Source organism: Salmo trutta, chromosome 7 (genome assembly GCF_901001165.1).
Source record: "Salmo trutta chromosome 7, fSalTru1.1, whole genome shotgun sequence".
In the NCBI taxonomy this organism is placed as follows: Eukaryota; Metazoa; Chordata; class Actinopteri; order Salmoniformes; family Salmonidae; genus Salmo; species Salmo trutta.
In genome coordinates, this window is record NC_042963.1 from 23,320,075 (window position 1) to 23,608,432 (window position 288,358).

Consider the following 288,358-nt stretch of genomic DNA (forward strand, 5'->3'; position numbering starts at 1 on the left):
GGCCGGCTCGGTCCTCCCCTCCAGCTCCGTGGCTTGACGACTCATTGCGAGCTCACAGAACAGGGCTCCGGGCAGCCGAGTGGAAATGGAGGAAAACTAGCCTCCCTGCGGACCTGGCATCTTTTCACTCCCTCCTCTCCACATTTTCTTCCTCTGTTTCTGCTGCTAAAGCCACTTTCTAGCACTCTAAATTCCAAGCATGTGCCTCTAACCCTAGGAAGCTCTTTGCCACCTTCTCCTCCATCCTGAATCCTCCCCCCCTCCCCCTCCTCCCTATCTGTGGATGACTTTGTCAACCATTTTGAAAAGAAGGTTGACGACATCCGATCCTCGTTTCCTAAGTCAAACGACACCGCTGGTCCTGCTCACATTGCCCTACCCTATGCTTTGACCTCTTTCTCCCCTCTCTCTCCATCTTGCGACTTGTGACGGCCGGCCACCCAACAACCTGCCCGCTTGACCCTATCCCCTCCTCTCTTCTCCAAACCATTTCCGGAGACCTTCTCCCTTACCTCACCTCGCTCATCAACTCATCCTTGACCGCTGGCTACGTCCCTTCCGTCTTCAAGAGAGCGAGAGTTGCACCCCTTCTCAAAAAACCTACACTCGATCCCTCCGATGTCAACAACTACAGACCAGTATCCCTTCTTTCTTTTCTCTCCAAAACTCTTGAGCGTGCCGTCCTTGGCCAGCTCTCTTGCTATCTCTCTCAGAATGACCTTCTTGATCTAAATCAGTCAGGTTTCAAGACTGGTCATTCAACTGAGACTGCTCTTCTCTGTGTCACGGAGGCTCTCCGCACTGCTAAAGCTAACTCTCTCTCCTCTGCTCTCATCCTTCTAGACCTATCTGCTGCCTTTGATACTGTTAACCATCAGATCCTCCTCTCCACCCTCTCCGAGTTGGGCATCTCCGGCTAGGCTCACTCTTGGATTGCGTCCTACCTGACAGGTCGCTCCTACCAGGTGGCGTGGCGAGAATCCGTCTCCGCACCATGTGCTCTCACCACTGGTGTACCCCTGGGCTCAGTTCTAGGCCCTCTCCTATTCTCGCTATACACCAAGTCACTTGGCTCTGTCATATCCTCACATGGTCTCTCCTATCATTTCTATGCAGACGACACACAATTAATCTTCTCCTTTCCCCCTTCTGATAACCAGGTGGCGAATCGCATCTCTGCATGTCTGGCAGACATATCAGTGTGGATGACGGATCACCACCTCAAGCTGAACCTCGGCAAGACGGAGCTGCTCTTCCTCCCGGGGAAGGACTGCCCGTTTCATGATCTCGCCATCACGGTTGACAACTCCATTGTGTCCTCCTCCCAGAGTGCCAAGAGCCTTGGCGTGACCCTGGACAACACCCTGTCGTTCTCCGCTAACATCAAGGCGGTGACCCGATCCTGTAGGTTCCTGCTCTACAACATTCACAGAGTACGACCCTGCCTTACACAGGAAGCGGCGCAGGTCCTAATCCAGGCACTTGTCATCTCCCGTCTGGATTACTGCAACTCGCTGTTGGCGGGGCTCCCTGCCTGTGCCATTAAACCCCTACAACTCATCCAGAACGGCGCAGCCCGTCTGGTGTTCAACCTTCCCAAGTTCTCCGCATACTCCACTGGCTTCCAGTTGAAGCTCGCATCTGCTACAAGACCATGGTGCCTGCCTACGGAGCTGTGAGGGGAACGGCACCTCCGTACCTTCACGCTCTGATCAGTCCCTACACCCAAAGAAGGGCACTGCGTTCATCCACCTCTGGCCTGCTCGCCTCCCTACTTCTGCAGAAGCACAGTTCCCGCTCAGCCCAGTCAAAACTGTTCGCTGCTCTGGCACCCCAATGGTGGAACAAGCTCCCTCACGATGCCAGGACAGCGGAGTCAATCACCACCTTCCGGAGACACCTGAAACCCCACCTCTTTAAGGAATACCTGGGATAGGATAAAGTAATCCTTCTTCCCTCCCCCCTACCCTCCCCCCCAAAAAAGATATAGATGTACTATTGTAAAGTGGTTGTTCCACTGGATATCATAAGGTGAATGCACCAATTTGTAAGTCGCTCTGGATAAGAGCGTCTGCTAAATGACGTAAATTTAAATGTAAATTTATAAATGGTATTCTTCAATAATCAATGGGTATACACATACAAACAACAGCATACAGACAACTAAGGATTCTAGCTTTAAGGAATATCCTAAGACACTGGACAGAGGAACTCTGCCTAGAAGGCCAGCATCCCGGCATTGTCGCTTCACTGTTGACGCTGAGACTGGTGTTTTGCGGGTACTATTTAATGAAGCTGCCAGTTGAGGACTTGTGAGGCATCTGTTTCTTAAACTAGACACTCTAATGTACTTGTCCTCTTGCTCAGTTGTGCACCGGGGCCTCCGACTCCTCTTTCTATTCTGGTTAGAGACAGTTTGCACTGTTCTGTAAAGGGAGTAGTACATGGCGTTGTACGAGATCTTCAGTTTGTTGGCAATTTCTTGCATGGAATAGCCTCCATTTTTCAGAACAAGAATAGACTGACAAGTTTCAGAAGAAACTTCTTTTTTTCTGGCAATTTTGAGCCTGTAATCAAACCCACAAATGCTGATGCTCCAGATACTCAACTAGCCTAAAGAAGGCCAGTTTTATTGCTTCTTTAATTAGCACAACAGTTTTCAGCTGTGCTAACATAATTGCAAAAGGGTTTTCTCATGATCAATTAGCCTTTTAAAATGATACATTTTGATTAGCTAACACAATGTGCCATTGGAACACAGGAGCAATGGTTTCTGATAATGGGCCTCTGTACGCCTATGTAGATATTCCATAAAAAATATGCCGTTTCCAGCTACAATAGTCATTTACAACATTAACAATGTCTACTCTGTATTTCTGATCAATTTCATGTTATTTTAATGGACACATTTTTTGCTTTTCTTTCAAAAACAAGGACATTTCTAAGTGACCCCAAACTTTTGAACGGTAGTGTATCAGGAACTCGAGTCTGATGCTAGCATGTTTTGGACCAATAAATGCACAATTATTTATGTTTCCAGGAAATAGTTACTGACTGGGAATCTGGGATGCACATTTATTTTCAAAGCACTTCATTTTGTGCTCCTCCCTTGGATATGATTCCCTGAAGAAACATTTTAAATTAGCTTATTAAGTTACTTTGAAGTAATTTGTACTGTATGTCTTCGAAACATAGCTGGAATGCAAGTTTGTCTTATTGCGTGGGTATGGAAGAAGTGTGCGTGGGATTTGTTTTGCTACTGAGTGTATCTGCATGGATAGACAGCCCCAAATAGAGCAACTTCAGTGAAAAATGGAATGGAGGCATAAAGAATCTCAAGCACTTGTTCTTAAAAAAACTGATTTGTTTATCACCGCTTTTGCAAAACACAAGGCCTTGGCCAATTTATAGAATAAATAAACTGAAGTAAAACAAATATTTTTCAACTGTATAAACTATTTGGTAATACTTTATATGAACCACCTGCCACCTATCACCCTGTAATACATTAATAGCTTTTCTATAGGCCCTGGAAAATTTCCTGACATGACCCGAACTAAGCATTCATAATGGCCAATCCTAAATCAAACCCTATGGAATTTTTACCATCTTGCTTACATTTATCAAAGCCTCAGATTTCCACAAGTACATAGGGGGTAGGGATTAGGGGTTGGGCAAATATCTAATCTTGGCTCCTTATAACAACCATTTGCAACACATTACACACAGGTGGTTCACAGAGTGTTACCAATCATTTTGCATCTCAAACTGGACATTGGAAAAAACACATAGGGGATATAGTTACAGTTACAGTTTAGTCATTTAGCAGACGCTCTTATCCAGAGCAACTTACAGTAGAGTGCATACATTTTTATTACGTTTTTACATACTGGCCCCCCGTGGGAATCAAAACCACAACTCTGGCATTGCAAGCGCCATGCTCTACCAACTGAGCTACAGTGGGACAAGTACACTTTTTACTGTCAATGTTTTCATAACAGATAAAACACAATGTTAACAAAAAAAATAAACTTGGTCTTGTCCTTTAAACTCCATGATGTTTTTGTTTTTCTATAGTAATCATTGCCCAAGGCTTCTACTTCTACTGTGATGCTCTGCTGTATCATTTTCTCTGCATGGGGACAGCAATGTGTTAAAGTGATGCATGCCTCCTCAGCATTGCTGTGGTTAGCAGCTTTTTAGAGCTGTGGAAATAGCTCTAGTCCCCCAGCAGCCACTCAGTCCCTCTCTATAGTACAGAAAGGCTATAACTGACCCATGTCTTGCATTTAGGGGGGAGGGGCGGCTGCTACTCCAGATGCATCCAGGCCTTCCAGGGGAACACATTGACGATCTGGGGGTGGTTGTGAGGGGCTTTTGCCCAGTTAGGTGTGGCACTTCTCCGTCCATCATAACCAGGCGTCGAGGCCAATCGCTCAATCCTAGCCCAACGCCAAGCTGCTTTCCTCTGCCTGGATACAACAGAGAGAAATTCCAGTGGGTTTGACTCTTGGAGCTTCAACATTCTTATGGAAAGTCCCAGTTATAGGCTACGTCTGCTTCGTATGGTGTTTCTCAAGACGAAATCCTGACAAGTTAATCATCTCCTGAGGGCCTCGTCCTCATCCCTCGCCGATGACATCACTGGTGTCCGGTAAGGACAGGACAATACATTAATAAAATGTTGTTGTTAAAAGAAAATGCAGAGACCCTCTGCTGTCCTGTTGCAAATAAACACACACATACTTACACACAAATCTGTACTGACACAGTTGTTGTTCTTGGTTGTTTCAAGAGAAAGGCTGTTTCCCAATGTGTCTTTCTGTCCATCCTCTTTCCTTGAAGGTCAAAGGGGAGGGACCTTGTATCTTCTCCAATGCAATTTGAGAAGCAGGTAAGCAGGAAAGCAGAGATGATATGGGGAATCACGGAAAGCCAAGAAAGAACCAAAGATGGAATAGGAAAGTTAGCACCTCCCTTTCCATTAGAAAACTGTAGGCAGCCAACTTTTCTCTGCTTTTACAAGAATATCCTCAACTGTACATTTCAATGGTATCTTGTCATTGCAGACTTGCAGTGATTCATATCACAAGGAAAAAGTGTAATAGTGTAGTATTTTGTCGAGACAAGCTTGGGGATTCTTAAAAAGAAAAATCAGCTGAAACAATTATTATTTTTGGCTGTAATAAATTTGATTCACATTTCCTTGTGTGTTTGTGTATTTCTGTTTTTGTGTCACCAAGCTAGCTAGGTCTAGCTGACCTGACCTCCACTACAGCTACCTCTATTTTGACCTCCTCTCTCTCTGCAGCGACTTGAGTCACAGACAGGCATCAGGTGTGGGATTTGAGCTATATGGCACTACTGTAGCATGTACAGTACAAATCCTACATTGATTCGATGTTAGCTACAACAAGCCGATGTCTACTACATAAGTCATTTGGATGAAGTGGTGCGTTTCTTTCAATGTTCCTGATTCACAAATTTAGTCATACTGAATGTGATAACGCCACAGTCCACCTCGATGTGAGGAAGAGAAGAATGTTGGAGGCTAATTTCTGTGAGATTTCTGACAATGAGAATGCTCCTCACAAGATTCCTTAGTGACACTTTATGTAAAGCCTGCCATTATAATGCTATTTAGATTGTTATAAGCATGTATTAGCATTAATAATGTCTTACAGTATGCAGTACAACTTTATTGCCCATTAGTTACAGAGAACAACAGAAATGTGTCTTCTGCTCCATTCTCAACTCCACCACATATACAGTTGAAACAAGCACATGGTCAAGCTGCAGTGCAGCACCCATGGATGGAGAGCATGTTGTGGGGTTAAGGACCATGCTCAAGGGCCCAATGGGAATTTCTTGAGGATGTGAACCCAGCAACCCTCCAGTTGCCAGATCAATTCCTCCCATTTTTCCCGCACTCGACGCAGGATTCCAACCAGCCACCATTCGGCAACAGGTTACTTACCAGGGTCACTTAGTTGGGTTGTTTAAAAAAAATAAAAGCAAGGTTGGGTTGTTGATTCTGAGTTATTGATGCTGGGTTATTGAGATATGACCCAGTAGGTCAGATCTGAAGTCTGGAGGTGTGGCTTAGTAGGGGCATGGCTTTCATATAGTTATTTTTAGCCACCTGTGAGAGCAAATGTCAATCTGGCTGTTCTGTTCTGTTGTATTGTTATCACATGTTAAGGTTGGACACAGACAGCTTTGTAGCTTTAATGAGGCTTGCACACGTGTATGAGTCCCTTAAGACAGGTGTTCTTGTAGTTGGCCACCAGGTTTGCACGCATCTCAGGAGGGATTTTGTCCCACTCCTCTTTGCAGATCTTCTCCAAGTCATTAAGGTTTCGAGGCTGGTGTTTGGCAACTCGAACCTTCAGCTCCCTCCACTGATTTTCTATGGGATTAAGGTCTGGAGACTGGCTAGGCCACTCCAGGAAGCTTAATGTGCTTCTTCTTGAGCCACTCCTTTGTTGCCTTGGCCGTGTGTTTTGGGTCATTGTCATGCTGGAATACCCATCTACGACCCATTTTCAATGCCCTGGCTGAGGGAAGGAGGTTCTCACCCAAGATTTGACGGTACATGGCCCCGTCCATCGTCCCTTTGATGCGATGAAGTTGTCCTATCCCCTTAGCAGAAAAACACCCCCAAACCATAATGTTTCCACCTCCATGTTTGACGGTGGGGATGGTGTTCTTGGGGTCATAGGCAGCATTCCTCCTCCTCCAAACACGGCGAGTTGAGTTGATGTCAAAGAGCTCCATTTTGGTCTCATCTGACCACAACACTTTCCCCCAGTTGTCAGAACAATTCAGATGTTCATTGGCAAACTTCAGACGGGCATGTATATGTGCTTTCTTGAGCAGGGGGACCTTTGCGGGCGCTGCAGGATTTCAGTCCTTCACGGCGTAGTGTGTTGCCAAATGTTTTCTTGGTGACTATGGTCCCAGCTGCCTTGAGATCATTGACAAGATCCTCCCGTGTAGTTCTGGGCTGATTCCTCACCGTTCCCATGATCATTGCAACTCCACGAGGTGAGATCTTGCATGGAGCCCCAGGCCGAGGGAGATTGACAGTTCTTTTGTGTTTCTTCCATTTGCGAACCTTCTCACCAAGCTGCTTGGCGATGGTCTTGTAGCCCATTCCAGCCTTGTGTAGGTCTACAATCTTGTCCCTGACATCCTTGGAGAGCTCTTTGGTCTTGGCCATGGTGGAGAGTTTGGAATCTGATTGATTGATTGCTTCTGTGGACAGGTGTCTTTTATACAGGTAACAAGCTGAGATTAGGAGCACTCCCTTTAAGAGTGTGCTCCTAATCTCAGCTCGTTGCCTGTATAAAAGACACCTGGGAGCCAGAAATCTTTCTGATTGAGAGGGGGTCAAATACTTATTTCCCTCATTAAAATGCAAATCAATTTCTAACATTTTTGACATGCGTTTTTCTGGATTTTTGTTGTTATTCTGTCTCTCACTGTTCAAATAAACCTACCATTAAAATTATAGACTGATCATTTCTTTGTCAGTGGGCAAACGTACAAAATCAACAGGGGATCAAATACTTTTTTCCCTCACTTTATATATATCAACCCAGCATGAAGGTGAATAAAAACTAGGGCTGACCCCATTTCGTCGACTGGTCGTTTGTTTGGTCGAGACGCTGTTGATCGACCAAAATGTCTTTAGTCGAGCAGTAGCTAATGGTGCACCTGTCTGATTTACGCCTGTCTGAGTGGACTAATCCATTGTGGAGGCCCTGGGGATGGCACAGCGCAGCAAGTCTGAGCCTGGCCCTGCACATTCAAATCAACTGTGGTCGTACTTCCTCTAATCACTTGTGTGCCTTATTAATTATGTCATCAATCAGTGAGCTTAAAGCATCAGACAAGCTCAGTGGGTACAGTTGATTTGATTAAAACACATAGGATGTCACTATATATGGAAAAATACACATTTTAAAAATAGCTGATTACTCTCGGTCGACCAAGATGTTTTTTAGTCGGGGACAGCCCTAATAAGAACCCAACTGTGTTTGGGTAATCCCAACAACTCAACATGTTGGGTTATTCACGCAACCCAACTGGCTTGGTCAAAATAACCCTACATGTGTTCTCTCCAATATGTACCCAGCGCTGGGTTACCAAATTATCCAAATTGGGTTGGTTTTAAACCATAATGTTTTAGTGTGCCTGAGCTGTTGTGGATGCTGTGTCTTCGTCACAATTTCTGGTAGGTAGTATAAAGTTTGGTTAAGTGAAAACATAAGGCGTTACCAAAACCTTATACCAATCAAACACTGAGGGAGGAAATTTGTTACCTTCCAATGGCCCCTCTTTTCAATAGCACGCCTCTTATTAATAACCACGCAGGACATGGGTCATCATTCACGACTCTTCGCCACGGGATTCAAGTCCGTCCCGCTCACACTTACCCGTGGATCAGGAGCCAGGCAAGAGTTCCTTCTTGAGACAACAGCCATTTCCTCAGAACACTGAGTCCGCATTCCTGGGATGCAGCCTGACCCCTGTAAACAACATTCCAGCATTGGGAAAAGCCACAGTGCAGCAATGGCCACAGAAAACCATTATCTCACTGACATTACTCAAGTCTCCCTCCCTCTCTGTCATCACATGCTCAGTCTCTCAGAGTCAATGTACTGTAAGTTCTCTATAAACTAACACGGTAAGGGCTGCCATCATTTTTACAGTTTTACATCATACATACTCGAGAAGAACATCCATCTGTGAGTGAGAGCTACTGTATTGTGACGTTAGAAAATTACAGATACACGGACATGCAAGTACACACACACACACACACACACACACACACACACACACACACACACACACACACACACACACACACACACACACACACACACACACACACACACACACACACACACACACACCCTCACTGTGGTCAGACTAGGGCTGTTGCGTTGACCATATTACCGCCACACCAGCGGTCATGAAGGCAGTCAAATTCCACGTGACCGTTTAGTCACGGTAATTAGGCTTCTCCAAGCTTTGATGCTGCCGATGATCATTAGTAGCCTACCGAACTTGCTAACTGCCTGGTACTCATTACTCTATTGTCCCTATCTCTAATCACTCTGACATCAATGCAAATGTAATCGAAAATCTAATCAAACACTTCATGAGAGCCCATTAGCTCATGTTGCGCAACATTTCTATAGGCTATGCAATTGCCCGAGAAGACAGAGTGACAGCCTCTATTAAAAAGAAGAGGGTCCCATCAGCTTTCTACAGGCTAGGCCTACTATATTTATTTCTAAACTCTCCTAATATTAAGCACATTGCTTATCTTTACAACAGGAGCATAGCCTACCTGGTTGGCATGAAAATGAACCACAGGAAAAGCGTCCTCCATTCATTATTTCAGTGCATAGATGACATGTATTTTTCCCCCTGCCCCTGTTTTGAGACAGGTGCATGATAATTGACCATTCTAAATCAAAACAAATTTCACACATATTATTTAGTATATGTAAAGAAAATTAAATCAAGAAAAGTCTGATGGGTGACAATATTAGCCACATAATTATATATTATAGCTTGTGAATGACGCCCAGCATAAGGCAAGAAAGGCCTTACGGGATGCTGACTAGAAGGCCAGCATCCCGGAGTCGCCTCTTCACGGTTGACGTTGAGACGTGTTTTGTGGGTACTATTTAATGAAGCTGCCAGTTCAGGACTTGTGAGGCGCCTGTTTCTCAAACTAGACACTCTAATGTACTTGTCCTCTTGCTCAGTTGTGCACCGGGGCCTCCCACTCCTCTTTCTATTCTGGTTAGTAGTACACAGTGTTGTACAAGACCTTCAGTTTCTTGTCAATTTCTCGCATGGAGTAGCCTTCATTTCTGAGAACAAGAACAGACTGACGAGTTTCAAAAGAAAGTTATTTGTTTCTGGCCATTTTGAGTCTGTAATCGAACCTACAAATGCTGATGCTCCAGATACTCAACTAGTCTACAGAAGGCCATTTATATTGCTTCTTTAATCAGGAGAACAGTTTTCAGCTGTGCTAACATAATTGCAAAAGGGTTTTCTAATGATCAATTAGCCTTTTAAAATGATACATTTTGATTAGCAAACACAACGTACCATTGGAACACAGGAGTAATGGTTTCTAATAATGAGCCTCTGTAAGCCTATGTATATATTCCATTATAAATCTGCCGTTTCCAGCTACAATAGTTATTTACAACATTAACAATGTCTTCACTGTATTTCTGATCAATTTGATGTTATTTTAAATGGACAAAAAAAATCTGCCTTTCTTTCAAAAACAAGGACATTTCAAAGTGACCCCAAACATTTGAACGGTAGTGTATCAACATACATAAACAATGTACAATGTCAACATAAAAAAAGGATATCCAGCACACCAAAATTGGTTCTGTGAAGGTTCCCAGAACATTCGTTAGGTCGCGGAAAATGTACTCACAACACAAATGTTTGTATAAAACATCCGCCTGATGTTGCAAGAACATTCCAAGAACACATTTAATCTGTTCTTCAAAGGTTCCCAAAGTGTTTCTTTAGGTTGTGGGTAGAGTCTGGTGAGAACAATGTGGGGACATAACAAAAACAATTTTCTCAAAACACAAAAAAAGTTGTTTCTTTTAACGAGCAATAAATATATAGTTCCCAGAAGTATTTTTTTCTCAGTTCTTTAAAGGTTCTCACAATGTTTAATTAGGTTGTGGGAACAGTCTGGTGGGAACATTCTGTCGACATGACACGTTTTAGGATTCCTAAAACACTAAAACTGTCCAGTTGTGCTGACATTCAGATAATGTTTGCATCAGGATGCACAATACATTCCTTTGATGTTGCAAGAATGCTGACAGAAGAGCCTTTCTAAATTCTTTAAACATTCCCAGAACATTTAATTAGGTTGTGGGAACAGTATGGGTTCATTACAAGAGATCCCAAAACACAAAATATGCTGTGATGTTGTGATGAAATTCATACAATGTTTATGTCAGGATGCACAGGACTTTCCCTTAATGTTGTAAGAATTAAATAAGTCAATGTATATGATGTTGATGTTCACACAATATACATTTCAAGAATGTTTAGAACATCTTTTACCTAATATTACCACAACATTCTCAGCACGCAATTTGGAATACATGTCCATTATGTTTTCTCTGTAGATTTATTGGCATTTGAGGGCTCTATTATAGATGATATAGAGACAGAAGCCATTTTAACATCATCTGCACATTAATACATTCACAGAACCATTGAAGAGCATTATATTCTTGAAACATACAGTGGGGGAAAAAACTATATGATCCCCTGCTGATTTTGTACGTTTGCCCACTGACAAAGAAAGGATCAGTCTATAATTTTAATGGTAGGTTTATTTGAACAATGAGAGACAGAATAACAACAAAAATATCCAGAAAAAAACACATGTCAAAAATGTTATAAATTGATTTGCATTTTAATGAGGGAAATAAGTATTTGACCCCCTCTCAATCAGAAAAATTTCTGGCTCCCAGGTGTCTTTTACACAGGTAACGAGCTGAGATTAGGAGCACACTCTTAAAGGGAGTGCTCCTAACTGCAGCTTGTTACCTGTAAAAAAGACACCTGTCCACAGAAGCAATCAATCAATCAGATTCCAAACTCTCCACCATGGCCAAGACCAAAGAGCTCTCCAAGGATGTCAGGGACAAGATTGTAGACCTACACAAGGCTGGAATGGGCTACAAGACCATCGCCAAGCAGCTTGGTGAGAAGGTGACGACATTTGGTACGATTATTCGCAAATAGAAGAAACACAAAATAACTGTCAATATCCCTCGGCCTGGGGCTCCATGCAAGATTTCATTTCGTGGAGTTGCAATGATCATGAGAACGGTGAGGAATCAGCCCAGAACTACACGGGAGGATCTTGTCAATCATCTCAAGGCAGCTGGCACCATAGTCACCAAGAAAACAATTGGTAACACACTACGCCATGAAGGACTGCAATCCTGCAGCGCCCGCAAGGTCCCCCTGCTCAAGAATACATATACATGCCCATCTGAAGTTTGCCAATGAACATCTGAATGACTCAGAGGACAACTGGTGAAAGTGTTGTGGTCAGATGAGACCAAAATGGAGCTCTTTGACATCAACTCAACTCGCCGTGCTTGGAGGAGGAATGCTGCCTTTGACCCCAAGAACACCATTTCCACCGTCAAACATGGAGGTGGAAACATTATGCTTTGGGGGTGTTTTTCTGCTAAGGGGATGGGACAACTTCATCGCATCAAAGGGACGATGGACGGGGCCATGTACCGTCAAATCTTGGTTGAGAACCTCCTTCCCTCAGCCAGGGCATTGAAAATGGGTCGTGGATGGGTATTCCAGCATGACAATGACCCAAAACACACGGCCAAGGCAACAAAGGAGTGGCTCAAGAAGAAGCACATTAAGGTCCTGGAGTGGCCTAGCCAGTCTCCAGACCTTAATCCCATAGAAAATCTGTGGAGGGAGCTGAAGGTTTGAGTTGCCAAACGTCAGCCTTGAAACCTTAATGACTTGGAGAAGATCTGCAAAGAGGAGTGGGACAAAATCCCTCCTGAGATGTGTGCAAACCTGGTGGCCAACTACAAGAAACGTCTGACCTCTGTGATTGCCAACAAGGGTTTTGCCACCAAGTACTAAGTCATGTTTTGCAGAGGGGTCAAATACTTATTTCTCTCATTAAAATGCAAATCATTTTATAAAATTTTTTACACAAATTTGTCTGGATTTTTTGTTGTTGTTATTCTGTCTCTCACTGTTCAAATAAACCTACAATTAAAATTATAGACTGATCATTTCTTTGTCAGTGGGCAAACGTACAAAATCAGCAGGGGATCAAATACATTTCCCCCCCACTTTATATTGTATTGTTTTACATATGTTCACAACCGGTACATGTGGGGGTTTGAACCTGCATTGTTTAGCTCCAGAGGTAGATCATTATCCCACTGTTCCACCAGGTGATAGCTGTACACCTGTGTTTTTTTGTTGTTCAGTCAAATATGTTCAATCACGACACAAAAGAGAACAGTTATTAAAATGTTTCCATTCTCTTCATATGCTGTGTACTTGTAACACAGTATTTTATTATATTTTTTCTTCATCAGGTGTTGAAGTGATTTTGAAATTGAAAAGGTTCTGAGTCTGTATTTAAGAAGAATGTGAAAACACACAAATACAAAAAAAATCGCATTTAATAAGACTTTCAACACATGTGATGAAGAAAGAAAATCATAAAATACAATGTTACAAGTACACAGCATATGAAGAGGATTGAAATATTTTATTAACTCAGAAATTGTGTTCTGTGTTCTGATTGACCATATTTTACAGAAGAAAAAAAACAAACAGGGCAAAGACTTCCCTTAGTGGCGAGAGAGTTCATTATCGGGCTGCAGTTCTGAAGGTTATGGGTTTGATCACACATATTCTGTAAGCATGATTCTTTAGAAAAAAAACAAGTGGAATTAAGGCTCAAAGAAACTCGACTAAAAGAGAGGTTGTCTTTATTTCGTCCAGATTTATAAATCCGGTCAGAAATGCAGAATTTAGAAGAACTGTAAAAAATAAAACATTGTGTAAGAATTGACTGCTCAACTTTTTCAAAAACACACCCGATATAATTCCTACTTTGAGATGTTTGATATGGGCCCCCCCTGGCTTATTTTCATGATCAGAAAAGCAGAAGTGATCCTAGATCAGCTCTCATAGTCTTGGATACCTTGTAAATATGGGTCTAGAAGTACGCAGCATAAAACGAGGATTGGTGAAGTGATGGTGAATAACCCAGTTATCAGTTGTTCCCTGGCTTAGTTATATCAAAGAAAGCTGAAAAGGAAGCATGTAATTCCTGATTGACCATATTGCCATGGCTATATACTATAAAAAGACCCCTCAAGAGTGTGAAACACATCCAAAACAAACAGCAAATGCATCCAACTAAAATGGGGGGACTACAGTATGTACAAAAAGTGCTGTAATTTCAACAACCAAGAAATCTAAATACACTCAAATTAAAGCTGACAGTATGCATTTTAACCTCATAGTTATTGTATAATTTACACTTTTGGAGTTTACTGTATATACAGTCGTAGCCAAAAGTTTTGAGAATGACACAAATATACATTTTCACAAAGTCTGCTGCCTCAGTGTCTTTAGATATTTTTGTCAGATGTTACTATGGAATACTGAAGTATAATTACAAGCATTTCATAAGTGTCAAAGGCTTTTATTGACAATTGCATGAAGTTGATGCAAAGAGTCAATATTTGCAGTGTTGACCCTTCATTTTCAAGACCTCTGCAATCCGCCCTGGCATGATGTCAATTAACTTCTGGGCCACATCCTGACTGATGGCAGCCCATTCTTGCATAATCAATGTTTGGAGTTTGTCAGAATTTATGGGTTTTTGTTTGTCCACCCGCCTCTTTAGGATTGACCACAAGTTCTCAATGGGATTAAGGTCTGGGGAGTTTCCTGGCCATGGACTCAAAATATCAATGTTTTGTTCCCCGAGCCACTTAGTTATCACTTTTGCCTTATGGCAAGGTGCTCCATCATGCTGGAAAAGGCATTGTTCATCACCAAACTGTTCCTGGATGGTTGGGAGAAGTTGCTCTAGGAGGATGTGTACCATTCTTTATTCATGGCTGTGTTCTTAGGCAAAATTGTGAGTGAGCCCACTCCCTTGGCTGAGAAGCAACCCCACACATGAATGGTCTCAGGATGCTTTACTGTTGGCATGGCACAGGACTGATGGTAGCACTCACCTTGTCTTCTCCGGACAAGCTTTTTTCTGGATGCCCCAAACAATCGGAAAGGGGATTCATCAGAGAAAATGACTTTACCCCAGTCCTCAGCAGTCCAATCCCTGTACCTTTTGCAGAATATCAGTCTGTCCCTGATGTTTTTCCTGGAGAGAAGTGGCTTCTTTGCTGCCCTTCTTGACACAAGGCCATCCTGCAAAAGTCTTTACCTCACTGTGCGTGCAGATGCACTCACATCTGCCTGCTGCCATTCCTGAGCAAGCTCTGTACTAGTGGTGCCTCGATCCCGCAGCTGAATCAACTTTAGGAGATGGTCCTGGCGCTTGCTGGACTTTCTTGGGCACCCTGAAGCCTTCTTCACAACAATTGAACCACTCTCCTTCAAGTTCTTGATGATTCGTTAAATGGTTGATTTAGGTGCAATCTTACTGGCAGCAATATCCTTGTCTGTGAAGCAATGATGACGGCACGTGTTTCCTTGCATGTAACCATGGTAGACAGAGGAAGAACAATGATTCCAAACACCACCCTCCTTTTGAAGCTTCCAGTCTGTTATTCGAACTCAATAAGCATGACAGAGTGATCTCCAGCCTTGTCCTCGTCAACACTCACACCTGTGTTAACGAGAGAATCACTGACATGATGTCATCTGGTCCTTTTGTGGCAGGGCTGAAATGCAGTAGAAATGTTTTTTGGGGGGATTCAGTTCATTTGCATGGCAAAGAGGGACTTTGTAATTAATTGCAATTCCTCGGATCACTCTTCATAACATTCTGGAGTATATGTAAAATGCCATCACACAAACTGAGGCAGCAGACTTACTGAAAATTAATATTTGTCATTCTCAAAAATTTTGGCCACGACTGTACAGTTGAAGTCGGAGGTTTACATACACTTAGGTTGGAGTCATTAAAACTCGCTTTTCAACCACTCCACAAATGTCTTGTTAACAAACTATAGTTTTGGCAAGTCGGTTTGGACATTTTCTTTGTGCATGACACAAGTCATTTTTCCAACAATTGTTTCCAGACAGATTATTTCACTTGTAATTCACTGTATCACTATTCCAGTGGGTCAGAAGTTTACATACACTAAGTTGACTGTGCCTTTAAACAGCTTGGAAAATTCCAGAAAATTATGTCATGGCTTTAGAAGCTTCTGTTAGGCTAATTGACATAATTTGAGTCAGTTGGAGGTGTACCTGTGGATGCATTTCAAGGCCTACCTTCAAACTCAGGGCCTCTTTGCTTGACATCATGGGAAAATCAAAAGAAATCAGCCAAGACCTCAGAAACAAAATTGTAGCTCTCTACAAGTCTGGTTCATCCTTGGGAGCAATTTCCAAACACCTGAAGGTACCACGTTCATCTGTACAAACAATAGTACGCAAGTGTAAACACCATGGGACCCCGCAGCCGTCATACCGCTCAGGAAGGAGATGCGTTCTGTCTCCTAGAGATGAACGTACTTTGGTGCAAAAAGTGCAAATCAATCCCAAGTGGATCTCATTGGTTGTCGTGAATACACAGCTGATACAATCCAAAATGGTGTGAGATGGTACCTGTGTGAAATAATTGGTCATTTTCTTTGGCCCAATCTCTGGATTGCAAGTATCTGAAGAAATGGGCATTTGGAATATCGAATGTATTTGAAATATATTCAAATGATGCAAAGGTGTCATCTTTATAGAGGTCCTAGACTGATTTCACACCATTTTGTCTCAATATATCAAAAGCTTTGTCTGCAAGGGATGGTGTAAATAGATGGTTACAAACTAATAGGCAGTAGGTAAGAATATCTCTAACATCTTGGTGAACCTTAGGTTATTCCATATCTTCAGAGTTTGTCTGAGCAGATCATTCTTATTGAAGGTAGCAAATGGAGCTGATGGGGAGGAAATACCATAGCTCTTAACGATGTGGCCATATATTATTTGGATTCTATGATTGCCCACTCTGGACTTACAGAGTCAGGAGACTGAATCCAAAACATGATATTATGAATGTTTTGTGACCCAATAATATTTGTGAAAATGAGGGAGCCCCAAATCCCCTAGTTACTTATTTTTTCTTAGTATGTCTTTATGGATTCGTGGCTTTTTATTATGCCATATTAACTCTGAGATCATTATGTCCAGCACCTTAAAAAAAGTTTTAGGCATAGCAATTGGGATACACAGGAATTTCGGTAGGACCTTCATTTTGCTGTAATTTAGTTTTTTTTACTGTATCTTGAGATATTCCCAAATTGAGTTAAATTATTAAGCACTGGCCTCCCGAGTGGCACAGTGGTCTAAGGAACTGCATTGCGTCACTACAGACCCAGGTTCGATCCTGGACTGTATCACCAGCTGTGATCAGGAGTCCCATAAGGCTGTGCACAATTGGCCCGTGGTCGTCCGGGTTAGGGGAGGGTTTGGCCAGGTGGGGCTTTACTTAGCTCATCACGCTCTAGCGACTCCTTGTGGCGGGCTTTGCACCTGCAGACTGACCTCATCGTCAGTTGAACAGTGTTTCCTCCAACACATTGGTGTGGCTGGCTTCCGGGGTTAAGCGGGTGGTGTTAAGAAGCGCGTTTTGGTGGGTCATGTTTCGGAGGATGCATGACTCGATCTTTGCCTCCCATTGGGGAGTTGCAGCGATGAGACAAGATCGAAACTGGGGAGAAAAAAATGCTATAATATTAAGCACCAGAGGAATGGGAGCAACCGGGTCTGAAATGTATAAAAGCAAGTCGTCAGAATATAGAGACACATTCTGTCCTCTCTTTTCACTTCACAATTTTATTTATTTTTTATTTATTTCACCTTTATTTAACCAGGTAGACCAGTTGAGAACAAGTTCTCATTTACAACTGCAACCTGGCCAAGTAAAGCAGTGCAACAAATAAACAACAACACAGAATTACACATGGGATAAACAAAAGTACAGTCAATAACACAACAGAAAAATCTATATACAGTGTATGCAAATGGAGTAAGGAGGTAAGGTAATAAATAGGCCATAGTAGCGAAGTAATTACAATTTAGCAAATTAACACTGTATTGATAGATGTGCAGATGATGATGTGCAAGTAGAAATACTGGTGTGCAAAAGAGCAAAAAAGTAAATAAAAACGATATGGGGATGAGGTAGGTAGTTGAATTGACTATTTACACATGGGCTATGTACAGCTGCAGTGATCGGTAAGCTGCTCAGAATGCTGATGCTTAAAGTTAGTAAGGGAGATATAAGTCGCCAACTTCAGCGATTTTTGCAATTCGTTCCAGTCATTGGCAGCAGAGAACTGGAAGGAAAGGCGGCCAAAGGAGGTGTTGGCTTTGGAGATGACCAGTGAGATATACCTGCTGGAGTGCGTGAGCTGAGAAGGTTGAGCTTTACCTAGCAAAGACTTATAGATGACCTGGAGCCAGTTGGTCTGGCGACGAATATGTAGCGAGGGACAGCCAACGAGAGCATACAGGTCGCAGTGGTGGGTAATATATGGGGCTTTGGTGACAAAACGGATGGCACTGTGATAGACTGCATCCAGTTTGCTGAGTTATATTTGAATATTTGAATTGGCCCAGGGGTTCTATCGCAATGGCAAATAGAGTGGACACCCTTGCCTAGTTCCACGTTTTAGTGAGAAATATTGTGATTTGTGGCCATTGGTTCTTAGTGAAGCACATGGTAAAGCATACAATAATTTTACCCAGGAAATTGAATTGCAGCCAGTCCAAATTTTCCTAAGGTTGCAAATAGGTAATCCCACTCTATTCGATCTAATGCCTTTTCGGCATCTAATGATATTATAACCTCTTTATTTTTTATCCGTCGAGTTTATAGATGATGTTAAATAACCGTCTAAGATTACAGGAGACAGGCGATTTTGTATAAATCTGGTTTGGTCCAATGATGTTATCTGTTAATTGTCTGCAACCATTGGGATAGGACTTCAGCTAAAATCTTTGCTTCCACATTATTGGGTTTTAACAGTAATGAGTTGCATGCTTGGTTCATTGATTGAGGAAGTAATTTGTTTTCAGAAGATTCATAGTAAATGGCATGCAAAATAGGAGTGCGTTGGACATCACATTTTTTGTAGCCATCAGGTCCAGGTGATTAGTTTGCATTGATTTAATTGATTTAAAAAAATGTATCTCTAGAATCAAGAGTGGGTAATGGGAGGTTGTTAAAAATAAAAATTCAGGGTGTGTTAGGGGAGTGTTTCCAATGGATTCTGTTTCATATAAATTAGAAAAGAAGGTTACCAAAAGATGAAGGAAGAGAAAGTAAAAAAAGAGAAAAAATGGCATGTCTGATTTTTGAAGGAAACATTCCCAACATTCCTCCAATACATTGGTGCAGCTGGCTTCTGGTGGGTCATATTAAAAAGCAGTGCGGCTTGGTGGGTCATGTTTTGGAGGACGCATGTCTCGACCTTTGCCTCTCCTGAGTCTGTTGGATAGTTGCAGCGATGACACAAGATCGCAACTACCCACTGTGGAGAAAAATGGAGTAAAAAAAACTTTAAGATCATTGTTAATTAAATGCTAAACGTGTTTTTAAGTTGATGGAACTTAGAATACAGACATTTTGTTACATAAACATATCCTAATCAATATATTTAAGCTGTGACATTCGCTGTAATGGTTACTGAAACATTTTACTTTTTACATGTGGTTGAATGCACTGACTGAAGTCACTCTGGATAAAAGCGTTTGCTAAAAGACCAAAATGTAAATACGAACTGTTACAAAGCACGCTGGGTATTATTATAATGAGCTGGGTATTATTCTAATAAGTTCCGCCCCCAAACAAGACAAACTCTGACCAAACAAACTGACCAAACAAAATTCTTGTTTACATCACTTACTTAAAAAACATCATGAATGTTTAATAATTAAATTTTTTTTATTAGTTGTACTTATTAAATTAATGTCAACAATTACTTAACTAACCTCTGCTTAAACAAATTATAATTTATATGTGAAATTACCCTCAAAAACATTAGTTGCTTGAACTCGAAACCAATCAAATGCTGACAAAACTTAAATATTTTAGTACCTAGTTGTCCTGACAGCTTTTGAGTTAGAACTACTTAAAAAGTGAATGCTCAATAAAGAGTTTGTTATGTGAACATTTTACAATCAAGTTGTTTAAACTTGCTGTGATAAAGTTGCACTTACTTAAAAAGTTAGTGTTTTGTTATCATAACTTTAAAAAACATAGTTGATGTGACTTCTTATTTAGTTTTTTAAAATGTATTTCGTATTTTTATATAACCTTTAAACTAGGCAAGTCAGTTAAGAATAAATTATTCTTTACAATGAAGGTCGACACCAGCCAAACCTGGACGATGCTGGGCCAATTGTATGCCACCCTATGGGACTTCCAATCACGGCCGGTTGTGATACAGCCTGGTTTTAAGTCAGTACCACAAACGTTTTAAGTAATACAGACTTTTTATTGACTTTGAGTTCAACTTACTACTATAGAATATTTAAGGTAAAAATGCCTTGGGGTTTACAGTGTGGAGAGTTGACCTAGTGTTTGAATAAATAACAAATGGTAATTTGGTCAATGGAGACAGGAAATCTCAGGTGTTTTTTTCAGCACACAGTCTCTACATACATTAAATTAAAAAGCCTGAGCACGCACGCAAACTATATCAACAATTCCAAGGTGAAACATTTCACAAAGAGGAAAACATAGCGCCTCTAAATCCCTATCATACAGAACATAAATTAGCCTGCTGTAGAATAAACAGCTTATTGGCTAATACTGCATATCTGGTGGTATGATTTGATGGTATCAAGCACTGTGTAAATGTCAGGAGCTTAACCTTTTACTGTAGTGGGCTATATCAGGGTCACACAGAGTGATTCTTGGTAGTCTTAAGCAAATCTACTTTGAAACAAAAGTATACAGCTCACACACATGGTTATGGGCTTAAAAAAAGACACCTCTACAATTTTTAAAATTTATTTTTCCTTTATTTAACTAGCCAACTCAGTTAAGAACAAACAATTTTTTTCAATGACGGCCTAGGAACAGTGGGTTAACTGCCTTGTTCAGGGGCAGAACGACAGATTTTCACCTTGTCAGCTCGGGGATTTAATCTTGCAACCTTTGCGATTACTAGTCCAACGCTCTAACCACTAGGCTACCTGCCGCCCCAAGTCAGGCTACCTACCATGTCAGATATAGAGTTGAAATGTATTTGAGTTTGCATTCCAATATTACACTTTATATGCATCACAGAAGACTGAAATTTAACAAAACTGTTTGACATAGAAACACTGGATTTCCGTATCAATGTAATTTCATTTATAATGATGAAGTTATTAATAACATTCTACCCATGGGGCCACAGAGGGTGCTTTTGGTCATTGAATGCAGGACAAATTGCTTACCCTGTAAGCAGTCTATGCACAAGGTATGACAGCAATCCATGCTTTGGTTTAATTTCCCTGGCACTGTTTCCACATGCTAACGTTTAAAAAAAAATATTTTAGCATTTTTTACCATCCCATTCAAGTCATGGGACCGATAGTTGCATCATGTAGAATGTGGAAACGGTGCCAGGGAAACTAAACCAAAGGATGGATTGGTGTCATGCCTTGGCCATAGACTGCTTACAGGGTAAGGAAACCAATATGTCAATTTCAAATTTGCCTGTACTATCCCTTTAATGCAGAGCAAAGGGGAAATGATAAGGAAGAGAAACGCCTGGCTTTGTTCTAACTCTGTGGAGGTGTGCCAACATGTCTCGCTTTCCAGTATGCAATTCCAGGGATATTTTGTTCTTTCTCTCCATCTGTAGTTATAAACTTTCCAGGATAAGGAGGACACTAAGCTGGAAGCAGATATTAATGAGCAATTAGATTGCCGCCAGCAGTGTTTTCACCCTGTAAGTTTAGAAATATCTCAACTTAGTATTTAGAACTAAGAAGAATCCTTAAGTTTTGCCATTGAGTTTATGTTGCGAAAAGATCCATTTGGCGCTATTGGAAATATTATTGTAAATCTCTCTGTTCAAAAGTACATAGATCAATGACGAATAATGTCTGTTCAACCGACACTGTTGTAACTTTACTTGGTGGTTCCAGAAATGACCCACTGGGGTGTTTGTCGTTTCTAACAACATCCCAAAGTTTGACTTATCTTCGTCCTCAGCTGGGCTGTCCCTCTAAAGTGGCTGTGTAGACAGCCTTAAGTGTATTTCCAGAGGTTCTCTCTTAAAATAACTGCACAGCCGGGCTACATACCAGTTATTTTGCCCTCCCCTTCCCTCCACCCCTCCTCCCCTTCACTCTTCACTTGTTGGAAGACCACCACCCACCATCCCATTGGTTGGCATACAGTGATGACATGGCCCAGATCAAAAGCCAAATCAACCCCTGTTTCCCATCGGGGCGTCCACCCTGGCAATTTCCCAGCATCGCCCCAGCCTCTGGCCTCCTCCGTGGTCTGGGGACGGGGTTGTGCTAGACTGAGAGCTGTGTTTTCCTTGGCTGTATCTGGCTTTGTAGTCTGACCCAACCCACTGAAGGGCCTCAGACACTCCCACATGCAAACACACACACACACACACACACACACACACACACACACACACACACACACACACACACACACACACACAACAATAATTTTCCAACCTGTTATGTTTGTTCCTTGATTAATAATAAACCAGGGCATAGGTTTAGGTACTTTAATAATGAGATACATTATATATACAAAGTATGTGTACACCCCTTCAAATTTGTGGATTTGGCTATTTCAGCCACACCCGTTGCTGACAGGTGTATAAAATCGAGCACACAGCCATACAATCTCCATAGACAAACATTGGCAGTAGAATGGCCTTACTGAAGAGCTTAGTGACTTTCAACGTGGCACCATCATAGGACAAGTCAGTTCCTCAAATTTCTGCTCTGCTAGAGCTGTAAGTGCTGTTATTGTGAAGTGGAAACGTCTAGGAGTAAAATGGCTCAGCCGCGAAGTGGTAGGCCACACAAGCTCACAGAACGGGACCGCCGAGTGCTGAAGCACGTAGCATGTAAAAATCGTCTGTCCTGGGTTGCAAGACTCACTACCGAGTTCCAAACTGCCTTTGGAAGCAATGTCAGCACAATAACTGTTCATCGGGGGCTTCATGAAATGTGTTCCTAAGATCACCATGCGTAATGCTTAGCGTTGGCTGGAGTGGAGTAAATCTCACCACCACTGGACTCTGGAGCAGTGGAAACCCTTTCTCTGGAGTGATGAATCACGCTTCACCATCTGGCAGTCTGACGGACGAATCTTACCAGGAGAACGCTACCTGCCCGAATGCATAGTGCCAACTGTAAAGTTTGGTGGAGGAGGAATAATGGTCTGGGGCTGTTTTTCATGGTTATTTCCAGTGAAGGGAAATGTTAACGCTACAGCATTCAATTAATTACTTTCTAGATGATTCTGTGCTTCCAACTTTGTGGCAACAGTTTGGGGAAGGCCCTTTCTTGTTTCAGCATGACAATGCCCCGTGCACAAAGCGAGGTACACAATGGTTGGTCGAGATCGGTGTGGGAGAACTGACTGGCCTGCACAGAGCCCTGACCTCAACCCCATCTAACACCTTTGGAATGAATTGGAACGCCGACTGCGAGCCAGACCTAATCATCCAACATCTGTGCCCGACTACACTAATGGTCTTATTGTTTAATGGAAGCAAGTCCCCACAGCAATGTTCCAACATTTTATTGCTTACAGACACTTTTCTTTTGATCTGTGACAATGATGTTCTGCTCTCTCAAAGTCACACTTGCAAGTTAAATTTGCGCTCTTGACTGGCCTGTGCAATGGCGGGACCAGTCCTCTGCTCGCTCGACCATATTTCTTCTCTCTCGACTCAGTGTTTGCTCGCGCAATGATGTTTCATCTTGCTCACGCACACCATCTGAGCAAGCACGCCAGTGTAAAATGGTGCCGGAGAGGATGGCTGACATTTTACATGCTCCTAACCAACTGTGCTATTTTGTTAGTTTTTTTGCATTGTTTGTAACTTATTTTGTACATAATGTTACTGCTACCGTCTCTTCTGACCGAAAATAACTTCTGGACATCAGAACAGCGATTACTCACCTCAAACTGGAAGAAGCTTTTTCGGTATACTGCTTTCTCAGCAACAGGCCCAAATCCCTGTCATTTGCGTGAAGAAAAGACAGAGAAAAAAGGGGCAGAGGTTCGGCTGCCTTCTGAGAATTTGTAGGCGAGCGAGTAAACTCCCACTGCCCTCTGTTCTATTGGCCAACATGCAATCATTGGAAAATAAAATCGATGACCTACGATCAAGATTATCCTACCAATGGGACATTAAAAACTGTAATATCTTATGTTTCATCGAGTCGTGGCTGAACGACAACATGGATAATATAGAGCTGGTGGGTAAGACAAGGGGTGGGGGTGTGTGTCTATTTGTCAATAATAGCTGGTGCGCGATGTCTAATATTAAAGAAGTCTCGAGGTATTGCTCACCTGAGGTAGAGTACGTTATGATAAGCTGTTGAGCTCATCTATATTATTCGTAGCCATCTATTTACCACCACAAACCGATGCTGGCAGTAAGACCGCACTCATAAGCAAACAAAAAAATGCTCATCCAGAATTGATGCTCCTAGTGGCTGGGGACTTTAATGCAGGCAAACTTAAAGCCGTTTAACCTCATTTCTAGCAGCATGTCACGTGCAACCAGAGGAAAAAACTCTAGACAACCTTTACTCCACACACTGTCACTCCTTGATCTGATTCACCTGTCTTTGTGATTGTCTCCACCCACCTCCAGGTGTCACCTGTTTTCCCCCTAAGTCCTTGGGTACTTATTCCTGCGTTCCCTGTTTGTCTGTTGCCAGTTCGTTGTCAAGTCAACCAGCGTGGTTTCCCATGCTCCTGCTTTGTCTTATCTCTGTTTTTGCTAGTCCTCCCGGTTTTGACCCTTGCCTGCCTTGACTCTGAGCCTGCCTGCCTGAACATTCTACCTGCCCTGACCTCGAGCCTGCCTGCCGCTCTGTTTCTCCTGGACTCTGACCTTGTTATGATCTTTTGGCTGTCCATGAACATTCTCTTGCCTGACCCGTGGATTATAATAAATATCAGAGACTCGAACCCTCTGCCTCACGTGTCTGCATCTGGGTCTCGCCCTTCACCTCCATTTGGCAAATCTGACCATAATTCTATCCCCCTGATTCCTGCTTACACGCAAAAACTAAAGCAGGATGTACTAGTGACTTGCTCAATACGGAAGTGGTCAGATGATGCAAATGCTACTCTACAGGACTGTTTTGCTAGCACAGACTGGAATATGTTCCGGGATTCATCCAATGGCATTGAGGAGTACATCACCTCAGTCATCGGCTTCATCAATAAGTGCATCGACGACGTCATCCCCACCGTGACTGTACGTACATATCCCAACCAGAAGCCATGGATTACAGGCAACATCCACATCGAGCTAAAGGCTAGAGCTGACATTCTCAAGGAGCGGGACACAAATCCGGACTCTTATTAGAAATCCCGCTCTCAGACGAACCATCAAACAAGCAAAGCGTCAATACAGGATTAAGATTGAATCCTACTACACCGGCTCTGACGCTTGACGGACGTGGCAGGGCTTTAAAACTATTTTGGACTACAAAAGGAAACCCAGACGCGAGCTGCCCAGCGACGCAAGCCTACCAGACGAGCTAAATGCCTTTTATGCTTGCTTCGACGCAAGCAACACTGAAGCATATACGAAAGCACCAGCTGTTCTGGGCGACTGTGCGATAACACTCTCAGTAGCCGATGTGAGCAAGTCAACATTCACAAAGCCGCGGGGCCAGACGGATTACCAGGATGTGTACTCAAAGCATGCGCGGTCCAACTTGCGCGGTCCACTGTCATTTTCAACCTCTCCCTGACCAAGTCTGTAATACCTAAATGTTTCAAGCCAACCACCATAGTCCCTGTGCCCAAGGAAGTGAAGGTAACCTGCCTAAATGATTACAACCCCATAAGCACTCACGTCGGCAGCCATGAAGTGCTTTGAAAGGCTGATCATGGCTCACATCAAAAGCATCCTCCCGGATACCCTAGACCCACTCCAATTTGCATACCGCCTCAACAGATCCACAGATGACGCAATCTCAATTGCACTCCACACTGATCCTTTCCCCTCTGGACAAAAGGAACACCTACGTGAGAATGCTGTTAATTTACTACAGCTCAGCGTTCAACACCATAGTGCCCACGTAGCTCATCACTAATCTAAGGACCCAGGGACTAAACACCTCCCTCTGCATCTGAATCCTGGACTTCCTGATGGGCTGCCCCCAGGTGGTAAGTGTAGGCAACAACACGTCTACCACACTGATACTCAACACTGGGTCCCCTCAAGGGTGTGTACTTAGTCCCCTCCTGTACTCTCTGTTTACCCATGACTTCGTGGCCAAACACGACTCCAACACCATCATTAAGTTTGCTGATGACACAACAGTGGTAGGCCTGATCACCGACAACGATGAGCCAGCCTATAGGGAGGAGGCCAGAGACCTGGCAGTGTGGTGCCAGGACAACAACCTCTCCCTCAATGTGAGCAAGACTAAGGATCTGATCGTGGACTACAGGAAAAGGCGGGCCGAACAGGCCCCCATTAACATTGCCGAGCTTGTTGAGAGTTTCAAGTTCCTTGGTGTCCACATCACCAACGAACTATCATGATCCAAACACACCAAGACAGTTGTGAAGAGGGCACGACAACACCTTTACCCCCTCAGGAGATTTGTCATGGGTCCCCAGATGCTCAAAAAGTTCTACAGCTGCACCATCGAGAGCATCCTGACCGGTTGCATCACCGCCTGGTATGGCAACTGCTTGGCATCTGACCGTAAGGTGCTACAGAGGGTAGTGCATACGGCCCAGTACGTCACTGTGGCCAAGCTTCCTGCCATCAAGGACATATATACTAGGCGGTGTCAGAGGAAAGCCCCAAAAAATTGTCTTTCACCCAAGTCATAGCCTGTTTTCTCTTCTACCGCACGGCACATCTAGGACCAAAAAGCTCCTTAACAGCTTCTACCCCCAAGCCATAGGACTGCTGAACAATTAATCAAATGGCCACCCCACCCGTCCATTTGTTTTGTACACTGCTGCTACTCGCTGTTTATTATTTATGCATAGTCACTTCACCCCTACCTACATGTACAAATTACTTTGACTAACCTGTACCCCCGCACATTGTCTCGGTACCGGTACTCCCTGTATGTAGCCTCATTATTGTTATTTTATTTTGTTACTTTTTATAATTTTTTACTTTAGGTTATTTGGTAAATATTTTCTTAACTCTTTCTTGAACTGCACTGTTGGTTAAGGACTTGTAGGTAAGCATTTCACGGTAAGGTCTACACTTGTTGTATTCGGCGTATGTGACAAATAAAGTTTGATTTGATCTCGCGCCCTTTCGACTTTTGAATCGTATTTGACTCCATAACCACTGGGCACACCACATCAGTCAATGTGGATAATTGGGTAATATTTGGTTGAGATGTTGATCAATGAAATTACAACCTATATTCACCTTCTCAAAAAGAAAGCCAAAACTTAGTTGAATTTCACTTTGCTTTCAACCATCTAAAAGCCTGACCAAATTCCAATGGAAAAACAATATCTGATTTTAGTTTTTCACCCAAATGTCTATCACTGTGTTTTCAATCATTTAAAAGCACAGAAAAGTTCAAATGGGAATACAATGTCAGTTATTTTGTTCAGTTATACAAATGACTGTGTTATTACTGTGCTCCATCGAATAGCAGAACCAAATGACTTGGATTGCAGTTGAGTTTACGTTAAAAGTACATGTTGTAAGTGATCAATGCCATTCAACTATTACAGCAATTGTGAAGACCACTGACCTGCGACGACCTATGCATGCTATGTTGAACATGCACGCTTTATGACTACATAAGAAGAAATGTATAGTTACAGTAACCTGCGGCCATGGATGTGTTACTCATTTTGTACATTAATTTGTAAAATAGCCTTAAATTTAGGCTATATACGGTATTACAAAAGTAACATTGAATTATATTTGGTTGACAACGCAACGAAATATGAACATTTATGCCTCTATTCAATCCATATTGCAGAAGTTCAGCGTTACATCGTGATTGAAAGGCAATGTTCCTGGGTTAGTGGAGACAGCATTCACGGTAAATGCTGCATACAGTATGTCGGCTCAATCGGAAATTATCTTTACATTTCTATCACGCAATCTGTAAAGCTTCAGCAATACAGATTGAATAGAACCCTTAAAGGAGATGTACTGTACAGTACGTACTGCTTGGATAGTTCCATCTGTGCCACTGACTTCGTCTGGCTTTAATTCCAGTTTGTCTACAAATGAATCATTTATATTTTGGATTCACGTCTCCATCTCGATTATTATGTATTTTTAGTTACATTCTGGGTTGAATTGAAACTATAGCTGTTGATGACTTTGCAAATGCTATACAAGCCTAAATAGCATCAATGATGATAAATAAGTGATAAAGCATGGTCACATTTAATTTGCTCTGTTACACTTACCCTTTGGAATGCCCTCAATAGCAACAGTGAATTGATTTAGTTTTTAAGTGGAGATCTCTCCACAATCATTCTCAGGATAGCATTGGTAATAGTCAGTGACAAATACACTATCAAAGCAGAGTTTGTTTAAAACCCTGGGTGGGAGACCAAAGGGTAGCTGTAGATAGATCAATTCTCCAGTAGGAGGTGCTGCCCAGCCTATTGATTTTTTTCTGAAGTGGATATAACTTTGAAGATCTGACGTTGTTTTAAAGGTACAAATTCAATATTTTTTATACAAGGTTTGTCTATGTTGAAATTTGGTTATCATGGTAACATAATCCTGTGGTTAAATTTCACCCTAATGTAACTTTCTTCAAATCCAGTGTAAATTCACACATAAATTCCACATCACAATACATTGACAAATTACGTTGAAACAACGTTGATTCAACCAGTTTGTGCCCAGTTGGTATAATCCTTTATTTTCTCCATCTTTTCAGAGTGACTACCAATCTGACACCATTTTATATTTGTTCATTATCAATGACAAACCTTGGCGTAGGTTTAACTATTTTGAATAACAAGATACTTCAGCCAACAATAGTACAGTGTATAGCCTCTCCCAACAACCGAGAAACACTCTTTTCACGCCACTTCGATACAGCTACTACCGGAAGTGACTTTTTCATAGAGGGTTAGTAGAACTGATGCAGCAGGTTAGGAGAATGAACGTAGCAAGTTAGGAGAATTAGGTTAAAGTTGGGAAAAGGGTTAGCGCTCTCCTAACCTGCTACAGAAATGACCTCCGGTCGTAGCTGTATCGAAGTGGTGTGAATAGTGTCCCTCCCCAACAACCACTGCTTGGGTAGTGCATTGCCTCATTAACTTATAATTATTTTGTCATTTAGCAGACACTCTTATCCAGAGCGACTTACTTGCTAAAGGGCACATTGTTATTCCCTGTATACTTATACAGTTGAAGTCGGAAGTTTACATTACATTTAAACTGAGTTTTCACAATTCCTGACATTTAATCCTAGTAAAAATTCCTGATCTTTAGGTCAGTTAGGATCACCACTTTATTTTAAGAATGTGAAATGTCAGAATAATAGTTGAGAGAATGATTTATTCCAGCTTTTATTTCTTTCATCACATTCCCAGTGGGTCAGAAGTTGCTTACATACACTCAATTAGTATTTGGTAGCATTGCCTTTAAATTGTTTAACTTGGGTCAAACGTTTCGGGTAGCCTTCCACAAGCTTCCCACAATAAGTTGGGTGAATTTTGGCCCATTCCTCCTGACAGAGCTGGTGTAACTGAGTCAGGTTTGTAGGCCTCCTTGCTCGCACACGCTTTTTCAGTTCTGCCCACACATTTTCTATAGGATTGAGGTCAGGGCTTTGTGATGGCCACTCCAATACCTTGACTTTGTTGTCCTTATTAAGCCATTTTGCCACAACTTTGGAAGTATGCTTGGGGTCACTGTACATTTGGAAGACACATTTTTGACCAAGCTTTAACTTCCTGACTGATGTCTTGAGATGTTGCTTCAATACATACACCTAATTTTCCTGCCTCATGATGCCATCTATTTTGTGAAGTGCACCAGTTCCTCCTGCAGCAAAGCACCCCCACAACATGATGCTGCTACCCCCATGCCTCACGGTTGGGATGGTGTTCTTCGGCTTGCAAGCCTCCCCCTTTTCCTCCAAACATAAAGATGGTCATTATGGCCAAACAGATCTATTTTTGTTTCATCAGAGCAGAAGACATTTCTCCAAAAAGTACGATCTTTGTCCCCAACTGCAGTTGCAAACCGCAGTCTGGCTTTTTTATGGCGGTTTTGGAGCAGTGACTTCTTGCTTGTTGAGCGGCCTTTCAGGGTATGTCAATATAGGACTCGTTTTACTGTGGATATAGATACTTTTGTACCTGTTTTCCTCCAGCATCTTCACAAGGTCTTTTGCTGTTGTTCTGGGATTGATTTGCACTTTTCGCACCAAAGTACGTTCATCTCTAGGAGACAGAACGCGTCTCCTTCCTGAGCGGTATGACGGCTGCGTGGTCCCATGGTATACTTGCGTACTATTGTTTGTACAAATGAATGTGGTACCTTCAGGCATTTGCAAATTGCTCTCAAGGATGAACCAGACTTGTGGAGGTCTTGGCTGATTTCTTTTGATTGTCCCATGATGTCAAGCAAAGAGGCACTGAGTTTGAAGGTAGGCCTTGAAATACATCCACAGGTACACCTCCAATTGACTCAAATTATGTCAATTAGCCTATCAGAAGCTTCTAAAGCCATGACATCATTTTCTGGAATTTTCCCAACTGTTTAAAGGCACAGTCAACTTAGTGTATGTAACCTTCTGACTGACTTGAATTGTGATACAGTGAATTATAAGTGAAATAATCTGTCTGTAAACGATTGTTGGAAAAATTCCTTTTGTCATGCACAAAGTAGATGTCCTAACCGACTTGGCAAAACTATAGTTTGTTATTAACAAGACATTATTGGAGTGGTTGAAAAATGAATTTTAATAACTCCAACCTAAGTGTATGCAAATTTCCGACTTCAACTGTAGCCATGTTATTTTTACTCGTTAATGTTATTTGTTTATTCACTGTGTTACTATTTCTATGTTTTATTTTATATCTTTATCTTTAACTCTGCATTGTTGGAAAAGGACCCAGAGGTAAGCATTTCACTGTTCATGACAAATACATTTTTATTTTATTTAATTGATTTGGATTGTTTTGAGGTGGATGTAAATGGGGTCACCACGTAAGCCCACAGTTTCACACAATGAAACACAGAGACTGATGCTTCAGAAGTTTCATCAAGCAATAGGGACCCGCACTGATTAGGACTAATATTGAAAGTAAATAGAGGATGACAAGAAGCCATTTTAAAGTTTTGTGGCCCTTCTAATGCTGCACTTCTTCTGTCACCACCAAGCACCAGTAAATTACACTGTCTCCCGGTCAGGAAGCTGAGCTTGCGTAAAAGGTAATTGCATGGTTCAAAAACACACGTCCGTACAGGCTTGCTTACAGTGAGTCAGGAACAGCTGTACGGGGTTCACTCGCACACATGCATCCACAGACTGTTTGTGTACAGTGAATCACAGGGCAACTGACACTATTAATCCTTTCTATTTATCCTTTCAATACATTTGCAAAAAAATATATAAAAACATATCATTATGGGGTTTTGTGTGTAGCTGGGTGAGAAAAAAAAAATATTTAATCCATTTTGAATTCAGACTGTAACACAACAAAATGTGGAATAAGTCAAGAGGAATGAATACTTTCTGAAGGCACTGTAAGTCAGTGGACTCCTGAAAAATGTAATGACTCTGGACTGTTGTGATAGTGTGCAGATATATCAAGGGCATGAGAGTGTATTTTCATTTACAGTGGTGAACTGTAATGTGCTTATTCCATGGGTACATATTAATTAATCGACTTTGTTACTCCTCTTGCTTCTGAATTATCAATATTTAAATCTTTTTATGTACTCTATATTTATTTACTTTATATCAAGTTTTCAAGAGGGTTTATATTGTGACCTTGCTCATATTGGAGTTGTGTACGGAACAATAGCAAGGGGCAACTCCCAGTCTATGGGCCAAATGCCCCCTCCCCTTCCGAAAATCTGGTGTAGCTGAATTGTGATTCGTCCAAATAACCAGTGGTACAGTGCCTTCAGAAAGTTTTCAACCCCTTTGACTTTTTCCACATTTTGTTGCATTACAAAGTGGAATTAAAATGGCTTTAATTGTAATTTCTTTGTCAACGATCTACACAAAACTCTGTAATGTCAAAGTGGAAAATAAAGTCTAACATTTTTCAATACCTGTTAGAAACACCTTTGGCAGCAATTACAGCTGTGAGACTTTTTGGGTAAATCACTAAGAGCTTTGCACACCTGGGGCCCAGGTGTGCATATACCCCAAAATGTGCATGCTCCAATTTTCCTGCAAAAGTTGGCATTTTACAGAAACAGCATAGCAGACTGCTAAAGATTAAAACATTCTGACAACACAGTAAATATACCGGTAGCTTATGTAAAATAGTTGACAGTATAAGTAGGCTATTGACTCAAGACATTTCAGCTTTTCATTTTTTATAAATTTGTAAACGTTTGGAAAAACACAAGTTAACTTTGACATTATGGGATAATGTGTGTAGATTAGTGACCATTTTACATTTAGGGTGTAATACAATACAATGTGGAAACAGGGGGGTTGAGTACCTTCTGAAGGCACTGTATAAGAAAGTTTATACTTAGAACAATGTGGCAGAACCTGTTTTCAAACAATGTACAAGGGTGCATTTGGCTGTTTGCAAGAACGATCTTTGCCATTGTAATCTTTGGAAGTTGCGTAAATCATACCCGCTCATCAACTCAACTCACTTCACACAACTCCACTCACTTCACACAACTCCACTCACTTCACACAACTCCACTCACTTCACATAACTCCACTAACTATTCTGTTCCTGCGGACATCCAACTGACGTGAAATAACAGATTATGCACACAGGTAAATAGAGAGAAAGGAAGGTGGAGAGAGAGAGAGAGTAGAGAGGAAGAGAGGAGGGAGAGTGTTTACTAATCCACACAGTAGATTTTAAAATGAACTTCAAATTAAATTATTTAGTTGTATCTTTTTCATTTTAAATTTCTGTAGACCACATTCTTGTTCATTGAAACCCCTACAAATGTGTGAAAATAATGATCTACTGATGCATCAACACAAGCAGTCAATACTGTTCAATGTACAATGATTAAAGCAATGCATGCCCAGAACACTTTATTAAAAACCCAAGTATTGTAGATCTCGAAATCATCTTGCCTTCCAGATTAAGACTGTATTGGAATCTAGAGGGGATTGCAACTATATCAAATAGTGTGTTTGTTCTTCATAGCTATGACTGCACCTAGAAGTCTCCTGTCTGAAGAGCAGTTCCTATGCTGTATCTGTCTGGATGTGTTCAATGATGTGTTCACAATATATAGTGTTGAACTGTGGGGGATGCAGCAGTATGCAGTGGATGTGATTCTAGACACAATACAAAACAGCCTTATCTCATCCTGTCTGAAGATGGAAAACAATTGAGACTTGGAGATACAAAACAGAGTGTCCATGACAACCCCCCGAAAGCATTCCACAGGGATGCTGGCCCATGTTGACTCTAATGCTTCCCAGAGTTTTGTGTACTTGTCTGGATGTCCTTTGTTTGGTGGGAAATTCTTTTTACACACGGGAAACTGTTGAGAGTCAAAAATCCAGCGGCATTGCAGTTCTTGACACAAACCAGTGCGCCTGGCAACTACTACCATACCCCATTCAAAGGCACTTACATTTTTTGTCTGGTCTATTCACCCTCTGAATGGCACACATACACAATCCATGTCTCAATTGCCTCAAGGCTTAAAAATCCTTCTTTAATCTGTCTCCTCCCCTTCAACTACTCTGATTTAACAAGTGACATCAATAAAGGATTATAGCTTTCACCTGGATTCACCTGGTCAGTCTGTCATGGAAAGAGCTGGTGTTCTTAATGTATGTATACTCAGTGTAAGTATGGAGGTCTTGGTTACACCTCTGTCCTCTATTAATCAGAAGCCCCAGAAGGTGAGGGTGTTTGTGGATTATGAGATGAGTCAGGTCTCTTTCTATGATGTGGAGGCCAGGTTTCATATCAACTCTATCACTGGCTACACCTTCACCGAGAAACTCTATTCTTCAGTCCAGACACTTATGAGAATGGTACAAACCCAGCCCCATTGATCATCACTCCTGTCAGTAAAACAGACTCAAACTTTTGTTGACACATTGAAAGGGTCAATATCTTTATCAAGTTTTATTTTGGTAATTTTCTCATCTGAAGTAGTTGAACCATGTTTTTTTGTCTCTTACACACTTTTACTGCTATTCAATGATCTGTCTGAACATTTCCTGAAAAAGAGGGGGAAATAAATGACTACATGAATGAAAAGAAGACAGAGGCATGTTATCCTTCAGAGTCAGTAAAACACACATGCACTCACACACACACAAACCTGGATAACCTTGACTATCGAGGTTATTGTACTATGTATACATAAGCCATGTACTTAAGAAACAATTGTGTTTAGATGCTGTCAGCACACTTCTAAGCAAAGTAAACAGTCACATCCTTAGTACTTAAGCTGTCTGAGAAAGACTTCAGTGAAGAACCCCAGAGTCAACAACACTGGGCTTTCAATGATATTAGAGGTTAATGACTGAACTCAATAGTCCTAAACCAACTTGACATCACACAGGTTGGAAACGATACTAGGACACTGGAACCTGCTGAGTCTGCAAACTTTTGCCAGTGGTCCATGGTTAATGAAATCTGATGCAATCTGTTTACTTCTTGTTCCTGAGAAAAATTTGCCTCAAAGTCTCGACAGATGTGGATGGTCCAACCTGTTTTGTGAGTGGCAGAATCTAGATTAATTTAAAAGTACTGAAATAACCTGCTGCGCCAAAGACGTTGATTGCCAAGTTATATCAAGGGTTGAAAAATAACCGACATGGAAAAAATGGAGAACCATTGGTCACAGATATGTGAAAATGTTCAAACCTCAAGTCAAATGGATTATACATTTGCAGCTGTCACAAAATGCTTATATAGAACCCAGGCTAAAACCTCAAAGAGCAAGCAATGCAGATGTAGAAGCATGTGGCTAGGAAAAACTCCCTAGAAAGGCAGGAACCTAAGAAGAAACCTAGAGAGGAACCAGGCTCTGAGGGGTGGGTTATAAGACTACAGTGCATTTGGAAAGAATTCAGACCCCTTGACTTTTGCCACATTTTGTTACATCACAGCCTTATTCTGAAATGGATTCAATAGTTTTTTCCTCTCATCAATTTACACACAATACCCCATAATGACAAAGAAAAAACAGGTTTTTAGAAATGTTTGCTAAAATAAACTGAAATATTACATTTACATAAATATTCAGACCCTTTACTCAATAATTTGTTGAAGCACCTTTAGCAGCGATTACAGCCTCGACTCTTCTTGGTTATGACTCTACAAGTTTGGCACAACTGTATTTGGGGAGTTTCTCCCATTCTTCTCTGCAGATCCACTCAAGCTCTGTCAGGTTTACTGGGGAGCGTCGCTGCACAGCTACATTCAGATCTCTCCAGAGATATTCGATCGGGTTCAAGTCCGGGCTCTGGCTGGGCCACTCAAGGACATTCAGAGAGTCGTCCTGAAGCCACTCCTATGTTGTCTTGGCTGTGTAATTAGGGTTGTTGTCCTGTTGGAAGGTGAACCTTCGCCCCACTCTGAGGTCTTTAGCGCTCTGGAGCAGGTTCTCATCAAGGATCTCTCTGTACTTTGCTCCGTTCATCTTTCCCTCGATCCTGCCTAGTCTCCCAGTCTCCACAGCATGATGGTTCCACCATTATGCTTCACCGTAGAGATGGTGCCAGGTTTCCTCCAGACGTGACATTTGGCATTCAGGCCAAAGAGTTCAATCTTGGTTTCATCAGACCAGAGAATCTTGTTTTTCATGGCCTGAGAGTCTTCAGGTGCATTTTGTCAAACTCCAAGAGGGCTGTCATGTGCCTTTTTATGAGGAGTGGATTTAGTCTGGCTACTCTACCGTAAAGGCCTGATTGGTGGGGTGCTGCAGAGATGGTTGTCCTTCTGGAAGGTTCTCCCATCTCCACAGAGGAACTCTGGAACTCTGTCAGAATGACCAAGGCCCTTCTCTCCCGATTGCTCAGTATGGCCTGGGGGCCAGCACTAGAAAGAGTCTTGGTGGTTCCAAACTTCTTCCATTTAAGAATGATGGAGGCCACAGTGTTATCGGAGACCTTCAATGGTACAGAAACGTTTTGGTACCCTTCCCCAGATCTGTGTCTCTACACAATCCTGTCTCAGAACTCTACGGACAATTCCTTCGACCTCATGGCTTGGTTTTTGCTCTGACATATATAGACAGGTGTGTGCTTTTCCAAATCATGTCCAATCAATTTAATTTACCACAGCTGTACTGCAATCAAGTTGTGGAAACATCTCTAGGATGGTCAATGCAAACAGGATGCACCTGAGCTCAATTTCAAGTCTGATATGAAAGGGTCTGAATACTTATGTAAATAAGGTATTTCTGGGGGTTTTTGTTATACATTTGCTAACATTTCTAAAAACCTGTTTTCGCTTTGTCATTATGGGTATTGTGTGTAGATTGGTGAGTCAATGTTGTTATTTAATCAATTTTAGAATAAGTCTGTAAGGTAGCACAATGTGGAAAAAGTCAAGGGGTCTGAATACTTTCTGAATGCACTGTAGATGGCCATTAGAGCAGATCGTTTTTCAAGATGTTCAAATGTTCATTGATGACCAGCAGTGTCCAAAAATAAAAGAGAGAGAAAGAGAGAGTGATGGGAGGCAGGAGAATAACACCAGATTGGACAAACTGACCCTAGCCCTCGGCACATAGACTATTGCAACATAGATACTGGAGACTGAGACGGGGGGGGGGGGGGGGGTCGGCAGACGCCATGGCCCCTTCCGACGATACCCCAGAACTGGGCCAACCAGGCAGGATTTAACCCCAACATCTTTGCCAAAGCACAGACCCCACACCACTAGAGGGAAATCAACAGACCACCAACTTACTACCCTGAGACAAGGCTGAATATAGCCCACAAAGATCTCCCCCATCGCACCAGCCTGAGGAGGCGCAAAACCGGACAGGAAGATCACGTCAGTGACTCAACCCACTCAAGTCAAGTATAGCAAAAAAAGCCTGGCACAAGGTGATGCACCCCTCCAAGGGACGGCATGGGAGACACCAGTAAACCTGTGACTCAGCCCCCATAATAGGGTCAGAGCCAGAGAATCCCAGTGGAGAGAGGGGAGCCGGCTAGGCAGAGACAGCATAAGAGCACCAGCTGTTCCGGATGACTGTGTGATCTTGCTCTCTATAGCCGATGTGAGTAAGATCTTCAAACAGGTTAATATTCGGGGCCAGATGGAATACCAGGACTCGTACTCAGAGCATGCGCTGACCAGCTGGCAAGTGTCTTCCCTGATATTTTCAACATATCCCTGACCCGGTCTGTAATACCAACTTGTTTCAATCAGACCACCATTGTCCCCCTGCCCAGGAACACCTAAATGACTATCGCCCCGTAGCACTCACATCTATTGCCATTAAATGCTTTGAAAGGCTGGTCATGGTTCACAACAACACCATCATCTCAGACACCTTGGACCAAATCACATACCGCCCAACAGATCCACAGATGACGCAAGCTCTATTGCACTCCACACTGCCCTCACCCACCTGGACAAAAGGAATACCTACTGTATGTAAGAATGCTGTTCATTGACTACAGCTCAGCATTCAACACCATAGTCCCCTCCAAGCTTATCACCAAGCTCAGGACCCTGGGACTGAACGCCGCTCTCTGCAACTGGAACCTGGACTTCCTGACGGGCCGACACCAGATGGTGAGGCCAGGCAACAACACAAATACCACGCTGACCATCAACACGGTGGCACCTCAGGAGTGTTTGCTTAGTCCCCTCCTGTACTTCTTGTTCACTCACGACTACGTGGCTGCGCACAACTCCAACACCATCATCAAGTTTGCTGACGGGACGACTGTGAGGCAGCCTATAGGGAGGAGATCAGAGACTTGGCAGTGTGGTACCAGGACAACAACCTCTTCCTCAATGTCAGCAAGACAAAGGAGCTGAACATGGACTACAGGAAACAGAGGGGAGAGCACACCCCATTCACATCAATGAGGCTGAGGCTGTAGTGGAGTGAGTCGAGCGCTTCAAATTCCTCGGTGTCCACTTCACTAAGGAATAAACATGGTCAACACACACCCACACAGTTGTGAAGATGGCACGAAAGCGCCTCTTCCCCCTCAGGGGGCTGAATAGATTTGGTATGGGCCCTCAGATCCTCAAAAAGTTCTACAGCTGCACCATTGATAGCATCTTGACTGGCTTGGTATTGCAACTGCAAGGCGCACAGGGGGTGTTGAGTACTGCCCAGTAGATCACTGGTGCCGAGCTCCCTGTCATGCAGGACCTCTATACCAGGTGGTCAAAAAATTGTCAAAGACTCCAGCCACCGAAGCCATAGGCTGTTCTCTCTGCTACCACATGGCAAGCGGTACCAGTGCACCACGTCTGGAACCAACAGGACCCTGAATAGCTTCTAGCCCCAAGCCATAAGACTGCTAAACAAGGCTGCTACATAGCTAATAAAATGGTTACCCAAACTTCCTGCATTGATCTTTTAATTTTTTATTTGTTTTATCTAACACTTGCACTGACTCTATGCACACACACTGGACTCTACCCACACACTCACACATACTTCATCTGACACCCCAACACACACACTAAACACACCCACATTACATGGACACACATACTTCCACTGACACTTCAACACACACATTCACACAAACACTCACTAAATACACTCACACACACATTACATGCGCACAAATACATAATGACAACCCCACCCACCACACACACACACACTCTTACACACCACATACGCTGCTGCTACCGCTCCACATACGCTGCTGCTACAGCTTAGTCTATTATCTATCCTGTTGCCTAGTCACTTTACCCCTACCTATATGTACATAGCTACCTCAATTACCTTGTACCCCTGCTCACTGACTAGGTACTGGTACTCCCTGTATATCCTGTTGGGGCAAAGGGGCAGTATTTTCACGGCCGGATAAAAAACGTACCCGATTTAAACTGGTTACTACTCTTGCCCAGAAATGAGAATATGCATATAATTAGTAGATTTGGATAGAAAACACTCTGAGGTTTCTAAAACTGTTTGAATGGTGTCTGTGAGTATAACAGAACTCATATGGGAGGCCAAAACCTGAGAAGATTCAATACAGGAAGTGCCCTGTCTGACAATTTGTTGTCCTTCTGTTGCATCTCTATCGAAAATACAGCATCTGTGCTGTAACATGACACTTTCTAAGGCTTCCATTGGCTCTCTAAAGCCACCAGAAAGTGGAATGGGGTGTCTGCTGTCTCTGGGCAAAGAACAGCAGCAGAGTTTGTAAGTGCTCAGCCTGGGGACAGTGAGACTGAGATGCGCATACACGAGACTTCTCAATTTTTTTTCTTTCAGCCTTTGAATGAATACAACATTGCCCGGTTGGAATATTATCGCTATTTTACGAGAAAAATAGCATAACAATTGATTTTAAACAGCGTTTGACATGCTTCTAAGTACGGTAATGGAATAATTTGAATTTTTTTGTCACGAAATGCGCTCACCCTTCGGATAGTGACCTGAACGCACGAACAAAACGGCGGTATTTGGATATAACTATGGATTATTTGGAACCAAAACAATATTTGTTGTTGAAGTAGAAGTCCTGGGAGTGCATTCTGATGAAGAACAGCAAAGGTAATCCAATTTTTCTAATAGTAATTCTGAGTTTAGTGAGCCCCAAACTTGGTGGGTGTCAAATTAGCTAGCCGTGATGGCCGAGCTATGTACTCAGAATATTGCAAAATGTGATTTCGCCGAAAAGCTATTTTAAAATCTGACATTTGCGTTTGCATAAAGGAGTTCTGTATCTATAATTCTTAAAATAATTGTTATGTATTTTGTCAACGTTTATCATGAGTAATTTAATAAATTCACCGGAAGTTTTCGGAGGGTATGCTAGTTCTGAACATCACATGCTAATGTAAAAAGCTGGTTTTTGATATATGAACTTGATCGAACAAAACATGCATGTATTGTATAACATAATGTCCTAGGAGTGTCATCTGATGAAGATCATCAAAGGTTAGTGCTGCATTTAGCTGTGGTTTTGGTTTTTGTGACATATATGCTTGCTTTGAAAATGCTGTGTGATTATTTTTGGCAGGGTACTCCCCTGACATAATCTAATGTTTTGCTTTCGCTGTAAAGCCTTTTTGAAATCGGACAATGTGGTTAGATTAACGAGAGTCTTGTCTTTAAAATGGTGTAAAATAGTCATATGTTTGAGAAATTGAAGTTATAGCATTTTTGAGGTATTTGTATTTCGCGCCACGCGATTCCACTGGCTGTTGACTAGGGTGGGACGCAAACGTCCCACCTAGCCCATAGAAGATAAAGCCTTGTGATTGTTATTTGTTATTCACTGTGTATTTAGTACTCGTGTCACTATTTATTTTGTAATTTTATATTTTGTATTTTTATCTTTAATTCTGCAGCCTACCTCAGTACAACTTGTCTTGTAAACACGATAGCATTTCAAAAGAACATTTTACATTTACATTTTAGTCATTTAGCAGACGCTCTTATCCAGAGCGACTTACATTTCATACATTTTTTTTTTGTACTGGCCCCCCATGGGAATCGAACCCACAACCCTGGCGTTGCAAACACCATGCGTTGCAAACACCATGCTCTACCAACTGAGCTACAGGGAAGAAGGCTCTACCAACTGAGCTACAGGGTGAGAAGGCAAATAATAAGTAGGAAAACATTTTGTCATCATTGTGATGTCAGATTGACTTTAGATGCAGTAGAACTTTAGTCAGCTAACTAAGATTGAGGGGACCACCGTATTTTAGCTACCTAACTGTCACGGCTGTCGAAAGGATCGGACCAAAGTGCAGCGTGGTTGTAGTTCCACATTATATTAAATCCGTGAAACTTTGCAAAACATAAATAACTGAATTTACAAAACAACAAACCATGACGCAGAGAGAAACAAACACTACTCAAAATATAAATCACCCACAAAACCCAGGAAGAAAAACCCTTACTTAAATATGATCTCCAATCAGAGGTAACGAGGACCAGCTGCCTCCAATTGGAGATCAACCCCCAAAAAACAACATAGAAATACAAAAAACTAGAACTTAAACATAGAAATAGAAAACATAGAAAAACACAAAACACCCCCTGTCAAGCCCTGACCTACTCTACCATAGAAAATCACATCTTACTATGGTCAGGACGTGACACTAACATTAGCATTGCTAGTTATTTTCAACAAACGTTGCTAGGAACAGTAATGGCAAAATTTGCCTTTGCTCTACAGCAAATTTGACGACATCAATATATGGTAAAGTTGTTTCCTATTAATTATTTTCCCACTTTAGCAAAGTCCTCGTATTTCCATGCCACTTTAAATTACTGTAATTTAGACGAAACAGTCGCATTAGCCTCTGAGGTGCAACCCATGTCTAGGGCACGAACAAATATTGGAAATGTCATTGAAATTCTTACACAGGGACACTCTAAGTCAATCTTAAACAAATCATTATTTATTTGTCAGCGCTCTGGAGAGGTTCCAACTAACTCAATAAACCATAGTACACATGCTAATCAGGAGCTTTGCCTGGGCAGTCCCAGCAGTTTTGTTATATAAGGCTATACAGAGACAAGTTATACTTGCATGATTTAGTATAATTCATTTATCATTACCGTTTCATTCATGTGACAGACCAATACTGGTTCATAACATGTGACAGACCAATATCTCATGAGGCTTCTTCTCTCTAAGCTAAAACCTTGAAACTGAGATATCTTTCATTCGTTCTCAAAACATGGTCTGGGCGTACTGCCAAATTGCAGCTACTGATTGTGAGGATTTGTACAGTCAACCACTTGCATGAACACAGAAATTGGTTTATAGAACAGCACATGAATAGAACACAGAAAGTTGATATAACAAAAGCACAAACATTAAAATTCCGTAACAGATTCGACAGTGTACTAACAGGCAACAACCAACTAAAAACAACCCAGAGCCATAGCAAAACATGTCACAGTTGACTGCATAATGTAACAGCGTCACTAGCATGAATCTAATCCAATCTGGAGCCAGTCAGTCGACATCTGTAAAGCATAGAATTACAGTACCAGTCAAAAGATTGGACACACCTACTCATTCAAGGGTTTTTCTTTATTTGGACTATTTTCTACATTGTAGAATAATAATGAAGACATCAAACTATGAAATAACACATATGGAATCAGGCAGTAACCAAAAAGTGTTAAACAAATTAAAATATATTTTGTATTTGAGATTCTTCAAAGTAGCCACCCTTTGCCTTGATGACAGCATTGCACACTCTTGGCATTCTCTCACCAGCTTCACCTGAAATGCTTTTCCAACAGTCTTGAAGGAATTCCCACATATGCTGAGCACTTGTTGGCTGCTTTTACTTCACTCTGCAGTACAACTCAACCCAAACCATCTCAACTGGGTTGAGGTTGGATGATTGTGGAGGCCAGGTAATCTGAAGCAGCACTCCATCACTCTCCTTCTTGGTCAAATAGCCATTACACAGCCTGGAGGTGTGTTGGGTCATTGTCCTGTTGAAAAACAAATGATAGCCCAGCTAAGTGCAGACCAGATGGCATGGCATATCACTGCAGACTGCTGTGGTAACCATGCTGAATTCTAAATAAATCCCTGGCAGTGTCAACAGCAAAGCACCCCCACACCATCCCACCTCCTCCTCCATGCATCACAGTGGGAACCACACATGCATCTCACAAAGACATGGAGGTTGGAACCAAAAATCTCAAATTTGGACTCATCAGACCAAAATTGAAGACCTCCACCAGTCTGGTTCATCCTTGGGAGCAATTTCCAAACGCCTGAAGGTACCACGTTCATCTGTTCAAACAATAGTATGCAAGTATAAACACCATGGGACCACGCAGCCATCATACCACTCAGGAAGGAGCTGCGTTCTGTCTCCTAGAGATGAACGCACTTTGGTGCGAAAAGTGCATATCAATCCCAGAACAGCAGCAAAGGACCTTGTGAAGATGCTGGAGGAAACAGGTACAAAAGTATCATTATATACACAGTAAAACAAGTCCTATATCGATATAACCTGAAAGGCCGCTCAGCAAGGAAGAAGCCACTGCTCCAAAACCGCCATAAAAAAGCCAGACTACGGTTTGCAACTGAACTTGGGGACAAAGATCGTACTTTTTGGAGAAATGTCCTCTGGTCTGATGAAACAAAAATAGAACTGTTTGGCCATAATGACCATCTTTATGTTTGGAGGAAAAAGGGGGAGGCTTGCAAGCCGAAGAACACCATTCCAACCGTGAAGCACAGGGGTGGCAGCATCATGTTGTGGGGGTGCTTTCCTGCAGGAGGGACTGGTGCATTTCACAAAATAGATGGCATCATGAGGCAGGAAAATGATGTGGATATATTGAAGCAACATCTCAAGACATCAGTCAGGAAGTTAAAGCTTGGTCGCAAATGGTTCTTCCAATTAGACAATGACCCCAAGCATACTTCCAAAGTTGCGGCAAAATGGCTTAAGGACAACAAAGTCAAGGTATTGGAGTGTCCATCACAAAGCCCTGACCCCAATCCAATAGAAAATGTGTGGGCAGAAGCTTGTGCGAGCAAGGAGGCCTACAAACCTGACTCAGTTAAACCAGCTCTGTCAGGAGGAATGGGCCAAAATTCACCCAACTTATTGTGGGAAGCTTGTGGAAGGCTACCCGAAACGTTTGACCCATGTTAAACAATTTAAAGGCAATGCTACCAAATAGTAATTGCGTGTATGTAAACTTCTGACCCACTGGGAATGTGATGAAAGAAATAAAAGCTGAAATAAATCATTCTTTCTACTATTAGTCTGACATTTCACATTCTTAAAATAAAAGTGGTGATCCTAACTGAACTAAGATTAATTAAATGTCAGGAATTGTGAAGAACTGAGTTTAAATGAAATAGATCAGGGTTTGACAGTCCCCCCACCCCCTTCTAGGGGCCCCACTTGGCATCCTACCCTGGGACATACCTGGTTGATTGGGGTGTCGACGGCAGTCCAGGATATTCCTGGCAGGGGTCCGGTGTCTTGAAAGGAGTGGCCTGGGCTCTCTTTCAGGTACGGCGACAGTGACGGATGAACATCTGTGCAGATGGTAGGCTGACCTCTTGCTCCGGAAAGAGTGGGGGCTGATATCCCAGGGAATACTCAAAAGGCGAGAGACCAGTAGCAGAACAGGGAAGGGTGTTGCGGGCATATTCCACCCACACGAGTTGCTGGCTCCAGGTGGTGGGATTGGTGGAGACGAGGCAACGAAGAGTCGTCTCCAGGTCCTGATTAGCTCACTCCGACTGGCCATTAGAATGGGGATGAAAATCAGAGGACAGGCTGGCTGACAACCCAATGAGGGTGCAGGACGCCTTCCAGAACCGGGATGAGAACAGTAATCGGAGACCATGTCGACCGGCAGTCCATGGATCCAGAAGACATGCTGCATCATGAGCTAGGCCGTCTCCTTAGCTGAGGGCAACTTAGGAAGGGGGATAAAATGGGTGGCTTTGGAAAACCTATCCACCACCATAAGGATGGTGGTGTTGTCATCTGACGGAGGGAAACCCATGATGAAGTCCAAGGATATATGGGATCAGGGGCGATGAGGAACATGGAGTGGTTGAAGGAGGCCAGCCGGTGCTTGCCGCAGAGTCTTGTTCTGCACACACAAAGTGCAGGCGGCAACGAACGCAGAGACGTCAGGAACCATGGTGGGCCACCAAAAATTATGTTGGATGAAAGCCAAGGTCCGATGGGAGCCAGGATGACAGGTGAGTCTTGAGGAATATGCCCATTCCAGGACTGGAGCAAATCAAATCAAACTTTATTTGTCAAATGCGCCGAATACAACAAATGTAGACCTTACCGTGAAATGCTTACTTACAGGCCGTTAACCAACAGTGCAGTTCAAGAAGAGTTATGAAAATATTACCAAATAGACTAAAGTAAAAAATAATAATAAAAAGTAACACAATAAGGATAACAAGAGTCAGTGTGCGGGGGTACAGGTTATTTGAGGTAATTTGTACATGTAGGTAGGTGTCAAGTAACTATGCATAGATAATAAACAACGAGTAGCAGCAGGTCAATGTAAATAGTCCGGTGGCGATTTTATTAATTGTTCAGCAGTCTAATGGCTTGGGGGTAGAAGCTGTTGAGGAGCCTTTTGGTCCTAGATTTGGCGCTCCGGTACCGTTTGCCATGCGGTAGCGGAGAAAACAGTCTATAGGTGACTTGAGTCTCTGACAATTTGATGGGCTTTCCTCTGACACCACCTGATATAGAGGTCCTGGATGGCTCCAGTGATGTACTGGGCCATACGCACTACCCTATGTAGCGCCTTGCAGTCAGATGCTGATCAATTGCCATACCAGGCAAAAATACAACCAGTCAGGATGCTCTCGATGGTGCAGCTGTAAAAGCGTTTGAGGATCTGGGGACCCATGACAAATCTTTTCAGTCTCCTGAGGGGGAAAAGTGTTTGTCGTACCCTCTTCATGAATGTCTTGGTATGTTTGGACCATGATACTTCATTGGTGATGTGGACACCAAGGAACTTTAAACTCTCGACCAGCTCCACTACAGCCCCGTCAATGTTAATGTGGGCCTGTTCGGCCCGCCTTTTCCTGTAATCCATGATCAACTCCTTTGTCTTGATCATGTGAGGGAGAGGTCTCTGACCTCCCTGTAGGCCAACTCATTGTTGTCGGTAATCAGGCCTACCAGTGTTGTGTCGTGAGGAAACTTAATGATGGTTTTGTTGTCGTGTTTGGCCATGCAATCGTGGGTGAACGGAGTACAGGAGGGGACTAAGTACACACCCCTGAGCGGACCCAGTGTTGAGGATCAGCATGGCAGATGTGTTGTTGCCTACTCTTGCCACCTGGGGATGGCCCGTCAGGAAGTCCAGAATCCAGTTGCAGAGGGAGGTGTTGAGTCCCAGAGTCCTTAGCTTAGTGATGAGCCTTGTGGGTACTATGGTGTTGAACACTGAGCTGTAGTCAATGAACAGCATTCTCACATAGGTGTTCCTTTTGTCCAGGTGGAAAAGGGCAGTATGGAGTGCGATTGAGATTGCGCCATCTGTTGATCTGTTGGGGCGGTAAGCGAATTGGAGTGGGTCTAGGGTGTCTGGGAGGATGCTGTTGATGTGAGCCATGACCAGCCTCTCAAAGCATTTCATGGCTACCGACGTGAGTGCTACGGGGCGGTAATCATTTAGGCAGGTTACCGTCGCTTCCTTGGGAACAGGAGCTATGGTGGTCTGCTTGAAACTGTAGGTATTAAAGACTCGGTTAGGGAGAGGTTGGTCCGTGAAGACACTTGACAGTTGGTCCGCGCATGCTTTGAGTACACGTACTGGTATCCGTCTGGCCCAGCGGCTTTGTGAATGTTGACCTGTTTAAAGGTGTTGTTCACATCGGCTACCGAGAACGTTATCACACAGTCATCCAGAACAGCTGGTGCTCTCGTGCATACTTCAGTGTTGCTTGCCTCGAAGCGAGCATAAAAGGCCTTTAGCTCGTTTGGTAGACTTGCGTCACTGGGCAGCTCGCATCTGGGTTTCCCTTTGTAGTCCGTAATAGTTTTCAAGCCCCGCCACATCCGAGGAGCGTCAGAGTCGGTGTAGTAGGATTTAATCTTAATCCTGTATTGACGCTTTGCTTGTTTGATGGTTCATCTGAGGGCATAGCAGGATTTCTTATAAGCGTCTGGATTAGTCTCCCGCTCCTAGAAAGCGGCACCTCTAGCTCGATGCGGATGTTGCCTGGAATCCATGGCTTCTGGTTGGGATATGTACATATGGTCACTGTGGGGACGACGTCGTCGATGCATTTATTAATGAAGCCAATGACTGAGGTGGTGTACTCCTCAATGCCACTGGATGAATCTCGGAACACATTGCAGTCTGTGCTAGCAAAACAGTCCTGTAGTGTAGCATCTGCGTCATCTGACAACTTCCGTATTGAGCGAGTCACTGGTACTTCCTGCTTTAGTTTTTGCTTGTAAGCCGGAATCAGGAGGATAGAATTATGGTCAGATTTCCCAAATTGAGGGCGGGGGAGAGATATGTATACATCTCTGTGTGTAGAGTGAAGGTGGTCTACGATTTTTTTCCCTCTGGTTGCACATGTGACATGCTGGTAAATATTTGGTAAAACTGATTTAAGTTTGACTGCATTAAAGTCCCCGGCCACTAGGAGCGCCGCTTATGGTTGAGCATTTTCCTCTTTGCTTATGGCCTTATAGAGTTAGTTGAGAGCGGTCTTAGTGCCAGCTTCATTCTGTGGTGGTAAATAGACGGCTACGAATAATATAGATGAGAACTATCTTGGTAGATAGTGTGGTCTCCAACTTATCATAAGGTACTCTACCTCAGGCGAGCAATACCTCAAGACTTATTTAATGTTAGACATCCCGCACCAGCTGTTATTGACAAATAGACACACACCCCCACCCCTCGTCTTACCAGACGTAGCTTCTCTGTTTTTCCGGTGCATGGAAAATCCCACCAGCTCTATATTATCCGTATCATCCTTCAGCTACGTCTCGGTGAAACATAAGATATTACAGTTTTTAATGTCCCGTTGGTAGTATAATCTTAAATCGTAGGTTATCAAATGTATTTTCCAATGATTGCACGTTAGCAAGAAGAATGGATGGCAGTGGGGGTTTACTTGCCCACCTACGGATTCTCAGAAGGCAGCCCCTTTTCCTCCATCTTTTCTTCAAGCAAATTACGGGGATCTGGGCCTGTTCCAGTGAAAGCAGTACATCCTTCTCGTCGGACTCATAAGGGATGCAGCTTCTGGTCCTGGGCAGAACGCTTGGACAGGACAGCCACCACTCCGATGTCTGACGCATCGACCTCCACCACGAACTGACGGGACCAGGTACTTGTAGTGCCCGCTAGCCATGTTTAAGGCTGTCTTCCAATAAGCCTCTCTCCCGGACAACAGAGAATCGAACACCTTACGTACCTCCGCCACAACCTCCTCTAGACTGAGGAAAACGGTAGTATGTTACTCCAACACCACCGTAGCCCAGACGAGGGCCCTCCCGGACATCAGCATTATCAAATACGCTATCTTCGAGCGGTCCGAGGGGAACGAAGAAGGTTACAGCTCAAAGATGGGGGAGCACTGGGAGAGAAACGACAGGTTCCAGAATCTCCTACGTAGCGCTCTGGAGGAGGTAAGCAAGGTTCTCAGGACACTGGGGTAGGCTGGGAATAAGCACCGTTGGTGGCGGGGTTGCCGTGAGTCTGGGGGATTACTGTTGAGGCTTGCTGCTTAGTTGTGAATCTGTGGAATTGCTCCAGCAATGTATTGAACGCATGGTCATGGTGTTCTGCCAGAGTATGGAGTCCCTCCATAAGGCATTGCAGTAACTCCTTGTGTCGTCCAATGGTGCCTCCTTGGGAGGAGACAGCGTTGCGGAGCTGGTCCGAGTCTGTTGGGTCAGTCATGGCCAGTTCATACTATCTCGGCTCAGGATAAGACCCAGATGCAGACACAGGAGGCGGATAGTACAAATCTCACAGTTTATTACAGTACAAGGGGCAGGCAATATGTAGGTCAAGGTAGGCAAAGAATCGTAATCCAAATCAGAGTCAGGCAGGTACAGGACGGCAGGCAGGATCAGGACAGGCAGAAAGCTCAGAACTGGGAAGACTAGAAAAAGCAAAAACTAGAGCACAGGGAACACGCTGGTAGGACTTGACGGGACAAGACGAACTGGCAACAGACAAACAGAAAACACAGGTATAAATACCCATGAGGTAATGGGAGACACCTGGTGGTGTTTTTTAAACCATACCGTTCAGACGCTACAGACAGAAGTTGGCACATTGGCGGTCTAGACTTCAAACAAAGAACACCATTGAGTTTGTGAGTCTCATCTTTCCATAGAAGGGTCATATTAGTTTGTAGCCCAAACCGTTCGGACGCTACATACATTATTGTGAGATTTTCAGGATGTTTCCTGGTTTGACAAACACCGCTGCTCTGCGAACTTCCACGGCAGACGCGGAAGTCCGACATTGGTGGATGCGGTGGATCAACCCGGTCTCATAGCATTTCTTATTATTCTGTACGTAAATACATTTACATTACATTTACATTTAAGTCATTTAGCAGACGCTCTTATCCAGAGCGACATTTAGTATGATATGTTATGTTTCGTATTGTATGTATACATTGTTGGATGCTATGTATGATATGTTACAATTCGTATTATACAGTATGTTGTGATTCTCAAAACGTATGATACGTTACGAATTCCAATTTGTTGTGGCAAACGTTAGCTAGGTGGCTAGGTAGCTAATGCTAACGCTGGCTAACGTTTGCTAGTCTAGGGGTTAGGTTTAAGGTTAGGAGTTAGTTTAAGGGGTTAAGGGAAGGGTTAGCTAAAAGGGTTAAGTTTAGGGGTAGTGTTGGGGGAAGGGTTAGCTAACATACTAAGTAGTTGCAAAGTAGCTAAAAAGTAGTGTTGTTGAAAGTTGCTAATTAGCTAAAATTTTCCGTGATGAGGTTAGAAGACACAACCTTTGGGTTAATAGATGTTGACGTTATATGTCCACCTATCCACCATGACCTACCACCCTCCTTTCGTTTTTGCTTTAAGTAACCTTCTGTTTTATGTAACCACGGAGTTGTGGACTCAAGTCACATGACCTGGACCCATATCTGGCTCAGTCACAAATTTGATGGCTTGAGACTCGACTTCATAGAAAATAAAATAACTTGAGACTTGACTTGGACTTTGAACCTCAAGACTCGGGACTCGACTTTGATGACTTGAACTTATCTTGCCAGGTTTTGTCACTCATTTTGTGGCACAGAGTCTACAGGGATTATTCTACACTCAGCCAGATACAGTAGCGGCAGCATCGCCCTTGCAGAAAAACCAGCAACAGGTTGGCTAGTGAAACGCACACTGGGAACTTTGATTGGACAAGTAAACTGTCTATCAACACAGATCGGGTGGTGAGCTAGCGAACAGATTGCTGATTTGCTGTACAGCTATAGGTACGGGTGCAGCGCAAACGTCAAATTATAGGAAAAGGGGATTGCCATAATAAATAGCTCCAAAAATGGTTTGACGATCAGGAATATGAACTGTTAACTTTGCAATCTCAGCAGCAATTGGGCAACAATTACTAATATAGGCCTACTGGTATTTTGGTATGTAACAATTACTTGAATATGATAATTTACTTACGAAGCTTGCATTTGGAATATGTTTCAAATTAGTTATTACTTTGGCGAAGACGCACCAAAGGCGTAGTGGCGAGTGTTTTTTTTTTTGTATCTTGTTGAAATGTTTGCTCTTGCTTTCACATGTTTAAATGCATAGGCCCTATGTGGTAAATCTATATTCCATCTAATACTACAATAATTGTTAGCGTTTCATCATTCCATCCCCGTACCATTTATTGCAACACATACATTTATTTTTCATGTTTGATAGGTCTATGATACATTCTTATTTAGCCAACCATGTCTTACCCTCTGAGTGGGCGCAGTGTTTATTGTGCACATGAACGTTCACAAGACTCTTGAGGTAGAAGTTCTGTTTATTTAATTCAATGTATGCTTTCCTTTGTTTTCCAGTGTTATGTCGGAGTTCCGTCTGTGTCCTATGTCTCTCATTCTGGTTGTGCATATTAGGAGCGTGTGCGCCTCAGTGCGCATAGAAATAGGCTACGTAGCCTACGCTCACGCTTTGGAGTAGGAGAATAGGAGAAAATGATTGTTCCATGTATGCATGGTGTTGACATATTATTAATAATGTAACAATGGATGTGGAAATTGTCTTTTAAATTGTATAAAAGGTTTATTGGTTATAATTGCCAATTGGCTAATTATTTGGTCCTGGGGGCCAAGTACTTATGTTATGTAGGCCTACCTGTTTGAGCTCCTGTTAGACAGATTCGATTTGGCTGGTACAGCCCTCTACCGCTACCTTGCCCTCTAGTTTAAACAGATGGATTTTGACGGGGATTTTAAATTATTATGCTAATTACATTTCCACGGGTGCGCAGACATTGTTTCTCCGGGGAGATAAGGCTATGCTTGGTTTTTGATCAAATAAACTAAATGGGGGAAACCAATAATTTTTTTATGTTTCTAAATACGAAAGGGCACATCTGTCCTTCCATCATGGATAGATAACTCTCATAATCCATGTCATAATCAACTTCGTTAGCGTTAAGACCTGATTTTTGTGGGTCTTAAATCTTCCCATTAGCGCTGCACAGTGGTGTAGTGCTTTTTGTTTAGCCGAGGAAGCACCAAAAAAAAAAAGTAAATTACATACTTTCCTCAATCAAAGTTTCTACCGACAGGTGTAGCCAATTGAATAGCCTATCTGTAACAGCTTGTCTGTGGTGGAAAGAAGCGCAGGAAGCAGCGAACACGGTGTGGTACTTTTAATCAACCACAACGTACAAAATTAAAGGACTCCCAACAACAGGGAAAATTACAGCAAAACAAGCACAGTCGAACAAACTATCGTCGACTCACAGAAAGACAATCCCGCACAATAGGAAGCGGGCCAGCTGAACTAAATAGCCCTCCTAATGACTAACTCAGGGCAGGTGAGAAAACATAAAAAAAGGGAAAAACAAAAAAGGGAATCGGTGGCAGCTAATAGGCCGGTGACGACGACCGCCGAGCGCCACCCGAGCAGGAGGGGGCGCCACCGTCGGTAGGACTCGTGACAGTACCCCCCCCCTGACGCGCGGCTCCTGCAGCGCGCCGACACCGGCCTCGAGGCCGACCCGGAGGACGAGGCGCAGGGCGATCCGGACGGAGGCGGTGGAACTCCTTCAACATGGATGGGTCCAAGACGTCCTCCGTCGGTACCCAGCACCTCTCCTCCGGACCGTACCCCTCCCAGTCCACGAGGTACTGCAGGCCCCCCGCCCGGCGTCTCGAGTCCAGAATGGCCCTTACGCTGTACGCCGGGGACCCCCCGATGTCCAGGGGGGGTGGAGGGACCTCCGGCACCTCATCTTCTTGTAGGGGACCAGCTACCACCGGCCTGAGGAGAGACACATGAAACGAGGGGTTAATACGGTAATAGGAAGGGAGTTGCAACCGATAACACACCTCGTTTATCCTCCTCAGGACTTTGAAGGGCCCCACAAACTGCGGCCCCAGCTTCCGGCAGGGCACGCGGAGGGACAGGTTCCGGGTCGAGAGCCAGACCCTGTCACCCGGTGCGAACACCGGCGCCTCACTGCGGTGGCGGTCAGCACTCCTCTTCTGCCTGGCACTGGCCTCCTTCAGTGAGTCCTGTACTGCTCTCCAGGTCTCCTTGGAGTGCTGAACCCAGTCCTCCACCGCAGGAGCCTCGGTCTGGCTCTGGTGCCATGGGGCCAGGACCGGCTGGTACCCTAACACACACTGGAAGGGTGACATGTTAGTAGAGGAGTGGCGAAGTGAGTTCTGGGCTAACTCTGCCCAGGGAATATACCTCGCCCACTCCCCTGGCCGGTCCCGGCAATACGACCTCAGGAACCTGCCCACCTCCTGGTTCACCCTCTCCGCCTGCCCATTGCTCTCGGGGTGATAACTGGAGGTTAAACTGACCGAGACCCCCAGCCGCTCCATAAACGCCTTCCAGACCCTGGATGTGAACTGGGAACCCCGATCAGAGACAATATCCTCCGGCACCCCGTACTGCCGGAAGACGTGGGTAAATAGGGCCTCCGCAGTCTGCAGGGCCGTAGGGAGACCGGGCAAAGGGAGGAGACGGCAGGACTTAGAAAACCGATCCACAACCACCAGGATCGCAGTGTTCCCCTGAGAGGAGGGAAGATCTGTCAGGAAGTCAATAGACAGGTGCGACCATGGTCGTTGCGGAACGGGGAGGGGCTGTAACTTCCCTCTCGGTAAATGCCTAGGAGCCTTACTCTGGGCACACACCGAACAGGAAGAGACATATGACCTCACGTCCTTAGCCAAGGTGGGCCACCAATACTTCCCCCTTAGGCTCCGCACTGTCCTCTCTACACCAGGATGACCCGCCGCAGGTAGCGTGTGCGCCCACCGAATCAACCGATCGCGAACATCGAGCGGCACATACATGCGCCCCTCGGGCACCTGCGTCGGCGCAGGTTCCAACACCAGTGCCCGCTCGATGTCCGCGTCCACCTCCCACACCACTGGTGCCACCAGCCTTGACGCTGGAATGATGGGAGTCGGATCGATGGGTCGGTCATCCGTGTCATACAGACGGGACAGCGCGTCGGCTTTAGTATTTAGGGAACCCGGTCTATATGAGATGGTAAACCTAAACCGGGCGAAGAACATGGCCCACCTTGCCTGACGTGGATTCAGTCTCCTCGCTGCCCGGATGTATTCCAGGTTTCGGTGGTCGGTCCAGATGAGAAAGGGGTGCTTAGCCCCCTCAAGCCAGTGTCGCCACACCCTCAAGGCTTTGACTACCGCTAGCAACTCCCTGTCCCCCACATCGTAATTACGCTCCGCCGAACTGAGCTTCCCTGAGAAGAAAGCACAGGGGCGAAGTTTCGGTGGCGCACCCGAGCGCTGTGATAGCACGGCACCCACCCCAGCCTCGGATGCGTCCACCTCTACTACGAACGCTAAAGACGGGTCCGGGTGCGCCAACACGGGCGCGTCGGTGAACAGTGTCTTCAACTTCTTGAAGGCTCTGTCCGCCTCCGTCGACCACCTCAAACGCGCCGGCCCCCCCTTCAGCAGTGAGGTAATGGGAGCCGCTACCTGGCCAAAACCCCGGATAAACCTCCGGTAGTAGTTGGCAAAGCCCAAGAACCGCTGCACTTCCTTCACCGTGGTTGGAGTCGGCCAATTACGCACGGCCTTAACGCGGTCACACTCCATCACCACCCCCGTGGTGGAAATGCGATAACCCAGAAAGGAGACGGCTCGTTTGAAAAACTCACACTTCTCTGCCTTAACGTATAGGTCATGCTCCAGCAGTCTACCAAGCACCTTGCGCACCAGGGACACATGCGCGGAGCGGGTGGCAGAATATATCAGAATGTCATCGATATAAACAATCACGCCCTGCCCGTGCAGGTCCCTGAGAATCTCGTCAACAAAGGATTGAAAGACGGCTGGAGCATTTTTCAACCCATACGGCATGACGAGGTACTCATAATGGCCTGATGTGGTACTAAAGGCGGTTTTCCACTCGTCTCCCTTCTTGATACGCACCAGATTATACGCGCTCCTGAGATCCAATTTTGTGAAGAGCTGTGCTCCGTGAAATGATTCCACCGCCGTAGCGATAAGAGGTAGTGGGTAACTAAACCCCACCGTGATCGCGTTTAGACCTCTATAATCAATGCACGGACGCAGACCTCCCTCCTTTTTCTTCACAAAAAAGAAACTCGAGGAAGCGGGTGAGATGGAGGGCCGAATGTACCCCTGTCCCAAGGATTCCGTGACGTATGTCTCCATAGCCACCGTCTCCTCTTGTGACAAGGGGTACACGTGACTCCTGGGAAGCGCAGCGTTAACCTGGAGATCTATCGCACAATCCCCTTGTCGATGAGGTGGTAATTTAGTCGCTCTCTTTTTACAAAAAGCGATCGCCAAATCGGCGTATTCAGGGGGAATGCGCACGGTGGACACCTGGTCTGGACTCTCCACCGACGTGGCACCTATGGAAACTCCTAGACACCTCCCTGAACACTCCTCCGACCACCCCTGGAGAACCCCCTGTTTCCATGAAATGAGGGGATTGTGACCAGCCAGCCAGGGGACCCCCAGCACCACCGGAAACGCAGGTGAATCAATAAGGAAAAAGTTAATGCTTTCCTTATGACTCCCCAGCGTTACCATGTCCAGCGGCACCGTAGACTCCCTGACTAGCCCTGACCCTAATGGTCGGCTATCTAAGGAGTGCACGGGGAAGGGGGAATCTATCGGCACCCGTGGAATACCCAGCTTAATGGCAAGTCCACGGTCCATAAAGTTCCCAGCTGCGCCTGAATCGACTAGCGCCCTATGCTGGGAAGAGGGAAAAAAGTTAGAAAATAAAACAGGCAAAAACACATGACCAACAGGGGGTTCTGGGCGAGTCTGGTGCTGACTCACCTGAGGTGACCGAGAAGTGTTCTGCCTGCCTTCTCGACTCCCAGACTGGCTCCTCCAGCACCGGTCGGCCGTGTGTCCTCTCCGACCACAGCTGGTGCAGGAGAAGCCACCTCCTCCGGTGCCCCTTGACACGGCCCCCCCCACCTCCATAGGGGTAGGGGCGGGAGTGCCCGGGGGTGGAACGGGCAGGACCCTCTCCGAACGCCCGCGGGCAGCCAGCAAATTGTCCAACCGTATGGACATTTCAATCAGTTCGTCCAGGGACAGATTGGTGTCCCTACAGGCCAGCTCCCTGCGGACGTCCGCCCGGAGACTACACCTGTAGGGGTCCTGTCATTCCACCCCGCTCCAGCAGCCAAGGTCCTAAACTCCAGCGCGAAGTCTTGAGCGCTCCTCGTCTCCTGCCTGAGGTGGAACAGCCGTTCACCCGCCGCTCTACCTTCGGGGGGGTGGTCGAAAACAGCCCGAAAGCGGCGGGTGAACTCTGGGTAGTGGTCCCTCGCCGAGTCCGGAGCGTTCCAGACCGCGTTAGCCCACTCCAGAGCTCGGCCCGTCAGGCAGGAAACGAGGGCACTCACGCTCTCTTCTCCTGTAGGAGCAGGCCTGACGGTGGCCAGGTACAGCTCTAACTGGAGAAGAAACCCCTTGCACCCAGCCGCCGTCCCGTCGTACTCCCTCGGGAGTGCCAGGCGAAGCGCGCCAGCGCCAGACGTCGTAGGAGGAGGAGATGGTTGTATCGGGGGGGGGTGTAGGTGGAGAGAGGATACCACTCCTCTCCCATCGGTCCATCCTCTCCATCACCTGGTCCATGGCGGATCCGATGCGATGCAGGACCGAAGTATTATGAAGGACACGCTCCTCCATCGAGGGTAGTGGAGTGCTCGCTGCTCCCGCTGATTCCATGCTTAGTGGTGCGGGATTCTGTAACGGCTTGTCTGTGGTGGAAAGAAGCGCAGGAAGCAGCGAACACGGTGTGGTACTTTTAATCAACCACAACGTACAAAATTAAAGGACTCCCAACAACAGGGAAAATTACAGCAAAACAAGCACAGTCGAACAAACTATCGTCGACTCACAGAAAGACAATCCCGCACAATAGGAAGCGGGCCAGCTGAACTAAATAGCCCTCCTAATGACTAACTCAGGGCAGGTGAGAAAACATAAAAAAAGGGAAAAACAAAAAAGGGAATCGGTGGCAGCTAATAGGCCGGTGACGACGACCGCCGAGCGCCACCCGAGCAGGAGGGGGCGCCACCGTCGGTAGGACTCGTGACACTATCCTTATAGAATATGCATAAAAAACATCCTTCGATTGCAATGTCTGCCTATGCCCACACATATCTCAGGAACATTTTATATTTTGAATTCCCTCAAACACAACGTTAGGCACAGGCTCCTAATTTCTAAATAGGCCATCATCACTGTCAATCGTGAATGATAATTCTTCACATTTTACCAGTGAAACGTCCAAACTTAATCTCCATGCAAATCATTTGATTGATCTCAATCCGTTTCATGGGAATATGCATTGAGATCTTCTTGTGAGTTAGAGAAGATGGTGTTAACTATTAGCCTTTCTTGTATTTTTTTTCAATCAAAGTGTATATATCTTGCCTAGTGGCAAGGTCTGTTGAGTTCTTGCGCAATATATTTTTTGGGGGAGTATTCTGCTTCAGCTACTATCCTAAAATCTCATTAGAATATAATGTATGGAAAAAAGAAAGGAAAAAGTCCTACCAGACTTGATAAATATCTATGGTCAGTTGAACGTTGTTTCCTCTGATGCATTGATGCGGTAAAATGCTATATATATATATATATATCACAGACACACAGATGAAGTCGGAAGTTTACATACACCTTAGCCAAATGCATTTCAACTCAGTTTTTCACAATTCCTGACATTTAATCCTAGTAAAAATTCCATGTCTTAGGTTAGTTAGTATCACCACTTTATTTTAAGAATGTGAAATGTCAGAATAATAGTTGAGAGTGATTTCTTTCAGCTTTTATTTCTTTCATCACATTCCCAGTGGGTCAGAAGTTTACATATACTCAATTAGTATTTGGTAGCATTGCCTTTGAATTGGTTAACTTGGGTCAAACATTTCGGGTAGCCTTCCACAAGCTTCCCACAATAAGTTGGGTGAATTGTGGCCCATTCCTCCTGACAGAGCTGGTGTAACTGAGTCAGGTTTGTAGGCCTCCTTGCTCGCACACACTTTTTCAGTTCTAACCACAAATGTTCTATAGGGTTGAGGTCAGGGCTTTGCGATGGCCACTCCAATACCTTGACTTTGTTGTCCTTAAGCCATTTTGTCCATTTGGAAGACCCATTTGCGACCAAGCTTTAACATCCTGACTGATCCTGACTGAAATGTTGCTTCAATGCATCCACATAATTTTCCTACCTCATGATGCTATCTATTTTGTGAAGTGCACCAGTCCCTAATGCAGCAAAGCACCCCCACAACATGATGCTGTGCTTCACGGTTGGGATGGTGTTCTTCGGCTTGCAAGCCTCCCCCTTTTTCCTCCAAACATAACAATGGTCATTATGGCCAAACAGTTCTATTTTTGTTTCATCAGACCAGAGGACATTTCTCCAAAAGTACAATCTTTGTCCCCATGTACAGTTGCAAACTATAGTCTGACTTTATTATGGCGGTTAAGCAATGGCTTCTTCCTTGCTGAGCGGCCTTTCAGGTTATATCGATATAGGACTCGTTTTACTGTGGATATAGATACTTTTTGTACCTGTTTCCTCCAGCATCTTCACAAGGTCCTTTGCTGTTGTTCTGGGATTGATTTGCACTTTTCGCACCAAAGTATCTCTAGGAGATGGAATGCGTCTCCTTCCTGAGCGGTATGACGGCTGCGGGGTTCCATGGTGTTTACACTTGCGTACTATTGTTTGTACAGATGAACATGGTACCTTCAGGCATTTGGAAATTGCTCCCAAGCATGCATCAGACTTATGGAGGGCTACAATTATTTTTCTCTGAGGTCTTGGCTGATTTCTTTTGATTGTCCCATGATGTCAAGCAAAGAGGCACTGAGTTTGAAGGTAGGCCTTGAAATTCATCCACAGGTACACCTCCAATTAATTCAAATGATGTCATTTAGTATATCAGACGCTTCTAAAGCCATGACATCATTTTCTGGAATTTTCCAAGCTGTTTAAAGGCACAGTCAACTTAGTGTATGTAAACTTCTGACCGACTTGAATTGTGATACAGTGAATTATAAGTGAAATAATCTGTCTGTAAACAATTGTTGGAAAAATTACTTGTGTCATGCACAAAGTAGATGTCCTAACCGACTTGCCAAAACTATAGTTTGTTAACAAGAAATTTGTGGAGTGGTTGAAAAACGAGTTTTAATGACTCCAACTTAAGTGTATATACAGTTAACGTTGGAAGTATACATACACTTAGGTTGGAGTCATTAAAACTCGTTTTTTAACCAGTCTACAAATATTTCCAACTTGCGACATTCACCACGTGTATAAAACATTAAGAACCCCCCCCCCCCCCCCCCACACACACACTTTGCCTTCAGAACAGCCTCAATTCATCGGGGCATGGACTCTACAAGGTGTCGAAAGCGTTTCATGTTGACTCCAAAGCTTCCCAGAGTTGTGCTAAGTTGGCTGGATGTTCTTTGGGTGGTGGACCATTCTTGATACACGGGGAGGAACTGTTAAGCGTGAAAAACCCAGCACAAACTGGAGGCAAATCGCCTGGCACATACTACCATGCACCGTTCAAAGTCACTTAATTATTTTGTCTTACCCATTCACCCTCTGAATGGCATACATACATAATCCATGTCTCAATTGTTACAAGGCTTAAAACTACTTCTTTAACCTGTCTCCTTCCCTTCAGCTACAGTACACTGATTGAAGTGGATTGAGCAAGTGACGTCAATAAGCGATCATAGCTGTCACCTGAATTAATCTGGTCAGTCTATGTCATGGAAAGAGCAGGTGTCATAAATTTTTTGTATACTCAGTGTATATGGGGAGACCCATGTAATCAGCGCAGAACGCACAGAGACCACAGTGTCTTTCAAAAATCATCAAAGACTAATTATTTTAACCTAAAGCATTTAATAATGACATTTATAGTACAATATTATGTGGAATGGGAATGACAGGGCTACTTAGTGTTGGAAAGGGATCACAGCAGTGATTGAATGAGGGTATGTGGCATGAGTTGAGATATTCAGAGGCTTCACCAGTGCAGGACAGGATTTGACTGGCAAGACAAAAAACAATAACACAACACACTACACAGTTAGACAAAATATCTAAAAATGAGCTATCCCAAGCAAGGAGTAAAATCATTGATGTGTAATAATGTGATTGTGTTTTTGTATGTGATTGAATCTACATACAGAATTGAGAGAAAATTGATAGGGGTACTCAGGGTGCTTGGAGGGGAAACATTCAATGTGCCAGTGGATGAGCGGGCACATGAGACGTGGCTTCAGTTCATCTCAGGAGAAAGTTGGCAATGGTAGTGGAGTGGAGTAGTCATCTCTTAATCAGGGAACAGGAGGGGACTTAACTGTAAATTCAAATAGCAGATACATTCCATTACAGCTGCACCATCGTAGGTTTAGACAACGAGTTTCTCTATGAAGTTAAACTCAAAATCTCAAAATTCATCAAATCAAACAGCCTGTGCATCTCGCACACTTGACACATCAAAGTAGCCAAAGAAACGGTTGTGAATAAAGCCCTGATCATCCACATACCTGACGATAACTGAAAACTGCAAGAAGACTGGTGGCACCATAGGTCCCAAAGCGGGGGGACAATTTTTACCCCCTGGGGTCTGGGGTGTTTCCTTATTTGTTAACCTAACAAGGAAAACTCTGGACCCTATAAGGTATGACAGCGATTAATCAGTTGTAAAAAAAGTTTTACATGGCCTAGATGAGACCAGTTTTCCTAATTAAGTCACATGGTTTTAAAAAACTCCTGAAAAAAAAACCCTGTCAAACTGCAGCTACCTTATATTTGTTCATGTAAATTATATTTAGACTGGATTAGGTGGGGAATTTCCTCTACCTAGACACATAGAAAACAACTGACAGACAATAGAACTCACAGAGCTTAGATTGCTTTATGCATGTTGGCATCATGCAGGCCTGTGCAACTGCAGGCCTTGTAAAACAATATACTGATATCTGTCATCACTATTATGTTTGATTAATTCCAGTTAATAATTTTGGATTAAAAAGGTATAGGCAGCCTAGCCAGGCCAATTTTGAATATAAACAAAATTTGATCACGTTCACATTTTCTCCTGACACACAAATGGACTATAAATACATAACGTTACCAATTAGTTACCCTGACCAGCTGGATAGCAGCGCACATAGGCTGTATGCAGCTACTCTTATTAGTAACCTACAGTTGATCAAACTGAAAAATAGTCTCGTTTTCATACAGTACAGCGTGTCAGATTTCCAATGTTTAGGTGTAGCCTAGGCTGCTGCAACATGTATGTCATGAGTTTTTGCTTGTGTCTGTCCGGAGTGATTATGTGTTATCAACTTTGCCAAATAAATAACGTTACCGGAAGAAAGTGGAAAGCCTACTTGAGCGTACGTGAAAGGCCAGCAATACAGGCGGCTTGATGAAAGGCTCCCTGTTAACCAGCTATACTTTTGATACCAGTTGGTATTGAACGCCTTCACCTTTTCATCCTTCTTCATGAAACTGATCTCAGGCAGAGGTCGGCCCTCGCTTTTAATTCGCACCTTTTCCGTGTACCCCAGAGAATGAAAGGGGTTCTTCAACAAAAAGTCCACAGCGTGGCAACGTTGTCCATTTCTACCATTCTGGCGGAGAAAACTGCACACTCGAGCTGGCTAGCTACTGAAGTTAGCAAGGCAAATATAAATAAATTGCACTAACTAGACACAAAAAACAAGTTCTAAAACCAAGAAAACAATATATAATTTACCTCATCCGTCTCCAGTAATTTGAAAAAACGAATTTGAATTGAATAATATCCCAACAATGCTAAACTATCACTCTTCACTCTTATCTATACCCAACAATGTCACCAAGCTTCTAAACACATAGAACACCCATAATGTTCTGTGGCACAATCCTAATACAACACACTAGGTTCATTCTCTGATCCTAATTCTATGATTGGATGAACAACATGTCAGTTCATACTGCAAAATCTTTGATTGGTTGGAGGACGTCCTCCAGAATTGGTCATAATAACCATGTACATCTATGGAAGGGGATGAGGCCTATGAGCCTCCTAAGAGGAGGACGGAAGCTAGCTGTCTCCTGGCTACACCATGGTGCTACCCAGACAGTGCTGTTGAAGTTACTGTAGACCTTCATTGCAAAACAGTGTATTTTAATCTATTATTTGGTGACATATGAATATATTTAGTATAGTTTTATTTAAAAATGAAAACTTTTTTAATTTTTCACTTTTTATTTTTATGAAATTTCACTGAGGAGGATGGTCCTCCCCTTCCTCCTCTGAGGAGCCTCCACTGGTGTATAGTTAAACGCACTAAAGAGGAACAATGGGTACAAATTGAAGAGACGCATACCTATTCATGTGTCTATTCTCAAAGGATAAAGCTAAGAACATGCACAACTTCATAGTTAAGAACCCTATAACAATATGGAAGAAAATGAATCGTATTCTACAAGAACATTTACATTTAAGTCATTTAGCAGACGCTCTTATCCAGAGCGACTTACAAATTGGACCAATATCAATCCCTAAAAACACAACCCTATGGAACAATAATTGGATAGCTTTTCAGAATTCACAGATAAATTGGTCATGTAGCCTTCCCTGTAGCTCAGTTGGTAGAGCATGGTGTTTGCAACACCAGGGTTGTGGGTTCGATTCCCACGGGGGGCCAGCACAGAAAAAAAATGTATGAAATTGTATGAATTCACTACTGTAAGTCGCTCTGGATAAGAGCGTATGGTAAAAATGTAAATGTCAACATGGAAAACTAAAGGCATGGAAAATGTAAATTACTTGGTAATAGGAAATGCATGTATTTGCATGACAGAATTAAAAGCAATTTTAGACTGACCAACTTTTAAATACATGCAACTTAAAATTATTATATCAAGAAATTTCAGAGCAATCTTGAGGGAATCCTTGTAACGCCCTGGCCATAGAGAGGGGTTTTTGTCCTTTATTTTGGTTAGGCCAGGGTGTTACATTGGGTGGGCGTTCTATGTTCCTTTTTCTATGTTTTTGTATTTCTTTGTTTTGGGCCGTGAGTGTGGCTCCCAATCAGGCACAGCTGAAGCTCGTTGCTGCTGATTGGGAGTCACACATAAGGAGCATGTTTTTTCCTTTGGGTTTGTGGGTAATTGTTTCTGTCAGTATTTTGTTCCAGACAGGACTGTTTGCTGTCGGTTTAATCTTTTCTTGTTTTGTATAGTGTTCATGTTGTTGATATTAAATTCTAATAATGAACACTAACTCCGCTGCACCTTGGTCCACTTCTTCAGACGACAGCCGTTACAGAATTACCCACCACCAAAGGACCAAGCAGCAGGAGAACAGCATGGATGGATGGACATGGGCGGATTTAAGGAGGTTCGTGTCCAGGGCTATGGAAGAGTTAAGGGAACCCGAGAGGCAGCCCCAAGAAATTTTTGGGGGGGGGCACAAGGGCTGTGAAGAGGGGCAAGGATGGAGCCCCAGGCCAGCTCCCCGCACTAGCCCTGAGGTACGTGTCTCCAATCTGGTACGCCCAGTACCAGCACCCCGCACCAAGCCCAAGGTGCGTGTCCCCAGCCCCGCCAGTCAACAGTCGTCGGAGCTGCCCGCCAGTCAACAGTCGTCGGAGCTGCCCGCCAGTCAACAGTCGTCGGAGCTGCCCGCCAGTCAACAGTCGTCGGAGCTGCCCGTCAGTCAACAGTCGTCGGAGCTGCCCGTCAGTCAACAGTCGTCGGAGCTGCCCGTCAGTCAACAGTCGTCGGAGCTGCCCGTCAGTCAACAGTCGTCGGAGCTGCCCGTCAGTCAACAGTCGTCGGAGCTGCCCGTCAGTCAACAGTCGTCGGAGCTGCCCGCCAGTCAACAGTCGCCGGAGTGGTCAGACTGCGCTGAACTGCCGGAGTGGTCAGACTGCGCTGAACTGCCGGAGTGGTCAGACTGCGCGGAGTGGTCAGACTGCGCTGAACTGCCGGAGTGGCCAGACTGCGCTGAACTGCCGGAGTGGCCAGACTGCGCTGAACTGCCGGAGTGGCCAGACTGCGCTGAACTGCCGGAGTGGCCAGACTGCGCTGAACTGCCGGAGTGGCCAGACTGCGCTGAACTGCCGGAGTGGCCAGACTGCGCTGAACTGCCGGAGTGGCCAGACTGCGCTGACCTGCCGGAGTGGCCAGACTGCGCTGAACTGCCGGAGTGGCCAGACTGCGCTGACCTGCCGGAGTGGCCAGACTGCGCTGACCTGCCGGAGTGGCCAGACTGCCCTGACCTGCCGGAGTGGCCAGACTGCCCTGACCTGCCGGAGTGGCCAGGGACGCCCGCCAGCCCGGTGAGTCCGGTGCCTACGCCTAGGGACAGGCCTCTGTCATGTTTCCCCAGCCTGGTGAATCCTGGGTCAGTGCCGTCAGAGCAGCCAGGGTCGCCCGCCAGCCAGGCGCAACCATCGCCGCCCGCCAGCCGGGCGCAACCATCGCCGCCCGCCAGCCGGGCGCAACCATCGCCGCCCGCCAGCCGGGCGCAACCATCGCCGCCCGCCAGCCGGGCGCAACCATCGCCGGCCGCCAGCCGGGCGCAGTCAGTGTCGCCCACCAGACCTTCGGCGCGGCCAGGTGCGCCACCGAAGAGGGCGACGTCAAGGGTGGAGCAGAGGCCACGTCCCGCACCTGAGCCGCCGCCGTAAGAGGGCCCACCCGGACCCTCCCCTTCAGAGTCAGGTTTTGCGGCCGGAGTCCGCACCTTTGGGGGGGGGTACTGTAACGCCCTGGCCATAGAGAGGGGTTTTTGTCCTTTATTTTGGTTAGGCCAGGGTGTTACATTGGGTGGGCGTTCTATGTTCCTTTTTCTATGTTTTTGTATTTCTTTGTTTTGGGCCGTGAGTGTGGCTCCCAATCAGGCACAGCTGAAGCTCGTTGCTGCTGATTGGGAGTCACACATAAGGAGCATGTTTTTTCCTTTGGGTTTGTGGGTAATTGTTTCTGTCAGTATTTTGTTCCAGACAGGACTGTTTGCTGTCGGTTTAATCTTTTCTTGTTTTGTATAGTGTTCATGTTGTTGATATTAAATTCTAATAATGAACACTAACTCCGCTGCACCTTGGTCCACTTCTTCAGACGACAGCCGTGACAATCCTATTTGAGTCAGAAAAGGATATTCATAAAGATAGCCTATCCAACTGACAATCTCTTAGAAAAAATATTAATTTGGAACTAAGACTTAAAAATAACTGATATTGGGACAAGATGGAGGGAATGTTGGAACATAGCTAACGATATTTCAGTTAATGAAAATGTACGCTTAATCCAGTATAAACTAATTTGTCTAATTTATTACACAAGAGACAAAATTCACAAATTCTACAGCACAATGGCAGAGTCATGTTTTAAATGTAAAACTAACAATGACTCAATAATCCATGCCTTCTGGAAATGCTATAAAGACCAAAAGTTATGGGCGGAGTTAGAAAGTTGGCTGTCAGAAGTTTTACAATATAAATGTACTTTTAATCTCTGTCTGCATATTTCAAGACATGGCATATGAGAGTGGAGTTATATACCCGATGGGTTGGACAATAATTTTCTTGTCAATCATCTTGAAAAAATGTATACTTAACTGGAAATCAATAAGTCCTCCATTGTCAACACAACGGAAACATCTAATGCTTTATTATCTAAATGTCAAAGTGCATGGGCAACGGAGAGAAACAAAATGGTGCAGTTTGAGGCCATGTGGCGGAAAGTGATGCGGGCGCTGGAAATGGGTGTGTGAGCAGGTGGGTCTGGGCAGGGGTTATGTTGTGGATGTTTGTGAGCGTCTGTATGTTGTCGTTTGTATGTTTTGTATTGTTAAAAAAATGGTACAAAAACATGCAAAATTCTGTGTTTTTGGTGTAACAGTAACATTACAGACATACTTTGCCATGGTATTATATTTGGTTCTGTTACGTAAAATGCTAATTCATCATTCTGTGATCTTACAAGAAATTGATTTAGCTTTGTTCTAACTTTACTAAATGAGCATCATTGTGAGAAGTGATATGTGTAATAATAATAATATGACTATTGATGACATGTCATTTTAAGCAATTGGTGCGCCCTTTGTGGTGCTGAAAGGACAAAGCCAAGATCGTGCAACGATGTTAAAAATGTTGAACCAACTTGTGGTGCAGAAGGATAGCTCTGTGCATTCAGCCAGTCTAGGGAGAAACAATAGTAATTTGCATCAGGTATAGCCTAATAAATCTACGACTACGTGATATAGCTAAACTCAGTAAAAAAAGAAACGTCCCTATTTCAGGACCCTGTATTTCAAAGATAATTCGTAAAAATCCAAATAACTTCACAGATCTTCACTGTAAAGGGTTTAAACACTGTTTCTCATGCTTGTTCAATGAACCATAAACAATTCATGAACATGCACCTGTGGAACGGTCATTAAGACACTAACGGCTTACAGACGGTAGGCAATTAAAGTCACAGTTATGAAAACTTAGGACGCTAAAGAGGCCTTTCTACTGACTCTAAAAAAACACCAAAAGAAAGATGCCCAGGATCCCTACTCATGTGCATGAACGTACCTTAGGCATGCTGCAAGGAGGCATGAGGACTGCAGATGTGGCCAGGGCAATAAATTGCAATGTCTGTACTGTGAGACGTGTAATACAGCGCTACGGGGAGACAGTATGGACAGCTGATCGTCCTCGCAGTGGCAGACCACGTGTAACAACATCTGCACAGGATCGGTACATCCGAACATCACACCTGTGGGACAGGTACAGGATGGCAACAACAACTGCCCGAGTTACACCAGGAACACACAATCCCTCCATCAGTGCTCAGACTGTCCGCAATAGGCTGAGAGAGGCTGGACTGAGGGCTTGTAGGCCTGTTGTAAGGCAGGTCCTCACCAGACATCACCGGCAACAATGTCACCTATGGGCACAAACCAACCGTCGCAGGACCAGACAGGACCGTCAAAAAGTGCTCTTCCCTGACGAGTTGTGGTTTTGTCTCACCAGGGGTGATGCTCGGCTTTGCGTTTATTGTTGAAGAAATGAGCGTAACACAGAGGCCTGTACTCTGGAGCAGGATCAATTTGGAGGTGGGGGGTCCGTCATGGTCTGGGGCGGTGTGTCACAGCATCATCGGACGAAGCTTGTTGTCATTGCAGGCAATCTCAACGCTGTGCGTTACAGGGAAGACATCCTCCTCCCTATTGTGGTACCCTTCCTGCAGGCTCATCCTGACATGACCCTCCAGCATGACAATGCCACCAGCCATACTGCTCGTTCTGTGCGTGATTTCCTGCAAGACAGGAATGTCAGTGTTCTGCCATGGCCAGGGAAAAGCCCGGATCTCAATCCCATTGAGCACGTCTGGGACATGTTGGATCGGAGGGTGAGGGCTAGGGCCATTCCCCCCCAGAAATGTCCGGGAACTTGCAGGTGCCTTGGTGGAAGAGTGGGGTAACATCTCACAGCAAGAACTGGCAAATCTGGTGCAGTCCATGAGGAGGAGATGCACTGCAGTACTTAATGCAGCTGGTGGCCACACCAGATACTTGACTGTTACTTTTGATTTTGAGACCCCCTTGTTCAGGGACACATTATTCCATTTCTGTTTGTCACATGTCTGTGGAACTTGTTCAGTTTATGTCTCAGTAGTTGAATCTTGTTATGTTCATACAAATGTTTACACATGTTAAGTTTGATGAAAATAAATGCAGTTGACAGTGAGAGGACGTTTCTTTTTTTGCTGTACATATAGCTTAATATCACTGCACAGTTTGCGAGGAAAGCTTCATTTCGATTAGGCATTTAATTGTATTGTGTGGCTTACACACTGTGTCATAAATAAACATTTGAGTTACAATATACCCTATTACAGAGTCATAGAAAACAGATTGATTAAACATGCTATCAAATGAATTGACCAAGTTGTGAATATAAATCATTACTAGTAGAATTGCAGGAAATTCATTTTAAAACAGCCATAAAATCAAGATTTTGTTGTAGTGCGTTCATGCATCTCAATAAACAATAACCGAAATGCGTTACTACCTCCAACTTGCCCGAGTTCAAATGTCCAATTACCCACCCTGACGTACCAAGCTAGAACGGGCAGTCAAAATATCCCTAGCAGGACTACAGCAACTTCCAGAGAGGGTCAAGCTCCTTGGGCTTTACGGTGGCTACTCTGGTTTGGGTGTTCTCCTTAGAATGGTGTCGCCGTATCCAAGTGGTCACATACTGTATCGTTCTGGGCTCCACTCTGCAAAAGTAGAGAGGGGGTCCGTGGAGTTTTATTAACTGCAGGCCTCTGATGGGCCTCCGCAGTGCACACACATTGTGCACACATAGTTCTTCAGATTTCTTGCCATCGCCAGAGAGAAGACAGGGAAGAAACCACCATTCACCTACCTCTAGGCTGCTATACATATTTATTTGGTTTGTCATTTTATTGTTTTACTTTTTTGGGGGGTACATTTTATATAATTTATTTAGAATTTATCAAAATACATTTTCCAGAAATAGTTTGACCAGCTCTGTGTATTCTCAAATAGAAAAACGTGAGAGAACGCCGCTCCTCTGTGCCGGCAGCTCTACACCCCTGTTGCTGCATGAAATTGTCACGTATCAAATTTGATTTGTCACGTGCGCGGAATACAACAGCTGTAGATCTTACCGTGAAATGCTTACATACAAGCACTTAACTAACACTGCAGTTAAGAAAAACGAGTTTATAAAATATTTACAAACTAAAGTAAAAAAGTAACAAACATTTATGGTTGTTTTTAAGGACACACCTCAAGTATTGCAGCACAAGCGAAATTATGTTTGACAGGTAAATTGTTTGTCCATGATTGACACATGCTGTAAGAATGCGCCCCCTTAGCGCATTCTTACTGTAAGAATACTTTCATATACACATTGTGAAGTCAGATTAATATAATAGTTTGATTAAAACATTTACATGCTTTGCAAGAAGAACAATTGCTCTAATAATCCTGTTTGCCTGGAAATATCTGATAGGACTTTGATAAATGCAGAACATCGGCAATCAAAATAAACATTCTACCACAGCAATCATGTTATTTTAGGGAAGCCTAATTTGATTCAGAGTTTGGACATTTGAAGTTTGTATGTGAAAAATATGATGCATACTTTCAGTTTTTCTTCACTTGGCAAAGAGGGAGGCTTGCGCTGCTCTTGCTAGCATATGCATAGATCAAATACACAGATTTAAGATAAGCAGGGTATGGTGTTTACAAGACTAATGCCATATTCGGGCTACTGCCATAATCAGTTTAATATTGAATTATTAGCGTGCATGTAAACACATTGTTTTCAGTGAAGTTCATTGGATATCACCATCAAGCTCTTACATTATTGTGGTGTTTTAGACCATAATCAGCTATTCTAAGGCCCAAGTCCCATTACCTCCGCACTTTAAAAACACTGACTACTCCTGTTAGTTTCTGTCTCCTCCCTTATGTTCTTTCGGGAGAAGTTAAGGGGGGGGGGCTGGTCTACTTGGAACAAAGACTGATTGGCTGATTGTAGCACAGACAGCAATCAGCTGCTCTCTCTCTCTCTTTCTCTCTGTCTGTCTTTCCCATGGAGAAAGATAGAGGACTCTACTGCTCAAAAGCCTGTTTTATCCTGGGCAGTGCCATTGAGGACATTCACCATCTTGAAGTAGACAACTGGGTGGGACTTCCTATGGGTTAAAGAAATATCACATGATTTCCATCCAGGTAATGAGGAGGGGTCAGCCAATGAATTATACTTGTGAGCAAACATTCCAGAACTGCAGATGGCAGTAAATCATCAACCTTAGCTTTATACCTGTTCAAACAACACACTCTAGGTGGCAGTATGCACCCTTTCAGTTTGTTTGCCAACTCATAGAAGCAGAAGAAAATTAACTACTTGATAATGGAGATGGCCTCAGACGCCATAATGAGACAGATACAATGATGTGGTGTCTATCTAAGTCTATGGTCCCTCCCTCCCTCCCTCCCTCCCTCCCTCCCTCCCTCCCTCCCTCCCTCTCTTGCGGCTCCAACTGCTACAGAATAGAAGAAAAACAGACAACAAAGGAATGTAGGAGGAAAAGCATTTCCTTCAATACAAAGACACAGTTTGGGGAGTGAAGTTGGTGTAGGGTGTAACCATTTTACCATGACATAATCTCCCTGGAAACATACTGTACTGTTCCATCCAATTGTTTGTCCATGATGTAAGACATAAGCAAAGCAAACACATGCAGAAACAGCTATCTAAATGTATGTTGGCCTAGGAAGTTAAGAAATGCTTAGGTTACAGTAGCATATAATTGAAAAGCACATCCAGAACACTAGCATGAGGGCTGTTTTGACGAGACAGAAAAAGCATGAAAAAGCAGAAATAAGCCCTGAAAGTAAAGGTCGCTCATAGGAAAAAATGATGTCTGAAGAGGGGCTTGTTAAATGCTGACGAATGCCTGTACATACGTCATTACTTGAAAATTCCACCTTCACCCTTACGCCACCTGGTGTCAAATAGCACATATGACACCCTAAAAAATCAGAGTTGCATTGAGGGAGTGCAAATCTTAGTCTCAGTTACAGTAATTTAAATTCTTTCAGATGAGTCTAAAAAATGTATACAAGTTTCTCTGTTTGAAATAAAATGAAATATCACTCAACCAGTGAGTCTTTGTAAGTAGAGCTACCTGTCACCAAGCAACTGATGTAATAGTAGAGCTAGAGCACACAAAGGCCTCTGTGTATAGCTCATCTTCTATAAAACAGTCAAAAACAACCTCAAAGACATATTCCATGGACATAACTCTCTTTATTTGTCTGAGGATTGGAATTTTATGACAATTTAAGGCACATGTTGTTGTTGGGTTGCATTTACAAAGTACATCTCTGACAAACCAAATAACCAAGTCTATGTATGGCAGAAGTGACCAAAATAAATAAATAAAAGCAGAAACATATTAGGGGTGATATGCAAAGACACCCTCAACAGGAAGAGAGAAAGAGACAACTGCGTAAAAGTGCAAATATAGAAAATATGGCATATTAGCATTGCAAAGAAAATAAAAAACTAGTCTTAGTTTTTATTCTATGAGGTATGCACAAGCAATGGTATTTAAAAATACAACATTTACAAAATAGCCATCAAGGCATGGACTTAATCAATTAAACAGAAACAAAACAACAAGGCTCCTTGTCTAATAATACTGTAAAAGGAAACACAATTCAGACATTTCCTGAGCTATCTCCTGAATGGTGTATCTGATACCAATATTATACTGTAATATCATGCTCTACAGATAAAAAAAACTATTACAAAAACAGCAACAGCCTCTAAAAGTAACAACAAGGTAATGTGTCGCTATCTAAAGAAAATAGATATAATACATACATACAGTGCATCCTTAAAGTACTCAGAACCCTTCCCTTTTTCCACATTTTGTTACGTTACAGCCTTATTCTAAAATGGATTAAATGCAGTTTTTTCCTCATCAATCGACACACCCCATAATGACAAAGCGAAAAACAGGTTTTTAGAAATTTTGGCAAATGCATTAAACATACAAAACAGAAATACCTTTATTTACATAAGTATTCAGACCCATTGCTATGAGACTTGAAATTGAGCTCAGGTGCATCCTGTTTCCGTTGATCATCCTTGAGATGTTTCTACAACTTGACTGGAGTCCACCTGTGGTAAATCCAATTGATTGGACATGATTTGGAAAGGCACACACCTGTCTATATAAGGTTGCGCAGTTGACAGTCCATGTCAGAGCAAAAACAAGCCATGAGGTTGAAGGAATTGTCCGTAGAACTCCAAGACAGGATTGTGTCTAGGCACAGATCTGGGGAAGGGTACCAAAAAATGTCTGCAGCATTGAACGTCCCCAAGAACACAGCGGCCTTCATCCTTCTTAAATGGAAGAAGTTTGGAACCACCAAGACTCTTCCTAGAGCTGGCTGCCCAGCCAAACTGAGCAATCGGGGGAGAAGGGCCTTGTTCAGTGAGGTGACCAAGAGCCCAATGGTCACTGACAGAGCTCCAGAGTTCCTCTGTAGAGATGGGAGAACCTTCCATAAGGAAAACCATCTCTGCAGCACTCCACCAATCAGGCCTTCATGGTAGAGTGGCCAGATGGAAGCCACTCATCAGTAAAAGGCACATGACAGCCCGCTTGGAGTTTGCCAGAAGACACCTGAAGAACTCTCAGACCATGAGAAACATGATTCTCTGGTCTGATGAAACCAAGATTGAACTCTTTGGCCTGAATGCCAAGTGTCACGTCTGGAGACAACCTGACACCATCCCTATGATGAAGCATGGTGGTGGCAGTATCATGCTGTGGGGATGTTTTTCAGCGGCAGGGACTGGGAGACTAGTCAGGATCGAGGGAAAGATGAACGGAGCAAAGTACAAAGTGATCCTTGATGGAAACCTGCTCCAGAACGCTCAGGGCCTCAGACTGAGGTGAAGATTCACCTTCCAACAGGACATTAACCCTAAGCACATGTCCAGAAACACCTCCTGCGTTGTCTTGGCTAAGTTGTTTCTGGACTTGAACCCGATCGAACATCTCAGGAGAGACCTGAATATAGCTGTGCAGTGACACTCACCATCCAACCTGACACAGTTTGAGGATCTCCAACGAAGTACTGATTAAAGGGTCTGGATACTTATGTACATGTGATTTTTAAGTTTTTCTGTGTGTAAATAGATGAGGAAAAAAATCTATCAAATCCATTTTAGAATAAGACTAACATAACAAAATGTGGAAAAAGTCAAGAGGTCTGAATACTTTCTGAATGCAATGTATATAGTCATTTCAAAGGAAAATAAATGTACAACTGTTGCCAAAATGTGTTATCCTGTTAGATTTTGTAACGATACTAACCTTCAGGCCTATTTATTTTCATCAAATTATAAAATACAACAAACAATATTCTCATATAGTTGGTGATTAAATGAGAATTATCTTTACCCTTTATATTGTCTAATTCCGAACAAATTTTTTCCTAATTTGACAACTTCACAACAGTCAGCAGCTAATTTAATTTAAAAGCAACAGAGTATATACAAGGTAATAGGCACCGTTAAATTAAATTAAAGAGGACATTTGGTTAGTAAAATGTAGTAACAGTAAAATAATAAACGTTTCTGTAAGTTGTGGTTGATATGACTTACGACCTATTATTTTCTATCAGATAACTATATCAAAAGAAAAGAAAACACTCTGCAGTGCACTGACAGTAAATAACTGCTTTAATGTTATTTTGATGGAGTTTCTTACTCAAACTATATGTGTCCATCAATGTCTATCTTGAATTTTTTGTTGTTGCTCATTTTCAGGTTAAGTCTATAGATAAACATTTCAACACCACCAGGATGTGATGCCAATTTGAATGTTATTACTTATGGCATAAGCTGTACACTGTATCTCCTGAAATTGCAAGATTGTACTGTACCTTCATCTGATCAACTTAATTATGGAATGCAAACCGCTAATGGGAAACAAAATCTCATCAGCACAGAATACCTAGCCTGACCCCAGATGTGTTTGTGCTGTCTTTCCAACTGCTATGGTTGTTGTGATTTGGCAAGACATCACAAACAGTTCTGGGACCAAGCTAGAGAATAACCTCTCACAGAATGTGTTATACTACATGATCCAACCAGTGGAGCTTAGGTAAAACACCTATGTTATCACAGACGTTTCTCTCAACTTCACATATAGAAATCAGAGCCTTTATTAAACATTAATTGCAGGCCGAGAAAATAAAACTCTGGCAGTTCTAAAATGACCTCACCGCTGCCTGTCAGCCAATAGAGTTGCTTTTAAGACAGCCACTCGTGAGTCACGTCCTGTCTGTGGTGTCGAAATGTTATACTTTGCAGTTTTTTGTCATCGGTGTCATAAATCAGTCCTGTGAATCCAAGCAAGTGGTTCAGTTTTGAGCAACTCTTTAGCATTGAAAGGCTAAATGAAAGGATACGATTAAAAGCTGGTTGAAAGATTTCGGGTCAATTCAATCAAAACTGCCTTAGCAATGTTTAGGGAGCATCTTTTCACAAGTACTGCCATGAGACACTTGTGTCATCATATGAAAAATGGAAGTATATTCCTGTGAGGGTAGTCTATCTGGTATTGGAAAAATAACCAAACCAGAGCCATTTATTTGGATTATATTTATATATAAAGATATACAGTATCTCGCTATTAAAAGTAGTTAAACCTACGCCCCGGTTTATCATTTATCAAGGAACAAACATAACAGGTTGTGTGCGTGGGTGCATGCATGTGAGTGTCTGAGGCCCTACAGTGGGTTGGATCAGACTACAAAGCCAGATACAGCCAAGGAAAACACAGCTCTGTCTAGCACAACCCCGTCCCCAGACCACGGAGGAGGCCAGAGGCTGGGGCGATGGTGGGAAATTGCCAGGGTGGACGCCCCGATGGGAAACAGGGCTTGATTTGGCTTTTGATCTGGGCCATGTCATCACTGTATGCCAGCCAATGGGATGGTGGGTGGTGGTCTTCCAACAAGTGAAGAGTGAAGGGGAGGAGGGGTGGAGGGAAGGGGAGGGCAAAATAACTGGTATGCAGCCCGGCTGTGCAGTTATTTTAAGAGAGAACCTCTGGAAATACACTTAAGGCTGTCTACACAGCCACTTTAGAGGTACAGCCCAGCTGAGGACAAAGATAAGTTCAACTTTGGGATGTTGTTAGAAACAAACACTTCTGGAACCACCAAATAAAGTTACAACAGTGTTGGTTGAACAAACATTATTCGTCATTGATCTATGTACTTTTGAACAGAGAGATTTACAATAATATTTCCAATAGCGCCAAATAGATCTTTTCACAACCTAAACTCAATGGCAAAACTTAAGGATTCTTCTTAGTTCTAAATACTAAGTTGAGATATTTCTAAACTTATCGTGTGAAAAAGCTGCAGGTGGTAATCTAAATGCTCTTTAATATCTGCTTTCAGTTTAGTGTTCTCTTCATCTGGACTGCCAGATGGTGAAGCCTGATTCATCATTCCAGAGAATGTGTTTCCACTGCTCCAGAGTCCAATGACGGCGAGCTTGGCATTGTGCATGGTGGTCTTAGGCTTGGTTGCGGGTGCTCGGCCATGGAAACCCATTTCATGAAACACCCAACAAACAGTTCTTGTGCTGACGTTGCTTCCAGAGGCGGTTTGGGACTTGTTAGTGAGTGTTGCAACCGATGACTGACGATTTTTATGCACTATGCGCTTCAGCACTCGGCTGTCCCGTTCTGTGAGTTTATGTGACTTCGCGGCAGAGCCATTGTTGCTCCTAGATGTTCCCACTTCGCAATAACAGCACTTACAGTTGACCGGGGCAGCACTAGCAGGGCAGAAATTTGATGAACTAACTTGTTGGAAAGGTAGCATCCTATGTCGGTTTGTTGAAAGTCACTGAGCTCTTCAGCATGAGCCATTCTACTGCCAACGTTTGTCTATGGAGATTGCATGGCTGTGTGCTCGGTTTTATACACTTGTCATCAACGGGTGTGGCTGAAATAGCCAAAACCACTAATTTGAAGGGGTGTCCACATACTTTTGGTGATGTAGTATATATCCAAATAGAAGGCTCTTCCCATAACCCCTCAGATTTTATTCTACAACAGGACAAATGTCATATGTGGCTTTGTAAATACTGCAATAGAAGTTAGATTGAATTGGGGCCTAACAACAAAGCAAAAAAATATATACATGGTCAATAATACATTTATAGAATAATAATCAAAAACAAAACAGTTTTTCCTTTTCTTTCATAAAGCATAAATCTACCTTATTGAGTTGAATTATGTACACACTTGTCCACCTTTACTGTTAAAGCGAAACTACAATAAAACTATTACCAAAACTTCAAATAAATCTGTTTTACGTAGTCAAATTGGTAATATTGTCCTATAATAGCATACTGAATATATTGTAGGAGCACACAAAGTTTTAGCAAGCTCAATATGTCCTCATTTGTGCCCTGTGAAAAAGTACATCATAGATGTCCAGCAGTTGTCCTAAAAATAAATATACGTGTTAGGCAAAACCCTCTTAAGTTTAATGGTGACATTTTTACCAATGGAACTATTCAGTGTTTCTTGACCTGAGAATTGGCACAACGTTAGTATGTGATAGTGAAATGTCCAATGATATCAAAACATACACATTTCTTAATACTATCATGGCAAAAAGGTCTTTAACACTGAAAAGGAATGATTCAAGAAGGCCGCATTCAAAATGGTAGAGGATCTTCCTCTCTGTTTCCTATGTCTAGCCATTCAGTCAACTCTCATACCCAGTACTGGTTCTTTTTTAACTCCGGGTTCGTTGTCCGACAGTGCTGCAGCAATTCCGGGTCGGCATCTTTGGAGTCCATTTGGGACATGGGGATGTTATTGGCCGGGTCGGTTTTCCGGAAGGTCTCCTGGCTGATCTCTCCGTTTTTGGGCTTGGAGCCAGCCACTGTCTGCACATTGTGTTTGCCCGTCTTGTTGCGACGCACCAAGTAGAAAGCCAAGATGGCCACCAGCAGGAGGAGGAGCAGGAGGATCAGAATGGGGATGAGGATGGACCACAGGTTGTTCCTCCTGGACACCATTGGTTTCCTATTGGAGTCTTTGTCAGTGTACGCAGTGGTGGGGGCATCCCCTCCATGAGGCCAGTCCATGTTGCCCCTCCAGCGGGGGCTGGCTGGGGTGATGCGTGGGGACCCCGCCCCTTCAGGGAGGTCGTTGCTATTGGGCCATGCAGACCCACCAGGGACCTTAAGAAGAGTGGCCGGGTAGACCCCTGAGGCGTTGTAAGGGGTAGTCTTGAAGGAGAGAACGCACTCAGCGGGAGGGACCCCGTGGGCCTTGAGCAGGAAGCGAGCCACGTCCTGGGCTTGGCTGCCTCCTGTTCCATTCAGGATCTCCATGGCTACACGTCCCTCATCCAGTTCTTTCTGGGTGAACGTGTCCACGGGCTGGCCGTCTCCCTCTGGCCCTCTCCCGCCAGCCCTCACGAAGCGGGCGCCTTGCGGCTGCTGGATGACACTGAAGGTGGGTGATGTCCGGGTCTTGTTGGCCAGCGGCGTGGCATCCAGCAGCTTCTTGTCCAGCAGCACAGTGGTACCCCGTGGCAACAGGAGGTCCTGGGGGATGTTGGCCAGAGGCTTGACCGTGATGTTGAGGACCGAGGAGACGTTGGCCGCCCGGCTCCGGGCCACAAAGGCCACGCTGTCCCGGGGCGAGGTGGACTTGATGAAGCGAACGCTCACCCGGCCCTCCCTTATCTGGGTCTGAGTGAAGGCCGATGTGGGCTGCCGGTCCACCATGATGGCAGCGTACTTGGGCACACTGGTGATCTTGTAGAGGACTTCCTCCTCATTGGGGCCACCTGTGGTGGCCCTCAACATCTCCTCTGTCACTAGGGTCTCGTCGTCCCCCTGCAGCACCTGGATCTCTGGGGCTTTGGCCAGCACCAGCGTCCGGGCCAGGACTCCTACATGGAGAGTGTGCGGCTTGGTGTGGTGCTTCCCGTCCGACACAGTGAACTCCATGAAGCCGTCCGACAGGCTTCCGTCACTGACAAAGCCCACCTGGCCCTGGTTGACTGCCTCCTGAGTGAACGTGGAGATGTGGTCGCCCTTGGTGGCATCCACCAGCCGCCCGTTGGTGGGCGCCTTGGAGACTGTGAAGCGCACCTCGTCGGGCGTGCTGTCCTCGTCGCGGGTGTTGAGGTACTTCTGGGTGATCACTGTCATGGAGCCCTGGAGAACCTCCAGAAGAACATCCAAGCTCACCAGCTCTGGAGGACTAGAGTCCCTTCTCCGGATAGAGATGTTGAAGACCTCCTCCAGGACCACTGCCTGGGCTGGGGAGGGGGGAAGGGTGCCGCGGCCCTGGGCGTTGAGCCGGGCTCGGAAGGAGAAGCTGTCCACGGAGGCTCCAGAGTCATCGTGGAGGTATTCCAGCTCGCCCTGCGCCACGTCCTCCTGCATGAAGTAGGGGGCACCCTGGGGCAGATCCAGGCCCCCCAGGGTGACTCTCCCATGGGCCGGGAAGCGGCGCACCTCAAAGACCACGTCCAAGAGACCTCGCTCCGCCTCGGGGAGGCTGGCCAGCAGGTTGGAGGCGTCCAGGATGGAACTGTCAATCACCTTCCTCTGACCTTGCACTATGTCCAGACCTGAGAAGAAGAAAGAAAAAGAATATACAAGATTATCCATTGATGTATAGGGCAACATACCCTTTCTTTATATGACATTTTAAATAACTTTTTTATTTTCTTGTAATGCTTCTTTGTAATTATGCCTTCAATAAACCTACAATAGCAAGATTTTTGTTTACAGAACATTTTGTTTACAAACTGCTACCTGACACACATGCATATCTTAGACTGATAACAGACAGCCAGACCTGTGTCAAATACATACTGTATGTCAAGTCAGCTTGATTTATCTTACTCAGTAGAATAGAACCAATGGAATAGTCACTAGTGCTAGCTAGTACACAGTTATCTGGATTTTCAGATGTTGTGAAATGCCTTGAATCCCATACAATGACTGACCTGGACACCATTTTCTTTGGTATCCACCACTTTTGACATGGCACCTGCCCAGATCCATGTGGCTCTACCTACCTTTGTTCTTCCAGAGCTGTGAGGAGACGTTGTGGCTGGCTGCGTAGTAGGACACGGTGATGGGGAGGACGTGATGCACAGCTGGGGCCGGAGGGGAGGAGAGCAGGAGCTCCACAGAGTCCCGGACCACCCAGAAGGGCTCCTCAGGCATCTGGTGCTCGTAGAAGATGGCCCCGGACTCCAGCTGTGGGGAAGAGCAGAAGATAAGACATTGTTCATTAAGGCAACGTTTGAAATGTTTAGCAACAAAAATGACCATTTCTCATTAGACAAGACCAGGTAGTCCCTCCCTGTTTCAGCATGTAATCTTCAGTTTGGCGCTTAATTAATGAACACGACCCAGGTAGCTGTGCGTTTGTATGTGTGTGTATATGTGTTTGTGAGTGCGTGTGGGCGTCAGAACTGGGTTCAAATACTACTTCAAATATCTCAATTACTTTCACATACAGTGGGCTACAAAGGTATTGGGACAGTGACAACTGTTTTTGGCTTTGTACTCCAGCACTTTGGATTTGAAATTATACAATAACTATGAGGTTAAAGTGCAGCCTGGGTGAACCATGTAGAAATTACAGCACTTTAGTACATAGTCACCCCATTTTAGGGGACAAAAGTATTGGGATAAAGGACATTCAGATATATTTTATTTGAAAAGATAAGTAGTTCAATATTTTAATGTATTTGGAAATACACTTGGAAAGTATTTGACAGTATTTTCAAGTACTTTTTTCAAATAAAATTTTTAAATACTTGGGTTAAATGCATGCGAGTGTATTTGAGTCACTGTATTTGAAATACGATTTAGCAGAATATATGATTTTTACAAATAACCATTCAAACACTCAAATAAAAGTACTTGTTCTGGGCTGTGTATTTGAAAATACTCAATGACTATGAGGTTAAAGTGAAAATACTGAAATACAGTTTTTTTTAAATTTATTTTAAATATCAGATACTCAAATACACATGTATTTGAACCCAGGTCTGGTGTGCGTGTGTATTACTTTCAACCCAGTCAACATAAGCACCGTGTCAGTGTTTTACTTTTAAACCCCTATTGCTGGTTTTTGCGTGATGAGGAGGATGATAAACATAACCCTATTTGAGCCTGGAGATTAGAAGGAGTAATTAAGATCAAACACTTCTAAATAAACTTTTGATCAAGTGCTTTTCTGATCTTGCCTGTTTTGTAATCTATTTTATTCATTTGTGTCATGGCGATTTGTGTCATAGATTTTTATTTGTGGCTGGACATCTTCATGATCTTCATTTAGCATCCTGTATTGTAAGATTAGATTACCACTGAACAATGGAGGTTGGTGGCACCTTAATTGGGGAGGACAGGCTTGTGGTAATGGCTGGAGCAGATAAGTGGAATTGGATTAAATACACGTTTCATGCCATTCCATTAGCTCCTTTCCAGCCATTATTATGAGCCGTCCTCCCCTCTGCAGCCTCCACTGCCACTGAGCTAGTGTAGAGTGTTGAAGATAGATCTGGGCCAGTAACTAGACTGGGAATGTGATGGAAGGTAGACTGGAATGTGCCTATGTGTGCTTCTTTGAGGTTACTGTGTCCTGAGCTGAACTTTTCAACAGAACTAAAACTTGTCTGCAACATGCCAATCAACCACACATGGGAGCATACAGTGCATTAGGAAAGTATTCAGATCCCTTGACTTTTTCCACATTTTGTTACTTACAGCCTTATACTAAAATGGATTAAAAAAAATCATCAATCTACACACATTATCCCATAATGACAAAGCGACAACAGGTTTAGACATTTTTGCTAATTTATTAAACATAAAAAAACAAAATACCTTATTTACACCCTTTGCAATGAGACTAGAAATTGAGCTCAGGTGCATCCTGTTTCAATTGATCATCCTTGAGATATTTCTACAACTTGATTGGAGTCCACCTGTGGTACATTCAAATGATTGGAGATAATTTGGAAAGACACACACCTGTCTATATAAGGTCCCACAGTTGACAGTGCATGTCAGAGTAAAAAACAAGCCATGAGGTCGAAGGAATGGTCCGTAGAGCTCCAAGACAGGATTGTGTCGAGGCACAGGTCTGGGGAAGGGTACCAAAACATTTCTGCAGCATTGAAGGTCCCCAAGAACAACACCTCCATCATTCTTAAATGGAAGAAGTTTGGAACCACCAAGACTCATCCTAGTGCTGGCCGCCCAGCCAAACTGAGCAATCGGGGAGAAGGGTCTTATTCAGGGAGGCGACCAAGAACCCAATGGTCACTCTGACAGAGCTCCAGAGTTCCTCTATGGAGATGGGAGAAATTTCCAGAAGGACAACCATCTCTGTGCCACTCCACCCATCAGGCCTTCATTGTAGAGTGGCCAGACAGAAGCCACTCATCAGTAAAAGGCACATGACAGCTCACTTGGAGTTTTCCAACAGGCACCTAAAGACTCAGACCATGAGAAACAATATTATTTAGTTTGAAGAAAACAAGATCGAACTATTTGGCCTGCATGCCAAGCGCCACATCTTCAGTAAACCTGGCACCATCCCAATGGTGAAGCATGGTGCTGGCAGCATCATGCTGTGGGGGATGTTTTTTAGCTGCAGGGACTGGGAGACTAGTCAGGATCGAGGGAAAGATGAACGGAGCAAAGTACAGAGAACCTTGATGTCAACCTGCTCCAGAGTGCTCAGGACCTCAGACTAGGGCGACGGCTCACCTTCCAACAGGACAACGACCCTAAGCACACAGCCAAGACAAGGCAGGAATGGCTTTGGGACATGTCTCTGAATGTCCTTGAGTGGTCCAGCCAGAGCCTGGACTTGAACCCGATCGAATATCTCTGGCGAGATCTGAAAATGGCTGTGGAGCGACGCTCACCTTTCCAACCTGACAGGGCTTGAGGAGATCTGCAGAGAAGAATGGGAGAAACTCCCCAAATATAGGTTGCCAAGCTTGTAGCGTCATACCCAAGAAGACTTGAGGCTGTAATTGCTGCCAAAAGGTGCTTCAACAAAGTACTGAGTAAAGGGTCTGAATACTTAGGTGAATGTGATGTTTCCATTTTTTTTGTAATAAATTTGCTACATTTTCAAAAACACTGTTTTTGCCGTGTCATTATGGGGTGTTGTGTGTAGATTGATGAGGGGGAAAAGCTATTTATTCAATTTTAAGAACAAGGCTGTAACGTAACAATGTGGAAAAAGTAAAGGTGTCTGAATACTTTCTGAATACTTTCTGATTGCATTGTGTAATGCAGTATGCAGAGTCTATTTTGTATAATTATTTTGCGATTAGTGGTTAAGCATGTTGGGCCAGTAACCAAAAAGTCACTGGTTCGGATAACAAGCTGACTAGGTGAAAAATCTGTCCATGTGCCTTGAGCAAGGCACTTAACCCTAATTACTCCTGAAAGTCGCTTTGGATAAGAGCGTCTGCTAAATTATTAACATGTGAATCATGTTTTAATATCCAAGATGTTTTTTTAGATGCAGATGAATTGTGATTTGCATGCACTACCGATCAAAAGTTTTAGAACACTTACTCGTTCAAGGGTTTTTCTTAATTTTTTACTATTTTCTACATTGTACAATAATAGTGAAGACAAACTATGAAATAACACATTTGGAATCATGTAGTAACCAAAAAAGAGTTAAACAAATCAAAATATGCTTCATATTTGAGATTCTTCAAATAGCCACCCTTTGCCTTGACAGCTTTGCACACTCTTGACATTCTCTCAACCAGCTTCATGAGGTAGTCACCTGGAATCCATTTCATTTAACAGGTACGCCTTAAGTTAATTTGTGGAATTTCTTTCCTCAATAAATTTGAGCCAATCAGTTGAGTTTTGACAAGGTAGGAGGGGTATACAGAAGATAGCCCTATCTGGTAAAAGACCAAGTCCATATTATGGCAAGAACAGCTCAAATAAGCAAAGAGAAACAACAGTCCATTACTTTATTAAGACATGAAGGTTAGTCACTACGGAACATTTCTAGTACTTTGAAAGTTTCTTCAAGTGCAGTCGCAAAAACCATCAAGCGCTATGATGAAACTGGCTCTCATGAGAACATCCACAGGAATAGAAGACCCAGAGTTACCTCTGCTGCAGAGGATAAGCTCATTAGATTTACCAGCCTCAGAAATTGCAGCCCAAATAAATGCTTCAGAGTTCAAGTAACATACACATCTCAACATCAACTGTTCAGAGGAGACTGTGAATCAGGCCTTCATGGTCAAATTGCTTCAAAGAAACCACTACTGAAGGACACCAATAATAAAAAGAGACTTGCTTGGGCCAAGAAACATGAGTGATGGACGTTAGACCGGTGGAAACTTGTCCTTTGGTCAAGTGTCAAAATGTGAGATTTGTGGTTACAACTGCCTTGTCTTTGTGAGATGCGTGTGGGTGAATGGATGATCTCTGCATGTGTATTTCCCACCGTAAAGCACGGAGGAGGAGGTGTTATGGCGTGGGGGACTTTGCTGGTCACACTGTAATTTATTACAATTCAATGCACACTTAACCAGCATGGCTACCACAGCATTCTGCAGCGATACGCCATCCCATCTGGTTTGAGCTTAGCGGGACTATCATTTGTTTTTCAACAGGACAATGACCCAACACACCTCCCGGCTGTGTATGGGATATTTGACCAAGAAGGAGAGTGATGGAGTGCTGCATCAGATGACATGGCCTCCACAATCACCCGACCTCAACCCAATTGAGATGGTTTGGGATGAGTTGGACCGCAGAGTGAAGGAAAAGCAGCCAACAAGTGCGAAGCATATGTGGGAACTCCTTCAAGACTGTTGGAAAAGCATTCCAGGTGAATCTGGTTGAAAGAATGCCATGAATGTGCAAAACATTCATTATGGCAAAGGGTGGCTCTTTGAAGAATCTCAAATATAAAATTTATTATGATTTGTTTAACACTTTTTTGGTTACTGCATGATTCCATATGTGTTTTTCATAGTTTTGATGTCTTCACTATTATTGTGCAATGTAGAAAATAGTAAAAATAAAGAAAAACCCTTGAATGAGTAGGTGTTATAAAACTTTTGACCGGTAGTGTAAATTCACTGAAAACCCACACTAACACATGGTTATATTAACAGTATTGCACTTTTCATGTAGCCTAATTTTGGCCAGCTAATAGCCTAACCACCGATCAAGCAACATTATGGAGTAAACGTTTAAATCCTGTTGCTGCAAGTTTCTTTTGCTGTGTCAATATTGGTCAAATTAAGATCCTACATTGGATGCATGTACTGTATGTAATCTTTTCCTTAGCTTTCCTTTCTTTTTCCCCATCAGCATATACATAAATATGGAACATAGCTTCCTGCTGACATGATCAGGGCCGTTGACATTGGCTTGTCTCTTACAGCGTTAGTTAAGTATTGGTTTCCAAACTCATCCTAAATTGAAAACCAGATGCACTGACTGGACACTTTTCCCACAGACCTAGGAAGTAAATGTCTTATCCATTCATTGGAATGTTCTTATAATAGAAGACAGCACAATGGAAATTAAATTATAATAATTCTCAGTCATCTGGAGATCCTCTGTCTTACCTCTGATTGAGAGAAGCGTGTGATCTCTTCAAACTGGTTCCTGTCGTTGGCTAAGATCAGTCTTCCCAGGCGAGGAGGCCTGACCAATGAGAAGCTTATCTCATCTCCATCCTCATTGGTCACTGCCTTCAAAATGGCACTGGTGATGGCATGTCTTGTTCCTGTAAAATTGTAAAAATGGTACAGGTTCACTATAAGTGAATATAATGCAGGATATAAAACACATGCCCTGTCATTGTAGCTCTTAGGTTCTTCTCATTGACACCTTTTAAGCCTTTAAGGCCAGACTTTCCAATAGCTCAAACACCAGTAGGATTGTCAAACGTTTGCCTGCCGATAGTACTTACTTAGCACCTCTGAACAGAGAGTTGGCAGTCAATCTCTTTTGTGTTCGCACAGCAAAGACTTTTAAGTTGTCAGCCACTCAGCCTTGTTAAAATACACCAAACCAGAAGGTGGCAGTAGGGTTGTTTGGCAATGCATGTCCATGTGTGTTGCTTAGTTTATGGTGTAGATTCCCATGTTAGCTAGCTAGCTGTGCTAATGTTGCTATTTTGTAGAAAGCTCTTGTTGATACTAGCCAGATGGCCACAGCCAGATAACTACTTAGCAAGATGACCAAGAAACAATTTAATTCACTCTCCATAATCCCATAATGTTATCTAGCTAATGTGCTAATGTTAGCATATTCGATAGCTAGCACATCTTAGCTAGTTAGCTAAGGAAACTGCACTAAAATGGCACAATGGAAATGATTCATGGAATCTAATCCATTGTAATTTAATTATAATGTCAATACTAGCTACAGTGGTTAGTTAGCTTGGAGGAAGTATTCAGTGTTGTGTGCATTACCATCCCATAGCCTACATTGCATAGGAAGTGTGATTGGCTCATGACATTTAACTGTGGATGTATGAAGAAAATGCCCTCTTTTTTCCATTTTGTTGTCACTCTTGCTGGCTCCCCATCTGGGGGTTCATACGCTCTGATTGGCTCAAAGTCAAGTTGTTGGCCACTGACGAGCATTGCCAAGTTCGTCACTACCAGGTTGGTACTAGTGATGGGAAAATAAAACTTAATGAAGAGTTGAGCATTTCCCGCCAATTGTGTCGAAAATAGGTTCATTACCTGAGGCTTTAATCAACACTGTGTATATTAGTGGCACCTGCTGGTCAAAAGAACAGCAATTTATTATAGATGACGTCGCACACGCTGTAGCACGTGTGCAGTGTAGCCTTTTTGTCTTCTACCGAAACCAATATCAAACCAATCAGGTAGTTGTTGATCATTGATCACGTGCTTCTGATAAAGTGATACAAGCATCGGCATACTGCTTAGAAGTAAACTGCTTAGAGATTTCGACGCATGCCTCAGAGCTCCGGTATCGAACGTAACTAGCAGGTACCACTTTTCTTCTAGCAAGAGACAAAAACGGCCTCCCACTGTGATAAATACCTATCGGCAGTCTATCGGCAGTGAGATTCTGTGTGTTTCATGCCTAAGTGTGGGATGTCAACATGTGATTTAAAGAGGGGAAAAGGGATTAGAACGGAAAATAAAAGAAAACAAAGCTAAACATTACACATCCTAAATTGTTTTCATTGTAGGCTACAAAATACCCATGGAACTATTTTTATCTGATATTGAGGCCTATTTGTTATCCAATCAACAAAACAAAAAACAAAGCCATGCTGAGACATAATTTGAAATGGCCATTATTTGTTCATCATAAATGTCTGGTCAAGTTGGGTTCACTACTTCATGACCCAGCATGCTTTTGGTAGCTCACCTGGAAAGATCATTAGCTCCTCCCCGGTTTCCATGGTGATGGTGAGCTGTCTAGCCGTAACGACAAAGCGGTAGAGAGGAGAGGTGTGCTCTCCGTCTGTCACGGTAAAACTGAAGCCTCCAGACTCCAGACCTGAAGGAACAGTTCAGAATAGTAGGTGGCATAGGTTGACCATCAGAGTCAAAGATAAAGCTTACAAAGCCTAGGGAGCTAAAAAAAACATGAGCTGGCGCACACCCAGAATAATAGCTTTTGTGGAGGTGCTGACTAACGCAAATAAACTATAAACTATCAAAATAAAGAAAGTCGCACACTCCATGTATAATCTCACAGCAATGTAATGGGTATTTACCAACGTTTCGGCGTCCCTGTGCCTTCCTCAGGGTAATGTCATGAACCAGGTTACGTAGACACACAGTGCAATTAGTGTAACCAATGACAGTAGTGAGGGGTGTGTCATAATGATTAAGTTAATTAAAATAAATTTGTGAAACTGTTAAAAAATAGTATATGGCATATTAAATATATTATGCTATTGTTATCATATAGAAACAGAATGGAATATTGTACATCATATTAGCATCAACATACATTATTGTTTCATTCAATTTCACATAATTTCGATTTAATTTTTGTTACACGTAATCTTTTGGTTCAACTTTAAAACTTCTTTGGGATAGGGGGCGGAATTTTGACGTCCGGATGAAAAGCGTGCCCAAAGTAAGCTGCGTGCTACTCAGGCTCAGAAGCTAGGATATGCATATAATTGGTAGATTTGGATAGAAAACACTCTAAAGTGTCTAAAACTGTTAGAATAATGTTGGTGAGTATAACATAACTGAAATGGCAGGCAAAACCCAGAGGACAAACTATCAAAAAAGAAAAGAAATTCAGCATACCACTGATTTCAATGGCTGGCACTTTTATAATAGGGCGAAATCGTCCCCGATTGCAGTTCCTAGGGCTTCCACTAGATGTCAACAGTCTTTAGAAAGAGTTTCAGGCTGGTGTTTGGAAAAATGAGGGAGAAGTTGTAGTTTTTCTAAGTGGCTCCCATTTTGGCTGTAGTGTTTCCAAGCGCATGGCCGAGAGATCGCGTTCGTTTTGTTTATCTCCGGTAAAGACAATAACGATTCTCTGTGTTAAATTTTACTGTTTATTTGCGTATTAGGGTACCTAAGGTTTGATTATAAATGTTGATTGACTTGTTTAGATAAGTTTATTGGTAACTTTTGGGATTCATTTTGTATGCATTTTGAAGGAGGGAAACCGAGTGGATTATTGACTGAAGCGCACCAGCTAAAATGAGTTTTTATGGATATAAAGGACTTTATCAAACAAAAGGACTCTTTGTAATGTAACTGGGACCTTTTGGAGTGCCAACAGAAGAAGATCTTCAAAGGTAAGGCATATATTATAGCGCTATTTCTGACTTTCGTGTCGCAACTCCCTGGTTGAAAATGATTTGTTATGCATTTGTGTGCTGGGCGCTGTCCTCAGATAATCGCATGGTTTGCTTTCGCCGTAAATCCTTTTTGAAATCTGAAATGGCGGCTGGATTAACAACAAGTTAAGCTTTATTTTGATGTATTGCACTTGTGATTTCATGAAAGTTAACTATTTATAGTAATTTAATTTGAATTTCGTGCTCTGCAATTTCACCGGATGTTGGCCAGATGGGACGCTAGTGTCCCAATGGTCCGCAAGAAGTTTTAATATATAATGAGCATCATCAACAGGGGGAACATATTAGGTGTAAGCTAATAAACTGTTAAAATTATTTTTCAATTTACAAGACTTGTTCATCAAGGAAAATGTGTTCATAAGAAGGGCCTGAGATCTAAGTCAATATTCAGACTACTAGGGGTCAATGTTTTTAGATAGGATATCCAGAAAGCCTCCCTTTGTAGTAGGATCTCGATGTGACCTCCTCTCCTTGGTAGAGCAACATGCTCAATGCCTGTGTATTTAAGGGAGGAGATGGGATGGTTAGCTTCAACAAAGTGAGCTACTACTGGATAGTCAATGTTCTTACACCTGATTGAGCTGCGGTGTTCAGCTATGTGTTGTTTTAATTGTATTTTCATTTGTCCTACGTAGGCTTTTCCACATGAACAGGTGATGAGATAGATTACTCCCTTGGTCTTGCATAAGATGATACCTCTAACAGGGATCTTTCAACCTGTATGTGGGTGCCTGAAGAAATATGTTTTTATAGGGCTATTGCACTGTCTGCAGCATGAGCCACATTTGAGTTCCCATTTGGGATAGGTGTCAAGAGTGTCTGAGTAGGCTCAGGGGTCATGTCAGATCTCACCAAACTATCTGCAATATTGCGACCACGCTTATAGACCACCAGTGGGGGTTCCTTGAAGAGGTGTATGATTTTTTTGTCTGATTGCAGAATATGCCAGTGCTTTTTTAGGATTGCTTTCATTTTCTCCGAACCCTTGGTGTACTTAGTGCAAAAGACGGTAGCGTTGTTTTTCTAGCCAAGAACATTGGCTATCCAGTAGCAGCTCACTTTGTTGAAGCTAACCATCCCATCTCCTCCCTTAAATACACAGGCATTGAGCATGTTGCTCTACCAAGGAGAGGAGTTCACATCGAGATCCTACTACTACAAAGGGAGGCTTACTAGATATCCTATCTAAAAACATTGATCCCTAGTGGTCTGAATATTGACTTTGATCTCAGGCCCTTCTTATGAACACATTTTCCTTTATGAACAAGTCTTATAAATTGAAAAAATATTTTTTACAGCTTATTAGCGTACACCTAATATGTTCCCCCTGTTGACGATGCTCATTATATATTAAGGTTGAACCAAAAGATTACATGTAACAAAAATGAAATTAAATACAAAATTATTATGTGAAATTGAATGAAACAATAATGTATGTTGATGCTAATATGATGTACAATATTCCATTATGTTTCTATATGATAACAATAGCGTAATATATTTAATATGCCATATACTATTTTTTAACAGTTTCACAAGTTAATTTTAATTAACTTAATCATTATGACACACCCCTCACTACTGTCATTGGTTACACTAATTGCACGGTGTGTCTACATAACCATGGTTCAAGTATTTATGACATTACCCTGAGGAAGGCACAGTGATGCCGAAACGTTGGTAAATACCCATTAAATTGCTGGGAGATTATACATGGAGTGTGCTACTTTCTTTATTTTGATATTTTAAAGCCTAGGGAGCTAACACAGGTTTTCAGGTCTTAGACAAGGTATACCAATTGCATCCTTAAAAAGAAAAGAAAAAGCTGCACACTCTAGTAGCTCCGATGAAATAATTTATTTACCAACATTTCGACAGAAAGATTGATTCATCAGCCTGAAAGTGAATTTGTGGCCAGTGAGTCAATTGGGGTCAGTGAGGTAGCTGAGTCTGTAGGTAAAAGCTCAAACAGCCTTACCTTCATGGATAAAGATGACTTCCCCATTGTTAATTTGTGCCTGTGTGAAGTTCTGGATTTCTTCGTCAGGTTCCACCTTTAGAGCCACCAACCCATTGATGGTTGACTCGATGGAATAAACCAACTCATTGATGGGGGTGTCTGCATCTTCTGTATTCAACATGCTGGTGGTGATGTCTGATTCCTCTCCAGCTAAAACCTGAAGAGAGAGAGCGAGAGAGAGAGAGAGAATGTGAATGTGAAACTAAATATAATCAAAACTACACACAAACAAAGTGGAAAGGTTCATTATTCCTCTACAATATAATGGCAGCTCCTGTTATCTGAAGATGAAGCATGTGGGTCACAGGGAATTAGTCTCCTTGAGTTTAGTGCTGGCTAAACGGAACATTAATTGAAAGAAATGAGACAGATGTCCTGAAGGACAGTCTTAAAAAGGTTGAATCAGCAGGGAGAAGGCTGGGAAGTATACATATTGATTTGTTCTGCCTGGTTCTTTTCTTCGCTCCCTCCGTCTCCAGTCTCCAGATAAAGAGCAAAGAAATATAACAAATAAGGGAAAGAAATCAGAAAGTGGGAAAAATCTGAAAGACAGAAGCCCAAAGAACAGAGCTTGGTCTTGGTTAAGGAAAGGGATACATCTCTATTAACTTTTGGTGAGTCTATTTTCAAAAAAGCATATATGTAAAACAAGATGTGCATTATATTCAGCATTATATTCAAAACTTTTAAGTTTAGAATGTTTATCATACCCATTGTGATATATATTCAACTAGCAACTATGAGAATGATTCAACTACTTTTAATAGATATGTATGAGCATACTAGTTGAAGAGTTTTATATACCCTAAAATAACATTGTATGTAGGCCTCCATATAATTGTATGTACTCTATGGACAATGTAAATTGACGATTGCTGCAAATGCAGCCTGTGCTCTGCCAAGCCTATTCTTTCTTACTGCTGTCTGGTGGTAGTACTGTGCAGGGTGGCAGATAGCCTAGCACTACTGTGTAGGGTGGCAGGTAGCCTAGCACTACTGTGTAGGGTGGCAGGTAGCCTAGCACTACTGTGTAGGGTGGCAGGTAGCCTAGCACTACTGTGTAGGGTGGCAGGTAGCCTAGCACTACTGTGTAGGGTGGCAGGTAGCCTAGCACTACTGTGTAGGGTGGCAGGTAGCCTAGCACTACTGTGTAGGGTGGCAGGTAGCCTAGCACTACTGTGTAGGGTGGCAGGTAGCCTAGCACTACTGTGTAGGGTGGCAGGTAGCCTAGCACTACTGTGTAGGGTGGCAGGTAGCCTAGCACTACTGTGTAGGGTGGCAGGTAGCCTAGCACTACTGTGTAGGGTGGCAGGTAGCCTAGCAGTTAGAGCATTTGGCCAGTAACTTAAAGGTTGCTGGTTAAAATACCTGAGCTGACCAGGTGAAAAATGTGTCCCTTGAGCAGAGTACTTAACTCAAATTTGCTCTAGGGGTGCTGTACTACTATTGTTGACCCAGTAAAACAACACATTTCATTGCACCTAGCCAGCGTACGTGACATTTTTTTTATTTTATTTTTTTTAAACATTTTTAGTCATTTAGCAGACACTCTTATCCAGAGCGACTTACAGTAGTGAATGCATACATTTCATTTCATGCATTTTTTTTTTTTGTACTGGCCCCCCGTGGGAATCAAACCCACAACCCTGGCGTTGCACACACCATGCTGGCATTGCAAACACCATGCTCTACCAACTGAGCCACAGTGACAATAGAGTTAATATGTTTTGGGGGGTGTGTATACCATAGAATTATTAGTTATTCCATTAACTGTCCACTAGATGGCAACATTACCTCACTATCACCCAAGAAATTTCCCTGAGTCATTTTGGCAAGTTATATCTAAATTGTGCTGGAAATGGATTGTTTATATAACAATCAATGGATTTTACTCCTCAGGAAGAAGGGTTGCAAATTAAACGTGATCTGACAAAATGGATGTCTCATTTCTTTTGAAGCCAACAATATGATTCAATGTGTCAGTGTTTTAATTGTATTCGTCCCCAAATCCCAGTAAAGAGAGAGGGAGAGAGGAAGCGATTGATTGAGAGAGAGAGAGAGCGAGAGAGAAAGAGAGCGAGATTAAATGAGAGCGAGAGGGAGAGAGATTATAGCAAAAGAGAGGGAGAGGAGAGAGAGGGAAAGAAATAGAGAAAGAGAAAGATAGACGGAGTGAGAGAAAATATCCTAATTGAAGCCAGCTGTAGCAAGGGCCTGGCCAACAGGATCTATGGCGATCAGAGAGTCACGACCGGACCATGTTGTTCGTCATGCCTGATCATCTGCTCTAGGTCACTATGCTCACATTTCCTGCCCTAAATCAGAAGCAGTGCTTGGGAAGCTAAGGAGAGAACTCACAGGAGGAGCTGGAGCTGGTATGAATGAACACTAGGCCTGCATGTGGACAGAGAGACATATCATTATATTACATTTTGTGGCCGTGCGAGAGACACTGCGATTGGCTGGTTCCCTGGCATCGCCAAAAGCCTGAGGTCTTGTCATCATCTAATTTTTCCCAAAATACGGGTTACCGTGGATACGCCGAACCACAGGCCAGAGTAAACAAAGCTGAATGACACACTCGGTTTCCAGTTGTATGTGAGATGATTATAGCTTTTTCCAGCCATTTTGTGTCTCTACAGTAAAATCTGCATTCTGAATTTTTGAAACACTTAGGCCATGTTCGAATACCCATATTTCCGTTCTAAATGGTAGGCCCTTTGGATATGTGAAAAAATAACTTTTTATTGAAATGTTTAAAATGTAGTATGCTTTAAATGCCAGAATGTCATACTCATTTAGTAGACTTCACTACACAATATTGAGGAAATAATTGTCTTTCGAAACCCACGTGTGTCTGACAACAGCTGATAATCAGTTGAGGGGACGCTCTGTGCCAAAATAAACGAATGGTGGGAATCAACGCAAATGCACATTAGATGACTCATTCTCAGTAGGATGTGCCTAGTATGTTGATATTTGTTGCATACTGCATTCGTTTTACTAAACAGTATGTTCTAAATAGTATGTAGTACGATTAGTACACAGTATGCAGTTTAAGTAAGTAGTAGGCAAGTCAGATTTAAGACACGGCCTTACTGTTTGCTTTCAAGAATTGACGGGTAATACAATATATCCATGACTGAAATTGGTAATGAACCTCAGGCGTAAAAGGGTTACTAATATAAAGTGTTGCCAGATGTCTAAGGTATTACTTAATTAAGGTATTCATTATCAAGTACATTAATTAGTAAGATGTTTACAAACCAATTCTGTCCTTCATAACTAGTGGCAATGTGTAAATCACTTATGAATAGAGTTAATTAGCTATTAAGTTGTTTTCAGGCAACCCACTGAGAAGGCTTATCAAAACATAAATGATAGCATAGATGAACAAACAAAAAACAGACAAATAAACAAACAAACACTGTCAACTTCTGACAAGTATAATGGTTTTGGAGTGTCCTAAATGTGTGCACTAAACTAGAGCATAAAACAAATACGTTTGTATTGGTTCTGGTGAAATACAGTACATTGCAATTAAAAGGAGTTTGCACTCATCAAATATATAGTTATCAGTAGTCGACTGTTGTGGTAAACCGACAGCTCAGTACCTCCAGTCCCGTGTTGCGTGTCAGTTTAGGTGCCTCATCGTTGACCGGGAAGACGGTGACAGTGAAGGTAACGGGGAGGCTGCGGCGCTCTATCTCATAGGCTGAGGCAGAGAGCGTGAAACTGTCCTCGCCGCTTTCCGTGCTGTCATGTAAGTAGTAGATGTGTCCAAGTTTCACCTGTAGAGAACAAAAGGGGCCGTGGGGGTCACACAGACTAGTCAGTTCTCCTGTCACACAATGGTGGTAGGCAAAGAGAATTGGCAGAATGGACACAGTGGTGTTGTTTAATCCCAGTCTCAAGCAAAGCTATAATAGCTCCTGTGTCTAGGAATGTTTAGGCAAAATTTGGCAACCTTTGGGCAAAACATTTTGGACTAAGGTGATAATTCAAAATGTTGATCACTACCTTATCATGTTGGAAGTTTGTTACACTCAAACAAAAAGCAATTATTAGTGTGTGTAAAATATATCATGCACATGTTTTGGAGATGGATGGATCAACAATATTCTATCAAGGTCTTCATATTACAGTATTTTGGAGTCCAGAGGACAGACAGACAATGGATCACTGTGTCTTTCTCTCCCTCTACTGATCAATAACATAGGTGACCCGTTTCAGGAAACTAGGCGTACAGTATGTCGCAAGTCACAACTTCACAGGAGAGCCATTTGAATGTTTTTTTTTTATCAAAATGCGTTGTTTGGCAGAAATGCCTTCTGGAACATGTGAACTTTCATGCTCCTTAATAACAAACTTGTATGCCATCTGTAAATACGAATACAATTGTTAAATTACGAGCCTTGTTGGTTAAGCCACAGAAAAAGTCAGCAACCTTCCCACTAGCCATGATTGGCTGAGATAATGAGTTGGCTGGACATGCCGAGAGAGGAGTTCGGATTGGTCTGCCATATGGAAGGCTTTTGTCTATTTGAGCTGGTGATAATCTTGTCGAACGCGGCTTTTAAAAAAATGTATTATGTAGTGGAGCTGTGTAAGGGTTGCTCTCCACTTTCTGGAGGATTGAGTTTTGAAATCTGTTGCGCGAGAGTATGATAGCCAAAGAGATGGAGAAGACACCTGTCTCTGGATTACATCTTCAAACTAAGGGCAACTGTGGCATGGCATCCGTGACAGGGAGACGCATCCATCATACATGATGATGAATACGGGTAAGATAGTCTAGCTAGCTACATTTTCAGATATTACACAATTCTCATTTAGACAGAAAGTGGTTTCATTTCAAGCTCAAGTGTACTGTTAGCTAGCTAGCGTTAGCTGGCTGGCTCCCTAGCTAACATTACATGTATGACGTTATTATTCGTATCCCAGAGCCATTTGCTTTGCTAGTTAGAGCCTAATGTTATCTAGCTAACATTGAACCTGGTTGGTTAGGTCCCAGCAGATTCATGCAGGATAGTAACAACATGATTTGTCACTATGTTCATTGTTGTTTAACTAGCTAATGTTAGCTGGCTGGCTCTTTAGCAAACATTACATTAGGTGTGTGATCTTACACATTGTTTACCTAGCTATGTTCATTGTTTACCTAGCTAGCTACATGTCTGAAGCTAAAGTGTACAACACCCATTGAATATGGCCGGTGTCAGTAAATGTCAGCACAAAAGAGTAATGAAATTGTTGCCAGCAGGGCTGGTTAGGCTGTTTTCATGTTATCAAGAGGTAAACAAATCATCAGCCAGAGCGTCAAGAGCGAAACGAGATGGGTGGGGATAAAGCTTAAGAGGGTGTGAACAATGCTGAATGGGTGTAGACAAAGAAGAGCTCTTCACTAGATACCAAAATGTTCAAAGGCCATTTTCTCAAAAGTGAATTTACAGGTTTATCAACTTTCAAAGCAGAATTACTTTCCCATTGTTCCTCAAAAATGCAGTGTATGATATACCATTTTGTAGCTCTAAGTCTCTACCTTTATCCAATGTAAAAAACACAATTTCAAATTTTGCTACATAAGGCCAAATCCAGGTGGTGAATCACATAGGCTACATGTTAGTGTAGGCCACTTCGTCAGACGATCTTGATGTTCTGATATGCAAATACACAGGTGAGGTATTTTTTAAATCATAATACCTAAATAAGACCGGGGGACCTGATCCTAAATCAGCACTCCTACTCTAAGAATACAGTCCTACAGTCCAACTGTTTGTGAATACAGGCCCTGAGTATTTGAGGAAATGCATACAGAAGCATTGTTTCCGATGAATGGGTAGGACTTCCTATTTAGTCTACACGCAGGGGAGCATGACTTGGTGGTGAGAGGGGCCTGCTGCACCACAACTGTAGTAGGGAGATTCAAATTGATCCAAGATGGAAGCCAACTAACTGGAAAAACACTTAGTTTCATTACTGATCGGAGAAAGTGAGCGGGAAAATCAGCCTCTGCTCAAGGACAATTAAACAATGAATGGCTCTTGTTCGACATGTGGCCTGTCACATTTTTCCATGCTGAGATACAATGTGGTGTTCTGATATTTTTATTGGTGACAGTCATTCAACTTTACCACAGTATGTGGGAGAGCTTTGCTAATTCAGGATAGTGTTTGTACAGCATCAAACAGGTCAATGCTCGGCTGCTGTGTGTGTCTGTGTGTGTGCATGCGTGCATGATGTTGTGGTGTGTTTGTGCATGCATGCGTGGATGTGGATGTGATTTTAATGAGTGCTTCGATCAGATGGAGGCTCCATGTTTATAGAAGCAACACCATTCCTGATGAAACTCCTCTCTCTGCACCTGGTTGAGCTTGTTTATCGTACCTTTGGTAGTCTAGAATGTTCCACTTCCAAGTCAGTTAGTTTACAAAGCTCTCAACATCACAACAAAAGTCAATATAGTGGCTCTTCTAGAAAACAGTGTTTAAATTATCTCTGACCTTTCTGACACACCCTTCATCATGTAATGTACTATGTTCCTATGTTACATGTTACAATACTACTTACTGTATGTTCTGTTCCTATGTTATATGTGCAGTACATGCAAGTAGCTATTGACATTCTTGTGGCCTCTTTAATTCATACTTATGATGACTACCAGTCTATAATGAGAAGTGCCAACCACTTCAGCTACAGGAGTAAAGCTCCCTCACTCTCATTTTCTCCACTGTATCTCCTACATGCAGTAAGCTACAATACTCTGACATAACCTCACAAACTTCCCCTGCGTGACGAAGAGTTTATCCCGAAAATGTCTTTACGCAGCAATTAAGCCAATATGAGTTTCGCGGAGTAGTGGGCCCTGAACATGAAAAGCATCGCTGAGCATGAAAAGAACCACTGCTCCCACATGAGTGAGTCAAGAAATTCCAAATCATGTCCGATAATGAGTCCAAGCATATCCATCTTTCATTTACAAACAATTATGCTCTGGTTCTAATCCTGCCTCAACCGAGTCAAGTCTGCAGATTTACTTCTAAATGTGGTACTCATTTGGAGAAGTGTTGTGTTTTGTCCTCTAAACTTTTTTTGGGTCGTCCTTGCATAACATGAAAAAAACTCACTGACGATGTACAGAGAGAGTGCACACAAAAATACACCGATCCAGAGAGAAAACATGTCCAGGATGGCAGACGATTATGTCAAAGTTTTTCCCCCACATTTTCTCCTCTAAAAATCTAAATCAGATTAACCTGAATCATGGCTATGCGCTTGTCCCAGTTGAATTGAAACACATAGTGGGGTCTTTCAGAAAGTCTGTCTGGGGGCAAAGCGTGGGAGGGCTGTGTGCACATGCCTTATTATAGGAATATATGGGCCAGTTTATTTTGGCTTCGGGCTGCCGAACATCACCGTCAGTTTTTCCACAACCCTTTCAGAAGAGTAGTGTATGAGTGAGGAGAAGAGCTGAGCTATACACGTAGCAGGCAAGCCGTAAGTGGAGTGACTCACAAGCTCCACTAGGCTCCCTGGTACATACAGAATGCATGAGGCTTTTCCACCACAAGTGACCACTCATGTCTCCTTTTCATTCTTTCCAAGTGCTAGGCCTCAGGACCACATGGTTGGAGGCTAGACAACTCACAGTCTCACATACTGTAGTTTCTCTCTATCTAATACTACGGACAGAATCATAAAACAGCAGAGACGCATCACACAGAATAGTGAGCAGCTACTGTGAAAAGAGTTACTAAGCAAACAACAGCAAAGTGAACTTAATGTGGCCTTGGCTGTCTTCGCGAACAACCAGCAAGATCAAAGTCAGGGAAGGTGGATATTATTCTGTGAGCATCTTGTAATTAAGACACAGAAAATGCTATGGTGCATATAAATTATATGGCTTGTGGTCTGGTGGGACTCGGTTTGTTTCCAAACAAGTCAAAACGGAAAAGTCAAACTCCATTTTCAATTAAACTAACGAATCCCTTTTTGTGTTGTATTTTCTCATGGTTCCTTCTCTTCAGAACGATTAACAAACAAATAACACTTAAAATGTGGGGAGAGAGAGTAGCTCAATTCCTGGCATCTAAATAGAAATGTTATGTTTTTTAAGTCCTTGATCATTTGAATTTGAATAAATATACTGTCTTTATCACAGGGTGTGACACATACCAGAGTCCACCTCTTAACAGTTGATATGGATATGTGTACTTTTGAATTAGCTAATGAACTAACTCAATCAATCCATCAACAAACCAACCACCCGCCTACCCCCTCCAAAACAAAACCTATGAAAAGCACTCACCTCCTCCCAGGTAAAGAAGGTGAGCTCTTGTTCGTCACCATCCAAGTAGCGGATATCCCCATGCTGCGGTGGCTCCTCTACGACGAAGTCCACGTTGACCGCACTGTAGAAAGGGTGAGAGATATTCAGGAGCTCAGTGGTAAGGGCCATCCCGCCGCCCTCCCTCACACTGAAGTTGTGGGCCTGGATGGGGATGAGGCGAGGCACAATGTCCACCATCATCCGGAGGTCATCCACGGTGGTGAACCCGTTGCTGACGTCAGCCGCGAAGGCGTCACTGCCCTGGATGGAGGCGGAGACATAGAGGATGCGGCCCCTGTTGACATCCTCCTGGGTGAAGGAGTGGATGTAGTCCAGGATGGGCGCAGCCGTACTGTCCGAGTGGTTGGTCAGCATGACCACGTGGCCCAGACGAGGAGGCTCCTTGATTGTGAACACCATCTCAGAGGGCAGGATGTCTGCTTGTTCCACCTGGGGGGAGAAAGTTGGGAGACCATGTACAGATTCACTTTCAAGTCTTGACTTATTAAATGGTCGTACTTACATGGTTGTAGAACACCTATGTTATAGCTATGCATTTACATGGTAATTAGATGGACAGGTGCAGTGTGTGACTATGTTGTAAGTAGCCTACACATTGTTACACAGTATTTACAACTTACAATTTACCATGTAAATACACATTTTAAGGACACTTATGTAAAGTTGGACCAGTTACTTCAGTCAGTACATTCCATATACATTCAGTCAATTTGTTCCACCACCACTGTAAAAACCTTCTGCTACTAAGATGAGCACATCAATGTACCGTAGCATTTACTATGTCTTCCCTTATGTTGTATGACAGAAGTAGGCCTATATTTACAATAACAGTATACTAAAGGTTTTTACAACCTATCAATTCAGGTAATGGAATAAACAGACATTCTCCACTGACTTTGATTCATTGCTTATGAATTACATTTGATGCACAATAGTTTTTCATCTAAAGACCTCATAACTTGATTGATTAAAGAAGATTCAGGGTCTGGCACTTTTGTGGCCTGATTGAAGCGCTTCTGAAAACAAGTACCTTTCAAAATAGGCAAAAGCTGCATCTTAAAGCTAGTTGATTATTGATTATAGTTGATTATTTGAATCAGCTGTGTAGTGCTAGGGCAAAAAGCAAAACGTGCATCCCTATGGGTCCCGAGGACTGAGTTTGGGAAACCCTGGGATAAAGGGAGATGCTTTGCCTCAGGGATAAATCATTTCTGGAATAGTTGACTGTTCTACCATCTATAATCACAAAATTAGTCACAAATACACATTTTTCCTATGTGAATTAGGCATGGAGCACTTACTATGACTCATAGCTATACGGTCTTAAAAAAACTCCCTATTTTTGGTCACTTGGGAAAGCTTGGTATTGATATCTAAAAAACGATATTATTTTACGCTAATTTGGTGCCAGGCGCGCCGGTTTTAGTGTGGCAAGAACTGCAACCCTGCAGATTTTTTTCACTTTCAACAGTTTGCATGTGTATCAAGAGTGGTCCACCACCCAAAGCACATCCAGACAACTTGACACAACCGTGGGAATCATTGGTTCTCCAACTAAAAGTGAGAATGCACTTCAAGTAAGCTCCACAAAAGCCATGGTCAATAGGGCCACATTTAAAGGACAACCTGAGCTTTGTTTGACATTTCTCAATAATGCATTCAATGTCTGTACATCTTGGTCCATCTTAAGTCAATACCGAGAAAAGAACAGAACAAGGTCCTCTGAGAAATTGAACTTTAAATATGAAGCACAATTTCCAATATGTTTCCTCACAAATCGATATTCTTCACAATATTACTTAACAAATCGAGGTGAAAACAGGAATGCAATATGCATTGGAAAAAATTTAACTTCATCAATATCCTCTCAAGATGAAGTGCACTCGTGTTCATCTTCGAAACAACACGATTCCAGATATATCCTTAGGGTGTACTTAGTGAGTGTTTCCCACACTAAATAGACTATAATTAAGTATATAAACAAGATTAAAAGCGCCTTCGGAAAGTATTCAGACCCCTTGACCTTTTCCACATTTTGTTACGTTACAGCCTTATTCTAAAATGGATTAAATAAAAACAATTCCTCAGCAATCTACACACAATACCCCATGATGACAAAGTGAAAACAGGTTTTTAGACATTTTTGCAAATGTATTATAAATGTACTACAAGAAATCTGCCTCCAGAAGTAAAAGCTTCTCCCAAGTGGGTGTGACACCTACTCCCGTTGCCTGCTGCACTGCTGCTTAGATTCCACTTGGCGATCTGTTCATCGTCTGCCCTGGTTGTCTTCCCCTGTCTGGTACAGGTACCCCCACTACAGTCCCCCCACCTCTCTCCCGAGCTTTTGCTTCCCTCCAGCACACAGGCACTGTTGGGGCGAGTGACTCTGGACTTACAATGGCTAGCCCCAAGTCGTTATATATTTTATATTTTTCTTCCTCATTTTACTATTTTGCTATTTGCCTCATGACTCCTGCATGCTTTGTTGACTACGAACTTTCTTTCCCCAACCGTGGGACAGACTATGTTTGTTCCCACACTCGGGACTCTGACTCTCTATTGGTTACACAGACTTTTGGCCTCCCATCTTATTCTAATCACCTCTCGCCGGCTTTGTATTCATGTTACCTGATGAAATTGCTGTACAATATGATCTTGTTGCCATCTGATGCACATCTTGATCCCCTCTGTCGAAGACACTTGGACCTTCTTTTTTGATATTTTCAGTGGTGTTGTTAAGAAACACACCCCCATAAAGAAAATTATAATTAAAAACAGGTTCAGCCCCTGGTTCGACCGTGATATTGCAGTTACTCCACCTCAAGAACTGCATTTGGCGCAAGGCTCGGCACACGCATACTCAGGCTGACTGGCTCTCGTTCAGGCAAATGAGAAATAAGTGCACTTAGGCTATCCGGAAGGACAAAGTTAGTTACTTTAAGGAGCAGTTCTCTCTCTGTGGGTCTAACCCCAAGAAGTTCTGGAAAACAGTTAAAGACCTGGAGTTTAAACCCTCCTCACAGCTACACATGTCCCTTAAAGTTGATGATGTGGTTGTTACTGACAAGAAGCACATGGCTGAGCTCTTTAATCACCACTTCACTAACCTGTTGGGGCTAGGGGGCAGTATTTGCACGGCCGGATAAAAAACGTACCCGATTTAATCTGGTTACTACTCCTGCCCAGTAACTAGAATATGCATATAATTGTTTGATTTGGATAGAAAACACCCTAAAGTTTCTAAAACTGTTTGAATGGTGTCTGTGAGTATAACAGAACTCATTTGGCAGGCCAAAACCTGAGAAGATTCCAAACAGGAAGCGCTCTCTCTGACCATTTCATGGCCTTCTTGATCATCTCTAACCAAAATAGGGGATCTCTGGCATAACGTGACATTTTCTAACGCTCCCATAGGCTCTCAGAAGGCGCCAGAAAGATGAATGGTGGCTTTGCAGGCCCTGGCTGAAAAACATTAGCGCATTTTGATAGTGGTCGATCAGAGTACAATGAGACTGAGGCGCGTGCACGAGGCGACCCCATGTTTTTATTTTCTCTGTCTTTGAACTAAAACAGGGTTTCCCGGTCGGAATATTATCGCTTTTTTACGAGAAAAATGGCATAAAAATTGATTTTAAACAGCGGTTGACATGCTTCGAAGTACGGTAATGGAATATTTACAATTTTTTTGTCACGAAACGCGTCGGGCGCGTCACCCTTCTTTACCCTTCGGATAGTGTCTTGAATGCACGAACAAAACGCCGCTATTTGGATATAACTATGGATTATTTGGGACCAAACCAACATTTGTTATTGAAGTAGAAGTCCTGGGAGTGCATTCTGATGAAGAACAGCAAAGGTAATCAAACTTTTCTAATAGTAAATCGGAGTTTGGTGAGTACCACACTTGGTGGGTGTCAAAATAGCTAGCCTGTAATGGCCGGGCTATCTACTCAGAATATTGCTAAATGTGTTTTCACCGAAAAGCTATTTTAAAATCGGACATAGCGAGTGCATAAAGGAGTTCTGTATCTATAATTCTTAAAATAATTGTTATGTTTTTTGTGAACGTTTATCGTGAGTAATTTAGTAAATTCACCGGAAGTGTTCGGTGGGAATGCTAGTCACATGCTAATGTAAAAAGCTGGTTTTTGATATAAATATGAACTTGATTGAACAAAACATGCATGTATTGTATAACATGATGTCCTAGGGTTGTCATCTGATGAAGATCATCAAAGGTTAGTGCTGCATTTAGCTGTGGTTTGGGTTTATGTGACATTATATGCTAGCTTGAAAAATGGGTGTCTGATTATTTCTGGCTGGGTACCCTGCTGACATAATCTAATGTTTTGCTTTCGTTGTAAAGCCTTTTTGAAATCGGACAGTGTGGTTAGAGAGAGTCTTGTCTTTAAAATGGTGTAAAATAGTCATATGTTTGAGAAATTGAAGTAATAGCATTTCTAAGGTATTTGAATATCGCGCCACGGGATTCCACTGGCTGTTGAGTAGGTGGGACAATTTCGTCCCACATACCCTAGAGAGGTTAAACAGCGTTTGACATGCTTCGAAGTACGGCAAGCGTCCCACCTAGCCCATAGAGGTTAAGGTTGATGCCCCTATTATCGGCAAGCCTATCTCCGACCTTTTTAACTTGTCTCTCCTTTCTGGGGAAGTTCCCATTGCTTGGAAGGCAGCCACGGTTCGTCCTTTATTTAAAGGGGAGATCAAGCTGATCCTAAATCTTACAGGCCTATTTCTATTTTGCCTTGATTATCAAAAGTGTTGGAAAAACGTGTCAATAGTCAACTGAGTGGCTTTCTTGACGTCTATAGTACTCTCTTTGGTATGCAATCTGGTTTCCGCTCAGGTTATGGATGTGTCACTGCAACCTTAAAGGTCCTCAAGGATGTCACCATTGCCCTTGATTCTAAGCAATGTTGTGCTGCTATTTTTATTGACTTGGCCAACGCTTTTGAAAGGGTAGACGATTCCATTCATGTGGGCCGGCTAAGGAGTATTGGTGTCTCTAAGGGGTCTTTGGCCTGGTCTTTGGCCTGGCTTGTATAAAGTCAGAAAAGCTGCTGTCTCAGCCACTGCCTGTCACCAAGGGAGTACCCCAAGGCTCAATCCTAGGCCACACGCTCTTCTCAATTTACATCAACAACATTGCTCAGGCAGTAGGAAGCACTCTCATCCATTTATATGCAGATGCTACAGTCTTCTACTCAGCTGGCCCATCCCCGAATTGTGTGTTAAATGCTCTATAACAAGCTTTCTTAGTGTCCAACAAGCTTTCTCTACCCTTAACCTTGTTCTGAACACCTCCAAAACAAAGGTCATGTGGTTCGGTAAGAAGAATGCCCCTCTCCCCACAGGTGTGATTACTACCTCTGAGGGTTTAGAGCTTGAGGTAGTCACCTCATAGAAGTACTTTGGCATATGGTTAGATGGTACACTGTCCTTATCTCAGCACATATCAAAGCTGCAGGCTAAAGTTAAATCTAGACTTGGTTTCCTCTATCGTAATCGCTCCTCTTTCCCCGCAGCTGCCAAACTAACCCTGATTCAGATGACCATCCTGCAGGTAAGGGTGCTCTCGAGTGGCAAGATGTTCTTTACCATTTGGCCATCAGATATGCCACCAATGCTCCTTATAGGACACATCACTGTACTCTATACTCCTCTGTAAAATGGTCATTTCTGTATACCCGTCGCAAGACCCACTGGTTGATGCTTATTTATAAAACCCTCTTAGGCCTCACTCCCCCCTATCTGAGATATCTACTGCAGCCCTCATCCTCCACATACAACACCCGTTCTGCCTGTCACATTCTGTTAAAGGTCCCTAAAGCACACACATCCCTGGGTCGCTCGTCTTTTCAGTTCACTGCAGCTAGCGACTGGAACGAGCTGCAACAAACACTCAAACTGGACAGTTTTATCTCAATCTCTTCATTCAAAGACTCAATCATGGACACTCTTACTGACAATTGTGGCTGCTTTGCGTGATGTATTGTTGTCTCTACCCTCTTTCCCTTTGTGCTGTTGTCTGTGCCCAATAATGTTTGTACCATGTTTTGTGCTGCTACCATGTTGTGTCGCTACCATGCTGTTGTCATGTTGTGTTGCTACCATGCTGTGTTGTCATGTGTTGCTGCCTAGCTATGTTGTTGTCTTAGGTCTCTCTTTATGTAGTGTTGTCTCTCTTGTCGTGATGTGTGTTTTGTCCTACAGTTGATGTCGGATGTTTACATACACGTTAGCCAAATAATTTTTTTTCACAATTCCTGACATTTAATCCTAGTAAAAATTCCCTGTCTAAGGTCAGTTAGGATCACCACTTTATTTTAAGAATGTGAAATGTCAGAATAATAGCAGAGAGAATTATTTATTTCAGCTTTTATTTCGTTCATGACATTCCCAGTGGGTCAGAAGTTTACATAAACTCAATTAGTATTTGGTAGCATTGCCTTTAAATTGTTTAACTTGTGTCAAACGTTTCAGATAGCTTCCCACAATAAGTTGGTGAATTTTGGCCCATTCCTCCTGACAGAGCTGGTGTATCTGAGTCAGGTTTGTAGGCCTCCTTGCTCGCACACACTTTTTCAGTTCTGCCCAAAGATTTTCTTTGGGATTGAGGTCAGGGCTTTGTGATGGCCACTCCAATACCATGACTTTGTTGTCCTTAAGCCATTTTGCCACAACTTTGGAAGTATGCTTGGGGTCATTGTCCATTTGGAAGACCCACTTGTGACCAAGCTTTAACTTCCTGACTGATGTCTTGAAATGTTGCTTCAATATATCCACATAATATATTTCCTTCCTCATGTTGCCATCTATTTTGTGAAGTGCACCCCCACAACATGATGCTGCCACCCCCGTGCTTCATGATTAGGATGGTGTTCTTCGGCTTGCAAGCCTCCCCCTTTTTCCTCCAAACATAACGATGGTCATTATGGCCAAACAGTTATATGTTTGTTTCATCAAACCAGAGGACAAGGATGAACCAGACTTGTGGAGGTCTACAATTTTATTTCTGAAGTCTTGGCTGATTTCTTTTGATTTTCCCATGATGTCAAGCAAAGAGGCACTGAGTTTTAAGGTAGGCCTTGAAATACATCCACAGGTACACCTCCAAATGACTCAAAAGATGTCAATTAGCCTATCAGAAGCTTCCAAAGCCACGACATCATTATCTGGAATTTTCCTAGCTCTTTAAAGGCACAGTCAACTTAGTGTATGTAAACATCTGACCCACTGGAATACAATGAATTATAAGTGAAATAATCTGTCTGTTAACAATTGTTGGAAAAATTACTTGTGTCATGCACAAAGTAGATGTCCTAACCGACTTGCCAAAACTACAGTTTGTTAACAAGAAATTTGTGGAGTGGTTGAAAAATTTGTCTTAATGATTCCAACCTAAGTGTATGTAAACTTCCGACTTCAACTGTATATTTATATTGTATTTTTATTTTTTATTTTAATCCCAGCCCCCTTCCCCGCAAGATTCCTTTTGCCTTTTGGTAGGCCGTCATAGTAAATAAGAATTTATTCTTCACTGACTTGCCTAGTTAAATAAAGGTTAAATAAATAAAATAAATAATTAAATAATAAACAGAAATACTTCATTTACATAAGTATTCAGACCCTTTGCTATGAGACTCGAAATTGAGCTCAGGTGCATCACGATTCCTTTGATCATCCTTGAGATTTTTCTGAAACTTTACTGGAGTCCACCTGTGGTAAACTCAATTGACTGTACATGATTTGGAAAGGCACATACCTGTCTATATAAGGTCCCACAGTTGACATTGCATGTCAGAGCAAAAACCAAGCGATGAGGTCAAAGTAATTGTCCGTAGAGCTCTGAGACAGGTTTGTGTCGAGGCACAGCTCCGGGGAAGGGTACCAACACATTTCTGCAGATTTATTTTTTTACATTAAAACCAAAAATGTATCCTTTGTTTAACTAGGCAAGTCAGTTAAGAATAAATTTACAATGACGACCTACCCTGGCCCAAATCTGGACGACGCTGGGCCAGTTGTGCGCCGCTCTATGGGACTCCCAATCACGGTTGGATGTGATACAGCCTGGATACAAACTAGGGACTGTAGTGATGCCTCTTGCACTGAGATGCTGTACCTTAGACCACGGCGCCACTCGGGAGCCTTGAAGGTCCCCAAGAACACAGTGGCCTCCATAATTCTTAAATGAAGTTTATAACCACCAAGACTCTTCCTAGAGCTGGCCACCTGGCCAAACTGAGCAATAAGGGGAGAAGGGTCTTGGTCAGGGAGGTGACCAAGAACCCGATGGTCAGTCAGACCGAGCTTTAGAGCTCCTCTGTGGAGATCAGAGAACGTTAAAGAAGGACAACAATCTCTGCAGCCCTCCACCAATCTGGCCTTTATGGTAGAGTGGCCAGACGGAAGCCGCTCCTCAGTAGAAGGCACATGACAGCCCACTTGGAGTTTGCTAAAAGGCACCTAAAGGACACTCAGACCATGAAAAACAAGATTCTCTGGTCTGATGAAACCAAGATGGCCTGAATGCCAAGGGTCACGTCTGGCACCATCCTGGCACCATCCTTACGGTGAAGCACGGGGTGTGGCAGCATCATGATGTGGGGATGTTTTTTCAGTGGCAGGGACTGGGAGACTAGTCAGGATTGATGCAAACATGAACGGAGCAAAGTACAGAGAGAGATCCTTGATGACCACCTGCTCCAGAGCACACAGGACCTCAGACTGGGCCGAAGGTTAACCTTCCAACAGGACAACGACCTAAGCACACAGCCAAGACAATGCAGGAGTGGCTTTAGGACAAGTCTCTGAATGTCCTTGATTGGCCCAGCCAGAGCCCAGACTTGAACCCAATCGAACATCTCTGGAGAGACCTGAAAATAGCTGTGCAGCAACACTCCCCATCCAACCTGATCTTGAGAGGATCTGCTGAGATGAATGGGAGAAACTCCCCAAATAGAGGTGTGACAAGCTTGTAGCGTGATACCCAAGAAGACTCGATGCTGTAATCGCTGCCAAAAGTCCTTCAACAAAGTACTGATTAAAGGGTCTGAATACTCATGTAAATGTGATATTTCAGTTTTGAATGTTTAATAGATTAGGAAAAAAATTCTAAAAACATGTTTTTGCTATGTCTTTATGGGGTATTGTGTGTAGATTGATGATGGGGAAAAAATGATTTAATCAATTTTAGAATAAGGCTGTAACGTAACAAAATGTGGAAAAAGTCAATGGGTCAGTATATTTCCGAAGCGAAGGCGCAGTATTCCTGATTTCCTAATTTACATCAGGGACGGGGGTTACACATCACATCTACACCACGTTTATGTGATTACTGTATGTCATGTGAAACTGAGAGTCTGCTCCACAGAGACAACATAAACAAAAAGTGAATTTATAAACACTGTGAATGAATTGAAGAATTCTTCAATGAACAGGATGAATGAATGAACAATAAATGTACAAGTGTACTCGGGCTGCACAATTAATCGAATTCAGATCGAAATTGCGATATTGACATGTGCAATATTCATATCGCAAGAGGCTATGATTTTCTACTTTATTTGACACTCTGTTAATTAATACAACAAAAACTAGATTATGGTACCTCTTCCAACGAGATGCACTAGTCTGTTTATTCACTCTCTACATATCCAGAGCATACTGACCAATCACAAGCGGCCTCTCTTACTCTCTGCATGGTATGCACTTGCTGGCCAATCACATGCATCGCCCAGTTAGGTGCTGGTGAGGAGAGGAAGGTCTTTACCAAAGACAGTACAGTATGAAGTTTAGGAACTCTGTGGCTTTGCATCAGTGAGTGTTCGAAACATGAGGGCTGCGAGTGCTAATGAGAACGTTGATTTGGTGCCAAAGAAGGCACATCTTCAGTAGTATGGCAGTATTTTGGCTAAAGGCAAACCGATGTCAACGCAATGCAAGTGTTGTGCAAAAAAATGCCTCAGAGTTATGGGAACAGCACGAGGCATCACAACAAACGTATTCAATCATTTGAAGTTAACCATCCCCTACTTTACAACGATTGTACTGTACAAAAAAAGTGCCCAACAGCAGCAAAGCAACTTAGCCACAACCAGCCACCTACGTTCAACAGGCATTGATTGCAGATGGGTTTTCAAGTGTAATGCCCTACAAAAAAATACCCTGTGCAGACACAGAAACCACAGAAGCTAACACATAGCCAAAGACATGGTTCCTAGCTACACAGTCAGCAAAGACCGCTTCAAGAAGATGATAAACAAGCTGGAAAGGAGATACAAGATTCCATCTCGCACATATTTCTCCCAAGTTGTCATCCCAACACTGTATAACAAAATTAAGGGAGAAGTTGAAACACGTCTCGTTGAATAACTGGACCAGACTCCAATGTTTTGGACACAGGCTGCACCTTGCAATTGGTAGGCTACACGTTACATGTTTTTAAGGCTTAGAATTTCAATTATAATAATTATTAAGCCTACTTATACATAATTGCACAATCATAAGTTTCCTATTCCATCTGCAGGCTATGGCTGCCTGAATAAATAATTAACTTAGGTTATTTAGGAACTCTTAATGGTAAAATAGGAACTCATAATGTTATTCATTCATTTATTAAGAAATGCACACTATATTTTGATGATCATTGTAAAACATTTTGTTAATATGTTGGTGTAAGAATACTATCTATTATCATATGTAGCCTTTAACAATGTTGGAAAATATTTGTTTCATTTGGTTTTGTATTCAGTTAGCACAGTATGTAGTCATTCATATGATCTCATTTTAGAAGTGATGTTCTCTACCCTGACTCTTGTTTTAACTAAGTCTGACGTTTTCACCCAAGTGCTTCGAAAATCGCAATTCATAATCGCAATTGCAATATCTTCCCCCAAGAAATCGCAATTAGATATTTTATCCAGATCGTGCAGCCATAAAGTGTACATACTGTTGAGGATGCATGCTTGGGTACTTGCAACTCTAATGACTGCTTCATAAGCACAATTACAGTCTACTAAGTCACTCAGTTGGCGGTATTGTAATAGATTCAAGAACAAACAGTAGGTAAAGGTGGAAGTTAACGATTGGTAAACATAGAGGGGAATATAATGTAAACATACCTTAAGATGATCCTGGTTGATCACGGTGTGCTCTCCCTCATAGGAGATGATGACCTCGTTGGTGATGACCTCAGGCTCTGACAGATAGCCTTGCTTGAAGATCTTTATTCTGAATGTGCCCTCCTCAGAAAATCCTTTCGCTTCCACAGTGAAGCCAAATGAGTCCTTGGAGCTCAGACTCTGGTCGTTATGCTCGTAGGACACCACACCCTTTTTCAGATCCTCCTGTGTGAACCAAGAGGCCTCAATCCCACTCACGATGATCTTCCCATCACTAGGGGGTGATGTCACTTGGTACCTAATGTCACTGGCGTCTCTTATGTCCATGTTGGACTCTGCACTCAACAGACTGGTGTTGAGCGTCTTTGTGCTTCCATGGTCCATGACAACCATAGTGTTGTTCACCACATGGAGGTAGGCCTCACCAGCCTGGATCTGCAGCAGGGCTGTGGTCTTATGCAGGCCATCAGAAACCTGGAGCTGGAAGCGCTCACGGTCTGCCCCATGGTGCACAAATAGAACATTCTGGTCTTTCATGTCCGCTTGAGTGAAACGAAAGAGTGGCTGCGAGGGGTCTGATGGGGAGACAATATTTCCTGAGAGAATGCCTGTGCGAACAAAGACCAACTGGGTATCATTGAACCCTGAGTCATCGTCCCTGAAGAGGATATCTTCTGTGGTCAGCAAACGTTGTCCGTTTCGCACCACGTTGAAGGTTTTATCAACCACTCTAAGAGGCACATGGTCGTTCTTGGACTGAATAGATATTCTAAACATGCTGCTCATAGACTCTTGACCATCGATTCTGATGTTTTCACTTCCTGCTGCTTGCTCGAATACCAGGAAATAGAACTCATCATCATTAGACTCTGAGCCATCATGTTGGTAGATCAGCCTATCTAGATTCAGATCCTCATTGCTGAACATTCTAATGGCCCCGTCGAACCTGGGCTGTCCAGATGGGGACTCCCTGATGAGACGGCCATACTTGGGGTCTTGCGTCACCCTGTAAACAAAGTTTGTCGAGGTGGATGTCTGAACCCATAGATAGTCTTTGTTCAGAATATTCTCCCCGCCCTCCAAGACAACGAGTCTCTCATTTGTCAAAACAGGGGTGTCTGAATCAGCCTGGATCTTGATTGGGTAGGTATACATAGGGGAGTACTGATTCTCTGCAAAGACTCTGAACTGGAACTGGTCCTCATTAGCCACCGCCCTTTGCACCTGGACTCTATAGCTGACCTGGGCATTCCAGAGGTCCTGTTGGGTGAAACTGTCTCCCTCAACTAGCTTCCTGCCGGTCATTTGAAGAGTACCCAGTGTGGGGGTCTTCAGAAGGATGTATCTTATAGTTTCTGGGGCTACACTTTTTCCCTTCACTTCTGCTTCAAGTTCAGTGTGTTTTATTGCCTTTTGCTCTACCTTGCCTTCAATCTCAAGGGGAACTACTTGGGCCATTTTAACCTGGGAGGGTGTGATCTTGATCAAAAAAGTATTGTTCCATAGGGAAAACTGTCCAAGATGGACATCAAATTGAAAATGATCTGACACAATGTCCTCCAGGTCACTTGAGTCTGTGCTAACATATCTCAAGCGATCTTGCTCCAAATCTGACTGGTGAAAAGATGTCACCTGTTTGGGCAAACCATTGCTAGAAAGAACATGCAATTCACCATATCTCAGAGCCTGTGTGACATTAAACACAATATCTCCATTACGAGGGGTGGCAATGACGGCCAGGTTCTGGATCCCAATGGAAGAGTTGCTTCCCTGAGACAACAGAAGGCCAGTATTGGTCACAAGGCTCATTTGGGGCTGTGTAATGGACAGTTTAAAAGTGGTTGAATGACTTATGGATTGTCCGTCAGATACCTGTAGAGTTATCCCACCGCTCCCAGTTCTGTGGACAAAATATATATTGCCGTCTTTCAACTGCCTGCATGTGAACTCTTTGATACTTCTTCCTGGTTGCTGAGCATTTTCTAAGTAGCCAACCCCTCTGGGAGGTTCTGAGGTCACGGTGACAATCAATTCATCACAGCGAGTGTCCGAATCCACAATCTTGATAAGGTTGGGATTTAAGCGAGTGCGACCATTTTCTGTGATGGAAATGTCTCCTCCGCTTAGTTGTGGTGTGTCATTGACAGGTATGATCTCCACTGGGAGAATATACTGGTGAGGATTTTTAAGACATCCTGGAAGGTAACTGTTACTATGGGCAACCACCTCCAACTGGATCTGATCGCCATACTTTTCATTGCCGTCGTGGAGATACTTGATTTTCTTGTTGATCACATCCAGGAGTGTAAACTTTTTGATACGTCTGGTATTGATGTTCATATCTACGAGTCCGTACCAAGGGTCACTTTGTAGAGTGAAGATGATCTGGGATTGGCGGATTCCCACAGTGTTTAGGTCAAATGTAGGGCTAAGGTTGTTAATATCGAGAAAAGCTTCCCCACCCTCGGGCACAAGCAAAGGGTTGACTTCAATAAGTTTTGTAATGTTCCGGAAGGCCTCTGGTGTGTCGTCAGTTGGGTAGCAATGTCTTTCATTAGGGTCAGCGTCGACATATCGGATCCGAACAGGAGTCGTAGTTGTGGTTGCCTCAAGATCATAGTAACTTGAGTAGTCATAGTCCTCTCCCTCGCATTTCACATGGACGTCTTTGGTGACCAACGCATCCTGCAGGCTTCTGTCCTTTTGGTTCACTTTGATTTCTCCCATGCATCCGATAAAAGACTCAGATGTTATTTCCTCCTCCATACGAGACAAGCTAGTATCACGAAACACATCCTTCATCTTGCCCTGGATCCCCCCCATATACAGATTGCCAGCTAGATCCAATCGCTCTGAGCCCCTCAGAGGGAGCGAGGAAGGCTGGCTGTCCACATTAATCTCAAACACACTCGCATCTACAGTGACTCTGATCCTATGCCACTGATCATCATCTAGCTGTACTCTGGGGTTGTCCAGTACCACCATCCCACTCCCAAGGTCCACCACACCTTTTAGGTAACCGCCCACAACGCCAACAGCTATAAAGTCTGACTCTCGTCCAGGGTGGAAGGTGAGTAGGGCATCCTCGATGGTGGTCTTCATGAGAAACTCCAAGGTCCTTTCACTACCACTAGCCCCGCTCCAAGTAGGGAAGGACACAAATGAGTCTGGGCTGATAAAGCTGGTCGCCTCTCCATCACCAACCTCAAACTCACTGCTACAGGACTCCTTTGTATCATGGCAGTCAATGGGCTCGGAGTCGAAAATATCAAACTGATGGGACTCCAACTTGACATTGGTCATGCAACCGCGGAATGGAGGTATGGCATTGCTGAGATATGGGGCGTCTAAGTCTCCGGTGCCCCCCATGTAAACCCCCATGTCAATGTTGAGGTCCTCCTGGGTTTCAGGCACAGAGATGAAAGTGGAGAAGAGGTCATCGATCAGCATGGTCAGTTTGGCCTCCTGCATCGTGATAGACACCTTATGCTCCAGGAGGTTGTTCAGCTGCAGCCCCAGAGATGATGACAGCACCATCTCACCGGCCCCAAGGTTCATTCGCACCTTTGTGAAAAAAGAGAGAAGAGAAGTGTCATTGCTATTTTATGAAGCTCAATAATTGTATGTTTTTTGGACTGTCATTATATTCTTGAAAGGATTCCTTCCTCATAGCCTTTCTTCCCATGAACGATTATCTAAAAGGATTTGATAGATGATATCAAAGAGGAATCAATCTAGCATAGACTTGTGATTGTCTTTTTGGGGGCATATCTCTTTCACCTATCTTGTCCTTACAAACTGCTTCTTATGGATCAGAGGAGAACGGGGAAAGCATTTTAAGATTTTAATAATTGTGTGAGTAGCATCATAGCTTTCTTGTGATTCTATCATATTCAAATGTTATTAATAGCAAGCGCACCAGACCTCTAAAAACAATAAACCTTGTTTATTGTACACAATTTAGGGATTGTTTATGACAGCACATCTGATGCTAATTCAGTTCCTCACAGACTCTGCCAAGCAATTCATTATGGAATTAAAATGTCAGGAATCCCATTTTAAAGTGACAACCAGTAAAGCAATGTAGAATGATTTCAGAGTACCATCTAATTGAAACTGTCACATACATGCTTCTTTAATGAGCACACACCACCAGCCTGCTTTCACTTCTGTTATAATCTTTAAATGTATTAGGTTGAAGTACATTTTTGGTTTGGAAAGAGGAAAGTAACATCACAGATGCTGTTGTCAGTCTTTCAATTAAAATATAGGACATTTATAGGAAGTTTTAAGACAGGTGTCCTTTTTCTAATACTTTTAGTGCCTCATCTCCACAGGATAGAACCAGAGGTGGAATTGGGGGGCGGGGGAATGCGTAGGAACCGAGTCCCCAAAGTGAAAGTATTTTTGTAAAACTGTGTTAAATTTGAATTTCTAGGATTTGACATGGTCAGTCCCCAGAGTGACTTTTTCCAATTCCAACCCTGGAAAGGACTATAAACTGGAATATTGTGAACCAGCTGACAAAACATGTTTGCTATCTCGGATTCACAATCAGTCATCCACCTAAATAACCATGCCTTGTACATTTCTGGGTGGTTTAATAACATCATAAAGCTTGTGTAAAATACACTTTGCAACAGCTTGCTAGGTTGCCTTGGTTTAAGCCGGTCTGATAGTACATTGCAAATAGAATCCTTTCCGACAAGACAGGTGTTGATACTAACCTGTAATTTCCCATTTTGGAGTTCCAGAAATAGGTAGTCCTGCATCCCTGCAGCCAGGAGGAGGAGTCCACTTCGTCGGCTGGTCTTGAACTGCAGCGACAGGTGAAAGGAGGAGACATCTTGGATCGACGTTATCTTGCAGAAACTGTCCCCAAAGTAGGATGCTGGAGAGACAAAATGAGGAGCGTTAAAGAAAAAAAAATATTCTGACATACAGTATTCTTTGAACAGTCAATAAATATGGTTAGATGTATTTTTGTTAAGTATACAGTCACTATTTAATTCATATAGTGGCCAATTTTATCAACAAAGGTGTGGTGTGGGGTGGATTCTTGATACCAAATGGCATAGGGATATCAACAGAAAATTAGTTTGATACCCTTTCATAGAGCTGGGCGATATGGACAATAAGTCATATGGTGGTAAATGTAACTATTTTGCCTGATAACAACAAATACATTTTTTTACTTTTTTTATGGACAGTTCATTTACATTAGCAGCAGGGCTGTAGACATTTTTATCCAGTGCAAAGTAAGACAACTGAGATGGTAGCCTCCCACTGGGCAAAAACTGGTTGAATCAATGTTGTTTCCACATCATATCAACAAAAACATTCTATGTGATTATATTGAATCGACATGGAAAACTGATTTGATTTGAAATAAGTAATCAATGTAAGGGAATTTCACCCAACCTTTAACCTAAATCCAATGACATGGTGACATTTTTGAGTGATTTCACGTTGAATTCAGGTTAGTTGAGACTGTCTGTTAAATGCCATGCTGTCATTGTTCTCTCTCTTTTTCTTGTCCCGACAGTGAGTTGAGAAGCTGTGATTGTTTCATCTGATTTATTTGGCGTAGGCTACAGCCAGACAGTAACCTGTGAGTTTGGAGTCAGTAAACCGTCAATTCAAGAACTCGAGAACTGTAGTGGACATTCTCTCATTTCTGATCTATCGTGGTCATTACAATATGATATTGTTGCTATATAGCCATGTAGGCTAATTGATTAATCTATCAGTAAATGTATTCTAATGTCCTAGAAAAACTTTCCAGTGCTAGGACTAGGCTACTTGATGTAGGCCCATTCACTGCAAATGGGCACTCTGCTTGCACCGGGGGCGAATCAAAACCATACTACAGCTTACTCCGGTTGTGAAATGTTGTCATGAACTCAATATCGGTAGGTAAGCAATACAGTATATACTCATAGAAAGCTGTGATTCTCCTCTCTGTAACTGGAACAACAGTAGTTGCTTTGAAAACTGTATTTTTCCCGCAATTGCATTTTGAGCAATGGTCATATGCTTGAGCTTCCCAGAATGCATCTCTCCCTCCTCTGTGCGCATAGTGGGGAGGGGGAGTGAGAGTGGTCTGCTCACACAGTAGCCGACAGCAAAAAAGGGACAGGCAGATACCATCATAGCAGGGATCAACGTAATGTATGGGCTATTACTGTTGACCAGATAATGGTTTTAGAACAATCTACAGAAAACATGTGAAGCAAAATCACCAACATAGGCCTATGCAAAATGCTTTGGTAAGAGGAACGCAATGTCGGTGTTGGTCATTTTCAGTTTATCGTCCCAGCTCTAACCTTTCATAATTTTTTACTTTCTTTCTTTGTGTCATGGTTCAGCTGCAACTCTGTTCCATTGCATCTCTGCTGTACTGACCAACATGAAAAAGCTATTTTTGGATTAACTAAAACATCAGGCCTAGTACAGCTGTTGCTCTCTGAAGAGGTGTTCTCATCACTTCAAAAGGATTCTCTCACTGAGACATCAGTCATTATCATTAGAGAGGGTTTTTGGGAGCAAACTATGGGCTGTAGGGTTTCCCAGGCTTTTTGGCTGTCTCCTTTCCAGCTATATGTAAATTCAGCCATCTGCCTTGGCCCACGTTCTCCGGAGCCCCTCTCCAACAGTAAACCACTCAGGAAGCCAATTATTTCCCAATAGCTTGTGCTTCTAAATAGCAATAGCTTGACCTCCAAGGCCCTGTTTCCAAGGCAGGGTTTTCCAAAGCTAGAGCCAAGAGACATAGAAGGGGGCTTTCCACAAGCCGCACACTCGCCTTCTGGGGATTATAGGTCAAGCCAGAGCGCCTTTCTGGAATTCATCGAAGTGGAACTCTGACACTGTTCCGAACGACAGACAATGCAGATGTTTTGGGGACCGGGAGGAAAAGACAGACATCCCTACATCTCACCCAGAACATTCCAAAGAGGTCACAGTGTACCTCAAAACTAACAGAGCACCCAGCAAGCCAGCAGCAGAGCACTAGATCTAATTGCAAGACTTTGTGCTGTATAAAGTGCACGTGGGCAGTTATTCTGACTCATTATTGTAACTATAAAAGGTAAAAATATGTTTTCAAGACTTATTCAATATGTGGTGTGTGTGTGTGTGTGTGTGTGTGTGTGTGTGTGTGTGTGTGTGTGTGTGTGTTTAGATGGTTGAGTGGTAGTCAGTATCTGTGTTTTATCAACATTAACGGCCATAGGCCTACTGCCAAACACAACCAGGGTATGTTTGTCCTGCGCTTTCTCATCCTGGAAAATGATCCCTTTCCAACCAGATCTGCAACAAACATTGGAAAACAAAATACTGCATTAGAGAGCCCCCAAACACATGTATACAGAACTAAAATAAGACAGTCGGCACAACTTTTAGTGTCTCGCCCAGGGCCTTTGTGATCACACTGTGCGCATTTGAAGGTGCAAAGCTTGCTCTTTCATGAACAAAGACAGTTGTGATTAACTGTCCCTGTACAGAGCCAAATGCACACAGTGACCTTTAGTGGCACACAGCACAGTTCTGCTCTCTTGCCAAGGATACACAATGTAGGCAACTCCCAATGTTCAACGATGCAATTATTCTAACTGTTATCACATGCACAAACATACACAGCAGATGATTACTATATTATACATACTATATTTACAAACCATGGCAAAGTGAAAATAAACAAGTTGCAAAAAACGATAGAAATGTTCACGAATGAGAGTTTACTTTCCCTCTAAAATGACCATAAGAACATTATAATTAAGGTAGAAATCTGTTATTAGTGGCAGCGGTGGGATTTGAACCCTTGCCTCCGAAGAGACTGGAGCCTAAATGCAGACAAATATTATGGTTATATGCAAATACTGATGATTGTCAGGAAGCCATGTCTATACATTTCTGATTGTGTCCAAGCTGTATATGCTACAGTTCACAGAACTCTTGGGACATGGTCCAAATAAGATCTTCTAAATATGAGACTTCTGCTAATAGAACAGGAGCTTGCGGCTTGGAACCAAAAATAAAAATAAACTGTTCTCTAAAAGTCAATTAAATTAACAAAGCAAATCACAATGAGCTTCATGGTCCTTAAGCTGGAGCTTTAGCTGGATTGTCCACAGAGAAAAGGGGATACAATACTGAAGTAGAGGGTGATGCCAAACAATTCTGCTTAGGGATTTTCTGGTCTCTGCTGAGCTCACTGCTCCAGCCTGTGGGGAAGAAGCACCATTTTGTAATGAGATACAATGGTCCTAGTCTCAGCAGAGTACCTGGAATTCACTACCTCCCTTAGAGTGCTGTGAATAGAATACATGTGTGAAGAAATTGGCAATTTTTAAAGGGTTTGCATGGGGTTTTAATGTACCATGCCTTGTTTCGAGGTATTTCTCAACCTTTATTGGCTGACAGCCCTCACTACCATCAGCCCACTCACAGAGTGAGCAGAGGTGTTCCACCTCTGTATGATTCACAAACCTAGACCACAACCTAGAGATAGTCACTCTGTGGCCAAAGAAGACAATATCCCAAAAATAAGACTCATGGTGATTTCACAAAAATGCGAGAACTTCCTTTGTCAAATTGCAAGTGAAGTTCAGGACCAGTTGGATAGCATTCGTAAAACATGTGGTGCTAACTCTGAAAATAAATGGCCTTCAGGGAGCATATAACCTTGGTGAAATCTAGCCTTGTTGATCCATGGTAAAGCATCATTAAGTTTGAGTTATGGTTAACATTCTACCAGAGTAGACAGAAGACCCGGGTTGTAAAACAGCTGAGAGGTTTGGTCTCACATGTCTGTCTGAGTATGTGAGAGTCATCACAGCTCCTCTGGGAATGCACTAGAACTGATCTGAAGACAGCTCGTTTCCCCCTTAACCGCCACACCCGAGCTAACACTGCTGTATTGTGCATGGGCAGTGTCCTGGGCAGCAGCCAATGCAGATGGCTATAATTTGATGACTGACTGAGGTTGTATTTATAGTGCTCGGAGGAAACTGAAAGTGTCTTCTATTTCTCAGACCAGTGAATTAATTTCCCTCTTGTCTTTCATCCCCTTCTTTCAACCCCTGCTCTCTTCCCAGCTAACAACAAATGTTCCCACAACTTTAGAGAACATTCCCTTAAGAGTCTCATTATGTCATTACCTAACGTTTTCATAGGAATGCTCCAGTGCAAGGACTGTTTCCAAGAGACCATTCCCTTAATGTAAAACAGAACTTACCCAGAACATGGTTACCATGTTCTCAGAATATTCAATATTAATGTTTCAGACATGTTTCATTGGAACATTGCAAGGCTGTTCCAGTGTCCAGTTTTCTGAGGGTTAGAAGAATATTCTATCAACGTCACACCAAACATACGCAGAACATGGTTGCCATGTTGACTGAATATAAGATATTCATGTTCTGGACACGTTTCATGAGACATTGCAAGAACATTCATGTGTCCAGTTTCCTTTGGGTTAGGAGAATATTCCATCAACGTCACTCCAAACATACAAAGAACATGGTTGCCATGTTCTCAGAATATTAAATGTAATGTTCGAGACACATTTCATGGAAACGTTTCAAGAACATTCCTGTGTCCAATGACGTTTAAAACATAGTTCTGTCATGGTCCCCTGGCGGTTTTTGTGTAGTTCAAGATGTTTTTAGGATGTTGCCTGATGGTCCTAAAGAAACGTTCTCCTACAAAATGTTTCTTTATACACCACCCCTTGTTACTGTTGTACAGCGTATGATTGGTGAACCACTGATTCATTCACAGATCTTTGTATGTTGGCAAGGGACACCCTCACACAGAAACAGTGCTTTTCACATAAACATTTTCAATTTATTTGACATATTTGATTTCATTGTGCATGTTCATTTATACAGTAGTTATTATACAACATGTCCTCACCTGGGATTTGAATGTATAATCTCTCAGTTCACAGCATTCTGAGCTTCCTGCTATGCCACCATCTCACTATTCTCTCATCATTGATTTGATTTACTTATTTCAGCAATTTTGGGGTTTTCTGTAAAGTCTAGTGATGCTGGGGCACATTACTCTGTTTTAATGTTACTCTGTAAACACTCTGAGAAATAACAGGGCTGAGATTTACTTCGAAGTGAAATCAATCATCGACACAGACATGCTGGCGTAGCAGGAAGATCGGAACGCTGTGAACCAAGAGTTTGTTCAAATCCCCAGTGAGACATGTTAAATAAAAATTACTGTATAAATAAACATGCACAATGTAATCCTGTGTCAAATATGTAGGTTGAAAGCACTGTGTGTGGATGTCCCCAACTTTGCCAACAGACAAAGAGTTGTAAATGGATCAGTGGTTCAATGATGGACTTAGCAATAGCAACAATGGGTGATGTGTAATGAAATAAATTACGTTTTTTGGGACCATATTGCAACGTCCTTTAAGAACTAGACAAATTCCTCCAGGGGACCATGACAGAATGTCCTATGTTTAAAATGTCCTTGGACACAGGAATGTTCTTGCAACGTTCCAATGAAACATGTCTAGAACATTAACCATCAGATAACTGGACACATGAATGTTCAGAATGTTCTTGCAACATTCCCATGAAATGTGTCTAGAACATTAATATCTTATATTCTGAGAGCATGGCAAACACGTTCTGTGTATGTTTGGTGTAATGTCTATGAAATATTCTCCTAACCCTCAGTAAACTGAGCACATTAATGTTCTTGCAACGTCCCATAAAAAGTGCATAGAACATTAATATTGGATATTATGAGAACATGGTAACTACATTCTGGGTAAATTCTGTTTGACATTAATGTTCTCCTGACGCAAATTCCAAAACATGCTAAAGAGGTTATAGGAGGTTTTTGCTAACATACATAGATTGTTCCCCCCTAACTAACAGGTATCTGGACAGGCAAACATCAGGGTAACATTACAGGTAACATTACAAAACCTTTTTCTCTCCCTACAATTGTTAGCTGGGTTTTTGCTTTCGAGCTCCCGACACATGTCCGGAAAACACATAAGGAAGAGGGCACAGGGGAAGGAAGCTATGCGTTGTTTGGACTGCTTCTTTTTGGCCTTGTGACTTGGCAGGGTGATGAGTCAGATTCCTCTGGCTATAGATGCAGTAAAGAGGTCAATGAAATGCAGACCATGGTGGATAGAAGAAGGACGCCGGATTGGCACACATTCAACAAATCGGATCTAACAAAATGGATATTCGTTAAATCCGTCATGATTTATGTATTGTAACAGGCCCACAATGTGGTTACTAATATCCAGTTTGGATATATTTGGATGTTTTCGCTGCATAACATTTAGAAGTTGTCCCTTTTCAGGTTTAGAAGAAATGACTGCTAAATGCTAACTCCTGTTCGTATAAGCTGGTAGCGTAGCTAGCATACAGAAATCAGTGGGGGTAGTCAAAGTAGTTTTTAACTGTAATGCAGTTGATTGGTGACGATGACATGAATATGTGTTGGGGTTGACATCCATACAAGCATTATACTCAGATTTTTACCTCACGATAGTGTGAAACACACACATAAACAATAGCCTAAATGTATGCAAATTTTGCTGGGGTCAAGGAGATTTGGTATCTTTTCCCCAAACGTTTCGATGGCATTTCCATTGTTCTGATCAAGTTTGCATGTATTCTCTAGAGATGAAGACACCATCCAGATCAGATACAGATGTGCAGGCTTAGTGTACATAACCATACCCCTGTACATCAAACATGAGCTTTATTCCAACATGATTTTTTATTAATACTGATGTGGTCCTATTGTCCTATTTGTAGATTCCTTGTGTCACAGTCCCTATCATAATGCAGGTCGCATCAGCATGTTTATCTGTACGAGCGCCATGGAAACCATTTTTCCATGTGTGCCCTCCGCCATAGCAACAGCCACTGGCAGCCACTGATTCACCAAACAAACCATCTACTTGCGTAGCAGTGGTAAACCTCTGGTCAACTTGCCTATGAATAGCGGTCATGTTGGTAATTTGTTTTCCTTACTGGGTTGTGCCTGCCCACTATACCAGCCAGTGCATGGTGATGTTCTAGATATAATTACATGAGGGATGGGCTGCTGCTGCTATTCAGCGATAGAGTAGATCTACTAATGGATATGATGACATTTACTGTATGAGACCATTATAAGTACCATGACAGTGATATGAATGAATCCATTCAAAGTTTAATGACAATAATGTACAGGGGTTAAATTGGGCCAGGTCTGGTAGGTAGGCTGCCAAACGTTGGTTATTTGAATTATTTAATGAAAAATTGTTGTCCACAGAACATTTTCCACAGCCAACAACACGAGTAAGCAACAGCAAAATCAGACAACCCCATAGTACAATAGTTGACCTATTCTTGTTCAACCTGTTGCATTCTATGTGAGAGAATAATGTTCCTCTAGAGGTGTAATCAAATTCCGAGTGCCGCACAGGAAGTGAAATATAAATGGCCAGTCATTGAACAACATTTCTTAGTGCAGTCGCGGGAAAACACTCCTTTTAAAGCAATTTTGATGGCCACTGTTAAAAGGAGGATCCCAGAGTTTTCTTTTGTTACTAGGCTACACTTATTTCTCAAATATAAGATTTGAGCCCTTTTCACCAAGATTATTTTTTTTTAAAACCACTTCATTGCAACACCTACAGTGTTATTCACATGCAAAACTCAGCACGCTAGCTGCTCTTTAAAGGAACCAAACACACACAGTAAAAATGAAGTGCTTTGTGAGACAAACTAGTGCCAACTGAGCTGCCACCACCACCTTATAGGAGACGATACCTTAACTTTGCTGGAGTATTGAAACACATGGTTGTGAGGATATTCACTGTATCACAATTCCTGTGGGTCAGAAGTTTACATACACTAAGTTGACTGTGCCTTTACACAGCTTGGAAAATTCCAGAAAATTATGTCATGGCTTTAGAATCATCTGATAGGCTAATTTACATCCTTTCAGTCAATTGGAGGTGTACCTGTGGATGTATTTCAAGGCCTACCTTCAAACTCAGTGCCTCTTTGCTAGACATCATGGGAAAATCAAAAGAAATCAGCCAAGACCTCAGAAAAAACATTGTAGACCTACACAAGTCTGGTTCGTCATTGGGAGCAATTTCCAAGTGCCTGAAGGTACCACGTTCATCTCTACAAACAATAGTACAGAAGTATAAACACCATGGGACCACGCAGCCATCGCACCGCTCAGGAAGGAGACGCGCTCTGTCTCCTAGAGATGAACGTACTTTGTCTCGAAAAGTGCAAATCAATCCCAGAACAACAGCAAAGGACCTTGTGAAGATGCTGGAGGAAACAGGTACAAGTTCTATATCAACATAACCTGAAAGGTCGCTCAGCAAGGAAAAAGCCACTGCTCCAAAACCGCCATAAAAAAAGATCACGGTTTGCAACTACACATGGGGACAAAGATCGTACTTTTTGGATAAATCTCCTCTGGTCTGATGAAACAAAAATAGAACTGTTTGGCCATAAAGACCATCGTTAGATTTGGAGGAAAAAGGGGGACGCTTGCAAGCCGAAGAACACCATCCCAACTGGGAAGCATGGGGTTGGCAGCATCATGTTGTGGGGGTGCTTTGCTGCAGGAGGGACTGGTGTACTTCACAAAATAGATGGCATCATGAGGCAGGAAAGTTATGTGGATATATTTAAGCAACATCTCAAGACATCAGTCAGGAAGTTAAAGCTTGGTTGCAAATGGTTCTTCCAAATGGAAAATGACCCCAAGCATACTTCCAAAGTTGTGGCAAAATAGCATAAGGACAACAAAGTCAAGGTATTGGAGTGGCCATCACAAAGCCCTGACCTCAATCCTATAGAACATTTGTGGGCAGAACTGAAAAAGCCTGTGCGAGCAAGGAGGCCTACAAACCCGACTCAGGTGCACCAGCTCTGTCAGGAGGAATGGTCCAAAATTCACCCAACTTATTGTGGGAAGCTTGTGGAAGGCTACCCCAACGTTAAACAATTTAAAGGTAATGCTACCAAATACTAATTGAGTGTATGTAAACTTCTGACTCACTGGGAATGTGATGAAAGAAATAAAATATGAAATAAATCATTCTCTCTACTATTATTCTGACATTTCACATTCTTAAAATAAAGTGGTGATCCTAACTGACCTAAGAAAGGGAATTTTTACTAGGATTAAATGTCAGGAATTGTGAAAACTGAGTTTCAATGTATTTGGCTAAGGTGTATGTAAACTTCCGACTTCAACTGTATGTCACCCAGGACATACCAGGGACATACATTTACAGTCATTGAGGAGCTATTTCTTATACAGGACCCAGGCATTGTGAAGGCAAGCACAACATAATTTTAGCCTCCTTTCAGATTCCCATCTACCTCCGAGTTCCCTCAAGATTCACCAAAGCCGCCGGGGCAAAGATGAATTAAAGATTCAATATGGTTGTCACGATCGTCGTTGTAATCATACTCAGACCAAGGCGCAGCGTACATACGTAGAGTTCCACATCTTTATTAAATTAAACTCACAAAAACAATAAAGCGCAACGAATACTTGACGCTATGGCGTGCTCACAGGCCACTACACATAAACAAGATCCCACAAGCACAGGTGGGAAAAATAACTACTTAAATATGATCCCCAATTAGAGACAACGATTACCAGCTGCCTCTAATTGGGAATCATACAAATCACCAACATAGAAATTGTAACCTAGAACCCCACATAGAAATAATAAACTGGAATACCCCCCAGTCACGCCCTGATCTACTTCACCAAAAAGAAACAATGGCTCTCTATAGACAGGGCGTGACAATGGTGGCCATTGGACATGACTCGGGGTGGCCTTCTCCCTGCGAATAATTACAACGGTTCTGCTACTTCTTAAAAACTCACCACGTTTATACATGGAGGGGGAAAACAGGACCCTTCCATCTTAGAGAGAAGCATAACATAGTGGTGTAAGTTCAGCTGTGAAATCGACAAGAGAAATAGGGGAAAAACATGGGAAAGTTGAGGTGGAGAATAACATTGATTTAAAGGATACTTTGGGATTTTAGCAATGAAGCCCTTTATCTACTTCCCAGAGTCAGATGAACTAGTGGATACCACTTGCATGTCTCTGTGTGCAGAGTCTCTGTTGTCTGGGCTTGGTTCACCAACAAAGAGGGGAAATTTGGAAAAAAGTGTCTCATCGAAACGAAATGATGATTGGTGTCACACTTTTGCCCCAGCCCCAGCTAACATACCTGACTCCAATAACCAACTAATCGTGATCTTAAATTTGAATGCAATTTGTTTAATTGGCTGTGTTTGCTAGGGATGGGAAAGAAGTGTGACACCACTCCAGCCCCCAAGGACTGGAGTTGCCTATCCCTGCTTTAGGGCTGCCAGCTGGTTGGAGAGCAGAATCGAGTGCGGCTCATGCATCCACGCATGTAGAATCGTTGTACTTAGTCGCATCCATCTTGTAGAAGCCAAGGCTCTGCCCTACATTGAGTGACGGGAGAAGCCCCATTCCAATTATGTCCACACAAAAAAATATCTAAGATGTGTAAAAGTCTGGGTAAAAAGTATTAATTGGTAATGACATTTTTTACATTAGTCATTTAGCAGACGCTCTTATCCAGAGCAACTTACAGTAGCGAATGCATACATTTCATAAATGTTTTTTCTGTGCTGCCCCCCCGTGGGAATCGAACCCACAACCCTGGCATTGCAAACACCATGCTCTACCAACTGAGCTACAGGGAAGGAAATTTCAGTCGTTTACAGTCCAGTATTCACTGTTCGCCTGCCTGACAGATAGCAGTGATGGAGATAGTGGTTGCTTGTCATGAATAAAGCATTGTAAAGCTCCTGTATGCTGCCTCTGTCTGGTCTTAACGTTCATTATAGTTGGCCTTCCACTCTGCAAACCCTCCAAACGGTTCATTCAATTATTTCAACTTGGAACATTTTTGAGGTGCAGTATAATGTCAATTTCTCAGGTTGGTTTTGCTAGCTAGCTAGCTTTGTTCAATTCAAGGGATGCGAGTGCAAAATTCTGTAGACACGGACACATTTTCAGAGCATATCTCAGGTTTACCCAAACAACATGTTTAGTCAATACGCATGCGCAAAAAATGAAATCGGCTCAATGAAACTAATGAAGCTACAGTACTTCAAGCTAGGCAAAGCAGCGAAGCCTATGCTGACCCTGTCCGTTAAACAGTTACTGGAGTCAGGAACGGCCATGCACACAGTGATTTGCATTAATGGAAAGGAAGGCATGTATACCCTGGCGCCTTTCCTGAGGTTTTGATTCAGTTTTAGAAAATGTTGAGATTTTGAGCAAAAAAACACCAGAATCATTAAGAAAAAACATTTAGCTAACAAAAAAGAATGACTATTTGTTATATAATTTTAATCTGTTTTTTCATAACAGATTTTTGGAATTAGATTGTCACAGGGTAAGCACTGCCTACCCTGACTGCACGTCACTGGTAGGGGTACAGTTTTGAACCACACAGTTTCGTGTAGCTACCCTACCATGGGAACCAAATCACAGAGCAATTATTTATGTGAAATGTATGTCTACAAAACCTGGATCCCCTATATGTACGAAAGCCAGTGAAAATACTTTTTGTTAGAGCTTGGCTGCATTTCAGTGTCATGTTAAATTTGCGATAGCCCACTGGACAAATCTACCAAGTGATGTCATACAATCCTTCATTCTTTCCTATTTAGACACCTCAGCCTGAAATCACCAACATTGTTTACCTTGTATGTAAATAATTATGTCTTCCATTATAGCAAGCAGGACAACAAGTTCGCTATTTGGTTTAGAGTTCATCACACCCAAATGAAAAGACTAATAGCAGTCGTCACAAATGGCCTGGACGGAAAATCTCACTCACCTAACAGCATTTCAACAAAAACAGAAACCTCAACAGGAGCATTGTACCAGGCCTGAGCCCTGCCTGGTTTATAGCCAGGCAATACAAAGGACGCCTCTGTAAGGCCCAGGCGAGCTACGGAAGCCATCAACCTCCAAGGTCCCTGCGGGTGGGTTCTGTTTAAATAATCCCCCCGTGACATCATATGATTGACCAGCCCCCCCCCCCACCGGGACTAACAACAAGTGATTGTTTATACTCGTATGACCTGCAGGAGGGGCTTCAAAACCCCAGGGTGCTGTCTCCTGAAGACTCCTTCATCGAATTTGTGGACCGCGTCAGCAATGCCTGGGGACACTTGAGTCAATAGACAAGTGCAGTGTAATAAAGTATTACTTTAAATTACATAGGCTTAGTTACAGGGTAACTACAGTACAAAGACATAAGCATGGAGGAAATGACCATGTAGCTAGGTCAGTACAGGCATTTCCCGCTGCTAATTCTGTTTTCAAAGTAAATACAAAAATGGAGAGAAAATGTAAGTACTAATTACTCCATAATGTCATGTACTTACTAGCTTGTTACAGTGTAATTACATAGGTTATTACACTGTAGTTACTCTGATATGAGACCAGTAGCATAAAGTTCAACCATAGCCTCATGTCACTATATTGGAAAGAGATGATTGATGTGTATAATACTCATATTTTTCCTTTTTTCCTTTCCATATACACACTACCAGTGTACCTTTACAGATATGCATATGTCAAATATTCCATACAGAGTTTCTATCACCTTTACCTCCACGTCTGTAGTCCTTCCGCTTTAACCCAATCCACTGTTCCTGACATTTCAAAAACAGAAATCATTAAGTATTCACTAGTATTAACATTTGTTCCGTTAGGACTCTGGTTATGAGCACTAGAGAGCAGCCTACATTCACGCAACAGCTAATTATCCCCATGACATTGGCTTTTCAATGGAGTGGAGAACAATTCGGCGAGTAGCAGATCTCTGTCAAAAATCACCCTCTGAATGTCAACAAAGGACAATATTTGAGACCTGATTCATAAAGACATATCTCTTTACTGGCTCCTTTGTACGCTGTGTGCTGTGCAGTGAATCAGGTATATGGATAAGCTGAATGGGGTATAGAAAGGGGGAAAGTAAAGGGTCCCTTAGTCTGGGGCAGAGCCCAGATCAGAGCGCTCTCTATGGGCTGTGGCATGTGAGCCCCTAGCCAAGCAGGCCTGGTTGTGTGTACAGTCTGTGGAGGGGAAACTGTGATACAGAAGCAGAAAGCTGCGTTGCTCCCTATCTGGCTTACAACCCTGGTGTGTAAGTCAGTGTGTGTGTGAGATCAGAGCACAACATTAGCCCCTTAATGCAGACCAGATGAAGACCCCGCAGGGCTCAGGTTGCCCCCCCCACCACTCCCCCTTCCTTTCCCATAGCCAACTCACTGTCCACCCCTCCCTATCCTATCTCACTCCACTGTATTAAAGCTGCCCATAAATGCCTTTCCTGAAGCTGTCTAGCTACCCCTCCCCCAGCCCTCCTTGCCCACTCCACCTCCTCCTTGCTTCGCCCATTTTTTCCCCCAACAGCTAGGTTTTCCACAACCACTCAATCATTGTATTCAGTCTCCTGGTTGGTCTGGTCACTCCACCCTTAGCTGGTGCTCTCCCGCCACTCCCGGCACCATTTCCACAACGCTACTACTCAGGGGCCCCACCCTGTTTTTACTGACTGACTGCCTTTCATTTGGGAGAAATTAGGAGCAAGCCACCCCACACTACCCCACCTCTCACCCCTCGCCCTACCACCACTCTCCACAGCCCAAAATAAACATGGGCGCTAGGAAAACCAGGGAACACTGCAAAACGACTTAAAAGCCTGTCTAATCTTCCATCTCTGAATTTTCATCCATTTTCTTTTCCTACACCATGACAATTTGTTTCGGGAAGTTTTGGGATGTCTAACTTAAAGATTGATAGTATCGTTGGCCATGGAAAATGTAGGTCGGGAGTCATTAAGAGACAGAGAGAAAACCCACTCAGACCGGGGATTAATCTGAAACAGGTTCTCAGCTCAGCCACATTCTCACTCCCTGGCATGGCCGTCCGTGGTACACTCTCTAACCAACTGTGCAAAGATAGATAAGTCCAAGGTATTATTTCATATTGGGAAATGGGGAACCCTGAGGGCCAATTCCATCTATCCAAGTAGGTTTTCAGGATAAACATGAAATAAGTCTGAAATGTGTTTGTGAAATACTGTATTGTACATCTACTGTTGATTTATACTGTAGAAGTAAAATCATAGTCCACATTCCCGACGAGCCCCCAAATATGTTTCAATATTGGATACACAAACTCTACAAAACAAAGTTTACAGTGAAACCCAGTAATCACTGTTGATTGACTGTGGGTTACTTAATAGCCTCTGCAATTACTTTATGGACCAGTCTCAATCAAGATGCAATCTAAACTTGGCTCAAAGGATGGTATTGTTCAAAAGGTCTAGCACATTATGAGGTCTAGACACATACATACATACATACATACATACATACATACATACATACATACATACATACATACATACATACATACATACATACATACATACATACATACATACATACATATATATATATATATATATATATATATATATATATATATCAACAGGAATTGATTGGTGGTGGACTCAAGGTTCAATGGGAGACAGCACAGTGAATAGAATTGTCTTCAAATCGCAAAAACATACAACACATTTGGAAACTGTTCCACCACTTTCAAACCCCACTTTTCAACCCACTTAAAAGCCAATGCGGTAAGAATGTTGCGTTACGCTTTATTATTCAAGTCCCATTTTTTTTTCTGTTGAGGTTGTGGACCACAAAACACCCGTGTTCCCATCCCAATGGCCACATCCATGTTAATGGTTTAAACATGTGCTGTTTCAGTGAGAAGTCCCCCTGAGGGGAAAACTCCGACTCTCAGCCTCCTAGTAATCATAAATTAGTCCCCACTCCATCCACCACAGTGGGCAGGAGGTACAGTGCATTTGGAAAGTATTCAGACCCCTTCCCTTTTTCCACATGATTGCTATGTTACAGCCTTTTTCTAAAATGGATTAAATTACACATTTTCGTCATCAATCTACACACAATACATCATAATGACAAAGTCAAATTGTTGGACATTTTTGCAAATGTATAAATTTTTTAAAACAGAAATACCTTATTTACATAAGTATTCAGACCCTTTGCTATGAGACTCGAAACTGAGCTCAGGTGCATCCTGTTTCCATTGATCATCCAACTTGATTGGCGTCCACCTGTGGTAAATTCAGTTGATTGGACATGATTTGGAAAGGCACACACCTGTCTATATAAGGTCGCACAGTTGACAGTGCATATTAGAGCAAAAACCAAGCCAGAGGTCGAGACAAGATTGTGTGTCACGGGTGTCGTAGGGTGTAGACCAAAATGCAGCGGGAAAATGTATACTCATCTTCTTTTTTATTTAGGACAAAGAAGGAAAACCAAAACAAACACGTATACAAAAAAACACAACGACGATTAACAGTCCTATAAGGCATGAGGCTATACACGGAAACAATCTCCCACAAAATCCCATGACAAACACACTCCTAAATATAGGACCTTCAATCAGAGGCAACGATAAACAGCTGCCTCCAATTGAAGGCCCCAATCTCCATTACCAAAACATAGAAATACAAACACCTAAACAGAACATAGAAATAAACTAACAGAACGATAACCCAAAAACTCCAGAATACATAAATCAAATACCCCTCTACATAAACAACCACTCCGAACCATATAAACCAAATACCCCCTCTACATGAACACATACACGAACACACCCTGAACCACATAAAACAAATACCCCATGACACATCCAGACCAATCTATAAGAACAAATAACCCCTTTACTGGTCAGGACGTGACAGTACCCCCCCAAAGGTGCATACCCCGGATGCACCTTACAAAAAAAACTAAAAAAATAAACCCCTACTAAAGGGAGGGAAGGGAGGGTGGCTGCCGTCACCGGCGGCTCCTGTGCTACACCCCCCCTCCCCAAACCTCCTACAGTGGAGGTGGCTTAGGCTTAGGCCTTAGTCCCCTACCTGACCAGTCCACCCCCACTGAATACCTCTGCCTGAGGCCAGTCACTGAAGACCCTGGACTGTACTCTGGCAGCTTCGGACCGTAGGGCGACTCTGGGTGCTCTGGACCGTAGGACGACTCTGGGAGCTCCGGACGACCCTGGGAGCTCTGGACCGTAGGACGACTCTGGGAGCTCCGGACCGTGGGACGACTCTGGGAGCTCCGGACCGTAGGACGACTCTGGGAGCTCCGGACAGTGGGCCGTCCCTCCTGGTTCCGGACAGTGGGCCGTCTCTCCTGGTTCCGGGCAGTGGGCCGTCTCTCCTGGTTCCAGACAGTGGGCCGTCTCTCCTGGTTCCAGACAGTGGGCCGTCTCTCCTGGTTCCAGACAGTGGGCCGTCTCTCTTGGTTCCGGACACTCTGGACGAGGCACTGTTACCGGACACTCTGGACGAGGCACTGTTGCTGGAAGTTCTGGACGAGGCACTATTGCCGGAAGTTCTGGACGAGGCACTGTTGCCGGATGTTCTGGACGAGGCACTGTTACCGGACATTCTGGATGAGGCACTGTCGTCGGAAGCTCGGGACTGGGCTGACGCACTGGAAGCCTGATGCGTGGGGCTGGTAGTGGAGGTACCAGACTGGGGACACGCACCTCAGGGCTAGTGCGGGGAGCAGGAACAGGACGAGTTGGACTGGGCTGACGCACTGGAAGCCTGGTGCGTGGTGCTGGTTTAGGAGACGCCAGACTACGCACCTCAGGGTCAGCACGAGAAGCAGGAACTGGATACACCGGGACATGGGTAAGCACTGGAGGTCTGGAGCACACCTCTTGCACAACCCGTCCTGGCTGGATGGAAATAACAGCCCTGCACGAGCAGAGTGCTGGTACAGGGCGAACTGGGCTGTGCAGAGGCCTGATGGTTGCCGTGCGTAAAGCAGGCGTAGGGTAGCCTGGGCCTAGGAGGCGCACTGGTGGCCATATGCGCTGTGCAGGCACCCTCCTACCAGGCTGGTTGCCTACTCTAGCACGGCTCGCACCGAAAACAGCTGCTTCCAATTGAAGGTCAAGCCAATAAACACCACATAGAAATAGACATACTAGAACTAACATAGAAATAGACGCACTCACAGCCCAATTCGCCCTGTGCCAGCACTCCGCTCGTGCAGGGCTACTATTACCATCCAGCCAGGATGGGTTGTGCAGGAGGTGCACTCCAGACCTGCAGTTCCTACTCATGGCCCGGTGTATCCAGTTCCTGCTCCTCGCACTAGCCCTGAGGTGCGTGTCTCTAGTCTGGCGCCTCCAAAGCCAGCACCACGCACCAGCTCCGGTTCCGGACCGGAGCTGGTGCGTGGGGATTGTACTGGAGGTACCAGACTGGAGACACGCACCCCAAGGCGAGTGCGAGGAGCGGGAACAGGACGTACTGGACTGGGCTGACGCACTGGAGGCCTGGTGCGTGGTGCTGGCTTTGGAGGCGCTCCTCCCAGTGCTCCTTCCAGGCTGGATGCCCACTCTATCACGGCACTTGCGAGGGGCTGGGATCGCTCGCACCGGACTGTGCGTGCGCATTGGGCGAGATCGTCCGCACTTCCGCATACACCGGCGCTCTCCACTCCACACGCTCCCCATAATAAGCACGGGGAGTTGGCTTAGGGCTCACCCTTGGCCCAGCCAAACTACCCGTGTGCCCCCCCAATTTTTTTTATTGGGGGTGCCTCTCAGGCTTCCTTGCTAGCCGTGTCCCAGCATAGCGTTCTCTGTCCTCTCCAGCCTTCCTCCATGGTCCTTCTCCTGCTAGTATCTGCTCCCAAGTCCAGAACTCCTTATAGCTCTGCTGCTGCTCCTTCCTCCACTGCTTGGTCCGTTGGTGGTGGGTAGTTCTTTCACGGGTGTCGTAGGGATTGGACAAAAACGCAGCAGGAACGTGTAAACTCATCTTCTTATTTTATTAAAGAAGGAAAACAAAAGAAACACGTATACAAAAACAACAAATGACACTAAACAGTCCCGTCAGGTGCATAAACACAAAACAGGAAATAACTTCCCACAAATCCCATAGAAAAAACACCCCTCTTAAATAGGACCTTCAATTAGAAGCAACGAGGAGCAGCTGCTTCCAATTGAAGGTCAACCCAATAAACACCACATAGAAATAGACATACTAGAACAAACATAGAAATAGACTAACAAGAACACAGCCCAACAAACCCCGAAACACTCTAAACAAACACCCCCTGCCACGCCCTGACCAAACTACAACAACAAACAACCTCTTTTACTGGTCAGGACGTGACAGATGGTCACTTTGACAGAGCTCTAGAGTTCCTCTATGGAGATGGGAGAACCTTCCAGAAGGACAACCACCTCTACAGCACTCCACCAATCAGGCCTTTATGGTAGAGTTGCCAGACGAAAGCCACTCCTCAGTAAAAGGCACATGACAGATAGGTGCCTTTTGGTAAACTCCAAGCTAAAGGACTCTCAGACCATGAGAAAATAGATTCTCTGGTCTGATGAAACCGAGATTGAACTCTTTGGCCTCAATGCCAAGCGTCAGTCTGGAGGAAACCTGGCACCATCCCAATGGTGAAGCATGGTGGTAGCATCATGCTGGGGGATGTTTTCAGTGACAGGGACTGGGAGACTAGTCAGGATCGAGGGAAAGAAGAACGGAGAAAAGTACAGAGAAATCCTTGATGAAAACCTGCTCCAGAGCGCTCAGGACCTCAGACGGAGGCAACGGTTAACCTTCCAACAGGACAACGACCTTAAGCCCACAGTCAAGACAACGCAGTAGTGGCTTCAGGACAAGTCTCTGAATGTCCTTGAGTGGCCCAGCCAGAGCCTGGACTTGAACCCAATCAAACATTTCTGGAGAGACCTGAAAATAGCTGTGCAGCGACGCTCCCCATCCAACCTGACAGAGCTTGAGATGATCTGCAGAGAAGAATGGGAGAAACTCCCCAAATACAGGTGTGCCGAGCTTGTAGCATCATACCCAAGAAGACTTGAGGTTGTAATCGCTGCCAAAGGTGCTTCAACAAAGTACTGAGGAAAGGGTTACAGAACTTTATGTACATAGTCCCCCCATTTTAGGGGACCAAAAGTGTTAGGACAAATTCACTTATGCAGTATATGTATTAAAGTAGTCAAAAGTTTAGCATTTGGTCCCATATTCCTATCATGCAATGATTACATAAAACATGTTACTCGACAAACTTCATGGATGCATTTACTGTTTGTATTGGTTATGCCCACTGGAGTCACTTTTATTGTAAATAATAATAGAATATATCTCTAAACAGTTCTACAAATATCATACCCCCAAGACATACTAACCTCTCATAATTAGAATAACAGGGCAGGTTAGCATTTTTGGGGGGTATGATATTTGTGCTTGTGTAACTTTCTCACTTATCATTATTCACGATTCATTCCAGACAATCCGTAATCATGGTAGCATCCACATTAATGTAGAACTGTTTAGAAACATATTCCTTTCAAGTGCAAAAAGTTCTGTAATTTCTAAACGGTTCTCCCAATATGGATGAAAATACCTTTCAAATTAAAGCTGACAGTCTGCACTTGACTAACCTCATAGTCATTGTATCATTTCAAATCCAAAGTGTTGGAGTACAGAGCCAAAACAGCACAACAATTGTCACTGTCCCAATACTTTTGGAGCTCACTGCATATAGAGACAGAGAGAAAATGAGAGACACTAAGAGAGTGGAATGAGAAACAGAGGCAGATAGAGAGTGGAAAGAGAAAGAGATTTGTTAAAAGACAGATTGGACCAGACAGAGAGAGGAAGAGAGAGAACAGAAAGGGAGAGAGAAAGGAACTTCGTACATCATTATTGTACGCGAACAATGTGTCAAAGAGCTGGCAAGACGATGGAAAAACAGTAGAGTATTTATTCCCCTATTTGCATTTAGATTAAAACAATCATGGAGCAATTTTTAGACGCTGTTGTTCAAACAGCTTTCCCAGTGGTTAAACCAATGTAATTACAAGCAATTGCACCTCATTGACTGCAATTGATTTACTGTTATCTCTTCATTCCATTTGAATGAATTGGCTTCTACTCCTAATCTCAAATGACCCTCTTTGTAATACACAGTGCGTAATATGCTCAATATCCCGGATAGTATGTTAGTTGCTAGTCATTGTGCATGAAATTAGCATTAGCTTTCCAAGACAACCATAGAGCATAATGCATTAGGTCTACTCCAACGCTAATTATCTTTTAGCTTCACCATCATCAGCCCAGACCCAGCTTAACTAAGCAGATAATGAGTCTATATGCAGATGTAGGATCTGAATTTGAGCCTGTTTGCCACAGCAGGAAAATAATCCTGCAGCAACAGGAAATGTGAATTATTATCTGGATTATAATTAATGGATTTTTTATCTTTCAAGTCTAAAATTTCTAAGTGGAATTTACAAACTTCAGAATCCTTTTTAAAGTTCTGCTACAACAGGGTGATACAATTAAGATCATACATCCGTAGGGCGAAGCAACAGTGTTACGAGTTCGGCTTTATCCCAATTATTTATGTCCACTCCACGTCTTCCTGTATGCAATCTGGTGCGATAGGCTAACACATACATCTCGGTTTCGGCCTACACATTCCAAAACAATCGTCCATCATAAGATCTTTGATCTTATCACAGTGTAATTATGTTGATGAAAGCACTATATAGGCTCCGGTGTGAATCATTCTACGGAATAAAATATGCTCTACCCTACAGATGGCAAGCACAGATTTCTTGCATAAAACACACATCTACCAACATAGTTTTACATACAATGGAGACAGCTCAACGGCTTTATCTAGATTTACGACCACATTCTTTCGCCTCTATATGTTTTTTTTGCACACTTCAGGCAAACAATATTGATATTGGTGTCAAGTTGTGATGAATACGGGTTTGGCTAACACATAGTAAATGGGAGGAAGAAGAAGAGAAGATTATTAACATGGTTGAGAGACTGGGTCGCTGAGGAAAAAAGGGAAAGTGAAGGATGTCTCTTCTATTCACAGCTGGAGGCAGCTCTATAGAGACTGTACCACAGAGGACTTTTTGACAAAGCACTTGACTAAAATCAATGCTGCATTTCTGTGCGTGAATGCGTTATTGACTCTATCATGTTGGTCCATGCAAAGGACGCAAGGGTGACTATCTTCGATCTGGGTTATCGATAACAACATTATGTATTACTGTAGCTAGCATCCTGAGCTAATTCCATAATGGCCTCTATTCTTGACATATTTAGTACCTTGGCATTCATAATGCATACCTAGAAAAGGATGCACTATGCTCGATGCCTTACGCTCCCAGGAGCTAGCAAATAGGCACTACCTTCCCAGGAGCAAGCAAAGATGAGTGAGTGAGTGTGTGAGATAAATATCTAATGTAAATTAACAATATGTAGTAATATGTAACATATTCCATATTGAATGAAGAGATATTATAACCATAATCTAAGTCTTTAGACTTGTTTCATACTCAACAAATGTAAAGTTCTGATGATTTGACATTATCCACCATGGATGCATTGTTCGATAGCCAGCTTTCTGAGGCAATGATTTGTAAACTCTCGACTGTTCTTGATTCAAACCAAGTAGATCCACTCCCCCATATTCCATGTCTACAGCAGCCAGGCATAAAGGCATTTGGGGATGTCTTCTATCTCTGTAATTGCAAGCTGATAGTACGTCATTATGATGATGCTGTGACAGGCCCCTGGGGGGCATATGTTCATTTGTTCACCTTTTTTCCTTCCCATTTCACTCCTAATTTATTAACCAGTACACACACTCGCCGTATGTGTACCAGATGTCTATGCCCTTCAGTTCTCCTACTAAGAGACCTCACTTACCTACAAGGGAATATCACAGAACTGTGGTATAACATATCAATGACAAAGACAGAATGAAACCTATACATAACACATTGCTTGAGAAATCTGTATCCATGTATGTGGCAATGACAATGCCTGCACACAGGGTTTTGTTGAACCATTTTCGGGTTAAAAAGAAGTTGGTTAACCAGTGCCTAATGGAACTAGCAGAGAGATGTTAACTTACATGTTCAGAAGCAATCATATTCCATCATGTCCCTGAAATATGTCTTAAAGGACACAGTATGTCTTCCTTGGAACGTTATGTAACGTTCGGTTAACCAACGCATTCACAGAATGTTTGGCCTTAAAAGATTGTCTGACTTTATTTGAAAGAGGATGTTGCTCTATTTTTCAAACTACCTGTTAGTTATTAGGGAGGAGAACCTATAAACTGCAAAGACTAACCTTTCCGTTCTTCTTTTTGCCGCATTAAAATAATACAGTTATCTGCACAACAAATGAAGAGAATACCAAAATGGGGACTTTCCTACAGTACGAACAAAACCAAAATGATCTGCAGATGTGCTCACTGTTGCTTACCCTCTAAGTAAGCAAACCATCCTTGCAGAATGCTGAAAAGTTGATATGTGTGAGAATCTAGGTTTCCTTCACACCACTTGACATTTTTCACATTTTGATGTGTTACAGCCTGATTTTAAAATGGATACAATTTAGATTTTGTGTCACTGGCCTACACACAATACCCCTTAATGTCAAAGGGGTATAAAATAAAAATAATAAAAACATTTTAAGCTGAAATGTCAATAAGTATTCAACCACTTTTTGATTACATGACTAAATATTTTCATGAGTAAAAATGTGCTTAATAAGTCACATAATAAGTTGCGTGGACTCACTCAGTGAACAATAATAGTGCTTAACATGAATTTTTGAATGATTAACTCATCTCTGTACCCCACACATACAATTATCTGTAAGGTCCCTCGGTCGAGCAGTGAATTTCAAACACAGATTCAACCACAAAGACCAGGGAGGTTGCCCAATGCCTCGCAAAGAAGGGCACCTATTGGTAGATGGGTAAAACAATCAGACATTGAATATCGCTTTGAGCATGGTGAAGTTATTAATTACACTTTAGATGGTATAACAACACACCCAGTCACCACACCCAGTCACTCAGTTGCAGGAGAGGAAGGAAACTGCTCAGGGATTTCACCATGAGGCCAATGGTGACTTTAAAACAGTTACAGAGTTTAAAGGCTGTGTTAAGAGAAAACTGAGGACAGATCAACAACATTGTAGTTACTTAAAAATATTAACCTAATTGACAGAGTAAAAAGAAGGAAGCCTGTACAGAATAAAAATAAAAGTAAAGTAAAACTGCCCCAAAAAAATGTGTACAATTGTCACGACTGTCGTAGTGAGTAGACCAAAATGCAGCGGGTACGTGAATGGTCATATTAACTTTTATTAGAACATTACACAAAACAAGAAAACGAAAAAACGAACGACAGCTAAACAGTTTTGCAGGCTAACCATAGCAGTGCAAAAACAACTTCCCACAAAAGACAGGTGGAAAAAGGGCTACCTAAGTATGGCTCCCAATCAGCAACAATGATGTACAGCTGTTCCTGATTGAGAGCCATACCAGGCCAACACAAAGAAATACACAACATAGAAAGAACATAGAAATACAAAATATAGAACAATACCCAAAAACCCCCGACAACACAAAACAAACACACCCCTGCCACGCCCTGACCCAACTACAATAACAAATAACCCCTTATACTGGTCAGGACGTGACAACAATCCAGGTGAGTTACCAGAGAGTTACCCAGAAAGACTCACAGCTGTAATCGATACCAAAGGTGATTCTAACATGTATTGACTCAGGGGTGTGAATACTTATGTAAATTAAATATTTATGTATTTAATTTTCAATACATTTGCTTAAATTTCAAAAAACACATTTTCACTTTGTCATTATGGAGTATTGTGTGTAGATGGGTGAATAGTTTTTAATAGTTTTTTATTCAGGCTCTAACACAACCAAATGTGTAATAAGTCAAGGTGTATGAATACTTTCTGAAGGCACTGTATGTGGCACATGGTCTACACATGCACAATCTAATACCTCAACAAGGGAATCGACTTCCGATAGATTGGAATATGGTAATCATGGGGTTTAGGTTTTACAGTTCAAAATATTTCACGGCTCTGAGAATCTTTCAGGCTGGTATTTAAATTTAAAGTCAGCTTTCTGTTTTCAACTTGTTTATTCTTCCTTTTTTTCAACAAAAGTCCCCCATATCTTGGGTGTGTTGTTGTCAACATACCTTGAGGTTTTGCTTGGAAGCGCGGCAACATTCTTGAAATGGTTTTCCTCACAAGAAGTGAAAAAACATCTGACTTAAAAGCATCACCATTTTACCAACAAACAACACAAGGAACCAATTTGCAAGCTATCCTAATATTGTTAAAATTCCAATAGATTTGAATGCCTTCATTGAGTTTCATGGGGGTTGTTAGAAAGACTTTAGCTATGCTTACGGCGAACATTGGATTTCATGGTACTTCAACGCAATGATCCATTTTTAGATATGAAGAGAGTGAAAAACCAAATTGCACATGACAGACACTCATGAAGACTCATTAGCACTCATTGAGTCCTTCACACCAAGCCAGTCCTTTTTTTTTCATAAACTTACTTTACTTTGAAAACATTCTCTGCACTCTCTGCGGAACAACATCTGAATGTTTCTAACAAGCCTAAACTATTCACAGATTGTCAACAATGAAAGCCCATGTTAGGACTTTAACTTAATTTCTATGAAGCTAAATCTACACATTCTTAGTACTGATGTGCAGGCCATTCAGAATTTATCCCAAATGTCTCAGAATTTCTAACACTATTGTTTGAGTGTATTATACAAAATGTCAGAACAGTGCATTGTGGGAGCAAATCTTCAGCTGCAGATAGATGTGTTGGTCCTTATTTGGAACTTGCTATTTGGGGATTCTTGGAGAGAGGGAGACATTGGACACAGTACAGGATAAGGTCAATGAGACCCCAGACTACACAATGTTTGAAGAACGGGAGCTTTTGAGCGCCACGTCACCGCCCTTTTAGTCTGGGAAAATAGGGCATTTATTCAACTATTACCATTATTTATGATGACATCAGTGAAATCCCCCCTCACCCAGAATGAATTACAGGGGTTTCAAGACACTGTTCACAGCAAACTGTTGCTCTGCGCATATGGAATGTGCTTATATGGAGCAAACTTGTTAATTAATAATGGGGGGTGAGTGTGAGTGGATTGTGTAGATAGGTGCATGGGGATGGATAGATGGATGTTCGGGTCGGGAGATGCTATGGACTACTGCTGTGCTGGGAATGCAGATCCCAGCTGCAAAGGATTATGGGAGATTAGAGATAGTTTTATCTCTTGTGAACAGTACCAGGTTTATATATCTATGTCAATAACTTGAAATACCTTGTGAATGGAAAAATTTGTTTTTTGGGAATAATTATTCATGGATTGGGTTGGATATATTGCACCCTCTGTGAGAATGAGTAACAAGGGCAAAGAGTATTATTGGCTAGCATGGACTGATTTGTAATGGACCATTCCCCCCATGGATCAGAAAGGGCTAGGTGAAAGCAATAAGGTAATATCTCCTCAATAGCTTGCCCTCTAAAGTACTATGTACATTTTGGGACACCCTCTGGCTCAAGAAGGGGTGATGCTTGAGACTGAGGGTGTCGTAAAATGCACATCGTACTGTTACATGCTGACCAGACCGGACACGTCGGGTGCGCGAGCGTTGCAAAATAAATGTAGAAATCCATGTTATCCTGTTTGGGATAGGGGGAAGTATTTTCACGGCCGGATAAAAAACGTACCCGATTTAATGTGGTTACTAGTCCTGCCCAAAATCTAGAATATGCATATAATTAGTAGATTTGGATAGAAAACACTCTTACGTTTCTAAAATTGTTTGAATGGTGTCTGTGAGTATAACAGAACTCATATGGCAGGCCAAAACCTGAGAAGATTCTATACAGGAAGTGCCCTGTCTGACAATTTCTTCTCCTTCTAGGGCATCTCTTTTAAAAATACAGCATCTCTGCTGTAACGTGACATTTTCTAAGGCTTCCATTGGCTCTAGGAAGGCGCCATAAAGTGGAATGAGAGCTCTCCAGTCTCTGGGCGAAAAACAGCAGGGGTTTTTGTGAGTGGTCCTTCTGAGAACAATGACACTGAGGCGTGCGTGCCTCAGTGTTGTGTTTGAATGAACACAACGTCGCCCGGTTGGAATATTAGCGCTATTTCACGAGAAAAATAGCATACAAATGTATTTTAAACAGCGTTTGACATGCTTCGAAGTACGGTAATGGAATATTTTGACATTTTTTGTCACGAAATGCGCCGGCGCGTCACCCTTCGAATAGTGACTTGAACGCACGAACAAAACGGAGCTATTTGGATATAACTATGGATTATTTCGAACCAAAACAGTATTTGTTGTTGAAGTAGAAGTCCTGGGAGTGCATTCTGACGAAGAACAGCAAAGGTAATAACATTTTTCTTATAGTAAATCTGAGTTTGGTGAGGGCCAAACTTGGTGGGTGTCAAATTAGCTAGCCGTGATGGCCGGGCTATGTACTCAGAATATTGCAAAATGTGCTTTCACCGAAAAGCTATTTTAAAATCTGACACCGCGATTGCATAAAGGAGTTCTGTATCTATAATTCTTAAAATAATTGTTATGTTTTTTGTGAACGTTTATCGTGAGTAATTTAGTAAATTCACCGGAAGTTTGCGGTGGGTATGCTAGTTCTGAACATCACATGCTAATGTAAAAAGCTGGTTTTTGATATAAATATGAACTTGATTGAACAAAACATGCATGTATTGTATAACATAATGTCCTAGGAGTGTCATCTGATGAAGATCATCAAAGGTTAGTGCTGCATTTAGCTGTGGTTTTGGTTTTTGTGACATATATGCTTGCTTTGAAAATGGCTGTGTGATTATTATTGGGAGGGTACTCTCCTGACCTAATCTAATGTTTTGCTTTCGTTGTAAAGCCTTTTTGAAATCGGACAATGTGGTTAGATAAAAGAGAGTCTTGTCTTTAAAATGGTGTAAAATAGTCATATGTTTGAGAAATTGAAGTTTTTGCATTTTTGAGGTATTTGTTATTCGCGCCACTCTATACCATTGGATATTGGTGAGGCGTTCCGCTAGCGGAACGTCTGTCCCTAACTTATTCAATTATTGCACCCACACTGCTTGCGCACACCAACGAGCGTCTTCTTTGTCAAGGGCTAAAATAGAAGTCATTCCTATTTCTGACGCAGATCGCGCTGCAAGTCCTGCATCTCCCATCTCCTCATTGGTTTATAGAAGCAGGCACCCACGTGCCATCTCCTCATTGGTTATACCCACGTGGGTGATTGAAAGACGAACTGTTTTGCCGGTTGTCATGGTAATACTATGAAAGTTTAGATGCCAATCACCATATAAGTTCAAAGATGAAAAAGCCTGGAAGGAGGAGAGATGACTAGAAACGATTCGGTTGACCGTTTTATGTGTGGATTAATTGTCAGAGTAGAGGGCCTTGTGCATTTCAGGTAAAATAACAACTCAATGTTTATATCCCAGGACAAATTAGAACAGCAAGCTAGCTAAATGGGACACATTTGCTAGCATGTACAAGCTAGCTAGCTAAATAGCCATACATGTTTGATGCTTTTCGACCTGTCACCAAATTAATGTAATTGTTTCAGAGGTGTTGGGGGACAAAATACATTTATGCACGATGGCGCACGATGGCGCATGCGCGCAGCCAGTTTGGGTACCGTGTTAGACTGTGTGTACAGTTTCTGCCATATTTCTTGTACCTTTCCTGTCCTACCAGATGGATCTAGAAAAACAAGGTCAACAAGGATGGAGGGACTGGATAAATGAACCAGCTTGGAATCCACTCTGGTGGAAACTTATGCTAGACTGTGTGACATGGCTAATGTCTTCATCACTCTATAATTCTGCTGTTCAGGTTGACGACCTGAGAACTGTTATCACAAACAACAGTACCCAAAAGCTCTGGGTAATAATTAGGTCTGAATAAGGCCAGCTATCTTCTTTGAACATCAGCAACACTGTATCCAATATGGGATTAGAGAAATCAATGTCAGATGAGACATTTCCAATTTAATCAAATTAACAATAGAGTTTAGTTAATCTTTAAAAAGAGCAATCCCACTGGACACAAATTGTTTGAATCAGTGTTGTTTCAATGCAATTTTTCTACTTATTGTGATGTGGAATCTATGTGGAAAATAAATAGGATTTGAAAAAAGCTATCAATTTAAACTGCTGTTTTGATAGTGAAATTTCAGGTACAGGATTATGTAATCATTGTCACAAATGTTCAACATAGACAAACGTATAAAATACAATGAATTTGTACCTTAGAAATGTCAGATCTTCAATGTTATATCCACTATCAGAAAAGAACAATAGGCTGGGCAGCACTTTCCACTGGAGATTTGATCTATCTATAAATACAGTATTCATTTGGTCTCCCATCCAGGGTTTTAAAACTTCTTCGGGATCGGTGTCCCTTCCACGGGATGGTTGAGCTAACGTAGGCTAATGAAATTAGCATGAGGTTGTAAGTAACAAGAACATTTTCCAGGACATAGACATATCTGATATTGGCAGAAAGCTTAAATTCTTGTTAATCTAACTGCACTGTCCAATTTACAGTAGCTATTACAGTTAAAGAATACCATGCTATTGTTTGAGGAGAGTGCACAATTTTGAACATGAAAAGTTATTAATTAACAAATTAGTCACATTTGGGCAGTCTTGATACCTTTTCAACTGAAATGCAATGGTTCATTGGATCAGTTTAAAACTTTGCACATACATTGCTGCCATCTAGTGGCCAAAATCGAAACTGCAGCTGGGCTGGAATAGTATATTATGGCCTTTCTCTTGCATTTCAAAGAGGATGGTACAAAAAAAATACAAAAGAACGGTTGGTTTTTTCTTTGTAACATCTTTTTCCAGATCTATCATGTTATACTCTCCTACATTCCTTTCACATTTCCACAAACGTCAGTGTTTTCTTTGAAATGGTACAAAGAATATGTATATCCTTGCTTCAGGGCCTGAGCTACGGGCAGTTAGATTTGGGTATGTGATTTTAGGTGAAAATTGAAAAAAAGGAGCGGATCCTTAAGAGTGTTTTAACTTTTTATGGATAGGGGGCAGTATTTTCACGGCCGGATAAAAAACGTACCCGATTTAATCTGGTTATTACTCCTGCCCAGAAACTAGAATATGCATATAATTATTAGCTTTGGATAGAAAACACTCCAACGTTTCTAAAACTGTTTGAATGGTGTCTGTGAGTATAACAGAACTCAAATGGCAGGCCAAAATCTGAGAAGATTCTGTACAGGAAGTACCCTGTCTGACCATTTCTTGGCCTTCTTTGCCATCTCTATCCAAAACAGAGTATCTCTGCTGTAACGTGACACTTCCTGAGGCTCCCATTGGCTCTCAGAAGGCGGCAGAATGTTGAATGATGACTTTGCAGTCTCTGGCTGAAAAACAGTAGCGCATTTGGTAAGTGGTAAGTGGTCGATCTGAGAACATTGTCAGTCTTTGAACGAAAACAACGACTCCCGGTCAGAATATTATCGCTTTTTTACGAGAAAAATTGCATAACAATTGATTTTAAACAGCGGTTGACATGCTTCGAAGTACGGTAATGGAATATTTTGAAATGTTTTGTCACGACACGCGCCGGGCGCGTCACCCTTCGTTACCCTTCGGATAGTGTCTTGAACGCACGAACAAAACGCCGCTATGTGGATATAACTATGGATTATTTGGAACCAAAACAACATTGTGTGATGAAGTAGAAGTCCTGGGAGTGCATTCTGACGAAGAACAGCAAAGGAAATCAAACTTTTCTAATAGTAAATCTGAGTTTGGTGAAGGCTAAACTTGCTAGGTGTCTGTGAGTACACCCCTAGGACATTATGTTATACAATACATGCATGTTTTGTTCAATCAAGTTCATATTTATATCAAAAACCAGCTTTTTACATTAGCATGTGACGTTCAGAACTAGCATACCCCCCGCAAACTTCCGGTGAATTTACTAAATTACTCACGATAAACGTTCACAAAAAATATAACAATTATTTTAAGAATTATAGATACAGAACTCCTCTATGCACTCGATATGTCCGATTTTAAAATAGCTTTTCGGTGAAAGCACATTTTGCAATATTCTCAGTAGATAGCCCAGCCATCACGGCTAGCTATTTAGACACCCAGCAAGTTTAGCACTCACCAAAGTCAGATTTACTATAAGAAAAATGTTATTACCTTTGCTGTTCTTCGTCAGAATGCACTCCCAGATTCTACTTCAATAACAAATGTTGGTTTGGTCCCAAATAATCCATAGTTATATCCAAACAGCTGCGTTTTGTTCGTGCGTTCAAGACACTATCCGAATGGTAAAGAAGGGTGACGAGCACGACGCATTTCGTGACAAAAAATGTCTAAATATTCCATTACCGTACTTCGAAGCATGTCAACCGCTGTTTAAAATCAATTTTTATGCCATTTTCTCGTAAAAAAGCGATAATATTCCGACCGGGAGTGGTGGTTTTCGTTTAAAGAGAGAGAGAAAGTAAACATGGAGTCGACTCGTGCACGAGCCTTAGTCTCATAGTACTCTGACCGGCCACTATCCAAACGCGCTAATGTTTTTCAACCAGGGCCTGCAAAGCCACGATTCAGCTTTTTGCCACCTTCTGAGAGCCCATGGGAGCCGTAGGAAGTGTCACGTAACAGCAGAGATCCCCTGTATTGGATAGAGATAATCAAGAAGGCCAAGAAATGGTCAGACAGGGTACTTCCTGTTTGGAATCTTCTCAGGTTTTGGCCTGCCAAATGAGTTCTGTTATACTCACAGACACCATTCAAACAGTTTTAGAAACTTTGGAGTGTTTTCTATCCAAAGCTAATAATTATATGCATATTCTAGTTTCTGGGCAGGAGTAATAATCAGATTAAATCGGGACGTTTTTTATCCGGCTGTGAAAATACTGCCCCGTAGTCATAACATGTTAAGACTCCTGAACATCTAATCAAATGACTACCCAGACTATTTGCATTACCCCGACCACCCCTCTTCTACCCTGCTGCTACTCTTCATTATTATCTGTGCATAGTCACTTTAATAACTCTACCTACATGTACATATTATCTCAATTACCTCAACACCGGTGCCCCCGTATATTGACTCTGTCCTGGTACCCCCTATATACAGTTTAAGTTGAAAGTTTACATACACCTTAGCCAAATACATTTAAACTCAGTTTTTCACAATTCCTGACATTTAATCCTAGTAAGAAATCCATGTCTTAGGTCAGTTAGGATCACCACTTTATTTTAAGAATGTGAAATGTCAGAATAATAGTAGAGAGAATGATTAATTTCAGCTTTTATTTCATTCATCACATTCCCAGTGGGTCAGAAGTATTTGATAGCATTGCCTTTAAATTGTTTAACTTGGGTCAAACGTTTCGGGTAGCCTTCCACAAGCTTCCCACAATAAGTTGGGTACATTTTGGCCCATTCCTCCTGACAGACCTGGTGCAACCGAGTCAGGTTCCTAGGCCTCCTTGCTCGCACACGCTTTTTCAGTTCTGCCCACAAATTTTCTATAGGATTGAGGTCAGGGCTTTGTGAGGGCTCTCCAATACCTTGACTTTGTTGTCCTTAAGCTTTTTTATTACAACTTTGAATGTATGCTTGGGGTCATTGTCCATTTGGAAGACCCATTTGCGACCAAGCTTTAACTTCCTGACTGATGTCTTGAGATGTTGCTTCAATATATCCACATAATTTTCTTTCATCATGATGCCATCTATTTTGTAAAGTGCACCAATCCCTCCTGCAGCAAAGCACCACCACAACATGATGCTGCCACCCCCGTGCTTCACGGTTGGGATGGTGTTCTTCGGCTTGCAAGCCTCCCCGTTTTCCTCCAAACATAACGATGGTCATTATGGCTAAACAGATTTTTTTTGTTTCATCAGACCAGAGGACATTTCTCCAAAAAGTACGATCTTTGTCCGCATGTGCAGTTGCAAACCGGAGTCTGTCTTTATTATGGCGGTTTTGAAGCAGTGGCTTCTTCCTTGCTGAGCGGCCTTTCAGGTTATGTCGATGTAGGACTTGTTTTAATGTGGATATAGATACTTTTGTACCTGTTTCCTCCAGCTCTTCACAAGGTCCTTTGCTGTTGTTTTTGCACTTTTCGCACCAAAGTACGTTCATCTCAAGGAGACAGAGCGCGTCTCATTCCTGAGCGGTATGACGGCTGCGTGGTCCCGTGGTGTTTATACTTGCGTACTGTTGTTTGTACAGATGAACGTCGTACCTTCAGGCGTTTGGAAATTGCTCCCAAGGATGAACCAGACTTGTGGAGGTCTACAATTTTATTTCTGAGGTCTTGGCTGATTACTTTTGATTTTCCCATGATGTCAAGCAAAGAGGCACTGAGTTTGAAGGTATGCCTTGAAATATATCCACAGGTACACCTCCAATTGACTCAAATTATGTTAATTAGTCTATAGGAAGCTTCTAAAGCCATGACATCATTTTCTGTAGTTTTCCAAGCTGTTTAAAGGCACGGTCAACTTAGTGTATATAAACTTCTGACCCACTGGAATTTTAATACAGTGAATTATAAGTGGAATAATCTGTCTATAAACAATTGTTGGATGAATTACTTTTGTCATGCACAAAGTAGATATCCTAACCAACTTTCTAAAAGTATGGTTTGTTAACAAGAAATTTGTGGAGTGGTTGAAAAACGAGTTTTAATTACTTTTAACTTCCGACTTCAACTGTAACGGGTGAAAGGACAAGTTGTTTTGCACTATTTGTCAACTGAATGACAGCCCAACTCTCACTTTGGGCACATTATATAAATTGTTATGACATTCATGAATTTATCATGGTGGTAAACTTCATGTAAAATGTCACTACTCTGACACTATAACGGGTACACTATGCACTTAATGTGTTTCGAAACGTATCCATTTGTGATCATGACAAGCAACGTGTGAGCTGGTGTCTCTGGCTGCTAACCCTGCGGCACCACCCGTTCTCCCCCCCACGCCGAGCCCTTTGCTGAACAGAATCCGCCCAGTAAGCCACAGCCACACTCCAGGGGAACCACAGATCCACAGTCTCACACATACTGCCTCCCGCCCACTGGAAGACAGCCAGAGAAACAAACAAACAACAACAACTGCTGTAATACTGTGGGACTCTTCTTGATGCACTTCAGTTGCCAACAACCAGCCAGGTGTGCACGTGTGTCTGTGTGTGTGTGCACGTGTGTGTACTCAGTACTGTATATTCCTATGCACCAAGGGGTATTCCCAAGCATACACAGCTCCTATCAGGTTGTGCAGCGAGTCTGCCATAACTACAGAATTTCACAGGGAGAACACGCTGGGAGAAGCCATTTGGTGCAGTAGGCTCTCCTTGGTAGAAAGCTCTCAGTAATACTGTCGTCAGAGGGGTACAAACAACACTCAGTCGGTCTTCTCGTTTGGCTTCCCGAGGAGAGGTCTGCTTTACCCCCCTTCCCAGAGAGATTCAACTCAGCAGGCCAAAACACCCAATCACTGCACGCTCATTTGAAGAGATTAAGTGGATGGCGGAGTCAATTAATTCATTAGGGCATACTGGCTAAACTAAGCAAACACAGACTCTCTCTCAACTCTGTCAGCAAAAGAGAGGGTTGAGGGAGGTAGAGAAACCCTGTGCCTCGGCAGCCGTGCATGCCTGATGACATGAAGTGCTGTTTTTTTTTTGCGCAGCTTCCCTCCAGACTCCACCATACCAAGCTTTGAGGTGGTTTTGGAGCCATGGGAAGAGGGCTCTTTTTTTAACCGTTTTATGAGGTACAGGGCGAATCCATTCGCAGACAGGAGGGGCCCTTCTAGAGGGTGTAATAGGCGAAACTGTCCCGAAAAAGGAAAAGCAAACAAACAGCATAAAACATTTTTTTCATGTTGATTACTGTAAAAGGAGCCTTTGTGTCTCAAATGTTTGATGTCCACCAGACACTCACTGCTATGTCAGAGCAGAGGAAAGAACAGCAGGAAATAAATACTCAACAGAAGGGTACAAAATGTACAGAAAGGGAGTTTTTTTGGTGAACTGTAAAATATGTATTTCGGGAGGAAAGAGACCCTTCTTTCAGTTCGAAATCCACGTTTCTCCAGCAGATCTTGGCTTCAGGTTCTGGGGCGTTTATTCTAGTTTCCAGAGGCGTCACTTACTTTCATTGCAACAGCACCACTGCTTCATAAGACATTTATAACATGTTTTATTTTTACCCTTTCATCTGACGTGGCAGAACAAACAGCATCTGTCAAGTTCAGTGAGCAGACCTGGTTTAAATAAGGCTGCACACATGAAATATAATCATGCATTCAGTTTGGCAGACGACCACTCAAGGGAGATATGAATAGCTAATGTCAGAACATAATGTTTACTCAACAGAGAGGAATTATATAAGTCTACATCATATTCACAGACCTGTTGAATGATATGAGCACATAATCCCTTCATATATCTGTTGCTGGGTAACTTGTTACCCTTTCAAACTCAAACTCCACTCTCTGTTGGATGTTAAAGGGGGCCTGAACTTCCAGATTTAGCCTCAGTTTCAATTCTCCTCATTAGGATATGTGACTGAAAACGAGATTTGGGTTTTGGAGGGGTGCTCTGATGAAAGTGTCTCTTGTGTGTGTGTTTGAATATGGGAAGCGTTTGTACTTTCACTCTGCCAAAACAGTACACAGTTACAGTCACTCACCCTTCTAACTTGAAACAATTACCAGGTCTTGTGTTTGGAAGTAGCCTAGACTAGCTAACAAGCTAGCCAACTTCTTTCGCCAATTAGCTTCAGCCTGCTGGTGTGCGACCATGGTGAAGTTGGTTTGACTTTGGATAGCCTATCTGTGGGCCTAGTTAGGGACCGTCAATAAATTACACAATGTGAATGGGCCAATACTTGTATGTTGCACTTCTTTTAGATATCTCATTAAATGCTTTTAATATTTGTGTATGCTTTGACCATGGTCATTAGGATCAGCTCTTGTGCAACTGCGCTTCGAATTGATGATTACTTGTTGCCTGCTGTGGGCAGGATTGAAATAAACCAAACCAAAGATGTCCTATTATGTTGACAAGATAGTCGAGTGACCGCTCTAACATTGGAAATACATGTCCTCAAAGATAGAAGGCAGGTAAGATCAGGTGGGAACATTCTAGCCAATGTTAGCCATGTGAACAACTCTGATATAAAGTATTTATTTCCAAAGTTGACAAAATGCCACGTGCACCCACTTATATCAGTGCATTCGCAACAACCTAACCATTATGTAACTTCTATTCAATCAAATAAGCCTCAAGTAGCAAATTAGCAATAAAATAAATTGTTGACCAAACTCAACACTCATTGACCACCACATAAAAATTCCTCACTTCATGGTCTTATTTTTGTGGACAGATTTTGGGCGGAGTAAGCCCTCTCACTTCACCTCTTCCCCTCTGACCCAACCCAAAGCAAACTGTTACGGTACCCTTCATTCGGTGACATCATTTTTTCCCCCTAATTATCTTGCAAATCTGTTTTAGATGAGACTGAATTTATGACCAAAATTATCCTATTTACACTTTGTAGTCAATTTTGACATTACAACACATGTATCTGACTCATATCGATGCCACATAGGGCGTTTTCAAAAGGAAAATTTGCTTTTTTGGTTCAGTCGCACTAAAACATCTGGATGTCACACCATTGTTACACATACTAGTCATAACATACATTTTTACTGCAGCTACTTGTGAGGAAAATTGTATGAGACCAAGACGAGCACAAGATGCAGTGGAGCGTACTATATCAATCGCCTCATCCCACCACCCCTGTGTAAATTCAACAGCCATTTCCCGTTCCCAAGCAGATTTAGTTTTGTTGGTGGAGTGTTTGTGCAATGACATAATACACAGATAGATCTTAGAAACGACTGTTTTCTGTTGAGGTAATAGAGTCAATAAACCATCCCAGGGTTGGCAAGGGGGTGGAGCAGGGAAGACAGAAAATTGGGGGGAGACACAATGCCTAATTTGAAGGTAATGGAAAAGTGAGATGGAGGCAAAGAGAATTTAGAGGCCAGATTGGGAAAACTAGAAAACATCTATTTACATATAAGTCTTGGAAGGACTTAATACCTTTCCTTGTCCAGTAATTTATTTATTAGGGAAGCGGGGAATAAGTGATTCTTATCAATAGAACCCATAGTAGATGCAGAGGAGAATTTAAAATGCCATCAAAACTGGTACCAAATCTCAAGTTTGGAAACCACTATAGGACTGCCAGTATAGCGAGAGGGGGATGCTGGGAGAGAAAAGCAGAGTAAAGCAGGAAGAGAAGCAGAAACGCAAGAATGTGCCTCTAGGTGGCTCCATGGGGTTTCTGGAGCATGTAACCAGAATGACACTTTCTGAAAGTTGGCTGCCCAGTAATAGAATAAAAAGGTGGGTAGTGCAAGCCCTCCACTAAACTTGCATCTCTGAAGTTAAGATCTACTGACTCTGGATACCTTTCCTCCCCAGATAAATGTGGAAACAGGCTGATTGATTGACTTAAAAAACAGCTTTGGTAAAAACAATGGCATAGATTGAAATAGATAAAGGAATTGGGGTAAACTGTTCATTTTTATAGCATTAATCCAAGTGATAGTGATAAGCTACCCCATCTCTGAAAATCATATTTCATTTGCTGAAGGAGGGGAGCAAAGTTTGCAGAAAAATAGCATATAATTAACAAATTACGTTCACTCCAAGATATTTGAAACCAGAGCGGCTAAGCTGAAAAGGCAAGTCTGTCTGCTGGAGCTGTAGCGCTGCTGGATTGATTGGGAAGCACTCACTTTTCTGGAGATTCAGCTTGTATCTGGAGAAGGAGCCAAAGTTCTCCAGAATATAAACGATAGAAGGGAAACAGGTTACAGGGTTATTTACATTGAGTAACAAATAATCTGCATATAATGATAACCTATGTTCAACTCCTTCCTATGTTACACCTTGGAAAGAGTAGGATCCCCGTAAAGCTACTGAAAGGGGCTCAATGGCGACGGCAAATATTAAAGGGGACAGTGGGCAGCCTTGGCGTGTCCCAAGTTCCAAGGCAAAATAATTAGAATGGGTATTATTGGTACTGACACTGGCCTGGGGAGATGAATACAAGAGACGGATCCATGAGATTTTTTAAGAACAGCAAATAGTTACTGCCATTCAATTCTCTTATATGCCTTCTCTGCATCTAGGGAGATTACCACCTCAGGGGAGTTGGAAAATTGTTTAGAATAAATAATGTTAAACAGCGTCCGAATATAAAAAAATGTATGGAAAGGGGTTAACTTGGTATGGAATTTCTTAAAGAACTCAGTTGGAAACCCATCAGGCCCTGGGGGCTTTGCTGCTCTGCATTGACTTGATAGACTAAATAACTTCTTCAAGGCTGAGAGGAGAATCAAGGTCATCTGCAGTTTCAGCCTCAACTGTGGGAGTCTACAGTTCACCCAAAATGTTGTCATATAAAAAAAAATAATCTAAACATACCTTTGACTTGGAGGGTAGGCTAGGCTATGCATGCTACCTGGTAAAATAGTAGGTCATAGACCCAAGATAGGACTCAGAAGTGACTGCCGAACCAACGCTGGGGTTCCCCGTGGCATGTTCAGCATGGAGACAAGCAGGGAAGCGGAATGATAATTTCACTTTCTTCTCATGAAGGTTGCGTTTCACTTCAAGGAATTTAGCTCTCTTCTTGGCGACACTCAAACTGAGGTCAGGAAAGATGGACAGAACACCTTGCGTCCGCAGAAGTGTAGCTGGTCTCTGCCATGCCTCTGGAGGATGCGCTCCTTGTCACGGTAGTAGTGAAAATGGATGATAAACACTCTAGGCATGGAGTTGTCATCTCCGCCCACTGGGGAAGGGCCAATGCGGTGGCTCTGTCCAGCTTCGGGGGTGATGGAATGATGGCCAGACCCAGCACCTACGCAAAGAAATCTGACATGAACTTAACTGAGTCCCCTCCTTCAAGTTTCTCTGGTATACCAACAACCTGAAGATTGCAACGGTGATAACGGGATTCCAGGTCATCGGCCTTGCCAATCAGCTTTTGGTATTTGGAGCTCAGACGAGCGACTGTTTTCTCAATGGCTACTATGCGGTCACTTTAGTCACATACGTCATGTTCAAAGCCGTCAAGTTGGCGGCCTTGTTCATCCGCAGCGGCTCGGACACCATCCAGGACAGCAGAGAATGGGGCCAGAGCAGCATCGATGGCAGTTTTAAGCTGAGTGGCAATGGTAGCTGTAATTTCCGAGATCAGAACGTCCAGATGTTCTGAAGATCTGTGGGGGGAGTGTGACTCTGTAACAGTTGGACTGGAGTCGGCGCCATTACCATTTGCCATCACGGTTGAAACATTAGGTACAGGTCTTCTGCTCCTCAGATTGTGTGACATTCAAATCAAAAACGAAACTTACGAACTCATCAATCAAATCTGATATGTAAGAAAGTGGAATGCAAAGTAAAAATGTGTCAAAATTAACTAATACGTAGGAGACTCGTCCAGGAGCGTCCATGTCTAAATTATTTTTCACCATAATTATGCATGTGGTGGTAACACGTACCAGACCAATGCTCTCACTTATCAGTGGAAACGTTGAGGTATTTCGCTCAATCTTTCACTCCAAGCCTTGAGCTATTTTCTTTAACCGCTGAATATTGTATAATTTTTACCCATATAAAGTCTAAGGGAAGGGACTATCTCTATAACAATGAGCAAGTTTTATCAGAACGTACAGGTATAACATACTATGGGGAGTCAATGTCTGAAATCAAAGGATGCCGAGCACGCACTCAGAAGCCCCACCTTCCTGGATGTAATACCGGGGCACACTTTAATTTCCTGAATTCATTACCGCTCTTCAGCGATCCCAAACCCACTGATGGTGCTGGTCAAAATATGTTATACCTCGTTCCCTCGTTCAAGGAGCAGTAGTTATATTCATAGCTTAGCGTTTCCTTTCAGTCGATCACTCGGTATAACATACTATGGGGAGATACAATCATGCCCCAAGCTGGCTCAATGGGTACCAAACTAGGAGGCAGCCCAAGTACACACAAGTTCCACCGCCTCCAAGAAAGGGTTACAGAAGCCTCCTTTTTCCCTAATACTTACCAGAGAATCCTGAACTGTCAGAGCCTCATGAGCCCCATATAGGGAACCAGAACCTGCTGCACCTTGGTAAAGCACAAGCATGCTGCATCGAACAGAGTCGATGAACCACGTAAAACCCACAGGAAGCCTGCAGTAAGCTGGAAACTGTGCACTCACACACTGCCAAGGCAGCCCAAAGCTCAAACCCGCAGGAAACTGTGGTAACCCTTATAATGCGCACTTTACGCACTGCGCTGCCACACCCCAAGGCAGCCTAAGGCTCAAACCCACAGCAAACTGTGGTAACCCAAATAAATACCCAACCTGCGCGTCATGCCCCTGAACAATGCCCAAGAAACCGCCACACCCCTAGTGGAGTGAGAAAGCACATTGCTAGGAAAGCCTTGTCATTTGCTATCAAATGTCAGAGAGATAGCCTCCACAATCCAATGAAAAAGCACCATACCCTGAGCTGGATTAGCGAAAAATATAAAAACATTGTCAGAAACGTGGAAATCCTTGGTCCTATCCATATACCTGAGTAAAGCGTGCACTGGACACGGGCCATCCAGGACCACTCAGGTCCCAGGTCGGTGCCATAGGCTTAGACACTGGTCTGAGCCAAGACACGCCTTTCAGGAACCTCACCACCAGAAAAAGAGACCCAGGGGTGGAGCCGTAAATCCCTATATGACACGCCGATGTGAAAAAGGCCCAGCTCAAAAAGCTCTTGCTAGAACATCAAAATGTCTACCAAAGAGCTCTGAAAAGGAGAAACTCCTTTAACCTGACACCAACCCTCAAATGCACGCCAATTGTATATGTATACAACCATCTCATAGAATCAGTTCCACCGGAGAAGCACATAGAGCAGAGTCACTGATACGCCAAAGCATCCGTTTTCAACGGAGTGTCCAGATCCTTCGTTGAAAGGACAGACGACAATGCAGAGAGCCAACACATGCTGGCCCTCCAACATTGGAAGGAAACGCCTCAGCACTAGCGAAACAGTCAGTAGCTTTAGGTAATTGATATGAAGTGCCCTTTGTGCTGTTGACCAAATCCCTCTTTCCGAGTTGCCCACACACTGTAATGATGCGTCTGTCGTGATCCCCCTGCGGGACACTACCCGGCCCATGAGAACCCCCTCCAACAGCAGTTGCGGGTCCCTCCAAGAGTCAATGCCCTTAGGCACGATGGGGATAACTTGAGCAACCGATGGCAGTGGTGAGATGCGTCCAGACACATAGCAATCACCCAGCGCTGAAACAAACGCATCAACAGAAGTCCCAGAGGCACCACAGTTATCATAGACCCAATAACAACAGGCACAAGCGAAAAGGTACAGAGTGCCCCAGCTGAAACCGTGCCAGACAGAGCCGGAATGCGACTCCTTCCTTCACGCTCCAGGAACTGCTGAGCCACCCCTGTGAAATACTTCTGTGGGAAAAGGACCAGTGTCCGGTTTTTGTTTCTCCTCAAAATGGGCCTGTAAGTACTCCATAGCCGAGCCAAACAACATTGTTGGTGAAACTGGCTCATCAAAATACATCTACCTGTCAGTCTCAGGAATCCGCCACCATCACCCCCATACTTTCCCACACAGCCAGGATAGTACAGAGGGACAGACGCAGCACAAAATAAGCTGTAGCACGGATTTTGTCGAGAAGCTCTAAAAGCGGCTTCCCTGCCTTGACGGTCTTATTCAGCTCCTTCAGCAAACCGATACATCTGCAGCATTGTAACCACATTCAATGACCGGGCCGCCACACCATCAGCCTGGTACACTTTGTCCAGCTGATTCGCCGAGAAGCGGCACTGTTTATTCGGAAGCACCATGTTAGGATTAGCCCCTTTGTTAGTCTCTGGAGCTAAGTAACTCCAGCTTTCCAACCATCGGCGGTGTACAAACGAGCCCTGCCTTCTCCATAGCCTCTACATTCATGAACTCGCCATAACCTGGTAGCACCAGCCTGGCTGAATGAGGGGAATCCCAGGTCGTCTTTAGCTCATTGGCAAAATCTTTAAACAGGGTTGCGCACCGATTCACCGCTGCAGTGACAGGAGGCAAATACCTTCCCCCAAACCTGGAAGAACTCCACTGGGGAGAAGATGGTCAATTCACCCCCAGGTGATCTGTCGTCCTATGACACTGCTCCATCAAAGTTTCATTAACAACCAATGGTTCACTCACCTGCCGAATTCAAAGCCCTCCAGAGCCAACCAGGGATAGCATATCATCCCCGGAATCCGGACTCAGAACACTGCCAGAGAAACCGTAATGAGCCTCATTCGGCTGGGATGACACTCCTATCAACTCTGACCACTGCTGCAGCTCTCTCCCGGCCTCAGACAACCCCATTCCTGAGGTCGCTTCACCGAATGACCCTTCATCAACAGCCCCAATCTTTCTCACAAAGTCAGCCCGATGCCCAATGGAAGTTGAACACAGCCTGAGACAATGTCCCACTAACTGGTCCGAGCCAAAGCCTGCTGAGCATGTTTCCACCCCAGGCAAACAGGACAGCACTCATGAGTATCACACATTTTTATTGTGAAACCACATGCCCTACGGCACGGTCGGATGATCAAACTCAGCTAGTAAGCCTTTTTGAACTCTCACCACTGGCCATCTTACTCAAGCAAGGAAGCAGAACAGCAGAAAGTATTGGGTTTTTAGTAAACATAAATCCTAACCAAGCAAGGAAGCATTAGCTACACAAGCAGAGCAGAGAGTAGTTAGCTTTAGCACAAAGAAATCAGTACCATGACCCAAAACTTGCAATATCTAGGGGGAAAAGAATTCTCTCTCCACTAACAGACACCAATGGCAGAGCCAAATGTATTTTTTGTGTGCTTGAAAAGTGTGTAAATTGCGTGACATGTTCTTCCTTCAGGTGAGCTGAAGAGTGAAGAATTTAGGAAATTAATGCGAGCCTGATATTATAGAGGCGGGGCTTCTAAGGGTGGGCTCGGCATCCATTGGCCAGTTGGGTGTGAATACTGTATGACTGGTTGTTGACTCACCATAGTATGTTATACTGAGTGAACGACTGAAATGGAACAGCCCATTATATATTATCCAAACCCCTCTCTCCATAAACAGAGTAAAATTGTTTCTTGACAACTTTTCCATTGTTTCCAAGTAGCCGCATTCTTGAATGATGTGATGCTGAAGTCATGAATAGGTCAGATACAGATCATCGTCAGAACTTTACACCATGTTGTAAAATTGACTAATTAAATTTTTCTGGTCCAGGTAAAGTGATCATCCTGATCTGTGAGTGAATTATATGTATAATCACACACTATATGACCAAAAGTATGTGGACACCGGCTCATTCCAAAATCATGGGCATTAACATAGAGTTAGTCTCCTCTTTGCTGCTATAAAAGCCTCCAGTCTTCTGTGAAGGCTTTCCACTAGATGTTGGAACATTGCTGCGGGGACTTGCTTCCATTCAGCCACAAGAGCATTAGTGAGGTCAAGCACTGATGTTGGTGTTCCAATTCATCCCAAAGGTGTTCGATGGGGTTGAGGTCAGGGCCCTGTGCAGGCCAGTCAAGTTCTTCAACACCGATCTTGACAAACCATTTCTGTATGGACCTCGCTTTGTGCATGGGGGCATTGTCATGCTGAAACAGGGAAAGGGCCTTCCACAAACTGTTGCCACAAAGTTGGAAGCACAGAATCGTCTAGAATGTCATTGTATGCTGTAGCGTTAAGATTTCTCTTCACTGGAACTAAAGGCCTAGCCCGAACCAGGAAAAACAGCCCTAGACCATTATTGCTCGTCCACCAAACTTTACAGTTGGCACTATGCATTGAGGCAGGTTGCGTTCTCCTGGCATTCGACAAACACAGATTTGTCCGTCGGACTGCCAGTTGGTGAAGACAATGTTTATGCGCTACGTGCTTCAGCATTCAGTGGTCCCGTACTGTGAGCTTATGTGGCCTACCACTTCGCAGCTGAGACGTTGTTTCTCTTAGATGTTTCCAATTCACAATAACAGCGCTTACTGTTGACCGGAGCAGCTCTAGCAGGGCAAAAAAACAGACTTGTTGGACAGGTGGCATCCTATGATGGTGCACATTGAAAGTCACTGAGCTCTTCAGTTATGGCCATTCAACTGCCAATGTTTGTCTTTGGAGATTGCATGGCTGTGTGCTCTATTTTATACACCTCTCAGCAACGGGTGTGGGTGAAATACCCGAATCCCACTAATTTCAAGGTGTGTCCACATACTTTTGTTCATGTAGTGTACATACCACATTTAGAGATCTGATGTTATATGGTTTGCAACCATATGGTTTGAGAAATGGTCACCATTTGGACAGAATGTTCTGAACGCCAATGTAAACAAACTCTGACGCTCTAGACAAGTGAAAGATGTACAGAAACATTTTCCTTGCTTCGGTTGGTGGTAAACCTATTAGAATATGCAGTAGTTATGCAGCATAACCCTAGATAATTAATGGGTTTGCTTGAATCTTGCAAATTATTGCCGTAATAAAGAAAGGCCTACACACATTAAAAACCTACACAAAAAAATAATAATTCAGCCAGTGATTCTCCCTAGGGATCCTAAATGCTGAGCAGACACTGTGAGTAAAACTTCAGTGCTCCATAGTTGGATTGCTTCCTTGACTTGACAGTTGAACAAAGCTCTCCCAGTATCGGCTCCCAAACTGTATCCATTTGTCGACTGCAGAATGTCTCTGGAATGCCAACTATAGTTTAAGTTTACACAAAGACAGATGGCAGGTAAAACCTGAACGCTTCACTCCAATAATGTGCTCTTGACTTTTCTGTGAGACTATGGGGAATATGAAAACATGTTCCATTCAAATGTGGATCAAATCTCACTTATCTTTGACTTTCTGAAGTGTATGTTTGCACTTGAAAAACATCTGTGGCATTGAATTGTGTTCTGAGAATTTGTTCAATAAACAATTAAAAATACATTTTGGATGACAAAGAATGCAAAGCGGTTTCAGGGCGGTATTTGCTAAAGAATGCTTCGATGCAATTAGGTCTGCAAGCCTTCCTGCCTTGCTGCTGTCTCCATCTTTGAGTAGCAACCAGATTACATGCTACAGGATTCATGACTACAATGTTCTCCTTCCATAGAGGTCATGTGTATGTTCTGAATTAAGGGGAAGACAGCAAGTGACGTGTTTTGAGCTGAAATCTATGTAATTGACATGGTCAGTGAACTATACATCGAAGATGTCTATTTGAAGAGCAAGGAACATACTTCCCACTAGGCACACACTGGTTGAGTCAACATTGTTTTAACGTAATTTGTTATTGTATTTGAATAAAGTAATCAATCAGTACTGTTTTCATTTCATTTCAACCAGCGTTGTTAGCATTGAAATTTGGGTAAAACTTCAACTTAAATACATTGACATAACCTGACTAACAGGTTGTTATAGCAATATAATTTCAATATAATCATCAGAACTATGTATATGTTGAAATTGTGTTAAATTCCACATACATTTTTTTTTTTAAATCTTATATTCAATATATATCGGGTGGTTGAAATTATGTTCAATTTTATATTTGATTAAACATGTTTTATTTGACCTTGTTTCAATGTTGATAGTGTTTGAATCAACGTCATCGTTTCAACATCATGCCATCAAGCTAAATAAAGAGGTATATTGAAATAAAATGTGAAGCCACAGTCCAATGATTCCTGCCTGAACAGTGACTCCTACTGGTATATGAAGGGTAGTGCACTTCAAAGAGAGCAAGTCAACCATCCAATTTCCTACCTCCATTTACCTTGCATAGGTTTGGAAACAAGCTGCATTTCAGTTGAGCTTGTAGCTAGGTATCCTGTCATTAATCTATGGTTGATTGGATATTTGGAATAGGATGCCAAATTCATGATATTAATGATACATTTTCACCTTTGGTTGCTAAAATTGTAATAGCTAGCCTAATTTCAGTTTATGTGGCAAAACAAGTATATACTGTAGAGAATTATTGTACCATGTAAATTGCTTTTAAATAAATTTTTAATAACCATAAATCTTGTATTTTCAGCTGTTTGAAGCTGTGGCCAATACCAAAATGTAAAGTTTTTTGGGGGGGGAATTGGAAGCATAGAAATAGCACACATAGAACAGATTTACTGCTTCTTAGATTTGTTTTCAATGAGAATGCCATATTTATAACACATATTTCTATGTGAATTTGGTTTGGTTGCCCAAAAGGTTACATATTGCAGCTTTAACTGTAAGGTCTCTAATATTAAATCAAATCATATTTGTCACATGCTTAATAAACAATAAGAGTCCAGTCTGGAGCATGAAGTCACAAGTTCTGCTGGTCGGTTACTGAGCAGCAACCAAGTGGTGCCAAAAGCCCTGGTCTGCCCTAGATAGCCTACAGAAATAACGATAGCCAGAAAAGCCATACAACAAAAAAAACGTACGCCCGTTTTGGGCTCTAAAATATGTTTATTAAGTTCGATCCCCACAGTGAATTATTTTCAAGTTTGCTACAAATCAAGATATTTAATTAAATAGTGATCCATTCTGACTACTATATTTGTCGTCACACAGGACCACGTACTGACACAGACAGCTCATGGGTGGAATGTTATTAATATTTGTCATAATTTGATCATTATTCAACATAACTTTTTTTAAACGCTGAAAATCCAATGGTCCTATGTCAAAGGGTTTGTTATACAAAGTGTAATATAGGGATGCAAACTCAAAATTCAATACATTGCAACTCTATATCTGACATGGTGCAGGAGTCTTCTTTTTTAAGCCCATAATCATATGTGTGAGGTGCATACTTTGCTTCAAAGTAGATTTGTTTAAGACTACCAAGAAACACTCTGTGTGACCCTGATTTAGCCCACTGTAGTTAAAGGTTTCAACATAGCTATGTAATGCTGACAAATGATGAATAAGGAAAATACATCATCCACTTTTGCTTAGGAAGTGGAATAAATTGAATAGAAACATAAAAACACAGCAAATGTAAAATGACTTTTTCTTCAGTCAACTGTGACTGCATGCCAAGGACATGACTTGACTGTAAATAAGGTATTTCATTATTCAATTTTTTGCCAACATTTCTAATAACATGTTTTCGCTTTGTCGTTATGGGGTATTGTGTTTAGATTGATGCGATTTTTTGCCGTAACGTAACAAAATGTGGAAAAAGGGAAATTGTCTGAATACTTTACGAATGCACGGTATCTGATGCTGTCTGGCCAAAAAGAGTATGTCATGTCATAGTCTTTTTGGCCAGAGCTTCAGATACATGGGCTACACATTACAGGTCTTCAAAAAGTTGGACCCGTTCCAAAATGGACCTGGAGCTTACCCACCTGGACCCGATATGCATAAATATTTTTTTTACACATAGAAACACGTTTCAAACGGACTCTATAACAACTAGACCCGGTCCGATCCAAGGTGAGGGAAGCAGCAGAAAGGTATTTTTTTAAGCTAATTTATTAACCGGAGCTGATAAAGCGTGAGGGGGAGGAGGAATACACAACAAAGCTTGTAGTCTGCCAAAAAAACACATTCGAATTAGAAAAAGAAGGAGAGAGAGGTGCCGCTCTAGCAGGCGGAGGATTGGCCGTGCTACTGCTGTGAGTGAGTGACATTGGGTGCAGGGAGGCGGGAGGTAGAGACTAGAGACAGCAACAAACCAAGCCGACTTGTGCTATAGCAGACTAATAACTTCCATAGTTAAGTTATCTATCATCCAATATGGTTATGTAGTACCGTCTTGACTGCATAAAACTGGAAGAAGCTACTTAAGCTAGCTAGCTAGCTAGCGAGCTATGCTAATTGAGGCTCCATGCGCTTTCTTGGCTTACAGTTAAAAATAACTACAACTCCATTCAGAATATTAAGTAGAAACCTACCTGTTGACTCTTGGTTGTTGTAGCCTACCTAGCCTAGGCAGCCGACAGTGGTGGGCGCTAGATCTGCACTATCGTCTAGGCTTGATGTGCATTCCTGGTAGTACACTCATTTCCCCCTTGCACCGGCTCGTTCCTAAAGCATCCTCCATTTAGGCTGCAAAGGCATACTTTCCTCCTTAACTATCTTTAAATGCAAAAAGGCGGGGGAAAAATGAGCTAGAGCAAACCACTATCGGCTGCCTAGGCTATAGCCTGTCCTCCTCCTTTAACTTTTAACTTCTATTGATTAGACATCTCCTAACTTTTGCCATACACAGAGGCTCTGTGACTGTAGCCTATTGCCACTTTGATGACATGATTGGCCAATAACAAGCTCCATGCGCCATGTGCCACTTGTGAAAAGAGCAGGGAAACTCTGTCAGGGTGGAATAGTCTATTATTATGAACCAATCTGTGGTTGACTAAGGACAAGTGAAGCATGGGGGGTCCTCCAGCAGAGGACTTACATATATTTAAAAAAATAATGACTAGTATTTAATTACTGATGATTTGAGGCCTTGTGGATTATTAAGTCCGCTAGTGTATAGGATATTCGTAGGCCTATTATTTGGTAAGTGGTGTCAGCAAGTCCCATGGCCTAATAGCCAACTAATTTATTTATGCGATAATACCCGAGAAGCCCGTGTTTGGAGGATATATTGGCATGGGTGATGTTAGGCCCGAGAGTTGAGGGTCGGCAAACCGTGCCAATATATCCTCCAAACACCGGCTTCAAGGACATTATCACGTTAATACAATGGGTTACCAACATACTCAAATAATGATTGACATATTTTCATTAAAAAACGTAATTTTGATTAATTTATTTACACTATTTCGTCCTTCCACAAGACATAGTCCACACAAGAGACACAACCCAGTCGTTCAGTCTTTTTGTTCTGGGTCTATGGACGCGACCCAGTCGTTCATTCTGAATGTTCCATTGCCATACTGGCTTATCCCTTGCTTGCTAGCTAGCCAACTACGTCTAACTTACTTTCTGCAGCCAGAATAACAGCAAAGTAGCTGCATTTGCATTTAAGCTGTTTTCTAGTGAAATTTATTTGGATGCATTCATAACAATGAGCTAATGATGCACGATTTCCCCTGGCATAGAAAATGTGCTCTCTCGTCAGGACACTGTTATTCGGAGGAGCTAGCCAACAACAAAACTAACATAATCACTTCAAATGGAAGCTATAAAGACAGCAAACTAGCTGCAGTTAGTTTGACCTGTTTCGATTGATAGTTCTTTGTATATATCCATAAAAATTATGCTAATTCATGATTTTGACTGGCTGAGAAAAGCTGCCTGCCTGTCTGTCTCATCCTGACTCCCGACACATTCATTACTATAGGACAGCTGGAGATCGAATTTGAATAATGAAACAATGTTGCAAATGTTGGAGAGACAGACAGCAAGGTTTATACAAATCTCCACTGTTGAAAAAATGTTAGTCTAAAAGAAATGTGAGATAATGTCTAGATGCTTTTCATAGTGGAGATCAGGTTTATAAATTGCCTGGCTGGGCTGATGAGACAGTGGATTGAGCAGTCAGATGAAGCTGAGTAAATAGGCATTTTAAAGTCATATACTTAGCAGGTGGTAACTTGTGGAATAAAAACAGGCTGGAACGCTTTTTAAAATGCATTTAAAAAAATGTTGTTTGTTGTATTTTACCCCCTTTTTCTCCCCAATTTCGATCTTGTCTCATCGCTGCAACTCCCCAACAGGCTCGGGAGGTGAAGGTCAAGTCATGCGTCCATCAAAACATGACCTGCCAAACCACGCTTCTTAACCCCTGCCCGCTTAACCCGGAAGCCAGCTGCACCAATGTGTCGTAGGAAACACCGTTCACCTGATGACCATGGTCAGCCTGCAGGTGCCCGGCCTGCCACAAGGAGTTGCTAGAGCACAATGAGCCAAGTAAAGCACACCCAGCCAAATCCTCCCCTAACCCGGACGATACTGGGCCAATTATGCGCCGCCCTATAGGACTCCCGATCATGGCCAGTTGTGATACAGCCATGGATCAAACCCGGGTCTATAGTGACGCCTCAAGCTCTGCGATGCAGTGCTTTTGACCGCTGCGCCACTCGGGAGGCCCCTGGAATGTGGTTTTAACCAATCAGCATTCAGGATTAGACCCAGCCATTTATGTTGTGTTATAGCCTAGATATTTTCAGCCTACAAGATGTCCATTTATTGTTTTACATTTTGTTTCGTTTCAGTAAAATTATAGGCTACTGTTCAATACGCCTAAGCATTTTCAATAGTTCAAGAAAAGCGTATCCTAATTGTTCAATAAATTGTTCAAGAGAAAAAGACAGCTGTATAATCGGCCTACAAGAATTTAGTTAATTTAGTTTCCTTTCAGTAAAAATAAGTACTGTTCATTTCTGTATGTACCTCGCTTTGTACACAGTGGCATTGTCATCCTGAAACAGGAAAGGGCCTTCCACAAACTGTTGCCACAAAGTTGGAAGCACATAATCGTCATTGTAGAATGTCATTGTATGCTGTAGTGTTAAGATTTCCCTTCACTGGAACTAAGGGGCCTAGCACAAACCATGAAAAACAGCCCCAGACCATTATTCCTCCTCCACCAAACTTTACAAATGGCACTATGCATTGGGGCAGGTACCGTTTTCTTGGCATCTGCTGAACCAAGATTTGTCCGTCGGACTGCCAGATGACGAAGCGTGATTTATCACTCCAGAGAACGTGTTTCCACTGCTCCAGAGTCCAATGTCGGCGAGCTTTACACCACTCCAGCCAAGGCTTGGCATTGTGCATGGTGATCTTACGCTTGTGTGCGGCTACTCGGCCATGGAAACCAGTGACGGTCAGTGCTGTTAATGATGAGGGAGGACAATTTTTTTATGAGCATGGCCTTATTTATATTACAGCATATTGGATGACATTCAAATTCCATTCACCCAGTTCAATGTGACATCAATAGGTTTAGGCTACTACATGATACTCAAATTTTCCCTATACCCATCATGAGGGTATAGCCTAGCAGCAGCCTAGCCTGTGAATGAAAGTTTACAACATAGGTGAATACAAGTCGAGAGCATCTAGCTTATCTAGGGTGTAATCATTAGTCCAACAGTTGCAAACGAGAGTTTCTATTTGACAAATTCAGGTATTTTTTATCCCGTTTCGTTTGATTCCGTTTAAGAAATGTTTTTACCAGAATCGGCGGAATGAATACACCCCTGTCACATGTAAACACCACGTTGTATTCCTTCTCTCCTCTATGCACTCTCCTCCACCATTTCCTTTCCTTTGTGGACTTCAATGCACAACATATCAGCTGTATGTGACCAGGCAAAAAAAACTTTCCTAGCCAAACCATGTCATAACCGCTACACACAGCCTACATCGTTGTCCCCATATTAGCTAAAGTAACGTCCTAGTCAACATAGCTAATACATCTATTGTTGACTAACCCCAATCCGTACAAATTTGCGCAACCGCGGCATTCAAACAAGGCTGCAATGAAAACTAATGGGATTGTAGTGACTGTGTTGGCATCAAAATCTGGGGTGTGAACTACGTTTCTATTCAAGCGTTGATTGACATGGTAATGGACCGATAGTATTGGAGTTGAAAAGTTGAAAAAACTGACCCCTCTGACACTGTATGTTAAATTGTGACGTGTCATGATGTTATGTACAGCATGCATAATGCAACTCATTCTGGGTCATACTGCCTCTCTCAACCAGGTGTTGCACTTCTCTGGCAGATTAAAAACAAGAAAGGGACAGGGTAAGGGGGATACCTAATCAATTGTACAATTGAATACATTCATTTCTTACGTCATCACTGCAAGCCATCATGACTCTCAAAAGCCGCGACAGCCACTGTTTACTTCTGAAGATAACTTTAGCGCCACCCTAAAAGCCTGATTCAAATAGGTATGTAATGACACATTATATAAACTCTTTATAGTGTTTTATTTACATTTTAGAGGTGATAAGTTGGACGGATCGGGTGTAAAAAGCAATTTGCCCACACAGCTTATCTCCCCATTTCCCTGTCACGCAGTAGGTTTCACTTCCCAACCCGCCATTTTTAAAAAGACCCGATGGAGCTCACTGCCTTCTTCAATCAGGCAGCATGAAGGTCTCATCATTGATTTAGCTGGAACGGGGAGAAATTTTGCTTTACAATGGTATTCATACTACACTTTTTGGGTGCTAAAATAAGGTTAATTGTACATTACAGCGCGATGTACAAAAGTGCATTAGCTAACTATAAATGTGTTAGTTAACCTGCTACAATCATACAGTAACGTTACAGTGTTTAGTCAGTAAGAAGTTACACCGGTGGGCCCCGGTGCTAATAAATTAATAAAACCAAAAGCTTACCTTGACTTGGAAGTGTTCCAGTGTTGCGTTGGATAGTCATAGCCAGCTAGCTAACATAGCATCCCTCTGTTTGAGCTGGGTGCTTGAGTAGGCTAAACAAGCTAGCTGCATTTGCTAGCTAAGTGAAACTGAAAGTGAAAAAAATGACAAAATCTCTCTTTCTCCTGCTTCTCCTTCATTTTTAAAGAAATGAATTTGTTAAAAACTGTTCAACTATTGTCTTTCTCTCTCTTTGAGTCAATTACTCACCGCATTTTATCCACTGCTGGGCTATCTAGCTGTAGCTTATGCTTTCAGTACTAAATTCATTCTCTGATCCTTTGATTGGGTGAACAACATGTCAGTTCATGCTGCAAGAGCTCTGATAGGTTGGGGGACGTCCTCCGAAAGTTGTCATAATTACCGGGTAAGTCTATGGAAGGGGGTGAGAACCAAGAGCCTCCTAGGTTTTGTATTGATTTCAATGTACCAAGAGGAGGACAGATGCTAGCTGTCCTCCGGCTACACCATGGTACTACCCTACAGAGTGATATTGAGGCTACTGTACACCTTCATTGCAAAACAGTGTTTCAATCAATTATTTGGCGTAATGTCAATATATTTAGTATAGTTTAATCTAAAACGGATAACTTTTTAAATGTTAAATTTTTGTTATTTTTATGAAGTTCACTGAGGAGGATGGTCCTCCCGTTATTCATCTGAGGAGCCTCCACTGATGGAAACCCACTTCATGAAGCTCCCGACGAACAGATCCTGTGCTGACGTTGCTTCCAGAGGCAGTTTGGAACTCGATACTGAGTGGTGCAATCGAGAACAGATGAGTTTTCTGCACTTCAGCTCTCAACAGTCCCATTCCGTGAGCTTGTGTGTCCTACCACTTCGCGTCTGAGCTGTTGTTGCTCCTAGACGCGTCCTATGACAGTGCCACGTTGAAAGTGACTGAGCTCTCAAGTAAAAACATTCTACTGCCTATTTCTGTCTATGGAGATTGCATAGCGGTGTGCTCGATTTTATACACCTGTCAGCAACGGATGTGGTTGAAATAGCCGAATGCACTAATTTGAAGGGGACTCCACATACTTTTGTATATATAGTGTATGTGACCTGATGCACTGGTTATGTGGCTGTGGAAGCATATTCTAATACTTTCACCACAAAATACTGGGTAGTTCTTGTCATTATACATTGATTCTGCTGCCATTTGATAGTGTTTTTCTATTTAGCCTATGATTTGTCTACTTTGCGAGTTGTACTGTTTTGCCAAAACCGATAATCTAGCTAGCATTATTGTTCACCATTTGATTGTTATTGAGCAACATTGGACAACAATTTGTTATACAATAACATTTTATTGAGACTTGTTGTCTTATTACATTCAGTATGTATCCCTATGTACCAAATAAACATTCAAGAGCTTCAGAATGCTGTGTAAGACAGTACCCATTTGTTTGCTTTATAATGTGCATTAAACAGCAATGATCTCAAGTGCTGTAAATAAACACACAATAAAGACCTAACTGTATTAGCCTTGGCTATTATGTCAGCTCAGACAAGGGCTTGGTCTCCTGGCAAGTCCCCTCAGCACCCAAGGCAGCTACTGAAGAAGCCGTTACAGTCAGTCAGGCCCAGCTCCATGGAACAAACCATTTCCTCTGTCTATTTCAATCTGCCGTGACTGGGAGATGACGAAATGCTCTAGCCCCTGAACACTGGAATCTGTGTGAACCACCACTCTGCACCCCGTTCCTCCTCTCCGCTCCCCAGAGCTTCCAAGCAGCCCCTCTCACACCCCCTCTCCTCTCTGCAACATGTGAAGCAATACGCTACTGGGTCGGGCTACACTTATCCATATTTATCCAGCGCAATTTAGTCACGTCTTGTCAGCTGCAAGAGCAGAACCAAGCTACCCCAGCAGGCCCCTTGATTTTCTCCCATAGGATCCAGCCTCTGACGAGAACAGGCAGGCTACAAATTACCCAGAAACACTTCAGGGTTTTATCAGGCCTGAAGAAGATTTCAGCAGGACAGAAGTTGGCATTGATATGCCTCTGTGTCACCCTCCTTGCATATTGCCGTCTGCCTGCCATGTTGCGAAAGTCAAATGGCAGGAGATATTCAAACTGCATATTCAGGTCAACTTGCACAGACAATCATGTCATATTTTCTGTGCAAGGTTGCTGAAAAGGAATTCTCTCTAGATAGAACATACAAGGATGTTAGAGGGAAATTCATGTCGGGTTTCCATTGGTTTTGAGATAGTTAAAAGGGAGAGTTTTCCCAAAAACGCTACCACAACATTTCTAACAAGCACCATTGAGAGGACTCAAAATGTGTTGGTTGTGTTATTGTAAGATACAGTATCCCATGATTTAACCACAGTGGCCTCATGAGTGTATGACTCAGACACTCTGTGGACCTGAGAGAACTCACACAGACCAGCAGCACTAGACTGGTGTCTCCTACATTCGACTCAAGTGTGCCATTTTGGAAGTAGCCGATGACTCACTAAAACATGTGAGCGACCACCAAGGCTGTCTATGTTTATATTATTAACAGAAGGAAAGTTTCATGGAGGGTTTAAATTACAAAGCCTCACAAGTATGTCTTCAAAGATATGTATGTTGACATATTTTCATAACAGATATTCAGTCATTTTAAGGAATGTATTTTCCCTTGTATTCCCTTGTATGATCATTAATGTAGATTTGGCCATAGCTGATGTAAAGCTTGGCTCCAAGCCGGTATATTGTTACAAAGGTTCTCATGGGTTCTGAAATAAAATAACGAAAACGTTTTCTTGGTATAACAATGAATTGCTCTCTTACAAGTCCTTTTTTTTATCTCTATTACTATCTCATCCTAATCGAAAGAACAAAAACATACAGTCAAATAGTAGGCATACTTGAAATCAGGAAATATTGAGATGGCAATCGGAACATTTTCTAAGCCTCTTACAGAAGCAGTTTTGTCTATATAAGGATGGGGAATAAACAGATATTTTGATCAAGGTATTGCCATGTTGCTAACCATCAGACCAGGCTCTTTTATCACACTTCCCCCATTGAATCATCCCAACACTGGAGACAATTTTTATCCATGCATAGTCAATTTACCTCTACCTACATGTACGTATTACCTCAATTACCTTGAGTAACCGGTGCCCACGCACATTGATTCTGTACCGGAACCCCCTGTAAATAGCCTCGCTACTGTTATTTTATTGTTGCTCCTTAAATATTTGTTATTTTTCAATTTTTCTTATTTTATTTAAATTAAATTTAAAAAAAACTTTTTTTACTTCAGTTAATTTTAGTAAATACTTTCTTAACACGTTTTTTCTTCTTAAAACTGCATTGTTAGGTAAGGGCTTGTAAGTAAGGATATCCCTGTAAGGTTGTATTGTGTGACAAATACAATTTGATTTGATTTATTTATATGAAAATTGTATTTTCTCAGTGTGAACTCTCGGTCCCATCCCTCGTCAGTGAGTCAGCACACGATGGAGTTGTGGATGGATAGTTTATTTATTACCAAGCTGATGGGACACAGTATAGATGAATGTTTAGTCATCAAAGGCATATTAACAGCACTCCAACAACACTTCTCCATAGATCTGCTGTATAATATACTAACAAAAAGACAATTTGAATGTCTATAAAGGTCCTGGTGATTGTATAGTAGATACTTTAAAAAAAAATCCTATTTCTAATAATACAAATAAATAAATCGTTTTCAAACGTAATCTCATGTCTACAACATTACAATAAACTACTATCATCAAAATATGTCAAATGTACCTGAAAAGTGACTCGATGTCACATTAGTGGCGAAGAAATAGAATGCACCACATATTTCTGAGCTAACAACCACGCTAACAAGCTAGCTGCTGCTCATGAGCTTATAAAACATTTATACCTTGTACAATCGTCAACAATAAATTACCTGCAATGATGGGACACGGTATAGATGAATGTTCAGTTATAAAATAGATATTATCAGCACTCCTAAAAAAGGGCAACCTTAGCGAGCATAAAACCCACAAGGAAACGATATTCTTAGATTCAGAAATAGACATGTAAAGAGTGGCTTATTTGAAGCCAAATAAACAATGGTAGTTGCTGATAACATAAATTGCTAATGCATGATACAAAACATACATTTTATGACAACTTAATGACAGTTTTTATCCCAGGACACCCAACTCAACTACAACAATGGCAAAGGTGCATAAAGATGTCGGAATTCAGATATTGCATCATTATTTTAGCCCTATCCACAGAGTTTTGAAACTACAGCATACATCATGGTTCAATGCGTAATCAAATTTTTCAGTTTTTCAAATTGCCGTCGTCTTGTAGATAATGTGTTATTGACGATACAACAAAAAAGTACCGGAGAGGAAAGTACAATACGGCAAACAAGGCATTTGTGGTAAGTGCATGGGGGTGCCATATTTATCCACATCCATCTCCATAGATCTGCTGTGGATTACCCAGAATTCCATACCATTACCACTGAGTGCATTAGACAATGTAAGAACACTCATCTGCCAGGAGGTGGTGTATTACCCATTTTATGCAGGAATTGAACAACTTATTTACACTGTTACATTAGCTTAGAGAAGCAGATTTGTGCGGCCTATTGGTCAAATCAGATACTGTTTTTATCAGAAAATGAATGTTTTAAAATGCTAACTTCGCCTGAGAACTGAAGACATTGGTTAGCTCCCTGATCTCATGCCTAATCTTCAGCTCAATGGGCTAACACAGACTTCTTCAAAACCAGATATGATAAGATCTTTTCCAGTACTTCATTGGTCTCCAAAGGGGAAATGTAATTCCTTGACCTTAGCTGATCGGGCTAACACAGTCTATTCAAACCCAGTTGGTCACGCTGGCCTGATCATGAAATCCACGCCATTAAATTCCTGAACAGTTCTTATCAACAATAAATATATGCTTGGTGGTGCTGTTTCACTTTGTGTTACACTTGTTTTTCCTACTACCCTGAGGGAGAAAATGTAACGATTGCGCTTTCGGGGATAGAAACACAGGCTTTGACTTGGGTATCTTCACAAATGCACTTTCTAGTTTGAGAAACAAATGCCTCACAAGTCCTCAACTGGCAGCTTCATTAAATAGTTCCTGCAAAACACCAGTCTCAACATCAACAGTAAAGAGGCGACTCCGGGATGCTGGCCTTCTAGGCAGAGTTGCAAAGAAAAAGCCATATCTCAGACTGGCCAAAAAAAGCATCCCGTAGTCGCCCCTTCACTGCTGATGTTGAGACTGGTGTTTTGCAGGTACTATTAATGAAGCTGACAGTTGAGGACTTGTGAGGCGTCTGTTTCTCAAACTAGACACTCTAATGTACTTGTCCTCTTGCTCAGTTGCGCACTGGGGTCTCCCACTCCTCTTTCTATTCTGGTTAGAGCCAGTTTGTACTGTTCTGTGAAGGGAGTAGTACACGGCGTTGTGCGAGATTTTCAGTTTCTTGGCAATTTCTCGCATGGAATAGCTTTCATTTCTCAGAACAAGAATAGACTGACGCGTTTCAGAAGAAAGGTCTTTGTTTCTGGCCATTTTGAGCCTGTAATCGAACCCACAAGTGCTGACGCTCCAGATACTCAACTAGTCTAAAGAAGGCCAGTTTTATTGCTTCTTTAATCAGGACACAGTTTTCAGCTGTGTTAACATAATTGCAAAAGGGTTTTCTAATGATCAATTAGCCTTTTAAAATGATAAACTTGGATTAGCTAACACAACGTGCCATTGGAAGACTGGAGTAATGGTTGCTGATAATGGGCCTCTGTACGCCTATGTAGATATTCCATTAATAATCTGCCGTTTCCAGCTACGGTAGTCATTTACAACATTAACAATATCTTCACTGTATTTCTGATCAATTTGATGTTATTTTAAATGGACAAAAAATTGCTTTTCTTTCAAAAACAAGGACATTTCTAAGTGACCCCAACCTTCTGAACGGTAGTGTATATATATCACATTTACGTACAGTAAGAATTCAGACCCTTTCCTCAGTACTTTGTTGAAGCACCTTTGGCAGCGATTACAGTCTTGAGTCTTCTTGAGTGTGACGCTACAAGCTGGCACACCTGTATTTGGGGAGTTTATCCCATTCTTCACTGCAGATCCTCTTAAGCTCTGTCAGGTTGAATGGGGAGTGTCGCTGCACAGCTATTTTCAGGTTTCTCCAGAGATGTTTGATCGGGATCAAGTCCGGGCTCTGGCTGGGTCAGGCAAGGGCATTCAGAGACTTGTCCCGAAGCCACTCCTGAATTGCCTTGGCTGTGTGCTTAGGGCCATTGTCCAGTTAGAAGGGGAACCTTCACCCCAGTCTGTGGTCCTGAGTGCTCTGGAGCAGGTTTTCATCAAGGATCTCTCTGTACTTTGCTCCATTCATCTTTCCTCGATACTGACTAGTCTTCTAGTCCCTGCCGCTGAAAAACCAGACGTGATGCTTGGCATTCAAGCCAAAGAGTTCAATCTTGGTTTCATCAGACCAGAGAATATTGTTTCTCATGGTCTGAGTATTTTAGGTGCCTTTTGGTAAACTCCAAGTGGGCTGTGATGTGCCTTTTACTGAGGAGTGGCTTCCATCTGGCCACTCTACCATAAAGGCCCTTCTCCCCCGATTGCTCAGTTTGGTGGGGCGCCCAGCTCTAGGAAGAGTCTCTCAGCGCACATTGTTTTTATTTAATCCATTTAAGAATAAGGCTGTAAGAAGTCAAGGGGTCTGAATACTTTCCGAATTAGTTCTTTGTTATTAATGATCTTTCTGACTGTGGTCAGTGGCAAAATCCGATGTGTGAATCCACATTTTTTAATTTGGACATTCCCTATGCCTTTTACCGCTCTTCCCCCACCATGCGGGAATAAGTACAAGCAGAGATGGCAAGCCCTATCATATGGCAAGCCCTATCATATGGCAAGTTTTACTAGGGTTATTAAGTTACACTTATTCCGCCTGGTGGGGGAAGAGCGGGAGAAGGCATAGAGAATATCCAAATTAAGAAATGTGGATTCTCACAACGGATTTTGCCCCCAGCCACAGTCAGAAAGATCATTAATAACACAGAACTCATTCGGAAAGTATTCAGTATTCAAGTATGCACTTGCAACACTCAAAGCACAGTAATATATTTAAACAGATGTGCCATTCTGTTCTTTTGAAATACATTTTTTTTTCATTAATTCATTCCTTAAGAACTGCCCTTAACTAATGAGTAATTTCTGATCTTTGTGATGGTGTTTATTTAATGGATTTTAACACCTGAATTGTGTTTTTTGTGTTTTTTATTTTTTACATATAGCCTACAGTTACATAAATTAATGAAAATTCTATTGTGTTCTTTGAAATACTTTATATTTTGTATAGCGTTACCGAAGACCCTCATAAACACAACCAAATGATCATTCTTCCGATAGCATATATGAAATGTATTTATTAGACTGTTGACTTTCGAAAGACAAGTCATTGGCCCGAAGGGATCCAACAAGGCCAGGCTTTTCTAGTGTTAATCACTAGCATGTCGGCTAATCGAATTGGATCAGGTTTGCGTGAGACACAATCACAGCAAACATTTTTGCCAAACAGTATGCTAATGCACCTCATAATAGGCCGTCGCCTATATATCAGAACATGGTCCACAACCTTTTCTTAGTCAAGATCGCTTTATGAGTCATAATGCAAGTAGAATGCTATTCTCTGTGGGTGCGGGAGATCAAGTGTGCCTACAATGCATTGTGTGATATCAGTTAAATTATCAATAGCCTATAGGGCCTAACTAAAGTGCATGGGCGGAGAAGCACAGGACAAAGTTCTATTTCCAATTAAATTAAATTCCCCATGCATTTGCCTACTTTCAGAATAACGTAGAGTCCCTTATATTTCAAAACTCGAGTCTCAAGCTAGGCTATATGATAACACTGGTAAAGGGTCAGTTGTTGTATCCTATTTCTTGCAAGGCACAACAGAGCATACATTTCAATAACTAGATTTTTTATTTCATGTCATGTCTCAGCGGAGGGAGGGATCGAGTGTGTGTCGAAGTGGAGAAGCGTGTTTCATGATTTCTAAGAATGTTTAATAAAAATTGTTTGTAGTGCTGATCATTGTCTCTGAATGTACTGGAAGTCCTTCATGGCAAAATCACTGATATCAAGTAACTTGGCAAATGCTCCAACATCACATTTACTTGTTTTTGCTAGCCAAGTTGGCTAGAGAGTCTTAGCTAGCCAACACAGTGATAGCTGCTGTTTACTGCACATGGTATCAGCGCAAAGTGACACGTGCCAGAGCCCACACATTATTTGGAAATTAATCAATTTAACCTGTATTTAACTAGGCAAGTCAGTTAAAAACAAATTCTTATTTACAATGACGGCCTATCCCGGCCAAACCGGGACGATGCTGGGCCAATTGTGTGCCGCCCTATGGGACTCCCAATCACGGCCGGATGTGATACAGCCTAGATTCAAACCAGGGACTGCAGTGACACCTCTTGCACTGATATGCAGTGCCTTAGACCGCTGTGCCACTCAGGAACTGATTTCTTCATTTTTTTTACAATTTGTTTTTTTCCCCCTGGTAAATAAAGAATAATTCATATTCACTACATAGGCCTAACTGAAATGGATTTAATGTAAAGCACTAGATTTTATGTAAGAATGCCTTTAGTGTCCTGAAAGGCATCTGCCAAATACCATGTATTATTATTGTATTATTATTATTGTTATTGTCAATATCCCTTTCGTATATCCCTTTCATTTTCCCACCCCCTCCCTACTGCTTGCTAGGAATTCTATCTGATGGAGTATGCATGTTTAGACCAGTGCTTGACTTGGACGGAAATAGGTGCCAGTACTCATTTCGAGTGCCGGTACCATTTATATTTAGTTGCAGGAACTCCTCAATAGTTTTGAACTAGTATTCTATAGGAGGTGCAGGAACTCAAGCAGAAGAAAAGGTGCCGGTACTCAGTTCCGTTTAGATCCTGCCCAAGTCAAGTACTGTGCAAGTCAAGTAAAGACAAATAACGTCCCGTTTGGAACACTGACGAGTAAAGCATTTTTTTTGCTCAAACCTATTTGGTGGGCCTGGATCCCCTATGCCTGTGCCTGTGCCTGCGCCCACCCAGACCCAGCCGTGCCTACGCCCCTGGTTTCAAGCAAAAGGTTGTAATAAAATGATGTGTCTTTTGGGGCTGATTCTGATTGTAGTAATAGCAGTACTAGTCTTAGCCAGAGGAGGGCACTTATCCAATGCAAATAACAATGCTCAGTGCACATACCATTCATAAACAATGTCAGGACGTTTGGGTATAGCGCCTACAGCAGATATACAATATCAGGAAGTTTGGGTATACAGCCTACAGCAGATATAGCGAAGATCAAGAACTAATGTAAGAGGTTGATCCTATCACGACTGTCACCCCATGGCCCTTGTCAAAACAAATGAATTACACTGAACAAAATGATAAACGCAACATGTAAAGTGTTGGCCCCATGTTTCCATCCACCTGACAGGTGGCATATCAAGAAGCTGACTAAACAGTATGATCATTACACAGGTGCACCTTGTGCTGGGGACAATAAATGGCCACTCTAAAATGTGCAGTTTTTCACATGACACAATGCCACAGATGTCTCAAGTTTTGAGGAAGCGTGCAATTGGCATGCTGAGTGCAGGAATGCCCACCAGAGCTGTTGCCAGAAAATGTTATGTTAATTGCTCTAACATAAGTCACCTCCAATGCCGTTTTAGAAAACTTGGCAGCACGTTCATCCGGCCCCACAACTGCAGACCACGTGTAACCACTCCAGCCCAGGACCTCCACATCCGACTTCTTCACCTTCGGGATTGTCGGAGACCAGCCACCAGGACAGCTGATGAAACTGTGGGTTTGCACAACCGAAGAATATCTGCACAAACTGTCAGAAACCATCTCAGGGAAGCTCATCTGTGTGCTCGTCGTCTTAACCAGGGTCTTGACCTGACTGCAGTTTAGCGTTGTAACTGACTTCAGTGGGAAACTGCTTACCTTCGATGGTCACTGGCACGCTGGAAAAGTGTGCTCTTCACGGATGAATCCTGGTTTCAACTGTACTGGGCAGATGGCAGACGGCATGTATGGCGTTGTGTGGGTGAGCGGTATGCTGATGTCAACGTTGTGAACAGAGTGCCTCGTGGTGGCGTTGGGTTATGGTATGGGCAAGCATAAGCTATGGATAACATACACAATTGCATTTTATCTATGGCAATTTGAATGCACAGAGATACCGTGACGAGATCCTGAGGCCCATTGTTCGTGCCATTCCCCCGCTGCCATCACCTCATGTTTCAGCATAATAATGCTGAATATCCAATGTCGCAAGGATCTGTGTACAATTCCTGGAAGCTGAAAATGTCCCAGTTCATCCATGGCCTGCATACTCACCAGACACGTCACCCATTGAGCACGTTTGGGTTGCTGTGAACGACAGCATGTTCCTGTTCCCGCCAATATCCAGCAAATTCGCACAGCCATTGAAGAGGAGTGGGACAACATTCCTTGGGCCACAATCTACAGCCTGATCAACTCTATGTGAAGGAGATGTGTCGCGCTGCATGAGGCAAGTGGTGGTCACATCAGATACTGCCCGGTTTTCTGATCCACGGCCCTACATTTTTTTAAAGGTATCTGTCGCCAACAGATGCATATCTGTACTCCCAGTCATGTGAAATCCATAGAGTAGGGCCTAATTCATTTATTTAAATTAGCTGATTTCCTAATGTGAACTGTAACTCAGTAAAATATTTTAAATTGTTGTATGATGCATCTATACTTTTGTTCATAGGGAATAGGTTGCCATTTGGGTTGCAACCTTTGTGATTAAGTGGAATGCAAAACCACGTCTCTAACATCGATGTCTGTACATAGATGTCTGTACTACATAATTACATGTACAGTGGCTTGCGAAAATATTCCCCCCCCTCGGAATTTTTCATATTTGTTGATATATACAACCTGGAATTAAAATGGATTTGTTGGAGGTTTGTATCATTTGATTTACACAACATGCCTACCACCTTGAAGATGCAAAATAAGACAAAAAAAACTGAAAACTTGAGCGTGCATAACAATTCTCCCCACAAAGTCAATACTTTGTTAAAGCCACCTTTTGCAGGAATTACAGCTGCAAGTCTCTTGAGGTATGTCTCTAAAGCTTGGAACATCTAGCCACTGGGATTTTTGCCCCTTCTTCAAGGCAAAACTGCTCCAGCTCCTTCAAGTTGGATGGATTCTGCTGGTGTACAGCAATCTATAATTAAGTCATACCACAGATTCTCAATTGGATTGAGGTCTGGGCTTTGACTTGGCCATTCCAAGACATTTAAATGTTTCCCCTTAAACCACTCGAGTGTTGCTTTAGCAGTATGCTTAGGGTCATTGTCCCGCTAGAAGGTAAACCATCCCAGTCTCAAATCTCTGGAAGACTGAAACAGGTTTCAATCAAGAATTTCCCTGTATTTAGCGCCATCCATCATTCCTTCAATTCTGACCAGTTTCCCAGTCCCTACCGATGGAAAACATCTCGGGGTGTTCTCGGGGTGATGAGAGGTGTTGGGTTTGCACCAGACTTGCGTTTTCCTTGATGGCCAAAAAGCTACATTTCAGTCTCATCTGACCCTAGTACCTCCTATATGTTTGGGGAGTCTCCCACATGCATTTTGGCAAACACCAAACATGTTTGCTTATTTTTTTCTTTAAGCAATGGCTTTTTTCTGGCCACTCTTCCGTAAAGCCCAGCTCTGTGGAGTGTACGGCTTAAAGTGGTCCTATGGACAGATACTCCATTCTCTGCCGTGGAGCTTTGCAGCTCCTTCAGGGTTATCTTTGTATTCTTTGTTGCCTCTCTGATTAATGCCCTCCTTGCCTGGTCCGTGAGTTTTGGTGGGCGGCCCTCTCTTGGCAGGTTTGTTGCGATGCCAAATTCTTTACATTTTTTTAATAATGGATTTAATGGTGCTAAGTCGGATTTTCAAAGTTTCAGATATTTTTTTATAACCCAACCCTGATCTGTACTTCTCCACAACCATGTCCCTGACTTGTTTGGAGAGCTCCTTGGTCTTCATGGTGCTGCTTGCTTGGTGGTTCCCCTTGCTTAGTGGTGTTGCAAACTCTGGTTGTCACACCCTGACCATAGAAAGCCCTCGGGGTTCTCCATGGTGTTTTAGATCAGGGTGTGACTAGGCTTTTTTTCTTCTAGTATTTGTATTTCTATGTTTGTTTTTGTGTATGGTTCCCAATTAGAGGCAGCTGATTATCGTTGTCTCTAATTGGGGAACATATTTAAGTTGTCCTTTGTTCCCACCTGTTTTGTGGGATATTGTTTTGTGAGTGCATTCAGCACGACGAAGTTCACGTTCGTTGTATGTTTATTGTTTTTTGTTTAAGTTTCACTGGAAATAAATATGTGGAATCAAACTCACGCTGCGCCTTTGTCCGCTCATTTCGACGATCATGACACTGGTGCCTTTCAGAACAGGTGTATATATACTGAGATCATGTGACAGATCATGTGACACTTAGATTGCACACAGGAGGACTTCATTTAACTAATTATGTGACTTCTGAAGGTAATTGGTTGCACCAGATCTTATTTAGGGGCTTCATAGCAAAGGGGCTGAATACATATGCACGCACCACTTTTCCATTTTTTTATTTCTTTTAATTAGTTTTTATTTTTATTTAATTTCACCAATTTTGACTATTTTTTGTATGTCCATTACACAAAATACAAATAAAAATCAATTTAAATTACAGGTTGTAATGCAACAAAATAGGAAAAAACGCCAAGGGGGATGATTACTTTTGCAAGGCACTGTACATTGTTGCCATTCTATTCTATGATGATGTCCAAAGGGCCGAAATAAGTGCTGTGTGATTTGCACCGTATTTATACACTTTGCAAGCCCTGTATGCTGGATCTACATAATGTGCATTTACAGTGTATCATCACATTTTAGTTAGTAAACTGTTTAAAGTGGGGGGGTGAATTCAGGGTCGCTGGCTGCATTAGTCAGAGAGCTCCAGCCACCAACGGACTCATCTCGTCAATTCCCTAAAACAAGTATTGGATTCATTAATGTAATGTGCAGACACTTGCAGTCAGTGCAGTTTACCCTTCTGGCAACTCACACAGAACACATGGGCTCCTTGTATAGAAGCTTCAAGAAGCCCAGCATCAAAATCCATATTTGTTTAGCTCTGTTACCATAGCCACATAATACACAGAGGTAGAGAATGAGATGTAGTAGTTTTGACTAGAAAGGATAGAGCTTTTGTCAGATTAGACTTTTTGTAGCAGGTTAGGATAATTAATGTAGCAGTTAAGGAGAATTAGGTTTATGAACCCGAGTCATTTAGTATCACCTCCACAGACCAGAGCAATCATTAGAGTGACTTTTCCATAGCATTCTGCTGTCGTACAATGACGTACAACTTCGTCCAGTTCCAGCTGGGAGCAATGTAGCACCCCGTGACACAGGAACAAGACGCAAACACAGAGGAGGTGAGGTCAGAGATGCACATTCCAGGTAGTTTGTGAGGTGTTCCTGACAGCTTGTGGTCGGAAGGGTGAGGGTGACAGGGAGGTGTGTGTGTGTGTGTGTGTGTGTGTGTGTGTGTGTGTGTGTGTGTGTGTGTGTGTGTGTGTGTGTGTGTGTGTGTGTGTGTGTGTGTGTGTGTGTGTGTGTGTGTGTGTGTGTGTGTGTGTGTGGGAGAGAAAGGCGCAGACTCTGGAACATCTGTTAAGCATTAGCGCTATCGGGTCCGCAGTTTAACACTACAGACTGTGGTGCCAATTGATATCAATGCTATCACGTGATAACATCGCATTACAGTGCTACAGATGACATTCACTACACAGGCTTTGAAGGTTGAAATGATTCCCTAAACTAGACTTAACAAGCAGTTTTCCACCTAGACCAAGTGGCATTCCCAACCCCAGACTGGGGCTCATCACTGTTTGCCCATTGGAGTTTAATTGGAGTAAAATTTCCAATGTGATTTGAAAGATCTAAGAGCCTGGGACAAACAATAAACTAAACATCTGTGCAATGGGGCCGGGGCTACTCCTGCCAAATTGCCATGTGTACAGATTTCTGTAGAATCCAGTGAGCTTTTGAAAGGCATCGTTTCATTCCCTCACCGGATTCTGGGCGAACACCAGATTTGCCTTCCCCCAACTTGTGCACACATGCACACGCATGCACGGACGAGATCGCACAAACATACACTTCCGAAACTCCTCGTGGCCGGGAACTGCATTGTTACAACTGAGGTGCTGCTGCTCCTGATTCAATCAAACTCAGAACTTTGGGGCCAAGGGAGGAGAAGGGAGAGATAGAGGAGAAGGGAGGGAGAGAGGAAGCCAGCTCTTTCTTGACCCTCCACCCCCTTAAGCTCACTTCTCTGGATGGGTGTAATTAAACCTCGCCTCCCCTGTCCCTGGGCTGCTTCTGAAAGAGCTTTTCAGAGCTCGAGAAGGGGACGTCAAACTCACCTCCCTTTAAAGTCAGCTATCTAACCACTGACTGTACCCTCTACCAACACACTGCTCCCACAAAACTGTTCCTGAGCAAACATTACACATAAACTTCAACATCTGCTGTCTGAGACCTATAGCACTGCACAACACCTACAGCAGATCTCTCCAGGTCTATGTAATTTCATGTAAAACAGCAGTAAAATGTGTTTGAAAGAAACCTGACTGATCGATATCTAATGGCGTAGGATGAATTTACCCCTATGCCCGGGTCCGATGTCAGTTTTTCTTTTTTACCTCCCAAAAGTGAGGAGGGTGCTGAACCTAAATCAGTGATTAGAGGCAACTTCAACCCGGAATCCCAAGTAATTATGATTGGTATGTATAGGAGGGAAGCCCCTGAAAGTGAGAGTTGACTTCAATGACTCCCATAGCTACAGCTGTGACTTTCTGACATAACAGGGGGTCGGTCAGCTGGGCGTCTAATAGCTTGACAAACTAATTTGGCTTGTTGCACTTACCTCCATGGCTGGGGCTGGGCAGACAGAGCAGGGGCAAGAAGGCACTCAGCAGGACCAAACGTAGGGCTCTCATATTGCCGGTGTAGTCCTCTGCAACTCACTCTCCATTCAAAGGGAACGGTCTTCCAGTTAATTTTGGGAGTCGAGTTGCTTCTGCATCTCTACTCTATGGAAGGGGTTGGGCCCCCGAAGTAAACGCCCTCCTTCCTGCAACCCCCCAAAAAGCCACAAGAGCCCTGCCTACGCCTCCCTTCAGCCCTTTGCCCAGCACACTCCCAGAGAGAGCCACGCCGCCCCTGGTGGAAAAAAGTACACAACTCTCCCTCGCCCCTTTCTCTCCCTTCTCTCCCTCCCTCTCTCTCAAATTACTGAGGCTGGCCACTCAAAGTTGAAGGGCTCTTTATGTCTTCTGCCAGTAATTGGAATGGCCTTCAGAGACTGCAGGCTGGTGCTGCAGGGATAAACCTTTTGCTTTTAATTAAAGATGAAAATCAAGGTTGTTTCACTCTCTGTTGCTTTTGTCTCTTAAGTCTGGAGGCAGTGTCTCTGTTACTACTTGGTAGTAATAATGGTATTCACATACAAATCCTACACTTGAATTCAATGGAATTACTTCTGAAAAGAGTACACAGTAAATCAAGGAGAGTTAAAATCAGTGTTAACATTTTAGGTTTAAATTGACTTTACTGGCGTTATCTTAACTCTACTGGAGTTATCTTAACAGAGTGATACACTCTCTGGATTTGGTGCTGATAACAGTACTTTTAACTCCACCAGAGACATGGAGTGAAATCTATGGAATATCTACATATTTGGGAGGGGCCTCATTGTCATATTTCCCAGCATGCTCTGTTGTAGGTAGATTTTTTTAAAGAGTTTGTTTCAATATCTATGATTTTGCATTGATTGTTTTTAATCTTATGCTTCACAAATATAAGTAAAACATTTTTAAAACGAATCCAATCTGTCAGTGGTTGGATTTATTGCATCCATTACTGAGATAGTTGTTCCAGTTTACATTATGTTGTCACGGTATTCAAAGGGATTAGACCAAGGCGCAGCGGGTTGTGTGCTCATCATTATTTTATTTATAGGTGAACATGAAAAAACTACAGTTTTGCAGGCTACACAAAAGCAATGCAAAAAACAACTACCCACAAAGGGACAGGTGGAAAACAAGCTCCCTAAGTATGACTCTCAATCAGAAACAACAATGTACAGCTGTTCCTGATTGAGAGCCACACCAGGCCAACAAAGAAATACACAACATAGAAACCCTAGAATACAAAACAAGAACATAAACCAAAAATCCCGGAACACATAAATCCAACACCCCTCTACATACATACACACTCCGAACCCTATAAAACAAATACCCCCTGCCACGTCCTGACCAACCTACAATAACCAATAACCCCTTATACTGGTCAGGACGTGACAGATGTACTGTACGTAGTCTCCAACTGCACTATATCACCCTACTTTGGCAGGCATTCTGATTGTAATGGGTGAAGTTCCTACTACTAGTTGGATTCCAACAGAGATTGGATTACACATTGCAAGCCACTGTAATGTGACACTTTTAGAAATATGTAAATGAGACTTTACACCTTCATAACTCAAAGGAAGTAAATCGACAGAGAAAATGTTTACTCTGACAGTTGATTGTTAATGAAAAACAACACAGAAAAGTGCAAAATGGCAAGGGAGTTTAATCAACTCTATGAGTTGAAGATATACTCAATTTAGTGTTGTTTTAACTCCAAAAATATAAACACCATGACCAGAGTAGTTTTACCTCAAAATGGGGGTGGAACCATATGAACCTCAAAATAGTGTTGAATTTGACTCCATAGGAGATGTTTTTACTGTGTATAGAAATTAAAGGAATGGGTCAATGGGTCTTATTCATGAACAGTATTTTAAGTGACTTTAGTGACATCACTTACGAGACAAATCTTTTTGACTCGGCTCCCTTGATAATTTCACGGAAGCTTGTGCAGCATCAATAATGTCTTTATGAATCATAGCACGCCACATGGTCCCAAGACACAGAGGCTCGTTCCCCTGGGCTTGGTAATTTGCCTGGAGGGATGCCACTCACAGATATGAGTGGGTTCTCTTCGCATGGGAGGGCACAAAGCCACAGACATTCATTCAAATGAGGTTCACCTCACATCCAGGACAGCTTCAAACCACTTCACATGATGTGTGGTGAGTCAATTGTGTGGCGGTTTATAAAACAGATTCACAACAAACAGTTTGTTGTTGTGTGTCTATGTCTCATATCCAGACATTTTTCTGTAAACTCAATAAAAAACAGCGGTTATTGAATTCAATTATTCAATTTTCCATATTGGTTTCTTATATAACTTAACCTCTGTACGCTGGATGTTCATCACTCACCACATGTTCATCACTCACCACATTACGTCATCAGATGCTAAAAAAATATATGTCTCTGCAAAAACAAATCAATACTAGCTTATTTAACTAGCTACGTTTTTCCCTTGTTGGACCTGCGTTTACAATGCATCCAATTTCAGTTTGTGTGGTTGTTGGCCTAACTTTCTGTAACTTTTTAAACTGTTTAGCAAGTACGGTCTGCATATGTAGGGGAATATTGCGTCATGATTGCAAGATGTCCCGATATAAATTCCAACTGTCCCGTTATCTGTTTTTAATGTCTATTCTAGAATGCCCTTCTAGCCAATCAAAACCGAGTATTCAACAATGCTGTGGTATATGGCCAATACACCATGGCTAAGGGCTGTTCTTAGGCAGTATATTGGTCGTATATCAAAAACCCCCGAGGTGCATTATTGCTATTATAAACTGGTTATCAACGTAATTAGGCAGTAAAAATACATATTTTATCATACACGTGAGATACAGTCTGATATACCACGGCTGTAAGCCAATTAGTATTCAGAGATCGAACCACCCAGTTTATAATAATATAATATTTGCCATTTAGCAGACGCCTTTATCCAAAGCGACTTACAGTCATGCGTGTATCCATTTTTCATATGGGTTGCCCCAGCAGGAATCAAACCTATGATTCTGGCATTGCAAGTGCCATGCCATACTGACTGAGCCACAAAATGTCTAATGAACTTATTAACTAAATTATCTGTGGAGGGTTAAAAAACTAGCTGAACGGTATCAGCAGACATGCTCACATTGAATAAGTGGAAATGATGTCACTTCTTGCAATTTTGTATTTTCCAAAAATTTGCGTTCTGCCATTGAATATCTTGTTGCTACTGGACCACTTTTTGGGCCCAAGCACCTAGCCATTGCGCACAATAGTGAAAACCTCACACCTACCACTCCCTTTTGCACTGGACTTGATCCTCTGTTTGGCTTCGTTTGAACATCAATAATAAGGAGCCAGGTCAAGCAGACTAAACACTTCTCATTTTCCTTACAGTTGATGTGTGTCATCCCTAAACACACACCCTGTAATATGCAGAAGACTGGGATAGTTCTCCCAAGGAATACCTCACACGTCTCCTCAGGAAAAAGCAGTACGGCTCAGTTTTCACCACAAACAAGCTAGGATATCATCTCTCTGTGTTGCTACTGCTGTCACTCCAGGCCCAGACCACCTCTTCACTCTTAAAGCTTAAGACTTGATTAACCACAGCCTGGTTTGTCAATGTTATTCTAGACCTTTTTCCACTTTTGGGTAATAACCCAGCACCAATTGCCAGATAATCACAAAAGGTAAATAATCATCACTGTATTTTTTTTCTGTGTTTAAATATACATTCAAGTGCCCCCTTGAACAAGGTCTAATACAGTATACTGTAAACATTTGCTGCAGTTCTGCACCCAAATGGAAGCAAACGAGCAAAAAAATCAAGATAACATACCCATAAAATGTGTTTAAGTTTATTTTGCAGTGGACCAGATTCCAGACACCATGCGGCTTGTGACCATCAACATAAATAAGACATAAAATCGGATGGTTTAGAATTTCCATACTGCATTTGAGATAATATTTAGCAAATGGACTAAACATTGCATTTGCTTTCATTGTAATGTCTTATCTCTGTTTTCATCCTTGCTCTACATTCTTCTGGCTTTGGGCATGATTCAAAAGTCCCACATGATAATGATTCAAAATTCATGCCAAAACATTTACCCTCTAGAGAAGTATCACTTTATGACCTCATGCCAGCTTCTCTCCATAAGCAGGCATTAAGAAAAGCGGGAGTCACCTCCAAGCCACCTGTGTAACTTCACTCCTCACCACACAGTGGTCTGCCTCCAGTGTGGGTGGAGAGGCCAGATTTTTATAGAGGGAAAATTATTTGGAGGGGGTCACACCCTTGTCAGTGTAACGGCTACAGCTCACACTTTCATGAGTCTCAGTGAGACAAAGCAGTAGTGTTGAGAAGCAGAGTTCATGTGTGCCTGGAGTCATCCAGATGGTTTGGCAATTCTCAGCACAACTCAAAGAGTACATGGTGTCTTAGAAGAGTTCCTATCATCTAGAGACAAGTGGCTACTCAGACAGGCCACTGGAATATGACATACTTCGATAATAAGTATTCCAACCGGAATACACTACCCATAATGAGTGGGACTATGTTCACATAGAACGCATGTCATAAGATGTCAGAGTAACTGTCAACAGCCTTCACACTTCTGACAACAAACATGTTGTTTTTGTGACACCTGAAATGCATGACCAATATTTGGTAACACTTATATGTGTATACATAAGGCATTCATAACACCTTTATGAAACAGTCATGAATTGTAGAATGGCGCCGGAGAGGATGGCTGATGTTTTACGTGCTCCTAACCAACTGAGTTATTTCGTTAGTTTTTTTGCGTTGTTTGTAACTTGTTTTTTTAACTTATTTTGTACATAATGTTGCTGATACTGTCTTTTATGATCGAAAATAACTTCTGGACATCAGAACATCAATTACTCACGTTGAACTGGAAGAAGCTTTTTCCTTTAACGAGTCCAATGCGAAAAATATACTGCATTTTTGGGAACAGGCCCAAATCCCCATTATTCGTGTGAAGAAAAGACAGAGAAAAAGGGGGCGGAGGTCGGGCTGCCTTCTGAGAATTCGTAGGCGAGCGAGTAAACTCCCACTGCCATCCGTTCTATTGGCCAACGTGCAATAAAAATATTGATGACCTACGAACAAGATTATCCTATGAACGGGACATTAAAAACTGTAATATGTTATGTTCACCAAGTCGTGGCTGAACGACGACACAGATAATATAGAGCTGGCAGGATTTTCCACACACCGGCAGAACAGAGAAGCTACGTCTTGAAAGACAAGGGGCGGGTGTGTGTGTCTATTTGTCAATAACAGCTGGTGCGCAATGTCGAATATTAAAGAAGTCTCGAGGTATTGCTAACCTGAGGTAGAATACCTCATGATAACCTGTAGACCACACTATCTACTAAGAGAGTTCTCATCTATATTATTCGTAGCTGTCTATTTACCACCACAAACTGATGCTGGCACTAAGACCGCACTCAACCAACTCTATAAGGCCATAAGAAAACAAGAAAATGGTCATCCAGAGGCAGCGCTCCTAGTGGCCAGGGACTTTAATGCAGGCAAACTTAAATCTGTTTCACATAATTTCTACCAGCATGTCACATGTGCAACCAGAGGGAAAAAAACTCCAGACTACCTTTACTCCACACAGAGAGATGCATACAAAGCTCTCCCCACTCTCCATTTTGCAAATCTGACCATAATTATATCCTCTTGATTCCTGCTTACAAGCAAAAACTAAAGTAGAACGCACCAGTGACTCGCTCAATACGGACGTAATCAGATGACGCGGATGCTACGCCTACAGGACTGTTTTGCTAGCATAGACTGGAATATGTTCCGGGATTCATCCAATGGCATTGAGAAGTATACCAACTCAGTCATCGTCTTCATCAATAAGTGCATCGACGACATTGTCCCCACAGTGACCATATGTACATATCTAAACCAGAAGGGACTTAACACCTCTCTCTGCAACTGTATCCTGGACTTCCTGACGGGCCACCCCCAGGTGGCAAGGGTAGGCAACAACACGTCTGCCACACTGATCCTCAACACTGGGTTCCCTCAGGGGTGTGTACTTAGTCCCATCCTGTACTCCCTGTTCACCCACAACTGCCTGGCCAAACACGACTCCAACCCCATCATTAAGTTTGATGATGACAACAATGAGACAGCCTATAGGGAGGAGGTCAGAGCCCTGGCAGTGTGGTGCCAGGACGACAACCTCTCTCTCAAGACAAAGGAGCTGATCGTGGACTACAGGAAAAGGCGGACCAAACAGGCCCACATTAGCATCGACGGGACTGTAGTGGAGTGGGTCGAGAGTTTTGAGTTCCTTGGTGTCCACATCACCAACGAACTATCATGGTCCAAACACACCAAGACAGTCGTGAAGAGGGCACGACAACACCTTTTCCCCAAAGGAGACTGAAAGGTTTTGGCATGGGTCCCCAGATCATCCAAAAGTTCGACAGCTGCATCATCGAGAGCATCCTGACCGGTTTCATCACCGCCTGGTATGGCAACTGCTTGGCATCTGACCGTAAGGCGCTACAGAGGGTAATGCATACGGCCCAGTACATCACTGTGGCCAAGCTTCCTGCCATCCAGGATCTTTGTACTAGGTGGTGTCAGAGGAAATTTCCAAAAATTGTCATAGACTGTTTTCTCTGCTTCCGCACAACCAAGCGGTACCCGAGCGCCAAGTCTAGGACCAAAAGGCTCCTTAATACCTTCTACCCCCAAGCCATAAGACTGCTGAACAATCAATCAAATGGCCACCGGACTATTTACATTAACACCCCCCTCCCCCTCTGTTTGTTTTGTACCCTGCTGCTACTCACTGTTTATTATCTATGCATAGTCACTTCAGCCCTATCTACATGTACATATTACCTCAACTAACCTGTAGCCCTGCACATAGACTCGGTACCAGTACCCCCTGTATATAGGCTCGTTATTGTTATTTTATTGTTACTTTTTGATTTTTTTTCTTTCGTTTATTTGGTTAATATTTTCTTAACTCTTTCTTGAACTGCACTGTTGGTTAAGGGCTTGTAAGTAAGCATTTCACGGTAAGGTCTACACTTGTATTCGGCGCATGTGACAAAAAGATTTATGAATGTTACATTGACATGGATACAACATTCATAACACATTCATTCAACATCATTCATCAGGGTTCTTCAAAATAAAAGTACATTTTCATGATATTACAAAAAGTGTTAGTGAACCAGATAGTTGATGGTGTTACTGGTGGGGTGGGTGGGGTCAAGCCCTGGTCTCCTGCGCACCATAAGATTTTGTTAGCCTGATGAATAATTTTTTTCATTTTTCATTTAACCTTTATTTAACTAGACAGGTCAGTTAAGAACAAATGCTTATTTACAATGACGGCCTACCCCGGCCAAATTCGGACAACGCTGGACCAATTCAAATCATATTAAATCAAATTTTATTGGTCACATACACATGGTTATCAGATGTTATTGCGAGTGTTTACCGAAATACTTGTGCTTCTAGTTCCGACAGTGCAGTATTATTTAACAAGTAATCTAACAATTCCACAACAACTACCTAATACACACAAATCTAAGTAAAGGAATGGAATAATACTACATAGAAATATATGGATGAGCGATGACCGAGCGGCATAGCCAAGATGCAATAGATGATATAAACATACAGTATATACATATGGGATGAGTGATGCAAGATATGTAAACATTATTAAAGTGGTCATTATTAAAGTGATTAGTGATCTATTGTGCACAGCTCTATGGGACTCCCAATCACGGTCAGATGTGATACAGCCTGGAATCAAAGCAGGGACTGTAGTGATGCCTCTTGGCACTGAGATGCAGTGCCTTAGACCTCGGCGCCACTTGGGATCCCCAATAATAAATATTAGTTTGTGTAGCTAATACAAGTCTTCAGGTCTCAGCTTAGAATGTTGACTACCACATTACAATGGAAAACAATTGCTCAGGTGGCATCCAGACCTGGATTCAAATAGTATTTGAAATCTTAAAAAAACGTTGAGCCTGACTGGAGTGCCCGATGGGCAGGTGTGGTTTGTACTTTCAGGACTATTCCATTACTTCCACTGCAATAGGCAAGTTCAATTCAGCACAGCTATCTTATGTATTTGAACGATACTACACCCAGGGATGGTGCCATCCCCTACTGCCATTGTGACCTTGAGCAATACATGTTATGAATTACCCCTTCTGTAACACTTTACTTGACACCCAGTGTCATAACACGTTACGACTCGGTCATATCCATGTAATAATATGTTATAACAGCTTACATAAATTGTCATAACCTGTTATAACATGGTCATATAACTGTCATGTCATAAACTTCGTCGTCTGAGGAGGAGAAATCATCGGACCAATATGCAGCGGTTAAGGTGCTCATCTTCTTTTTATTTAGAAGGGGGAAAAAAATACTCATACACAACAAACGAAAAACAGTCCTGTAAGGTGCTCAGACTATACAAGGAAACAACCACCCACAAACACAAGTGAAAACAAACACACTTAAATATGGCCTCCAATCAGAGAAAACAACAAACAGCTGCCTCTGATTGGAGGTCATTGACAAAACTAACATAGACATAGAAAAACTAGAAAACCCACATAGAAAACAAAGAACATCAACCTAAAACCCCGAAACACACTAAACAAACACCCCCTGCCATGCCCTGACCAAACTACAATAACAAACAACCCCTTTTACTGGTCAGGACGTGACATGTCATGTCAAATATATTTAGACCTACTGTGGCATATATTGCGTTATTATATTGCTGGTTATGACACCTACATAAGAGTGTTAAAACCCCCAAAACGTACCACACAAGCCAAAACATTTTAATTACATCATAGCCTACGTGTATCAGTATGTTTATGTTGTATTTACAGTTGAAGTCAGATGTTTATATACACTTAGGTTGGAGTCATTAAAACTTGTTTTTCAACCACTCCACAAATTTCTTGTTAACAAACTACAGTTTTGGCAAGTCGGTTAGGACATCTACTTTGTGCATGACACGTAATTTTTCCAACAATTGTTTACAGACAGATTATTTCACTTATCACAATTCCAGTGGGTCAGAAGTTTACATACACTAAGTTGACTGTGCCTTTAAACAGCTTGGAAATTTCCAGAAAATTATGTCATGGCTTTAGAAGCTTCTGATAGGCTAATTGACATAATTTGAGTCATTTGGAGGTGTACCTGTGGATATATTTCAAGGCCTACCTTCAAACTCAGTGCCTCTTTGCTTGACATCATGGGACAATCAAAAGAAATCAGCCAAGACCTCAGAAATAAAATTGTAGACCTCCACAAGTCTGGTTCATCCTTGGGAGCAATTTCCAAACGCCTGAAGGTATCACATTCATCTGTACAAACAACAGTACGCAAGTATAAACACCATGGGACCACCCAGCCGTCATATCGCTCAGGAATGAGACGCGCTCTGTCTCCTTGAGATGAACGTACTTTGGTGCGAAAAGTGCAAAAACAACAGCAAAGGACCTTGTGAAGAGCTGGAGGAAACAGGTACAAAAGTATCTATATCCACATTAAAACGAGTCCTACATCGACATAACCTGAAAGGCCGCTCAGCAAGGAAGAAGCCACTGCTCCAAAACCGCCATAAAAATGCCAGACTACGGTTTGCAACAGCACATGCGGACAAAGATCGTACTTTTGGGAGAAATGTCCTCAGTTCTGATTAAACAAAAATAGAACTGTTTGGCCATAATGACCATCGTTAGGTTTGGAGGAAAAAGGGGGAGGCTAGCAAGCCGAAGAACACCATCCCAACCGTGAAGCAATGGGTGGCAGTATCTTTTCTGCAGGAGGGACAGGTGCACTTCACAAAATAGATGGCATCATGAGGAAAGGAACATTTTGTGGATATATTGAAGCAACATTTCAAGACATCAGTCAGAAAGTTAAAGCTTGGTCACCAATGTGTCTTCCAAATGGACAATGACCCCAAGCATACTTTCAAAGTTGTGGCAAAATAGCTTAAGGACAACAACGTCAAGGTATTGGAGTGGCCATCACAAATCCCTGACCTCAATCATATAGACAATTTGTGGGCAGAACTGAAAAAGCGTGTGCGAGCAAGGAGGCCTACAAACCTGACTCATTTACACCAGCTCTGTCAGGAGGAATGGGCCAAAATGTACCCAACTTATTGTGGGAAGCTTGTGGAAGGCTACCCGAAATGTTTGACCCAAGTTAAACAATTTAAAGGCAATGCTACCAAATTCTAATTCAGTGTATGTAAACTTCTGACCCACTGGGAATGTGATGAAAGAAATAAAAGCTGAAATAAATGATTCTCTACTATTATTCTGACATTTCACATTCTTAAAATAAAGTGGTGATCCGAACTGACCTAAGACAGGGAATTTTTACTAGGATTAAACGTCAGGAATTGTGAAAAACTGAGTTTAAATGTATTTGGCTAAGGTGTATGTAAACTTCCGACTTCATCTGTACATATTTTTTAATTGACCATATTAAATTCACTTTCTAATTGCGCACACATTTATGTAAGACTTGCACCTACCCAAATGCTCTGTTGCTGATGACTGAGATGAATACAGGAGCAGGACAAGATACCATCTTTTCGACTGATGACTGATATAAGGGCATGTACGTGATATGCTTGTCTGGCTTATGTGATTAGGATGGTCATAAGGCTAAAGATGGTCATAAAGTGTATTTTCTTAGTCCAAGTAAAGTGACACAGAATGGTCACAATGCTTCTTGACAGTGTCATAAAGTGTATTTTCTACAAGTTATACTGTAAAGAATGTATTACTACAACAACAAAGGATTTAACCTCTAGGGGCTAGGGGGCAGTATTTTCACTGCCGGATGAAAAACGTACCCAATTTAAACAGGTTACTACTCCGGCCCAGAAAATAGAATATGCATATTATTAGTAGATTTGGATAGAAAACACTCTGAGGTTTCTAAAACTGTTTGAATGGTGTCGCTAAGTATAACAGAACTCATATGGCAGGCAAAAACCTGAGAAAAAATACAAGCAGGAAATTAACATTTTGTGGCTGTACTATTTTCATGTCATTGCCAATAAAACACACAGTGACAAAGGATTCATTTTGCACTTCCTATGGCTTCCACTAGATGTCAACGATCTTTATAAAGTTGTTTGAAGCGTCTATGATGAACAGAGACCGAATGAGAAGGAAGGGAAGTTGACGTCCCTGGGATGTCGTCACTTCATTATTTCGTGCGCATGCGCGTTCATGTGAGGCGAGACATTTTTCAAAACGTGTTTCAAGAGACAGGAGAGGTCGGGTTGAAATATTACTGATGTTTTACGTTAAAAATGGACCAAAAGATTGATGCTAAACAACGTTTGACATGTTTGAACGAACGTAAATAGATTTTTTTTTTTACTTTTCGCCGTGACTTTTCCCTCCCGCGCCCTTCATTTTGAGTAGCCTACCGAATGCGCTAACAACACGGAACAGCATGGAGTTATTTGGACATAAATTATGAACTTTATCGAAAAAAACAACATTTGTTGTGGACCTGAGATTCCTGGAAGTGCCTTCTGATGAAGATTATTAAAGGTAAGGGAATATTGCTAATGTTATTTATGGTTTTAGATGATTCCAACATGGCGGCTATCTGTATAGCCTAGTGTATTTTTCTGACCAGAGTTCTTAGATTATTGCAAAGTATGCTTTCCCAGTAAAGTTATTTTGAAATCTGTCAATGCGGTTGCATTCTCCTGAATGCAACCGTTATTCTTTGAATAACAGTTTAATACTTTAACCACGTTTTATAATGAGTAATTTTTGTAAATTCACTGGCAGTTTTGGGGGAGACACATTTTCTCAACGACACGCGCTGATGTAAAATGCTGTTTTTGGATATAAACATGAACTTGATAGAACAAAAATGCATGTATTGTCTAACATAATGTCCTAGGAGTGTCATCTGATGGAGATTGTCAAAGGTTAGTGCATAATTTTAGCTGGTTTTCTGCTTTTGGTGACGCCTGTCCTTGAATTGAAAATGGATGTGTGTACTTTTTTGGCTATGTACTCTCCTAACATAATCTAACTTTATGCTTTCACCGTAAAGCCTCTTTGAAAATCGGACAATGTGGTTCGATTAAGGAGATGTTTATCTTTTAAATGGTCTAAAATAGTTGATTGTCTGAGAAATTGAAATGATTAGATTTTTGATGTTTTGAATTTCCCGCCTTGCTAGCAATCCCGTCAGTGGGATTAGGTTACCCTCGACCCCCAACAAACTTTCAAACGAAAGCAAACTTCTTGAAAGGGAATAAACTAACTAGAATAAATGTCACACTTTTATGTACAGTAGGTGTCATAACCATCCATAGAATAACACAATATACAGTACCAGTCAAAAGTTTGGACACACCTACTCATTCAAGGGTTTTTCTTTATTTTTACTACATTGTAGAAAAGTAGTGAAGACATCATCAATACTAAATAACACATATGGAATCATGTAGAAACAAAAAAGTGTTAAACAAATCAAAATATATTTTATTTTTTAGATTCTTCAAAGTAGCCACCCTTTGCCTTGATGACAGCTTTGCACACTCTTGACATTCTCTCAACCAGCTTCACCTGGAATGTTTTTCCAACAGTCTATGCTGAGTTCCTGTTGGCTGCTTTTCCTTCACTCTGCAGTCCAACTCATCCCACACCATCTCAATTGCGTTGAGTTCGGGTGATTGTGGAGATCAGGTCATCTGATGCAGCACTCCATCACTCTCATTCTTGGTCAAATAGCCCTTACACAGCCTGGAGGTGTGTTGGGTCATTGTCATGACACAAATTATACTTCCACTAAGTGCAACCCAGATGGGATGGCGTATCGCTGCAGAATGCTGTGGTATTCATGCTGGTTAAGTGTACCTTGAATTCTAAATAAATCATAGACAGTGTCAACAGCAAAGCACCCCCACACCATCACACCTCCTCCTCCATGCTTCATGGTGGGAACCACACATGCATAGATCATCCGTTCACCTACTCTGCATCTCACAAAGACATGGCGGTTGGAACAAAAATCTCAAATTTCTCTGCAGCAATTCGACCATGAAGGCCTGATTCACTCAGTCTGCTGATGTTGAGATGTGTCTGTTACTTGAACTTTGTGAAGCATTTATTTGGGATGCAATTTCTGAGGCTGGTAACTCTAATGAACTTAACCTCTGCAGCAGAGGTAACTTTGGGTCTTCCTTTCCTGTGGCAGTCTTCATGAGAGCCAGTTTTATCATTGTGCTTGATGGTTTTTGCGACTGCACTTTAAGACACTTTCAAAATTCTTGACATTTTCCGCATTGACAGACCTTCATGTCTTAAAACCTGTTGAGGACAGACGCTCCGCCAGCGGAACCCCGTTCCGTCAGCGGGACCCCTAGCCAACAGCCAATGTAATTGCAGGGCGGGAAATACAAAATATAAAATATCTCATAATAAAATTTTCTCAACATACGACTATTTTACACAATTTTAAAGATACACTTATCCTTAATGCAACCACATTGTCCGATTTCAAAAAGGCTTTACAGCGAAAGCAAAACATTAGAAAAGCCACACAGCCATTTTCCTAGCAAGGAGAGGAGTCACAAAAACCAGAAATACAGCTAAATTTAAGCACTAACCTTTGACGATCTTCATCAGATGACACTTATAGGACATCATGTTACACAATACATGTACGTTTTGTTCGATCAAGTTCATATTTATATCCAAAAACAGCATTTTACATTGGCACGTGATGTTCAGAAAATGTTTGCCTCCCAAAACTTCCAGTGAATGTGCACATTAATTTACAGAAATACTCATCTTAAACGTTGACAAAATATTTAGCAATTATTTAAAGAATTATAGATATACTACTCCTTAATGTAACCGCTGTGTCAGATTTTAAAATAGCTTTTCGGCGAAAGCACATTGTTCAATATTCTGAGTACAGAACTCAGCCATCAATGCAAGCTATACAGCTACCCGCCAAGTCATGGCATCAATAAAACTCTAAATTAGTGTTATAAATCTTTCCTTACCTTTGCTGATCTTCGGCGGAATGCACTCGCAGGACTCCCACTTCCACAAGAAATGTTCATTTGTTCGATAAAGTCCATAATTTATGTCCAAATACCTCCGTTTTGTTGGAGCGTCCAGAACACTATTCCAAAGGCATGATGCGGGAGCGCAAATCAATAGACGAAAAGCTCAAAAGTTCCATTACCGTTTGTAGAAACATGTCAAACGATGTTTACAATCAATCCTTAGGGTGCTTTTAACATAAATAATCGATAATATTCCAACAGCGTATTCATTACAGAAGAAATATAAAAAATGCTAGCCATGTGTTAAAACGCGCATGAAGTAACTACATTAGAGTCCACTGCTTGAACCGGCTGTTATTCCCTCAAAATTCACCATAGAAGCCTCAAACAACTTTCTAAAGACTGTTGACATCTAGTGGAAGCCTTAGGAAGTGCACAATGACCCCACAGACACTGTAGTTTCAATAGGCAATGGTTTGAAAGACTACAAGTGTCAGATCTCCCACTTCCTGGTTGGATTTTTCTCAGGTTTTTGCCTGCCATATGAGTTCTGCTATACTCACAGACATCATTCAAACAGTTTTACAAACTTCAAAGTGTTTTCTATCCAACTCTACTAATAATATGCAAATATTTGACTCTGGGCCCGAGTATTAGGCAGTTTACTCTGGGCACGCTTTTCATCCAAAAGTGAAAATACTGCCCCCTATATCTTAACAGGTTTAAAGAGTGATGGACTGTCCTTTCTCTTTGCTTATTTGAGCTCTCCTTGCCATAATATGGACTTGGTGTTTTAACAAATAGGGCTATCTTCTGTATATCACCCCTACCTTGTCACAACACATCTGATTGGCTCAAACGCATTAAGGAAAGAATTTCCACAAATTAACTTTTAACAAGGCAAACCTGTTAATGTCTGGGCTAGGGGGCAGTATTTTCACGGCCGGATGAAAAACGTACCCAATTTAAACAGGTAACTACTCTGGCCCAGAAACTAGAATGTGCATATTATTAGTAGATTTGGATAGAAAACACTCTGAAGTTTCTAAAACTGTTTGAATGGTGTCTGTGAGTATAACAGAACTCATATGGTAGGCAATAACCTGAGAAAAATTCAAGCAGGAAGTGGAAAGTCTGAGAATTGTAGTCCTTCTTTTGATTCTCTATCGAAGCTACGGTGTCTGTGGGGTGACGTTGCACTTCCCAACGCTTCCATTGGCTGTCTAAAGCCTTCACAAAGTGGTTTGAGCCTTCTCCTGTCACTGGGCAGAGTATAGGAGCTCAGTTACTGAGTGGTCTGCCTGGCAACAAAGGGATTGGATATGCGCAGTCACGCGAGCACGCTGTTCCTTCTTTTTCTTCTTGAATGAATATGCTATTGTCCGGTTGGAATATTATTGCAATTTTACGTAAAAAATACCATAAAGATTCATTTTAAACAGCGTTTGACATGCTTCTAAGTACGGTAATGCGCGTTATGCCTTTGGATAAGTGATCTGTACGCACGAACAAAACAGAGGTATTTGTACATAAATATGGATTATTTGGAACAAAAGCAACATTTCTTGTGGAAGTAGCAGTCCTTGGAGTGCATTCTGATGAAAATCAGCAAAGGTAAGAGAATATTTCGAACACTAATTCTGAGTTTAGGTTGCCCCGAACTTGGCGGGTGTCTGAATAGCTCACCGTGATGGCTGAGCTATGTACTCAGAATATTGAAAAATGTGCTTTCTCTGTAAATCTATTTTAAAATCTGACACAGCGGTTGCATCCAGGAGTAGTCCATCTATAATTCTTTAAATAATTGTTAAATATTTTGTCAACGTTTATGATGAGTATTTTTGTAAATTGATGTGCACATTCACTGGACGTTTTGGTGGGAATACATTTTCTGAACATCATGCGCCAATGTAAAATGCTGTTTTTGGATATAAATCTGAACTTTATCGAACAAAACATACATGTATTGTGCAACATAATGTCCTAGGAGTGTCATCTGATGAAGATCGTCAAAGGTTAGTGCTTCATTTATCTGTGTTTTGGGTTTTATTGACACATGTCCTTGCTTGGAAAATGGCTGTGTGATTATTTTTTGTCTATGTACTCTCCTAACATAATCTAATGTTTTGCTTTCGCTGTAAAGCCTTTTTGAAATCGGACAATGTGGTTACATCAAGGAGAAGTGTATCTTTAAAAGGGTGTAAAATAGTTGTATGTTTGAGAAAGTTGAATTATGACATTTTGTTGTTTTTGAATTTGCCGCCCTGATATTTCACTGGCTGTGTCCCGCAGGTGGGACGCCACCTAGCCCATAGAAGTTAATTGAAATGCATACCAGGTGACTACCTCATGAAGCTGGTTGAGAAAATGCCAAGAGTGTGCAAAGCTATCATGAAGGTAAAGGGTGGCTACTTTGAAGAATCTCATATATAAAGTATATTTTGATTTGTTTCACAATTTTTTGGTTACTTCAAGATTCAATTTCTGTTATTTCATAGTTTTGATGTTTTCACTTTTATAATACAATGTAGAAAATAGTAAAAAATAAAGAAAAACGCTTGTATGAGGTGTGTCCAAACTTTTCACTTGTACTATATGTCAAAACAGGTGTAAATATACGGGTCATGACAGTCTTAGGACCATATTATGACAGGTTATGACAAGTTATGTCAGCTGTTATAATATATTTTGACATGGTTATGTAAAGTGTTACACCCCCCCCCACCCCAGGACTGATGTCACTCTTATGACTGTGCCACGACAGTGTTTTGAAGTGTTATCCTATCAAGTATCCATGCCCCGAATCCGTCAGTCAGTCAAACCGCTTAACAGCATGAAAAACGATGCCACTTGATAGTGAAACATCGAAGCACTCACAGTCCTCCCGGTATTTACTTAAAAACTTCCAACATTTTCTGAGCCGTAATCTGTATTATCCTTCACTTCTGAAAGGTAACAGGAATCCCTAACTAAATGCTAATCCTCATCACATACAGTGTGTTTATCTTTCTTCTGACAGCTTTGTGCCTGTGAATCTCCATCTCTAATGCCATGCTGCCGGGTGTATTGTCTGTGTGGATAGATCAGAATCCTCAGGTATTATAAGTGGAAAAGGGAAAATAAGGGATTAACAACTAAGCGTTGGTTGAAATTTCATTGTAATAAAGAGACAATGCAAAGTTGTAAGATAAAGAGAACAAACACAGGAACATCTGAAGAGGTCAAAAGTAATTTCCCCTTCAGTGAAAGTAAACTTAGAATTCACTGTTTGATAAATGTAACAATCTTCTCTACCATACAGAAAAAGTTAACATGTTAAATGTTAGAACTGTTCAACTCCTTTTCAATTTTGGTACATGTGCACAACGCAACAAGGCATAGCTTAAAACATGAAAGCCCATCATAACATATTAATCCGGTTTTCTAATTTTGCCAATATCAAAGGAACAACTTAATTGGAGTACGGGAGTTGAAAGAGATGTTTGGACTTCTTTTAGCTATCTGCGAAAGGAATCGACATATAGTATTTACGCCAATGAAAAAAAAATCTGAAGATGTTTCAATCAACTCAAGGCCCAGGGAGGAGGCTGTAGATAGCGCTAGGGGGGAAACACTATAATATCCCCTGCTGTTTCTACTCTCTAAAGTAGCACAAGCACTGCGTGACAAGAGCAGACCAAAGGGGTATCCTATGAAGCAGGTTTGAGGAGTTAATTAACGAGGTAACTTTGGTCAACTCTGAGTTCAACTCAGGATAACCAGTCATACGAAAGCAGCTCACGTTTTAGCCAGATAAATGTCTATGGCAGCAAATCCTTCAGAACTAACCTGCTCAGGGGCAGGCTAACTCACGGCTATCTCCATTTATCCTGAATGAAGTGACTGAGCCATGATTCGAGAACCAGTGAAATCAGATTCCCTTGCTCTTGCAAAAATCACGTCATCATCCCTTTAATTTGACTGATTTAAGTATTTTATTTTGGGGGAAAAAATGTAATGTTCAAATATATCACGTAACACATTTAGTAATGACAGAAAACATTTTCAACTTCATGCAATGCAACAATTTTGTATGACTTTAAAAAAATACTGATAGGAGTGAGAAAAAGGTGCTTGTGCACTGATAAGCACACCAAGACCACATTAACTATACTGTAAGTGATTTCGGCAGAAATTAGAGGCAGGCAGACGAGAAATATCCACCGTCGTAGTACAGATGAAGCCTGAGCTGGATTGTGAAGTAAACTGAAGCTGGGTAGCTTTAGAAAACCCTGAGTAGATCTAGCTTACTTTGTAGGATATCCCTCAAGTCAACCCACTTGTTTCCATGTATACTGAACATAAATATAAACGCACCATGTAGTGTTGGTCCCATGTTTCATGAGCTGAAATATAACATCCCAGAAATGTTTCATATGCACTTAAAGTGTATTTCTCTCAAATTGTGTGCACAAATGTGTTTACATCCCTGTTAGTGAGCATTTCTCCTTTGCCAAGATAATCCATCCGCCTGGCAGATGTGGCATATCAATAAGCTGATTAAATAACATGATCATAACACAGGTGCACCTTGTGCTGGGGACAATAAAAGGCCACTCTAAAATGTGCAGTTTTGTCACACAAGACAATGCCACAGATGTTTCAAGTTTTGTAGGAGTGTGCAATCGGCATGCAAACTGCAGGAATGTCCACCAGAGCTGTTGCCAGAGAAGGTAATGTTAATTTCTTTACCATAAGCCGCCTCCAAAGTTGTTTTAGAGAATTTGTCAGTACGTCCAACTGGGCTCACAAGCACAGACCACGTGTACCCACGCCAACCCAGGAACTCCACATCTGGCTTCTTACCTGCGGGATCGTCTGAGACCAGCCACCCAGACAGCTGGTGAAATTGAGGAGTTTTTATGTCTGTAATAAAGTCCCTGCCCAGTCATGTGAAGTACATAGATTAGGGCCTAATGAATTTATTTCAATTGACTGATTTCCTTATTTGAACTGTAGCTCAGTAAAATCATTGAAATTGTTGCATGTTGTGTTTATATTTTTACATAAAGCCAAACAGTGATTGAGCATTTAAAAATATATTTAACGCTGCCTGTGGTGATTCAGAAGTTGGAATCTTTTCTCCGAAAAGTAAATATCCATTTACTCCCGCCAATAAGAGTTCATATCAATTCATCATGTGTAGCTACATCAACCTTCCCAGGGTCCTACAGCAAGAGACGCTGTGAATCTGATATGCAACCTATCAATACATTTCACAGAGCTTTATTCCAGTATATAGGATATCAATCATCTGTGTACATCAGCAAAAATATACATTTTTTACATTTTTTATTCTGAGTGATGTATATTTTTTCTTACTTGCAGTAGTGGGAAAAAACATTGACACTCAAATGTATCGGTGAGACTGGCCTAGTAAATATGTAACATTTACCTTATTAATTAATAATAACCTAGATGTATCCCTTGTTTGGGCAGAGTAAACACAAATCTATCTAAACACAAACAACAAAGAATTGAGCTGGTTATCAAGTTGATCATTCCTGAAAAACAGTGTCATTGATGGAAATTGTGTGTCAAGCATGGTTTATAGGACAGAATTCCCTCTTGTCGAGAATCAATGGTCCTTTACACAGGTAATGACCCCGGTGCCTCTAAATGCTTGCAGGCTAAACAATAAACTGGACTACCATGACTCAGGATATGACCCAGATGCAGACACAGGAGGCGGATAGTACAGTTCTCAGACGATTTATTGAAAACACGGGGTAGGCAAAGGGCAGGTCGAGGACAGGCATGGGTTTGTGATCAGGTCAGAGTCAGGCAGGTACAGGACGGCAGGCAGGCGCGCGGTCGGGGCAGGCAGAGGTTGTCAGGGCAGGCAGAAGTTCATAATTAGGTCAGAGTCAGGCAGGTACAGGACGGCAGGCAGGCTAAGGGTCTCAGCACAGGCAGAATAGTCAGAACCGGGGAAAACTAGGAAAACAGACTAGAGAAATAGGCAGATGGGAAAGACCTGGTAAGACCTGACAAGACAAGACAAACTGGCAACAGACAAACAGAGAACACATGTATAAATACACAGGGGACAATGGGAAGATGGGTGACACCTGGAGGGTGGTGGAGACAAGCACAAAGACAGGTGAAACAGATCAGGGTGTGACACTGGCCTGTTGAACATCTAGGTAAAAAATTGAATATCTCTCTCAGGGATGAGAACCAAAGTACCTTTTTTTCTATGCCTTTTTTTGCTACAATCCAAATTCATTGAATTCTGGCCAAATATTTCACTCATCACAGCAGGACGTAATTCTCTTCAACTGGCTAAAAATGACTCCACTACTCACTTACCCACTGAAGTGGCTATTGAGATCCAGTTGTTGTTTTCAACTCTATGTGAATGAAGGAGCTGTAGTCACACACTTACACACTTAAATCTTCCCTACATAGCACTTTTTCATATCAGACCACCACTAAGAAATATGAATGAGTGAGTACTCTGATTGACCAAATCAAATGAGCTCCAGATGATAATCCTTTCAACTTGGTCTAGATGAGAAGTGAAAAGCATATTTTAATGCATTCTTGCATGCTCCTATTACATTTTGGCCATTGAGAAATCAAAATCACATGCACTGTGATGGTTATGACTTGCAACGCAAGGGTAAAATTCATTATATTTGCAGATAGAAATAGTCTTTAGAAATATACTATGGAAAGGGAATACAGAACATAATAGGAGAATGATACTTTTGTTATATTGGGTTTTGTATACAGCGGTTTGCAAAAGTATTCACCCCCATTGGCATTTTTCCTATTTTGTTGCCTTACCACCTGGAATTAAAATTGATTTTTGGAGGTTTGTATCATTTGATTTACACAACATGCCTACCACTTTGAATATGCAAAATCTTTTTATTGTGAAACAAACAAACAAATAAAACAAAAAAACTGAAAACTTCAACGTGCATAACTATTCACCCCCCAAAGTCAATACTTTGTAGAGCCACCTTTTGCAGCAATTACAGCTGCAAGTCTCTTGGGGTATCTCTATAAGCTTGGCTCCTTCAAGTTGGATGGGTTCCGCTGGTGTACAGCAATCTTTAAGTCATACCACAGATTCTCAATTGGATTGAGGTATGGGCTTTGACTAGGCCATTCCAAGACGTTTAAATGTTCCCCCTTAAAACACTCGAGTGTTGCTTTAGCAGTATGCTTAGGGTCATTGTCCTGCTGGAAGGTGAACCTCCATCCCAGTCTCAAATCTCTGGAAGGCTGAAACAGGTTTCCTTCAAGAATATCTCTGTATTTTGCGCCATCAATCATTCCTTCAATTCTGACCAGTTTCCCAGTCCCTGCCAATGAAAAACATCCCCACAGCTTGATGCTGCCACCACCATGCTTCACTGTGGGGATGGTGTTCTCAGGGTGATGAGAGGTGTTGGGTTTGCACCAGACATAACATTTTCCTTGATGGCCAAAAGCTCAATTTTAGTCTCATCTGACCAGAGTACCTTCTTACATATATTTGGGGAGTCTCCCACATGCCTTTTGGCAAACACCAAACGTCATTGCTTATTTTTTCTTTATGCAATGGCTTTTTTTCTGGCCACTCTTCCGTAAAGCCCAGCTCTGTGGAGTGTACGGCCTAAAGTGGTCCTATGGACAGATACTCCATTCTCTGCTGTGGAGCTTTGCAGCTCCTTCGGGGTTATCTTTGGTCTCTTTGTTGCCTCTCTGATTAATGCCCTCCTTGCCTGGTCCGCGAGTTTTGGTGGGCGGCCCTCTCTTGGCAGGTTTGTTGTGGTGCCATATATTTTTTAATGGTGCTCCGTGGGTTATTCAAAGTTTGTAATATTTTTTTATAACCCAACCCTGATCTGTATTTTGCCACAACTTTGTCCCTGACCTGTTTGGAGAGCTCCTTGGTCTTCATGGTGCTGCTTGCTTGGTGGTTCCCCTTGCTTAGTGGTGTTGCAGACTCTGGGGCCTTTCAGAACAAGTGTATATATACTGAGATCAAGTGACAGATCATGTGAAACTTGGATTGCACACAGGAGGACTTTATTTAACTAATTATGTGACTTTTGAAGGTAATTGTTGCACCAGATCTTATTTAGGGGCTTCATTGCAAAGGGGTGAATACATATGCACGCACCACTTTTCATTTTTATATTTTTTCGAATTTTTTGAAACCAGTTATTTTTTTCATTTCATTTCACAAATTTTTAGAATTTGTTGTATGTCCATTACATGAAACCCAAATAAAACCCAATTTAAATTACAGGTTGTAATGCAACAAAATAGGAACAACACCAAGGGGGATGAATACCTTTGCAAGGCACTGTATATAGATCCCTTTTCAGTACACAACACACTGACTTCAGGCACAGATGTGAGCCCATTTTGGACACAGAAAGGCTGGCCATCACCATCTGTGCACATTCAACATAGCCTACATTTAAATAGTTATTACTTCTAAACAAACAAAAAACTTTGGGGGTTTTCATACACTGTAAATGTTGTTTTGATTATTGCTTGAACAGTCACTAAGATCATATTTGGTTGTGATCTTTGCAAAATGCCTATTTTGGAAGCTAGCATTCATTGACACTCTTGGAATGCTAACTAACACTCATTGACATAGGCTGAAACAAAAGCTAGCCAGAGAACCATTTTACTGGTTGAAGTTGAAGTGTTTATTAAGTATAATGCAGTTGATTTTTGATGATTACACAAACATTATATTAAACAGGACAATCATACAAGTCTTAAAATCCAATTATAATCCAAAAGTAGTGTGAAATGCATTCATAAGAAACATGTAAATGGTAACTTTTTTTGCTGGCAGTCATGAGAACTCCCTCATGTGTGTGTTCTGCCACCAAATTTGCATGTGGCAATATTTGCAAACACAGAAATATGTCTATATCTGTCCCAGGGGTGTCCCCAACCCCCCAGCACTGATCTGAAATCAAATGATGGGTGAATGTGATATGGTGGAGAAGGGTGCTTTCACTTGTCCAGTTGTTTCAGATCAGTGTAGATTAAGTAAAGCAGACAAGCAACTTTTGACAAGCTAGAGGCACGGGCACATTGCTAAATTCATAGAGAGGAACTAGGGTGGTGTGATGGAATAGAGTAAAGCATCCTAATTCTGTCAATTACTGCCCTCTGGTGGGGGAGGTTCAAATGTCCCTTACAGAGTGCCAATCTCACACTTTCCTTTATCCTCTTACGCAGTACATAAGAAAGTATTGAATGATTTTCATATCAATGCACCAGTAAATATCATATTTCATTCAAGAGTAGTGATGAAAATGAATAGCATAGCTCAATGCTGACCATCTCATCCAAATATCTAATCCGAAAAGTTGTCCTTGGGAGACTTTCAATTCAAGATGGTTTACGAAACAGTACTTTACATGTAATTTAAGCCCAAGAATGAGGCCAAAAAAATGTATCTTAAATTATAAACAGTAATTTCCGTCCCTGCTTATCATTCACAGATTAGTTAGTAATAGAGAAGTGGTCGGAAAAATATGATATGATCCTTGGGAAAGAGATAGGAAAGAGTGCATCTCAGAGGATAGTATGAGAACGTCCTTGCAATTGCGAGCTCAGGTCAAAGGCCAAACACTATCATCATAACAGCATAGCCACCCAGTGAGTCACTGCAGAGTGAATCTATTCTTAAAATCTATTGTATGACTGTCACTGCCTGAATTGTATTGGCTCTGATTTATTTGTGAATTTAACAGTATGATTCCACTGGCGTACCTGACACACCCGTAAGGCAGGGAGGCCCACGAGCTCTGGGGGCTCATGTGCCTTTCATCAGTCTATTTTCGTAAATGTAATACATTTCACTAACCCTCCAGAAAGTCATTCAAAAACACATTTTTTTGTCACTTTCAGGAATGTTACTGAAAAGGTGCCCAAGGCCTTGAAAAATAAAAATGTAACTGATTGAAAGTAGGTGGATATCAATGAACAAATGCCGTGGTCAAGGCTACTGCTGCGCTAGTGCAATGAGGGTCCGTGCAATCCTGGTTCCTTGGGACGTCACTACCCCATTGAAATTGAAATTTAAAATGGTTAGGGTAAGGGTTATGGTTAAGGTTTAGGGTAGGGACGTCCCAAGGATTCCCGATAGCACTGACCATGCAATGAGTGGAGCTTACTCAGGTGTTCAAAAGCTCATATCAGACTGTTGACCAAGAGCCTAATGTTCTTTTCGCTAGTTCTAGTTTAGAAAACAATCTCTCCTTAGAAGTGACAGTTACAGGGATGGAAAAAACAGCTTGATTGCAGTAGCAACATCAGGGAAACTGGGAAGAATTGAGTGGTGCTTCAAAAACAGCAGTTTTGTTCTGCAACATCTTTAATTGAGCCTCTCATTCTCATAGGGCTCCTGAGTGGCGCAGTGGTCTAAGGCAATGCATCTCAGTGCTAGAGGCATCACTGTATTACATCCAGACATGATATGGAGTCTCATAGGGCGGCGGACAATTGGCCCAGTGTCATCCAGGTTTGGCCGGTGTAGGCCGTCATTGTAAATAAGAATTTGTTCTTAACTGACTTGCCTAGTTTAATATAGGTTAAATGAATAAAACATGCTCAGCTTCAATCTGAGGGTATTTTCATCCATATCGGGTGAACCTTTTAGAAATTACAGCACTTTGTGTACATATTCCCCCCATTTTAGGGGACCAAAAGTATTGGGACAAATTCACTTGTATTAAAGTAGTCAAAAGTTAAACCTACAAATTAACTTGTTGGGCGACCCGACCAAATTCACATGGAAATGTGAGTTATAGATCTTTCATTCCCATTGAAAGCAAGTCTAAGAAGCGATAGATCTGCATGCTATTTCTATGCTTCCCGTTCTGAAGTTTCGTTTTTGCGTCTTTTACTTTCAGTTTTGTACACCAGCTTCAAACCAATATTTTTGGTTATGGAAAATATATTTCAGAGGTAGATGGTACAATGATTCTCTACAAGATGACTGCTTGCTTTGTAACATAAACTGAAATTAGGCAAACTATTTGAATTTTAGCAAAGAGGAAATGGCGGACGGATTTCTGCATAGTATTAAGTATTTGGTCCCATATTCATAGCACGCAATGACTACATCAAGCTTATGACTTTATTAATTTGGTGGATGCATTTGCTGTTTGTTTTGTGTTTCAGATAATTTTGTGCCAAATAGAAATGAATAGTTAATAATGTATTGTGTCATTCTGGAGTCACTTTTATTGTAAATAAGAGTAGAATATGTTTGTAAACACTTCTACATTAATGTGGATGCTACCATGATTTTGAATAATCCTGAATGAATCGTGAATAATGATGAGTGAGAAAGTTACAGCGGCATAAATATCAAACCCCAAGACATGCTAACCTCTCACCATTACAATAACAGGGGAGGTTAGCATTTTTCGGGGGGAACGGTAGTAGCTATAGATAGTAGGCTACACTAAATAATGAAACAATCCCTGGTAAGCTAGTGTTTTGAGGGTAGACTGCATTATTTGGCATTAATAGACTGGTTTTACGCACAACTTTCTATCCAAGCTGGGAGAGATCATGAGGACGGCTCATGTCATGCAGGTTCAGGTAGGCTATACAGGACAGTTGTAACTTATGTTAAAAAAAAGCTGATTAGTATGCTGTTGCATCGAAAATTAACTCCTATATTGCGGGGTTCCATAGAAACTGTGTTACGCCAGTATATGGACCATGTACGTCAGTGATGTTCACAAAAGATATCACACAAAAGCAACTGGGTGGAATGGTGAGCGTTAGCTGTTTGTGTTAGCATAGCGATTGCTGCATTAGCCACGAGCCTGTTAGCTAGTTGTGAACACTCCTGTGTAAATGGCTGCGCTCATGCGGATAGCTCGTCTCACCCTCCCTCGCCCTTGAATTAGGTAGCTAGCATAATAAGCTATCAGCTGGTTGAGATGGCTTGTTCTCAGAGGTGTGCAGTTTTACCTTGCTTGTATAGCTAAATTAATTAATGTAAAAGCTTGTTTTTAGACAAAGTATAAACAACTAGTTGTCTAGCGAATGGTTATTTCAAAAATACAATGTTAGCAATCACACTGAGTTACACTAAGTTACCCAAATGGGGTCTCTGTCTTCTCCCTCCAGATGAAAAGACACTTAACTCTGCTGCTCTTCCTCCCTGGAAAGGACTGCCTGCTCCAAGACCTCTGTCACAGTTAACAACTCCATTGTGTCCCCTTACCAGACTGTGTAAAACTCCTTCACACTCTCCACTGGCTCCAATCAGTGTGCGTCAAATTCGAGTCCCTGTCGCTCTTCCCCAATCTTTGTCAGCACTGCCAAACTTATTGTTCTTCATATTGCCTTTATACATGTAGCATGTCTCTTATACTCTCCAAATTTATTTTTACCCTGTAGCTGACCTAAGAGCACTGTTGAAGGCAGAGATACCGAGAAGGTAAAAACACTGATCTATATAATTTGTAAAGAATGTTTAGATCAGTGTTTCTTAATCCTGTTCCTGGGGACCTTTTTTGCCGTGCTAAGGCTAAAATCATGATGTAAGTAGCCTTGGCTTGTGCATGCCAGAACAGCTCATAGGGCAGGAGCCTGTCTCATGTAGTGTGAGGCACAAGTACACCAACTGGACAAGAACACTAGTCTATCACAGGGCCTTTGAATCAGCTGTGTAGTGCTAGGGCAAAAAAAAAGTTCTCTCCTGGACCAGGTAAAAAAAACAGACACTGGATAGGTGCATTGTAATGTGTTGTAGTAGTATGGCGCCCCTGGAGCAAATTAGGGTTAAGTGCCTTGCTCAAAGGCACATCAACATATTTTTCACCTTGTCGGCACGGGTATTCAAACCAGCAATCTTTCAATTACTGGCCCCCAATGCTCTAACACACTAGGCTACCTAAAAAACACTGGATGGAATAAAAGTATCAAATATATGCAATAGAAATAATTTTCGATCATGTTCCTTCTACAGTGTCATGACAGCAGACAGTTCATAAAACAGCATCCTGTCAAATACTGAGAATGTGTTGGCGTGCAGGGATATTATACACCTGGCCCAGTCTTTCACAACAGCCCCAGGTGAGACAACAGCCTTAGCCCATCATCCCATCCCTCCACCCTATTCCTTAGCCCCGTGTTTCCCAATCCGTTCCTCCAGGACCCCAAGACGTTGCATATTTCTGTCCTATCACACCTGATTCAACTAATAAATAGCTTGAGAAGGGATATAACATTACAGAACATTTAGATATAAATGTATTGTCTAGAAAATACATAATTATCTGCCAGGTAGAATAGCAAATTGTAATAACTATATTCATTACATTTGTACCTGAAATATTCTATACATTTCACCTGAGATTTCACTGAATATACATACCTCAGGTGTACTTCTGGTGGAATTGAACAACAATTTAAAATGAAGGAATGTATTAAATTTTAGTAAACAGCTTGGTCAATAATGTGACTCATTGCCATGGGTTTTTATCACTGTGTATTCATGCATCCGTTTCCATAACTATTTCTAGCTTTGTCTCCCTGGATCTGCCCAAGCACTTGGTGGATGCATGATCCCCCCCTCATTTTAGTCATTTAGCAGACGCTCTTATCCAGAGTGACTTACAGTAGTGAATACATACATTTCATTTTCATTTCATGCATTTATTTTTTATTTTTTGTACTGTACTGGCCCCGTGGGAATCGAACCCACAACCCTGGCGTTGCACACACCATGCTGGCGTTGCAAACACCATGCTCTACCAACTGAGCCACAGGGAGCCACCATGGCGTTGAGGAAGCCAAGGTAAGCCACACATAGGGTGCATCTCAATACGTTTGGATATGAATGGGTGCGTTTCACAATGGTAAAACGTAAACAACTGGAGACATCATTTTTGTCTGTAGACATTATTTTTGGAGACTGGTTGTTGACATGGCAAAGCTGCTGTAGCTAACACAATAGTTCACAAGACAGGGCTGCTGGCAAATGTGTGGTAAGCTGGCATTTGCCCCACTCTTTTTAAATCAGGTGTGGGAGACAAGTTAAGTTCTTCAATAGAGCTGACATAGGCTTTCATAGTTTCATGATAATAGCCCATTTAGTTCCATCAGCGGCCCATGGTAGGGTAAATGTATTGCTGAAATTGACTTTTCTCCAAAAGGGAATCTTCTTTTCCATAATTTCCAATGATGCCCAGAACCCATCCCTACAATTTACTGTTTTTTTGTGTGTTTAAACGTGATTGTGTTAGAATCCCACTCACTGTTCGTATTGTTGTTTCCACTAGCGAGCACAAGCCCTGGCAGCCTCAGGTCCTCTGTTCTTCTCAGACTGGGGTGCACAGTCCATTCTGAGGAGCAGTCTGATCCTGTGCCCGACCCCTGGGAGCTCAGTCTCCTTCTTGCTGCACCCGTTCTTTCACTTCATTCATCCTCACTTTGCCATTACCCTTCATCATACTTTTGCCTCCTTTGCAATTTCAGTTGTATATACTTTTTTTTAACTAAATGTCTCTCACCACATTCTACCTCTTTGTATTAGTAATATGAAGAACTGATTATGTTTGTATTGCTGTGAAGAATACATCAGGCAAAACTAAATTGGAGTTTGCTGGAAGTCATGGCTTGTACGGCTTTAAGTCTGACTAATATGCCTTAGTATGAGCAGAGTAGATTTAATCATTTTTCTGAAGACAAAAGGAAAGCAGATATAAATGAAAAACTTGTGAATTGTGTTATTAGTCATGTCTTTTGGCTTTGTCATTGTCTGAAATTGGGGAAGGTCGAGCACCATCACCCTTGAAATAGAAACATATCACATAGTTGTGTGTTGTTGTTTGCTCTCATTAACCTAATGTTAAGCTGGCCCAGCGGGTAAGGCAGCTAGACTACTGATTGTGTTTGACTTGCCTAGTGTCATCATTAACAGCTATAAGACAGCAGATCACTATGAGGCATGGGAATTGTTTATGTACATTTTTGCTTTTGGTCTGATACCTGTCAGGGGGAGGATGAATAGTTTTCTTTCAGATAGCCTATAATGTATCTTCCTCGTAACCTGAAATAAGATCTGTTCACACAAAGATCCCAGGCCAATCCCTCCCCTAACCCGGACGATGCTGGGCCAATTGTGTGCCGCCCTATTGGACTACCAATCACAGCCGGTTGTGATACAACCCCAGGGTCATAGTGACGCCTCTAGCACTGCGATGCAGTGCCTTAGACCGCTGCGCCACTCGGGAGCACTTATACAGTACATATGAACATGTACACGTACACACATGGTAAATGCATCTGTATGAGTGGGTGCGTGTGAATTCACACTACACTTTGGGAATTCACCGACGGTGAGTTAGTGACTCAGGTCCCTGTGTTTGAGTGATGGTGCTTCCAGACCATCAGGCCTCCTCCATAGAGCAGAGGCCAGTTGTAAAACTCTTGCAGAGTCCCAAGCACTCCAAGGGCTCAGAGGCTCAGGGTTGACTGATCGCAGGATTTCTCCACAGGCCCCATCAGGGGTTTGTTTTAGAGGATATTCTCCCCACAGAGACCCCCTTGGATTAGGAAGCCTGGGTTGGTATTGCATTAATAAGGCTCTTCACTGCTCAGGGAAGGTACTGCAGTAATGCCTTGCAGTTTTAAGCTGTGCCCTACCTCTTCAGGCTGCAGAAAGAGTCAGAGTGAGAGAGAAATATGAAAGAAAGAGGCAAATAAATAAAGAGTGTGGGGAGGTTAGTGGAAGAGAGAAACAGATACAGAGGCAGAGAAAGAAGGAGATGCAGAGAGATGTAAAGAGAGACAAAGACATATACATAAGACAGATACAAATGCAGAGAAAGAGAGGGAGTGAGAAAACATGGAGAGAGAAAGACAGATGCAGAAACAAACACAGGAGCAGAGAGAGAGAGAGTGGTCTCCCCAAGGTCAGTCAAAAAGTAATAGCTGGACTTTTGCACTTAATAAAACCAACCCAAAGACAAATAGGCACTGTTGTTCTTCTCCCTCGTCTTCTTTCTCAAAGCAAACCAGTCAATAATTACTCTCCTAATCCCTTCTCCCAGCTTTGAGATCTCAGAAAAAAGACTTGAAAGACATTTAGCAAGGAGGCGAAGACAGATCGTTATTTTTCTCCTCAGCGCTAGATGAAAATGCATTCCCTGGTTACTTTCCTTTTTTCTCTCTTTTTTTATTTTAGGGAGGGGGTCTGAAACCTCTTTCTATTCATGATATCATTATCTTTTTTACATTCATACAATACGGAACAACGGTACTCCAGAGTCCCACAAACTCCCTGGCTCCCCTAGGTACAAAAAACATTTGGAGGAATGCTTTCGGCAAAGACTCATAAAATATCTATGGGTGGAACAGTTGTACCGACGGAGTGGGCAGGCTTTTGGAAACTCATGGGAGGCACTTGATAAACCGAGGGCTCCGTCTTTCCACCTGCCCACCAGTTTCTTTAAAGAGAGCTTTGCAATGAAAGGCAGCCATGAGCTACTGTGTAGTTTTCTTTGTTCATTCTCCTTCTGGAGTGATGTCAACAAATCACATACGTGCTCACTGGTCATTTGGCATTCTAACAGGTAAACAAAAACTGTACTGGCCCTAGGTAGTCAGAGGTAATGATGAGTCAATGACTTGAGTGTAGCGTGGGAAAACAAACAAGCTAGCCATAGGATATCTAGATTCGCCTCCCTGCACAGCACCTTAGTGGTTTGGGCTTTAGAAACATTAATGAATAGATAGTAGTGGTCTTAACTACATGGGAAAAAAGCAAAGAAGCAACTATCTCCTGCCTCCTTCCTACTCGCTCTGCACACCCCCTCCCCCTCCATCCTCATTTTCTCCCGTGCCCTCCTGATTCCGCACTCTCATGCGTTCACCTTTTTCACCTCCATGCCATGTGGAGTACCCTTTCGCCACATGACGCCTCTAATAGTGACAGCAGCGAGCAAAGGGGGCTCGCATTAGTGGCCCATTATTCATACGAGAGGTAACCGTGAGGTTGTGTCTCTCCCAGGTACTGTACTCTGCAGCTTGGGCCGCATTGACAGAAAAACCCCATTTGCGGCTCCTATTGCCCAGCTCAAGGGCTGAGTGTATAAATACATTGTTCCCCACAGGGACACGGGCCGCTTATGAATGGATATTGAAATGAGGGGTCAAGAAGTCCAACATTTCAATCTATCATCAAAGGGGAAAGAGTGGAATCATATAAGAACGTCCCGAGAATAATATCAGTGTCATGTTGCTGGCTGAATACTAAGCACTGTCTGCTGCAGGCAGCCAGTGATGTTTGAAGTCGAGAGGAGAAGACATTTGAGGGCACCAAACAGTTGGCCGCAGAATCACAGCCATTGCAGAAGCAGAGCTGCTTCAGTGTTATGAGTATAGTTGAGATCATGTGTCATAAAGCTTGACATATTCAGTTATTTTTATGCATTATGTGATATTCATAGCTATTTGATAATTGAAATTCAGCAATTTACATGTTTAGATATTGGTTTCCTTGCAGTCACTCCTTGCAGTCACTCCTTGCTTTAAAGGCCCAGTGTAGTCAAACTTTATATCATATTGCACAACAGCTGATTAAACTAACACTGTAAAAGTGTTAAACAATTGGATCGGTGTAATTTCCTCATAGTTGCTGGTTGAAAATACAATCTACACAGGACCTTCTAATCAGCAGGTTGGCATGGGCAGGAGTGTCGGCTTTCCATGTTCAATCAATCAATCACATTTATTTATAAAGCCCTTTTTACATCAGCCGATGTCACAAAGTGCTATACAGAAACCCAGCCTAAAACCCCAAACAGCAAGCAATGCAGATGTAGAAGCACGGTGGCTAGGAAAAACTCCCTAGAATGGCTGGAACCTAGGAAGAAACCTAGAGAGGAGCCAGGCTATGTTGACATAATCATGCGGTAAATTGGTTAATAGACCAATAACAAAGAGTTCCAAACATCTGTGACAATAACAGCTTGTTTTCAATTTACCCCTCCCCACTCAGACCACTCGCAGACAGTCCTTATTTATTGAAAATCTATTACAGTAAGGTCCTGTAATGATTTGATATTGATATAAAAACAACTGCATTTGGCCTTTAAATAAATATCTAAATACGCAACATTGATTCAATTTCCCTTTAAGATGAAAATGACTGTAAATCAAATTGGTATATCAGAATGTACGTGACACTTTTTCAATGCTATATATACTTTTATTTCACTGAACATTAAAATAAGCTCCCCAGTGCTTTTTTTGTGACCGACCAGCTCAATTCGGTCTGAAATTGTGTTATTTACATTGAATTAAAGTTGAAACTTAGAGCTAGAAAATGCACTACAGTTGAGCAACAATGTGAAAGTATTTCTGCTTTGAAAGTTGATCAACTTTTAACCTCACTTTTGAGAAAATGGCCTTTCAATATTTTGGTACACCGACTGGAGAGCACTTCTTTATCTTCACCCATTCAGCATTGTTAACACCCTCTTAAGCTATATGTCCTTTCGTAAATTCAGAGTGTTTCGCTCTAGGAGCGTTCAGGGTGCACACTGGACGCTCTGACAGAGGAGTAGGGTTGATCCGAGCGTTCTGTCCTAATAACAGCAGTCAAGCACCCAAGATAACTGGCTAACGTAGGTTAGCTTGCTAGCTACTTCCAGAAACAAATGATAGAACACCTCACTCTGACCATTTTACTCGCCCTAGCAGAGCTGGTTCGGCTGTTTTTATGTTATCCAGAGCGTTGGTGACTGCAACTGTGCTGCTGGCAACAATGTTTTTAATTTTTTACATTATTTATTACAAAAAACACAAGGAAGGGGTAACATTAAAGTATTACAACATGAAAGACAAACAATACAGCATCAAGACACTATCAAACATGTATCAGTCTTTCCGCAACAGAGCCATCCTTATGTGTGAGGGTGCATGTGCATGATAGTGATATAAAATATATGTCATAGTTTCCTGATCACAATCTTGTGAAACCCGAACCCTCCAAGATCCCCCCACAGTTCCCCAATAGCTGTCCCTCAACCATTCGAGACCCCTCCCACAGAGACCCCTCCCAAGAGAATGAACTAAAGAGAAAAAAAGAAAAGACAGAAGAAAACAGCAAACAACCATGCAAAAAAAATCTAATAAAATAATACATTTAAAACAAAGGACATCAAGGACAACTGAAATCATAACAGCAATGCCAACTGTATATGTTTGTGTGCATGTCTGGCACTATTACATGTATGTGTGTGTTCTTGTATGTGTTTATTTGATTGAGAGTGTGTGTATATGCATGAGTACAAACACCTGCACGGCATCAGCCTCAGGCAAACCGGCATTAGTTGTAAAAACACTGCCACTTAGTGTCATTCAAATGCACTTTTATTATGTTTTATTTTGACATTTTTGACCATCATTTTCTCTCTCACACCGCAACTCCACTCCTACTTGTCTCAAATTCCACATACCAACCCTCAGCTTCCCTCAGTCCATCCCATCTATCTCTGCTGGCCACCCACTTCGTGTTTCTACGCAACACATATCTTTCAACTATGCTATGATGTTTAACGTATAATTTCAATCTATCTAATCGAATAGAATCTACAGATTGCGTGTTGAAGATAAATACTTTTACTAAGAGTATTAGTATATTCGTAATTGAGTGGCCCGGTCTCTCCAGATCTCCTAACAATACTATTTCTAGGGTCAACTTTAGATCAGTGCTATGCATTTTCAGCCATCCCTGAACCTGAGACCAGAAACAGGCTACATGAGGGCAATACCAAAATAAATGGTCTATTGATTCTGTATCCTCACAATAAAATCTGCAGAGCTTCGATGATTTTATGTCCCAAATATTCAACATTTTGTTGGTGGCAAGAATTCTATATAATGATTTTAGCTGAAAAGCACAAAGTCTTGAATCTTGCGTTGTTTTATATATCAACTCATACACCCTGTACCATGGAATCGGAATCTCTTCCCAAATATTTTGCAATCTGTATGGCACAGTTGTCAACATCCTGGTCCTCAAATGAAACTGGTAAACTTATTTATGCTATTTATGCTATTTTTATTCCTCCGCCAGTTTTGATCCTTTATATTGGGCAGACAGACCATTTCCCTACCTCCTCCCGCTGCCACCCGCCTCCTCCATTTTTGGGACAATGCTGTAATCAATTACTCTGGATTTTTTGTACTCACTTGTACTCTTGGATTGAACAGATCTTCCCGTACAATTCTGATAACTCCATGAAGGACATAACTCTACCATTACAATTTACAATATAATTTAAGAACAAAATACCCTTTTCAAACATCTTTCCCATAAATACAGGTATTTTATCAACCAGCACATTTGAGTTCAGCCATAATATACTGCTCAAAAAAATAAAGGGAACACTTAAACAATACATCCTAGATCTGAATGAAAGAAATAATCTTATTAAATACTTTTTTCTTTACATAGTTGAATGTGCTGACAACAAAATCACAAAAATCCAATTAACACAAAAATAATCAATGGAAATCCAATTTATCAACCCATGGAGGTCTGGATTTGGAGTCACACTCAAAATTAAAGTGGAAAACCACACTACAGGCTGATCCAACTTTGATGTAATGTCCTTAAAACAAGTCAAAATGAGGCTCAGTAGTGTGTGTGGCCTCCACGTGCATATATGACCTCCCTACAACGCCTGGGCATGCTCCTGATGAGGTGGCGGATGGTCTCCTAAGGGATCTCCTCCTAGACCTGGACTAAAGCATCCGCCAACTCCTGGACAGTCTGTGGTGCAACGTGGCGTTGGTGGATGGAGTGAGACATGATGTCCCAGATGTGCTCAATTGGATTCAGGTCTGGGGAACAGGCGGGCCAGTCCATAGCATCAATGCCTTCCTCTTGCAGGAACTGCTGACACACTCCAGCCACATGAGGTCTAGCATTGTCTTGCATTAGGAGGAACCCAGGGCCAACCGCACCAGCATATGGTCTCACAAGGGGTCTGAGGATCTAATCTCGGTACCTAATGGCAGTCAGGCTACCTTTGGCGAGCACATGGAGGGCTGTGCGGCCCCCCAAAGAAATTACACCCCACACCATGACTGACCCACCGCCAAACCGGTCATGCTGGAGGATGTTGCAGGCAGCAGAACGTTCTCCACGGCATCTCCAGACTCCGTCACGTCTGTCACGTGCTCAGTGTGAACCTGCTTTCATCTGTGAAGAGCACAGGGCGTCAGTGGCGAATTTGCCAATCTTGGTGTTCTCTGGCAAATGCCAAATGTCCTGCACCGTGTTGGGCTGTAAGCACAACCCCCACCTGTGGACGCTGGGCCCTCATACCAGCCTCATGGAGTCTGTTTCTGACCGTTTGAGCAGACACATGCACATTTGTGGTCTGCTGGAGGTCATTTTGCAGGGCTCTGGCAGTGCTTCTCCTGCTCCTCCTTGCACAAAGGCGGAGGTAGCGGTCCTGCTGCTGGGTTGTTGCCCTCCTACGGCCTCCTCCACGTCTCCTGATGTACTGGCCTGTCTCCTGGTAGCGCCTCCATGCTCTGGACACTACGCTGACAGACACAGCAAACCTTGCCACAGCTCGCATTGATGTGCCATCCTGGATGAGCTGCACTACCTGAGCCACTTGTGTGGGTTGTAGACTCCGTCTCATGCTACCACTAGAGTGAAAGCACTGCCAGCATTCAAAAGTGACCAAAACATCAGCCAGGAAGCATAGGAACTGAGAAGTGGTCTGTGGTCCCCACCTGCAGAACCACTCCTTTCTTGGGGGTGTCTTGCTAATTGCCCATAATTTCCACCTGTTGTCTATTCCATTTGTACAACAGCATGTGAAATTTATTTTCAATCAGTGCTGCTTCCTAAGTGGACAGTTTGATTTCACAGAAGTGTGATTGACTTCGAGTTACATTGTGTTGTTTAAGTGTTCCCTTTATTTTTTTGAGCAGTGTATTTGTTGTAATATTTGCTCTATCTTCTCAGGGGGATTTAATTGAAATTGTAGCCAGCTCTGCAATGCTTGTTTGAAAAAAGTATAATTTTCAATTAACCTCTCTAGGGTATGTGGGACGAAATCGTCCCACCTAGTCAACAGCCAGTGGAATCGAGTGGCGCGATATTCAAATACCTTAGAAATGCTATTACTTCAATTTCTCAAACATATGACTATTTTACACCATTTTAAAGACAAGACTCTCGTTAATATAACCACACTGTCCGATTTCAAAAAAGCTTTACAATGAAAGCAAAACATTAGATTATGTCAGCAGAGTACCCAGCCAGAAATAATCAGACACCCATTTATCAAGCTAGCATATAATGTCACATAAACCCAAACCACAGCTAAATGCAGCACTAACCTTTGATGATCTTCATCAGATGACAATCCTAGGACATTATGTTATACAATACATGCATGTTTTGTTCAATCAAGTTCATATTTATATCAAAAACCAGCTTTTTACATTTGCATGTGACTAGCATGTGACTAGCATTCCCACCGAACACTTCCGGTGAATTTACTAAATTGCTCACGATAAACGTTCACAAAAAACATAACAATTATTTTAAGAATTATAGATACAGAACTCCTTTATGCACTCGCTATGTCCGATTTTAAAATAGCTTTTCGGTGAAAGCACATTTTGCAATATTCTGAGTAGATAGCCCGGCCATCACAGGCTAGCTATTTTGACACCCACCAAGTGTGGTACTCACCAAACTCCGATTTACTATTAGAAAAGTTTGAATACCTTTGCTGTTCTTCGTCAGAATGCACTCCCAGGACTTCTACTTCAATAACAAATGTTGGTTTGGTTCCAAATAATCCATAGTTATATCCAAATAGCGGCGTTTTGTTAGTGCGTTCAAGACACTATCCGAAGGGTAAAGAAGGGTGACGCTCCCGACGCGTTTCGTGACAAAACATTTCAAAATATTCCATTACCGTACTTCGAAGCATGTCAAACGCTGTTTAAAATCATTTTTTGTAATATTTTTCTCGTAAAAAAACGATAATATTCCGACCGGGAGTCGTTGTTTTCGTTCAAAGAGAGAGAAAGTAAACATGGTGATGGCTCGTGCACGCGCCTCCAGTCTCATTGTCCTCAGATCGACCACTTACCAAATGCGCTAATGTTTTTCAGCCATGGCCTGCAAAGCCACCATTCATCATTCTGGCGCCTTCTGAGAGCCTATGGGAGCGTTAGAAAATGTCACGTTATGCCAGAGATCCCCTGTTTTGGTTAGAGATGATCAAGAAGGCCAAGAAATGGTCAGAGAGGGCACTTCCTGTACAGAATCTTCTCAGGTTTAAATTACATGCATATTCTAGTTTCTGGGCAGTAGTAATAACCAGATTAAATCGGGTACGTTTTTTATCCGGATGTGAAAATACTGCCCCCTACCCTAGAGAGGTTAATCAAAAATGAGACATTGCAATCTGCACAAAGGCGAAAAGGACATTTATAAACAATGGATGAGCTTTTCTTATTAATCTACTTGAGAACCATTTAGGGTTCAAATAAAACTTTTGAATGAGTGAAGCTTATAGAGAGAGGTTTAGTGCTTTTATATTTAATAATCTCAACCCACCCAATTCATATTCGATATATAGATAGGCTCGTTTTATTTTGTCTGGTTTTGTGTCCCAGATAAAGCGAAATATTTTTTGCTCATATGATTTGAAAACAAATCATCAGGAGTAGGCAGCGCCATAAGTAAGTGAGTAAACTGAGATATGACTAAGGAGTTAATCAGGGCAATTTCTTCCATAAATAGACAGGTATTTACCTCCATGGTTGCAGGATCTTGTCTATTTTTAAAAGTCTATTGAAATTCATTGTGGAGAGCTTATTTATATATTTTGTGATATGAATACCGAGTATGTCTACTTCACCATCAGCCCATTTTATAGGTAAGCTGCAGGGTAATGTAAAAGTTGTATTTTTTAAGGATCCAATACGTAATATTGTACACTTACCATAATTAGGTTTTAGTCAAGGGAGTACAGAAAAGTTATCTAGATCTTTAATGAGACATTGCAGGGGTCTAGCTTTCCGGACTTAACATAAAACTTGAGTCAGTGGCATACATGGACACTTTTGTTTTTAAGCCTTGGATTTCTAATCCTCTAATGTTGTTATTGGATCTGATTTTAATAGCTAGCATTTCGATGGCCATAACGAATAGATATGGTGACAGCGGACACCCATGTTTAACTCCTCTTGACAATTCAAAACTCTCTGAGAAGTAGCCGATATTTACCATTTTACACCTGGGGTTGCTATACATTATTTTTACATATTTTATAAGAGGATTACCGAAATTGAAAACATCCAGGCATTTATAAATAAAATCCAGTCATATTTTATCAAATGCCTTTTCAAAATCCGCTATAAATACCATTCCTGACTTCTTATATGTTTCATGATGTTCTATTATTTCTAGTAGTTGTCGTATATTATCTCCAATGTAAAAGTGGCAGTAAATAAAAAAGTGGCAGTAATAAAGCCTCCCTTGAAAAAGCCGAATCTTGACCCAGAAATTATAAAAACTATTGGCCTATATCGAATCTTCCATTCCTCTCAAAAATTTTAGAAAAAGCTGTTGCACAGCAACTCACTGCCTTCCTGAAGACAAACAATGTATACGAAACGCTTCAGTCTGGTTTTAGACCCCATCATAGCACTGAGACTGCACTTGTGAAGGTGGTAAATGACCTTTTAACCTGTTAGGGTATAGGGGGCAGTATTTTCACGGCTGGATAAAAAAATGTACCCGATTTAATCTGGTTACTAATCCTACCCAGTAACTAGAATATGCATATACTTATTATATATGGATAGAAAACACCCTAAAGTTTCGAAAATTGTTTGAATGGTGTCTGTGAGTATAACAGAACTCATTTGGCAGGCAAAACCCTGAGACAGATTCTGACAGGAAGTGGATACCTGATGTGTTGAATTGACTTTAAGCCTATGCCATTGAAAAACAAAGGGGCTGAGGAATGTTTTGGCACTTCCTATGGCTTCCACTAGATGTCACCAGCCTTTACAAAGTGTTTTGAGTCTTATACTGTGAGATCTGACCGAATAAGAGACTTGGAACGGTGATGGCCGATTAGACCCCTGGCGCGCGAGTTGATGGTGGGTACTCTTGTTCCGAAACGTTTTAAAAGAGATCCCAATCGTCCGCCTTGAATTTTATTCATGTTCTGGTTAAAAAAGGCACTAATGATTTAAGCTATACAACGTTTGACATGTTTGAACGAACGTAAATATATTTTTTCCGTTCGTGAAGTGAAGTCCGGCTGGCTTAGATCATGTGCTAACAACACGGAGCTTTTTGGACATAAATGATGAGCTTTTTTGAACAAACTACATTCGTTATGGACCTGGGATTCCTTGGAAGTGACATCTGATGAAGAGAATCAAAAGTAATGGATTATTTACATAGTATTTTCGATTTTAGATCTCTCCAACATGGCGGTTAGTCTGTATCGCAATGCGTATTTTTCTGGGCGCAGTGCTCAGATTATTGCAAAGTGTGATTTCCCAGTAAGGTTAATTTTAAATCTGGCAAGTCGATTGCGTTCAAGAGATGTAAATCTATAATTCTTTGAATGACAATATAATATTTTACCAATGTTTTCTAATATGAATTAATTATTTTGTTGTCATGACTTGACTGCCGGTTATTGGAGGGAAACGATTTCCTGAACATCAACGCCATAGTAAAACGCTGTTTTTAGATAGAAATATGAACTTGATAGAACTAAAAATGCATGCATTGTCTAACATAATGTCCTAGGAGTGTCATCTGATGGAGATTGTAAAAGGTTAGTGCATAATTTTAGCTGATTTTATGGTTTTGGTGACGCCTGTCTTTGAATCGACAATACATTACACACAGCTATTGTCAATGTACTCTCCTAACATAACCTAACTTTATGCTTTCCCCGTAAAACCTTTTTGAAATCGGACAACGTAGTTAGATTAAGGAGATGTTTATCTTTCAAAGGGTGTAAGTTAGTTGTATGTTTGAGAAATTTGAATTTTGACATTTATTTGGTTTCAAATTTGCCGCTCTTGAAATGCACCTGCTGTTGATAGGGTGCGCCACGGGTGGCACGCTAACGTCCCACATAGCCCCAAGAAGTTAATGACGTCAGACCGTGGCTCTGCATCTGTCCTCGTGCTCCTAGATCTTAGTGCCGCTTTTGATACCATCGATCACCACATTCTTTTGGAGAGATTGGAACCCCAAATTGGTCTACATGGACAAGTTCTGGCCTGGTTTAGATCTTATCTGTCGGAAAGATATCAGTTTGTCTCTGTGAATGGTTTGTCCTCTGACAAATCAATTGTAAATTTCGGTGTTCCTCAAGGTTCCGTTTTAGGACCACTATTGTTTTCACTATACATTTTACCTCTTGGGGATGTCATTCGAAAACATAATGTTAAATTTCACTGCTATGCGGACGACACACAGCTGTACATTTCAATGAAACATGGTGAAGCCCCAAAATTGCCCTCGCTAGAAGCCTGTGTTTCAGACATAAAGAAGTGGATGGCTGCAAACTTTCTACTTTTAAACTCGGACAAAACAGAGATGCTTGTTCTAGGTCCCAAGAAACAAAGAGATCTTCTGTTTAATCTGACAATTAATCTGGATGTTGTACAGTCGTCTCAAATAAAACTGTGAAGGACCTCGGCGTTACTCTGGACCCTGATCTCTCTTTTGAAGAACATATCAAGACTGTTTCAAGGACAGCTTTTTTCCATCTACGTAACATTGCAAAAATCAGAAACTTTCTGTCCAAAAATTACGCCGAAAAATTAATCCATGCTTTTGTTACTTCTAGGCTGGACTACTGCTATTCCCTACTTTCCGGCTATCCGGATAAAGCACTAAACAAACTTCAGTTAGTGCTAAATACAGCTGCTAGAATCCTGACGAGAACCCAAAAATTTGATCATATTACTCCAGTGCTAGCCTCCCTACACTGGCTTCCTGTTAAGGCAAGGGCTGATTTCAAGGTTTTACTGCTAACCTACAAAGCATTACATGGGCTTGCTCCTACCTATCTTTCCGATTTGGTCCTGCCGTACATACCTACACGTACGCTACGGTCACAAGACGCAGGCCTCCTAATTGTCCCTAGAATTTCTAAGCAAACGGCTGGAGGTAGGGCTTTCTCCTATAGAGCTCCATTTTTATGGAATGGTCTGCCTACCCATGTGAGAGACGCAGACTCAGTCTCAACCTTTAAGTCTTTACTGAAGACTTATCTCTTCAGTAGGTCCTATGATTAAGTATAGTCTGGCCCAGGAGTGTGAAGGTGAACGGAAAGGCTGGAGCAACGAACCGTCCTTGCTGTCTCTGCCTTGCCGGTTCCCCTCTTTCCACTGGGATTCTCTGCCTCTAACCCTATTACAGGGGCTGAGTCACTGGCTTACTGGTGTTCTTCCATGCCGTCCATGGGAGGGGTGCGTCACTTGAGTGGGTTGAGTCACTGACTTGGTCTTCCTGTCTGGGTTGGCGCTCAGACAGGAGATCTTTGTGGGCTATACTCGGCCTTGTCTTAGGACGGTAAGTTGGTGGTTGGAGACATCCCTCTAGTGGTGTGGGGGCTGTGCTTTGGCAAAGTGGGTGGGGTTATATCCTGCCTGTTTGGCCCTGTCCGGGGGTATCATCGGATGGGGCCACAGTGTCTTCTGATCCCTCCTGTCTCAGCCTCCAGTATTTATGCTGCACTAGTTTATGTGTCGGGGGGCTAGGGTCAGTCTGTTACATCTGTAGTATTTCTCTTGTCTTATCCGGTGTCCTGTGTGAATTTAAATATGCTCTCTCTAATTCTCTCTTTCTGTCTTTCTCTCGGAGGACCTGAGCCCTAGGACCATGCCTCAGGACTACCTGGCATGATGACTCCTTGCTGCCCCCAGTCCACCTGGCCGTGCTGCTGCTCCAGTTTCAACTGTTCTGCCTGCTGCTATGGAACCCTGACCTGTTCACCGTACGTGCTTGTTGCACCCTCGACAACTACTATGATTATTTTTATTTGACCATGCTGGTCATTTATGAACATTTTAACATCTTGACCATGTTCTGTTATAATATCCACCCGGCACAGCCAGAAGAGGACTGGCCACCCCTCATAGCCTGGTTCCTCTCTAGGTTTCTTCCTAGGTTTTTGCCTTTCTAGGGAGTTTTTCCTAGGGAGTGTTTCCTAGCCACCGTGCTTCTTTCACCTGCATTGCTTGCTGTTTGGGGTTTTAGGCTGGGTTTCTGTACAGCACTTTGAGATATCAGCTGATGTACGAAGGGCTATATAAATACATTTGATTTGAATTTGATTTGATGTACCGTCCATGTAATAAACCTGTCTGATCAGGATGAGCAATACCTGGTAAAACCCTTTTAATTCTGAGTGCTATGCATTTTGCTAGTATTTTTGCATCACAACATTGAAGTGTAAGGCGCCTCCAGTTTTTTAGATAGACTGGGTCTTTATATTTGCCATCTGGGTCTGTTTTAGTAATAGAGAAATCAGACCTTCCTGCTGAGTACCTGACAGACTACCTTTTCTATAGTAGTTCAAACAATCTAACAATGGAGCTTTTAGTGCCATCAAGCCCTGGGGTTTTTCCAGACTGAAAGGATTTAAAAAGTTCTTCCTCCATAATTTGGCCTTCGCACTGATCTTTCTGTACATTTGTTAATTTTCCATTTTTCATATTCTTTGGAAAGAATTCCTTACCGTAATCTTCATTCAGTGGGAGAGGATGAGATGGAAAAGAGAACATCTGCCTAAAATAATTAGCTTCCTCTTTAAAAATATAATTCGGAGAATCATAGATGACTCCGTCTTCAGTAACGAGTTTCTGCAAATTCTTTTTGTTAGCGTTCCTGTATTGGAGATTCAGCAAGAATTTTGTGAATTTTTCTCCATATTCCATCCAGTTTGCTTTATTTTGTAATATATTACATTAGATCATTCAGGAATAAGTTCCTCAAGTTCTTTTTATTTTTCCTCTAACTTATTTTGCATCTCTGTAGTATCGTTTTTATTGCTATCTCCCTGTACTATTAGTTCATGGATTTCCCTTGTTAGTCTTGTTTCTTTAGCCAGAAACTGCTTTTTTGTTATTGATGAATATTGAATTGAATGACTCCTGAAGGTACATTTAAAGGTATCCCAAGCAATAAGGGGATTTGCTGAACCTATATTATACTGGAAAAATTCAGTTAGAAATGAATTTGTCTTAGTTAAAAATAAGTTGTCCTCCAGTAAACTTTGATTAAATTTCCAATATCCCCGTCCACGTGGAAAATCTAAGAGTTATGTGAATGCCAATTAGATGATGATCCGATCGCATTCTGTCTCCTATTAAAACTTTTTTTAACCTTTGATACAAGAGAGAAATAGACAACAAAGTTGTCAAGACGACTAGCTTGATTAAGTCTCCTCCATGTATATCTCACTAGGTCGGGGTTTTTTAGTCTCCAAATATCCACTATTTCTAATGTGTCCATAATATTTGTGATTTCCTTAAGTGCACGGTGATGATAGTTGTAGAGTGATTACCTTTACGGTCCATTGAGGTACTTAACACTGTGTTATAGTCTCCTACCATAATGATTAGATCATTTGTTGCCTGGAAGTTCAATAAATTGGTATAAATGTTTTTCGAAGAAGTGTGGATTATCCTGATTTGGACCATATAGATTAATGAGCCAAATCTCTTTTTCGTCCACTTTCATATTCAAAAGGATCCACCTTCGTTGCGAATCATTCCTGATTATTTACACATTCAGATCTACATTTTTGTTAATTAACATCACACCCTTTGAGTTCCTTTGTCCATGACAGAAAATTATTTCCCCACCAGTAAAGTTACTGCCATCAGAGCTATTTTGAAGGTTAAAACTAGAGCTTTCAAATGTCTGATATTTAGAATTCAAGAAATAGGTTCTAGCAATATTTTTTTTTATTCCCTTGCCTGTTTGCCTGTGAGCCAATGCCACAGATGTTAGAAAATTGAGACAAATTATTTGTGTAACAAATCTGAGTAGGTTGATGTGTATGATATTGGATATGATATAATGAGAGTGTGTATGATGTCTGTATAAGAGTAAGACCATAATGTGTGATGTCCAAATAAACAATAACTCTGCCAATCTGCATGTTTCAGTGTCCATGTGTGTAACATGTAGTGCGTATAGCCTTAACATTCATAATTGCAATCCATATCGTATCACCATCATAGCTGCATCATAATTACCTTTAACATAATTGAAAAACACATCCCAGCATTTCCACAGCAATTGACGTTTCACATGATCATGCAAGAGACCCTGCACTACCCCAGAGACGGCCTCACCACAGCACAAATGCATTCTGCACTACACGTTATTATTCCCCAATGCCCCTATTCCGATATCTTCCCCTTGCTTGTTGCAAACATATATAAACCTGTAGACAAATACATAAAAAGATAGACAAAAAATAGACAAACAATAAACACATTAAATTAGAAAACACTTCTCGACAATAGAGAGGGAGAGAAGAGAAGAGAAAAGAGAGAAAGAGAGAGTGAGTGAGATGCATGTATAAGTCTGTATGTGTAAGCAAGCATGTAGTTGAGTACGTGTGTGTTCATAGCCACTTCATAATGTTAAGATATTTTAAACAGTTCCCATACCTTATTTTTTTTCGTAACCTGAAGTCCCTGTAGAATTTAGTACAGCCACGGTGTTATGGAGCTGTCTCGGAATAGCTGTCCATCTATAAAGAGTTTGTCCACAATGATAAAGGCACGCCCACCATCCTTCCTTTGTTGTCTTTGTACCGGATACAGTCTCTTACAACGTTAGTTTATCTCCTTTGGAAAATGGTCATTGAAACCGAATTTGGTCCCTTCCTCTGCTTTTGATCAGCTCCTTTTGTTGGTAGTGTTCAAATTTTGCGATGATCGGTCGGGGACCCTTGGTCTTATCGCTCCAAGTCTGTGTACTCGGTGGAAAGCCACTGTCACGATCGTCAAAAGGAGTAGACCAAGGTGCAGCGTGGTAAGTGTTCATCCTTGTATTTATTTTAAATCAGAACACTAAACACAAAATAAGAAACAATGATAACGACCGTCACGTCTTGCAGGCTTAACAAGCAGTACAAAAATAAGACCGCACAACTACAGGTGGGGAAAGGCTGCCTAAGTATGATTCCTAATCAGAGACAACGATAGACAGCTGCCTCTGATTAGGAACCATACTCGGCTCAACACAAAGAAATAGACACCATAGAATGCCCACCCCACACCCTGACCTAACCACATAGAGAAACAAACCGTCTCTCTCAGGTCAGGGCATGACAGTACCCCCCCCAAAGGTGCGGACTCCCGGCCGCAAACCTGAACCTATAGGGGAGGATCCGGGTGGGCATCTATTACTTGGCAGCGGCTCTGGTTTGGGGCGTAGACCCCACACTGCCCGCTGATCCCCCCGCTTCTGTGTCGCCGGAGGAACCAGACCGTGGACCATCGCCGGAGGCTTAGGACCGCCAACTGCGCTGAGGACTCTGGGCTGAAGGCCACCGCTGAAGACTCTGGGCTGCAGACCGCCGCTGAAGACACTGGGCTGCAGACCGCCGCTGAAGACACTGGGCTGCAGACCGCCGCTGAAGACTCTGGGCTGCAGACCGCCGCTGAAGACTCTGGGCTGCAGACCACCGCTGAAGACTCTGGGCTGCAGACCGCCGCTGAAGACTCTGGGCTGCAGACCGCCGTTGAAGACTCTGGGCTGTGAAGCATCACCAGAGGCTCCGGACTGAGAAGCGTCACCGGAGGCTCCGGACTGGAAAGCTTCGCTGGAGGCTCCGGACTGAGGAGCGTCACTGGAGGCTCCGGACTGAGGAGCGTCACTGGAGACTCCGGACTGAGGAGCGTCGTTGTAGGTTCCGGACTAGGGACCGTTGTTGCAGGCTCCATGCCTTGGATCATCAATACAGGTTCCGTGCCATGGATCATCACTGGAGGCTTCGTGCCATGGATCATCTCTACAGGTGCTGGGCCATGGATTATCCCTACAGGCTTCGTGCCATGGATTATCCCTACAGGCTCCGGGCCATGGATCATCACTAGAGGCTTCGTGCCATGGATCATCTCTACAGGCTTCGAACCATAGATTATCACTGGAGGCTTTATTCGTGGAGCTGGAACAGGTCTCACCGGACTGGGGAGACGCACTGAGGACCGAGTGCTCAAAGCAGGCACCGGCCGTACTGGGCTATGGAGGCGTACTGAAGGAAGAGTGCGAGAAGCAGGTACAGGACGCACTGGGCTATGGTGGCGCACTGGAGGGAGAGTGCGCGGAGCAGGCACAGGACGTACTGGGCTCTGGTGGCGCACTGGAGGGAGAGTGCGAGGAGCAGGCACAGGACGTACTGGGCTATGGAGGCGCACTAGAGGTCTGGAACTTAGGGCTGGCACACCCCGTCCTGGCTGGATGGTTATTGTCGCCCAGCAAGGGCAGAGAGCTGGTACAGGACAAACTGTGCTGCGCTGGTGAAAGGGGGGTACTACAGGTGGGGAAAGGCTGCCTAAATATGATTCCTTATCAGAGACAATGATAGACAGCTGCCTCTGATTAGGAACCATACTCTGCTCAACACAAAGAAATAGACACCATAGAATGCCCACCGCACACCATGACCTAACCACATAGAGAAACAAACCGTCTCTCTCAGGTCAGGGCGTGACAGCCACCTTGTTTACAGTCTCTATAGGAAGTTTCAATGCGGATTGCATGAATTCTCTGATCGCGCCCTCTGGATTATTGGATGCGTCCTCAGGAATACCAGAAAAAATAGATTTTCACGCATGCTACGACTTTGTATGTCTAGTAGCGTCTCCTTCATCACCCTGTTTTCCCTGAGTAGACAATCCATGTTGGAATCGTGTATTTTTACCTTGGCTGTGAGTGTCTTGTTTTCTCTTTGGAGCTTGAGAATTTCACTCTGGCTGAACTCCAAACTCCCCCTCAGCCCTGCTACCTCCTCACACAACTTTTCCATTGTTGCATGGATTCCAGCCAGAGCACTAGCCTCTACCTCAATGGTAAGTAAATTGTCCGTGTTCGTAGATGAATCTGTTTTTCTTTTTTTGTCGGGTTAAAGTTATTTTGTGAGGTGGTCGGATCTTTCCACAAAGGAATATGTTGTTCCTCCATAGCGTAAAGCTGTTAGTATTCGTCGATTTCCCTCAGGATCTCATTGGTATCCAGATTGGCTCTATACTGCAACCAGTTGTTCTACGAAAAGATAACAATGAGTCTTTCCCACAACAACGGCAGGTGTCTGTGGTACAGCCAGCTAGCACTCGCGGAATCCACGCACAAAAAAGGAACACAAACTTGCAGTCCCAGGCGTAAAGGCTAACCGCGTTGTGGAATCCTTAGTAACAAAACTTTAGTTCGGATTAAAATCAGTTTAATGCAAATGTTTTAATGTAAACAACAAACCGAGTGTAGACCTGCTGGCAACAATTTAATTCCACTTTTTTGCTGTCTTTTTCTGTGGCTAAACCAACTAGGCTCATAATTTAACAATTTTATTTGTATTTACAGATGGCATACAAGTTTGTTATTAAGGCACATGAAAGTTCACATGTTCCAGAAGGCATTTCTACCAAAAAACTTCTACCACTTCTACCATTTTGTAAAAAAAAGAACGTTTACGTTCAAATGGCTCTCCTGTGAACTAGTGACGCGCGACATACGCCTAATTTCCTGAAACAAGTCACATTTGATGGAGAAGATATACTAGAAACCTGAATTGCCTCATTTATCGCACACATGTCACGTCCTGACCAGTAAAAGAGGTTATTTGTTATTGTAGTTTGGTCAGGACGTGGCAGGGGTGTGTTTGTTTTGTGTTGTCGGGGTTTTTGGGTTGTGTTCTAATGTTTTGTATTTCTATGCTCTTTTTATATTTTTTTTATTTCTATGTCTAGTTTATTGTTTTGACCTTCAATTGGAGGCAGCTGTTCCTCATTGCCTCTAATTAAAGGTCCTATTTAGTAGGGGTGTTTTTCTATGGGATTTGTGGGTAGTTGTTCTTTGTATAGCCTAGTATCCTTACAGGACTGTTTCGTCGTTGTTTTTGTATACATGTTTATTTTTGTTTTCCTTCTTCAATAAAAAAAGAAGATGAGTATACATATTCCCGCTGCGTTTTGGTCCAATCCCTACGACACCCGTGACAACACATTCTGCAATACATCTCTATTTGACCAGATTTAGAACACAATGTGAGGTTGTGTCCAAGACACAGTATTCCCCATGGAGAATAAAATTAATCTCATCTCATCTTGGTTCCAAATTAGTTTATTAATTGATTTCATACATTTGTGACGAGCAACAGGCGCGATAATAGCTGAATTCGGCAACTCCTGTTCGATCGACATCGTTAATACTATGCATCTTGTCGTTTTAAGGCTTTAAAAGCATTCATACATTATGACTTTGACGCTCAAAACAACTGAACCCAGTTTAAATTGTAAAATTGGCTTAAAAAACCTGTAAATCAACTTTATCCAAAACAGATCAAGTGCAACTTGAGTTTTTAGAATAGTGCATGTCACATACAGTATGATACATGCCGAATGATATCCTTATTGAAGAGTAGCCAAAGGAACTTTCAACGATTTCTCCCTAATTTCCTTCACTTCATTAGGGTAACCCATTAATCAGAGCTCTAGAGGGAGTCTACTGTCACAGTCTATTCTAATAGTACACTAAACATACACCACCAGCAATTACACAGTAATAGAAAACATGCATCAGGTAGAAAAGGCAAATCGATAACCACTGTATCACTTCATTATTTTTACGTCATATAACCTACACCTCATATAAGCCACTGTCTAAGTAATTGTATCTAATTGCTCCTCGTTAACTACACAAAATATTACTCATCCTGCTGCCTTAAAATCTTTAGTTAAGTCAAATGTTAAGTTATCTAGCATAGCATACTGTACATGTAGTGGCAGTAGCATAGAATACTATTATCTAGCAGAGCATACTGTACATGTAGTGGCAGTAGCATATAATACTATTATCTAGCAGAGCATACTGTACATGTAGTGGCAGTAGCATAGAATACTATTATCTAGCAGAGCATACTGTACATGTAGTGGCAGTAGCATAGAATACTATTATCTAGCAGAGCATACTGTACATGTAGTGGCAGTAAGACGTCACTGCAGCATCAACCTTTGGGTGACCCGGGCCTGTATCCATAAAGCATCTCAGAGTAGTTTTGCCTTTTAGATCCTTATGAATAAGATTATATGGAGGGGGAAGACCTGATCCTAGATCAGCACTCCTACTCTGAGTTGCTGTATGAATATGGGCCCAGGACTCTATCTGAGTCATACTGTAGGCATTATGGCCTCTCTCCTCAGACGCCCTAAGGGGGAGCTGTTGCTCAATGATGAGAGTCTACAACGGTGAGAGCAGACAGGGGGAGAAGGTGCGAGGTGTACATTGAGCAGACTCAGTCTGAGGAGACCGGCTGTCACAGCCGAGCAGATGGAACGCACAGACCTCATTTGCAATCAGATTGTCGAGAGTTTAAGCACTTACCTGATGGAGATGGCTCAACAGCTCTCACTTTCGGGGCTTTTTTCCCACCGTCCTTTTTTTGTGTGTCACCTCTTCAATGCTACGCTCTTGCCAATCTCATTTGAGCCCTCTCACAATCATGATAATTGTTCTAATCTCTCAACGGTGTTCTCTTTCCAGGGGTTATCATAATTTGCATGATAATAAAACAGCCATGCATTCAGCCGAACCATTCTGATCTTTCTTAAATTATTTTGGTTTTATGAAAAGGTCAGGCAATATTATTAAAATGGTAACCCACTGGGATAGCTATTTATTTATTTGTTATAGCTTGAGTGTGCCTCCCCAGAGCAACTAATCATGACATTTTAGTAATAGTGACCAGATATTTTGCTGTCACGAACTCTTAATGAGTTAACTTATAAATAATGAGTAGTAGATGAACAGAGACATCTAAATTGAAATATTATTACTTAGTAATGTTATAATGAAGAACAGACTTAGATGGTTGACGTAACCCTACCAAGCATCATAATGAAAAAAAAAGTCATTATGCAGAAAAAATGGTTGATTCATTTACTTCTGGTGAAACAACACAGCTGCAGCTTTGACAGATGTTAAAAGATGTATAACTACCAACAAACAAATACTTTCTGAGATGATACTAGAAAACATCCTATTGAAAATGTATGAATTTGACTTTCTTTGTGCTCTTCCATGACAGGTAATGCACATTTTTCATCATGTACGGAGTGTATATGCAAACAACTCTAACATTACAGTCTAATATGACTGTAGCTCTATGGCACGTGTGACAAGGCACCATACACAGATGATTCATAAATATATTTAATGTGACATGGTAATGAATGTGAGTGCCACCCTCTCAGACCAAGACATCCACTTAAAGGGATTTTCGCAATCATCTACTTACCCAGAGTCAGCTGAACTCATGGATAACATTGTTAAGTCTCTGTGTGCAGTTTGAAGGAAGTTGCAGTTAGTTTCGCGAGCCATTGCTAACTAGCATTGACACAATGACCGGAAGTCTATTGGATCAGCTAGCTGATTCCAGCCATTGTGCTAGCACTAGTTAGCAATCACTTGCGAAAAAAAATAAAAATAAAGATAGTTCACTCAGGCCATTTAACAGCTAGGTCTGGTTTGCTTAGTTAATTGTCTGTATATGAACCAGAAAAAAACACTGAGTGGGATGTCTTGCTTTATTTTCCGTCTCTGGTATGATTGTCACTTTTCCTTTGTGTTAGTCATTTGTCATTGCATACATTTCAATTGGTTGAGGGGAACTGAGTTTCAGGGGGAGTGTAATGTGTGTTCAATGAGATGCATGGGTCAACTTACAATACTGATTCCACTTGCTACAGAACCTATGGTCTAAAATCTATTGCCATTTTCATAGCAATTTTTACATGACATTGACATCTTGACATTATGCCTACCAGTATACTACCAGTATTTATCCCTACCTCTTGAATGTGCTAGATGTGTCAGTGGGTAAGTGTACATGCACTGAATAGATGAATGTAATAGTTTGACCAAACACTTGTACATGCTTTGCAAGAATGACTATTTCCCTAATAATCCTGTTTACATGGACATATATGAAATCAGGCTACTTGATGGGACTGTGATAAATGCATAAATTCACTAATCAAAATAAACATTCTGTCATAGGGATCATATTATTTTTGGGAAGCCTATTTGATTCTGAGTCCGGACATATAAAATATTTCTAAGATTCATACTTTCAGTTTCTCCTAAATCACTTCACTTGCACAAAAGATGGATGCTCGCACTGCTGGTGCTAGCACATTCACAGATCTAATACAACGCTGGAACTCCGACTAAGGTACATGTCCTAATATTTTAATGTAGTTGTTTTAATCAGCACATGCTTACTTCGATTATGACCTTACGCAAACTAATATAATCAGCGTGTTTACATGACTAATGCCATATTTGGCCTATTGCCATAATCTGTTGAATATCAAATTATTAGTGTGCATGTAAACATACTCAGTGTCAATCCATGTTGATGTTGGTCTGGAGTCAACTAAAATGTAAAAATGATCATATTTCAGAAATAAATGTGCTACTGATACGTGTCTTCAGCAAACAAACATTGAGCATTGAGGTGCTCAAGTGCTCTGCCCTGAAATGTCCCAACCATGCTGCAAGTTACTCCACTGCCATTGCTCCATAGGTTGTCATGTTTCCTGTGGTAAGCAGTGAGTCACAAATTGACACAAAGATGGCGTCTTTTATTTTTGGTTTTGTATACGGTTTAGATGGAACAATGATTCTCCACAATATACTTTCTTGTTTTGTCAAATAAACTGATATTAGGAGAACTGTTCGAATTTTTCAACCAGGAAATGGCAGAGCGATTTCTGCACAGTGCACATTTAAGTCATTTTTGACAGTTTGTAACTTTCACAAGGTTGTAGAAATTACATGTTCAGCTACTTAAGACATTGGTTCGATAAAGACACATTTTTCACTTCTTCCATTGACTTCCCAAACCCTGGTCTGTTCTCTCGAGCCAGCTTCACGAGGCATTTCCGAAAGTATTAGCCAGCTGGAACTCTGGGTTTGAAAACTCTTCACTAAACTGTCAACTTGAAGTTCTAAGAAAAACACAACCTCGAACCTAATGCCAGGTACAAAGATAATTCGGCTTCAATTATCAACACACAGTTATAACAGACTTGGATAAACCACAAACTTGCCGGAAATTAAAGATTGGGGAACTTTGTCAGTTCAATAACATAGAGAAACGATGATAAAATATCAAGATTGTATTTTTCCATTTCTGCAATAAAGTTATTGTATAGGATATAATAAACAAAAGCTAACATGATTATCCATGGCCTCTTCCATACAGTGGTCAATTATGTCACGTCTGTATGGTCTAACGGCTGGCAGTTGTACTTTGCTTGACATGTCATGACAACATCTCATCATCATGTTTCATTGTCACACTCTGTTGCATCATGCCATGAAGCTAAGGAACATGAGTGAAGTGGTTTCATTCACCACACCTCGTCGCAACCCACCCTTTTCTGTTTCAAGTTGCAGTGCATCATTTGGATGTTTTGTTTGCCACTTTGATCATCAAAGATTTAGATTTCTATTCAGGGGGGTGATGAAATGTCTGGGGAGCGTTCATACTATTGACACGTCTCAGCTTTTAATATTTCACTGATGTTGCCACAGTCAGGCTAAATGTTATATGGGGGTGCTACATTTGACAGTACTCCCACTCCTTGCGCTTCCATTTCCTGTCAGAGCGAGATGATAGCATGGAAATGTGTCATGAAATGTTTATCTCCCCTCCATGTCAGACAGGAGTCAGATGTTGCCGCGCTGTTGTTTTTTCTCAGACTACAATTACCAGCTTTTACTCACAAGCACAGATTGCAGAGACTGACAGATGACTTTGCAGTTTTTTAATCTCTTTGGGGCTTTGAAATTAGTTTCTGAGGAATGACTGACCACCAACTCAAATGACAGTGAAAGGCCAAGGTCTTAAAGAAGCTTGTCACCAGACAATGCAATGCCCATGTCTTCTCCATACAGTTATGCGTTTAATTTCATTCAATAATTTAACTATAATTTTATGAATATCATTAACAAAAAAAACAGTAAATGTGCTGTTTAATGTCTTCTTTTTACCTGTGTCTCCGCAGTTACCGGCACCATGTCTGCAGCATGGAAGCTGGATGTGTTCTGGTAAAGGAGGTCCGCCCGGAATTCCGGTACTAAAGTATTGTTCCGGAGGGATGTTAGGGAATGCCCACTTTCTGGTCAACGCAGGAGAACTCTGTTTCCGTGATGATATTAAAATGGCATTTTACATTTTAATATCAACATACATTTATGTTGTGTACTGCTAAAATAGTGTTTGCACTTAAAAACCTGAGCTTGGTTTCCCAAGAGCATCGTAAGGCTAAATGTATCGTTAGAACCTTCGTAAGAGCATCATTAAATCTCTGAGCTGTTTCCAAAAACTATCGTTACTAAAGTTGCACTTGACAACGGTTGTTATTTAACGATTGCCTCAGACCTCTCGTAGAACAGCTAAGTACGTCGTTAGCTTTTTTGCCCGTCTGCGTCAGTTTATACACAGAAGATTTCTACTAAACATAAAATCAAGATGTTTATCTGTCTTTCTGTGAACGCTGATAACTTCAGAACAAATATGACAACAAATACAAGTTGCCAATGTCTGTAATTGTTAGAAACACGTGAAGGACATGACAACCGAGATGATTGTATTAAAATATAAATACAGGACAGACACTTCAAAACCTTACAGTGGCAAGAAAAAGTATGTGAATCCTTTGGAATTACTTGGATTTCTGCATAAATTTGACATAAAATGTGATTCTGATATTCATCTAAGTCACAACAATAGACAAACTCAGTGTGCTTAAACTATTAACACACAAATTATTGTATTTTTCTTGTCTATATTGAATACATCATTTAAACATTCACAGTGTAGGTTGGAAAAAGTATGTGAAACCCTAGGCTAACTACTTCTCCAAAAGCTAATTGGAGTCAGGAGTCAACTAACCTGGAGTCGAATCAATGAGACGAGATTGGAGATTTTCTTAGAGCTGCCCTGCCCCATAAAAATGTTGCTACAAAATGTTGCTATTCACAAGAAGCATTGCCTCGAACAAAATAGGTCTCAGAAGACCTAAGATTAAGAATTGTTGTCTTGCATATAGCTGGAAAAGGTTACAAAAGTATCTTCAAAAGTCAGTCCATGGTAAGACAAATTGTCTATAAATAGAGAAATTTTAGCACTGTTGCTACTCTCCATAGGAGTGGCCGTCCTGCGAAGATGATTGCAAGAGCACTGCGCAGAATGTTCAATGAGGTTAAGAAGAATCCTAGAGTGTCAGCTAAAGACTTACAGAAATCTCTGGAAATGCTAACATCTCTGTTGACGAGTCTACGATACGTAAAACACTAAACAAGAATGGTGTTCATGGGAGGACACCATGAAAGAAACCACTGCTGTACAAAAAAACTAAAGTTTGCAAAAGAGCACCAGGATATTCCGCAGCGCTACTGGCAAAATATTCTGTGGACAGATTAAACTAAAGTCGAGTTGTTTGGAAGGAACACACAACACTATGTGTGGAGAAAACAAGGCACAGCACACCAACATAAAAACCTCATCCCAACTGTAAACTACGGTGGAGGGAGCATCATGGTTTGGGGCTGCTTTTCTGCCCCAGGGCCTGGACAGCTTGCTGTCATTGATGGAAAAATGAATTCTCAAGTTTATCAAGACATTTCTGTCTGCCAAATGAAGCTCAAGAGAAGTTAGGTGATGCAACAGGACAACAACCCTAAAGATAGAAGTAAATCAACAACAGAATGGCTTGAACAGAAGAAAATGTGCCTTCTGGAGTGGCCCAGTCAGTCCTGACCTCAACCTGACTGAGATGCTGTGACATGACTTCAAGAGAATGGGTCACACTAGACATACCACGAATATTGTGGAACTGAAACAGTTTTGTAAAGAGGAGTGGTCCAAAATTCCTCCTGACCATTGTGCAGGTCTGATCTGCAACTACAGAAAACGTTTGGTTGAGGTTATTGCTGCCAAAGGAGGGTCAGCCTGTTACTAACTCCAAGGGTTCACATATTTTTTCCAACTTGCACTGTGAATGTTTACATGGTGTGTTCAATAAAGACATGAAAAATTCTAATTGTTTGTGTGTTATTAGTTTAGGCAGACTGTGTTTCTCTATTGTTGTGACTTAGATGAAGACCAGATACAATTTTAGGACCAATTTATGCAAAAATCCAGGAAATTCTAAAGGTTTCACGTACTTTATCTTCCGACTGTACATAGACCTATATAATATACTTTCTGAATATTGTCCTCTGGTCACATTTTGCATTATATGTTTTATATTTATAAGTATAATATATTTTCCTTGGTACATTTTGAGTGAGTAATTTAGTCATATTTACTACAAATTCAATTCTCAATTTTTTTGTTGTTGTGTTGTGTAGTTTTTTTGATAGTGAATGTCTACACAATGGAGGACAAAATGAGTGTTATTCCTATTGACAATAATGTGGTGTCATATTAAAGAAGAGGTTGTGCACTTTAAAACTAAGTTAAATTGTATTTGTAATTTGTTCTTTGTTTTTGAGCTATGTCTGTTTGTTTGAAATGTGTGAGAAAATGAGCTATATCTAGAAAATTCTCAGTAACTGTCACAGTATCCACAGAAAATGGTGCCCCTCCTCGGCCGGGCGGCGCTCGCCGGTCGTCGTCGCCGGTCTACTAGCTGCCGCAGATCTGTGTTTCTGTGTTCATTGGGTTTTGTCTGTCTAGGTCCGCACCTGTTGTCATTTCTGTCATTAGTGGGGGGGTATTTAGTTTGTTCCTTTGGGGTTGTGTGTTGTGTGGGATTGTTTGTTTGTCAGCGGGTTTACGCTGTGGCCGTCTCTTCTCTATCGTTTTTATATTGGAGGATTTATTTTCTCGCCGGGCTGCGCCCCGTGCATGATTTTCCCTTTGTGGAATACCTGTTTCCCTTTTGGGTATTGTGCACTCCCAGTGCCTTTTGATCACCTAGTGTTTGGGTGTGAATAAACTTCGAGCTACTGGACGATATCTCCTGCATTTGACTCTACTCCTTCCTCCTGCCCTAAGTAACCGTGACAGAATCCTGCACCACCAATTATTATGGAGTCAGCAGGACCCGAAGCAACTTCAGTAGCTGAGCAGGTGTCGCAGCACGCCAGCCTCCTCCACCGCCTAGGCTCGGCGATGGACCAAGTACTGACCCGACTGGAGAGCTGGGAGAGAAGTACCTCCTCCACCAGACCAGCTCCAGTGGCTCAGCTGGCGCCCCTACCGACACCCCCTGAAGTGGGCTCGTGTGGGATTCGGATTACGCCACCGAGGGAATTTGATGGGACGGCCGCTGGGTGTAAGGGGTTCTTACTCCAAATCGAACTGTACCTGGTGACCGTCCACCCCTCTCCCTCCGACGAGGACAAAGTGAGCATCCTCGTCTCCTGTCTTATGGGTAGAGCCCTGGAATGGGCCAACGCGGTTTGGGAGGGCCCAGACTCGGCTCGGGACGACTACCCGGAGTTCACCCGTCGCTTCCGGGCGGTATTCGATCATCCCCCGGAGGGCAAGGCGGCGGGTGAGAGACTGTTTCATTTGAGACAGGGGACGAGGAGCGCTCAGGACTTCGCCTTGGAGTTCCGGATTCTCGCCGCGGGATCGTGGTGGAATGAGCGGGCCCTGATGGATCACTATCGCTGCAGTCTAAATGAGGATGTCCGTCGGGAGCTGGCTTGTAGGGACCACGCCATCACCCTCGACCAGCTGGTGGATTTATCCATCAGGCTGGACCACCTACTGGCTACCCGGGGACGCTCTAGTCGGTGTCTGTTCATTCCACCTCCCAGCCCTCCTGCTCCACTGCCCATGGAGATAGGAGGAGCTGCTCCGAGGAAGACCGGAGGGGGGGCCTTTCCTCTTTCCACTGTGGACGCAGAGGACACACTGCGGACCGGTGCTGGAGGGGTCCCCCCAGGAGTCCGGAGGGCAGGCAGAGCACTACTTCAACCCCCCAGGTGAGTCAGCACCAGACACACCCAGAGCCCCCTGTCGACCACATGTACACTTCTGTTTGTTTTCCCGATTTTTTCCCCCTCACTCCCAGTATAAGGCACTAGTCGATTCAGGTGCAGCTGGGAGTTTTATGGACCGTGGGGTCACTAATAGGTTAGGGATACCCCTGGTTCAGCTGGACCACCCCTTCCCTGTGCACGCCCTAGATAGTCGACCGCTAGGGTCCGGCCAAGTGGGGGAGGTTACTGTGCCACTGGTTATGACGACGTGGGGGGGTCATGTGGAACGTATCAGCCTATACCTCATCGACTCCCCGGCGTTTCCGGTGGTACTGGGACTCCCCTGGCTAGCCACTCACAACCCTCAGATTTCATGGAGACAGAGGGCTCTTAAGGGGTGGTCAAGGGAGTGCTCAGGTAGGTGTGTAGGAGTTTCCATCGGTGCAACCACGGTGGAGAGTCCAGACCAAGTCTCTACCGTGCACATTCCTTCTGAATATGCCGATTTGGCTATCGCCTTCAGTAAAACGAAGGCGACTCAATTACCACCCCATCGACAGGGGGATTGTGCGATAAATCTCCAAGCTGACGCGGTCCTTCCTAGGAGTCATGTGTATCCTCTGTCTCAGGAGGAGACGGTGGCTATGGAGACATACGTCGCAGAGTCCTTGAGACTGGGATACATATGGCCATCTAAAGCACCCGTCTCCTCGAGTTTCTTTTTTGTGAAGAAGAAGGGGGAGGCCTGCGCCCGTGCATTGACTATAGAGGTCTAAATTCCATCACAGTGGGGTTCAGTTACCCACTACCTCTCATTGCTACGGCAGTGGAGTCATTCCACGGGGCGCGCTTCTTCACCAAACTAGATCTCAGGAGTGCGTATAATCTGGTGCGTATCCGAGGGGGAGACGAGTGGAAAACCGCATTTAGTACCACATCTGGCCATTATGAGTACCTCGTCATGCCGTATGGGTTAAAGAATGCTCCCGCTGTCTTCCAATCCTTTGTGGACGAGGTTCTCCGAGACATGCTCGGACAGGGGGTGGTGGTGTACATCGATGACATCTTGATCTACTCCGCCACCCATGCCGAGCATGTGGCTTTGGTGCGCAGAGTGCTTGGGCGGCTGCTGGAGCATAACCTATACGTCAAGGCTGAGAAATGTGAGTTCTCCAAACGAGCCGTCTCTTTCCTAGGATATCGCATTTCCTCCACAGGGGTGGTGATGAATTGTGACCACGTTACGGCTGTGCGTAATTGGCCTACCTCTACCACGGTAAAGGAGGTGCAACGGTTTTTGGGGTTCGCCAATTAAACCGGAGGTTTATCCGGGGTTTTGGTCAGGTGGCAGCTCCCATTACCTCACTGCTGAAGGGGGGTCCGGTGCGGCTGCGGTGGTCGGCGGAGGCGGACAGGGCCTTCCGTCATCTGAAGGTTCTGTTTACTGACGCTCCGGTGCTGGCGCATCCGGATCCCTCTTTGCCATTCGTGGTGGAGGTGGACGCGTCCGAAGCTGGGGTAGGAGCAGTTCTTTCACAGCGTTCGGGTGCTCCTCTGAAGCTCCGCCCCTGCGCTTTCTTTTCTAGGAAGCTAAGCCCGGCGGAGCGCAACTACGATGTGGGGGACAGGGAGTTGTTAGCTGTGGTCAAGGCTTTGACAGTGTGGAGACATTGGCTTGAGGGGGCACGTCACCCTTTTCTCATCTGGACCGACCACCGTAACCTGGAGTACATCCGGGCAGCGAGGAGACTGAATCCTCGTCAAGCCAGGTGGGCTATGTTCTTTACTAGGTTTCAGTTCACCCTTTCATACATTCCGGGTTCTCGGAACCGGAAGGCCGACGCACTGTCGCGTCTCTATGACACCGAGGAGAGGACCATCGATCCCGCTCCCATACTCCCTGCGTCCTGTCTAGTGGCGCCGGTAGTATGGGAGGTGGATGCGGACATCGAGCGGGCGGTTCAGTCAGAACCCATTCTGCCTCAATGTCCCGCGGGTCTGAGGTTCGTTCCGCTTGGTGTTCGCGATCGCCTGATCCGATGGGCCCACACTTTACCCTCCTCGGGTCATCCTGGGTGTGGAACGGACGGTGCGAGGCCTGAAAGGGAAGTACTGGTGGCCCACCTTGGTTGAGGGTGTAAGACACTATGTCTCTTCCTGTTCGGTATGCGCCCAGTGCAAGGCTCCTAGGCACCTGCCTCGAGGGAAACTACAGCCCCTCCCCGTTCCACAGCGACCTTGGTCTCACCTCTCGGTGGATTTCCTAACTGATCTCCCGCCATCTCAGGGGAACATGACGATCCTGGTTGTTGTGGATCGGTTCTCGAAGTCCTGTCGTCTGCTCCCGTTGCCCGGTCTTCCTACGGCCCTACAGACCGCGGAGGCCCTATTCACCCATGTCTTCCGGCACTACGAGGTGCCCAAGGACATCGTATCTGATCGGGGTCCCCAGTTCACCTCCAGAGTGTGGAGGTCGTTTATGGAGAGGCTGGAGGTCTCGGTCAGCCTGACCTCGGGTTTCCACCCCGAGAGTAATGGGCAGGTAGAACGCATCAACCAGGCTGTGGGCAGGTTTGCCAGGACCGGCCAGGGGAGTGGTCGAGGTTCGTGCCATGGGCCGAGATGGCCCAGAACTCTCAACGCCACTCCTCCACTAACTTGTCACCTTTTCAAGTTGCATTAGGTTATCAGCCGGTCCTGGTGCCTTGGCAGCAGAGCCAGACGGAGCCCCCTGTGGTGGAGGAATGGGTACAGCGCTCTCAGGAGACCTGGAGGGCTGTCCAGGAGTGCCTGAAGCTGGCTATCGGGCGACAGAAGGAGAGCGCTGACCGCCGCCGCAGTGAGGCTCCCGTATACAATCCAGGGGATAGAGTCTGGCTCTCGACCCGGAACCTGCCCCTCCGCCTGCCCTGCCGGAAGCTGGGTCCGCGATTTGTGGGGCCGTTCAAAGTCCTGAGGAGAATAAACGAGGTGTGTTATAGGTTACAACTCCCTTCATATTACCGCATTAACCCCTCGTTTCATGTGTCTCTCCTCAGGCCGGTGGTAGCTGGTCCACTGCAGGACGCTGAGGTGCGGGAGGTCCCTTCGCCCCCCCTGGACATCGGGGGGGCCCCGGCGTACACAGTCCGGGCCATCCTGGACTCCGACGTTGGGTAGGGGGCCTGCAGTACCTCATGGACTGGGAGGGGTACGGCCCGGAGGAGAGGTGCTGGGTTCCGGTGGAAGACATTTTGGATGCCACTATGCTCCAGGAGTTCCATCGTCTCCGTCCGGACCGGCCGGCGCCTCGCCCTCCGGGTCATCCCCGAGGCTGGCGTCAGTGCACTGCGGGAGCCGCGCGTCAGGGAGGGGTACTGTCACAGTATCCACAGAAAATGGTGCCCCTCCTCTGCCGGGCGGCGCTCGCCGGTCGTCGTCGCCGGTCTACTAGCTGCCGCCGATCTGTGTTTCTGTGTTCATTGTGTTTTGTCTGTCTAGGTCCGCACCTGTTGTCATTTCTGTCATTAGTGGGGGGGTATTTAGTTTGTTCCTTTGGGGTTGTGTGTTGTGCGGGATTGTTTGTTTGTCAGCGGGTTTACGCTGTGGCCGTCTCTTCTCTATCGTTTTTATATTGGAGGATTTATTTTCTCGCCGGGCTGCGCCCCGTGCGTGATTTTCCCTTTGTGGATTACCTGTTTCCCTTTTGGGTATTGTGCACTCCCAGTGCCTTTTGATCACCTAGTGTTTGGGTGTGAATAAACTTCGAGCTACTGGACGATATCTCCTGCATTTGACTCTACTCCTTCCTCCTGCCCTAAGTACCCGTGACAGTAACAACACCAGTATTCTACAACTATATTGGCATCTAAAGGGTTCAAATGAATTCTTTGCAAAACTCCCTTCAGGAAGAGAATGGAACTGGCCACTCCCCATATATTCTCTGTGTAACCCCTTCTTGTCAGTTGAGCTATGATTTATGTAAATTATTTTCCTGCACCTTTGACCTCAATTCTTTTTTAAGTTGAGGCTTTTATGACAGTCTGTTTTTCATTTCAATTCAGTTTCTATTTATCAATTTTAAAACACTATTAGGTTTATTTTGAATAATAAAACCCCTATTTGTTTGCACCCAATCTCAATGTTTCTCATTGCCTCCTTGGTCATCCCTAGCAGTGTGTACAAGGGGACATAAGCTTATTGCATTTCACAAATCTGTGCTGTTTCCACATATATTTGTTGAGTTAATTTTCATAGGATTATCAGCCACCCATTTCAAATTCTTCAATCTACAGGCCAACGCATGATTCAAGTCCAGGGGCAACACATCAGTTGCAGAGCTGAGCTGCCCAATAGTATAGTTTCCTTTTAGGAAGCCTAAGGCCCCTTGCCTTATATGGTAGATACAGTAATTAACACAGATTCTGGAAACCTTTCCATTCCAAATGAAAATAGAAAGCAAGCTCTGAAGTTATTATTTATTTGTAACATTTTATCCCTTTTTCTCCCCAATTGGTAGTTACAGTCTTGTCCCATCAGTGCAACTCCCATACGGACTCGGCAGAGGTAAAGGTTGAGAGCCATGCGTCCTCCGAAACACGACCCTGCCGAGCCACACTGTTCTTGACACACTGGTCGCTTAACTCGGAAGCCTGCCGAACCAATTTGTTGGAGGAAACACTGTACAACTGGCGACCCAAGTCAGCATGCATGCGCCCGGCCCGCCACAAGGAGTCACTAGAGCGCAATGGGACAAGGACATCCCGGCCTGCCAAACCCTCCCCTAACCCGGACGACACTGGGTCAATTGTACGCCGCCTCATGTAGTGACGGATCTGTAGTGACGCCTCAAGCACTGCGATGCAGTACCTTAGACTGCTGCGCCAATCAGGAGGCCCTGCTCTGAAGTTCTTTAAAGAAAATATTAGGAATTGCAATTTGTGGCACCTCAAATAAATAATTCAGCCTCGGAAGGACATTCATTTTAATTGTGTTGACTCTACCCAGTAATTAGACTGGCAGGGTTTGCCGTCTCGTTAAATCACCCTCTTATCTTTTCTAACGTTGGATAGTCATTCTTCAAATCAAATGTTATTTGTCACATGTGCTGAATACAACAGGTGTAGACCTTACAGTGAAATGCTTACTTCAAGCCCTTAACCAACAATGGTTTAAGAAGTTTTAAGAAAGGATTTTTTTTTTAAGTAAAAATACCAACCATCACTCCTGTCTTCCAATGGAATACTGTGTTAGCTAATCAAAGTTTATCATTTTAAAAGGCTAATTAATCACTAGAAAACCCTTTTGCAATTATGTTAGCACAGCTGAAAACTGTTGTTCTGCTTAAAGAAGCAATAAACTGGCCTTCCTTAGACTAGTTGAGTATCTGGAGTATCAGAATTTGTGGGTTCGATTACAGGCTCAAAATGCCCTTTTTTTCTGAAACTTGTCAGTCTATTCTTGTTCTGAGAAATGAAGGCTATTCCATGCGAGAAATTGCCTAGAAACTAAAGATCTCATACAACGCTGTGTACTACTCCCACAGAACAGCGCAAACTAACCAGAATAGAAAGAGGAGTGGGAAGCCCCGGTGCACAACTGAGCAAGAGGACAAGTACATAAGAGTGTCTAGTTTGAAAAACAGATGCCTCACAAGTCCTCAACTGGCAGCTTCATTAAATCGTACCCCAAAACACCAGTCTCAACGTCAACAGCGAAGATACGACTCCGGGATGCTGGCCTTTTAAAAGCTAAATGACTCTGAATTATTTATTTTAGGAGATCTGAACTGCGACTGGCTTACATTGGATTCTTTCAACACCAGAACTGCTAAAGCGGTCATTCTGACTGCTCCATTAAAAAAAATGTATTACTCTGACATTGTTAGAATCTTAACCAGAACTGGAGGGCATGTCATTTTTTCAATGTTTTTTCCCAGTTGCCCCGCCTTCTGTTCCGCTCCTCTCAACAGTGGAAGGTGCCATGCCCAGTTCATAATCACCCCCACAATTGCCTCGAAACTGAACCTACCAAAACTAATTTTACACATATTAAAACAGGTGAAATAAATTAAGTAAAATATGATGGGGGAGAAAGTGGGAGAATGGGTAAGTTGATTAGCGAGGGGAAGCAAAATTGTTTGTACCCTATATCAGTCTACCAAATCCAAGCAGTCTTATCAGTCTACTCTGGCCTACTTGGACTAAACAGTGAGAGCGTTCGTAATTTACAATGGCAAGAACACCAAGACGAATGAATGCACATGCTGCATTAGCGCTGCTACAATATCTGACTGAAAGCAAATCAAATGGTGGAGAAGAAATTAATAATGACATCTCTAATGATTATTCTTCTGATTCTGAACCTCAGCCTGAACCTACACCGCTGAGGCCTAAGTGCAAAAAATACATAACGGTGCACACTGAGCAGGTGCCCACGCCAACACCAAATGATACTGTGAGACAGGAGAGATGGAAGGGAAGGCACCGTTTGGATAGAAAAAGACGGTGACAACACTATAGGCCAATTATCAGCCCAAAATATCATCACAGAGAGCAGGCCCTACATCTTAACGCACTCACCAGCTTTCATTGTTTATGTGACATGGACATCAGGGACTGTACTGTGGCACACAGGGAGAAAGGAGACACTGCCTGGGATCTGTCTGTTGATGAGCTAGAAGCGTTCATTTCAATTCTGTATGTTCGTGGAACATTTCGGTGGAAAGAGCATGGACTGTATATGGTGAGCTTCTGGTCAGACATGTATGTACCTTTCTTTGGAGAAACCATGCCAGAGGATCGCTTCAAAGAGATCATGTTTTACCTCTATTTTGGGTGACAAACAAACGAGACCGTGACACCTGGAAACAGACAAATTCGACATGGTATCCGACATATAAAATTTAGATTTTTTTTGGTGCTTTTTATGATTTTTAGGCTACTGACGTTTCCATTAATTGATTGAACACTTGAATTGCTGTGTTTTTATTATTATTTTTTACATATAGCCTACAAGAACATATACTAGTGAAAATGCTATTGTGTTTGATGAAAAAAAAAGATATTCTAATGTTACCTAAAACACTCATAAACACAACCAAACGATATTTTTTTGTGATTGCATATATGCAATGTATTAATTACCAGTGGTGTAAAGTACTTAAGATACAAATATTTTAAAGTACTTCTTAAGTAGTTTTTTGGTGTAACTGTACTTGATTTTACTATTTATGTGTTTGCCAACTTTTCATTTCATTCCTAAAGAAAATAATATACTTTTTACCCCGTACATTTTCCCTGACACCCAAAAGTACTCGTTACATTTTGATCGGAAAATGATCCAATTCACACACAAAGAGAACATCTCTGGTCAACCATACTGCCTCAAATCTGGAGGACTCACTAAAAACAAATGCTATGTTTGTAAATTGTGTCTGAGTGTTGGAGTGTGCCCCTTGCTATCCGTTAATAAAATAATAATAATAAGCAATAATAATAATAAGCAATTCCATTTACTTTTGATACTTAAGTATATTTAAAACCAAATATTTTTAGACTTTTTGTAGTGCATTTTACTGGGTGACTTTCACTTTTACTTGAGTCATTTTCTAATAGGGTATCTTTACTTTTACTCAAGTATGACAATTGAGTACTTTATCCACCACTGTTAATTACACTGTTAGAATGTTGCAGTCAGAATGACTGCTTATTAGCTTGAAGGGGGGTCCATTGGGGCCCAGCGGTTCTAGTGTTAAAGAACCGTGTGACCTTGAATCTCGTGCAATTAATTGATGCGCCAACAAGACTAAATCTCAGAGCCCCTAACAAATCAATGCTATTGGCTCTCATTCTGATGAATACCCCTCACAAATACCCATCTACTGGGACATTTTGTAATGTCAGTGATCATTGTTCAATCGCTTGTGTAAGACATACATAACTGGTTAAAGCTAAACCTGTTACATTTTTAAATACATTTTATGCACTTTGATGAACAAGCATCATCTGTTCCATAATCTTGACAGAGTAAATCTGATTCCCGATGTTGGATCCGCCTGGAACAATTTTTATATGAAATTTGTGTCGATTGGTGATAAGCATGCCCCTGTGAAGAAAGGTACTCAGTGGAAGGGACAATCCCTGGTTTTCAGATAACTTAACAGAATTAATTAGACAGAAATGTCTCTTGGGCTAATGCTAGCTGTACAAATGCACCTGCTGACTGGACATCCGTCAGAGCTCTAAGAAACTTTTTACAAATGCCTTCCTCTCCATCTTAAATAAGCATGCCTCTTTCAAGAAATTTAGAACCAGGAACAGATATAGCCCTTGGTTCTCCCCAGACCTGACTGCCCTTAACCAACACAAAAATATCCTGTGGCGTTCTGCATTAGCATCGAACTGCCCCCGCGATATGCAACTTTTTAGGGAAGTTAGAAACCAATACACACAGGCAGTTAGAAACGCCAAGGCTAGCTTTTTCAAACAGAAATTTGCTTCGTGCAACTCCAACTCTAAAAAGTTCTGGGACATTGTAAAGTCCATGGAGAATAAGAACACCTCCTCCCAACTGCCCACTGCACTGAGGATAGGAAACTCTGTCACCACCGATAAGCCCACTATAATTGAGAATTTCAATAAGCATTTTTCTACGGCTGGCCATGCTTTCCACCTAACTACCCCTACTGCATTCAACAGCACTGCACCCCCCACAGCTACTCGCCCAAGCCTCCCCCATTTCTCCTTCTCCCAAATCCATTCAGCTGATGTTCTGAAAGAGCTGCAAAATCTGGACCCCTACAAATCAGCTGGGCTTGACAATCTGGACCCTTTCTTTCTAAAATTATCTGCCGAAATTATTGCCACCCCTATTACTAGCCTGTTCAACCTCTCTTTCGTGTCGTCTGAGATTCCCATAGATTGGAAAGCAGCTGCTGTCATCCCCCTCTTCAAAGGAGGTGACACTCTTGACCCAAATTGCTACAGACCTATATCCATCCTACCCTGCCTTTCTAAGGTCTTCGAAAGCCAAGTCAACAAACAGATTACCGACTATTTCGAATCCCACCGCACCCTCTCCGCTATGCAATCTGGTTTCAGAGCTGGTCATGGGTGCACCTCAGCCACGCTCAAGGTCGTAAACGACATCGTAACCGCCATCGATAAGAAACAATACTGTGCTGCCGTATTCATTGACCTGGCCAAAGCTTTTGACTCTGTTAATCACCACATCCTCATCGGCAGACTTAGTAGCCTTGGTTTCTCAAATGATTGCGTCGCCTGGTTCACCAACTACTTCTCTGACAGAGTTCAGTGTGTCAAATCGGAGGGCCTACTGTCTGGACCTCTGGCAGTCTCTATGGGGGTACCACAGGGTTCAATTCTTGGGCCAACTCTTTTCTCTGTATACATAAATGATGTCGCTCTTGCTGCTGGTGAATCTCTGATCCACCTCTACGCAGACGACACCATTCTGTATACTTCTGGCCCTTCTTTGGACACTGTGTTAACAACCCTCCAGACGAGCTTCAATGCCATTCAACTCTCCTTCCGTGGTCTCCAACTGCTCCTAAACACAAGTAAAACTAAATGCATGCTCTTCAACCGATCGCTGCCTGCACCTGCCCGCCCATCCAGCATAACTTCTCTGGACGGTTCTAACTTAGAATTTGTGGACAACTACAAATACCTAGGTGTCTGGTTAGACTGTAAACTCTCCTTCCAGACTCACATCAATCATCTCCAATCCAAAGTGAAATCTAGAATTGGCTTCCTATTTCGCAACAAAGCATCCTTCACTCATGCTGCCAAACATACCCTCGTAAAACTGACCATCCTACCAATCCTCGACTTCGGCGATGTCATTTACAAAATAGCCTCCAATACCCTACTCAACAAGCTGGATGCAGTCTATCACAGTGCCATCCGTTTTGTCACCAAAGCCCCATATACAACCCACCACTGCGACCTGTATGCTCTCGTTGGCTGGCCTTCACTTCATAATCGTCGCCAAACACATTGGCTCCAGGTCATCTACAAGACCCTGCTAGGTAAAGTCCCCCCTTATCTCCGCTCACTGGTCGCCATAGCAGCACCCACCTGTAGCACACGCTCCAGCAGGTATATCTCTCTGGTCACCCCTAAGGTCACCCCTCCTTTGGTCGTCTCTCCTTCCAGTTCTCTGCTGCCAACGACTGGAACGAACTACAAAAATCTCTGAAACTGGAAACACTTATCTCCCTCACTAGCTTTAAGCACCAGCTGTCAGAGCAGCTCACAGATCACTGCACCTGTACATAGCCCATCTATAATTTAGCCCAAACTACTACCTCTTCCCCTACTGTATTTATTTATTTTATTTATTTTGCTCCTTTGCACCATATTATTTATATTTGAACTTTGAACTTTCTTCAAACTACAAATCTACCATTCCAGTGTTTTTCTTGCTATACTTTATTTACTTTGCCAGCATGGCATTTTTTTGCCTTTACCTCCCTTATCTCACATCATTTGCTCACATTGTATATAGTCTTATTTTTTTCTACTGTATTATTGACTGTATGTTGTTTACTCCATGTGTAACTCTGTGTTGTTGTATGTTGTCGAACTGCTTTGCTTTATCTTGGCCAGGTCGCAATTGTAAATGAGAACTTGTTCTCAACTTGCCTACCTGGTTAAATAAAGGTGAAATAAAATAAAAATAAAATAAAAAACAAGTGTATAGGATTTGTTAGGAGGTTTAAATCAGAATTCTATCTGAAAGTAGTCAGAGAGAACCTTAACAACTCTACCAAGTTAGCAGAATTAATTAGACAGAGAAATATGCCACATAGACGAATGTGGCAGGGTCAACAGTCAATCACGGATTACAAAAAGAAAACCAACCCCGTCGCGGACACCGACGTCTTGCTCCCAGACAAATTAAACAACTTCTTTGCTCACTTTGAGGACAATACAGTGCCACTGACACGGCCCGCTACCAAAGCCTGGGTGCTCCCCTTCTCCGTGGCCAATGTAAGTAAAACATTGAAACGTGTTAACCATTGCAAGGCTGCCGGCCCAGACGGCATCCCTAGCCGTGTCCTCAGAGCATGCGCAGACCAGCTGGCTGGTGTGTTTACGGACATATTCAACCAATCCCTATCCCAGTATGTTGTCCCCACATGCTTCAAGATGGCCACCAATGTTCCTGTTCCCAAGAAAGCTAAGGTAACTGAACAAAATGAATATTGCCCCATTGCACTCACTTCTGTCATCATGAAGTGCTATGAGAGACTAGTCAAGGACAATATCACCTCCACCCTACCTAATACCCTAGACCCACTCCAATTTGCTTACCTTCCCAATAGGTCCACTGATGATGCAATTGCCATCACACTGCACACTGCCCTATCCCATCTGGACAAGAGGAATACCTATGTAAGACTGCTGTTCATTGACTACAGCTCAACATTTAACACCATAGTACCCTCCAAACTCATCATTAAGCTCGAGACCCTGGGTCTCGACCCCAACATGTGCAACTGGGTCCTGGACTTTCTGACGGGCCGCCCCCGGGTGATGAAGGTAGGAAATTACATCTCCACCCTGCTGATCCTCAACACTGATCCTCAACACTGGGCCCAGCACAAGGGTGCATTCTCAGCCCTCTCCTGTACTCCCTGTTCACCAATGACTGCGTGGCCATGCATGCTTCCAACTCAATCATCAAGTTTGCTGATGACACTACGGTGGTAGGCCTGATTACCAACAACGACGAGACGTGAGGGCACTCGGAGTGTGGTGTCAGGAAAATAACCTCTCACTCAACATCAACAAAACAAAGGAGATGATCGTGGACTTCAGGAAAGAGCAGAGGGAGCACCCTCCCATCCACATCGATGGGAAAGTTGTGGAGAAGGTGGAAAGTTTTAAGTTCCTTGGCGTACACATCAAGGACAAACTGAAATGGTCGACCCACACAGACAGCATGGTGAAGAAAGTGTAACAGCGCCTCTTCAAGGAAGAAATTTGTCTTGTCATCTAAAACACTCAAACTTTTGCAGATGCACAATCGAGAGCATCCTGTCGGGCGGTATCACCGCCTGGTACGGCATTTGCACCTCCCTCAACAGCAAGGCTCTCCAGAGGGTAGTGCGGTCTGCACAACGCATCCCCGGGGCCAAACTACCTACCCTCCAGGACACCTACAGCACCCGATGTCACAGGATGGCCAAAAAGATCATCAAGGACAACAACCACCCGAGCCATTGCCTGTTCACCCCACTATCATCCAGAAGGCGAGGTCAGTACATGCGCATCAAAGCTGGGACCGAGAGACTGAAAAACAGCTTCAATCTCAAGGCCATCCGACTGTTAAACAATCATCACTAACATAGAGAGGCTGCTGCCAACATACAGACTCAAATCTCTGGCTGCTTAAATAAACAGACTTAATAAAGGTATCACTAGTCACTTTAAATAATGTTACATAATAATGTTTACATATCCAACATTACTCATGTCATATGTATAAACTGTATTCTACACCATCTACCGCATCTTACCTATGCCCCACGCCATCGCTCATCCATATATTTATATGTACATATTCTTATTCATTCCTTTACTTTTGTGTGTATTTGCGTGTATAAGGTAGTTGTTGTGAATTTGTTAGATTACTTGTTAGATTTGACTGCCTCGTTGAAACTAGAAGCGCAAGCATTTCGCTACACTTGCATTAACATCTGCTAACCATGTGTATGTGACCAATACGATTTGATTTGAAGATCTGGAAACTGATGTATCCTCTGGCCTTCCTGACCATAGAGGGATGGATACTAATGAAGTGAAGGATAAAGCTGATATTGTCGAGGTCTAACAAGCACTTATTTTCTGCTGGTTTAGTTTTTGATAATGGTGGGGCACATGCCTCTAATGAAAGCTTTGTTTCAGTTAGTTCTGATATAGGCCCTCATGTGAACCCTTTTAAAATTGAGCCTGTTCCTTGTGCTCTTAAAGACATGGACCCAAAAGTCTCCAAGCCCAGACAACTTGGATCCTTACCTTTTAAAGACAGCAGTTGGTATTATTGCTGATGAAATCAGCATATGAGAGGCGCACCATCATAATCAGTCAGAAGTCACTATGGCTAATTTGCAGAATATAGATTTTTCGCTGTTTGGGTGTCTAAATATAGTTTTAAATCTTATAAACGTAGGATGAAACAACAACGGAGCACTTTTACATCAGTTCGGTGGATGCTAGCTTGTAACGTTAACACATCAGGCTTTCCTATTCCTAAATCATGAATTACACCCTAGCTAGCTATATATTTTGTATCAAGCTGTAATAGGCTATTTAATCTAATGATTTTCCTGTTTGCCCAATCAAACCTACCATAGCATATCATCCGTGGGAAAACAAGAAGTTTACCTCAGGCTACAGTGTCTCTCATTCTTCAGATCAGTCAAAAACCCATCATACATAGTCTCACTTGTTTCTCTGCCTACAGTACACCTTAGCTAGCTAGCTAGCTTAGCTTTCTACTCAATCGATGGATTCCCGGGAGAGATATTTTTTCATGGAAATCGCTAGATTTCTTAATGGTAATGTTGTACTCAGAGCTGGTTCAGACAATCAGTGGTGTCAACTCAGTGGTGACTACTTTTTGACACCTGTGCCGGAGAGCATCTCCAATAGCAACTTCTCAGACGGCACATACACAGAGAAGCTCAATTGAGTCAAGGCCGAGCCCCTTGAGGCAACCAAGGATGACCACTCGTGAATGGTGGATCTGTAAATGACAGTACTTCAGTCGGTCAGGTGCACTTGCAAGTCCAACAAAGGGAAGCCCTACTATTTACATTTTACCACTGAGGTGAAGGTCAAGAGATGTGACCAGATGAATGAACTCACCAATGGCAAGTGGCTTGCCATTCAACTATTAGTAATTATGTTTAGTTGGCTGTGAGTGAGTTATGTGTGCATGTGTCTCTATCAGTCAGTTTTTGTGTGTGTGATGAGGCACAAATACACTGCTCAAAAAAATAAAGGGTACATTAGAATAACACATCCTAGATCTGAATGAATGAAATAATCTTGTTAAATACTTTTTTCTTTACATAGTTGAATGTGCTGACAACAAAATCACACAAAAATAATAAATGGAAATGCAATTTATCAACCCATGGAGGTCTGGATTTGGAGTCACACTCAAAATTAAAGTGGAAAACCACACTACAGGCTGATCCAACTTTGATGTAATGTTCTTAAAACAAGTCAAAATGAGGCTCAGTAGTGTGTGTGGCTTCCACGTGCCTGTATGACCTCCCTACAATGCCTGGGCATGCTCCTGATGAGGTGGCGGATGGTCTCCTGAGGGATCTCCTCCCAGACTTGGACTAAAGCTTCCGCCAACTCCTGGACAGTCTGTGGTGCAATGTGGCGTTGGTGGATGGAGCGAGACATGATGTCCCAGATGTGCTCAATTGGATTCAGGTCTAGGGAATGGGCGAGCCAGTCCATAGCATCAATGCCTTCCTCTTGCAGGAACTGCTGACACACTCCAGCCACATGAGGTCTAGCATTGTCTTGCATTAGGAGGAACCCAGGGCCAACCGCACCAGCATATGGTCTCACAAGGGGTCTGAGGATCTCATCTCGGTACCTAATGGCAGTCAGGCTACCTCTGGCGAGCACATGGAGGGCTGTGCAGCCCCCCAAAGAAATGCCACCCCACACCATGACTGACCCACCGCCAAACCGGTCATGCTGGAGGATGTTGCAGGCAGCAGAACGTTCTCCCCGACGTCTCCAGACTCTGTCACGTCTGTCACATGTGCTCAGTGTGAACCTGCTTTCATCTGTGAAGAGCACAGGGCGCCAGTGGCGAATTTGACACATGCACATTTGTGGCCTACTGGAGGTCATTTTGCAGGGCTGTGGCAGTGCTCCTCCTGCTCCTCTTTGCACAAAGGCGGAGGTAGCGGTCCTGCTGCTGGGTTGTTGCCCTCCTACGGCCTCCTCCACGTCTCCTGATGTACTGGCCTGTCTCCTGGTAGCGCCTCCATTCTCTAGACACTAGGCTGACAGACACAGCAAACCTTCTTGCCACAGCTCGCATTGATGTGCCATCCTGGATGAGCTGCACTACCTGAGCCACTTGTGTGGGTTGTAGACTCCGTCTCATGCTACCACTAGAGTGAAAGCACCGCCAGCATTCAAAAGTGACCAAAACATCAGCCAGGAAGCATAGGAACTGAGAAGTGGTCTGTGGTCACCACCTGCAGAACCACTCCTTTATTAGGGGGGTCTTGCTAATTGCCTATAATTTCCAACTGTTGTCTATTCCATTTGCACAACAGCATGTGAAATGTATTGTCAATCAGTGTTGCTTCCTAAGTGGACAATTTGATTTCACAGAAGTGTGATTGACTTGGAGTTACATTGTGTTGTTTAAGTGTTCCCTTTATTTTTTTGAGCAGTGTAGATTGACTAGCTAGCAAGTGTGTGATTGTGTGTGTGTGTGTGTGAATTTGAAGTGAGAAAGACAGAACTTTAAAATATTGAATAGAAATAAGATTTGAGAATAAATTGTGCATTTCAGCACATATTAAAAAGGCATACTTTAATTTATTTTCTGGTTTCAGAATTTCTACATGTGACCGACAGACCGTCATAAAATCTTATGTAGCAAAATGTGGAATTGTGTTTTTTACATTGGATAAAAGCAGAGACACAGAGCTCTAAAATGGTATATCATACAATGCATTTGAGGAATGATGGGAAAGTAATTCCGCTTTGAAAGTTGATAAACTTGTAACCTCACTTTTGAGAAAATGGCCTTTGACATTTTGTTACCTACCTTTGTTTTGGTACCTACTGGAGAGCTCTTCTTTGTCTACACCCATTCAGCATCATTCACACCCTCTTTAGCTTTAGCCTCCACCCTAAACTCTGACCATTTTACTCACTCTAGCAGAGCTGGTTAGGCTGTTTTTATGTTATCCAGAGCGTTGGTGACTGTAACTGTGCTGCTGGCAACAATTTAATGACACTTTTTTGCTGACGTTTACTGACACCGGCCATATTCAACAGGTGTTGAGCGTTCCTAAATTCCTTATTTATTCTGCGCTCTGGCACACGCAGACGAGAGTGCTCTGAAATCGGAGTAGATGGCCAGACTGAATTTACGAACGCACCCGATAAGGTTACTTGTATTGTGTATTATTTTGTTAAAAGGCATGTAGCTAGCTACCTAGCTAGCTAAACAATGAAACATAATCCAAACTCATGACGTTACTACCCTGCATGAATCTGCAGGTAGCTAACCAACCAGGTGACATGTTTGAACGAACGTAAATAGATTATTTTTACTTTTCGCCGTTCATTGCTACCCCGTAGCCCCAACAGGTTAACAAAAGACTCCACTGTGCAAGTATCCATTTCAATAGAATGTCACTGCAACAAATGTTGATAGACATAATGTTAGCTGGTAAATTCGCACTGGCTATCTACTCCGATTTCAGACCATCGGGAAGGTAGTCTAGCTAGGTACATTTTCAGATATTACACGTTTCTAATTTTAAGTTAAGACATGTAGCTAGCTAGCTAGATAAACAATGAACCATAATCCCAACTCATGACGTTACTACACTGCATGAATCTGCAGGTAGCTAACCAAACAGGTTCAATGTTAGCTCGCTAACATTAGGCTATAACTAGCCAAGCAAACGACTCTGGTATACGAATAATAAAATCATATACGTCATTTTAGCTAGCAAGCCAGCCAGACTTTAATCTCATAGAAAATCTGTGGAGGGAGCTGAAGGGTCGAGGTGGCCAACTATAAGAAACGTCTGACCTCTGTGATTGCCAACAAGGGTTTTGCCACCAAGTACTAAGTCATGTTTTGCAGAGGGGTCAAATACTTATTTCCCTCATTAAAATGCAAATCAATGTATAACATTTTTGACATGCGTTTATCTGGATTTTTTTGTTGTTATTCTGTCTATCAGTGTTCAAATAAATCTACCATTAAAATTATAGACTGATCATTTCTTTGTCAGTGGGCAAACGTACAAAATCAGCAGGAGATCAAATACTTTTTTCCCTCACTGTAGAGTGATCCGGTGAAATCTTAAGCTTATCTATTCAGAATGTTGTATCAAGACTGCCCAAATGTGCCTAATTGGTTTATTTATACATTTTCAAGTTCAAAATTGTGCACTCTCCTCAAGCAATAGCATGATATTCTTTCACTCTAATAGCTACTGTAAATTGAACAGTTAGATCAACAAGAGTTTAAGCTTTCTGCCCATATCAGATACGTCTATGTCCTGGGATTTTTGGGGGTTTCTTACAACCTTATGCTAATCACATTAGCCTACTTTAGCTCAACCATCCTGAAGAAGGTTTTTACAATTGCAGTGATAAAGTTCTACAAGGAATATGGTGTGGCTCCAAGGAAGAAGAGGTGCGGTGGTTGCCTCATCATTAAACGGGTGCTGTCCTACGAGGACATTCAGCAAATCGTCCAATATGTCAACAACTTTGCCGATGTCCACGCAATGCTGCTGCCAGGTTGGATCCTGGATTTAAGAGGGTAGAAATCCGGGTGCTACCAACATTTGATATCAAGTCACTGTGTTTTCCAAAATCTTCATACTTAAATTTCTATCATATTATTCCATCTTGGATGTTTTACATAAGCCATTGTGCAATGCTTTTGCCCAATAAACAAACTGTAATCATGTCGTCTCATATTGATGTATTTCTGCTCACAAACATTGTCCTTGGGAAACCAATGACCGACTTCTGCTGGCACTGCCAGAAAAACAACAATGCCATCTAGCACCACTCCAACCTGCCTGACTGTGTAAAGTATGTGAAGCTACAATAACGGGGAAGAACATCTTTGCAATGTAACAATGGGGTGGAGCATCTACCAGGAGATGGTCGCCAACTGGAAGATCAAAGAAAAAGAGCTGGCCACTGGACTTGGCCCCAACCCACCCTAGAGTAGAGACATAACCGTGCACACCCATTTTGATTATGCACACCCAGTGAGTTTTATTATTTGTTGTCATTACTATTATTATCCTGTTTGGGATAGGGGGCAGTATTTTCACGGCCGGATAAAAACTGTACCTGATTTAATCTGGTTACTACTCCTGCCCAGAAACTAGAATATGCATATAATTAGTAGATTTGGATAGAAAACACTCTAAAGTTTCTAAAACTGTTTGAATGGTGTCTGTGAGTATAACATAACTCATATGGCAGGCCAAAACCTGAGAAGATTCCATACAGGAAGTGCCATGTCTGACAATTTGTTCTCCATCTGTGGCATCTCTATCAAAAATACAGCATCTGTGCTGTAATGTGACATTTTCCAAGGCTTCCATTGGCTCTCAGAAGGCGCCAGAAAGTGTAATGGGGTGTCTGCAGTCTCTGGGCGAAAAACAGAAGGAGTTTTTGTGAGTGGTCAGGCTGGGAACAATGACACTGGAGATGCGCGACCACGAGACGACTCCATTTTTTTCCTTCAGCCTTTGAATGAATACAACGTCACCCGGTTGGAATATTATTGCTATTTTACGAGAAAAATAGCATAAAAATTGATTTTAAACAGCGTTTGACATGCTTCGAAGTACGGTAATGGAATATTTATAAATGTTTTGTCACGAAATGCGCTCGCGCGTCACCCTTCGGATTGTGACCTGAACGCACGAACAAAACGGAGCTATTTGGATATAACTATGGATTATTTGGGACCAAAACAACATTTGTTGTTGAAGTAGAAGTCCTGGGAGTGCATTCTGACGAAGAACAGCAAAGGTAATCCAATTTTTCTTATAGTAAATCTGAGTTTGTTGAGGGCCAAACTTGGTGGGTGTCAAATTAGCTAGCCATGATGGCCGGGCTATCTACTCCGATTATTGCAAAATGTGCCTTCGCAGAAAAGCTATTTGAAAATCTGACACCGAGATTGCAAAAAGGAGTTCTGTATCTATAATTCTTAAAATAATAGTTATGTTTTTTGTCAACGTTTATCGTGAGTAATTTAGCAAATTCACCGAAAGTTTGCGGTGGGTATTCTAGTTCTGAACATCACATGCTAATGTAAAAGCTGGTTTCTGATATAAATATGAACTTGATTGGACAAAACATGCATGTATTGTATAACATAATGTCCTAGGAGTGTCATCGGATGAAGATCATCAAAGGTTAGTGCTGCATTTAGCTGTGGTTTTGGTTTTTGTGACATATATGCTTGCTTTGAAAATGGCTGTGTGATTATTTTTGGCAGGGTACTCTCCTGACATAATCTAATGTTTTGCTTTCGCTGTAAAGCCTTTTTGAAATCGGACAATGTGGTTAGATTAATTAAGTTAACCTCTTACATCTAGACGTTCCGCTAGCGGAACACCTGCTCCAATATCCATTGATGGGCGTGGCGCAAAATACAAACTCCTCGAAAATCCGAAAACTTCAATTTTTCAAACATATGACTATTTTACACCATTTTAAAGACAAGACTCTCCTTTATCTAACCACACTGTCCGATTTCAAAAAGGCTTTACAGCGAAAGCAAAACATTAGATTATGTCAGCAGAGTACCCAGCCCGAAATAATCAGACACCCATTTTTCAAGCTGGCATATAATGTCACAAAAAACAAAAACAAATCAAATCAAATGTATTTATATAGCCCTTCGTACATCAGCTGATATCTCAAAGTGCTGTACAGAAACCCAGCCTAAAACCCCAAACAGTAAGCAATGCATGTGAAAGAAGCAGGGTGGCTAGGAAAAACTCCCTAGGAAAAGCTCCCTAGAAAGGCCAAAAACCTAGGAAGAAACCTAGAGAGGAACCAGGCTATGAGGGGTGGCCAGTCCTCTTCTGGCTGTGCCGGGAGGATATTATAACAGAACATGGTCAAGATGTTAAAATGTTCATAAATGACCAGCATGGTCAAAGAATAATAATCATAGTAGTTGTCGAGGGTGCAACAAGCACGTCCGGTGAACAGGTCAGGGTTCCATAGCTGCAGGCAGAACAGTTGAAACTGGAGCAGCAGCACGGCCAGGTGGACTGGGGACAGCAAGGAGTCATCATGCCAGGTAGTCCTGAGGCATGGTCCTAGGGCTCAGGTCCTCCGAGAGAAAGACAGAAAGAGAGAAAGAGAGAATTAGAGAGAGCATATTTAAATTCACACAGTACACCGGATAAGACAAGAGAAATACTCCAGATGTAACAGACTGACCCTAGCCCCCCGACAAATAAACTACTGCAGCATAAATACTGGAGGCTGAGACAGGAGGGATCAGAAGACACTGTGGCCCCATCCGATGATACCCCCGTACAGGGCCAAACAGGCAGGATATAACCCCACCCTCTTTGCCAAAGCACAGCCCCCACACCACTAGAGGGATGTATCCAACCACCAACTTACCATCCTAAGACAAGGCCGAGTATAGCCCACAAAGATCTCCGCCACGGCACAACCCAAGGGGGGGCGCCAACCCAGACAGGAAGACCACGTCAGTGACTCAGCCCACTCAAGTGACGCACCCCTCCCATGGACGGCATGGAAGAACACCAGTAAGCCAGTGACTCAGCCACTGTAATAGGGTTAGAGGCAGAGAATCCCAGTGGAGAGAGGGGAACCGGCAAGGCAGAGACAGCAAGGGCGGTTCGTTGCTCCAGCCTTTCCGTTCACCTTCACACTCCTGGGCCAGACTATACTTAATCATAGGACCTACTGAAGAGAAGTCTTCAGTAAAGATTTAAAGGTTGAGACTGAGTCTGCGTCTCTCACATGGGTAGGCAGACCATTCCATAAAAATGGAGCTCTATAGGAGAAAGCCCTACCTCCAGCCGTTTGCTTAGAATTTCTAGGGACAATTAGGAGGCCTGCGTCTTGTGACCGTAGCGTACGTGTAGGTATGTACGGCAGGACCAAATCGGAAAGATAGGTAGGAGCAAGCCCATGTAATGCTTTGTAGGTTAGCAGTAAAACCTTGAAATCAGCCCTTGCCTTAACAGGAAGCCAGTGTAGGGAGGCTAGCACTGGAGTAATATGATCAAATTTTGGGGTTCTCGTCAGGATTCTAGCAGCCGTATTTAGCACTAACTGAAGTTTGTTTAGTGCTTTATCCGGGTAGCCGGAAAGTAGAGCATTGCAGTTGTCCAGCCTAGAAGTAACAAAAGCATGGATTCATTTTTCTGCATCATTTTTGGACAGAAAGTTTCTGATATTTGCAATGTTACGTAGATGGAAAAAAGCTGTCCTTGAAACAGTCTTGATATGTTCTTCAAAAGAGAGATCAGGGTCCAGAGTAACGCCGAGGTCCTTCACAGTTTTATTTGAGATGACTGTACAACCATCCAGATTAATTGTCAGATTCAACAGAAGATCTCTTTGTTTCTTGGGACCTAGAACAAGCATCTCTGTTTTGTCCGAGTTTAAAAGTAGAAAGTTTGCAGCCATCCACTTCTTTATGTCTGAAACACAGGCTTCTAGCGAGGGCAATTTTGGGGCTTCACCATGTTTCATTGAAATGTACAGCTGTGTGTCGTCCACATAGCAGTGAAATTTAACATTATGTTTTCGAATGACATCCCCAAGAGGTAAAATATATAGTGAAAACAATAGTGGTCCTAAAACGGAACCTTGAGGAACACCGAAATGTACAATTGATTTGTCAGAGGACAAACCATTCACAGAGACAAACTGATATCTTTCCGACAGATAAGATCTAAACCAGGCCAGAACTTGTCCATGTAGACCAATTTGGGTTTCCAATCTCTCCAAAAGAATGTGGTGATCGATGGTATCAAAAGCAGCACTAAGATCTAGGAGCACGAGGACAGATGCAGAGCCTCGGTCTGACGTCATTAAAAGGTAATTTACCACCTTCACAAGTGCAGTCTCAGTGCTATGATGGGGTCTAAAACCAGACTGAAGCGTTTCGTATACATTGTTTGTCTTCAAGAAGGCAGTGAGTTGCTACGCAACAGCTTTTAAAATTTTTTTTGAGAGGAATGGAAGATTCGAAATAGGCCGATAGTTTTTTATAATTTCTGGGTCAAGATTCGGCTTTTTCAAGAGAGGCTTTATTACTGCCACTTTTGGAGAGCTTGGTAAACATCCGGTGGATAGAGAGCCGTTTATTATGTTCAACATAGGAGGGCCAATCACAGGAAGCAGCTCTTTCAGTAGTTTAGTTGGAATAGGGTCCAGTATGCAGCTTGAGGGTTTAGAGGCCATGATTATTTTCATCATTGTGTCAAGAGATATAGTACTAAAACACTTTAGTATCTCCCTTGATCCTAGGTCCTGGCAGAGCTGTGCAGACTCAGGACAATGGAGCTTTGGAGGAATACGCAGATTTAAAGAGGAGTCCGTAATTTGCTTTCTAATGATCATGATCTTTTCCTCAAAGAAGTTCATAAATGTATTACTGCTGAAGTGAAAGCCATCCTCCATTTGCGAATGCTGCTTTTTAGTTAGCTTTGCGACAGTATCAAAAATAAATTTCGGATTGTTCTTATTTTCCTCAATTAAGTTGGAAAAATAGGATGATCGAGCAGCAATGAGGGCTCTTCGATACTGCACGGTACTGTCTTTCCAAGCTAGTCGGAAGACTTCCAGTTTGGTGTGGCGCCATGTCCGTTCCAATTTTCTGGAAGCTTGCTTCAGAGCTCGTGTATTTTCTGTATACCAGGTAGCTAGTTTCTTATGACAGATGTTTTTAGTTTTTAGGGGTGCAACTGCATCTAGGGTATTGCGCAAGGCGAAATTGAGTTCCTTGGTTAGGTGGTTAACTGATTTTTGTCCTCTGACGTCCTTGGGTAGGCAGAGGGAGTCTGGAAGGGCATCAAGGAATCTTTGGGTTGTCTGAGAATTTATAGCACAACTTTTAATGCTCCTTGGTTGGGGTCTGAGCAGATTATTATTTGCAATTGCAAACGCAATAAAATGGTGGTCCGATAATCCAGGATTATGAGGAAAAACATTAAGATCCACAACATTTATTCCATGGGACAAAACTAGGTCCAGAGTATGACTGTGGCAGTGAGTAGGTCCAGAGACATGTTGGACAAAACCCACTGAGTCGATGATGGCTCCGAAAGCCTTTTGGAGTGGGTCTGTGGACTTTTCCATGTGAATGTTAAAGTCACCAAAAATTAGAATATTATCTGCTATGACTACAAGATCCGATAGGAATTCAGGGAACTCAGTGAGGAACACTGCATATGGCCCAGGAGGCCTGTAAACAGTAGCTATAAAAAGTGATTGAGTAGGCTGCATAGATTTCATGACTAGAAGCTCAAAAGACGAAAACGTCATAGTTTTTTTTTGTAAATTGAAATTTGCTATCATAAATGTTAGCAACACCTCCGCCGTTGCCGGATGCATGGGGGGTATGGTCACTAGTGTAACCAGGGGGTGAGGCCTCATTTAACACAGTAAATTCATCAGGCTTAAGCCATGTTTCAGTCAGGCCAATCACATCAAGATTATGATCAGTGATTAGTTCATTGACTATAACTGCCTTGGAAGTGTGGGATCTAACATTAAGTAACCCAATTTTGAGATGTGAGGTATCACAATCTCTTTCAATAATGGCAGGAATGGAGGAGGTCTTTATTCTAGTGAGATTGCTAAAGCGAACACCGCTATCTTTAATTTTGCCCAACCTAGATCGAGGCACAGACACGGTCTCAATGGGGAAAGCTGAGCAGACTACACTGACTGTGCTAGTGGCAGACTCCACTAAACTAGCAGGCTGGCTAACAGCCTGCTGCCTGGCCTGCACCCTATTTCATTGTGGAGCTAGAGGAGTTAGAGCCCTGTCTATGTTCGTAGATAAGATGAGAGCACCCCTCCAGCTAGGATGGAGTCCGTCACTCCTCAACAGGCCAGGCTTGGTCCTGTTTGTGGGTGAGTCCCAGAAAGAGGGCCAATTATCTACAAATTCTATCTTTTGGGAGGGGCAGAACACAGTTTTCAACCAGCGATTGAGTTGTGAGACTCTGCTGTAGAGCTCATCACTCCCCCTAACTGGGAGGGGGCCAGAGACAATTAATCGATGCCGGCAGATCTTTCTAGCTGATTTACACGCAGAAGCTATGTTGCGCTTGGTGACCTCTGACTGTTTCATCCTAACATCGTTGGTGCCGACGTGGATAACAATATCTCTATACTCTCTACACTCGCCAGTTTTAGCTTTAGCCAGCACCGTCTTTAGATTAGCCTTAACGTCGGTAGCCCTGCCCCCTGGTAAACAGTGTATGATCGCTGGATGATTCGTTTTAAGTCTAATACTGCGGGTAATGGAGTCGCCAATGACTAGGGTTTTCAATTTGTCAGAGCTAATGGTGGGAGCCTTCGGCGTCTCAGACACCACAACGGGAGGAGCACAGACCAGAGAAGTTTCGGCCTCCGACTCCGACTCGCTGCTTAATGGGGAGAACCGGTTGAAAGTTTCTGTCGGCTGAATAAACGACACCGGTTGAGCATTCCTACAGCATTTCCCTCCAGAAGCCATGAGAAAGTTGTCCGGCTGCGGGGACCGTGCGAGGGGTTTATACTAACGTTACTATCTGTACTTACTGGTGGCACAGACGCTGTTTCATCCTTTCCTACACTGAAATTACCCTTGCCTAACGATTGCGTCTGAAGCTGGGCTTGCAGCACAGCTATCCTTGCCGTAAGGCGATCGTTCTCCTGTATATTATAAGTACAACGACTGCAATTAGAAGGCATCATGTTAACAAGAATTTAAGCTTTCAACCGATTTGACACTTGTATGTACCTAAATGTTTAATATCCATTATTTGTATGATTATTTATTTGAATTGCGCGCCCTGTGGAAATTAATATTTGTGTCATTCTCAAAACTTTTGGCCATGATTGTAGGTAACCTTTCTTAATAAGATTTAGTACCAACCAGGCCTGACACAAAATGTAGAAGTAGTAGCCTACTTTGACATCAATTAGATATTGATAGACAAAGAGAGAAGATACAAGAGACAAAAGATTTGTAAGACAAATTCAAATTTAGTGTTTGCATTTAGCCTACAACATGTCATGGAACTTCTGGAAGCACAGCCCCATCCAGCAAAGTGGCACAGAACACATAGAGCACCAAAAGGAGGTTTGTACACATCTCCCACTCTTTGCCATGTGTCCACTCCGGATGCACACCACACACCCTCTCTTGTGCCCTTCAAACTTCACCAGCTTTCAAATTAGTTACAACTTGGTCCACACACCTTGGTGCCACACTCTTGGCTCCCCTCTTCCTGCCATTGTAGCAGTATGATAAAGTGAATCCTCAAGCTGCATTTTGAATGCCTTCAGGGACCAGTGCCTGCGGTTTCTGGTAATGGGCCTTTGCAGGATCCCCAACACAAAGTAAGCATTTATGATGGTAATGTTGAGCATTCCTCAAAACACATACTTCCACCTTTTTCTGCCTGTGCATCTGACATTGTAATAGCTCCTTAGTTGTTCAAGGTGGTCAACCCCGCCCATTTTCTTGTTGTAATCCACTACAAGCTCTGGAACAGATATTCGTTCCTACCACTTTTAAAATCAACTCTAAAACCCCTGCCACTGTCTCTTTAGGCTCAGACTGTGTGGTACAAGTGTGAATGGTGGGACTTATGGCAGACACAAGGCATGGAAATGGAGGCTCCGCTATCGGGTGTGCTTTCCCTCTGCTCCCTCCTCTCCCTCTGCTTCGTCCTCTCCTTCTGCTTCGTCCTCTGCCTCCTCATGTTGCTCTCCCTCCACTCTTTTCTCCCTCCTCTTCACTCTCCTATTCCGCTCTCACTCCACTATCCTCACCTTCACTCTCCTCTTCCTGTCTCACTTTACTCTCCCTCCTCTTCACTCTTCTCTTCCTCTCTCTCCACTCCTCCCACCTTGCTCCACATCTCTATCCCTCCAATCATCTCTAACTCCTTTTCCTCACTGCTTTTTGCTGCTGAGCCCTTACTCTCCACATCACTTTCTTCATTTTCACTCACCTAGAGGCACATAGTGACAGAGGGAGAGGAGCAACAAATAGGATACAATTGTAGTCAGGAACATAATCTCTCTCTCTCTCTCACACACTCTCTCTCTCTTCCTTCCGCACTTTCTTTTTCTCAACCATACACATACTCTCTTCCTAATAAGGGGTTTCCATAACAAATTGTGTTATACAGTTACATGCCCCCCCCCCCCACACACACACACACTCTCTCTCCTCCAATCAACTCTTGCTTTCCTGCCTGACAAACTAACTACAGAGTTCACCAATGTTAGCTGATTAGTTACAAAGCTGTGACAGTTTCAAAATGAATTGCATTGGTAGAAACAGGGCAAAACAAGCAACTTGTTAGCTGGCTATGTTAACAAATATCCAACTCAAAATATGAGCTCCACTGCGTGGGCATCTACTACCCTAATATGACAGCTAAGCTGTCAAATAATAGGAAAACGAGGCAATGTATAGCCTATGAATATCTGCACCTAGCAAACATGGCAAACCAAAACCTAAGTCCAACAGATAAACACATATTATTCTAGCCTTCATTTTGGTGGCTAGTTAGCTGGTTGTGTGTATGGCTAGCTATTGAAAGCGACAGCTAAGGATGACATTTCTTGAGCACTGCCCAAATTTACCACTACACAACTTTTCTTGCCTGACAGACTAACTAGTTAACCAGCTAGCTATAGCAAGCAGCTTGGTCCATTTACATTGGTAGAAACGAGACAAAACAACCAACTAGATTGTTATACAGCTAAACACTGCAACTATTTCCATGAGACAGAGAGAAATCATTCGAACTCCACCGCTGATGTGCTCGCCTGTACCAACCAAGTTATCATAACATGACAGGATTTGCTAATCTGTGAGCTATTACCCAAGTTTCACAGCATCAAACATCAACAACACCAAACATATATCTGCTGTTTACTTATTTCACTCACCTTGACATCATCGCTTTTCAAAATGCAAGGACGTGTGCCAGTCTGTATTACCAACCAACATACAAGTAGATAAAGCCTCTTTCACAGTGAAAAGTAATGTCTGCTTCGATGCTGTCATTTTCAGTAAAGTTGAAATGTAAAATGACAGCAGATCCTGTTTCTGGTTTCTGGTTGATGACAACAGGTTGTTAGCAAGTTAATTTTGCAATATTGACACAGATATTATTGTTGGAAAAACAAGGCCGTTCGCGGCTGTTATAGTAATTTAAAGAAAGGCTGTTGACGGACACTATGGCTTAACCAGGTAAGACCCATTGAGGTTAAAAGCATATTTTGCGGGGGCGACATGGCAAGAAGGCAAAACAGGGATATAGCAGCGTGTATATAAAATATATAAAAAAAATACAAATACACACAAAAAGACAAAGTGTATACAGATACATTTGAAGATTAAAAACAACTGCAGCTATCAAAAACATTGTGGTCGATCAGAGTCTTAAAAACAGGCAAGGCTAACTCCCCTAACATTAGTATATTTTGAAGCATGTTCCAGGATGAAGGTCCATTATGGGAAAAATGTTATTTCCCCATCTCAGTTCTAGAACAGACAAGGACAGTAGCGACTGTGAACGAAGACTGTATTAAGTGACAGATCTGTTCAGTAAGGAATAGAGCTACAAAGGGAGTTGCCCTATCAATGCTTTGTACACAAAGGTGTACCAGTGCTTTAGCCTCCTGGTGGAGTGAGATCCATTGCACCATGACATACAGGATACCTAGTCAATTGTGCAACTGAATGCATTCAACTGAAATGTGTCTACCGCATTTAACCCAACCCCTCTGAGTGAACTAGCATTTGTGATATACCGTGGCAAGAAAAAGTATGTGAACCCTTTGGAATTACTTGGATTTTAGCATAAATTGGTCATAAAATTTGATCTGATCTTTGTCTAGGTCACAACAATAGACAAACACATTGTGCTTAAACTAATAACACAAACATTATTGTATTTTTCTTGTCTGTATTGAATACATCATTTAAACATTCACAGTGTAGGTTGGAAAAAGCATATGAACCCCTAGGCTAATGACTTCTCCAAAAGCTAATTGGAGTCAGGAGTCAGCTAACCTTGAGTCCAATCAATGAGACAGGATTGGAGATGTTGGTTAGAGCTGCCCTGCTTATAAAAAACACTCACACAATTTGAGTTTGCTATTCACAAAAAGCATTGCCTGATGTGAACCATGCCTTGAAGAAAAGAGATCTCAAAAGATCTAAGATTAAGAATTGTTGACTTGCATAAAGCAGGAAATGGTTACAAAAGTATCTCTAAAAGCCTTGATGTTCATCAGTCCACGGAAAGACAAGTTGTCTATAAATGGAGAAAGTTCAGCACTGTTGCTACTCTCCCTAGGAGTGGCCGTCCTGCAAAGATGACTTCAAGAGCACAGTGCAAAATGCTCAATAAGGTTAAGAAGAATCCTAGAATGTCATCTAAAGACTTACATAAATCCCTGGGACATGCTAACATCTCGGTTGACGAGTCTACGATATGTAAAACACTAAACAAGAATGGTGTTCATGGGAGGACACCCCGGAAGAAGCCGTTGCTGTCCAAAAAAAACCATTGCTGCACATCTGAAGTTCGCAAAAGAGCACCTGGATGTTCCACAGCGCTACTGGCAAAATATTCTGTGGACAGATGAAACACACAACACTCTGTGTGGAGAAAAAATGGCACAGAACACCAACATCAAAACCTCATCTCCACTGTAAGGTATGGTGGAGGGAGCATCATGGTTTGGGGCTGCTTTGCTGCCTCAGGGCCTGGACAGCTTGCGATCATCAACGGAAAAAATGATTCCCAAGTTTATCAAGACATTTTGCAGGAGAATGTAAGGCTATCTGTCCGCCAATTGAAGCTCAACATAAGTTGGGTGTTGCAACAAGACAATGACAAAAAACACAGAATTAAATAAACAACAGAATGGCTTCATCAGAAGAAAATGCAACTTCTGGAGTGGCCCGGTCAGAGTCCTGACCTCAACCCGATTGAGATGCTGTGGCATGACCTCAAAAGAGCGGTTGACACCAGACATCCCAAGAATATTGCTGAACTGATACAGTTTTGTAAAGAAGAATGGTCCAAAATTCCTCCTGACCATTGTGCAGGTCTGAATCACAACTACAGAAAATGTTAAGTTGTGGTTATTGCTGCAAAAAGGAGGGTCAACCAGTTATTAAATCCAAGGGTTCACATACTTTTCCCACCCTACACTGTGAATGTTTACACAGTCTGTTCAATAAAGACATGAAAACGTGTAATTGTTTGTGTTATTAGTTTAAGCAGACTGTGTTTGTCTATTGTTGTGACTTAGATGAAGATCAGATCAGATTTTATGACAAATCTATGCAGAAATCCAGGTAATTCCAAAGGGTTCACATTTTTTCTTGCCACTGTATCTTAAAGCACCATGAGCACCTGTATCCAGAGTTAAGGTACTTGCTGAGGCCAGCATATAGACAATATCACCATAATCCAGCACCGATAAAAAAGTTATTTCTGATTGATATTGAAAAACAAGATTTGTTCCTAAAATAAAAACCCAATGTCAACTTCTTTTCGTCTTCTCAATATTAGATGCTCTAGAATAAGTAATTATGTCATCAGCATACATAGGGAGATTTGAAGAGTCAACAGTCTTCCCTATATCATTTTATATACAGTGTGCAAAGGATTGGACCAAAAACTGAGCCCTGGGGAACTCCTTTTGTAAGCCATTCGAAACTCCGATTTCATACCCTCCTGTGCTACACAATGTGTTGTGTCAGAAAGGTAGTTTTGGAACCAGCCCAATTCTTCAACACTTGAACCAACCTTTTTTAGTGTATACAACATCAGGACATGGTCAACAGTGTCGAAGACCTTCGTTAAGTAAATAAAAAGTGAAACACAGTGATGTTTCTTGTCCTGAGCATCTAGAATATCACCTACAAGTTAGTTACCACAGTAATGATACTATGCTTGGCTTTAAAACCCAACTGCAATTTAGATAAAACTGAGTAATTACGAAGAAAGTCTTTCAACTGTGAGTTCACCAGTTTTCTAAAACTTTTGAATAAATGAGTGAGAGGGGCATCAATGATTTGCACCAATTTTTTTTATATAAGGGTTCAATTCATCTGGGCCAGCCGCTTTCTTGATATCAATAGAATTGAAAGCTCAATCTCTGTAAAATGAAATAGATGAACCGTAGGCCGGCAGTTTAATTCACAGCCTCATTTGAGATGTTAGGTTGGAGTTCAAATGCCCAGCCTTAGCAAACTGCTCATCAAACATGTCAACCAGTTTATTCTTGTCCGTCATGTCCACCAGTTTATTCTTGTCCATGATGTCCATTGAATTTGAGGTCAATTTCAGTGGAAGACCAGAGGAGTTTGTGTTAGCACTCATGGACTTAACAGTATTCCATAATTTCGTCAGGTTATTGAGGTTTGCTTTGGTAGATTTTTATTTGAAGCTGGATTTGCATTAACGTATTAACAAGGTGCGATTTTTTTTGTTAGTGCCCTGAATAACTGCCATTCAGCCTGGGAGATACCCTTTCTGGCTTTGGCCCATTGTTTATTTAGTTTATGGATTAATCAGACAATTCCTCTGTAAACCAGGGATTGTCTCTACCTCTTACGCGGTACTTTTTGAGAAGGGCGTGTTTATTGAAGATAGTAGGAAACATTGAATGAAAATAGGATAATGCCTCCTTGATATCTGGAATAAGCACAATCCTATCCCAGTTGTATTCGTAAAGGTTGTGCAGGAATGCCTGCTCACAGACAAACTTAACATTTCGTTTGATTATGAACTTAGGGGGCACTTTTTGTGTTTCTAATGCAAGCAACTGCACAATTATCACTTAAATCATTAGGGAAAATACCAACGGTCGAGTATTTATGTCGATTTTTTATTCCATGTGTAACTACGTGTTGTTGTTTGTCTCGCACTGCTTTGCTTTATCTTGGCCAGGTCGTAGTTGTAAATAAGAACTTGTTCTCAACTGTCCTACCTGGTTAAGTAAAGGTCAAATAAATTGTTAGTTACAGATGTCTTTTGGATTGGGTCTTGTGACTGCATTTATCAATTTAGTAAAATTCTGTGTATTGCCAGTCCTCTTATGGCCACAGAGTTTGGAGATAACCAGTCCCAGTTTAAATCGCTCATGAGCAGCATTTCATGTTTCCCCCAACAACTGAGTAGTTCAGCCAGAGAATCCAGGGATTATACTTTTGCAGATGGAGATCAATGACATATCAAATCTAAGTCCACAGCTTTCGATAAAAACTCAAACTGACTTCAGTAACGGCATTTCTGTCTTTAATATAAAGTGAATTCAGAAAGTATTCAGTCCCCTTAACTTTTTCCAGATTTTGTTACGTTACAGCCTTATTCTAAAATGAATTAAATATTTTTTCCCTATCTATCTACACACAAACCCCATAATGAGAGTATTTTAAAATGTTTGCAAATGTATAAAAAAAAATCTGAAATATCTTATTTACATAAGCATTCAGACCCTTTGCTATGAGACTCGAAATTGATCTCAGGTGCATCCTGTTTCCATTTACCATCGTTTAGATGTTTCTACAACTTGATTGAAGTCCACCTGTGATAAATTAAATTGATTGGACATGATTTGGAAAGGCACACACCTGTCTATATAAGGTCCCACAATTGACAGTACATGTCAGAGAAACAAGCTATGAGGTCGAAGGAATTGTCCGTAGGGGGGGTCCCTCGAGGCCAGGCTTTTCTATTGTTAAAATGCGTGGTGCAAAATGTTACATATATACATTGCATAAACCAGGTTTCCATCCAACCTTTTTATGCGACTAAAGTACGTCGGATAAAACGTCATGACAGACCTGTTGTGTGAGGGCAGACACTAGGAGACAAGAAGCAAGTACAGGGAGTCAATATTTAATAAATAACAGACATGAAATAAACCACGGACAGCGTCTGGACAGGGGAAACATAACGACATTAATGCTGACACGGGTATCAATCTGAGAAATAGACAGATATAGAGGAGGCAATCAATTTAGTGACGGTCCAGGTGAGTGAAATGAAGCACTGATGCGCGTAACGATGGTGACAGGTGTGCATAATGAATTGTAGCCTTGCGCCCTCGAGCGCTAGAGAGGGGGAGAGGGAGCAGGCGTGACAGTACCCCGACCTCTAGGGGCGACACCCGGCATCCCACCTGGCCGAACCGTGGGAGACGGGCGTGGGAGCCGGGCGACCGGGCCGAGGCATGGGAGCCTGGCGAGCCGGAAGAGGCATGACTTGGGATGGGAGCCTACAGAGCCAAGAAAACCTCTCGAGCCAGCTAAGCCATGGAAGCCTGAAGAGCCAGCTGAGGCATCCACGGTTCCATCAGCAGCTGCACCCAGACGTCACCAATAAAAAACTAAAAACTCCCTGATGCTTCCAATATTGGTGTCAGCATTCTGTAAGGACAGATGCTGGGAGATGAAGCAAGTACAGGGAGTGAACATTTAATAAATAACGGACATGAAACGAAACAAGGACAGCGTCTGGACAAGGGATACATAACGACAATAATGCTGACACGGGGATCAAACTGAGGAATAGACTGATATAGAGGAGGCAATCAATAAAGTGATGGAGTCCAGGTGAGTCCAATGAAGCTCTGATGCGCGTAAGAATGGTGACAGGTGTGCGTAATGATGGGTAGCCTGATGGATGGAAAACTTTCCAAATGTCGACAACAAAATATGCCGGTGGGATCGTTTTGCGTCGGTAAATTGAATTATGCGAGAAATATCAGTGGAAACGCTTTTATGCGTAAATATTGATATAATAACCCTCATACCAAAGTAAACTTGGAGCCACACGATGACATGTTGTGTGGTTTTCCCACTATGACTTGCTGGGAAAGCATGCAGTATATTTTGTGAGAAAACCTTCAGTAGAGTTAAATGCGATGGAAACCAATTTAACTTGTATTTTTTATTCGGTACATGGGAATATATTTAATGTGCGTTACTTCATCACGCACAGCCTTTTATCTGCAACAAGTCAATTTGATGGAAACATATTTTTGGAGGGAAAATGTGCATTTTGTTTTTATGCAGATTTTTTAATATTTGCTTGGAAATCAGTCACCAATTGGCTAGTGATACAGACATGAAAATGTTTCAATTTTTCACTCATCAGAAAACTTTTGACACTAATTTTAAAAGTTGGTATAGCTTTAAGTTGTTGTGGTAGTTTATTGACTCTCTGGTTCTGATACTGTACTGGTGGACGTCTCGTATAATAGTAACATAATTGGATAGGTACCTGGGGGCTGAGTCAGTAATAATTCTGTGGACAAGACCAAGTTGAGTTAATACAATCCCTTTCTCTACAGATAGCCAGCCTAGCTGATTAAAGATAGTGTCACCTGTGTGTACAATCATAAACAGCCATGTTTGAGTATCTGTGATACAGTTGTGATACAAAATGAGTATTGAGGGCTATTCATTTAATTATTGAGATGTATTAATTTTCCTACAACAAAAAATGACAATATACTTCTTCTTACTTGCGCTGTGTGAGACACTGGGGGCCACAAACGTATATATGAAGATGTTTCTGGGACAGGCTTTGACATCAAACCAAATTGTATTTGTCACATGCTTCGTAAACAACAGGTGTAAACTAACAGTGAAATGCTTACTTACAGGCCCTTCCCAACAATTTAGAGAGAAAAATTTAAATAAAATTATAACATGAGGAATAAGTACACAATGAGTAATGATAACTTGGTTATAAACATGGAGTACCAGTACCGAATCGATGTGCAGGGGTACGGGGTAATTGAGGTCGATGTACATATATGTAGGGGTAAAGTGACTAGGAAACAGGACAGAAAACACTTGCAGCAGCATACAGTATGTGATGAGTCAAAAGAGTTAGTGTAAAGAGGTTCAATGCAAATAGTACGGGTAGAAATTTGGTTAACTATTTACGCCACGTTTCAGGAAACTAGGCGTACGTCACGGGTCACTACTTCACAGAAGAGCTGCCTGAACGTAAACTTATTTTTTTAATCAAATGTTTTTGTTGTTGTTGCAGAAATGCCTTCTCGAACATGTGAACTTTCATGAGTCTTAATAACAAACTTGTATGCCATCTGTAAATATAAATACAATTGTTAAAATACGAGCCTAGTTGGTTTAGTCACAGAAAAAGTCAGCATCCTTCCTACTAGCCATGATTGGCTGAGATAATAAGTGGGCTGGACATGCCGAGAGATGAGTTTAGATTGGTCTGCCATATAGCACACTTCTGTCTATTTGAGCTGGTCAGTATATGTAGGGTAATCCTGTCTAACACAGCTTTAAAAAAATAATGCATTGCGTATTAGAACTTAACAAAAGACTCCAGTATGCAAGCATCCATTTCAATAGAACATCACTGCAAAAACAGTTTCAGACCACTCTCATCTGAGTGTGCCTGAGCGCAGAATAACTGATGAATTTACAAACACTCAACACACGTTGAATATGGCCAGTGTCAGTAAACGTCAGCAAAAAAAGGCGTAATTAAATTGTTGCCAGGAGCACAGTTACAGTCACCAATGCTCTGGATAACATGAAAACAGCCTAACCAGCTCTGCTAGGGCAAGGAAAATGGTCAGAGTTTGGGTGGGGGCTGAAGCTCAAGAGGATTCTTATGGTATTACACACGGTCAGTGTGAACCAGAGTGACTTGACACAAAAATGGGCCATGCAAGCTGTACAAAGAAAACTGAAATTACATAGTATGTCTTCTTTAATGAAAGGGGTTGCAGTCTGCCATGAAGCATTCATCCATGTCGATGGGTAAGAGTCTACAGTTTCAGATATTATATGTTTCTAATTTTGTCAGAAAGTTGTTTTCATTGCAAGTTAAAGCTTACTGTTCGCTAGATAGCTGACGTTAGATGGCTGGCTCACTAGCTAACAAAACTGTTATGATCTGTGTGTAGTAATGTTATCTCGCATGCCATTTCTCATTGCTAGTTAAAGGCTAATTTTGCTAGCTATGACAGTTTGTATTGCTAGTACTCTATGGATTAGGATTCTGGTTCATTGTTTAGCTAGCTAGCTACATGTATAAACAAAATATCTCAAGTTAAAGCTTACTGTTAGCTAGCTAGCTGATGTTAGAAGGCTGGCTCACTAGCTAACATTACGTTTATGATCTGTGTGTAGTAATGTTATCTCGCATGCCATTTCTCATTGCTAGTTAAAGGCTAATTTAGCTAGCTATGACAATCAGTTTGTATTGCTAGTGCTCTATGGATTAGGATTATGGTTCGTTGTTTAGCTAGCATGTCTAAACAAAAGACTCCACTTCGCCAGATGATTACATGACCCATCAAGTTAGCCCGGTGTGTCTGACGGCGATTACGGCTATCTATTGTATAATATTGCCAAAATATTTGAATCTGGAATTTGTCTTTCAGCATCAGTAGAACATGCCTGACTCTCCTCCACCAGTCAAACAAGGAGAATGGTCTAATGCCTCCCATCAAAAAGAGAGCTGGCCCAAGCAAGCACAGGTTACACCTGAAGCACGAGGACTTGCAGCGAGTGGTGAACTTCATCAACAGCTATGCAGAGGATAATGCAATAGTATTACCAGGACACAAACACTTTGGTGGAAAGCTGCTGCCATCCCATGTGACAAAATCAGCAGTGTGGTGTCTCTACAAGGAATCGTTGACAACACTTGGTATGTAAAGCATAACCTCTTGACGGTCGCCTAGGATAGGGGGCGCTACAGTGATTTTTGAAAAAAATACGTGCCCATTTTAAACTGCCTCCTACTCAAACTCAGAAGCTAGGATATGCATATAATTAATAGATGTGGATAGAAAACACCCTAAAGTTTCTAAAACTGTTTGAATGGTGTCTGTGAGTATAACAGAACTCATATGGCAGTCAAAATCCCGAGACAGTTTCTAACAGGATGTGGAAATCTGATTTGCGGACTCAACTTCAGCACTTTGCCTATAAATCACACCGTGAGTTAGGATTCATTGAGCACTTCCTATGGCTTCCACTAGATGTCCCCAGTCTTTACAAAGTGGTTTGCGTCTTCTACAGTACGAACTGACTGAAAGAGAGGCTGTTGATCTTGGTCACGGGGTGGGCCATTACCATTGTGATGCGGGCGCCCCTGGCTACCCTCCCCTTTCGAAACGTTTTGAAAGACAATGCAACCGTCCCCCTTGAATATTATTGGAGCTCTGGTTGAAAAAGGCCCTAAAGATTTATGTTATACAACGTTTGACATGTTTGAAAGAACTTAAATAAAACATTTTTGCATTTTGGTGAAAGAGAAGTCCCGCGCACGACGGTACATTTGGAGTAGCCTTCAGAACGAGCTAACAACAAGAAGCTATTGGGACATAAATTATTAACTTTTTCGAACTAAAATACATTTGTTGTGGACCTGGGATCCCTGGAAGTGCCTTCTGATGAAGATAATCAAAGGTAAGGGACTATTTACAATAGTATACAAGAGTAGATTTGATATTCGATTGTTCCAAGATGGCACTGACCTGTAACGCTAGCCTATTTTTCTGAGTATAGCATCCCCTTTTATTGCAAAGTGTGATTACCAAGTAAAGTTATTTTTAAATCTGGCAATGCGGGTGCTTTCACGAGATGTTAGTCTATAATTCTTAGAATGACAATATTACATTTTAAAAATGTTTTCAAATAGTAATTTAGTAAATTGTAGAGCTGATTCACCGGATGCATTTGAGGGAAAATAGTTTCTCAACGTCACGCGCCGATGTAAAATGCTGTTTTTATATATAAATATGAACTTCATCGAACAAAAGAATGCATGTATTGTGTAACATGATGTCCTAGGAGTGTCATCTGATGAAGATTGTCAAAGGTTAGTGCTGCATTTAGCTGTTTTTTGGTTATTTGTGATTCATGTGGTTGGTCGGAAAATGGCTATGTGGCTACTTTTACGGTATACTCCTCTAACATAATCTAATGTTTTGCTTTTGCTGTAAAGCCTTTTTGAAATCGGACGACGTGGTTCGATTCAGGACAGGTGTATCTATAAAACGATATAAAATAGTCCTATATTTGATTTTTCGCTGGATGTTGATCCCGCATACGGGACGGAGAACGTCAAGATTAAAGAACACATTTTGATTATTTAATTGACCTCCAACATGATTGACACTACTTTTACTGATCTCACATCATTTTTGTATTTTCCAGAGGTACGTGTAGTTGGGCTGTGTGTTATCATTTTAACTTTCAGTTTCCAATATGATATTTCTGTATGCAGTGCTTCTGCTCAGCACATTTGTAGGTAAGTGAAACTTACCTGATAATGATGCATTACATTTTTTATGTTTTATGTGACATTACCTTTTCATTACCTTAATGTTCTTTTGTTGTTTGCAGGTGCACTATCCTTCTGATCCTATGCAGCCAGGTTCCATCTACTTTTTAACTCCTCACAACTGCAGTGGCCAAAACAAGAACAAGTTTGTGCTCTGGTATTGTGCCTGGCAGACCAGGAGCGTTCGGACTTAATCGGGACCAGGTTTCAGCTGCTGTGCAAAGCTGACTTCCTTCCTCCAATAGATGGTTTGTCTGTACATGCACCACCTGGACTGGACACAGCTAGACAAACTTATGTTTTTGAGAAGATCAGGGAGTTTTGCGACGGAGAGGCTATGGACATCACATGCCCTGCACCAAAGTCAAGCGCAGGACAGAAACAGGCTCTCCGACCATAGATTTGCTTGTTCATGCTTGGTTCTGTCACGTCCTGACCAGTATAAAGGGGTTGTTTGTTATTGTAGTTTGGTCAGGGCGTGGCAGGGGGTGTTTGTTTAGTGTGTTTTGGGTGTTTGGTTGATGTTCTGTTTTCTATTTCTCTGTGTTTATCTAGTTTTTCTATTTCTTTGTTGGGGTTTTGGAACGACCTCCAATTAGACGCAGCTGGTTGTCGTTGCCTCTAATTGGGAGGCCATATTTAAGTGGGTTGGTGGGTGGTTGTTCCTTGTATAGTCTGAGCACCTTACGGGACTGTTTTCGTCGTTTGTTTTGTGTAAGTTTTTTGTTGGTTTCCTTCAATAAAAGAAGATGTTCACTATACCTGCTGCAGTTTGGTCCACTCCATACGACGGCAGTTACAGAACCACCCACCATAAGAGGAGCAAGCAGCGGAGGAAGGAGCAACAGAGGAGCTACTTAGAGTCGTGGACATGGGAGGAAATAATGGATGGAAAGGGATCACGGCACCAGCTTGGGCAGTACCGGCGCCCGAAGGAGGAGTTGGAGGCAGCAAAGACTGATGGTCGGAGGTATGAGGCACTATATCCTCCATTTCAGGAGGTGAGGAGGCAGCCCCCCAAAATTGTTTTAGGCAATAGGCCTGAACCAACTCCTCGTGCTTATTATGGGGAGCTTTTGGCGGTGAGAGCACCGTGCTATGCGATAGTGTGCATAATCTCGCCCATCCGCACGCACAGTCCGGTACGGGTGATACCAGCCCCCCGTAAGTGCCGTGCTAGAGTGGGCATCCAGCCAGGGAGAAGTGCACCGGCACAACACATCTGGCCACCAGTGCGTCTCCTAGGCCCAGGCTACCCTGCGCCTGCTCTACGCACGGCAACCATCATGCCTCAGCACAACCCAGTTCGTCCTGTGCCAGCACTCCGCCCGTGCAGGGCTACAGTTACTATCCAGCCAGGACGGGTTGTGCAGGCTGTGCGCTCCAGACCTCCAGTACGTATTCATGGCCCAGTGTATCCAGTTCCTGCTCCTCGCACTAGCCCTGTGGTGCGTGTCACTAGTCTGGTGCCTCCAACGCCAGCCCCATGCATCAGGCATTCAGTGCGCAGTCCCCGTCCAGAGCTTCCGATGACAGTTCCCCGTCCAGAGCTTCCGGCGACAGTGCCCCGTCCAGAGCTTCCGATGACAGTTCCCCGTCCAGAGCTTCCGGCGACAGTGCCCCGTCCAGAGCTTCCGGCGACTGTGCCCCGTCCAGAGCTTCCGGCGACAGTGCCCCGTCCAGAGCTTCCGGCGACAGTGCCCCGTCCAGAGCTTCCGGCGACAGTGCCCCGTCCAGAGCTTCCGGCGACAGTGCCCCGTCCAGAGCTTCCGGCGACAGTGCCCCGTCCAGAGCTTCCGGCGACAGTGCCCCGTCCAGAGCTTCCGGCGACAGTGCCCCGTCCAGAGCTTCCGGCGACAGTGCCCCGTCCAGAGCTTCCGGCGACAGTGCCCCGTCCAGAGCTTCCGGCGACAGTTCCCCGTCCAGAGCTTCCGGCGACAGTTCCCCGTCCAGAGCTTCCGGCGACAGTTCCCCGTCCAGTGCTTCCGGCGACGTCCCAAAGCCCGGAGCCTGCAGAGACGGCCCACAGCCCGGAGCCTGCGGCGACGCTCCTCAGCCCGGAGCCTGCGGCGACGCTCCTCAGCCCGAGGTCTCCGGCGACGCGCCTCAGCCCAGAGCCTTCAGCATTGGTCTACAACCATGAGCCTTCAAGGGGGGTGGGCAGGTTAGGATGGGAAATAAAGCCGGAGCCTGAGCTACCTCCGTAGTTGGAGGATTGGGGAGTGGGGGTGTAGCACAGGAGCCGTCGGTGACGGTAGCCACCCTCCCTTTAAGTGTGGGGTTATTTTTGTGGGGTTTTTTGTGTTTCGGTGCATCCGGGGTCTGCACCCCGGATGGTTAGGGCATGGCAGGGGTGTTTGTTTAGTGTGTTTCGGGGGTTTTTGGTTGATGTTCTATGTTTTCTATTTCTATGTGTTTATCTAGTTTTTCTATTTCTTTGTTGGGGTTTTGGAGAGACCTCCAATTAGAGGAAGCTGGTTGTTGGTGCCTCTAATTGGAGGCCATATTAACCTCTTACATCTAGATGTTCCGCTAGCGGAACACCTCTCGAATAGCCAATGATAGGGCATGGCGCGAATTACAAATTCCTCGAAAAACCCGAAAACTTCAATTTTTCAAACATATGACTATTTTACACCATTTTAAAGACAAGACTCTCCTTTATCTAACCACACTGTCCGACTTCAAAAAGGCTTTACAATGAAAGCAAAACATTAGATTGTGTCAGGAGAGTATCCAGCCAGAAATAATCAGACACCCATTTTTCAAGCTAGCATATAATGTCACAAAAACCAAAACCACAGCTAAATGCAGCACTAACTTTTGATGATCTTCATCAGATGACACTCCTGGGACATTATATTATACAATACATGCATGTTTTGTTCAATCAGTTCATATTTATATGAAAAACCAGCTTTTTACATTAGCATGTGACGTTCAGAACTAGCATTCCCACCGAACACTTCCGGTGAATTTACTAAATTACTCACGATAAACGTTCACAAAAAAACATAATTATTTTAAGAATTATAGATACAGAACTCCTTTATGCAATCGCTATGTCCGATTTTAAAATAGCTTTTCGGTAAAAGCACATTTTGCAATATTCTGAGTACATAGCCCGGCCATCACAGGCTAGCTATTTTGACACCCACCAAGTTTGGTACTCACCAAACTCAGATTTACTATAAGAAAAATTGGATTACCTTTGCTGTTCTTCGTCAGAATGCACTCCCAGGACTTCTACTTCAACAACAAATGTTGGTTTGGTTCCAAATAATCCATAGTTATATCCAAATAGCGGCGTTTTGTTCGTGCGTTCAAGACACTATCCGAAGGGTAACGAAGGGTGACACGCCGGCGCGTATCGTGACAAAAAATTCTAAATATTTCTTTACCGTACTTCGAAGCATGTCAAACGCTGTTTAAAATCAATTTGTATGCGATTTTTCTCGTAAAATAGCGATAATATTCCGACCGGGAGACGTCCTTTTTGTTCAAAGACTGAAAATGTAAAATGGACTCTTCACGTGCACGCGCGCACCTGTCTCTTTGTTCTCAGATCGACCACTATCCAAATACGCTACTGTTTTTCAGCCAGAGACTGCAGAGTCATCATTCAACGTTCTGGCGCCTTCTGAGAGCCTATGGGAGCCTTAGAAAGTGTCACGTTACAGCAGAGATCCTCTGTTTTCAATAAAGACGCTAAAGAAGGCCAAGAAATGGTCAGAGAGGGCACTTCCTGTTTGGAATCTTCTCAGGTTTTGGCCTGCCATATGAGTTCTGTTATACTCACAGACACCATTCAAACCGTTTTAGAAACTTTAGGTTGTTTTTCTATCCAAATCAAACAATTACATGCATATTCTAGTTTCTGGGCAGGAGTAATAATCAGATTAAATCTGGTACGTTTTTTATCTGGCCGTGAAAATACTGCCCCCTATCCATAACAGGTTGTGTTGGTGGGTGGTTGTTCCTTGTATAGTCTGAGCACCTTATGGGAATGTTTTTGTCATTTGTTTTGTGTAAGTGTTTTGTTGGGTTCCTTCAATAAATGATGTTCACCACACCTGCTGCAGTTTGGTCCACTCCATACGACGGCAGTTACAGGTTCGGACGGACCAGTCATCAGCAATATCTGCAGTGCCTCTATTCAAATAACTCTCTCCTAACACACACGCCATACATTGCTGCTACAATTTTATTTATCTTGCTGCTCAGCCACTTTACCCCTGATTGTATGCATATAACTACCTCATCTATCACTGATATTGTTATTGATATTGTTCTTGTACATACTGTATATTATTTTATTTATAATGTCACTATCTATTTCTGATATTGCTACTATGCAAGTAACCGTTTGGCTGTACCGTTTACACCTTCTGTAGAGACCCATTCAATTGGCAAGATGTGGCTGGGGGTTATAGCATTTCTTCACATGAGCCTTCAATTTCAAGTGTGTCTGGGTAAGTATCATCTAATATATATATATTTTTTTTATCTGGAAACTTTCAGTTTACCTGGAATTTTTCCTTATTGTAGGCTACACTTTTAGCCTTAATGTTTACTACACTACTCACTGTTTAGCACATGACCTCACATGTGAATCCTTAAGAGATGGGTGGGGCTGGCTTAAGAGGGTGTCAACAATGCTGAATGGGTGTAGACAAAGGAGAGCTCTCCAGTAGGTACCAGAACATTCTAAGGCCATTTTCTCAAAAGTGAGTTTACCATTTTATCAACTTTCAAATAGGATTTTATTTAACCTTTATTTAACTAGGCAAGTTAGTTAAGATCTCATTCTTAATTACAACGACGGCCTACCAAAAGGCAAAATGACTCATGCGGTGTCACGTCCTGACCAGTAGAGGGTGTAGTTGGGTCAGGACGTGGCAGAAGAGAAGTGTGTAGGTTGGTTTGTTTCGTTTATTTTGGCCGTGTGGCTTCCAATCAGGCACAGCTGTAGAGGGTTATTGCTGATTGGGAGTCACACATAAGTAGCCTACTTTTCCTTTGGGGTTTGTGGGTAATTGTTCTTGTTACTGTGTTAAACGTGACAGGACTATTTTGGTTGTCTGTTTATTGTTTTGTATTGTATAGTGTCCGTTTGATCATTAAATATATGATGAACACTAACTCTGCTGCATTTTGGTCCACTCTCTCTAAAGACAGCCGTTACATGCGGGGACAGGGCCTGGGATAAAAAAAATAAAAATAAAAATATATATACACACACACACACGTTCTTATATATATATATATACTGCTCAAAAAAATAAAGGGAACACTTAAACAACACAATGTAACTTCAAGTCAATCACACTTCTGTGAAATCAAACTGTCCACTTAGGAAGCAACACTGATTGACAAATTTCACATGCTGTTGTGCAAATGGAATAGACAACAGGTGGAAATTATAGGCAATTAGCAAGACACCCCCAATAAAGGAGTGGTTCTGCAGGTGGTGACCACAGACCACTTCTCAGTTCCTATGCTTCCTGGCTGATGTTTTGGTCACTTTTGAATGCTGGCGGTGCTTTCACTCTAGTGGTAGCATGAGACGGAGTCCACAACCCACACAAGTGGCTCAGGTAGTGCAGCTCATCCAGGATGGCACATCAATGCGAGCTGTGGCAAGAAGGTTTGCTGTGTCTGTCAGCGTAGTGTCCAGAGCATGGAGGCGCTACCAGGAGACAGGCCAGTACATCAGGAGACGTGGAGGAGGCCGTAGGAGGGCAACAACCCAGCAGCAGGACCGCTACCTCCGCCTTTGTGCAAGGAGGAGCACGAGGAGCACTGCCAGAGCCCTGCAAAATGACCTCCAGCAGGCCACAAATGTGCATGTGTCTGCTAAAACGGTCAGAAACAGACTCCATGAGGGTGGTATGAGGGCCCGACGTCCACAGGTGGGGGTTGTGCTTACAGCCCAACACCGTGCAGGACGTTTGGCATTTGCCAGAGAACACCAAGATTGGCAAATTCGCCACTGGCGCCCTGTGCTCTTCACAGATGAAAGCAGGTTCACACTGAGCACATGTGACAGACGTGACAGAGTCTGGAGACGCCGTGGAGAACGTTCTGCTGCCTGCAACATCCTCTAGCATGACCGATTTGGCAGTGGGTCAGTCATGATGTGGGGTGGCATTTCTTTGGGGGGCCGCACAGCCCTCCATGTGCTCGCCAGAGGTAGCCTGACTTCCATTAGGTACCGAGATGAGATCCTCAGACCCCTTGTGAGACCATATGCTGGTGCGGTTGGCCCTGGGTTCCTCCTAATGCAAGACAATGCTAGACCTCATGTGGCTGGAGTGTGTCAGCAGTTCCTGCAAGAGGAAGGCATTGATGCTATGGACTGGCCCACCCGGTCCCCAGACCTGAATCCAATTGAGCACATCTGGGACATCATGTCTCGCTCCATCCACCAACGCCACGTTGCACCACAGACTGTCCAGGAGTTGGCGGATGCTTTAGTCCAGGTTTGGGAGGAGATCCTTCAGGAGACCATCCACTACCTCATCAGGAGCATGCCCAGGCATTGTAGGGAGGTCATACAGGCACGTGGAGGCCACACACACTACTGAGCCTCATTTTGACTTGTTTTAAGGACATTACATCAAAGTTGGTTCAGCCTGTAGTGTGGTTTTCCACTTTAATTTTGAGTGTGACTCCAAATCCAGACCTCCATGGGTTGATACATTGGATTTCCATTGATTATTTTTGTGTGATTTTGTTGTCAGCACATTCAACTATGTAAAGAAAAAAGTATTTAATAAGATTATTTCATTCATTCAGATCTAGGATGTGTTATTTTAGTGTTCCCTTTATTTTTTTGAGCAGTTTATATAGCACCCTTACCTGCAGATCTATAAATTATGTCTCTGTAATCTAGCATGGGTAGGATGGTCATCCGAATAAAGGTTAGTTTGGCAGCTGGGGTGAAAGAGGAGCGATTACGATAGAGGAAACCAAGTCTAGATTTAACTTTAGCCTGCAGCTTTGATATGTGCTGAGAGAAGGACAGTGTACTGTCTAGCCATACTCACAAGTACTTGTATGAGGTGACTACCTCAAGCTCTAAACCATCAGAGGTAGTAATCACACCTGTGGGGAGAGGGGCATTCTTCTTACCAAACCACATGACCTTTGTTTTGGAGGTGTTCCGAACAAGGTTAAGCGTAGAGAAAGCTTGTTGGACACTAAGAAAGCTTTGTTGTAGAGCATTTAACACAAAATCCGGGGAGTGGCCAGCTGAGTATAAGACTGTATCATCTGCATATAAATGGATGAGAGAGCTTCTTACTGCCTGAGCTATGTTGTTGATGTAAATTGAGAAGAGCGTGGTGCCTAGGATCGAGTCATGGGGTACTCCCTTGGTTACAGGCAGTGGCTGAGACAGCAGATTTTCTGACTATATACACTGCACTCTTTGAGAGAGGTAGTTAGCAAACCAGGCCAAAGACCCCTTAGAGACACCAATACTCTTTAGCTGGCCCACAAGAATAGAATGGTCTACCCTATCAAAGCTTTGGCCAAGTCAATAAAAATAGCAGCACAACATTGCTTAGAATCAAGGAGCTTTAAGGTTGCAGTGACATATCCATAACCTGAGTGGAAACCAGATTGCATACCAGAGAGAATACAATAGATGTCAAGAAAGCCAGTCAGTTGATTATTGAGTTTTTCCAACACTTTTGATAAACAGGGCAAAATAGAAATAGGCCTATAACAGTTAGGATCAGCTTGATCTCCCCCTTTATCCTCTCTGGGCTAGGTGGGACGATTTTGAATGGTGTCTGTGAGTATAACAGAACTCATATGGCAGGCAAAAACCTGAGAAGATTCCATACAGGAAGTGACCTGTCTGACAAGTTCTTGTTCATCTTGGCTCTTTTTATTGAAGACTGAGGATCTTTGCTGTAACGTGACACTTCCTACGGCTCCCATAGGCTCTCAGAACCCGGGAAAAAGCTGAATGATATCGAGGCAGCCCCAGGCTGAAACACATTAGCGCGTTTGGAAAGTGGCCGATCAGAGGGCCATTAGACTAAGGCTCGTGCACGAGGGGATCCCATGCTTTTACTTTCTCTCTCGTTGAATGTAAACAGGCTTTGCCGGTCGGAATATTATCGCTTTTTTACGAGAAAAATGGCATAAAAATTGATATTAATGTCAATATGCCTTGTCCATTGCTGTTCTGGTTAGTGATTGTCTTATTTCACTGCAGAGCCTCTAGCCCTGCTCACTATACCTTAGCCAACCCTTTAGTTCCACCTCCCACACATGCGATGACATCACCTGGTTTAAATGGTGTTTCTAAAGACAATATCTCTCTCATTATCGCTCAATGCCTAGGCCTACCTCCACTGTATTCACATCCTACCATACCTTTGTCTGTACATTATGCCTTGAATCTGTTCTACCGTGCCTAGAAACCTGCTCCTTTTACACTCTTCTGGACGTACTAGAAGACCAGTTCTTATAGCCTTTAGCCGTATCCTTATCCTACTCATCCTCTGTTTCTCTGGTGATGTAGAGGTTAATCCAGGCCCTGCAGTGCCTAGCTCCACTCCTATTCCCCAGGTGCTCTCAGTTGTTGACTTCTGTAACCGTAAAAGCCTTAGTTTCTTGCATGTTAACATTAGAAGCCTCCTCCCTAAGTTTGTTTTATTCACTGCTTTAGCACACTCTGCCAACCCGGATGTCCTAGCGGTGTCTGAATCCTGGTTTAGGAAGACCACCAAAACCCCTGAAATTTCCATCCCTAACTATAACATTTTCCAACAAGATAGAACTGCCAAAGGGGGCAGTGTTGCAATCTACTGCAGAGATAGCCTGTAGAGTTCTGTCTTACTATCCAGGTCTGCACCCAAACAATTCGAGCTTCCACTTTTAAAAATCCACCTTTCCAGAAACAAGTCTCTCACTGTTGCCGCTTGCTATAGACCACCCTCTGCCCCCAGCTGTGCTCTGGACACCATATGTGAAATGATTGCCCCCATCTATCTTCAGAGCTCGTGCTGCTAGGTGACCTATAAACTGGGACATGCTTAACACCCCGGCCATCCTACAATCTAAGCTTGACGCCCTCAATCACACACAAATGATCAATGAACCTACCAGGTACAACCCCAAAGCCGTAAACAAGGGCACCCTCATAGATATCATCCTAACCTACTTGCCCTCCAAATACACCTCTGCGGTTTTCAACCAAGATCTCAGTGATCACTGCCTCATTACTTGCATCCGTAATGGGTCTGAGGTCTAACCACCGACACTCATCCCTGTCAAATGCTCCCTAAAACATTTCAGCGAGCAGGCCTTTCTAATCGACCTGGCCCGGGTATACTGGAAGGATATTGTATGTATGTACAATAAGTTGACTCCCTTTGTCTCTCCCTCTCCTTACATACCCCTCCCTTTCCATTGCATCATCAAACGGTCATGCTTTTGTTAGTCCACTAAGGACCTGTTTTCATTGTATTACATATGTAATCAATAACCTATGCTGTGTGTGTTTTACATATTCTGTGTGATGATTTAGTTATTTAGAAAATAAATAAGACAATTTGTGTATCGCTGATTCATCACTTAGGTTAGCGTTTGTGCAGATATCTGAGGATTATGCAACGTTCAGAATGAGACTGATGAGGTGATACTTAATAATTGACTGTTAATGATGTAAGAGATATTTAGATAGTCTTTAGAGTTTAAGTCGGGAGATAGTAACTCAGTAAATATCTGTTCCCGTGGTGCCCCAAATTCCCAATGAGTTAAATGTAACATGTTTCATTTAAACGAGTAATAATTAAACATAATAGGTAATTATTCTATAAATAATAGTAATCAGATTAATGATAGTCACGTCACGACACTACCCTGCATGAATCTGCAGGTAGCTAACCAACCAGGATCAATGTCAGCTAGCTAACATTAGGCTATAGCTAGCCAAGTAAATGGCTCTTTCTGTCAAAATTAGAAACATGTAATATCTGACAATGTAACTAGCCAGACTATCTTACCCGTATACATCATTTATGGTTGGACGCGTCTCCTGTCGGATGCCATGGTTGCTCTTAGTTTGAAGATGTAATCTGGAAGCTATCATACTCGAATTCCACTGATTTCAAAACTCATTCCTCCAGAAAGTGGAGAGCAACACTTATGTAGTTTTAATACATGGCAATAAAAAAAGCTGTGTTAGACAGGATTACCTAGACATACTGACCAGCTCAAATAGACAGAAGCGTGCTATATGGCAGACCAATCCAAACTCATCTCTCAGCATGTCCAGCCAACTCATTAACTCAGCCAATCAACGCTAGCGGGAAGGTTGCTCACTTTTTCTTTGGTTAAACCAACCCAGGCTCATAATGAAAAATGTGTATTCATATTTACAGACGGCATACAAGTTTGTTATTAAGGTATATGAAAGTTCACATGCTCGACACGTTTTAATTTAAAAAAAAGTTTACGTTCAAACGGCTCTCCTGTGAAGTAGTGACCCGCAACATACGCCTAGTTTCCTGAAACGCATGTCAAATTTAGTATGGCAATACAGCTTACCCGACTACATATTTAGTGATTTAATGGAAAAGTTATGTTGGTGTACTCCTATTAATTTTTGTAATTTATTTAATCCATGAATGATTTTATTTGTCTAAGTAAAATATGGACATTTCTTATCAAGAGGGGAAAATATTCCTGAACTGCAGACTACACATTTGACATTTTAAACTAAATCGTGATTGTGTTAAAAAAAAGTAAATTATATTGTATTTTGATGTTATCTTGATGAAAGAAACATGTAAAGTGCATCATTTTATGTTGATATTTAAATTGTCTATCACACATACTGCTGCAATCCATATCACTTTCATTTACAATGTGGTAATTAATTGTAAAAGTTGGTCTTCAACACCTTTATTTTCGCAGATTAGCCTCGATGTAGGCATCATTTGGCTAAGTATTTGTCTGCAATTAAACATGTTATAACAAATCATCGTAATTGACTTAGGCTACATTTCCAGTCGAATCATATTATTTTATTTGGTCATATTCTTTCATTTATCTTTTTCCTACTTCCTATTTCATTGTTCCTGATAGAATGTTAGGTTGAAGATAATCAACCTAGATATGATGTTACTTAATTGCAGTGGGAGTATTGAACACAGACAATTACCATTTCCCCAGTCTAGTATCAAGCCGAATTGACACCATAACAACGTCAGATCAGCTGGTCTGCTATTTACTCCGGTGTTCTTTTCATTGCAACCATTGTTATTTTAACATGAAGCTCAGTGTAATCTCCCGGTAGTATCGTTTCAAGGAAAACAGCGTTAACACGGTGGTACCTGCGAAGTTCTACTTGTTCGTTGCAATGCACTCGTATGGTCAATTGAAACCAACTTGCTGGATTTCTTAAAGGTCCAATGCAGCTGTTTTTGCCAAAAATAATTTCTGTGTAACTATAAAGTACCTTACTGTCTGTTTTTAATTATAATGGTCAAAAATAAACAAAAATTGCTTCTGAGAAAAATGCAATTTCTCAAGCAATAATTTTGATAGGACTGTCTGTGAGTGGTCTGAGGGGTGTAATTGGATGAGCCTAATGGTCGGGTGTGTAACCTGAACTGCTGCTATTGGCAGAGAGACGGGCAAACAATCTTTGTTATTGTTCTATCAATTTATACAAAAACCCCACCCAGCCAAACTAGATGAAATTTCAGGCAGACTTTTCATACAGCTCTTACACCAAAAGTGCATCATCGTAATTTTCACAATTTCACTGTATTATTCCAATAATGTGGAAATACAGTGCATTTGGAAAGTTCACACCTCTTCCCCTTTTCCACATTTTGTTACATTATAACCTTAATCTAAAATGGATTAAGTAAATGTTTTCCCTTATCAATCTACACACACAATACCCCTTAATGACAAAGCAAAAAGAGGTTTTTAGAAAATTTGTTATGAAAAAGTAAATACACCAACATGAGTTTTCCATTCATAAAATGTGTAAGGTAAATTGCCGCAGCAGATTTTTCATGGAAACTAGGAAAACATTGACTAAAATTCTACCAAAACAAAACACAAAAAGTCCTGGAACCAGCTAAGAAGAGCTACTACACTGACAATGTCACTAGGCTAAAGACCGCAAACCCCAAGCATTGGCATCAAGAGAAGATGGCATGGAAAATGTAAAGAAAGTGGTAGGAGTCATTAGTGTGCCAGGGTCCAAAGCTGAGGACAGTGCTACAACGGCAAACATTATCAACAAACACTTTGCTGTGATCTCATCTGCTTTGCCTCCACTTGATGTGACACTCCCCCACCCCACCAGCTTCCAATCCTCCCAGTCTGGGATGTCGGGGATGGCCTTAAATATCTTCCTTTGAGTCCAAAGATTGCAAGTTACAACCAAGCTTTAGAATGTTGTTTTTGATATTTTTGTTTTAAGCCTATCCCGAACCTGAACTTACCATTCGGAGTTAATGCCCAACCTTAAGAATTTGGAGTTAATTCCAGAACTGCAGCAACTATCATCAATGCAGAGACAACTGGATGAGTTAAGCACCTGGACCGCTAACAATGACATGCTCCTCAATGACAAGAAATGTGTAATTATGCATGTCAACTTCTCCAAAAATGTATCTCCCCTAACAACATCTTCATTAGAGACACCCAAGATCAGAGTGCTGGGTGAAACTGTACAGCAGGAGCAGCCAGGTTGGAATCATAACCGCATGCGCCAGCAGGAAGCTGTTCCTTCCCAAGCGCATTAAGCCCTTCTTTGTCACCACAGCAGACCTACTGCCCATCTATGTCAGCTATGTAAGACCAGTACTAGAGTATGCTGTCCCAGCCTGGCATGCTGGCCTCAAACAAACCTTGTCTGCTCAACTGGAGCGTGTCCAGAAGAGAGCCTGTCGAATAATTCTGAGCAGACCGTAATAGCTACCAGGAAGCCCTCGAAACCCTGGGAATCATGTCCCTGGAGAGCAGATCTGCCTGACATTTGCTAAATCCCTGCAGAACTCCCAGTGTGGAGACTGGCTCCCCCCAATCATACTTCACCAAACTACTCAATGCAGACACGAAATAGCCCAGGGGACCTAAGAAATTCCTACTAAAAACAACATTAGAGCCTATGTCTTTTCTGAATCTGCCACCCCAAATGTTGTTTTATTATTATTGTTTTGTTCATGAAATGCTTATAGATTATTTTGC

General features: G+C 42.5%; 1 protein-coding gene across 1 annotated transcript; it reads right to left on the reverse strand.

Annotated features, from left to right (window-relative positions):
• Positions 1-75,222: 75,222 nt before the first annotated feature.
• On the reverse strand, positions 75,223-180,406 carry cspg4 (chondroitin sulfate proteoglycan 4). Its single transcript, XM_029758457.1, has 10 exons — positions 180,276-180,406; positions 113,327-113,490; positions 108,600-112,163; positions 97,408-97,878; positions 92,714-92,890; positions 89,058-89,256; positions 85,615-85,746; positions 83,826-83,986; positions 78,255-78,438; positions 75,223-77,801 (listed from the first exon to the last, which is right to left on the reverse strand). Exons 1-10 carry the CDS (start codon positions 180,346-180,348, stop codon positions 75,922-75,924), a joined length of 7,005 nt encoding a protein of 2,334 aa, XP_029614317.1. The 5' UTR covers positions 180,349-180,406; the 3' UTR covers positions 75,223-75,921.
• Positions 180,407-288,358: the final 107,952 nt, after the last annotated feature.

Coding starts and splice junctions, on each gene's coding strand:
- cspg4 (XM_029758457.1), bottom strand. CDS start 180,348: ATGAGAGCCCTACGTTTGGTCCTGCTGAGTGCCTTCTTGCCCCTGCTC. Junction 89,257..92,713: donor CACGCAACACGGGACTGGAG/GTACTGAGCTGT, acceptor CTCTCTCTTCAG/GTTTTAGCTGGAGAGGAATC. Junction 77,802..78,254: donor ACAGCTCTGGAAGAACAAAG/GTAGGTAGAGCC, acceptor TCTTCTTCTCAG/GTCTGGACATAGTGCAAGGT.